Source organism: Panthera leo, chromosome A1, assembly GCF_018350215.1.
Source record: "Panthera leo isolate Ple1 chromosome A1, P.leo_Ple1_pat1.1, whole genome shotgun sequence".
NCBI classification, from domain to species: Eukaryota; Metazoa; Chordata; class Mammalia; order Carnivora; family Felidae; genus Panthera; species Panthera leo.
The window spans coordinates 109,680,873-109,969,230 of NC_056679.1; the positions used below are offsets into that span (position 1 = coordinate 109,680,873).

A 288,358-nucleotide genomic window follows, 5' to 3' on the forward strand; every position below is an offset into this window, starting at 1 on the left:
GTATTAACCTCAACCTTATAAAGTATGTTCTGTTAGTATCTTGATTTTAAAGCAAGGAAACTGACACCACAACAAATTGTAAGTATCTTGTCCAGGCTTCACAGCTAGTGACTGTCAGAAAGGGATGGCCTTCTGGTGCTCTTTTCCATCACAGTGTCCTGCTGCAGAAAAACGAGGTGGTCTTATCTCAGCCCTTACTCATCTAGTGACCTTAGGCAAATCACCTAATTCTCCAAACTCTGTCTCCCTCCTTCATGGGACATAAGACTGGCTGTACCTATCCTACAGGCTGTGAGGAGGGTGGGGCATAGGAAAGAAGTAGGTATAGCTCCTTGGGAACTGCAACACCATCCTGAAATATCACCAGGGGTGCCCAGTTGGTCCCATAGGGGTATCTGGCTGCATTCCAAAACCAAATAGCTCTGATTTGTGGCTTTGCTTTACATGATCAGCACTCTTTCACCATGTTAGTATCTGTATACATAAGTAACAATGGCAGCTGGTGGGAAAAATATTCCCACCAAAAGGAGATTATCTCATGTTCTGTATGATATCACTTTAGTTAAAAATAGATACCACAATGTCTTTCTTAATACACATTCCTCTAGCATCCCTAACCCCGCCTTCCAGACCTAACCAGATGTCATTCAGCCAGCTGGACTGAAAGCACTTCTCAACACAATTATAAAGCTGGGACCACCCAGGACCCATATTCTCCGCCCCCTCCCCTTTTTTTTTCACCTTTTCCTGGAAGAAATTATTTGACCTTTTAAAACGGTTTCATAAATAGACTCTTTATGGTTCTCCAGATAGCTTTTTGCCTTGAACCTCTGTCCTGGCCTTACCCTTCCAGAACTACCACATCTCTGGACTTGAGCCTGTGAAGCAGAGGTGGCCTCAGGTGTTACTACAGGGAAGAGGAAAAAAGGAAGAGATGGAGAAACAAGTCGGGCAGGTGGGGGTGGGGAGGAAGGGTTGGAATTTGTCCAGATATCTCCTGGCGGCGGGGGGGGGAGTCTTCCTAGAGGGCAGTTGGTGCTGATTTAAGTTGCAACAAGAGGTAAACCCCCTACCGTGATGGTCTAAACTGTAGCCAGCCTGAGATGGTAACACTACCGGGGTGGGGGGCGTTGAGAGGATTGCTTTACAGCAATTGCTGGCTCCTGCCCCTCCTCCCTCTGCCCCCACATTCCCCTTCCGTCTCTTCTCTCTGCAATTCTCAACCACCTTTGACCTAAATCCCTCACAAGCTTCTGATTTACATGTGCATGAATAGCAAGGTGATTTGCTCCCGAGAGGATCCCTGAGGTTTACAGCAGCCGCTCCCGGAGGTACGCCGTATGCAGAGCAGTCTGTTCCAGATTGCGCGCCGGTTTGGGGCGCCGCGGAACGCTGCTTCCCTATTCCGTTTCCAATTCACAGTCTGAAGGTAAAAAGTACACTAATTAAATCCACATTAGGAGGCGCAGCGGGGCGGGGCTGGGGGAGCTGGGGAGGCGGCCGCGGGACTGCTGTTGCCTAGCAACAACGCCAGCCGAAGCCTGCCCCTCTGCAAAAAACCAGGGACACCGCCGCAGGCAGCGGGGCTGGGGGCGAGCAGGTGTGTGTGCTGACGGCTTAAAGACACAGAGGCAGGGGCGCCTGGGTGGCTCAGTCGGTTAAGCGTCCGACTTCAGTTCAGGTCACGATCTCCCGGTCCGTGAGTTCGAGCCCCGCGTCAGGTTCTGGGCTGATGGCTCAGAGCCTGGAGCCTGCTTCCGATTCTGTGTCTCCCTCTCTCTCTCTGTCCCCCCTGTTCATGCTCTGTCTCTCTCTGTCTCAAAAATAACTAAACGTTAAAAAAAAGAAAAAAGACACAGGCAGAACCCCCAAAAGAGACCCATGAAACCCTCTTTTCCACCCCGGGGGACTAAGTAAGGCTCTTTTTGATACTGATAACTCGATATCAACACCCCCGGCTTCCCTGCTCCCCACTTCTCATTAACCAACAACTTTCCAATGAAGGCCCCAGTGGCTGGCCAGAATTCCTTTCCGACAGAAGCAAAAAGGCTCAGGTCCAGCCGTCAGGCCTAACGAGCACTGCTCAGCAGGGAAGGCAAAGCCCCTGTGGTTAGCCCAGAAGTCCTGCTAGCTGCAGACGAGGCGTTATGAAATACAGGTAGCCTTCATCACAAGGAGAACAGTGCCCTCTGCTGGCAGCGCCCCGGCAGGTCGAATTCACCGGCCTTCTGGCGCCCGCTCACACAGCACCGCTAAAAGTCTTAGCCTGTGGTGCCAGTGCTGAACATGTATAGTGCACCTTCTTGCACCTTGAGGGAATAACGGTGTGGAAGGGGCATAAAAGGGAGAAAGAAGACAGAGGCAAAACGGAAAGATGGGTGCAGGAGGTGTGGCCGTACTCTCCATCTGGTGAAGACAAGCACAGGAGCCTCATAACTCTCCGTGGAAAAACCCAGACAGAACCAAAGTGCAGTTAAACGGAACAATGACAGGCACTGCTCCTCAAGCCCATCCTGGGCTGGAAGTGCTTTGTCTGAAGTACACAATTTCCGTTGGCCTGATGACTGTTAAGTGTTTTTATAAGAGTATCACAATGGGAGAATGCAGTGGGGACTCTACGGGCCAAGAGGCAGAAATAAGTAGATTCCATCCAGACTATTTCAAAGCGAGCTGCCCTGCTAGGCAGAGGACTTTGGAGCAGAGGCCCCGCCCACAGTGTTCAAAGGAGAGAAGCAAAGCATAATGTTAGAACCCACAACTGCCTCAGCAGGAGCCCCATATGTTTTTTATAAAAAGGCACAATGTTAGCATTGTTCTATGCTCAATAGCCCGACTGTTATAACTAATGCTTTGTTATGAATACGACCATTTAAAATTCCCAACCAGTTGCACTTAGTGACAATACGCATCAGAAAACAAGCCCAGAAGCAGAGATTTCTCACTTTGGGGTCAGTTGGCTTTAAATACACATACACATGCCTTTTAGTGTGCCCAGCTTCCAAAAATACACCAAACATTTGCATGAACTATGTTCTCAGCCCTGGCGTTTGCAGCTGCAAATACTAAAGCACATTCTCACATGTATATTTGAGAACTTAACATTGATTCTGTGTACACAGGGCTGATGCGCAAAAGGAGGGGAGTATGTGTCCTCTGTTTCGTTCCACACCAGCACCTTCCTCCCACTCCCAACCCCAAGGCACCCCCACCCCAGCCTCTCTAGCATACAAGCTCAGCTGCCTCTCCAGGTCCTCAGCCCCCACATTCTAGGTTTCCAGGGCCCTCATGCCTCACCTTCAACTTGAGGTAAAACCCAGCAAAAGAGACCTGGATTCGGCCAATCAGGCCTAGGCTTTTGTGGTAGTGACGCAGTCACCAGAACTGGGAAGGATTACTGGTGGCAACTGAGTTGAGGGCCCAGCATTCCCTTGGTGGAGACCAGTTTCAAGCCTGTATAGTCTTCCTAGGGATTCCCACACCTGACTGATGCCCTCCAACAAATCCCTCTTTTGCTCTACTCAGGCAAGGCTGGTGTCCATGGTCTGTAAACAAGATCCCTCCAGGTGACACACATTTCTCACATCAATTATTATTAAGAAAAAGAAAGAAAAGACAAGTAAAAAGACCGTTTTGCATCTTAAATTTAAATGCTCCTCTAATTTGTCTCCTCTCCCTCCAACCAGCCTGGACTGAGTCTCTCATCACAAAAAGGGGAAATACTGCAGTTGTAAAAATCCATAAATTAATTACCAAATAATTCACAAGACTTGGGTAAGACCACATGAAAACACTTAGAAGAATTCTGGGAAGACCCGGTCAGGGTCTTCCCCGTCCCAAGGGAAAAGCACCGAGTAAACAAGCGTCACCCCCAGTTACGTCGGTGAGGCGCAGAGAAATGCTCCCCACCCCCACTGCCTGTAATTAGATGAGGGGCGGAGGGAAGGACGGTTTATCTAGAGAACGGGTCTCTGGGGGCAAGGTCATCCTGGGAGGCAGGGGACGACGGCCAAGGTCGCTCCTGACGGCGTCCAGTTGGTCCTGAAGGAGCCGGACCCGCTCGTCTAGGCTGCGCTGCTGGGCCAGGACGGCGGCCTTGCCCGCCAGCAAGGCGCGATAGGCGCGCAGCTCCTCCGCGGGCAGGGCCTTCACCAGCACCTCCCGCAGGGCCCGCTCGCGCCGTGCCACGTGCTCCTTCAGCTCCTTGGCGTCTTCCTGCTGCCGTTTCAGGAGACCGAGTCGCTGCAGCAGAGAGGCCTGCAGCCGCAGGGAAAGCGTGCCGTAAGCAGGGAGATGGCGCCGTGGTTCCCAGGATGGTCCCAGAAGCCGGCAGGCCCCTCACCACCCCGCGCTCCCCCGGCCGGAACCTCTGTCACCTGCTCGTCTGGGTCGCCGTCTGCGCCCTCCCGGGCCAGGGCGCGGCGCACGCGGGCCAGGCGACTGCCCAGCAGCAGCAGCAGGCCAAGCACGCGCTCTAGGTCGGCCATGAACCTGCTGAACCGCTCTAGGTCGCGGGGTGCACAGGTCTGGCCCACCGCGGCCTCCAGAGCAGCCCCGCGCCTGGCCCAAGCCTGGGCCACCCGGTGCAGCCGCTCCTGTTCTGCCTGAAGGTCCCGCAGCATCTTTTGGAGGAGATTGGCTAGCTCCATCTGCAGGGAGGGCGTGGGTACTTAAAGGTGAGGCCAGACTCTGAATTCTTAGCCCATACTCTGGGCTCTTGCCCCACCCAATCTCCACCAGCCCCTCCACACTCACTTTCTTGGCTTCGATGCTGTTTGGATCAGGGAGACCCTGACCACAGGGTTGGTCAGGCACAGGGTGGGTGGTATGGTTTTCAGACCTCATCTGAGAAGTTGGCCGGAGCTGGCTGGAGCTAAATAGATAGCACATGGGTACAAAACCAGAGCTCCCTGGGTTATCCTTCCCGCCACCCACCAGAGTGCAGGGACTTAGAATCCCCCTAGTCCCTAGTACCCCCCACACTCACCCTGGCTCAGGAGTACCAACAGCGTCCTTTCCATCCTCCTCACTGGCTGGCCTCATCGCAGCCCAGACCTCAGCTAAAGGAATCAGCCCATCTAGCAGACCCAGGGGTGGCTCTGGACTGGGACAGGAAGTGAGTATGTCACTCATAGAGGGATCCAGTCTGGCCAGCTCCTGAACCAGCTCCTCAAGGCGCAGACTGCGCCATGTTGGCCTGGAAACAGGCTGGCCAGTGCCCCAAGCTAGGGCAGTACGGCCAGGAGCACCTGGGGTACTGTTGCCTGGAGGTTCCAGGGCATCAACTGGAAGAGGTTTGAGGGGGTCTGTAGCTGCAAGTGGGTCAATGGTCAGCAGTCCAGTGGGGTTGAAGGTTGGAATGTCACCATTTGCAGTCCCAGGGGGCTACAGCATGTAGTCCTGGAAATGCTCACAGAACCATTTATCCTCCACCAGCTGTCATCTGCCCCTGCAGTCTCTGGGTGCTCATGGAGGGGGTGCTCTGGGGGGACTCCAGCTTGGTCAACCCCCTGGCCCAAGCTGGTTTCATACTGCTGGTCAGAGACATGGACACTGGAAGTGGAAGAGACACTGAATAAGAAAAAACTCTGTCCAAAGACAAGCACTGGCCTCCAAGGGCCACCTGTCTCCATCCCCACAAGCCAGGCTGCCAGGCTCCAGCTAGGAGAAGGTTCCATTCCCCTCTAGAATTTTGTTGTTATGTGTGGGAAAGAGGTATCTCATTCAGCTTGGAAGCAAGAGGCAACTCACCTGGTTGGGTTTCCTGTGGGCACATGGGTGTCTGGAGGTGATCTCATTCTGACCAAGGGGACGTCTTCCAGGAAAACCTCATCATCAGGAAGGGAAGGGAGTCGGTCAGACCCAAGGCATGTCTCTGAGACCCTCTGTTCACGGTCTGCAGGACTGCTCTGGAGGCACTCGGCAGGACACAACACTGCAGCTTCCTTCTGAGTCAGGAACCTGGAGGAAGGGACCCCACACTGACTACAGTGACCAGAAAGGAAGCTCTTGGTGCTGCACCAGAAGACACAGCGGGAGGTGGGGGGAATAGTAAGGGATGTCGTTTGTAAAAGACAAAATCAGAAGGCCCAAACTGAGGGTAGGTGATGGGCCCTCTCTTTTCTTGGACAAGAGCTATGAAAACTGCTTCTCTCCAACTTCTGGTCCCCTGGTGGTCCATGTCTCTCACCTGGGAAGTTTGGTCTGAAACAACAGTCTGGGGGTTTCTGCTCCTTCGGGAGCAACCTGGAAAGGCAAACAGTTGCTTGAAATGTAGCTCAAGTTTTCATTTTCCCAGATGTCCCCTACCCCAAGCCTGCAGCCTATCTTCCACACCTGAACAACGGGCGTGACCCCTCCTGAACCTCCCCAGGGAGCCAAGACTTCGCCTGAAGCGCTCCGACTCCGACTGGAAGGCCTATGGGCGTCACCGAACTTCAGGGACCGCGGTTCTGGACCCTCTGTACTTCGAGGCTGCGTCTCAGGCAGCCATCTGATCTGGTGATCTTCCAACTCTGCCAGCACTCTGCGCTCCTGGGGCTCGGGCCCGGCAAAGCCAGAGCTGGAGCTGGCGTCACTCGAACATCCCCCCACAGATCCACCACCCTGACCCACGCGATCCAGCTTCCCTGGCTCAGAGAAGCACCACTTCCGCTGCTGGGTGGCTAGGCGCCCCCGGCCGACTGGTCCCCGCGAGGGAGCCCCAGAGCGCCCCGGCTCCACTTCCCCGCCCGGATGGCTGAGTGAGGCGGAGCGCGGGTGCGCCGCGGGGGGCCGCGCGGGTGCAGCTGGCCGCAGGCGGGCGGGTAGGCTCATGCGGAGCTCCTTGCGCTGGAAGGACGTCTCCCGGAGCACTCGCCGTTGCGCGCCCTGCAGCCGCTGGCGGTAGGCAGCCCGCGAGGCCGGTGGGCTGGGCGGCTCGACGGCCCGCGCCTCCGCCTCCGCCTCGGCCGCCAGAGCAAACAGCAGCGGGGTGGCCTGCCGGCTGAGCGGCCCCGACGTTCCCTGGACCTCTGGGAGCCGCAGCCCACTGCGCGCGGCGGCCGCGGGCCGGGGCTGCGGGGACGCCCGAAGGCCGGCGGCGGGCGCGGCGGAGGCTGGGCCACCCCACACCACGCGCACGTAGTCCCAGTCTAGATAAGGGAGGAGGTCGGTTCCAGGCGACGGCGTGCGCGGCTCTGGAGCGCCGGAGGCCGCGGAGAAAGAGCTGTAGGCCGAGTCGGCGCGCGCGGACAGCCGCCGCAGGTCCAGGCTGCGAGTGGACGAGGCTGGGGAGGCGCGGTCGCGCCCAGGCCCCAGGGCCTCCATGGCTCACAGGTGAGTGCTTAGACCAGCTCCGTGGATCCTGGAAGAACACAGATGGCGCCGTGGGGGAGGAGCCGGGAAAGGCTGGCCACTCCGACAGGGACAGCCAGGTGCTTACACATCCCCTCTTTGGTCACAGGATCTTTAGTGCTGCCATTTCCCGGGTCAGGGATGATATAGGCGGTGGGGCCAGCCCCTGGGAGCAGAATTTGAGGGCCTTAACTATTCTCCCTTAGCTCAGGGGAAGGAATTGGCAACTGGCCCATTCCCTCCTGGGGTTCTCCTGGCCCGAAGCCGCCTTTACCCTGGCACCTCCTGGAGCGCTGAGAATGTACCCATATTCCTTCCCTCCCCAACCCAGTCCCACCCAGGCTGCTTCCTGCCAGCTTTGTTAGCTTCTCCATGTGATCTTTCCCTGATAAACAATGGTCAAGAACGTTCTGAGATCACAGGGGAGCCAAGAAAGGAGGGGGGGGAAGACCCAGGTCAGGTGGTGGGGACAGCTTCACAGCCTCCCTTCCTCCTCTGTGTCAGTTATGTTCCCAGTGCTTTATATAAATATTTATCTTGATCCTTATAACTGCTATCTGCATTTTACAGATGAGGACATGGAGGTTTTTAGGGGGAAATGATTTGCCCAGGGGCACATGGCTGGTAAGAAGCAGAGCCCTGCCTGGAATTTGGGCCTGCCTCCAAGCTTACTGCAGCCAGAATCAATTTCCTAGAAGCAAACCCTGCTGAAAGTCAGTTTACCCTCACACCACCCCCCCAACTGCCTGAGTCCTCCAACAAAGCCCAAACTCCACTGTGGGAAACAGTCACCCTCACCTCCTCTCAAAATACTGGCAGATTCCAGAATAATATGGTCTCTGCTTTGGAGCCTCACACCCCAGACTTTGTCCTGCTACTCCTCCTACTGGGACCAGCTTAAAGGTCTCCAGACCTTTTGGGACCGCCTACGGTGTCCTGAGCTTCCCCCCAACACAGCACTCATCACCCTATGTAATTGTTGGCTTACTTGCAATTCTGATTCCCTCTTCCCATTCCAACCCCTGAGCTTCCAGAGCACAGGCTCTGCACTTACTCATCTCTGTCCCCTCAGTGCCTGGCATGAGGTCGATGTTAAAGAAATAGTTGTTGAATGGCACGGAAAGGAGTAGATTTGCAATGAGTGCATGGAGGGTGGCTTTGGTGGAGAAGGAAGAGAGCTCCTCTGCTTCTGCCCACTCTTCTCTCCCTAGTTGTCTTTTCTGGTGAATGGGGAAGAATGAATGAGGCAACTGCCACTGCCCAGGTTTCTCATGCATTATCAGGAGCAAAAAGAGCAGGCAAGCACAGGTGCAGCAGGAGAGGCCAGAAATCAGTACCTCCCCAGGGCCAAGAAGAGAGAGTGGGGAGGAGTTGCATTGAGTGGGTGTGCATTGAGTCTTGGGAAACTGAGGTTCCATAAGGGCTCTGGAGACTTTGGGGAGGGGAAGGACTTGCTTTGCCTGAGCTGGCTTGGTAAGGGGTGCAGAGGAGGGTGACTGGCAGCTGGAGCGGGTACTGAAAAGCAGACTTATTTGAGCTGCCTAAACTGGAACTCATGGTCACCCTTCACCCCCTTCCCCAAGGCCCCAGATGCTACAGAGTGCAGGTCACGGGCAGTAGGGGCAGTTAGGAGTGAGGATACAGTGTTTCCTAGAAGGCAGAGGCAGTACCTGCAACGTTCTCAGGAGTGGCTGTCAGCTGACCTGGGACCAGAGCATCTTGACATTGCTGACTTGGAGGCATCTTTATGCCCACTAAGACCAGCCCAGCAGGTTGGTCCTCACGCTCAGGTTTGGGGGCCTCTTTTGCAGAGTGTTTCCTCTGTCTGGATTTAAGGAAGACCAGAAGCCACTCTGAGTAGCAGCTCCGGTGAGGACAGTCACCTCCTCTAGGAAACCCACCCTAGGCACCTGGACACTAGCCCTCTCTCTTCCTATTCTGATTCCAGCTTGGGAGTATTGTTTTCTCTGACTCATGCTACCTATGTCTGTCCACTGTTGGCTTCCTGCATCTATAGGCAACAGTGACTGTTGAGATATAAAAAAGTTTCCTCCAAAAAGGCCTTGAAAATTTTATCTTATTTGTGAGTTATTGTGTTCACCGAGGATTCTGAGGTCACCAAATAAAAACAGCTTAAATGGATAAGAAAATAAAACTGTGTGCACATACGTTTGCTTTTTGCCCTTAACTTGTCTTGCGGATACTTTTCTAACGGTGGCCCCAGGAGACTGATAACCATGCAGGATGCTCACTGCTGTGCTATGAGGATGCAGCTCCTTCAGTGTGTTGTGGGGTCTCAATACACAAAGCAAGGAGTCTGCACACTTGATGGGCTGCAGGAGCCTCTTGCTGTCCAGCCAGCCACTGTGGCTGGGGGTGGCCGCACCCCTGGAGCCCTAGCACCTGCGTTAGTGTCAGCCGTGGGTGGGGGCTGCAGAGCCAGTACCTACATAGAAGTGGAGTCCAAAGCCTAGAGCTCAAGGAGCTCTTCAGGCCTTCTGCCTAGCCTCTCCAGAGCCGGGGTGGGGGTGGGGGTGGGGGTGGAGGCAGCATGGAATCCTTGCTAGAAAACTGCCAGATGGGGGTCCAGCAGGTTGAGGTCACGTATACTCATCCCCTGAATGAAAGAGCAAGAGAGGAAAAGGAGACCAAGATGACTTCAGTGTTCAGAGCTGGAGGCCTGGGAGGTAGAGGTGCCAGTCTCAGGAAGGAAGAAGCTGAGATGGGGACTGGCCAGGGGTCCAGTGCTCATTCCGTCTGGGGCCTGTGGGCTTTATAGTGTCTGTAGCAAGTTTGGGAAGCTGGGAAGTTGGGATGTGGGTCTAGACCTCAGCAGAGAGGTCGGACGAGGCAAGCAGGCCAACTCAGGTTTTTAGTGAGATGATGTTAGGGAAATAGATGAAGACAGCTTTCTGGCTCCTCAAACCTCACCAATACAGGTAAGGTGACCAGAAGGGTAGACAACCTCACATGATCAACGATGACCAGGAATTAAAGCACACTATCTCAAAGGCCACCTCACATTTGACCTCTCTATGGAGAGGCTGTCCAGGCCGCCCCTCTCGGATGGTTCTTCCCTCAGAACTAGGCTCACTGTGGGGACACTGCCTGCACCCGCAGTGTCCCTACCACAGTGAGCTTCTGGGTCCAGGGACGCGTCTTGAATGCCAGCGCCCCAGATGTGGGGAAGTTCCGCGGGCTCTCCCATCCCCTGAGGGCCCTTTCTCCAGGCTGGTCCGCCCCAATGGTGCAGCCCGCGCAGCCTCCGCTCTCCGTCGCTCTAGCCCACATGGAGTCCCCAGAGACTCGAGCTCTGGGCCGCGCCGCGCCGCGCGCAGAAAAGGCGGGATGCTGGCTGCACCCGGGGAGAGGAGGCCGCGGTCGTGGGCGGGCCACATACCTGGAGCTTCGAGCTCTGGAGAGTCGAGGCGGGAGAGAGGCGCAAACCTGGCGACCGCAGGGGGCGGCAGAGTCACGCGGTGTGGCGCGATAGCGGGACCCCGGGGATGCCGGGAGAGCCGAAGGCCGCGGGCCGGCACGTTTCGGGGCCTTTCCTGTGGAGTGCAGCGTTGGGGAAGGAGGGCTCAGACCCGTGCGGGAGACTGCGGGAGCTTGGGCGAGGGGGACCCGCATTGTTCCGCGGCTCGGCGGCCGCAGGGCGGGAGCCGGGGGTCGCGGACAGAGACCCCGCTGCGTGCGCTGACCACACGGCGCACTCCCCCGGCAGCCTCAGTCTCTCCGTGTCTGCGTCCTCCCCGCCCGCTCAGGCAAAAGTACCCGCACGCAGGGCCCGACTCGACCCGCGCAGTCCAGACTAGGCGCGGGGCGAACACCTCCAGACTAACGACTCGCGGGTGCTCCGCGGCGCCCCAGCCCCACCCCCCAGCCCTCCCCGCCGCGGGGCGCGTCCTGCCCCCGCTGGGAAGGGGATCCCGCCGGCCGGCCCCGCTGCGTACCTGAACTCCAGCCCGAGACGCGCTCCTGGGCGCCGGCGGCCGCGCGGTGACATCAGAGCCCCGGGCTCCGGCTCCCGACCCCACCTCCAGGCTCCGGCCGCCGCGGGGGAGGTGCCACGTCCGGCCACCGGGGGCGGGAGCGCAGAGTGGCGGCGCTGCCCCCGGGATCGCCCGCTCCCCGCCCCCCACCCTGTGGGGTCCGCTCTCCGGCCTTAGCCCCGGGCCCGGGGTTGGACACTCGTTCCCCCGCCGGACACAAGCCTCCTACTCCCGGCCGGAGAAGCGGGAGAGGGGGAGGAGGAAGGGCGACAGCGGCCCTCGCCCGTCCGCCTCCAGCGCCGCCTGACCCGGCGGGCGTGTCTTCAGCGCCAGTGGTGCGCGGGCTCGGGTCCCTGGGGGTCCCGACAGCCCCCTCGGTAGGGAACCCCTGAGCGGGCCCCAAGGGCACCAGACGGCCACAATTCCTTTCAAGCTTAGCTGAGTAAACACATCGGCCCGGGGGGCTGGTGTCTCTGTTCCTCTCCTGTGTGCAGTTCAGATGCTAAGTTACTTACTCCTGGACCAATTCTCCCCCTCCACATCCTCCATTTCCAAAACTCGTCCAGCTCTTTGACTCCCACAGTAGGCTCTTATCTCCGATTTTTGCACGCCTTTTCTCCATTTCTCCTACTACCCGCATTAATCTAGGCCCTCTGGCCAGCCACCTGAACCACAGGGGGTGCATTGTGTATTCGCTTCTGCTGCCTTCTGTGGGTCCGTTAGGAGCTGCACGTAAGCACGTCTCCTGTGGCTTGGATGGAGGTCACTCTAGGCTTGGAGTCTTTGCCTTTGGGGTTCTCCGGACTTCAGAGATGCTCTAAATTCACTGCCAATAGCAGTGCTTTCCTCCCTGCTAGACCTCAGCCTTCCTTGTCCCTACTTCACAAACCTCTATCCTGTGACTACTGGCTCTGCCAAGAAATGCTCCATCCCTAGAAGGGACTAAGGGGCCCTTTGCTGAGCACTTTCAGTTCTCCAGTGCCTGAGGGCAGGGACTGTGTCCCCCATCCTGGCATCCTTGAATGATAAGTTTTGCTGGTGGCAATAGCAAGGACCCAGAATTCAGACCAAGGATCAAAGCTACCACTTTGTGGTGGCACTGGGAAACTGAGGAACTCTGTCTGCTTGGATCTTCTAGGGAATGGAGACAACAGACACCTGAGCCTGGCTTCTCATTGTGCCCTTCTGTCTCTGCTCCTTTTTTTTTTTTTTTTTTTTAATGTTTATTTATTTTTGAGACAGAGACAGAGCATGAACGGGGGAGGGTCAGAGAGAGGGAGACACAGAATCTGAAACAGGCTCCAGGCTCTGAGCTCTCAACACAGAGCCCGACGCGGGGCTCGAATTCACGGACCTCGAGATCATGACCTGAGACGAAGTCAGCCGCTTAACCGACTGAGCCACCCAGGCACCCCCCCCTTTTTTTTTTTTTTTTTAATGTTTATTTATTTTGATAGAGATTGAGAGGGAGAGCAGGAGCAGGGGAGAGAGGAAGAGAGAGACGCAGACAGAGAATCCCAAGCAGGCTCTGCTCTGTCAGCACAGAGCCCAATGGTGGCCCAAACTCATGAACTGTGAGATCATGACCTGAGCCAAAGTTGAAGTCTGATGCTTAACCGACTGAGCCATCCAGGCGACCCTGTCTCTGCTCCTTCTTCAAACACCACCCCTATTGAGGCATCAGCTGTAGCTGGAACTGGAGCCCTGGGCTATAAGACAGTGGCTCAGAACTTCTTGGCTTTGAAAGCCTTCCTCTTTTAAGCTCCTGATCCACATGGTTGGTGGCAGAGCAATATTACAATAGAGGGAACACATCTCAGCAACTAAAAGCTAATTCAAAATTGCTCAAGTTTTTAATTTGTATTTTCAATTTTATATTGGAAAAAAATCTTTATTGAAAACCACAAAGTGGACATAGTGTCCACAGCAATTTTTATTAACCCACTCAACCTTCCTGCTCCCTTACTTCTCTTGCACACTCTACAGAAGCTCTGTAGTTACCTCCCAGAAAACTGAAATCCTGTCCACCCACTTCTGTCCTTGACTCCTCCCTTCTGCCTTTTCTGACATCTGGAAGTTGACCTGGTCTTATGTGCTAGACATCGGTGTTGCTAGGAGCTGAGCTGACATTCATAGTTCTCCTGTTGCACATAGTCAATTCCACAGGACATCAGCATCAGACAAGGCCATCTGTAACCCTGACGGGTCAAGACAAAAACAGAACCATTCTGTAATCGTATCTGAACACAGACAATCCATGAACATTGTCCACATCGTAAAAATGACTTGGGGTGCCTGGGGGGCTCAGTTGGTTAAACCTCCGACTCTTGATTTCGGCCCAGGTCATGATCTCAGGGTTCATGAGATCCAGCCCCACATTGGGCTCTGCACTGACACTGAGGAGCCTTCTGGGGACTCTCTCTCTCCCTCTCCCTCTCTGCCCTTCCACTACTTGTGCGCATATGCTCTCTCAAAATAAATAAATAAACTAAAAGAAAAAAAAAAGACCAAACATCCTGGCTAATATGAGTGACTGCTGTTTCTTCACCAATGGCAGATTTAGTTTCACTCTCCTTGTTCCTCCTGCTAGATCGGACTCATTGCTACACCCAATCATGGAATTACTCCTCCTTCCTGAGGCATCAAACACTGAGAAAAGTCCTGCTGCTTTAACTCTCTCCAAAGTCACTAACACAAGGCCAAATCCTGTAAGTCCTTTCTAACAGTGTCTTACTGAGATGCCCAGTGGTTCCTCGTGCCATGTGTTCCCCATCACTGCAGCAATCAATGTACGCAGTTTGTTCAACTGCAGGTGTGTACCTGGCAGTCTTTGACTGGAGAGCATTAAGAATTCCTAGCTCTTTATTACAAAAGTTCAAAGAATCTTGGAGGAGGGGGAGAAGAAACTGCTGCCAAGTTTGAGTCTCCTTTAGTGGTGGTGGAAGCCATGAAGAAAGTGGAGGCATGTACATATTTATGACATTTTTCTACAACATGAAAAAACAAATGCCTGTGCCCCTCTGTAATTCAGTATTTTCCCAGGCCTGGGAGAGGTCTTTTTTTCCTTAAATTTATTTATTTATTTTGAGAGAGATGAAGCGAATGTGAGTGGGGGAGGGACAGCGAGAGAGTAGAGGGAGAATCCCAAGCAGGCTCTATGTGGTCTGTGCGGTCAGTGTGCAGAGCCCAATGCGGGGCTCGAACCCATGAAACCATGAGATCATGACCTGAGCTGAAATCGAGTAGAGAGCTTAACCGACTCTGCCACCCAGGCATCCCTGGGAGAGGACTTTTAAAGAGCCTCAGGTGACTGTGCTTAGCGGGTGTTGAAACCACAGATCTCACCATTCGGTCAGGCCTTATCTCAAGGAACTGATGGGTGGAAAGGTGGTGGGCCTCATTCCACATGGCTTGGCACTTGTAATCTGAACTGTTGGAACCATACCTAAGTAACTGCCCACGTCCCAAGTCTCCCACAGATTCCTGCCCCCCTCCCCCCCCCCCCCCCGCTGTGGATTTGGGTAATATGTTGTGACAATGGTATAAATACTAAAGGCTATGTCCTTCCTGCCAGGCACTGTGCCAAATCTGTGTTACTCATCTTTTTAACCCTGTTATTCCTGAGAAGTAGATACCATTATACCCCCCAGTTTACAAGTGAGGAGACTGAGGCTTGGGGAGATTAAATATCTTGGTCAAATAGCTCATAAGAAGTAGAGGCAAAACCCCATGATGGCTGGTTCCAAAGACCATGGTCACATGACCAGTGAAAAGAACTGCAAGATATGGATGTCCAAGGATAGCTTTCCTATCCATGCAGGAGAAGAGGATTTAGACTTCAGATTGCGCAGGACTAGAGAGTAATTGGGGAAGATGAGAAGTGAGTAGCACCAAGACCCCAGTCAGAATGTCCTTCTCTCTTTGTGTCCTCAACAGTCTAACATGCACCTGAGCTAGGTTTCATATGTAGTTTCCACGTGTTTATTGTAAAGGGCTTGTAAAAACATTTCTTTCCAGAGGTACCTTTCAAGGTTTCCTGTAACTTAATTTTGGGGGGTGTTTATTTATTTTTGAGAGAAAGAGAGAAAGCTCGGGGAGGGGCAGAGAGAAAAGGAGACACAGAATGTGAAACAGGCTCCAGGCTCTACGCTGACAGCAGAGAGCCCAATGCGGGGCTTAAACTCACAAGCTGTGAGATCATGACCCGAGCCGAAGTCAGACACTTAACCTACTGAGCCACCCAGGTGCCACTGACTTTTTAATTTGAAGTTATATCTCGGAGCTCATTCACTATCAATACCTGGCACTGTATCATTCTTTTTAATAGGTACCAGATTCTCCATTGCATGGGCATAAATACATTGGGCTGTCAATGGACATTTAGGTTAATCCTGTATTTTGCTATTACTAATTTTCTAATGAAGACCCCTGGTCATATATCTTTGCTCATACTTGTTTGTAGGATAAATTCCTAAAAGATTAATTGGAAGGGGACCCTCCCAGCCACTTCAGCTGACACCATACCAATTAGAGGAGAACCACCAACCTAATCATTCCTCAATTTCTGACCCTCAAAATCACAAGCAAAATAATTATAAATGTCATGAAGTTTTGGAGTAGTTTGTTACATACTAAGAGATACATGTAACAAGGTATGTGAATTTTCAAATATGATTGATATTGTTAAATTTCTTCCAAAGAGGCTGTACCAATCTACATTTCTGTCGATGTATGAGAATGCCTATTTTCCTGCATCCTCATTAATAAAGAGTATTATTAAAATTTGATGCCTGAAATCTGAAAGGCAAAAATAGTATCTCGCTGCTTTCATTTACGTCTTTAATAAATGAAATTGCACATCATTTTGTACATTTAAAAGCCATTTGTATTAACTTTTGTGATCTGTCAATTCCCTTTGCTCATTTTTCTATTTGATTGTCTTCTTATTGATTTATAAGATCTCTTCATATAAGCAATGAACTTTTTTTTTCCCTTGTGTGTGGACAATATTTTCCCAACCTTATGTCTTTTGACTTAGTGGTGGCAATAAATCTATAGACATGGTTGAATCAAAAGATTTATCTTTCTTTTAGACAGCAACTATATAGCTGTCTTAATAATTCAGAGATAGTCACGAAATGGTTAAAATACAGTGGAAGCTAGAAATATTTCAACAAAATCAGATTGTCTATTTTTAGACATCCAACAAAGCATGAATCATTGCTTATACACAAATCTTTACCTAAATTATAAATGTTCTCTTGGAGCCAGTTTGTTTGCTTTCTAATTATACAGTGAGTTCACCACACTAGTTTAAAGACAGGGCTTTACAGAAAGACAGCCAAAAGAAGAGAACGGAGCCCACCCTTTCCCGGAGCAGCTTCTGATGGGTAAGGGGTCCGGGCAAGGCTGGGTAGGGACGAGCTATCGTGGGATTAAACGAAAGTTCTCTTGCAGATCAGCAGGTCTTGGGTAGGAATGTTGGGCTGTCACATTCCTATTGAGTACACATATATCACCTTTTCCCTACAGGCAGTGGATGATATCTCAACCTCTGTTTGCTTTCACCATAATAATCCAGCTTTTCTCTGCTAGTGTGGCCTCAGACCTAAGACAATTCCATCTTCCTGGTCTGCCTTCGTTCAAATGTTACCCACATAGCCTTGGACAAGAGAGGTTAAATGAGAAAGATATAGAGAGAAGCTTCTCTTCTCCTTTTCCTACAGTGGACCCAGGACAGATATGTGGCAGTCAAGTGAGATTTTCTATTTTGTTCTTCTCATCTCCTGGGACCCAGATGAAAAGTGTCAGCTAAGCTTCATTTTGTTTCTCAAGAATATAAACTCAGACCCTGAACAAGAACCCCGGAGAAGAGCCTTGCCTGGAAACGACAACAGCTGGCTCAAGCCCAGGAAAGGCCAACTTGCCTCTTCTGTGCTGGGGCACTAACAAGGCATGAGATAGTCTCCAAAGGGCTGTCTCCCAAAAGTGACCTTTGTTTGAGCTAAATGTCCCAGGGCTCTGCCTGCCAAGAAGTCACCTGGTCAGCATTTTCAAGGGGAGAGCAATCCGGTTCTAGAGCTCTGGGCCTGGAGCTGTACCCAAAAGCCACGTGCTGAACTTGGGGCAGGATTGGGCCATGTGCATGTGGAGTGAATTGACTCTGGAAGCAGATCATTCGGGTACTTAACATTTAGGTAGGAAATGTTGCTGATTTTTTTTTAATGTTTATTTATTTTGAGAGAGAGAGCGTGAGTGGAGGAGGGGCAGAGAGAGAGAGGGAGAAGGAGAATCCCAAGCAGGTGCTGCTGCACTGTCAGCACAGAGCCTGGCGTGGGGTTCCATCTCACAAACCATGAGAACATGGCCTGAGCCAAAACCAACTCAGATGCTTAACCCACTGACCCACCCAGGCACCCCGAAATGTTGCTGATTTTAACTGATGCATCTGATCAGTAACTCACACAAAGGAGACTTCGTCCTGGAACCTATGGGTGCATGTGTCCAGTTCCATCTTGGTCCGTGTGTTTTTAGGACCCTGTCGGGGGTGAATGTGACAACACACAGTGTCTAGTTGGCTGCTCTTTGTACTTCAAGGGAAGCATCAAGTTAGGGGAAAAAAGAGAAAAGTAAAGAAAAACCAAGGTATAAAGTTAGCTTTGACTGTCCTAGCATATCAGGCAACACAATGAAGGGGGATTAGATCTATTTATTGGGTGACACCAAAGGAATTCTGGGGTTAAATAGCCACTAACAGCAATTGCCTGGAGGAAACAGAGATGGCTCATAGACAGGCTTATTGGCCACCCTGTGATTTCTCACCATAGAACAGAGATGTGTTCTCCAATTCAGTGTGTCCCAGGTATAGGAAAACCAGCATAGGGGGAAGAAGAGTGTGAGCTCACAACCTGGCAGACTGAGTGTGAATACCAGTAGCTGTATGACCCTGGAGAAACCCTAACCTTCCCAGACCTCCATTTCCTAGTCTGTAAAACAGGGATGTGACTATGCATTTGGCAGGTAAAGATTAAATGAGATTTCATCACGTATATTCAATGGCAGGCTCGTAGTTGGCCATCAGTAAAAGGTATCAGATATATTATTATTCCTCACTTCATCCTCCCCTGTGGGGAATACAGTCTCCACTAAATCCTACCCTCAATTTCATCTTGAAGTGTTGGTTTATACTCCAGGGGTTTCCCATGGTTGTTGGTAGCTTACTACTAAATTTTGCTTACTAGGGGCACTTGGGTGGCTCAGTCAGTTAAGTGTCTGACTCCAGCTCAAGAGATGATCTCGCAGTTCACGAGTTCGAGCCCCGCGACAGGCTCTGTACTGACAGCTCAGATCCCGGAGCCTGCTTCGGATTCTGTGTCTCCCTCTCTCTCTGCCCCTCCTCTACTTGTGCTCTGTCTCTCCCTCAAAAATAAATACTAAATATTGAAAAAAATTTTTTTAATTTTTGCTTACTACTCCTCCAAACAGGGCTGCAGGGGACATCCAAACACTTTTTTCTTGGGAGGAATCTCAGGTTATGTGGGCGAGACAGGGCCCCTCCTTTGAAAGCCAACCAGCCACAATATAGCCCTGAGATCTGGGCTTGACCAATCTAATGTCCCTGCCAGGACTGGGACTCTTCTATGAGTGACATAGAGACACAAGGATAGGTGAAAAACTACCAAAAGTGTGCGAGTGCAATGATACTGGAGGTGGGGGCTACCTGTTTCCTGCTCTTGCCGCCTAGTCTCCTTTGGATCCTATTTTCATCGTCTACTTCTCCTCTCTAGTCAACTTGGTGAATGACCACACTTCTTTCCAATACATTCCTTTTTTCTGAGTGAGTCAGGCACAATGGTTGCTATTGCCTGAAACCAAAAAGTTTCTGATACAGAGCCAAGACCTCTTTGAACACAGGGACATCAATGTTAGGCCAGGAGAAAATCTAGCCAGATTTGAGTGCTGCAAGCTACTCTTTCCCTGGAAGAAGTAACCACCAGGCAAGAGGGCAAGAGAGATCTCCCACAGCTTCCTGGGGGCTAGGGGATGCAATCCTGGCCCTTTGATGTGGCTGGAGACACTTGAACAAATCTTGCACAGTCTCAAAACCAGCAACTCAGGAAATAGGATAAAGCAGTGCAGGAGAAACACAAGTCAGCCAAGCTCCTGGTTCAAAGTCACAAATATCTGCTACAAAAAGGAAAACAAGATTTCCCTTAGCAAACATAAAATCAAAGACAAGAAGATTTCAATCGGTTGCTTTTTCCTATTCCTGCACTAACGAGGGTCAACCTGGATTCTACCTGTTTCTTCACACCAGCATGGACCAAAGGTTGAAGCTGAGGTCAGGCCAAGGTGGGCCTGCCTTGAGACCCAGAAGCTTAGGCTTCTATCCCATAGCTACCTCCTAGAGAGGGCTAGGTGCACGCTGAAGTTCTGTCTTTTGGTCCCTCCCCTACTAGCAAACGTCCCCTTGGTAGGACCCAGCATGAACTGATTTACACAACCCCTCAACCAAGTATCACCTCCTCAGTGAAGCTTCTCCAATATCTCCAAGGACAGTTCATTGTTCCCTGATCCATATAATTCTACATTATAGAATAGATGGTCATTTATTAATCTGCCCCATTGGAAAGATGTGAGCTCTTGAAAGAAAGGATGCCTGGCCATACCAGGTTGAGAATCTCAGTGCTTTTTGAATGAACACCTCTGTGAGACTGCATCCTGGCTGAACAGCTATGTCATTCCTCCATTCCATGAGTTCACAGCTGGTAGCAGCCTCCCAAGGATGGCCTTGGTCTCCAGGATCCAGTAATGAACATGTGTGTATATGTGCTTTGGGGAGGTGTGATAGAGTGTCCAATAAGCAGCATTCTAGGTACCAAGTGGCCATCCTATGGAAGTGATTGCGTAAAAGCAGTCATTCAATCAGCAAGCAGTTATTGTGTGTTCATGGACCTCTTGGCCCAGAATTTAAAATCAGAGGCAGAGGACATGTACCCTGGGAGCCAAGAGCCAGCAGGAAGTCAGCAGCATCCTTCCTTCCACTGACAGTTGTTCCTAGTAACACCTATCTACCCTGGTATCTGCCATCCTTAGAGGAGCTGGTGGCTATGACCATGGACAGACTGGTTGGATGACTTTTTGTTAGAACTACCAAAAGGAGAGGGGCGCCTGGGTGGCTCAGTCGGTTGAACATCCGGCTTCAGCTCGGGTCATGATCTCAGCGTTCATGAGTTCGAGCCCCACATCAGGCTCTGTGCTGACAGGTCGGACCCTGGAGCCTGCTTCAGATTCTGTGTCCCCCTCTCTCTCCGCCCCACCCCTGCTTGTGCTCTGTCTCGGTCTTTCAAAAATGAATAAACATTAAAAAAAATTTAAAAAAAGAAACTACCAAAAGGAGAAAGTGAAGCAAGAAATTGTAGAGACCTGAAAGAAATGACCAGTCCGGGATCTAATGTTGTTTTAAAGCTTGTTCCCCCAGGGAGGGCTGGGATGCCCTTGGGCTGGCCAACAAGGTCTGGTATCATCGGTCTACTTCTTCAACCTCATCTCCTCATTGGGGGAACAAGCTTTAAAGCAACATCAGACCCTCAATTGGTCATTTCCTTCAGGTCTCTACAATTTGTTATTTCACTTTCTCCTTTTGGTATTTTTTTTTAATGTTTATTTATTTTTGACAGAGAGAGAGAGAGAGACAGAGCATGAGTGGGGGAGGGGCAGAGAGAGAGGGAGACACAGAATCGGAAGCAGGCTCCAGACTCTGAGCTGTCAGCACAGAGCCCGATGAGGGGCTCGAACTCACAGACCGCAAGTTATGACCCAAGCCGAAGTCAGACGCTCAACAGACTGAGCCACCCAGGCGCCCCCTCCTTTTGGTAGTTTTAACAAAAAGATGTGATTTACCATTAGAAGGGGCTACTTTCTTTTCAGAGTAGATTGTTTCAGGCACTTGCTTGGATGTAGCAAAAAGAGGTCTGGGGAGTTGCTGCCCAGGGTGGAATCAACAATTCCCAAGAGATTTCATTTGGGTTTCTAAATCCTCTGCAATGATTCTTAGGATTAAATTAATAATCTTCATTAGAGATAGCAGTTGGTGCTTATCTCATAGATAGTCTGCAAACAATGGCTGTTTTCAAAAACGTAACACACGCCAGCAAAGAATTAGAAGTAAAACCAAAATGCAACCATCTGGTCTTTCTAGAGCAGTGAGTGCTTTATCCAAATTAGATTTACCTTAATATGCTTAACAGGCTTACAAGTCAACAACAAGAAGACAAATGATCCAGCTTCTTTTTTGACCAGCAAAGGGTTTGCATAGACATTTCTCCCAAGAATATATATAAGTGGCCAATAAGGACATGAAAAGATGCTCAACATCAAATGCAACTCAAAACCACAATAAGATACCACTTAGCACCCACTAAAACGGTGAGAATGAAAAAGGCGTTCATCAAATGTTGGCAAGGATGTAGATAAACTGAAATCTTCACGCACCATTTGTGGGAATGTAAAATGGTGCAACTGTTTTGGAAACAGTTTGTCAGTTTATCAAACAAATAAACAGAGTTACCCTATGACTCAGCAATTTCACTCTTCGGTATATAACCAATAGAATTGAAAAGCTGTTCATACAAAAACTTGTGCATGTTTATAGCAGCATTATTCATAATAGCCAAAAAATGGAAACAACCCAAATGGGCATCAAAAGATGAATAGAGGGTCACCTGGGTGGCTCCGTTGGTTAGGCATCCGACTTCGGTTCAGGTCATGATCTCACAGCTTGTGAGTCCGAGCCCTGCCTCAGGCTCTGTCTGTCTGTCTCTCTCTCTCAAAAAAAAAATAAAAAACATTAACAACAACAAAAAAAAGATGAAGAAATTGTTGCAAATCCATACTGTGGAGTACTATTCAGCCATAAAAAGTAATTAAATACAGATACACCCTACCACATGGATGAACCTTAAAGAGATTATGCTAAATAAAAAAAGCCAAAAAAACCCCACATTCTGTGATTGTATTTATATGAAATGTCCAGAATAGGCGAATCCATAGAGATGGAAAGCAGATTAGTAGGTAGTAGGCGGAACGGGTAGTGAGTGTTAACTGGCATGAAGTTTAGGGGGAAGATGATAGAAATATCCTGGAATTAGATTATAGTGATAACTGCATAACCTTGTGTATTAAGAATCACTAAACCATACACTTTAAAATGTTGAATTTTGGGGCACCTGGGTGGCTCAGTCGGTTAAGCGTCCAACTTCAGCTCAGGCATGACCTCACGGCTTATAAGTTCCAGCCCCACGTCAGGCTCTGTGCTGACAGCTCAGGGCCTGGAGCCTGCTTCGGATTCTGTGTCTCCCTCTCTCTCTGCCCCTCACCCACTCATGTGCTCTCTCAAAAATACATTTAAAAAAGTAAAGAATTTTTCAAGATGAAACAAATTTTTACATTAACTATATATGATTCCTAATATATCCAAATAGATCCAATATATCAAAAAGTTATCACTTCAACATGTAATCAACCTAACATTTAGATATTTTACATTTTTTCATACTAAGTCTTTTAAAAGAGCTGATGTGTGTTACATTCACAGCTCATTTCAATTTTGATTAGCCAGATCTTACTCAATAGCCACATGGAGCTAATGACTAGCACGTTGGACAGTACAGCTGCAGAGCCTCTTAGTTACTGCAGAGTCCCTGTGAACCTCTTTGACACTGTTCTCAGCTTTTTCCAAGTATCAACTCATGTAACCCTCCCAACAACCCTATGAAATGGGCACTATTGTTATTTCCATTTCATGGGTGGGGAAACTGGGTTCAGAGAGGTTAACTCAGTTGCCTGAAGTTATAGCCAGGTGAAGGTTCCAGGGCTCATGGTTTTCCTGAGTCTATTACCTGGGTCTACCATTTCTCCCTCCAGCAGGATCCTGATAAGTGGTAATAAACCAAGCGCTGCTCTGTTACCCTACTTGCCTCTAGTTTTGTTGGAGAAAGAGGTGAAAAATACAAACCTGTGAACCTCTCTGTTCTAGGAAAAGCCCTCTGTGTGCCCTCAATTTAGTCCATCTCCAAGATTCCTTACTCTCCACAACGCTGCTTTAGCACTTTGTATTTCATGAACTAGTAATGGTCAAGGGCATGGACACACTGACAACTTTGTGATCCTAATCACTTTCTTCTCCAACCATGTCATGATTTGCTAACTTTACAGCACAGATTTTCCTGGCAAATGATGCAACGGAAGTTGGGCACACTAGCCTTTATTATGACTTTAATTAACTGTTAAATCTTTTTTCCCCTTTTTAACGGTACAGCCAAACTCAGCTTTCCTACATCGAGGCAAGACATCAGATTACTTATTGACAAGTAGTCAACTAATTCTACTAGTTAATACTATCTCATGAGGTACTTTTCATCTTAAATATGGTATGCAGTCCAAATATTGGATGTTCTCCTGCCTTAAGAAATACTTCCACTTTGCTCACCCAAAACTGACTGGACAAGGATGAGATGGAGAAGTTTAAGGAAGCCATCAAGTAGATAACATGCAGAAAGTTCTTAGCAGATTACAAAAGAGTTACAATTTGCTCTACACTTTGGGGCACACCTAGGGGGCTCAGTCGGTTGAGCATCCAACTTCGACTCAGGCCATGATCTCGCAGTTCTTGATTTCAAGCCCCATGTCAGGCTCTGTGCTGACAGCTCAGAGCCTGGAGCCTGCTTCGGATTCTGTGTCTCCCTCTCTCTCTGCCCCTCCCCTGCTCACACTCGGTCTCTAAAATAAAATTTTTTAAAAGAAACATTTAAAAATGAAACCATTTGACCTACACTTTTCTACTCCATTTTCTCTAAGCAGAGGTTTTAACAAGGACTTTTCATGGGACTTGAAGTACTTCTTCTTGATGTGGGGCACTGAACTCATGCCTTTATGCCTACTCCCTCACGATGCCATTAGAACAAACCATTATCAAATACACCCCTAAGGGCAAAGAATAGGTGAGGAGAGCGAACACAATTTTGGGAGGTGGAAACTGGCTATAAGACAGTGAGCAGAGGTCATGAAAAAGGAAGCCTAAACCTGCTAGGGGCGGGGACAGATCAAGGAAAAGCTAGCATACACAGAAACCTGGGAAAGCTCAGGAAACAAAGGTGCCATGTACCATGGAAGGCAGTGGAACCAGCTATGATGTCAAGTGTGTGTTGAGGAAGTCGGTAGACCCAACCATTAGATCCCAATGTACACTGCCCCATCCCAAGCAGCTAGGTGACCACCCCTGCCCAACGGAGAAGAATGGGGGTTGGTTCTGTGTAAGAATGCAATCAAAGAGACTCCAAACAAGTCAAAGCCAGGCAAGGCGGAGGCTGGGAGAAAAGGTGCCATATCGGGATAAAATCAAATTATATACAAGCTCATATACCCTTGAATTTCTGAGGACTAGAACCACCAGGAGCTGAGTCTGCATTTGTCCCACCTCCTCCCCTCAGAAGATTCAGTAATTGTACTGTGCAGAAACCTATAGAAACTGTTAGGAGCCTCAAACCCAAGAGCCTGATAATTAACACATATGGCCCGTCCATGCAGTCATTCCAACAGCTTTCTAGGGCCATCTACTTATAAACTGACAACACAAGGTATTGGAGAAAAGCCTCTAACATGAAAGGCACAGAACACAACCAAACGCTTAAGTAATGCATGAAGAAAACAAACAGAAAAAAATTTTAATTAAGATGTAGCTCATGTAGATGGGAATATGAAGCCAGGAAATGGGTTAAATTTTATCATTTCATTTCACCACAGGGACCTAAGTTTCTTCTCCTTCTAGAAGGCTATCATCCTATGACCTCAGAGCTATTTGCCAAAATCAAGAAGCCATGGAAAAAATATGCTTAAATTTGGGGCGCCTGGGGGCTCGGTTGATTAAGCATCAGACTCTTGGTTTCAGCTCAGGTCATGGTTCTTGAGTTTGAGTCCCACATGGGGCTCCGCACTGACAATGCAGAGCCTGCTTGGGATTCTCTCTCTCCCCCTCTCTCTGCCACTCCACCGCTTGTGCTCAATCTCAAAATAAATGAAAACTGTAAAAAAATATACATATATGCTAAGTTTTTCACTTCTGTGCCTCCCCATCTCCACTGCCATAATCCAGGTCAGCATCATCTCTCACTTAGGCTGTGACAATAGCCCCCTAAAACCCAAATGCCCTCCTTCCTTCAGAATAGTTTCTACCTGACAACTCTCCTCTGGAGTCTGCAGAGTTGAGTCTCCCTCTCAAAAATAAAGACGTAAAAACTTTTGTAAAAGACATTATTTAAAAAAATTTGAGTCCAACGATTTCTGGTCCCTGACTGACCACTGTGCGCCCTCCTAGGCAGTCCCTTTGCACTGGCAGGTAGGGCCTTTAACCCTCCTTCCATCTCCTCTCGCTCCACTTTGGTATTCCACCGGTCCTTTTACTTTTCCACTTGCCAGTCACACCCAGTTCTTTCTGTTCTTAGAACACAATTTTGCCCTACCCAGAGGCTCTGGAATATGGCTATTCACTTCATTTGTATAGTGTCTGTCTTTCCCAGCTGTAATAGAAGCTCCATGAGAACAAGTGCCGTGTTTGTCTTATTTAATACTATTACAACTGAGTGGCTCATTCTGTTAAGCAACCAACTTCAGCTCAGGTCACGATCTCACATTTTGTGAGTTTGAGCCCCACGTCGGGCTCTGTGCTGACAGCTCAGAGCCTGGAGCCTGCCTCTGATTCTGTACCTCTCTTGGTCCCTCTCCCACTCACACTCTCTCAAAAATAAGTGGAAAAAAAAAAAAAGATTAATAACTCAAAACACCAGGGTCTATTAAAACTTCATTGATGTTAGGATCAACATTTCCCTTAACCAAGTAGATTTCAATGTAAAAAAAACTCCTGTATTCCATCCAAGAAAATATCCTAGTTGTGATAATACACAACAGTTTTCTAAGATAAGATCATTGAAAAAACTGGATAAAAGATTTGTGTGATGTCTCTGGTATTGTACAATTGCTTGTTAATCTACCATTACCTTAAAATGAAAAAGATGATTGAAAAGAAATGTAATCTAAAGATGTATTATTCATTCTCCCAAGAATGTTCTGTGGCAACAAATGCTCACTGATGGAATTTAGGGTCATCAAGGAAGTCTCCATTTCCGGTACATGATACATTTTTCCTGCAGATGAGAACATCAGCCTCTGTTCTTAACCACACACCGCACCTGGCCCATAGCTGGTGTTCAATAAATATTTATTCAGTGAGCTAATTATTTCGGAGAAAGCCAAAATGACCCCAGCACAGGCCGTGAACTCCTAACACTGTCCGTCATAGCATTCCAACATGGAAAGACACCAGCACCAAAGACAGATCTATAAAGGACGCTCAATTGTACACACAGCACTGAAGCAATAAAATGCCCAAAATGCAGCTGACCCTTATCCACATATATTTACTCAATTCTTCCCTACAAATTGCATCACACACTAAAGTAAGACAAAGAAATACCATCAAGGCATCTAAAAAATCCTATTCTTTAAGTGATTACTGAAATAGCCCCAGTCTAACCAGTTAAGGACCTGTCCAGTTGAGAAGGACAACTACATCACAAAGTCATTAAACACACAGAGGACCTGCTTTACTTGTCAGTTCTGGTCAAGGATCAACTGTCTATACCTCCTGGTTGTGTTGATTCTTGCCTTCTATTCAGACAACAGTTAATGGACCAAACAGCCTACTTTTCTATCAATCCATTCAGCCAGTCTATATACTTAGATGTTTGGGGGACTAACATCCTTTAAAAGAATATTTTAAGGGTTTTGGGGCGCCTGGGTGGCTCAGTCATTTCACTTGATCTTAGCCAAAAGGCCGAGAAGCGATGGTGGCTCAGTCATTTAAGCGTCCAACTTCGGCTCAGGTCATGATCTCACGGTTTTTGAGTTCAAGCCCTACATCAGGCTCTGGGCCAACAGCTCAGAGCTTGGAGTCTGCTTCAAATTCTGTGTGTCTCTCTCTCTGCCCTCGCCCACCAGCACTCTCTCTTGCTCTCAAAAACAAATCAACATTAAAAAAATATTTTAAGAATATTTTAAGGGTTCTAATTTCACTTCACTTATATTTTAACTTACAACTCCCAAATAACAAATTAAACTTGGTTACTTCAAATTTTGATATTAATCAAGTTCTGAGCATTTTTCTTTCATCATTTATGTAACCATGCCCACTTTCTCCTTCATCCCATGACAGAGCAGCTTTATTTTTGCACACTGTCCCAGCTGAGCTCTAAACCAAGTCCAGCGGCTGCTGCCCTTGAAACTGGTTAGTAAAAGACCAAGTATTCAATTTAACACAGGCGTTGATTTAAACCGATAAAGAGCAGGAAACTCAGAGCTGAAGGGAAAACCGGCCCCATTGTTCCTGGGCATACTGGAGCACCCATCACATTAGGTGACCTCGTATCTCATCTGGACTAAATACCAAAGCTCAATGCATCCATTTAAGGTAGATGTAGCCCCATCCTTGAATTTCCAGATTTCAATCACCGTTGTCCTTCCTCATTTATTTTCTCAAGTAGCAGCTTTTGTTAAGTAATGAAAGAAAAACAGGTTTCAAACGGAGGAGGCAGTTGGGAGACCAGTATATCCTCCTCCACTGTGCAGAAGACAATCTGTGAAGTTTAAGTTTAGCAGATAGATCTTCCCTTAATATTGACACTGTCCTATGAAGAAACTAGACTTACAAATAAAGCCTGAAAAAAAAAAATCAAACTTGCAGTTCAAGCTATCCTTACTCAACTGTACCATCAAAGTACAGTCTCCAAGTCAATTGTCATTTTACTTTATTTTTTTAAATTCATTTATTTTTATTTTTTTTATTTTTAGCGTTTATTTGTTTTTGAGATAGGGAGAGACAGAGCATGAACAGGGGAGGGTCAGAGAGAGAGGGAGACACAGAATCTGAAACAGGCTCCAGGCTCTGAGCTGTCAGCACAGAGCCTGACGCGGGGCTTAAACTCGCCGACCGCGAGATCATGACCTGAGCCGAAGTCGGACGCTTAACCGACTGAGCCACCCAGACGCCCGTCATTTTACTTTAAAGTAAGCTCTATGCTCAGTGTGGGCAGCTCCCCCCAGTGAGCCAGCCAAGTGCCCCAGTAAAGCCAACTTTAGAACTCACCTACCATGACCAACTTTTTCTCTGCTCCTAATTTTGGCACTGAGTCTTATACTTAACTTCTATCAGAATGACCTCTTTTCTAAACCTTCAGAATGCAGACCACATCCATACTCAATCACAGAACTAGGAAAAATAACTCAGTTTATATGAATACTTTTGATACAAATTTCATATGGTTCATTTTAAAACAGTCGTCTTTTAGGGAGACTTACCTTCCAGTAAGTGCAGTTGCACATTCCCCGCATTACTTGGGCCCTTTCTGGGCCAGTTATTTTTTTACTGCCAATGACAGAAGATGATACAAAACCCTTCAAACACCATGTATGTCTTAGGCTGGCAGCCTCATTTACAAAAGAATAATGACTTCAAGTTAGACAAGATGGCAAAGTTATTTGGAAACTTGGCAATTTAAACTCCCTTTTCAGTTTTTTTTTTTTTTTTTTTTTTTTTTAAGTATTTTTGAGAGAGAGACAGAGAAGGAGTGGGGAAGGGGCAAAGGGAGGGGGAGACACAGAATCTGATGCAGACTCCAGGCTCTGAGCTGTCAGCACAGAGCCCCATGCAGGGCTGGAACCCACCAAACTGGAGATCATGACCTGAGGTGAAGTCGGACACCCAACCAATGGAGCTACCCAGATGCCCCCAGTCTGCTTCTTAAAAAAAGTTTTCGTTAAACATTTTTAAAAAATATTACTCAGATCAAGAAATCTTGAGCAAGTAAGAGCATTTATGTATGTGCAGGCTTGCGAGATGAATGCAATAGCACACCAGGAAAATAAATGTAACCATTCCATTCCCAATCACATCAAGAATACCTACAGTCTAACCTTAGGGGTGCCCGAGTGGCTGAATCGGTTAAGGGACTGACTTCAGCTCAGATCATGATCTCACAGTTCATGAGTTCAAGCCATACATCGGGCTCTCTGCTGTCACTGCAAAGCCTGTTTCAGATCCTCTGTCCCCCTCCCACTCTCACTTGCTCTCTCAATATGTAAATAAGTAAAACAGAAAAGAATTTAAACGTAACAAGTTCAAAACTTACACTCTCCCAAGTACAGAAAGACCTAAATCAAAGCAAACGCCCCCATTGCTCATGGATTACAAGACTTAACATTACTAAGAGGTCAATACTCCTCAAACTGATCTACAGATTCAATACAATCCCCATCAAAATCTCAGCTGGCTTCCTTAGAGGCTAAGCACTAATCACTAAGAAAAGATCATCTCTACGAATGAGAATACATCCTGCATTTAGGATTTACTTTGGTTGGTAGACTAGGGGGGTTAGAAATGCTGCAACAGAAATCACTCCAGCAGCCCTAACTATGGATCTCCAGGGTTCCCTCAAGGTAGATTTATTGAAAACCCACATGTAAGCCGTCATATCCAAACAAGGCTTGCTCTGTAATGTAACCTAATCACTGCCAGGTGAGTTTAGTGGCAAAGGTCCCAAATCCACCTGGAAAAAATTTGTGGGGGTGGAGTGATGAGAGCTGAGGGAAATCTGCAAAACCAAGCTCAGAGCAAAAAGGAAAAAAACACTCCTTGACTTCATTCCATAAGGTCAGAGATTTTAAATATGTAAGGAAAGAAATAGTTAAAAATCTTTACATTTTCTCATAAAAATCTGCAAGGCAATTTCCTTTCAACAAATTGGACAAATCTTATCTTGAGGTGAACCACCCCATTTATATGCCTGCTAATGAGCTGAATTACATATTGCGCATCCATCACACTGATCCAACAGTCATGGGTTACATGCTTACTCTCTAGTCCCAGTAAGGTAAGCTAGCCTCTTACTCTGAAAAAGAAAAAGTTAAGATTAGCTTGTAGATACACTTCTCTCTCCCCAAGAGCCATTTAAAATCAATCCTTAAAAAAAAAAGAAAAAAGCAAACACAGAAAATTATGCCACTGAGAGGGATTTATTCTTCCATTAACTACAACTACTGCACTCTGATACCAATGTCAAGAAAAAAAAAATCATTCACGGGAAAGAAATTTAGGGCCCTCCAAAATAATTACAGTTCATTTACACCCGGAAATTAAACAGGAAGATGTTACCACTTTCCATGGATAGATGCCACAGAATGTGCTCATCTACACAGGCTCCCCCTTATACAAGACATACTACATTGAGATTTGACACATGGAACTTTCTCCTGAAGGCACAGAGAGGTGCACGGCATTTCTTTGCCGAAGAGGCTCCATGTTTTAGTTTAGAGAACCAGTATCAACGACAGGTGCACTTAGTGGCTATCATATCTTCATATTCTTTGTAAGCGATTGAGCCATCTGGCTCAATGGTCAGAACACTGAGAGGACTGTATTTGGCAGGCACACAGGAGGGTCTTGGCACTGAGGAGTCGAGCTTCTCATGGATGATATTCTGCACCATGGTGTGAACTGGCGAGCCATACCGATGTCCAAGTGCCCTCGGACAGTCCCCTTTACAGTATCGAGGGTTGTATCTGTGCGGGGCCACGATCCAGCTGTCCCACTTCAGCTGACTAAAACTAAGTCTAAAGTCATGGAGCTCACACTCGTTTTGGGGAAAAAGAAACTGTTTGAAGTATTCGCTCAGATTGAAAGAAGCTGGAACCAGAGGCTTCTGAGGTTCCAAGCCGATAGTCTCCTGACCTCTCCGATGACGGGAAGGTCGTACAGCCTCAGCTGACTCTTCTTCCTGGGGACAGGCAGACAGCCCTCTCTTCTGGCCAGCACCTTGGGAAGGCCTCCTTTTATAGTGAAGGGAATACCACCTGTGATGAGCCTGGGCACTCGTGTCGTTCAGATATAAAAGCAGTGAGGGGGGCACCAGAAGAGTCACGTTAAAGGGACTGTCATGTGCTGAAGGGCGCTGTAGCTGGGCTTTCACACAGGTCAAATTTACAGACATGTGAATGTTTCTTTGGTTGGAGGCCACTAGAGGCTGAAGAGGAGCAGTCACATCCACCTCAATCCATCTGTATTTCTTTCTAAATTCAAACTGGGAGTCAAAGGTAAATGAGGACGGAGTTCTATGGGGGTTCCCGCTAGAAGACTCGGGCTCCTTCATCACCAGGTTGCACACACATTTCACAGCAGAAGAAAAAGAAATGGAGTTGCTGAAAGTAAATAGCAAGACTGACTTGATGAAGTGTTCAACGGCAGTAACACGATCCAGGTGAAATAGCAGGTCCACGGATGGTACGGCTCCTGAGAAGAAAAACAACCCACGAATTGTGCTTGAATACAAAAACGAAATAGCAAGTCAAATCACAGCATTAATACTTGATCATAGTGCTTTCTCCCTTCTCTTCCTCTCTTCGTCCAGCCTCAACAAGTGAGGGAGGGGGGGTTACATAGAAAATGCGGGTGAGAGCTTTCTTCCATAACTAACTGCCAGCAACTACAGGCAAGTATTTTATCATCACAAAATCAGAACAGCTTTGGTGGTGAATAAAAACAACTATCGCTCCGTTTCACAACCTCAATCATTTGCTCCAAACATACAGAAGCTAATAAATATTTTTCTCTTGGCAAGTGCCTGGAGAGAAAGGGGTCATAAAAACACCAAGCTTCCTAAGGGATACAGGAGTACTGATGCATAGGGGCACTTGTACCCCAATGTTTATAGCAGCACTCTCAACAATAGCCAAATTATGGAAAGAGCCTAAATGTCCATCAAATGATGTATAGATAAAAAATTGTGGTTTATATACACAATGGAGTACTACGTGGCTATGAGAAAGAATGAAATATGGCCCTTTGTAGCAACGTGGATGGAACTGGAGAGTGTGATGCTAAGTGAAATAAGCCATACAGAGAAAGACAGATACCATATGGTTTCACTCTTATGTGGATCCTGAGAAACTTAACAGAAACCCATGGGGGAGGGGAAGGGAAAAAAAAGAGGTTAGAGTGGAAGAGAGCCAAAGCATAAGAGACTCTTAAAAACGGAGAACAAACTGAGGGTTGATGGGGGGTGGGAGGGAGGGGAGGGTGGGTGTTGGGTATTGAGGAGGGCACCTTTTGGGATGAGCACTGCGTGTTGTATGGAAACCAATTTGACAATAAACTTCATATATTGGGGAAAAAAAAAAAAAACAACCTTGCTAAGAAGACTTTCTAAGCCCAATGAACAGGGTCAATGAAGAAAATTTAATCATGTAATTCGAACACTTGAGATTGATAATCGAGGCTCTAAAAGCACTATAATAAGACATCAAGGAAGAAGAAAAGATTTTAAACAGCCCCACCTGACTTGTTGGTTCAGTACAGTTTTGGTCATGAGGTAATGAATTTAGGTTTTTGTTTTTTGATTTTTTTTTTAAAGCACTTCTTTTTCACACACAATACCAAGGTGCTGAGTCAGACTGTTGACTAACACTTTGTTGCGAGGACCTACTGTTCCAAATGGGGACTCCAGCTTTCCTCTCACAGCAACAAACAAAGGGAAAACATCCCAGTCAATGCAGTAAATAGCTAGGGGATATTTTAGACACATTTCCAGGTTAGCAGTGGTAAAAGGGGAAGAACAAAGAGAGGTCAAGACACCGGGTTTCCAGTCTTGACTTTGTGACCTTGGACAAGTTGCTGAGTTCCAACCAAACACTCCTCAGTCTTTAGAGCTATTAAGTCCCCTCTAACTCTACCCTATCTATCCTAGGAGACTCACCACCCCTTAATCCATGAAGATATTAAAACCATAAGATCAAGTACCACATTTCCTTGATTTCGGTTACCGAATATTACGCAAAGTAAACTGCAATTCAAGGAACAAACCCAATCTGTTTCTTTAACCGAAACACAAACTAATTTATCATCTTTCCACCACCCATTCACCACTCCACTCCTACACACCTGTCACCTGGTCCCCAGGAGCCTGCTTGTGCTGGGCATAGGATGTGAAGAGCCGAACAGTGTTGTAGAGAGGACTTCTGTTGGATTTAGGGATCCCCTCCTTGGTAGCAAAGGACTTATAGAGTTTCTTCATGTAACGCAAAGCTCTGGAGTCTGGCTGCAGCCTAGGGGCGTCACCTTGCCCATTATACAGAACCTTGAAAAGAGGAGGAAGAAAGCCCAATCTGTCTTTTTCATCTAGAGGCTGCACCAAGGACCAAGGTTCAGCCTTAGATTCCCATTCAGCACCCGCTGCAATCTGAACTTCTCCTGTAGAAGCCTGAGAACAAAGGCTAATAGGAAAACACAGCCAGGAAAAGCAGAAAAACCAAAGGAAAAAGTTGCTGAGAAGCGCCATGACCTGGAAGAACTAGCAAGGAATACACTTCCCCATACCAGTCTTCTTCCTAAAAGCCAAGAAGAGCTTAGGTTGGTCTCTTAAATAAATTTTAGGTGTGTGGGTGGGCCAGGGTCAATTCTGTAATCAGACCTCAAGGATGGGTACCTGAAGATAATTCTTATCAGCTGTGAATCAAACATCTGATAACATCCTATCTATCCAATTTGTGCTCATTAGATACTGATGTATCTGGTGATTTAGCTTTCCTCTCCCTTTTGTTCTGGCATTCATTTAAAACCTCTTAAGTTAGCATTGCGTAGGTAGACTACCTATGCAAGCTGAAAGGCCAACAGAAATTGAGAAATGACCTTAAAACCCCCCCTTAAAAATTTTTAACTTTTTTTTAATGTTTATTTTTGAGGGAGAGAGAGAGAGAAAGAGAAAGAGAGGGAGCGGGGGAGGGGCAGAGAGCGACGGAGACAGAAGATCCAGAGCAGGCTCTGCGTTGAGAGCGGAGCAGCAGGGCCTAAACCCACGAACCACGAGATTGTGAACTGAGTGGAAATCCCACGCTTAACTGGCTGAACCACACAGGCACCCCAAACCATCCCTTTTTTGAGATTACGATTCTTAAAATGTTCCCTAGGTATTGCTGAAACTTCCAAAGCACGGAAAAAAGCGAATTATTCATGATGATACGAAAACCTGTTGGTATTCAATTTATGGTATTGGGTTCACTCTTGCTCTTCCTTCACTCTCATCACCTCTCTGGCTCCCAGGTGCTTAGAATAATTACTTACTGCATGTGGATTTGGAGAGAAAAAAATCACAATTGGCATGGAAATCCCAGAGAACAGAGAACTATTGGATGGCCCAATTCTCTTAGGGAACTTCGTATAGAATATGTACTTGGAATGCTGCAATATGCTTTAAAATGGACATCACCTTTAACCTTGACTCATTAAAAAAATTTTTTTTAATGCTTATTTATTTTTGAGACAGAGCATGAGCAGGGGAGGGGCAGAGAGAGACGGAGACACAGAATCCAAAGCGGGCTCCAGGCTCTGAGCTATCAGCACAGAGCCCATTGTGGGGCTCCAACTCACGAAGAACAATCGTGAGATCATGACCTGAGCTGAAGTCAGCCACTTAACTGACTGAGCCACCCAGGCGCCCCAGACCTTGACTAATTTTAGAATATAATACCTTGGTTCTTTACTTTCATCTACATATTCATCTGTACCTATGTAGATTGAAAGGTTTAGAGATGTTTGCAGGTTGTTTTTTGTTACTCAAATGCTGGTAGAATTTGCGAGGTGTTTTTGTTCTTGTTATGTAAGTACTTAGGTTCTTGCCTTGGAGCTGAGACTAGGTGAGAGATGATGTTTTAGAGAAATGGGACGAAGGTGCACAAGAGGCTGAAACGAATGCATATCCAGCGCCACCCATGAGATCACACTGGAAGGAAATCAACCCACACTCCTGGTATAAGATAGAGAACCAGTCTGTGCAGCACCTAGGTTGATGAAACTGTTCCAAATTTTATGTCTCCAAATTTTAAGTTCATTGCCTATGCCAAGCCTTCCCGGCCCATGACTGGTAAGCAGGGTCACATAAAACACACCTAAACTGTTGAATGACAGCTTACTTCTACTACACACACGGTTGGCAATTCCATGAACTAAACATGTACAAGACGCCCTGCATCCCGCCTTAGAAAGCGCTTCCGGAGGGAAACTGGCGGCTGCGGGGGTGGCCTCTGTCCTCCTACCGCCACCAACAGCCGGTTATCAACGGCTTGCCCACTTCTTGAAGACTCCTGGGGCGCGACCTGAGGAAACGTGTTTATTCTACCCAGGGAAAGTCTACACCCCGCCAGTACATTCTATGACCGCGGCAGCCAAGAAAAGCCCCGGATGCAAGCCCCTGGTACTGATTCTGATACTGATTCTCGTCACCGATGGTCTGAAAAGAACCGAACCCCTTTAGCGGCCGGACCAGAGCGCACAAAGTCACGTAGGGAGGCCCCACCGCGGGCGTCAGGGCGCCCTCCACAGGCGCAGGACCCATAGGTCCTCGGCGGGAGCGCCTTTGACGCCGGCTGGCCCCTTTCTCTCCACCTCAGTTCCCCTCGGCCCCGGCCGTCGCACGGAGAGGCAAGGGGCTGAGATAGTCGGCCGGATAGTCCACGGACCCCAAAGGCCGCCGCGGAGTCCGCAGCCGGCGCTTGGCCCAGCCAACCCACGGGGCCACCCGACCCGGGCACTCTTCTCCAGAAGGGGGAGCAACGGTGCCTCCCCCTGAAGACGGCAGGAAAATGGTATTCCCCGGAAGTGACTTCACGGCCTCCCGGAGCGGCTTCCAGTTAGCGGAAGTGACGGAAGGAGGCCGGTGGTTCCCGAGACTGTGGAGGGCGAGGTGACCCCCGCGCGGGAGTGAGGTCCGGTCGTGCGGTCGTGGTGGCCCCTGGGAGGGTGGAGGCGGCGCCTGGGCCGGGAAGGATGGGGAGCGCCGGGGAGGACCTCTTGGGTGGAAGCGGCGCGTCCGGAGACTGAGGCAAGCGCCTGTCGACCCTCGGTGTTGCAGGCGCCGTCACGACCATGGGCCGCGAGTTTGGGCATCTGACACGGATGCGGCATGTGATCACCTACAGCTTGTCACCCTTCGAGCAGCGCGCCTTCCCCCACTACTTCAGCAAGGGCATCCCCAACGTGCTGCGCCGCACGCGGGCGTGCATTCTTCGCGTCCTGCCGCGTGAGTGCCTTGGCCGGGTAGGGGGGCTGGACTTCCATCACACCCCAACAGCGGGTCCCTTCCGTGAGCACTGTCGGTAGGGCAGGCACTCCGCAACTTGGGATACGCCCGGTTTCTCACTGAGTGTTCCTGAAAGCCCTCGTGCTAGTATATCGTCCTGCTTATCTTAACCGATGAGTAAACTGAGTCACAGACGACTTACGACCCGTGCAAGGTCACCTGTGTGATTCCAGCGCCTCCCTCTGAGGTCATCTTTACCCACTAAGTAGCGAGGAACTGTTTGTGTTACATCCGCATCAGGTAGTGATGAAAATTAGCCCAACGTTGTGAATTTGCTAAAAACCACAGAAGTGTTCACTTACGTGTTTCTGTTACGTGCATCGTTATGTGCATAGTTTCTGTGAATTATCTTCATTATCTCATTAAAATATTTAAAATGTGCAACAGGAAAGAGGTAGGGGAGGTCTGGTGACAAATTTTCCTGGGCTGGCCCTTTATTTTGGTCGCCTGTAAAATGAGTGTGTGATATAACCTTCCTTCATCATCTGGTTTAAAAGCGGCTTCTTGGAAACTAGAGACAGGAGGGCAGAACCTGCAGTGAGTCAGAAAGGAAGACTGGGACCCCAGTGTCTTATATGGGTGCACTGCTTACTCTCACTTTTGATTTTTAAAGCGTTTGTAGGGTTTTATCTTGTCTATACCTGGGGGACCCAGGAGTTTGAAAAATCCAAGAGGAAGAATCCCGCTGCTTATGAAAATGACAAATGAGCCACTCATCTGGATAATGGTTCCCTTCATTTGAAAGCCCTTCTCTGGGAGAGGAGTCGACACTGTACTGTCTTGAAGACATAATAAACTTCTTATGGACTGCACCGTTGTCATTTTCCATTTCTGTGAGCAAGTCCTGGATGTGACTGCTAATATTCAAGTTCGTGAACTCCCCTTCCTGGCATGAGTCCTAAACAGTTTCTCTAGTGAGTTTGGTGAAGGATCTGAGCTCAGTGCTTGTTCTATAATCTACGAGAAAGTAGCTGCAGCTGTTCCTGCAGATCATTTGTGAACCGCGGGTTGCCAGGGGTCTGTTCCCGTAATAACAGTAAGATCTGGTCACTACTGTAATTACGGTGTGTCACATACTCAGCCCTTCACGTGCCTTTAAACCTCACACCTGCCTTTTTTTTTAATTATCATTATTGCACACATTTTGCAGATGAGGACACATGCACAATGAGAGTAAGTAATTTGACTAAATGACACAACCAATGATGGTAGAGTCTGACACTAATGCTTCTAAAGCCATGCTAGACTGCCTTTCCTCCTAAGACAGGCCTTCCTTAGCCAGAGGGGAAGTCAGCTATAAAAGCAGGGGTGAGATCACCACCTGGCCCCTAGAGCTGGTGTCAGCAAATTGCCTGTTCTTGTACCAGGCTGCTAATGGTTTTAATCACATATGGCCCAGAAAGCTTAAAATACTCTCTGGCCTTTTATTGAAAAGTTTACTCTTGTTCTAGAGCCTTTGAATTCTCTTTTTAGTAGAAAGGCCCTTTTCCCTTCACCAGGAGATGGTAGAGGTAGGTATGGGTAGTTTACATGCTTCTGGTTCCCTGCTCCATTTCTAGAAACTTTCTCACTTCTTAGGACACTTCCTGCTGGTCCAGAGCAGCAACTTTCCCAGTGTAGTTCAGCTTCTGGCCCAGGCTGTATTTTTTCTCCTTCTTTTCTTTTTATTATTTTTAAAAAATGTTTATTTTAGAGCGAGACAGAGTGTGAGGGGGTAAGGAGAGAGAGAGGGAGACACCGAATCCAAAGCAGGCTCCAGCCTCTGAGCTGTCAGCACAGAGCCCAGTGCGGGGCTTGAAATCATAAACTGCGAGATCGTGACCTGAGCTAAAGTCGGATGTTTAACCAGCTGAGCCACTCAGTTGCCCCTCTTTTATTCTAACAATTATTCTTGCCTTTTAGGAACCAGAATTAAAATACTTAGAAACAAAAAACGCTAATAGAAATTGGATTGTGTGGCAGGATAAAGAACCTCTGAGTCTGGTGAACTGGGGCGCATACCCTTTAACCTGTGTTTCTTCACTGTATGATACAAACAAGAAATCTGCATCCCTGAGCTTTGAACTTTTTGCCAGTAAGATAATGTGTTAATATAAAGCCATAGGGTTGTAATGGTGAGATGAGAGATAAGTAGGCGTCTGGCAGGCTTAACAAAGGACAGCTATGTGATGAAAATTGCCTTACCAAACGTCCAGTTTTCCTGGGCTCTGTCCAAATTTGTTCCCGGGACTTGCTGTGTATTTGGGTCCTAGACTATTGACAATCTGATGCAGCTGTGGACCTGAAGGTGTAAATGTACCCCTCCTTCACTTTATTTAGTTTCAACAGGTTCAGGCACCAGGGAGGGCCACTGCCTTGATGGGCCAGTAACCTGTCCTCTTCCCTCTGACTAGCCTCAAACTTCCTTGGGGAGATGGCTTCCCTCTCCCATCTTTTTGGCTCCATTTTACCCCAAGATGTTGTTTCTTCTTGGTTCCTTGACTCCTTTAAAGATAACAGCTCAAAAGTAAACTTAACCCTTTTTCAGCACAGACCAGGCCCTGAGTCTGGGTCTGAATCCTTTTTATCCCAGGAATGCTCTGAGAAGACCCTGCTACAATCTCTTTTATTGAAGTTCTGCTTTGAATAAAATTATTAAAGGCTGCCAGAAGGCTGTCTCTCACCAAAGGGCTTCCTTCTCTAAACTGGGGAGGGGGGGGGGGAAGGGGGGGGCACGGAACCCTGTGTAGCAGGGTGATGGGGACGGTGGGTGAAAGGGGTGTGTGTGGGGATGTGTTTGCGTTATCATAGCTCAGTGCTACTGTACTGGGACCTGGGATTATTTTGGAGACCATTCTATCTGCAGAGATCTGTAAAGAAAAGAACTTTTAAAGTCTCTTAAGGAAGAAGGGGACCACTGCCGTGGGCCTTAATGCCTATAACCCACCCACTTGGAGCCTCCAGCCCTGGCTGTGGCTCAGTCCTCTGCTTCCAGGGCACAACCACTTAACTCATCTAGCCCTTCTTTTCCTCAGCACTGCCCCGCCCCCACAAGGGCTCTTATCTCTGGGCTGTAGAATGCAGCGAAGTGAACTCCACTTTGCCAACAAAGTCCTCGAGATGCAGGCCTACCTAGTGTAGGGCCAGAAGTCTGTGCCAGTTCCAGCCAGCAAAAAAGCAAATATACTTTGACCCTTTGTTGAAGTTTTACCTGGAAGAGTTTTTCCATTTCAGAGTCTTTCATTTTTTAGTAGACCTGTCCTGCTCAGGGACAGCAAAAAAGTCTCCAGTTACGGCCAAGCCCTAATGGTCTCCTCTCCATCTGGAATGTGTTTCAAACTGCTCATGTAGCTACACCCTCTTTCTCTCATTTCATCCTCGGCACTTACCTCCGCAGCAGAAAATCCCTGGGAGTTGTAATCAGAGTTACCTAGCTATAAGCTATCCAACATGCTTCTCATTTTCTTTTTGTAAATTAATCATTTGACACCCCCCCCCCCCCCCCCCCCCCCCCCCCCCCCCCCCCCGCCAAATGTCAGTGGCTGAGAGGTCTCAGGTCTCCTCCCATCTCACTGAGAGAACAAGAGACTGAAGCTCAAAGGGAAAGGACTGACCACTGGTCAGTTAACCCAGACCCCGGGCTCCTGCCTCCCAGCCAAGCATTGTTTTCTCTTTATGGCTGAGATTGTTAAAGGCTGCTTAGACCTTTCTGCTGGAGGAAGATGTAGTTGTATGCTTATTCATTCAGCGAATACTTGACTGTTACAGAGCCCACTGATTATTTTTATTTATTTCAGGAATAGGCATTCACAACTATTCAAGGGCTATGGGATGGTTGTGGACAATGGCTGTCACTTCAGCTTCATGCTGTCCAGATGCCACTTTCCTTTTCAAACTTTGATTTTTGCTCCATGTTTAACTTAAACTACAGAGGTAATGTAGGCATATTTTGGAATACTTTTCCTAACCGGGTTCCTTCCATGGGCAGTGAACTGATGGGACTTTCCTCTTGGGAGGGGAGGTGGCAAACAAGATTGAGGCTTGAATCCCAAAGGCTTCTGCAGTGCTGTCACACTCATTATGATAAATAAGACTTTATCCCCCTGTACACAATGGACCCTCAGGCTTTTTCCTTGCCTGGGGAATTGGCTAGTTTGATTTTGCTTGGAGTAGAGGAAGGCAGAAATGAAAGATGAGGAGAAACCATGTTTGGAACTAGCAGTTTCCAAATCCCATTTGGCAGATCATGCTCTTTAAGGGGAGGCTGGCACGGAGGCCACAGACCTGTCTCTAGGACATCACGTTGTCAGTCTTTTGCTTATCTAATCAGATTTGTGTTCTTACCCAAAGTTCACTAGGTCATCACATAGCTTCTTCCCCACTCCACAGAGGTTCCTGGTTAAGCCCCTACCTGGGCTGATTCAACATCCAAGCTCAGGCCTAAGGGGAAGGAGCAACCAGCTAGTCTGTTTCTTCAAGTTCCTAAAGTGCAAGTAGTGGTGTCTCCCTCGGGGCCTGGCTGCACGGTCATCAGTGGACTGGGACCAGGACAGTCAGATCTGTGGCCACACCCCACTCCCCTAGCTCCAGTTGAGGTCCATCTTCCCACTCTCTGCTCCCTCAATAAGACGATTGGCATTTATGCTGTCCTATCTTCTGCTGTTCTGCGTCTCCTCCACTTTACCTTGCAGAACAGGCAACCTCAGACCAAATACCCATCCTGATAACAAGGGCCTTGGAAAGAGGTATCAGCCAAGCTTTTTTTTTTTTTTTTTTTTAATATTTATTTTTGAGAGAGACAGAGAAGAGACAGTGTGTGAGCAGGGGACGGACAAAGAAGTGGGGAGACAGAATCCGAAGCAGGCTCCAGGCTCTGAGCTGTCGGCACAGAGCCCAATGCAGGGCTCAAACTCATGACCTGTGCGATCATGACCTGAGCTGAAGTCGGTTGCCCAACCGACTAAGCCACCCAGGGACCCCGTATCAGCCACGTTTTTAGGGAGACACCAAGGAATCTTGTTACATCTGTCTTGGCTTAACCTTCCAGGTCATAGGAGGGATGTGAAGTCCTATCAATCTTACTCATAAGTTACAGCTCTTTCCCCCACATTTATCAAAATGCCCATGTCATTTAAGGAGTACCCATAACACCTCATGACTTAGGTACACACACTTTCTTGTTCTAGCAATCTGCAGCTGTTCCTACGGAAGCTGATGGACGTTTTGTGCTTTGGCAATATCTCAGCCCTAGGCCTGCTCCCCTGAGGCTGCTAGAAGGCTATGCTCTGCAGATGATCCCAGTCACCTACTGGGCAGAAAGCCTGTAATTCCAGGATTGCTGTCATATGTCACCACCATCAAGCAATCCCACTGATTTAGGACCTAGGATGCTAAGAACTCATTCACATTTTTAAAAACAAAACCACCTATACTCATTCATTCTATTCACCCATAGTTCAAGTAAGTCCCACATCAGTCTTGATTGCCCTTCCCCTGGGAAAAGGCAGGTAGGCCAGACTTTGAACTTGCCACAGCTGGGTCCATTCTTCTAGTGGGACGATCTGGAGCAGATAACTGGATGAGAGTCCATCTGTACAAAAGGGGGATCTGGGGCCACTGTTGATCACATATGCTGAAGCAACTTCCCAAAGAAGGGAGCTAAGGGCCTTATCCAATTGCCTGCAACATGACAGACTGGTGCTTCTTTCCTAGACAAGTCTGAAAGGGATCAACACTATTTCTGAAGACCTCACTATTAGAATTTTATTTTGATTACGGTGACCTCACTGAGCTATTTTGGAATCAAAATGTGGCTAGGTGCCTGGTTTCCCTCAGTGGCTTCACGTGGCTTTCAAAGGGAAGGAGAGGGTGGTGCTTTTGGTAAAATGGGTAATAGCGTCCAAGCCAGTAACATAATCACTCAAAGTCCAAATGAGGGATCAGTAAATACAACGTGCCTGAAAGGCAGGCCTTGAGCACATTCCTCTGGTAGACATTAACTTATTACATCAACTGTGGTTGCAAATATAAACTTTGCCCCCATCTCACCTGGCAACCATAAAAGTGGTGAATTTCAGTCTATAAAAGGAAGTGGGAACTGCCCCCGGATTTCAGGCTCCAACAGCCTCCCTGTCAAGATGTGGCATCTCAAACTCTTGGCGGTGCTCATGATCTGCTTGCTGCTGTTGGACCAGGTAAGAAGTGGGTGTACAGGGATTGTGGTGGTGTGGAGGGGTGGGTGTGGCGGGGGTGGGGGGGTGGGGAATTGTAGACCGAACTTGAGAACCAGACTCAGCCCTTGAGGAAAAGTCCCTCTGCTCTGAGTCTACAGCATCCTGGCGGTGAGCATTCTCCCAAGGTGTGCAGAAAGGGGTCACCTCTTCCACGCCTGAGCTTTACTGGTCTTTGCCCTACAGGTAGATGGCTCTCCCATGCTGGAACCGAGTTCAATGAAGAGAAGGCCACGGAGAATGACTCCATTTTGGAGAGGGGTTTCCCTCAGGCCCATCGGATCCTCTTGCAGAGATGATTCTGAGTGTATCACGAGGCTGTGCAGGTAACTCCAAAAACTTGGGAGAAGGGCAGAGGACAGAAGAGCACACACACAGATCTAAGAATAAAACTGGGAGAGGCGACTGCCTGGGCTGTAGCCGGGAGCTCCATGGAGAATCCCTCAGGACTGGAGAACCAAGAACAGCTCAACAAAGTTAGCATGAAAGGTGGTGCCTTTCCTTTCTGCAGTCTATCCTGAGGTTAGATAGAGCCAGGAGAGGAAGGAAACACAGAAGACATGTCTCTGGGCACTGCTAAACCTTTGTCTTAAAAACCACCTTTTCTTTTCCTTAAGAAAAAGACGCTGTTCCCTAAGTGTGGCCCAGGAATGACGTACACACCGGGGGAAAAGAGGACAGCATTCACCTACAACAATGCTCCATTCTATGGAATACTGATGAACTGCATTTTGGCTGGAGACACTTAAGTGAAGCAATTTTGTGTTTTTAATATTTAAAGACAGATATATGCTTTAAACTGGTCTCCGTTTCTTCTTAGAATGTTATGTAGATAAGCTTAACTAAACTTGTCAATTTAGAGTTTATTTTTCTATGTATACTATTAAACGTCTCAAACTGAAATTTTCAGTCTCAAATTCAAGTTTTTGAGGGGAAAAAGGATTCATTTTGTATGCTACAGAAAAACCCCAACATTGCCTAGTAACAGACTACTCAATCTGGAAAGGACAGTGAAAGTGAACATGTAAGAAATAAAGAACACAATGGCAGGCTGCAAGAGAAAAGTTTCATAGGAGCCAGAGGATCAGCCTTGGCAAGTTCACAAGCTGTGGCCCTGGATCCCGGCCCTTTGCTCCAGGTCAGAACTCTTCAGCAAGGCCTCAGACATGGGCAGTGTCAGCACTTACTGCCCGATGATGGGCCCAAGTCTGTCTATGACTGAAAAGGAGGCAGAACTGGAAGAAGAAAATCTAGTTTAATAAAACAATAAAACCCAAGCCCCCAAGAACAGCAGAAAAGACGTTTCTGAGTTCTACTGGAGCAGGGTGAACTGTGATCTACGCAAAAGGATGCATGGCCAGCAAGTTCAGAATTTCTGTCATCAGAAAAGGAGAGCCGGACTAGGGGACCGACTCTTCAAGCAGAGAAGCAGTAGACACTAAGCTACAAAAGAGAAATTACATGAAAAGGCAGAGTAAGAGTTGAAGAAGTTTAAAGAGCACAGTGTTTATAAACTTTAATACAGAAAATCTATTTGATATTTATTAAACTTAGTTTCTCCAGCTATGGTTTGGCATTATACAAAGCATCTTAATGACACAGTAGAGTTAAAAAGATCTTTACAAATTGAAATGTGATACCCTTGTCTCCAAATATTTTAATTGCCATAAATTTGTTTAAAAATACACATTAAACGCATGTTTGACACTCTAAACTTTCTATAATCTCAATACCACAAAATACATATAATATACTATACAGATGTGGAAAAATCTAGTTAGTATATAATACTTTGCTCACCATTAACAGCTTTATTATGTGAAATGCACATACTTAGAAATCCTAGCTTTTGAGCCCCAAAGTACCTCTGAAATTTTAATGTATTGCAACAAATAAAAATCACAGTATATAATTGAAATTTTGGTTGAAAATGTCAGATGCCTAAATATTTTGGATAAAAGAAATGTAAAACAAAGATTTGGATCATGTACAAAACAAAGGCATCCTATCAGACACTAACAGTACCTTTCTGCAAAATCAACAAGGCTTTTTATCAGCGGCATTGCTTCCCCTCCAAAACCCTCCCCAAATATCAAACCGTTATTCACCAAATAATTTTAATGTCAAATAAGATAAAAGGATTCAATAAATATATAAGCATTTCCATCCTCCATATACAAAATTTCTTAAAACCATTCAAAACGGAGGCTAGATAGAAATTTTCGTAACCGTGCTAACCAACCTACCTCACATCTGGTCCTCAAAAGTAGTGCCTTTTTAGGCACTGCCATCCGGGCCAGCTCTGTTGGTGAGCCCCCCCCCCCCCCCCCCCAAACCCCAGTACTGTTGAACGCTCATGTCAGTGATTTGCCAGGTGTGTGCATAAAGTTTTAAAAGGGGGACACTTCTTGAACAGTAACAACAAACTCAACAGTATGGATAACCATGGCATTGATTTGAAAGGCAGCATTTCCAAACATATTTTCCAGAGAGGAACATAGCCAGTAGAAAATTCCAGTGGTTGAAAGCTGAAAAGAAACCCCACGTGGAAACAGTAACAGGTCAAAAACTGCATATTACTAGAATTTCTGGGTGGGAGCTTTTTTTTCCATGCTCATTTAGGAAGCTTTTTTGTTTGCTTCTTTTTAAGAATGGCAATTTATGCTTAGCTGAGCAATGGTGGCAAGGAGAGGTCAATGCTGACATTCCGAAAGTCAACTTCATTATGTGATGATTACTTTAGGCTGCTATTTTAGGATGCTTAAAGATCTGTAAGACTCGGTTTAGACTTAACTCTAATGCCATATTCTGTAACCAGATTCCATCAAAAAGAAGAGATTTAGATATTCTTCCGTTGCTTTTCTAGAGCAGTGACTTTAATTAACCATATGGTTCAACTGAACAGAATCAGCATCCCCTTTACGTACTACTACTAACTTCCTTCCTGTCACTTGCCAGCCTGGTTCTAGGGTCTCGATGTCTAAACTGAATTTCTCCTTTACGGAGTATGTCAAAGACAAGCTCACAAAAAACATTGGCCTCTTGTCACTACATATTCCAAATAATTTGACACTTATCTCTATTTATTTTACTGAATAGCAACCTTAGATGTGCAATGTTATTTATTATTGGAAAAAAAGTCTGCCTCTCCAACATGTAAATACATGAAAACTGAAATGAAATCTGTGTTCCACATAACTAGGGAATATGCGTTATAGGAGTCTACATGAACATGAAATGCTTTGCTTCTGGATTTACTTAGGTTTAAAAAAAATCATCACAATCTGCCTAAAACAGTCATTCCCATCAGATGTTCCTGGGACCCAGAGGCAAACTCCTATAATTCAAAATACATAATGAGGCCATTTTGTTCAATTAGCAACTGGAAAATTAAAATCCTTCCCACCCTGTAAGAGCCCTTATTATACTACAGAAGGGCTCAAATATATTCTCAAAGTTAATTTACTACAAATCATAGTAATTAAGCTTTAACAATCTAAAAGGAATACACATTGCACTCTTGAACATTAATATTCAAGGTGTCAACAAGAAAGTGTCTTAGATCAATTTAATAAATAATGTGGAAATAGTTGCACTAAGCTAAAGTACTAAACACACACATTTTTGACAAACTAATTTCATGTTTTCATACATACATACATATATATAAAGTGTGTATGTGTACATAATTTTAAAATCCAAAGTTGCATACCCTTACGCCTAGGAAGAGTGCACAGTGTACCTCTCCTCTACACAATCAGGCATCACTGACTGGAGCAACCACTGGCTGCTCCGAAACTCCAGAGTGCTGCGAGCCTCCAGAACCAGAACTTTCATTTAGAACAGGTGCCTTTTGTAGGCTCTTGCTTCACAATGCAAGCTCACTCAGTGAATATAATTTCCCAAAGTTTCTGTCATTAAGTACAAAATGATGCTTGTCTGATCTAGCTGATTAAACCTTTCTTTAAGAAAAAGAAAAAAACAACAATTAAAAACAACAACAACAGTGAATCTAATAAAGCCACAAGTGAATGCAAAGCGCAGCCCAGATGCCTATGGATCCACCAGTGCGAGAGCTACCTGGAACACAGGCATGTTGTGGGCACGTGCACACATTACTCTACACTGCTTTTACGTTGGAGAATTAAATTCGTGATGGTCAAGATTCTCCACTCTTCAGCAACTATAGCTGAAGATTGATCTGAAGTACTCATTTCTTATAAAGTTAGTTCTTGGCTACTTGCCCAGGAAAAGGTGGCCCTGAGGCAAGAAATGGGCTGAATGCTCCCCAGCCAGACTGGCCCCGGGCTGGACTGTGGAAGCTTGAATCACCTGGAGGGGAGTGTTCCCCACAGCCCAGCCCAGGCTGGGCAAAACTACCATGTGACAACTTCATCCATTGTCCACTGGATGCCTGTGAAGAGTCCAATGGTGTAGGCTGCTGCCTCCTGGCATACAAGTGTGGTCTTAAAGAGCAGTCAATAGAGTTTTTTTTTAATAGTTGCTACTTCTATAATTAACTATATATTAAGTACAAGTCTCAGACGAAGTAAGTTTTTAGCCACTTGTCAAATTCAGGTTTAAATGGTTACAGAACAGTGAAGACACCTATTGAGGAAGGAGGAACGGTGGCCTATAAAGGAGTCCAAAGTCTGTGCTGGAGCGGATGAAGACACAGACAACTTTGGAGGAGATGGACACAGAGGGAAGGGAGTGGTGTTTCCACAGACTATTACATTAAAAATTCAATTATTTAGGATACGATTTTGATCCACTGCCCATTACCACCTGGTGGGAAAAATCCCTCCACGATGAAAAGCTTGAAAAATTCATTCTCTAAGAATGAACAGTTTTACAGAGAGAGAATTAACTTAGAGCAGCACCAGAAAACATGCAGGAAACTATATTTTAACCAAGTATCAGTGTGACCCCAGAAACACTCCTGCTGCCTTTCAGGACACACAAGAGATTAGAACACACTGGAATTCAGAGGTACCCAGCTGGCTGCTGTTGCTGAAAAGTATAAACGCTCAGAGGACACTTAATCCCTTTCTAAGACATCACTGCAAATTAAGGAATCAGAGTAAGAGCAATCAGAGAAGGACAGGACATACAACTACTTGATTAACAGGGGTGAGTTTCTCAATAACTACCCTAGATCACTGAGAAGTCGTCCTCTTAAGGAAAACTGTTCCTAAAACAGTTCCTAAAACTGTTCCTAAAACTGTTCCTAAAACTGTTCCTGACTAAGATGAAGTCAGAAAGATTTCAGAGGCAACTTCTCTAAGGGAAAAAAGTTAAATTCAACCAAATTTCTAGATTCCGATCTTCAGCGACATGCAAAAACAACCCGAGGTACAAAACAGTTAAAACGCTCTATAAATTTGAACCATAGGACAATGAGGGTTCACTAGCTTCAGAAATGAGTGTAAAAAAGACTCAAACACAGAGGACTCACTGCACCACTGGGCTTGGGAGATTTTCTATCCCGTCTTTCCCACTTCAAATCTTAGCAATCATCTGTAAATAGCAGGGCAATCCTTTTTTCTGATTGGATGGATTCATTTTTGGAATGGGGAAAAGGATAAACTATTTTTTGAAGCAGCATTACCCAACAGGTTAGACTAAGTCATGTACCAAAGCATTAGCTTTTCTGAAATAATTAATCTTTATGTGACCCTAAAGGAAGATTAAAAAGTAAAGAGAATTTAACATTATTACTGCTGAAGACCAACCACATGGGTGATCTGGTCCTAGTGTAAAACTTCATCTGTAAACAATCCATAAAGGTTTCATTCAAAGGTAAGATTTAAGGCACACCAGACATGACAGGGGTACGAAAGGGGGATGACAGACGGTACGTTTCTCGCTTTTAACGCCTATATGCACCTTACAGGGAAGGTACTCTGATACACAACTCTTACAGAGCTGGCTTCTTAAGCTCTACCCCTGCTCCCCTCCCCTTCCCAAGAGAGCTAACATTGAACTAAATTAGATACTTTTCTAGTGTGAATTTTCTGATCCCATCGGAAACACAAATCATTGGTGAGGGGGCCCTCATAATACAAAGGCAGTCAATACAAGACAAGTCTAAAAGGAGAACGTCATCTCTACCTCAGGCATTATAAACTGTAAGTTGTACAGCAAAAGCACACACAGCAAAGCTCCAGCCCATTCCTGCATTAGTCACTGCATGCTCCCATGAGAGCATCACAATCTAGTGTGGCAAAAACATTTTACAAATAAGAATTCTGAAGAGAGATTTAACCCTTCAAACACCATCACCGAAAGAGATACAGGCAACATCCCCCGGAGCTGGATCATTGTTTGTCCCTCAGTAACTTAACTCTGTTTCAAAACCGTCAAGTTATTAGCAACAAAAAAGAACACATGGTTTTAGCAAAATCCATGAAGTTCAAGATTGTCCTTTTATGAAACCCTTCACACGACATCCGTCTCCTAGAAAGTTTACCTGCCCTCTTTTGTAATGCATTAAATGCAAGCTATAGTCACCTTGTGATTGCTATAGTGTTATTAACACACATTCACAGTTCCGGAAGTAATGCATACTGAATCAGACACATTTCATCTTCTCTCTGGAGAATGTCATCTTCTCATATTTAAATGATTTTCATGTGTAGAAGAATATCCTTAATACTAAGTATAAATTCTGCAAGAAAACTGTAGTTACGATTTAAAATAATATCAGGTAGTAGGTACAGAAAGAACACGTCCGCGTTTTAGATGAACCAACTCTTACTCTTAGAAGAGCTACCACAAAAAGACATTAGATAACAAAGCTCCCAAAAGTATATAAATAAAAATGCCTACATTAAACTTAGGCTAAATTTTCAACAGAGTAAATTCATAAGCAGAAATAATTAAGTTTTAAACTAGCCCCAATCTGGGAACTTAAAAAAATTAAAATAAATAGGATTTCAATTGATTAGTTATGAATTGCAGCTGGAATTTCAATCTTATTACAGATCACCGAAACCGTCTTAGCAATGTGCTGCAGATTTAAAAACATTTAAATAATTTTCCATATTGGGAATATTAAAGGGGTCAACTGACATCATGGCTTTGGGTTATAAATAACAACACACATGAACCAGGGAGGAAAAAACCATTCCTCATTCTTAGTGTCGACTAGGTGGCATGTTATGGCAGTTTTCCTTCGTGATGTGACACAGTGTTGTGGAGAAAATCAGAGGCAACGAGAATGTGTTCAGTTCAAGATATCAACTTGGCATCCTGGCGAAGCCAGTGCAGTCCCTGCCGGGTATATCGAACCAGGTCTGTCATGATGCTTGCATTAAAGATGAGAGGGCCCATCACTTTATCCAGTTCAGCAAAGAATTCTAGAAAACCAAAAAGAGTCATTAAATGATACACATGCTCTCCCCAAACACTGCTTTAAAAGTTTGGTCTAGGGGCGCCTGGGTGGCGCAGTCGGTTAAGCGTCCGACTTCAGCCAGGTCACGATCTCGCGGTCCGTGAGTTCGAGCCCCGCGTCAGGCTCTGGGCTGATGGCTCGGAGCCTGGAGCCTGTTTCCGATTCTGTGTCTCCCTCTCTCTCTGCCCCTCCCCCGTTCATGCTCTGTCTCTCTCTGTCCCAAAAATAAAAAAAAATAAAAAAAAAAAAAAGTTTGGTCTAGACTATAAAACAGTATTCATAAGAAGTCAAAACAAAGATTCCCGCCTGCACTAAAATGATGACCGTCCACGTTTTAGAACAAACCATCCATCCCACAGTCTCTGTCTTTCAAGCTACATTATTTTCTCTAAGTCATGAAATGTTTCCAACAGACTGTATGGTTAGGCATTAAGTGTTATACATAAAAGCAGAATTCCACTAATGGAAATTATCAATTGCTAGTATGCAGTATACACTACTAAAATGGGGACCTAGTGCTACGATGTACTCAAAACAGTCTCTGTTTACTGTTTTTGTGTAACAAGCAAGTGGTACAAAAAAGGACAATGTTCTGTGCATGTTTCCCTGTAAGAGCTCCTGTGAGGTTAGATATTTATGACAGCCTGTATCCAAACTTTCTGCTGCAATCATATACCATGCAACAGTGATAAACTAAATCCCATGTTTCAGACAGTATAGTTTAAAAATATAAGGGATGGAAATGAAAGGATTCTTCCTATGTGAACAAATACAGGTTGATGTGGATGTGAGGTGGGTGCAGAGGAGGACGGAACGAAAGTGTCCTAACATCTGATCCTGATGCAATTTTGGGAGAAGACAGAGAAGGATGCAGGACTCAGATGGTAAAGAGTTTTTATATGTGCAGAGAAAATGGGGTCATTCTCATGATGAAGACTTGGCCCTACTCAACACAAGACACAATCAAACAGTGAGGAAAAAAGGGTCTTCTTTATAGAATGCCACCTAAAAAATGCAGAAGGAATATCAGAAGACAGATTCCTATTTCCTAATGGAATAATAGATATAGATAATAACCATCAATGGATGTTAAAACAGAAGTAAAAGTTTGAGGGGCGCCTGGGTGGCTCAGTTGGTTAAGCATCCAACTTCAGCTCAAGTCATGATCTCATGGTTCGTGAGTTTGAGCCCTGTGCTGGGCTCTGTGCTGAAAGCTGAGAGCCTGGAGCCTGCTTCGGTTTCTGTGTCTCCCTTTCTCTTTGCCCTTCCCCCACTCACACTCTGTCTCTCTCTCAAAAATGAACAAACATTAAAGCAAATTAAAAAAAAAAAGTTAAAGTTTAATAGGGAATCTTACATCAAACTGAGGCTAAAACCACCTGAATTCAATCAATGGTCAAATCCTAATATCACTAAATAAGAGATAACCATTAATTACATGCCTCATAATATGCTGTAATATGCTATAATAGGAAATCAAGAGCACCACCTATGAAGTATTATCTAAAATAATGAACTTGAATCTAATCAAGTCTCAAGATGTAACTAATCAGTATGAAGGAAATATGGGGGACAGAGGAGCAAGCTAAATGATACCATGAGGAAGGAATCAGTCAAATCCAGAATATGTGTCATTGAGTCTTCAACATAAATGGCACAGTGCCCCACCTCCAAAAACACCAAAAAATAGAGGAGGGAGACTGATCAATGGATGTGTGGACTCTGTTGGAAACAAACAGAGCTGTCTTTAAAAAAAAAAAACAAAAACCTGCATATTTGCAACAAAAGGGAAACTGGATGGTAGACTAGGTATTAGGTGACAGAAAGGAAGTACTATTAATTTTGGTGACTGTGTTAAAGTGATCACGGTGATCATGTTTTTGAAAAGTCCTTATCACTCAAGGATGCATATACCAAAGTATGTTGGGGTGAAATGTTATAATATCTGTTGTTTGCTTTAAAATACTCCAGGGGCAAAGAAAAGCAGGAGTCAGAAAGAGATGGAGTAAGATTAGCAAAATACTGTATTGGTAAAGCTGAAGTTGAGTGCAAGGTGCACAGGGGTTCATTACATCATCCTCTTTCCTTTAGTCAGTATTTGAAAAGTACCAAGCAAAAAAGTAAAAATGAAAGAAGAGGATTGAAAAAAGGAAAAATGAAGCTGGAAAACTGTTATCAGAGAGAAAAAATGTAAAGGAAAGCAGGAGTGACTTAATAAGAATTTTGGCTTTGTAACCTTTCCTGAGCAACACTGACAGTATTTAAAATTTTAAGAAAAAATTGGATTTTAAGAAACACAACTTCATGTTAGATGCTGGGGTTCCTCTTCTACCTTTCTCTTCCCATTATCCCTCTTTAGGGATAGGAATCGTTCATCTTCATCTGATTACCTGTTTATATAATAAATATTTAAATTCACTGTGACAGAAAGACACTTGACTGACTGATGGGAGTGTTGGTCTACAAAGGATCTACCTGAATAGTTGCCACACTTGCCATATTTGCTAATAAAAGCCATGAAAATATTATGGTGTTTATATAGTACTTTTCCCTAGTATTTTATTATTATGTCTTAAATTTAAAATCCAGTAGAGTTAACATACACTGTTATATTAATTTCAGGGTACAATATGGTGATTCTTCCCTAGGACCTTTAAATATGTTATAATTCTCAATGTTCTTAGTTTGGGACATAACAAACATAAGGTACAAAGTCTCAAATAACCTAAAACTGAATAATGCCAGAAAATAATTTATTTTATAGTCTCTTTTACCATGTAAGTTTTTCAACAGACCTAAAAATCCAGTATGAATGTGTGTTTTTTTTTTTAAGTTTTATTTATTTTTCTTTTAGTAATTTCTACACCCAACACAGGGCTCAAACTCATGACCCTGAAGACCAAGAATTGCATGCTCCTGTGACTGGGCCAGCCAGGAGCTGCCAAATGTGCTTTCTTACATATTAACTATCTCCTGTGTACAAAATGTCTGCATGTAATCCTACACCTAAGTCAAACTTACTGTCACCCATCCTAACAGCATATATTTTTATTACTTTTATAACTGGCGCTGTCCTTAATGTGCCAAAACAAAGGCCTATTTGTCTTAGACCAAAAACTGTTTGTAGTTTAGTCTGTGTCACCAGTACAGTGAAAGGTATTTTTTCTCCAAATTCAGTACATTCAGTATGATTGGTAAGCAATGGTCATTATCATCAACTCTCGATTGCATAATAAACTAAATGCGGATCAGACACTTATTTGACTGGATCATAAAATCTCTCTTTGACAATTTCATCCTTCAAAGTCTCTCCATTGACCTGCCTACCTTTTTGCTCTTTGGAAAGCTGCTCGGCTTGGTCCCAAATTTCGGTGGCATAGAGGAAGTTGGACGTAACCTGAACATAGCTGGCTGCCATCTGGTGGATCCTCTGTGGAATGGTCACCGAAGAACCACTTGCTGAAGCACTACTGGCCCCAGAAGAATAATTTCCTGAATTGCCTGGCGACAGCTTTGGAGATACAGGGGAAGGCATCCCAACAGCTTTGCTACACACAGAGAAACAGGAAGCTTATTCGTATGAATATGGTGAATGTGATGAAACCAATGTTCTACTGGCTCTTCTTCCATGAAAGCTTTTAAAATTTAAAGATTCTTTTAAACTAGAAGAGTTCCCAGAGAAGTACAATTCCTTCTAAGTAAGTACTTAGCTCACTAAAGCCCATGGTGAATCAGCCTATCTAGACTCTTTGTTTTAATAAATGTAATAAATAATAAATCCCACCTTTTGACGGAAAAGAAGGGAGGAGGTCACACACCTTGTTAGTAGCACTTCAAAGACTTAGAAGTTAGATCACCTCACTCCCAGCTCAACACACTTTCCATCTATTCTGGCACATAATAGGTACTTTTCTAGTTGTTTTATAGAAAGTTGGGTGGAATTTGCAATTTAACACAAGAAAATTGTGGTAGTAGAGAGGAACATCTTATTTTGAACTCCATTTCAGGTATTTTCCTAGTTTAAACAAGTTATTCAAAGCTGACAAAGAGGTACAGATTTCTCAATCAACTGCAATTATTTCAAGCTTCCTGTCAATTAAATCTTTCTCAGGAAACACATGTTGAACTCTGACAGGTACATTTCAGCAGTACTAAAATTTGTGGAAATGCCAAAGACCGTTAAAAAAAAAAAGGAAAATCAAACAAAAGTTGGGGGGGGGGGAAGCTATTTGTTAAGAATATTTTTATCTTCACTTTTAGCACTAGAAATTTGATTAAGAAAATACACAAGGGCAAAGACAGAAAGTCAGTTAAGATAAAAATAATAACTAAGTAGATAAACTTACACACAAAAAAAGCTTTCATGGCAATTTGCCTCCTTTTGGTGGGGGTGACACAGGAAGGGAGGAAAAGTCACAATAATCCCATCGTGATAAAAACCCAAGTAGGTGTGGAAATTAAACTATGAGAAGGACTGAGGTGCTATTAAAAAAACTCAAGATGGGGCGCCTGGGTGGCTCGGTCGGTTAAGCGTCCGACTTCGGCTCAGGTCATGATCTCACGGTCTGTGAGTTCGAGCCCCGCGTCGGGCTCTGTGCTGACAGCTCAGAGCCTGGAGCCTGTTTCCGATTCTGTGTCTCCCTCTCTCTCTGCCCCTCCCCTGTTCATGCTCTGTCTCTCTCTGTCTCAAAAATAAATAAACGTTAAAAAAAAAAAAATTAAAAAAAAACAAAACTCAAGATTTCTCCAGGTGAAATATCCCCTTCTCTGCTCTTTCTAAGATTATGCTCATTACCATATTTTCAACTTAGTAAAAATAAACAGAAAAATGAAAACTTTAAAAAATACTTTATTAGAAATAGTTGTAATTTTTAAAGAATTGTCATCTTTCCATTTTTGGAAATTAGACCTTACCACCCATTCCACTTTTACAAACAAAAATAAATAATTGTGTCACAAAAAATACTTTATAGAATAAAATTTACCTACCTTCCCAAGCCAGGTGATGGTGCTTGAGAATTATTGTAAGAATTCTGTGGAAAAAATAAAATGTATTTAATTAAAAAAAAAAAAAAATCACACAACTTCTGAAGTACTACAGATATTCAAAAGCACTGGGCCAGAACTGACCTTAAGAATCTTTACAAATTTAAGAACCTAAAATGTAAGAACAAGAGAGAGAATGTATGTGTGTGTAAATGTGCAACAGAAAAACAATACTTAGGTGACAGCTGGGGGTTCTGAAAGACTTAAGAGAGAATTCTCAGAGAAGAGCGGAGTCATACTATGTGCAAAGGCTGCATGAAAGTGAATGGATGTAACCCACAGTTTCTCTGGAGCAGAGGTTTAGATAAGGAACTAGAAAGAGACCTTGATGACTTTGAGGTCAGGGTAAGAAGCTTGGACCTGACCTTAAAATCAACAGTAAGCTACTGAAGGGTTCTAACTCAGAACCAGGGCAGGATTTTAAGAAGATTTATGTGGTGCTGGCAGGAAAAAACATAGATAGTTTAGGAAACAAATGTAACAGTGTAAGGAAGGGTGGCAGTAAAACAGAATACCATTTGCAATGTATAAATTAGGTTTCATTATAAAAAGAGGCTACATCCCCTGAATTATTAGTAAGTGCTATTGCATATGGCTACACAGGTTCTACAATCAGATATATGTAGATTTAAAAACTTTTTAAGAAATCTCAAACCTATTTGAAAGTTCACCGACAGTAAGTAGTTCTACCCTTGCTGTGGCAGGCAAGACATGAAGGCACTTTTGGGGTTGGGATAGGAGACTTTACAAATTTTGTGTCCTAGAACATGGACCATCCTCTTTTTCACACTTACCTTCAGGTGCTCTGTCAGTGTCTTTGAGTACTTCAGAGCATTTTCCTTCTTCAGTTTGAACAGCCTCAGGTACAGCAAAGACTGGCATCGCAGGCTGGCCAACGGAAAAGGGCAGCTTATTTACCAGCACAGCAGACTCTGGCTATATCTGCACAGACAACTTTTGTATCGTGCAAGAGCGCAGGACTGGCTAATGTGAACAGACCATGGCATAAGTGTCAACGACACTAACCCTGAGGCAAAACTGGAAGATGTGCTCTTTATGGTACACACCTCAAGGAGGGGAAGAGACTGAGGACTAGTCTCCTGTTTGCTGACATTCAAAAATCAAAACCTCACCCATGAGACACCAACATGTCATTGCAACACATGCATTAAAAAAATCACTGAGGAGCAGAATCTCTAGATCCAATTATAAATATCTCATACTAAACAACAAAAACCAGGGAACTCCACTATGCATAGTACAACTCTGCTGCAACGCAGGTAAACCTTACTATGGCTGACCAAAGCCCTGCACGGTCACCAATGTCTACCACTCTAGTCACTTTCACTTCTCACTGGTCTTTTTAGTTCCTTGATAGTTTCCTGTTTCCTTCCACCACACACCTCTTGCACATGTCCCCTCTACCTGAAGATAACGTGTCCCTACACCCTATTCTCTTATATATACTTTTCTTTCCAAGTACTGAATTCATATACTTGTCTGATTATTTAATTTCCGTCTCCTGACACTAGACACCAGACTCCATGACAAAGAAGACTGTGCCACTTTATCCACACTACATTCCTAGCTATTAAGCCCAGTGCCAGGTAAAGTAAATGCTTTTAACAAACAAATTGGTAATATCTCCCTGGGAGCAAGCCAACAAGCCACAATCTTTATTCTGAGCAAGCTAAACATTTGCTCCCTAAGGAAAGGTATATTGAGGAAAGGTATGTTGAGTAACAAGAGAGGATACCGAAAGAAGCGCCTGGAAAAGGGACGATGTGAGACAAGGAGATTTCTACTCTACCAAGGATTTGCCAGGAGGGCAATGGATCAGAGACTGACAACAAGTTAAATCTTTCCGTAGGGATTTTGAGTTATTTTCTACTTTACCCATTGAGATTTATGAGTGGGTTACAAAAGGTCGATTCAAGGATAACTTTCCGAAGGGCATAACAGCATAATTTGCTCTGGAACCACCTGTCATCTAGCAGAGGCTGGAACCCAACACCTACCAAAGTACTGTGAGCCTTTTATCTGCAGCTGTAGCATCAGGTGCCAAGTAATTCTTTAGCTTCATAGTGTACCTGTGAGTTAAAACAACAAACAGATGACACAAAACATAATATTCCCCTTTATCTAATGACTTCCTTGGTCCTCAGAACATTAGAACCCAACTTCAATAAAGGCAAAAATACCCCCTGAAGTATCTAATTCTCTGTATCCAAGAACAATAAAGGATTAAGCATCCTCTTTAGCTTTACTGTATACAGCTACATCAGCCCCTTCCAAGATTAACCAAAGAAATACTATTGCCAATGACGTGGCAGCAAATTTTCCCACTTACTTGATGAGCTCCACTGTCTCTGAATACATAGGGAATGGGGATTTGGATTCCTGAGCATTTTTCTCTAATGCATTCCCACATTCAATGAAAGATACCACAGCATCAAGATAGTATACAGCTTTCTCAAACCTATCAGACTGAAGAAAGGAGAATAAAGGTAATGAGAAATACACTGATGTACTATGAGAGCAAACCACAAATGAAGATTTAAGTTAATTTGATTAACTTAAATAAATGTGAGAATGTTTACATACCAATGCATCTGCATTGTGCTTCAGCTTTTTTGCTTCTTGTAAATAATGGTCTGCTGAATAATTTCTGCAATGTAAATTTTTATAGTAAATGGAACAGTAAATATTTTTGTAAGATAATACTTTCCATTTTAGTCTCTAGCATCCCTCAGTTTTCATATCCCCAAGTAAAGAACATGACCTGCGACTAAACATCCAATTCAGGTTTTTCTGACAAATGCTTTTCTTGGGTTAAGAGCATGAATTGTTTCGGCCAACTCATGGCAGATTTTCTACTTAGGGAAACAGAAATCAAGCTCCCTAGTATTAGATACTAATTTACCCAAGTTGTTTGAAAGATTCAGAATGAACAGATGCCTTTCAAATCAAAATCTAAATGTTCTGTGGATTACAACACAAGTATGAATTCTTCTGTTCACTGATAGGATTTTAAACAAGTTTCTTACATGCTGACTGGAATGATTTCTCCAAAGCATAAGAAACATTTATCTCACCTGTCGTCAAAGGCAAGCTTCGTTCTCCGAGGCTTAGAGGCATCAGGAGTTGGTGTAGAGGAAGGACAGTTAGAAGAGCTATTTGGAGCCTTTTCCTAACCAAAAAAATATATAATGTTGAAAAAATACGTATGTTGAAAATTCTGAGGTGATTAAAGTTAAACTGGAAGTATTTCTTGAGCCACTAGTTAAAAGTACAAAAAATTCCACTGCTGTCAGTAATTAATTTCTTCGCTATAATCATTTACAATTTCACAATGTAAAAGTCCTTTTTAACAGAATGGGTCCACTTTATATAAACAAAAACATTCATTCTAATAGCAAAGTCTACTATTACCAGGCAATGACTGAACTAGACACTTGTTGAAACATATGGAAGACACAAACCTACTATCAAAATAGTAGTAGTGCTTAAGACAAAATTTACTGATAATTACTGGTCACTGAAAACAGCAATAATATCATCTAACATTTACTATGTGCTTACTACTTACCAGGCACTAAGTACTTAGGCCAGTCATTAAGATTTCAACAACCTTATGGAATGTGTATTGCTACTGGGACAGAATAAAAAGCAGTGTCAAGGAGGGTAACTCACCCAAGTTCAAACAGCTTTTAAGTGGCATTCCCGGAATCCAGGTCTGTCACATTTTATTTTATTCATTTTTCAGAGTCTTTTTTTTATGTTTATTTTAGTTATATTTTGAGAGAGAGGGAGAGGGAGAGACAGAGTGGTGTGCGTGAGCAGGGGAGGGGCAGAGAGAGGGGGAGACAGAGAATCCCAAGCAGGATCTCTGTACTGTTAGTGCAGAGCCCACGCAGGGCTCGAACTCATGACCCTGAGATCACGAACTGAGCCGAAATCAAGAGTAAGTGCTTAAATGACTGAGCCACCAGGCGCCCCTGAAGCAGTCCCATTTTACAAGTCTAGGCTTCTTAACTTTATTCTACCCTCTATCAATATAGCCCTTTATGCGGGGCCTTTGATCCTGTCTTCCCAACTACTTCCCTATACACATTTTTCCATAATAAAACATAATAAGTTAATAAGTAGATAGATAAGTAGATAAATAAGTAGAATTTATCCTACAAATGGATGAATGTTCCAACATTAGTAAACCCAATTAATATATAATTTTACCGCTTGTGCTTAAAAATCTACTGAAAATGAACCATGTAACCTAACCATTTCTTTTTTCTTAAATGATAATAGCTTTTCAGTTCTACCCAATACAGCATGCACCTCAAAGAATTAAAATAATCATTATGGTGATGATGATATATGATGATGTATCTCAACTCAAAAAAACCTGGCAGAACTAGAAGAAATAAACAAATCTTGTATGTTTGTGGAAAAAGGAACAAGAGGACAAAATGACCAAAATATCAACATAAAGAAGGTCTGAAAACAGGATTAATCAATGTGAATTACACAGATTCCTTGTCCACAATATATGCAGAATAGACATTCTTTTGTAGTAAATACAGAACTACCATATACTATACTCTCATAAAGCAAATCTTTTTTTTAATGTTTACATTTTTGAAAGAGAGAGAGCAAGTGCACAAGTAGGACAGGGGCAGAGAGAGAGGGAGAGAGATCTGAGGCAGGCTCCACCCTAACAGCAGAGAGCCTGAAACAGGGCTCAAACTCACGAACTTTGAGATCATGAATTAAGCTGAAGTCAGACGTTTAGCCAACTGAGCCCCCAGGCATCCCTCTCATAAAGCAGATCTTAACAAATTTCAAAAGACTGCTACCATGCAGACAATTTTCCAGCCCCAATGCAATTAATGTAGCAACACTAACCAGACGATAACCAGCAAATCTCCATGTTTGGATATTGATTAATCCACTTTTAAAGAACTCTAGTGTCAAAGATGAAATCACACTGGAAATTAGAAAAAATTTTAAACTGAGTTATAAAATCATTCCATATCTTCTAGAATGCACATATACAGTAGTTAAAGGAAAATATATAGCTTAACTGCTTATGTTAGAGAAAGAAAAAAGGCTTAAACTTAATTTAAAAATTAATGAGCTAAGTTTCCATCTTTAAAAGTCAGTGAACAGAGGGGCACCTGAGTGGCTCAGTTGGTTAAGCATCTGACTTTGGCTCAGGTCATGATCTCGCAGTCCGTGAGTTCAAGCCCCATGTCAGGTTCTGTGCTGACAGCTCAGAGCCTGGAGCCTGCTTCAGATTCTGTGTCTCCCTCTCTCTCTGCCCCTCCCCCACACATACTCTGTCTGTGTGTCTCTCTCTCTCTCAAAAATAAATATTAAAAAAAAAAAAAGTAAACAGAGGGAGCCTGGGTAGCTCAGTCAATAAAGCATCTCACTCTTGGTTTAGGCTCAGGTCTTGATCTCACGGTTCATGAGTTTGAGCCCAGCATTGGGCTCTGAGCTGACAGGGGGAGGAGGGCCTGCTTGGGATTCTCTCTTTCCCTCTCTCTCTGCTCCTTTGCTTGTGCTCTCTCTCTCAAAATAAATAAACTTAAAAAAAAAAAAAAAAACCCTCAGTAAACAGAACAGCAAAACAAAAAGAATAAGAAAGGAAATCATAGACTAAAAATTAAATAGAAATAAAAAGTAAACCACAGAGAATCAACAAAAACAAAGGCTCTTTTTTGAAAAGACAAGTAAAACTAATAAGCCTCTGATGATACTAATCAAGGGGGAAAAAAAAAAGAAATGGCATACAGAACTAATATCAAGAACAAAAGAGAAACATAAGAGATGTTACAAATACCAAAAGCATAAGAGAATGTAATCAACAACTTTATGCCAACATATTTCAAATATTTGATAATAGGAGCAAATATGTAGAAACACAAAAATTATATGTAATTTTGTTTTTCCATATTATCTAATTATTCTTAAAGTGATAACAAGAAAAAGTACATTTTCTAACTAAATTACAGATTCTTTTTATTAAAAAAATTTTTTTTAATGTTTATTTATTTTTGAGATTGAAAGAGAACACAGACAGAGGAAGGGCATAGAGAGAGGGAGACACAGAATCCAAAGCAGGCTCCAGGCTATGAGTTGTCAGCACAGAGCCCGATGCGGGGCTTGAACCCACGAACCATAAGATCATCACCTGAGCTGAAGTCAGAAGCTTAACCGAGTGAGTCCCCCAGATGTGCCTATAGAGTGTTCTTTAATAAACCCATATATAATTGCCTAAATTGGAAATTGCCAAGACTAACATTAACGATTTTAATAACTGTTAAAAATGCCCTAAGGTGTTGGAATCAAAGTGGTCAGGACTTATATTTTATATTTTGTCACCAACAACAGAATACCAAATAACTACACTTGATCCAACAAATATTTCCTGATTACCCAGTAAGTTAAACAATGGAGAAAACACAAAATAAGATACAAATCCCTGCTTTCAAGGACCTGACAAACCAACAAGGAAGACGTAAGAGTTTTTACCTATGAGATCACAAAAGCCACACGAGTGGGTGAGCTCACTTAAAGAGTACATTTAAAAAGAGAGAGGTAAGAGGTTTCAAGAAATAAGCATACAGACCTCAAATCCTACAGCTAAAGGATGGAAAATAGAAAAAGAGCCAGTCAGCAAGTTGACACAGAAGTGGGACGGTGAAGGAGGTCAAGAGGACAGTCAGGTCCCTTAAGGACACTAGGACTAATACTCTAAACCATTACAGAAGGGTGTCCAACTGCGGAAAAAGTCTTCTGTATATCTCAATTTCAGATGTTGTTCACAATTAAAATTACCTCAATTTCAAAGACTTAACTACTACATTTAATAAGCACAAGTAACTACTTTTAATGCAATTTTTTCAACTCTCAAACCTTTGCCTACTCAAGTCACAAACAACAATCCAGTGAACTATATTCTTAAAAATCTATGTATTTGGGGGCGCCTGGGTGGCTCAGTCGGTTGAGCATCCTACTTCAGCTCAGGTCATGATCTCGCAGTTCGTGAGTTCAAGCCCTGCATCGGGCTCTGTGTTGATAGCTCAGAGCCTGGAATCTGCTTTGGATTCTGTGTCTTCCACTCTCTCTGCCCCTCCCCTGCTCACACTCTGTTTCTCTCTCTCTCAAGAATAAATAAACATTAAGAAAAAAAATCAAGGTATTTTCTTAATTTTGTCAGAGTTTGCTCCCAATCAAAACAGTTCAGAAAGTAATGCAAATAACCTCGTAAAAAAACTGAGGGTAAGATTCTAATAAGGTATAGCCTTGAGAAAGCTTCTATGATCCAATTCTCCATCCATGAACATTAAGAATATTCCCCTATAGGGCACCTGGGTGGCTCAGTCGGTTAAGCATCTGACTCTGGCTCAGGTCAAGATCTCATGGTTCGTGGGTCTGGGCCCCCGTGTCTGGCTCTGCACTGACAGTGCAGAGCCTCTTTGGGATTCTCTCTCTGCACCTCCCCCACTTGCACTTACTCTCTCTCTCTCAAAATAAACTTAAAAAAAAAAAAAAAAAGCCCTATGTTATGATCATGCTCTAGGAATAGTTCCAATGCTAATTTACCTAAAGAATTTCCTTCATGAATCAAAGCCAAATTAGTTGCCTTATCACTTTATGTAATATAACTTGCTTGTAAAATCTAATTCTAAAAAATCCAAAGCCAATTCCAAACTATACACAATCGATCATAGCAAATGGAGTGATTTATAATTAGATCATAATCAGCTACTTTCTTCCAAAACCAACTTTTCCAATTAAGCGTTTGTCTTAATTAATATGCATGTTGGCAGATGACTTATTGCTTTCACGGTCTGAGATCACCGCATACGTTCATTATCAAGATTATGACATTTTGAGATGAAAACACATAGGCCTACAAGTTTAAGGAGAGGTTTACAAGATTTTCAAAGCACAATGTCACCTTGGAGAATTCCTATGACAATGGGATTGCTTTTCAAAAGGCTCAGGCCTCTAGTGGCTTACCTTGACCTCCTTAGAGCTAGTGGAAGTCTTCCCTTCAGTCTTCTTCTGCTTTGATGTGGAGGAACTGTTTTTGCTGCTGCCACTATTCTCCTTGTTGCTGTTATTACTTGACTTTAAAGAAGATGACTGACTAATAGTCCTCTTCCGAGAGCCATGCTCTGTTTTTGGATCTTTTGAAGGAACGGGTCCAGCAGGAGAAGGCAACAAATCCTTTTCTTTTGCAGCACTTTGCTTAGTTGACCTGCCAAACCAAACAAATGCCCTTATTTCTCCACAGTCATGTAGCTGTGATGGATTTTTTTCTATTTCTCTCTGTCTGCTTTCAAGACAAATTTATTTTTCCCTGAGTTAATTAAAACACATGATTTCTATGAAACAAAATAAAAGTGTACATTTCATGAGGACAGGCCATCTCATGTGTTTTCCACCCTCTGGTTGTATACCCAGCGCTTAAATCTTGGCCTGCCACACAGCAAGTATTCAATAAATACTGATTACATAAATGAGAAGATGAACGATGAAGATATTAATAAGTTCCTAAGTTAGAAATTGGTCTCTTGCAAGTTACAGTTAAGCTTGTCATTTAGCCAGAAAGTGGTAACACTTTAGTTTAATTCTTGGCCTATATTCAACCCTACTCCACTAAAGAAAGAAGAACAGACTGAATCTTAAAAACTTTCTGACCCAATTAGCTAAAAATAAAATCTCCCACTAGCTGGTATATGTATACATATGCATGGATAGGACATGTACTTACTAAAAGGAACATTCTAAGAGCACATCAGGAAGTACACAACAGCAAATGACATACACATATTAACACACATGTAACATGTTTGGGGGACATACTCTCTGTTGCTGGATGGCTTGTGACCTGCTGAATTCTTGTCCTCTGTTTTGGGTTTCTTGCTGTCATTGGCTCGGTTATCATCTTCATTCTGGGTGAAAAATAGGAAAAAAGCAACTACTACATTTGATTTTTATTCACCTAATTTCAGTTTCCAGCACAAGTCACCCTCAAATAGTTCATCCCTGGTAAGTTTCAAAAAGAAAAGAAATAAGAAGTGAAAAAATTCATGTAAGCCATGCTAAATAAACTGAGTTTCAAGGTGGAGAAGTCTCCTATTTAGATAAACAGAGCCCAAACACTGAAATACATTTCCTATAGAGTCTTGAGATGACATCTTTTTATCCTAATGATTTTGCAGGAAGAATGAAATTATAATTGAGATATATAACTCACATACAATAAAATCCACTCTTTAAAGTACACAATTCAATGACTTTTAGTATATTCACAGAAGTGCACAACCTTACCACAAATAATTCTAGAACATTTTCAACATCTCAAAGACCCCTCTACCCTATAGCAGGCAATCCCCCCATTCCCTTCACTCTAATAATCGCTGATCTATGTATTTCATCTTTATAGATTTGCCTATTCTAGACATTTTATATAAATGGAATCATATATGTGGTCTTTTGTGTCTGCCTCCTGTCACTTAGTATATTTTTAAAGTTCATCCATGCTTTAGCATGTAACAGTACTTCATTTGTTTTCATACCTGAATATACTCCATTGTATGCATATACCACATTTTATCTACCCATTCATCACTTAATGGCCATTTGAGTTGTCTCCACTTCTTGGCTAATACAAACAATACTCCTGTGAACATTCAAGTATAAATTTGGGGGTAGACATGTTTTCTTTTCTCTTGGGTATATACTTAAGTGGAATGGACTGGAATTTTTGGGTCATAAAGTAACACTGGGGTGCCTAGGTGGCTCAGCCAATTAAGTATCCGACTTCGGCTCGGGTCATGATCTCACATTTCGTGGGTTCAAGCCCCGCGTCGGGCTCTGTACTGACAGTTCAGAGCCTGGAGTCTGCTTCAGATTCTGTATCTCTCTCTCTCTCTCTCTTTCTGCTCCTCTTCTGCTTGCACTCTCTCTCTCAAAAATAAATAAACATTAAAAAATTAAAATTAAAAAAAATTAAGTAACACTACCTTTAACTTTTTGAGGAACTGCTGAAACTGTGTTCCAAAGTGGCTACACATCATTTTATATTCCCACCAGCACCATATAAAATTCTAACTCCTCCACATCTCTGCCAATACTTGCTACTGTCCATATTTTTTATTATAGCCAAACCTGATGATTTTGAAAGACTCTTTTTGCTAAAACAAAAGCTATTAGCCTATCTATAATTACCAAAGCTACTTTCCTGAGTGATTGTAAATTTTCTTACTGCTTCAAATATCAGGGCCCAAGATTGCAAACATTCTACTGTAACAAAGAAATCTGTTCCCTTACACAAAAGATTGAAAGTGGACACATTAAAAACACGAGGGGGCGCCTGGGTGGTTCAGTTGGTTAAGTGTCCAACTTTGGCTTGGGTCATGATCTCTTGTTTATGATATGAGTTTGAGCCCCAACGTGTGGCTCTCTGTTGTCAGTGTGGAGCCTGCTTCGTATCCTCTGTCTCTCTCTCTCTCTGCCCCTCCTCCCTTGCTCGCACACATGCTATCTCTCAAAAATAAATGAACATTAAAAACAAGACAAAACCAGGGGCACCTAGGTGCGTCAGTCGGTTGAGCGGTCGGCTTCAGCCCAGATCATGATCTCACAGCCTAGGAGTTTGAGCCCCGCATGGGGCTCTGTGTTGACAGCTCAAGAGCCTGGAGCCTGCTTCGCATTCTGTGTCTCCCTCTCTCTGCCCCTCCCACGCTTGCACTGTGTCTCTATCAAAAATAAATAAACATTAAAAACAAAACAAAACAGGGGCGCCTGGGTGGCTCAGTCGGTTGAGTGGCCGACTTCGGCTCGGGTCATGATCTCGCGGTCCGTGAGTTCGAGCCCCGCGTCGGGCTCTGTGCTGACAGCTCAGAGCCTGGAGCCTGTTTCAGATTCTGTGTCTCCCTCTCTGATCCTCCCCCGTTCATGCTCTGTCATTCTCTGTCTCAAAAATAAATAAACGTTAAAAAAAAAAAACACAAAAAAAAAACAAACAAAAAAACATGAGAAAAATAATCTAAATCCATCATTACTCTTAGCTGGGACTCCTCTCAGTACCATCGGATTTATCGTCAGAAACTACCCCTGACAATTTTACCAAAGTCAGGACACTCAAAAAACCATTACTAAGTTTCCGAACTTGATTCTGATTTTATAAAATCAAAATCTGACTTACAGGTATTGATATAAAAAAACTTGGGGGGCTCCCAGGTGGCTCAGTCAGTTAAGCATCTGACTTCTGACTTCAGCTCAGGTTATGATCTCAGGGTCATGAGATTGAGCCTCGTGTCGGGCTATGTGCTGAGCATGAAGCCTGCTTAAGACACTCCCCCTCTCTCTGCCCCTCCCCTGCTCTCTTAAAAAAAAAAAAACAACCAAAAAAACAAAACTTGGGAGGAATATAACATGCCAATGAGATGTGGGGAAGGGGAGAAGTATGGAGAATTTCTTTTAGAGAAGGGGATTTTGTTGTAAGTTATATATTGTAGAATTTTAAACAAGAGTAAAAAGGACATTACATATTCTATCTCTATATTATATCAAATCTCATAACATGTAATACTTTTTAAGCATAAAAGGACCATTTTTTAGTTCCATAAGAAGCACCTTAGTGTTCTAAAGAGCAGAGTCCATCATTTATTTATAAGCTCTTATTTCATGTAATTCTATGAATTAAATCCCAAGTCCAGCAATCTGAGGTTGCAGCTCTACAGTGGCAGCAGCCCTAAACTTACTGGTCTAAAAAGCTTCCCTGTACTACAATAATGGAAACTCATTAGCTATAGCACTGAAAATAGTAAGCTTCAGTTTTCTAGAAATTCATATTTTTATAAATCGTATATTTTTGAAGATTAAAAAAAAGGGTATTATTCTAGTTTGTCCAAATATGTATCATCATCTGCACTTCTGTACTGTGGTTTTAAGAAAAAAAAAAAAGAGGAAAAACCTCCAGTTCACTCATTTTAAAAAATGCTTTATTCTTTCTATCCTCTGATGTGAGATTGCCACGGTCAACTGGGATTGGGGTTTTGCTCTGAGTCTACCTGGTAGACTGGGTGGCTCTACCTGAGCCTGGGTGGCTCAGTCAGTTGAGCGTCTGACTTTGGCTCAGGTCATGATCTCACTGTTTGTGGGCTCCAGCCCCGTGTGGGGCTCTGTGCTGACAGCTGAGAGCCTGGAAACTGCTTCCAATACTGTGTCTCCCTCTCTCTCTGTCCCTCCCTCCCTCTCTCTCTCAAAAATAAATAAACATTCAAAAGAAAATTTTTTAATATAAATTAAGATTTTCTTTCCTCTAAAAATGTCTCACTAGACCTGAAAGATCAAGCTGGTTTTTTCCCCAAAGAATCTGTCTATACACATAAGTTGTTCAGCTCTTTTCATTACATGTCATTATCCTCCAATCAAAGACATCTGTGAGTTTTCACACTTCCTCAGTTTAAAAAGGCTGACATTATATACTAAGCATCATCTCTAAATCCAAATTATCACAAAAGACTTTAAGGACAAGAGTTGGCCATGTGCCAGCAGATGTGCTTAGTTTTAAACCTACAGACATAGGTGGTCAAAAAGGAAAAAAAAAAGCTGGGGCACAGGTATGTACAGAGGATTGGTGAAATTCTTAAGAATTTGTCCAAAATTGATGAGCCCATTTTTTATCTGGAATTAGTAATTTAAAGAGTGTGACTTGGTCTGGGTGTAAGATAGAAGAGAGTGTTACAGAATGTGACAGCCTGGGGGCACCTGGGTGGCTCAGTAGGTTAAGCGTCCAACTTCTGCTCAAGTCATGATCTCGTGGTTTGGGAGTTTGGGCTCTGCTTCGGGCTCTGTGTGGACAGCTCAGAGCCGGGAGCCTGCTTCAGATTCTGTGTCTCCCTCTCTCTCTACCACTCCCCTGCTCTCTTTCTCTCTCAAATATACATAAACATTTAAAAAACATTTTTTTTAAAGAGAATGTGACAACCTGGAAAATATATATCCCAACTAAAGACATTTAAAATCAAAATTTTAACAATGTTGTGAAGGCCTGTTTGCAATCCCTGCTTCACTCTCATCTATACGCTGGCCAGTACATACTCTGAAAAGAAGCACTGGCTCATTTCTTACTTGATCAGAAACTATCCTGCTTCATTAAAGGAGCCAGGCAGAGGCACAGTGGTCCTGAAGGACTGTTCTGTCTGTAGCTTCACTTGGGTCTTGGGCTTCCCCTCTATTTTCTCTCACAGCTGTAACTCAACTAGGTATCTTCTGGCTTACCGAGATTTCCACTGCATTTCAGGTTCTGATGTTTAAAAACAAAACAACAACAAAAACCCTTTACAAACCTTATGTTTCCTCTTGCCTTTGTTGGAAACTTTTTCTGAGGCTTGTTTCTGAGCCTCTCTTGTGTGCTTTTCTGGCACATTTTTCTTTTCCCCCTTGGGTGGCTCTGTTTCTTTGTAAGGCTTTCCTGGTATTCTGGTCAAGAGATTCAGGTCAATCTTCACAATAAGTGGATACCTGTCATCAGGCTCACTGAGGGGTGAAAGAAGTTCCTTCTCTTCCATAGGAGAGAACATTCGTTGCCGAAAAAAGCTATCTTCTTCCTCCACTGAGGAGGGTTTCACGGGAGTCCTGTTACTCTCAGGGTACTTAGGAGTTTGTGAGGAAGGAGGAAGGCTCTCGCTTTCATCCGAATCTGAGGATGAGGTATCTGTTTCTATGATTTCCCTTGATTTCTGGGAAGATTTACTCGTTGACTTGTATTTCTTTTTTTCTGCAGAAGGTCGAGGGGAAGATTTGGACTCCTTTTTTATATTGGGTTTCCTTGAGCCTTTGGTGGCTGCTTTGTGTCTGCTGGAAGGCATGCTGGTAGCCATGTCTACAGGGGTTTCACTTTCTATCTTCAGGCCTCCCCGGGGCTCTTCAGCAGCTGCCTTCTCAGCCTTTTTGGGTTGTTTTTTGCCTACAGTTCTCCTCTGTGTTGTACTGTCACTCTGTGCAGGGGACTTCTGCCTCCCGCGCCCACTTTCTGATCCCTTTTGGACAGTCTTGGAGTCTCGTCCAGGAGTAGCAGAACTTGTTTCTTTAGGTCCCCCTGGATCAGTGTAGCTATTCCCGGTGCCCTGTTCTCGGCCTTCCTTTTTATAGCCTTGAGATGAGGGGATGTTACTGTCCACAGAAGACGCTGGTGACACTTTATGTGGGTTCACTTTATTCAACCAATTATCAAGTTGCCATTTGTTTGTTGGTGGTGGTTCAGGCTGAAAAACAGAAACAAAAATACAATGTCTAAGAGCACAGAGCCATCTGTTTTTCATACTTTTGACTGAACTAAAGCAAAGGGCTGAATATTGACTATCAGAGCTCTCATCACTTGAATGAGGACATAAGCTTAATGTTACAAATGGCCTTTAAACATTAAAGATTCCTGTCAGGAACCCAACTTCAAAGATAAAATTCCTAATCTAGACCAAATATTTATTCAAGTAACAAGGACACTGAAGTATCGAAGGTTCCTCCAAGATACACAGTTCAATTTCTTAACCTTCTTTCCTTCACTTTTTATATTTGAGTCTTTTTTTTTTTTGAAAGACAGAGGGCACAAGTGAGCAAGGGGCTGAGAGAGAGAGAGGGGGCGGGGGGGAGGGAGAAGTTGGGCTCACTCGAAGTGGGGCTCGAGCTCACCTGATACAGGACTCGAACTGAGAAACCCTGAGATCATAACGTGACCTAAAGTCAAATCCTTAATGACTGAGCCACCCAGTGGCCAAATCTAGCCACCTAGATTTTAATCAAGTCTTAAATGGCCATCAACAGAGGCCATGAGAGACCCATGGAAGGTGGTACCCCTGTCTCCCTCTCACCTCAGGAGATGCACTCTGGGATGGCTCGTTTGCCTCACTGTCACTGGAACTACTTTCACTCTCAGAGTCAGATCCAGAGCTGCTTTCAGATCCACTGTGGCTGCTAGAATCATCCCTGGAGTTATCTGCTCCTTCACTATTATGGTGTGAAGGTTCAGAGTTACTAAAAGAAAGAAAACATATAAATGAGAAAGTTGGGGTTTTTTTTCCCACAATGACAACAGGAAAACATCCAAATCTGAAAACCAACTTTATAAAATGTTTACTGTTATATTGTTACAATTCTATGAATTCAGAACTTTATTTATAAATGAAATAAATACTTCATAAAAAGTTTCTAATATGCTGCTCAGCCACTGGTACTTACCTTTTAGAAACGGTTTTATTGAGGTATGATTTACATACCACAGAATTCATTCACGTTAAGTTTACAATCTGATGATATTTAGTTAATTTACACGGTTGTACAATCACCACCACAGTACTATTTACTGTGTGAGGTCAATTTTTTTTTTAATGTTTATTTATTTTTGAGAGAGACAGAGAGGGAGAGCGTGAGCAGAGGAGGGACAGAGAGAGAGGGAGACACAGAATCTGAAGCAGGTTCCAGGCTCTGAGCTGTCAGCACAGAGCTGGACACGGGGTTCCAACTAATGAACTGTGAGCCGAGCTCATGACCTGAGCCGAAGTCAGTCGCTTACCTGACTGAGCCACCCAGGTGCCCATGTAAGGTCAATTATTATAACACTACAATTCTATCAGGTAATTCCCACCTCTACAAATAAAACAAAATAAAAGGATGCATACCTTCCTGGTGTACTCCTTGGCATTGTCTTATCACAATCCTAAAAGTAAAACGAGAGGAAATCTGTGAATGAATAAACACTCTATCTGCTTAATGTGAACAATATTTGAACTCTTAACAGGAACACTAGCAGTTCTAATGTATGCATCAATGTTTACCTAACATTTAGGACATAATGTTTTTACCTAAAGAATAACTAATTACCAGGCTAAGATGAAAAGATTTGTTAATAGTTCTTGTCAACAATCTCATGCTTCATGAGTAAGTTCTGATCCACCATAAATATTAAAGAAGAGCCAATTAAAAAAAATGGAGATTTAAAGACAGAGCAGAAAAACAACATTACACTGGTCAGAAAGCAGTAAGGAACTTCTTTTAAATAAATGGCTCATGGGGCGCCTGGGTGGCTCAGTCGGCTAAGCATCCGACTTCGGCTCAGGTCACGATCTCACTGTCCGTGGGTTCGAGCACCGTGTCGGGCTCTGTGCTGACGGCTGAGAGCCTGGAGCCTGTTTCAGATTCTGTGTCTCCCTCTCTCTGACCCTCCCCCGTTCATGCTCTGTCTCTCTCTGTCGCAAAAATAAATAAACGTTAAAAAAAAATTTTTTTTAAATAAATAAATGGCTCATAAATCTATCATTCAACCATAATTCTTATCAAATACAATGAAAACACACAGTGTATGAAACTGGCAAACTCATAAAGCAGTAGACATACCTGCTCCCCATCGCTGTCTTCACTGCTGCTTAGTTTTAAGTCATCTTTTAACATACTAAAGGGAAAATGCAGAAAGGATTAGTATTTTTGTAACAGTTTATCATGGCACACCAGAGTATTAAATATTTACTAACCATTCTAGAAATAATCACTGTGGTAGCCAAAGATTTAATTAAAAAACAAAGAAAAGAACCAGTAAATTTTACTCTGTTTTGGTTCACATCCAGAGTACAAAGTGAGAAAAGTAGGAATTTAACATTTTCACAAGCTCTCACTTTTCCATAAGTAAAATGCATATCCTTCTTTTCTAATTAAATAAACCACATTCTACAACTTCTCTCTACTTGTTTTCTCTATTTTTCTCTAATTACATACACACACACTCATTCATATTAAATCAAATTACCATACTCATACTCAACAGTCCACTAGAGAGATATAACTCCTAAAAAGAAGGAAGATAAAATGAAAATATCACCAATTCTCTTTCACTGTCCCTCATGTATCACAAAGAGATTCATACAACCAGGTAACTGTGAAAACCAGAACACTAAGTCAAAGTGCTAGTTCATAAATGTCTTGCTATGAAAGAAGAATGCCCTCTGGAAAAGTAACAATTTGGGGTAAAAACCTTACTTATAAAATAGAAATGACAGTGTGTGAATTAAAAACAAATTCCAGGTTCCAAACCCTCCTTCATCAAATTCAAATCAATTAAAAAAACATGAACTGACAATTTCTGAAATTCACTTTTCAAAGTAAAATTACAAATTTAAAATTGCCTAGAGGCTCCTGGATGGCTCAGTTAACCATCCGACTTTGGCTCAGGTCGTGATCTCGCATTTGTGGGTTCGAGCCCTTCGGTAGGCTCTGTGCTAACAGCTCAGAGCCTGGTGCCTGCTTCGGATTCTGTGTGTGTCTCTCTCTCACCCTCCCCCGCCTGCACTCTGTCTCTCTCTCTCTCTCTCTCTCTCAAAAATAAACATTAAAATTTTTTTTTTCCTTAAGGCCAAAAAATCGTAATTAAAATTAAAAATCTGAGTAATGACCCACAAAACACTCCTTGCCTTTTTACAGAAGAGCAAAAATTAATACAAAGCTTAGGGAAAACTACGACTATAAAAATGTTTAATTTCTCATTACCAGCAGTTCCATTACCTTTCTTCTTAAAATTTCATGACACTCTCCAATCAGTGGGAAGGAAATCTTCTTTCACTTCAGTAACTATTAATACTTTCCCTTCAAAAACTTCACCTGAGTTTCTAAATCTGACCCCAAATTCAGATTATCATATAAGAGATCACCTTGAAACAAAGTACCCAGATAATTACAGAATTATGAAAAATGTTTTAAGGCTGGCCTGGTTAAGCAGGACAGAAAAAAAGAGTTTTCTTTTGGACAAGGGCTTGGTGCATGTCTATGAATGACATCCTATAAGGAAATGTACTTGCTCTGAATTCTCTCAGCCCTTATGATTTAATAATGGCAGCTCAATGAACCTGCTCACACATGTGGATATGTCAAAGCTTTTACCAAACTGCTCAAGGTCCTGCATGCTTTCGCTCCCTCCGCAACAAGAGATACACACATATATGGTAGGCCCTTATCAATTCTTTGCACATCAATAAGTATGATAAATATGAATATAATTTGAATTCTTTAACAGTGAGGGGGACTTGTTGCATTTCACATAAGTTATTCTCACTCAGTTCTTCCTCTGTTCAGCTGAAGAGGCTGAGGTTATCAAGACTGTATGTTGTAGTTTAGAAAGCTAGCACTGTGGCCACCATTTCTTTAGAATTTTGTTTTAATCATGGAGTTAACTTGTGGTCTCAGGAATTCAGGAGTTCACTTTTGAACCTGGAATTTATTATCACCCAATATACTAGCCTGATTACATTTTGATATATATTCCTGGTTCTACTAAAGAAGTAGGAAAACAAATATAGTACAAACTATGCTGATTTAATATTCTACATTTAGCAATTAAATGGAGGGCTTACAAAGAAGAATCCTGTATTTTTTGGTCTTCTTTATTAAAAACTATCAACCTACACACAAACACAAATACACACATCTCTAAGAGATGAGAAAAATCTGTAATCTCAGAGGAGGGGAAGACAAACTATGGCCCACAAGTCAAATAAAGACTACTACTTGTTTTGTAAAAAAGTTTTATTGGAACACGACGACACCCATAGTCTATATTTGCTTTCATGCTATAATGGCAGAGCTGGTTAGTTGGGACAAAAGCCATCTAGCCCCTAAATCCTAAAATATTTCACTATCTGGCCCTTTACATAAACATTTGCATACCCCTTCCTTAAAAGATTAAGGACACATTTCTAAGTGTTCTGGTATGCAGACACTACACATAGACTTTTAGCAAAACGGATAAACTTATTAAGCAATAAACTTACGATTTAGACTGGTGTCCATTTGAAGTTTTAGAAGAAGGATTGTATCTTTCTAGAACAAAGAGAATGCAGAAATTAGCAACTACAGTGTGGCTATTTAGATTGTAAAATATGTATCAGTATACCCTCAAAGAAATGTAAATCAAAACATTTAGAATTCTTCCTCCACCAAACTGGCAACACTTTAGAGTCCAATAATACAAGATAACTGGGGGAAACAGGTAAGCTCCAATGCTGCTTGTCCAACTATAAACCCATACAATCTTTTTGGCAGGCAATCTGGCAATATTATCTTTACTGATACTGTAAATGCACATATCCACTTTCGTAGCAATTATAATGAAAAAAATTTTTCCTTACAGGTATATCTGGAAAAATACATAAACACACACTGAAACACAGATGTTTATCATAATATGTTTTGTAACAGCAAAAACTGGAAACATCTATCGAGAGGAGAATAGTTAAATAAATGATGGTATTATCATAAAATACACAATTTTAATGTTAAAAAGAATGAGCTAATGTTAAAAGAATGAGCAAGAATTTATACTGATATAGACACAGCTCTAAAATAAATTAAGTGAAAAATATAGGTAATAAAGAGTATGTGCAACTTATGATCTCATGTGCCAATACTGAGTTATAGGGGGAGGAGGACAGAACTAAGGAGGAGACATTCTGAAAAGCTGTTAAGAGAGAAAATGTAAACTTTCTGGCCTACGGCTATTTTCTTCATATCTTTAAATAGTAATAAAGATTCCTATAACTATAGTTTAAGGTAAAACCGAGAAGTGGATATACAAATAAAGTTTGCTAACATTAAAAAGGAATATTCTCCATAGTTTCGTCTCTTTGCTTTAAGACCTCTAAAGACAATAAACTAAGCATCAAAAAGTTCCACATTTTTATATCCCAAAACTGATTACCAATGTAAATCTACCTTATTAAAGAAGTTACTGTTCTTGGCAAAACCATTTACTTTATTATAGAGCTATATGAGGAAGCCCAGACATTCATAAGGTTCCTGGCCTTACCACTCATTAATTCACGTAACCATCATCTCCTGGGATCACATTTAAATTCCCTAAGGCTATCATCCCCTCAAGTTCTTCTCAGAAACAAAAAGACAGGAGGTAGAGGGGGATTCTGTAACACACAGAAGATTTTCGTCCCAGACCTAAAGGCCCAGGAAGAATAAATACAGACGTAGGCAGAGAAGAACTACAATAAGTGACAATGACCCTTTCCCTTGCATATAGTGTAACTCTCACAGAACCAACTATCTTCATGAAAGATAGAGAAAGAGAGAGGAATGCTCTTGGGTTTATGAGGTGTCCATCAAACTGAATTCATGAACTCTGAACTTATTGCTTCAAGAAATACTTAGTCAATTTGATCTCCAATGATCTATAATTCTTCATTTTAAAAAATGTTGATTTATTTTGGGGGGAGGAACAGAGAGAGGGGGGAGAGAGAGAATCCTAAGCAGGATCCATGCTGTCAGCGCACAGCCTAAAGTGGGGTTCGATCCCACGAACTGTGAGATCATGACCTGAGCTGAAATCAAGAACCGGATGCTCAACGACTGAGCCACCCAGGTGCCTCTATAATTTTTCATTTTTTAAATGTACCAAGATTCAGTTTAACTCATTACAAACTGGGATAATAACTCATTACAAACTCAGATAATAAAAACTGGGATAAGACACGTGAACGAATTATAAAACCAATATATGATGTGACCATGAGAAATGAATGCTCAATTAACAGCTTAACATGAAAACCAAGAAGAAAAAAAATACTCACTTTGTTCTCCAGGGCCAAAATTGGACTGCTGAGATTCCTAAGGGACACAAAATTATATAGTGATATTAAGAGAAGGGTTCATTAGTAAAAAATGCTTTAAACTAAACTATTCAATTCCAGCTAATTCAATGAAAGATCCTGTTGAGTTCCTAAGAATGCATAAAAGAAAAAACACAAAGAATTTAATGATCCCATCTAATCAGCCTCAGCAATTGTTCTGGTCAGTAATGAACTCTCCCAGAGCTGAACACAAAAAACATCAAGCTACCTAATAGTCTACCTTTATTATTCATTTCTTTTCAGCAGCATCCATGGTCCTCATATCATAATTTAGAGCTTCGGGAAAGCAAATTATTTCCATTTAAGATTCTTGGTCTTAAAATGTTTAATTAAAAAAAAAGTAATACTAAAAACCTACACTAGAGTAAAAACAGCTGTACAACCTATATAGAGTCAAAAGATACCACTTTTATGAACTAAAAACCTCACACGGTCATTCACATGTCACTATATTGCCTTGCTTTTCCCACTCCCAATATTTTACACACAATTAGCAACTTGAGGAAAAGACTGTCATATACCACTCTGTAAGCCATACACTAGTACAATGTCTGGCACTCAGGAAGCACCAGTAAAAAGAAAGCCAAAATCTCACTGTCAGTGAAAGAAACATGCCTTTCCAAACTCAACTTTCATAATCAGAAAACCTTTTTCACACATGGAAATTGTGCATTTTTCTAGGTTAAGTCTTTGGAACACAACATTATTAAAATTGTGTTTAATTGTGTTTGGAACACAACATGTATTAAAATTACACAAACATCCCTAAAAGCCCACTTAAAAATGAGCAAAATCTTGCTTTAATGACAGAATTACCTGTGAAAGAGAAATCCACATAGTATGAGTGCTAAAATACAGTTTTGTTGTTAAAAATAATACTGTAAACCTACACCTATGGTCAAATGATTTTCAACAAGTATTCCAAGACCATCTATAAGGGAAATGACAGTCTTTTCAACAAATGGTGTTAGGACAACGGACTAGACATAAGCAAAAAAAATGAAGGTGGATGCTTACCTTAGCCAATATAAAAAAAAATAACTCAAAATGGATCAAAGAACTAAATGTAAGAGCTCAAACTACAAAACTCTTAGAAAACTTAGAGCCAAATCTTAATGACCTTGGATTTGGCAAAGAATTCTTACATATGACACCAAAAACATCAAAAACACAAAAGAAACAAATAGAGAAATTGGATTTCAGCAAAATTAAAAACTTTTGTACTTCAAAGGACAACTCTATCAAGAAAGTAAAAAAACAACCCACAGAATGGGAGAAAATATCTGCCAATTATGTATCTGATAAGAGACTGCTATCTACAATATATAAAGAGCTCTTACAATTCAATGATAAAAAGACAGCCCAATGAAAAAAATGTGCAAAGCATCTGAACAGACAATTCTACAAGGAAGATATAAAAATGGTTAATAAGCACATACAAATGGTCAATAAGCACATGAAAACATGTTGTCTGACATCGTTTCTCATGGGGAAAATGCAAATCAAACCCACAATGAGGTAATACTTCACACCTACTAGGATGACTAGGATCAAAAACAGATAACAGCAAGTATCGACAAGGATGCAGAGAAAAATGAAAGCCTAGTAGGAATGTAAACTGGCTCAGCTAGCTTTGGAAAACATTCTGGAAGTTCCTCAAATGATGAAGCATACAGTTGCCATTTGACTTTGCAATTCTACTCCTAGGTATATAACCAAGTGAAAAGAAACATTATGTCCACCCAGAAACTTCTACACAAATGTTTACAGCACCATTATTCACAAAAGCCCAAAGCTTAAAACAACTCAAATGTTCATCAGCTGATGAGTTTATAAGTAAAACGTGATATATAACCATACAATGGAATATTTGGCCACAAATAGAAATGAAGTACTGATATATTCTATAACTTGGAAGAACCTTGAAAACATTATCCTAAGTTAAAGAATCCTGCAAAAGACCACATATGGTATGATTCCATTTACATGAAATGTTCAGAAAAAAGGAAATCTATGGAGACAGAGTAGATGAGTGGTTTCATAGGGCTGAGAAGGAGACAGAGGGAAGTGGTAATAGATAAACAGGGCGTTTCTTTTTGAGATGATCAAAATGCTCTAAAATTCACCGTTTTGATGGCTCCGTAAGTCTGTAAATATATTCAAAACCATTAAATTGTACACTTTAAATGGGAGAAAAGCATGGCATGTGGATTATATTTCAATAAAGCTACTAAAAAACCTGCCAATAGAGCAGTGACCAAGGTCACTCCTGTGAATTATATTGCAGATACAAATAATCCTCCACCGCTTTCAACTGCCAATTATCTTATACTCATTTACCTGGTAAAGAGCCTAAATGTTAATAGCCCAAACTTTCAAGTAATCTCTCACTCCTTTCCCTAACACCTCTGACAATAGTCAGTCTACTGGTCTTCAAAGTCTAGTGGATTCTGTCCCCATAACATCTACTAAATGCACACCATCTCATCTTCATCTATGCTGCTAAGACTTCAGGTCCTCACATTTTTTCATCTACAAAGGCCATTTAATGGAACTTTCTAGCTCTAATCTTTCTCCTTCACTCAACTATAGTCTCCAGTCAACCTTTCTGAAGCCCAAACCCTAGTATGACTCATCACTACTTTATTTCGTAGGGCCTTCAATGGCTCTGTTTTTCCTAGGGATTAAACCCAAACTCTTGACACACACGATATCCATTCATATGTCTAAGTACTGGAAAACAAAGTGAAGAGGAAAAACACACAAAGGCCTTCTACTCATGGAGCTTAACACTTTTCTGAAAAATGTTAATGACTATCTCTGCAACTATTCATGTAAATAAAGGTAAAATGGCAATTGTAAGAAGTGCAATCAAAGGTAAATAACATACACAGTATTATCTAAGAGCTTATAATTTGTGTGTGTGGGAGAGAGGGAGAGAGGGAGAGGGAGAGAGAGAGAGAGAGAGAGAGAGAGCGAGCATGTGAATGAATGTGAGAAAGGGAGAAAGACAGAGACACACACACAGATCTAGCCAGGAAAATGAACAAAGGCTTCTCTGAGCAAGTACCGTTCAGGTTGGGATGTGAAGTGTAGGTAGGAAGTAAACTGGGAAAGGTTAGTGTACAGGGTAGAGAGAACAGCATGTAAAGGCCAGAAAAGATAGGGAGCACTGGTAGTGTAAAGGACTTAAAGGCAGTCCACAAGAGGAAAAAGTACAGAAGGGTAGTGAGAAATGAGACTCAAGAGAAATGAGACTCAAGACATGAAAACCTAGATCATATAGCACGCAGGCTTTATAGATTATATTAAAGAACATTTAATACACATAAACCACATCTGTTTAGTAAAATCTGAGGGGTGCCTGGGTGGCTCAGTCGGTTGAGCATCTGACTTTGGCTCAGGTCATGATCTCACGGTTTGTGAATTTGAGCCCCGTGTCAGTCTCTGTGCTGACAGTTAGAGCCTGGAGCCTGCTTTGGATTCTGTGTCTCATTCTCTCTCTGCCCCTCCCCGACTTGTGTCCTGTCTCTCAAAAATAAATAACTGTAAAAAAAAAAAAATTTTTTTTTTAAACTGGGGACTTGCAGGAGGGAGAGATGCAGGCCGAGGAAGGAGGCTGGGGGAAGGGGTATAACTCATTTTTATGTGAGGTAACTTATGTCATGAAACAACCAGTGAATTTTTTTGTTAGTGCAAAAAATACAAGCTTCTGTGTTAGTGTAAAAGATTCGGGAGTACTTTATGCCCCATTAAAAAAGGAGGAGGGAGGGAGATAAATTATTTACATTATACTTCAGGATTTATACTGTCTCTGTTATATCTTTCTTTGATGCACAAAAAAGTAGCTCTTCAAGTAATTTAATAACTGGAAAAGAATCTAACAAAAAGACGACTAGAATCACTGGCACTTCCACCCATCTCTATAGAGCTAACTTTGTACACTGAATGATTTATTCTAATATTTATTTCTTGAATCTTGAGCTTTGCTTTCTAAACCTGCCTCAACAGTGTTTCCTGATAAAGAAGTGCCTTTTAGTAGATTTGCTCTTTATTGGATTTCAGCCATTTTTAACTAGAGCAGAAAGACCAAGGTTTTGGACAAAGATATAGAACACTGGGAAAAATCTCAAAATAGGTTTATAATACAATTTTACTAAACCTCGATGTTTAAGGACTGAATTGAATTATTACACAACTCAAAATACCAGTGAGTATGAACCATGATGCTTTCATAGTTTCATTAGCAACTATCTCAAGGTATGTTATACACTCAAAAGCAAGATTAATGATATAAATGCATATTCAAACTACTGTTGATAATCCGATGTTTCCTTCTTTTCTGTTTATGGCATCTTTGTTCCTACTTTGTACAGCGGCAGATAAAGAGTTCATACCAGAAGAAGATAAATCTCAGCTGTGTCATGTTCTTGTTTGCTCACAAATGCATCTCACTGTTATTTTCACTCAGCACTTTCACTGCAGGTATATCTTTTAAGCCACTTGTGCATTAGTGAAGATTAGATGAATTAAAACCAGTTAATATACCGTGTAAATCACCTTAACTATGCACATTTAAAACTGTAATATAGTAGAGCCAGTAAGAGCAAATAAAGGAGAGCAAGTCTATCAACTTTTCCATAATGAGAAAACCTAAGCTTCTCTCGGAATACCTCAGAAATAAAATGTGACTAACTGCCATTCAGATCAAGAGAAGCAATACTACTTTGATTTTGTTTTTGTAGACTTAAAAATAGAGAAATTTAGGACTAAAAACAACTATAAAATTTTCATCCCCTTCTACCCAGTCCCCAATCTCCAATATACACACAATGTTGGAGCAAATGCTTTTCACTCTGAAGACCACTGACTTACCACAGTGGCAAGAATAAAGATGGAGAAAAATGAATGGAACTAAAATACATTAAAGGAGGCAAAATCATTAGGACTTGGTGATAGTTTAGAGGGTGTGACAGGGAAGGATGTGCCAAGCATAATTCTAACAAGGCTTTCCTAGCTTCACTAAGACAGGAAACAGGAAGAGGATCATGCTTGTTTCCTCTTTACTTTCCTTTCGGTTTGAACTAGCAGGGAGAATCATAAGTTCTCCCTGGAAGATGTCTCAAAGGCACCTGAAACTCAACATCTAAGAAGTGTCATGTATGTAACTAGATGTATGTATCTGGAATTCAAATACAGTCTGGAATTAAGATAAAAATTGTCATGAAGATAAAAATATGTGGAACACCGATGTGAAGAGGAACAGGGTACAAAGAGAAGACAATCTAGGTCTAAGCATGGAGTGTGTAACTGTGCATGCACTTAAACACTAATATGAATTTTTTTATTCTTTTTATTATTTTGTTTTCACAACGGAATATTGGGCAGCTTGAGGCAAAACACATTTCTTCTTTTGTATTCTCGTATAGCACCAAGCACAATGCCAGGAAAACGTAATGGTAGAGACAAAGACAGAGGAGAAAAAGGAGAAGCCAGAGAAGCAAAGTAACTCTGGATGAGCAACGTACAGTGGGAGATAAGGAGGAAATAGGCTAAAACAGTATTTTTTTTATTTAAAAAATTATTTTAAGTTTATTTATTTTGGGGAGACAGAGAAAGACAAAGCACGAGGTGGGGAGGGGCAGATAGAGAGGGAAACACAGAATCTGAAGCAGGCTCCAGGCTCTGAGCTGTTAGCACAGAGCCCGACATGGCGCTCGAACCCACCAACCATGAGATCATGACCTGAGTCGAAGACAGACGCTTAACCGACTGAGCCATCCAGGCGCCCCATAGGCTAAAACAATATTTAATGCTCATGAGAACCCTATGAAAATAAAGAAATAAAGAACATTAACTGGATTTACAAAATGGGCCACTAGTGGTCATAATGAAAATGGTTTTGGTGAGGTGTAAAAGCAAGATCAGACTAGGTTGAGGAGTAAGTGAAGGAAAGCATACAGACAGCAAATTTGAACCACTTTTTAAGTAAGTTTAACTCTAAAGAGGAGGACTGGATGGAGCATAACATGGAATAGAGGGATTTATTTGTTGTGCTGTTTTTAAATGGCACAGATCAAGGATGTTTAAGTGAATGATAAGGATTTAATAAATCAGCTCTCCAAATATGTTCCTAAACTCAACTTCTCCTCTACCACTAGCCACATGTGAACTGCTCTTTCACATCTGTTAATGAGTGTGAAATCTGCCCTCTTGGGTGCTCCTTACCTTCCTGTGCTTCTAGTACCCTTATACTTCTCCTTTAAAGCCCAGTTGGTGCCATCATCCTTAGGATGCCATCTCCAAATTCCGTAAGTATCAAAACTTTCTCCCTTTTCTGTCCTCTCGGTGGACCCAGTTCATATGGTTAACACACAAAGAATGAATACCTATTAAAGTTATGTAGGAAGCTTTAAACTGTTTTATACACAAAGGTGTATTCATTAAAAATTCAGAGACTGAGATGAACTATAAAAAAGCAAAACCTGACTTATAAAAGCAACTCAACCAAAGCAATCATCACTAAGTAGCTAACTGAAGTTATTTCAAACACATTACCTGAGTATTTATATCCAAATCCAGTAAACAAACATTTACTGAATGGCTATATATGCCAGGAACTATTCTAGGCATTGGCACATACTATTCTAATTGTGTTTGTTAAATACCAATCTTAGTTAGAACAAGGGTAACATCTCAATGATTCAATGCTAGGGACGCCCGGGTGGCTCAGTTGGTTGAGCGACAGACTCTTGATCTTGGCCAGGTCATGATCTCATGGTTCGTAAGTTCGAGCCCCGTGTCCACCTCATGCTGAAAGTGCAGAGCCTGCTTGAGATTCTCTCTCCTCTCTGTCTCTCCCAGCTCACATCCTCTCTCTCTATCAATAAAATAAACTTAAAAAAAAAAAAAAAAGATTCAATGCTATACCTCTGAAGTACTATCTATAATACTGCCAGGTAGTGTTTCAAACATATAGTAAATATGTGCAAGGTCAGTCAAAAGCTTTAGTATGCTTCAAACTATCATTGGAAAATCTACCAACCTAATTCCAACTACACCCATCTAATCTGCTTTCCTTCCTATGATAAAGAAAGACCTGACTGTGCTCTATTCTAAAGCTAATATCCTCCATCACAGCACTGAATCTCAACCTCTCTAATGGAGACTTCTTAAGGTTACCGGCTGTCTTTCCCATGTATCATTTGTTTTTCCTTTTTTACTAAAACATCATGATCAGCACAGATGATATATATGATATATAAAAAATCCTTATCTTATAAAAATACTCACCTGACAACATCACTATACCCTTCCTGGCACCATCACATTTCCCTGCTCCCTTTTACAATGTGTCAAAAGAAAATCTTTTATACGTTCATCATCTCCAATATCTTTTGGGCCTCTGAAATCATTCTTTTACCCTCAGCTTTCTAACTAAAAGTGTTTATATCAGCAATTAAAAAAATACATTGTCAAATCTCATACCTGGAACATAGTAAGAACTTAATAAATATATGCTTGACAAATAAACACATAAACATCAAATCTATAGACATGAAAGCCATAATGTCTGAGATCAAAAATATGTTAAATGGGATTAACAACAGATTAGACACTACAGAACAAAAGATTACTGAAACTGAAGATTTAGCAATAGAAACTACCCATAAATGAAACAACAAAAGATAAAAGATTTTAAAAAATGAACAGTGCATTCATGAGCTATGGAACAACTTCAAGAGGCCTAATATATATGTAAATGGAGTCCTAGAAGTGAAGGAGAAAAGGGGAAGAGGGAGTACAGAGAAATATCTTGAGAAAATAATGGCAAAAATTTCCCAAATGTAATAAAAACTATAAACCTAAAGTTTCAAGAAGCTAAAAGTCACCCCCGAGCACAAAAAAAAAGATGAAAAGACCCAAGACAACTCAAAAGTGAAGAGCTTAAAATCAGTGATAGAGACAAAAAGAATCTTAAAAGCAGCCAGAAGGAAAAAAAAGACACCTTATATACAAAGAAAAAAGGCAATAAAGGATATCTCATATACAATGCAATCCAGAAGACAACGGACAACAGTTATAACCTAGCATTCTATAATCAGCAAAAATACCTGAAGAAAAAAGGTAAAATAAAAATGTCAGATACACAAAAGCTGAAAGCATTCATCTATCACAAGCAGACAAGCATTAAAAGAAATGTTAAGGGGCGCCTGGGTGGCTCAGTCGGTAAAGCGTCCGACTTCAGCTCAGGTCATGATCTGACATTCCGTGAGTTCGAGCCCTGTGTCGGGCTCTGTGCTGACAGTTCAGAGCCTGCAACCTGCTTCAGATTCTGTGTCTCCCTCTCTCTCTGCCCCTCCCCTGCTCAAGCTCTGTCTCTGTCTCAAACATAAATAAAAACATTTTAAAAAATTTAAAAAAAAATGTTACAAGGGAGTCCTCCAGGGGCACCTGGGTGGCTCAGTAGTAGATTAAGTGGCTGACTCTTGATTTTTGGCTCAGGTAATGATCTCACAGTGGGTTTATGAGTTTGAGCCCCGTGTCTGGCTCTGCACTCAAAGTATGGAGCCTGCTTTGCATCTTCTGTCTCTCTGCCCCTCCCCTTCGCACACACTCTCTTTCTCTCAAAAATAAATAAATGTTAAAAAAAAATTATTAAAAAAATAAGCTACACTGGTTATATTAATATCAAAGTAAATTTTATAGCAAAGATTATCGTAAGAATTAAAAAGAGTCAGTTCCTAACGATAAAGGTTATCATTCATGTAGAATTAATAACAATCCCAAATGTTTATGCACCTAAAAAAAAAACTTCTTAAAAATATGAAGAAAGGAACAAGAGAAAATTCAAAATCATAAACTCAAACTTATTGGAGATTAACTATAAGTCTCAATAACTGATAGAACAAGTAGAATTAAAATGAGTAAGAAAATAGAAAACTGAATACTATAAACCAACTTGATATTGACATTTACAAAACACTCCAATGAACAACAGCAAAATATATATTCAAATGTACACAAGCATTTGCCAGAAGAATATATATATTATATATATAAATTATATATAAATTATAATAAATGTAAAAGGATTCCAGTCACACAAAGCATGTTCTCTGACCAAAATGGAATTAAGCCACAAGTAACAGAATATATTCTGTAACAGAAAATATACAGCAAAATCTCCAAATATTCAAAAACAAAATGACACTTCAAAATAATCCACGGAATAAAGAAGAAATCAAAAAGGAAATCAGAACACATTTTGACCTGAATAAAACTGAAAACACATTTCAGAATTTGTGGGACGCAAATAAAATGTTACATAGAGAGAAATTTATAGCACTAACAGCGTGCATTATAAAGTAAGAAAGATCTCACATCAATAACCTTAGCATCCTCTTTAAGAATATTTTTTAAAAGAAGTATAAATAAAATAAAATGAAAGCAGAACAAGAAAGTAATACAGATGACAATGGAAATCAATGCAACAAAAACCAAAACCAATGAAGGAGAAAAAGCAGATTTTTAGAAGATCAATACAACTGAAAAACCTCAAGCCAGAAGAAAAATAGAAGAATCAAATTACCAATAACAGGAATAAGAGAAGTGGCATCATAAGAGATATAAAAATTATAATAAAGAAATATTATCAAAAATCAAAACTTTATACCAATAAATTTAACAACTTTCATAATCAACAGATAAACTGAACAAGTTGCTTGAAAAAATACAAACTACCAAAACACATTCAAGAGAAACAGATAATATGAATAGCCCTAGATCTATTAGTAAATATAATATTGAGTTAAACACTATACTATAAACAAAACCCAAAACTCAAAGGGTTTCACTGGTGAATTCTAACAAACATGTAAGGAAGAAATAATACCAATTCTATACAAACTATTCCAGAAAATAGAGGAGGGAGTTATGTCCCATCTCATTCTATAAGGCTGGCATTACTCTGATACCAAAACCCAGCAAAGACATAATAAGAAAATAAAATGACAGACCAAAAACATAGATGTAAATTTTTTTTGTAAAAATTTTTTAAAATTTTTTGAAAATCAAATCGACATATAAAACAGGTAATATATAATAACCAAGTGAAGTTTCTACCAGGAAGGCAATACTGGTTTAAATTTTTAAAATTAATCAATGTAATTTACCATATCACAAACCAAAAAGGAAAATCATATGATTACATCAATAGATTCAAAGAAAGCATTCAACAAAATCCAAAATGCACTACTGATAAGAACACTCAGGCAAATGTGAATAGAAGGGAACCTCCTCAATTTAATAAATGACATCTGTGAAAATTCCACAGCTAAAATCATACTTAATGATGAAAGACTGAATACTTTCCCCTCTATAATGAAAAACAAGGCAAGAATGTTTACTCTAACCACTTCCAGTCAACACTTTATTAAAGGTTCTAGCCAGTGCAATAAAGCAAGAATAAGAAATGAGGCATCTGGTTTGAAACTAAAGTTGTAACAACACCCTTTATTCACACATGACATGATTGTCTAAATAAAAATTCTATGGTAGCTACAAAAATGCTACTAGAACTAAATACATTCATCAAGGTTTCAATATAAAAAATAAAATAATAAATGAAATGTATCTTTATAAACTAGCCAGGGAAAGCAGATACTGAAAAAAAATTTCCAAGTTTTTGTTTTAAGTGTATTTATTTTGGGGTGCTTGGGTGGCTCAGTCAGTTAAGTATTCGACTTCAGCTCAGGTCATGATCTCACAGTCTGTGAGTTCAAGTCCCACTTTGGGCTCTGTGCTGAAAGCTTAGAGCCTAGAGCCTGCTTCAGATTTTTTGCCTTTGTCTCTCTCTGCCCCTCCCCCACTCATGCTCTGTCTCTCTCTCTCTCTCTCTCAAAAATAAACATTAAAAGACAAATAAGTATATAAACTTAAAAAAATTTTTTTTTTTTAAGTTTATTTATTTTGAGAGAGACAGATGAGCAGGGGAGGGGCAAAGAGAGAAGGGGAGAGAGAGAACCACAAGCAGGCTCCTTGCCGTCAACGCAGAGCCTGACACAAGGATCAAATCCACAAACTGTGAGATCATGACCTGAGCAAAAACCAAGAGTCGGATACTTAACCAACTGAGTCACCCAGGGGCCCCACATATATCGAACATTTTTAAACAAAATACCATTTATAATAGTACTAAAAAATGAAATGATTAGAGGTAACTCTGATAGAAAGTGTGGAACACCTAGATATTGAAAACTATAAAATAACAACAAATTAAATTATACCTAGGTAAATAGAGAAGAAGATAAGTGCTATGGGCCAGAAGACTCAATACTGTTAAGATGGCAATTCTCCCCAGCTGATTCATAAACCCAATGCAATCTCTATCAAAACCCTAGAAGGCTTTTATGCTGAAAATAACAGGGTGGTTGTAAAATTCATACTAAAATGAAAGGACCTTGAAAAATCAAAATAATTTTGAAAAATGGTAATATGATTGGAGGATTTACATTACTATCGCTTTATATTATTCACGTCAGATAATCAAGACAGGTTGGTACTGATACCATGATAGACAAAGAGATTAATGAAATAGAATACAGTCAGAAATGCACCACATATATAGTTAAGTGCAAGTGCTAAGGCAATTCCATGCAGAGAAACAAGTTTTTTAAACACTGATGATGAAAATGGACAACTATACACAAAAAATAAACTTTCATCCATACCTGTACCATATACAAAAACTACTTTAAAATGAATCACAGACCTAAATGTAAAGCCCAAAACTATAAGAAGTTTAAAAAAATACATAGGAGAATGTGAGTTAGGGAAAATTTCTTAGACACCAAAAAACATGATCTGTAAACTAAGAAACTCATGAATTGGAACTCATCAATACTAGCAACTTCTCCTCTTCAAAAGATATAGTTAAGAGAATGAAAAAGGAAGCTACTTACTGGGGTTGGAGGGATGTACAAATCTCTTATCCGATAATGGACTTGAAGCCAGAAAACAGAAAACACTCTCAAACTCACTAAGAAGAGGACAACATCCAATAAAAGATGGGCAAAAGTTTTTTAAAGTGCACCAAGGAAGATATACAAATGACAAATAAGTACATGAAAAGATGCTCAATATCATTTGTCACTAGAGAAATATAAATTAAAACCACAATGAGGCGGCACTCCTACACAATTACTAACAGGCCCAAAATTTAAAAAGACTGGCCATAACAAGCATTGGTTAAATATGGGGAGCAACTGAAACTCTCATATATTGCTAGTAGGAATACAATATGGTTCAATCATTTTGGAAAACATTATGAGCTATTCTTAAAAGTTAAATGTATATTAACCATCTACTAAAAGGTATTTACTGATGAGAAATAAAAGCATGTGCCCATATAAAGATTTGTACACAAATTTTTACAGCAGCTTTATTTTTAACTAAAAACCAGAAATAGCCCAAATGTCCATCAGTAGATGAAAGGGTAAACAAACTGGTAAAATTATAAGACGTGAACACTACTTGGCAATAAAAAATAATGATTTTCATATGCAATACTATGGATGAATCTCAAAATAACTGTGCTGAAAGAAACCAGAACCAAAAAGAGTACATCTATTATTATTCTATTTATGTACAATTCTCAAAAATGCAAACTAATGTATAGCGACAGAAATCAGATTAGTGTTTGACTAGGGATGGGAAGGGTAGAGAGAGTACAAGGAAGAGAACATTGTAAAGGATCATAAGTAAACCTTTGGGGTATAGCAACAAAACAAAGGATAAAAACCATATGATCATTTCAACAGATTCAGAAAAAGCATTTGACAAAGTACAACATCCATTTATGGTAAAAATCTTCTGCAGGGGTGCCTGGGTGGCTCAATCAGTTAAGTGTCCAACTCTTGATTTTGGCTCAAGTCATGATCTCACAGTTCATGAGATCAAGCCCCATGTTGGACTCTGCACTGACAGAGGGAAGCCTGCTTGGGATTCAATCCCTTCCCTCTCTCTCTGCCCCTCGCTCACTTGTGATCACTCTCTCTCTCAAGATAAAGAAATAAACATTTAAAAAAAGAAATAAAAACCACAGTTAAAATATCTTCTACAAAGCAGGCTTAAGGGGGGCATACCTCAACATAATGGCCATATAGGAAAAACCCACAGCTAACATCACCCTCAATGGTAAGTTTTGTTTTTTTTTTTAACCTGTGTTGTGGTCCTTTATTATTTTTTTAATATAAAATTTATTGTCAAATTGGCTACCATACTCAATGGTAACTTTTAAAAACAAATTTTTTCCCCTAAGATCAGGAACAAGACAGAGATGTCCCCCCTCACCACTTTCATTCGACAGAGTACTAGAAGTCCTAGTCACAGCAATCAGACAAGAAAAAGAAATAAAACATATCCAAATTGGTAAGGAAGAATTAAAACTTTCATCATTTGAAGGATGACATGATATACAGAAAACCCTAAGACTCCACCAAAAAAACTACTAGATCTGATAAATGAATTCAGTAAGATCACAGGATACAAAATCAATACACAGAAATCTGTTGCATTTCTATACATTAATAACAAAGTCGCAGGAAGAGAAATTAAGAAAACAATTCCATTTACAGTTGCACCAAAAATAATAAAATACCTAGGAATAAACTTAACCAAGGACATGAAAGACATGTACTCTGAAAACTACAAAACACTGAGGAAAGACAACACCAACAAATGGTAAGATATTCCATGATCACGGATTCAGAGAACAAATACTGTTAAAATATCCATACTATCCAAAGCAATCTACAAATTGAATGCAATCCCTATCAAAATACTGATAGCATTTTCACAGAACTAAAACAAATAATCCTAAAATTTGTATGGAACTACAAAAGACCCCAAACAGCCACAACAATCTTGAAAAAGAACAAAACTAGAGGTATCACAACCCCAGGTTTCAAGATACACTACAAAGCTGTAGTAATCAAGACAGTGTGGCACTGGCACAAAAAAAGGCACATAGGTCAATGGAACAGAATAAAGAACCCAGAAATAAACCCATGATTATATGGTTAATTAATCTACAATGAAGGATCCAAGAATATGCAACGGGAAAAAAGTCTCATCAAAAAATGGTGCTGGCAAAACTGGACAGCTACATGCAAAAGAATGAAATTGGACCACTTTCACACCAATTTTGTGTATTTTAAATAAACTCAAAATGGATTAAAGCCCTAAATGTGAGACCTGAAACCATAAAAACCCAAGAAGAGAACACAGGCAGTAATATCCCTGACTCTGTCAGTCACAACATTTTTCTAGATATGTCTCCTAAGGCAAGGGCAACAAAAGTAAAAATAAACTACTAGGACTATATCAAAATAAAAAACTGCAAAGCAGAGGAAGCAATCAACAAAACAAAAAGACAACCTACTGAATGGGAGAAGACATCTGCAAATGACATATCTAATAAGGGATTAGTATCCAAAATATATAAAAAACTTATACAACTCAACACCAAAAAGCAAATAATCCAATTAAAAAATGGGCAAAAGACAGGAACATACATTTCTTCAAAGAAGACATACAGATAGCCCACAGACACATGAAAAGATGCTCAACATCAATCATCATCAGTAAAATGCAAACCAAAACCACAATGAGATATCATCTCATACCTGTCAGAATGGCTAAAATCCAAAACACAAGAGTTAAGATGGCAGAGAATGAGGGGGACCAGGATTGCCCTCATCCCTCAAACACAGCAGTACTGAGGTCAGAACACTTGGAACACCCATGAAATCAGTCTGTGGAGTGACAGAAAAATCTCCACAGGTAGATGGAGACAGCTTGGTGGGACAGATGTGCGTATATGCGAAATGGGGGAGATAAAACAACGTGGGCATGGAGGGGAGGGATCCCCCTGAGTGGAGAGAAAAAAGGGAGAGAAAGAGAAGATGTGGATTGCAGTACTGTTAGGACAAGAGAAAAACCTCTCCAGACTAGGGACTGGGGAAAGAGAAATACAGAGAGCACCAGTTTTACTTTGCAAACAGCCTTAGGAGCTAAAAATCGGAGGTTTCAAAAGACTTTCTCCAGACTGAGCTGCCGCCATGTGTGTGCATGCCTGGGGTAGACAGGAGCCAGTCCCAGGGGTGGTAGTGAAAAACACAAGAAACACATGGTGAGAATATGGAGAAAAGGGAACTCTTGTGTACTGCTGGTGGGAATGCAAACTGGTGCAGAGACTGTGGGAAGAATATGAAGGTTCCTCAAAAAATTAAAAAAAGAACTACCCTACGATTCAGTAATCACACTACTGGGTATTTACCCAGAGTACAAAAACATTAATTCAAAAAGATACACAACCCCCATGTATACTGCAGCATTACTTCCAACAGCCAAATCATGGAAGCGGCCCAAGTATCCATCAATAGATGAATGGATAAAGAACAGATGGTATACACATACAATGGAATATTACACAGCCATAAAAAAGAATGAAATCTTGCCATGTGAACAACATGGCTGGATCTAGAGAGTATAATGGTAATAAAGTCAGTCAGAGAAATATAAAATACCATATGATTTCACTCATATTTGTAATTTAAGAAAACAAATGAACAAAGAAGGGACAGACAAAAAAACCCCAGACTCTTAAATATGGAGAACAGATGCTTACTAGAGGTGGGATGGGTAGGAGGATGGGTGAAATATGTGAAAGGGATTAAGAGTAGACTTATCATAATGAGCACTGAGTAATGTAAAGAATTGTTGAATTACTATATGGTACATCTGAAACTAATATAATCCTATGTTAATTATACTGGAATTAAAAGAAAAATTTAGGGGTGCGTGGGTGGCCCAGTCAGTTGAGCATCCCACTTTGTCTCAGGTCGTGATCTCATGGCTCGTGGGTTCAAGCCCCGCGTCAGACTCTTGTGTTGAAAGCTTGGAGCCTGGAGTCAGCTTCGGATTCTGTGTCTCCCTCTCTCACTCTGTCCCTCCCCTGCTTGTGTACTCCCTCTTTCAAAAATAAATATAAACATTTTTTAAACGAATAAATAAACTAAAATTAAAATTAAAAAAATTTAAAGAGAAACATTTGAGGGTAACTGATCTATTAACTGTACTATGATGATGGTTTCACAGGTTTACATGTAAGTCAAAATATAAAATTTAATTTAAAATATGTGCTGTATATTGATATCATTAATCCTTAAAAAAATCATTTAACATACTCAGCTGTTTAAAAATTTTTTTTTTAATGTTTTATTTTATTTTTGAGACAGAGAGAGACAGAGCATGAATGGGGGAGGGTCAGAACGAGAGGGAGACACAGAATCTGAAGCAGGCTCCAGGCTCTGAGCTGTCAGCACAGAGCCCGACGCGGGGCTCGAACTCACGGACCGCGAGATCGTGACCTGAGCCGAAGTCGGACACTTAACCGACTGAGCCACCCAGGCGCCCCCATACTCAGCTGTTTAAAATGTAGGAAATAATAATGTATTGTGAAGTTTATAACATATAGCTAAGCAACATGTATTATAAAAGCAGAAAGAATAAAAAGAGGGAAATGAAGTTAAACTGTTGCAAGGCAACTAACCCGTATGTGAAATGACACACTGTTTTAAAATAATTGTGGTGTATGATGTTGTAAACCCTTGAGCAACCACACACACACATATACACAGGTCTAGAGAACTCACACTTCCCTGATTTCAAAATTTACTACACAACTATAGTAATCAAGACAGTGTGACACTGCCATAAGAACAGACAGATCAGTGAAAAAGAATGCAAGAGTACACAAAAATCCCTCACATTTATGGTCAATTTATTTTCCATAGGGTGCCAACATGATTCAATGGGCAAAGAACAGTCTTCTCAATAAATGGTGCAGGGACAACTGGATACGCACATGCAAAATAATGAAGTTGGACACTTATCTCACACCAAATATAAAAATTAACTCAAAATGATCAAAAACCTAAATATAAGAGGTAAAACTATAAATTCATATAAGAAAATATAGATGTCAATCTTCATTACTTTGAACTGTGCACTGGTTTCTTAGATATGACATCAAAAACACAAACAAAAACAACAACAAAAGATAAACTGGACTTCATCAAAATTAAAAGATTTTTGGGCTTTAAAAAACACCATCAAGATAGCAAAAAAGACAACCCACAGAATGGGAGAACATTTTTGCAAATCATACATCAGACAAGGGACTACACTCTAAGGTATACAAAAAACTCCGATGAATAATAAAAAGACAACCCAATTTAAAAATCAGCAAAATATGGGATACCTGGGTGGCTCAGTCGGTTAAGAGTCCAACTTCACTCAGGTCATGATCTCACAGTTCAAGAGTTCGAGCCCTGCATTGTGCTCTGTGCTGACAGCTCAGAGCCTGGAGCCTGCTTCAGATTCTGTGTCTCTGTCTCTCTCTGCACCTCCCCCACTTGCACTCTATCTTTCTCTCAAAAATAAATAAACATTAAAAATCAGCAAAATATCTAACAGATATCTCTCCAGATCAGATACACAAAGGCCCTAGAAGCCCATAAAAAGAGTCTCAACATTACTAGCCATCAGGGAAATTAATATCAAAACCACAAGGACAAACCACTTCACACCCACTTAAAATATCTAGAAGGGTAATAACAACTTTGCCAGGATTTGAAGAAACTGCAAGGCTCATACACTGCTGGTGGAAATATAAAATGTAGCAACCACTTTGGAAAAACATGAGGTAGTTCCTCAAAAGATTAAACACGGTTACAATATAACCCAGCAATTCTACTCCTAGGTATATAAAACCAAGTGAAAACAACTGAAAACATATGTCTACACAAGCATTTCTACACTCACGTTTATAGCAGCAATTTTCATAATAGCCAAAAAATGAAAACAACCCAAATGCCAAACAACTGATAAAAAGATAAACAAAATGTGATATATCCATAAAATGAAATATACATTTAGCCATAAAATGGAACAAAATAATGATATATAACATAAACAAATCATGCCAGATGTAAAAATATCTGGTCATAAAAGACCACATATTGTATACTTCAATTTATATGAAATGTCTAGAAGAGGCAAATGAATAGAGAAATAATGTAGAGTAGTGACTGCTTTGGGGTTAGGGTATGAGACTGGAGGATACAGAAGGGTAACTGCTAAGTAGTATAGGGTTTCTTTTGGTGGTGATGACAATGTTCTAAAATAATTGTGGTTATAGTTACATAACTACGAATATATTAAAAACCAGTTAACTGTATGTTTTAAATGAATTAACTGTATGGTATGTATGTTATGTACCTTAATAAAACTGTCACCTAAAAAAAAATTATGAATGGACTTGCATTCATAAGCCAGAACTATGAAATTAAGTTCAAAGTCTTTTGATAAACTCAAGCTTTAATTTTACAATTAAAAAAAAAAGTATACCTATTAAATAATTCCAGGTAGAATATTAAAAATAATTATTCAATCCAAAAGAACCTCAAAAAAAGAACAAAGAAAGAATTGTTGGGACAAATGGAAAACAAATAGCAAATAGTACATTTAACATTGTCAGGTACATTTAATCCCTACAATAAAAACAAAAAACAGAAAAAAAAAAACCCTACAATACCAATATCAATTACTACATTAAAAGGAAATGGTTTAAACACTCCAAGATTAAATGCTAGAGACGGGCAAACTAAAAAACCAAGACCCCAAATTATATGCTGACTATAAGAAACTCACTTCAGGGGCGCCTGGGTAGCTCAGTCAGTCAAGCATCCGACTCTTGATTTCAGCTCAGGTCATAATCTCAAGATTCAGGAGATGGAGCCTTACACTGCTATCAGCACAGAGCCCGCCTGGGATTCTCTCTCCCTCTTTCTCTCTCTCTCTCTGCCCCTTCCCTGCACATACACACCTGTGTGTGCACACACTCTCTCTCAAAATAAACATTTAAGAAAGTCATTTAAATATGAAGCCACCAATAGATTAAAAATAAAAGAATAGAAAACATTAAACCTTGTCAATAGTAAATTAAAAGAAAGCATGAATGGCTATATGAATCTCAGACAAAGTAGACTTCAGAACAAGTATTAATACCAGATATAAAAACCAACACCTCATGATGGAAAAAAAAAAAAGGGGGGGGATCAAATTATCAGAAAGATATAGCAATCCTAAATGTGTACATACCTAATAAACAAAGCTTCAAAACACATGAACCCAAAATGGATAAAACTCAAAGAGGAAACAGAAAAATCCATAAATACAGGTGCAGATGTCAACACTCTCCTTTCATTACTTGATAGAATAGAAAGTGAGTAAAAATGTAGATGACTAATCACTCTCAACTAACTTGATCTGATATATACAGAACATATTCTATATAGTGTACATAAAGGTCACCAAGAAAGATCCTATATAATGGCCATAAAACATTTAATAAATTTTTAAAAATTGGTATTATATAGCATATATTCTCTAACAAGAACATAAATAAATTAGAAAATTAGTAACAAAGGGTATGTGGAAAATCCTCAAATATTTGAAAATAAAACCACATGCTTCTAAATAACCCATGGATCAAGGAAGAAGTCACACAGGAATAAAGAAATATTATGCAATGAATGATAATACAAACAATATAACACAATTTGTGAGATACACCTTAAGTAGGGCTCAGAGGTAAACTGTAGTTTTAGAGAAAACAAGAAAGGTTTTACAATCTACTATCTAAGCCTTCATCTGAAAAAGTTAAAAGAAAAGTACTCCTGGAACCAGTATTGCACTGTATGTTACCTAACTGTAATTTAAATTAAAAAAGAAAATAAAATTAAAAAAAGAAGTTAAAAGAAAATGAAACTCACAATAAGTAGAATGAAGACAAGGAATAAACAAAGAAATAGAAAACTGAAAAAAGTAAACTATGGTTCTTGGAAATGATCAGTAAAACTCATAAACCTAGCTAGTTTAGTCAAGGAAAATGAAAAAAAGAGAGAAAATGCAAATCACCAATAAAGGGAAAAAATGACCACTAGAGATCCTAGAGGCATTAAAAGAATATTTATATTATTTACAAATAACTCTATTTCAATAAATTTGAGTACTTAGAGGAAACGGAAATTATAAAATTGACACAAGGAACAGAACATCTGAATAGCTCTTACATCTAATAAAAATTTTGAAATTATAATTTAAAACCTTCCAATAAAGACCACTATGGGCCCAGATGGCATCGCTGTTGAAGTGTATTAAAACATTCAAGGAAGAATTAATACTAAATTCCACAAACCAGTTCAGAATATAAAGATGAAGAGAACTTTTCCCTGTTCCTTTTAAAGAGCCAGCACTCCCAGATACCAAAATCAAATACAGACATTAAAGAAAACTACAAATAACACTCCCTACCTAGCTGGGCCACCACTCCCCCCCCACACACACCCCCACCCCCACGGCAAAAGATTTGAACTGGCACTTCCAAAAGAATAGTCAGTAAGCTCATAAAAAGAGGTTCAACATCATTAGTCATCAGGGAAATTACAAACTAAAACTAGTAGGAGATACCGCTGCGTGCCCAGTAAAATGGCTAAAACTCAATAGACAATACCAAATGTACACAAGGATGCAGAACAAATCAAACTATCATATACTACTGAGGGATGCGAGTGGGGTGAAGTAAAAGCGTGATAAAATCACCTTGGAAAATATTAGGTTAGTATCAACTTAATATGAACTCAGCATATGACTCAGCAATTTGACTTTTTACCATATATCCCAGTATTTACCCTAGAAAAGAGAAAACTTAAGTCCACACAAAGACTTGTAAGTCACTATTTATAGATACTCTATTCTTAATAGCACAAATCTGGAAAAGACCCAAATGTTCATCAACAGGTAAATGGATACACAAATTCTGGTATTTTCATACAACACAAATAAAAAGAAACTCAGGAATAAAAAAGAACAAATTACTGATATGTTCATGAACATGGACGAATTCCAAAAATACATGCTGAACAAAAGAAGGCAAACATATATGCAAAAGAATTACACACTGCATGGCTTCCATTTATGTGAAATTCTAGAAAAAGCAAAACTTATCTGCAGCTACATGAAACATATCAGTAATTGTGAGGGCCAGTGGTGGGGGTGAGGCAGATTGCAAAGAAACGTGAGGGGACTTGGCAGTGATGGAAATGTTCTAATTATTCAAAACTGCAATTATGTTAAAATAAAAAATGGGGGTGTGCTTATGATCCCAGGAAAGGAGAAAGCTTCTTTAATAAGACATTAAAAAATAACAGCTTCGTGAAAGAGAAAATTCTACATATTCATCAAAATTAACATCTTCTGGACCACAATACTTAAAAAGACTCTAACTGGGAGATACATTTACAGCATATAGAAGAAATTATTAAATCCAGAATTCACAAAACAATAAACACAAAAAGAAATCCTCCTAAAATATTTTAAGTGAAGGATGCAAGCCAAAGAGCAGAGGAAACAGGTAAATTTATCCACACAGAAATCACATGGATGACAAATGTGTAAAGAGATGGACCCCATGAGTAATCTTGGAAACGGAATACCATCTTGCACTCAAAAGACTGGTGCTTAAAATAACAAATGGTGATGTGCATGTGAGGAATAATAGGGACTACAAGTGAGAGTACTGACTGGTACAACTGATATGGAGGGAATTTAAGAATATATATTAAATATATAATCAATAATTCTACTTCTTACTTTTCACCCAAAAAAAACCTCACGCACACAAGAAGGCATGAAAAAGATACCCACTAAAGCAATGTTTATAGAAATGAAAACTTGGCAACAACTTAGATACCAAAGTAAAATAATTCAACTAAGATACATTTATACCATGGATGCAAATAAAAGAAGTAAAATACCTCTATATGTAATATATTATCAGTATACAATAAAGATACATAATAACATGGAGAGGTCTTTCAGACCTGTTGCTGATTAAAAATATAGAATAAACTGGTGCAGAAATAAAGTACATGAGAAAGTGCTTACATGTAATGATCACATATATATGTATGTAAATGCATATGAAAAGACTTGCAAAGGTATGTATGAAAGTAGCTCCGGTAAGATGGAGGAGGCAAAATTGGGGAAAGCTATTATCAGGGGTCCTGATCAAACTTCCACAAGGAAAATATATTCTTTTATTGTTCGTGTAAATATAAATTAATGTAAAAAAAAAAAAGCATATCTGCTGATTGTAGATGAGCTTGGAACTGTTGTCTGAGGAACCTCCATCCATAGCACATATTTACAGTTGCTACGTCCAATGGAAAGGAGTTCCTCAGACAGTCTGAGAAGCCTTAGCGCCTGCAGCTTAGAATACCATAACAGTTTCCAACAAACTTTGATGCCTTTTTAAAAGGATAAAAGAATAATTCTCTTCCCAATTGCCTCCAAAGCTTTTTCAAGAACTTCTTAATCCAAGTCGCTCTTGATTCCCTTATCTTGTTTTATTTTCTTCATAGCAATTATCACTATCTGAACTTATGTATTTATTCACTTATTTATTGTCTGTCTCCCACTAGAATGGGAATGGCAAGACAATTTTGAATTCATATGATTTTAGTGAAGCCATTGAGAGTTTTCTAACAGAATCAAAGACACATGTTATTTACTTACCTTAGTTGGAAAAGGAAATTTGGAAGGTTCTGTTTTGCATGGTGTATGAATAGCCGTTAGAGGGGGAGGCCATGAATGCGTCATCTCCTGAAATGTAATTATTACAGTTTGTTTTCAACCAGTTCAAGGATAAAAGTTACATAGCTAAAAACCAGATTTATATTATAAATGCTGGTTTCATGGTAGCTCCTCCAAAAGTATACATACTTGATCGGTAAGTATTAATTAAGCACAATTGTGTGCAAAGCACTATGGGGGCAGGAAACAGTAAGATAAATAATATACACTCCCTGGCTTCAAGAAGCTTGGAGTTAGGATGCCGAAACCTGTGAAATGTCACAGAAATCAGCCTGTGATCAAACACAAGGCACACAGTACAATGCTACTTAGGAAGAGCCGGCTGTGAGAGCTGTGACGGGGGTAATAATAAGAAAAGGAGGTAACACTGTGTGCCTGTAATGGGCCACCTACTGTGCTGTTTTACCTGTCTGTTCCTCATTTAGTACTCACAATGATATTAGGAGGTAGATACTGTTATTACCCTGACTCTGCGTAGGATGAAACTGAAGCACAGAAGTTGTCCATTAAAAGTCATACACGTAGTAAGTAATGGACACACAGTTGCACCCTAGGAAGTCTGGCTGCAGAACCTATTAACTGATAGGAAGTTTTGGTCAGGTGGAGGAAATCAGAAGAGAGATATCAAAAGCACATGAAAAGGAAGACAGACAAGCAAGGCCATAAGTATGATTTCGTTCAATGCCTTCTGTTTAATCATATGCCAACTATGTTCAAGTGGAGATTTGGATAAGATCACAATGTATATGTTAGAAGAGCAGGGGAAAGAGAGAGAATCAGATTTAGAATAAGGAGGGAGTGTTTTATTTCTGGCATATAGCTCAAAGTAAGCCATCAGGTAGACTGAGAAAATACAATAAATTAAAAGTGGTACAATTTTTAGGAATTTACTCTGTAGCTATACCCACATAGTTAGGTAAAAATACATGTTCAAGGGGCCTATGCTTAAAAAATGGAAACAACCTACATATCCAACAGCACAGAAATAATTACCAGACAGTCATACAATGGAACACCAACCAGACAGTAAAATGAGTAATTTTAACTACTGATATGAAATCATGTCCACAATATACTGTTAAGTGATAAATACAAATCATAGTCTATGTGCTAGTAAATGCTCATATATGAAAAAAAATCTCTAGCTACCTGTGGGCAACAGAATGACAGGAGGAGGAAGGGACATGGGCATGTGATACAGTCTATACTACCTGAACCTCATAAAACAGCCACCTGCACTGTAATGGCTCTTTATCTTCTTACAACGCTTTATTTTTCAATGGCATTTCATGTTCTCAAATAATATTACATAGTTGATTATTTCCAATATCCTACTCTAGAACATCAATTCAAAGGGTGCAATACTATCATTATTATCACCACTGTATCTGAAGGGCTTGATAATGGCAGGTGCTCAATTAGTAAGCCTTGAATTAATCTTTTTTTATTTTACAATAAACATGTATCATTTTTAGATTAAAACGTTTTTTCTTTACGTTCATGATGGAGTTCCTAGAAACAGTAGGACTACAAATATCAAGAAAACATGAAGGCAGTCAGGACCAGAAGTTCCTTACACACTGCATACAGGGAAAGGAAACAGAAACTCATGCACTCTAGGTTTTCAGTGTGCATTTTACACTTCAAATACCAAAGTACTCTCAACAGAAAATCTATGTAACTCCATCATTAAATGTCAGAGCACCTATTAAACCCAAGGCCATGTGCCAAGCCCTGTATATACAAAATGTATAATAAATGGTCAGTAACATCAAAGAGTAATTAAATATAAGAAATCTAAGATTCTTCCAGGTATTATAATATCATGCATTTTTGAGGATGCAAGAGAAAAGATAAATGCTGTTAAACTTTTTATATACATGGCAACTGAAAAATGCACACTATGTGAGATTCAAAGGAAAGACTTATTTTTGTGATCTGATGGTCTGACATAGGGGAAAGAAGGATTTCACTGGGATTCTAAGAAAAAAATAGAATCTATATATGACTGAAGACTAAGGAGAAACATATTTCACGCAAGTTTACTTTAAAAAGGTAAAAGAGCAAGTATATGCCTTAGTGAAACCAATTTGGCAAAAGTGGTGAATCAATAGCAAAAGAGGTTAGAACCGGCCTATAGAAGGTCTAGAATGTTGAAGCTGGACACTATTCTTTCTATGGGGCTTAGAGACTCACTGAAAACTTCTAAAAAGGAAATTAACTTATGAAGAGAATGGATTAAAAAGAGAATCTGGTAGCAATATAGATGACAGAGGAGAAGGGAGACTCAAGGCAGAAAGGCAAAGCAAGGACTGTATATTGCAATTTTTGAAGCTCAAGGTGGCAGAAATGGAAATAAAGGAATGGTATTTCCAAGGAGTATTCAAAGCGTACATGTAGTTTTGTGATTAAACAGAACATGAGAGAAAATGAAGATTTTACACTTATAAGCACATGAGAATGGTAGTACCACTAATAGAAGGAAGTCTAATAAATCTGCCTTTAGACATGATGAATCTAAAAAAAAAACAGGGAGAAATGCAAATGGACACACAGCTACGAGGCAAGGAAGAAACATAAACCACAACCCAAGGGAGGCTAAGCAGGAGATAAAGACTGAACTGCTAATAGTTGAAGCCATTAACAATAAAGGAAAATTAAGACAGAGCAAAAAGAGAAGGAGAAGCTAGAAAAAAGGACCGATATTTAAAAGATAAAAGGGGCACCTGGGTGACTCAGTCGGTTGAGCACCCAAGTCTTGATTTTGGCTCAGGTCATGATCCCAGGGTTGTGGAATCAAACCCCATGTCAGGCTCCATGCTAAGGATTTATTCTCTATCTCTATCTCTCTCTCTCTCTCCCCCTCTCTCCCTCCCTCCCTCCCTCCTCCCCAGGCCCCCTTTCCCACTCTCTAAAATAAAAAATTTTTTTAATTTTTAATTTAAAAAATAAATAAAGAGAAGAGAAGACACAAAGGTTTCCAAAAGGCAGAGAATGAGACAAGGGTGGAAGGAAATAAAAACAGTGAAGCATAGTAACAGTCAAGGGAAGGAAGAATCAGGTTTCCAGAAGTAAAAAATAAAAATTCTTTAAAACAGCAGAAACAGCAGAGAACTCAAATGAAAGCCCCAGTGAAGGGGAAGATAATGACCTTAGACAAACAGGTTCAGCAGAATGATAGAAGTATATCAAAGACTGCAGTGGGCTGAAGAAAGGAAGGAGAGAATAAAGTGGAGGCAGCAAAGCAAGTAGTCTTTCAGAAGTATCCACAGTGAAATGCACATATAGACACAAAAACTCAGGAGCTTATGCAAAAAGTACAAGTAATATGTAACTTGAACAGTTTTTCTCTATTGAGCCAAAAGCAGTCACTGTCACTCATTAATTTCCTGGACTTTCTCTTTTTCCGACAGACAACTTTTTCTTTTCCCAAAAGAGGAATACACATTTTGGTCACGTGTCACTTTTAAACATATTCCACTCAACACTCAAAATGAGCAATATTCAGAGGTCTTTCATTGTAGGATTTGACCAGTATGTACAGAAGAATTACAAAGCAAGTATTTTCAATGAAATGTTTTGACTGGTAATTACTGAGTTTTTTAGCACTTAAATTAACTGATCAGCCTTAGAAAGTGCAATTATATTTGCTTTCTTCCTCTTTTCAAGGCAAAGTATTAAACCTGGAATTTGCTTTACTTAAAAATGAAAAACAAACAAAACCAGTTCTTTGAGGGCAGACAGTAAACAAACCAAATGATTCAGAAACTAAGTATGAAAATAAGCAAAACAGAGTCAATTACTTTTTAAGGACATAATGAGGTTATGCATGTAAGCAATTTCCTGCTTCAGATCCTTTGAGAAATATTGGGGAGAAGAGAGAAAAAGATAGCAGAGCATCATAAATAAAAAAGACTGAAACTATTAAAAAAAAAAAAAAAATCAACAACTTACTTTAAGAATTTCATCCACACAGCTCACATCACCAGAAGCAGATGCCTTAAGAGGAAAAGAAACACACATTAAATTTGGAGTCATTTATTATTAGATTTGTATCATTTGTTGTACAGATTTAACAACATTGCTAGAAAGTGAATTAAATTTAAAGACATATTTATTGATCCCACTACTCTAAATCACCACACTAATTAGAACCTTTGGACAAAGTTCCTTTAATGTCAATTTTTCAAGCTTTAAAAAATTTTAATCATCAACTGTACAGGATGTAAAGAACTTTGTATTTTTCAGAAGTTTTAAAAAGTCCTATCTTTCTTAGATTAGAAATAAATTTTTAAATGTTATTTTTCAGGTGAGAAACTTATCAAAAATTTAAAGTTTATTTATATACAAAATATTCCATGATACTGAAATGTATCATTTCAAACAAAATAAAACCAATATTACTGAAAGAATACTTGTCTGGAACAGAATGGACATTTTATATAGCTTTTCATAAATTATGGAAAAGTTGTTTATTCTAAAGCACAATCAGGAATTAGAGAGCTAAAGTGTGAACTCAAATCCACCTCCAAGGATCATGTCATCTGAAGAAAGAACAAACAACCACGTCACTGTTCTCTTGCAAGGAGTTCTTAGATGACACATGCCATGAACAACAGTTTCCCAAGTCCATAGGAAAAATGTTTCAATGTTCTCAAAATAGCACCTGACCTATCCTTGATCCCTTCAACCACGTTTTAAGCTATAAACTATGACTTTCAGTTACTGACACTACTTTTGAAAATTTTATTTTAAAATTTACATTAAAATATAAAACTTCTATTTCACAATGAATGCTCAATTTCTTTGGTTATTCTGATGCTTGGTATACAGTTATAATGCTGTAAATTTCAAACCACCAGTATGAATTTAGAGCAGCTGCCTCAAACCTTTAAGTTTAACCAGAGAAAAGATCATGGAAACCAAACCTCACAACATTACCAACTGGATGGATCCTCAAAAATCTTAACATTCCCTACAAGGAACCACTGCCCACGTCTCATTCATGAGTATCACAATGAGAAAACAAGTTAATTTTTTTAAACACAATATGTATTATTTCATACAATCAAAAGGAGGAAATCTAAGATATTGATCTCACAGATCGTGCTTTTATTCTGTAACTGTTATTTGAATATTTCAAAATAGTGAATGGCATTTTCTCTACCGCCCAAGAGGGGAAGTTAACAGGTCTGTGGATCCACTTGAGAGTCAATGACAAGCCTTTTTTTAAACATATATACACCTTCTCATTAAAACAGAGAGGGGCGCCTGGGTGGTTCAGTCAGTTAAGTGTCTAATTCTTGATTTTGGCTCAGGTCACAATCTCATTGTTCCTGAGACTGACCCCACATTGGGCTCTGTGCTAACAACGCAACGTCTGCTTGGCATTCTCTCTCTCTCTCTCTCTCTCTGTCTCTCCCTCTCTCTGTTCCTCTCCCGCTCATACTCTCTCTCAAAATAAATAAACATTAAAAAAAAACCCAACAACAACAGAGAGACAAACTGCTTCACAGAGTCGTAACAGTAAAAGCTCTAGGGGCGCCTGGGTGATTCAGTCAGTTCAGCATCTGATTCTTGATTTCAGCTCAGGTCATGATCTCACGGTTCATGGGATCAAGCCCTGAAACGGGCTCTGGGCTAACAGCATGGACCCTGCTTGGGATTCTCTCTCCCTCACTTGCTCCCTCTCTCAAATAAACATTTAAAAAAATAAAAGTTTTAAATGTGTGACTTACATCCAATGGTTGGGAAGGTATTTTCAGCTTGGTAAGATGTGCTTTGCTACTGGGCTTCAGTTCGGTCATGCTGTTGCCATGGGATTGGCTACTGTAGTGCTCAGAGGACAGCTTTGGTTCCATGGACTCCTGTCCATCCATGGGCCGCACATAGGCAGTGGGTTTCTGTAACATTGAACTGGACTTTGACATCAATGAAGGTGGGAAAGACTGATTCGAATGTTGCCCACTTGAAAAAGGTACACGGGAAGGAGAATCCCAGTTTGCATCAGGGTCCCGAGGTGATTTGGAACGCTGATGTTCCTTGCTATGGTGATCATTCCCATGAGATCTGGAATGACTGGAGCTTAATGAAGAAACAGCCTGGGGTTTTCCAGGGCTGGAAGAGCGTGATTTGGAGTGTTCTGATCCATGCTGGCTTTTTTTCCGACTGCTGCTCCCACTACTGCCGTATGAGTCACGGTCGTGCCTCTGGCCACTACTATTAGTGCCACCACTGCCACCTGCACTGGTCCGCTGGCTACTGTGTCCACTCTGCAAGCCGGAGGACCGTTTCTGAGACTGAGAAGTACTGGGAGCAGGTCCTACTGGAGTCCATTTGCTACTCTGATGAGAGGTCCCATGTCTCTGTTCGAAGAAATTAGGATTCGATTTTTCATCTGCTGTTGGTGGTACTGTAGGCTTGGGAATTGCAACAAGCTTTGGTATAGATCTGTCTCCTATGAAATCCTTCATTTCATCGTAATTTCCAAGCATACTCTGAATACGACTTGATAGCTTATCTTCTTTGCTAGTCTACAAAAAAAATTGCAAAATAAAATTATATAATTAGCATAACCAGAAATAAAAGATGCTTCTAAACGGACTTTCCAAACTTCAAATGCAAAGGGATTTTTCAAAGAGAAACCTCATGTCCTATCTTAAGGTTAACATCTCAAAAGCAAACTCCAAACATATAATTTTTATAGTGACAAAAAAAAAAAAAATACTGAAAGTGAAAAACATTCATGCTAAAACACAAATATTCTAAAGGACATTGAGATATAGCAGCACTCTCAACAATAGCCAAATTATGGAAAGAGCATAAATGTCCATCAACTGATGAACAGTTAAAGAAATTGTGGTTTAGGGGCTCCTGGGTGGCTCAGTCGGTTAAGCGTCCGACTTCAGCTCAGGTCACGATCTCGCGGTCCGTGAGTTCGAGCCCCGCGTCAGGCTCTGGGCTGATGGCTCGGAGCCTGGAGCCTGCTTCCGATTCTGTGTCTCCCTCTGTCTCTGCCCCTCCCCCATTCATGCTCTGTCTCTCTCTGTCCCAAAAATAAATAAACGTAAAAAAAAAAAAATTAAAAAAAAAAAAAAAGAAATTGTGGTTTATATACACAATGGAGAACTACGCGGCAATGAGAAAGAATGAAATACAGCCCTTTGTAGCAACGTGGATGGAAGTGGCGAGTGTGATGCTAAGTGAAATAAGCCATACAGAGAAAGACAGATACCATATGGTTTCACTCTTATGTGGATCCTGAGAAACTTAACAGAAACCCATGGGAGAGGGGAAGGGAAAAAAAAAAAAGAAGTTAGAGTGGGAGGGAGCCAAAGCATAAGAGACTCTTAAAAACTGAGAACAAACTGAGGGTTGATGGGGGGTGGGAGGGAGGGGAGGGTGGCTGATGGGTATTGAGGTGGGCACCTTTTGGGATGAGCACTGGGTGTTGTGTAGAAACCAATTTGACAATAAATTTCATATATTGAAAAATAAATAAAAATAAATAAATAAATAAATAAATAAATAAAAATAAAGGACATTGAGAAATATGTAGAAAAGATTCCAGAAGGGAAAAAAATCCAAATTTCACCAATAAATATATTGGAATAGTAGTAAAAATCTTTTGAAAAGTCATGTGCCTTTATGTCTTTCAGTTCTAGGTCAGCTGCTGAGCCAACACTCATTATTTTAGCAATCTAGGAAAACATTGCATTACTTAAGAGTTCAATGTTACAGTTAGAAAGAGAAACAAAAATTTAATGAAATGAGTTATATCCAACTGACATTTTTAAAAATTTTAATTTCTTCTGTTACTGTGACTAACAAAAGTCAACAAAAAATTAAGAAAGGAAAAGCCATTGATAAAGTTTCAAATATTAATTCTATTAATTCTGACCAACAAACACAAGTTTTGAAGCCAATGGTACACACTTTAAGTTTTGAAAATCATTCTTGGAGGGACACCTGGGTGGCTTAGTCAGTTGAGCATCCGACTCTGATTTCAGCTCAAGTCATGATCTCACAGTTCAGGAGATCGAGCCCCACCTAAGGCTCTGTGGAGCCTGCTTGAGATTAGCTCTCTCCCCCTCTTTCTCTGTCCCTACTCTGCTTGCAGGTGGCGCGCTCTCTCTCTCTCTCTCTCTCTCTCAAAATAAATACATAAACACTTAAAATTAATACTAAAATCATTCTTAGATAATAAAGTCCAAGATGTCTACAAGCTTTAGGACTCATTCACGTTCATACGCAAGAATGAGAGTAAGCTTACTGATTACATTAAAGAAGAAATCAACCACTACTATTTATTTTGCGATTGGCATGAATTGATAATAACTTTAGATTATTTGAAAATCAGTCTGACCCCTATTAAACAAGAAAGGCAAATATATAGACAGCATCGAGATCAGGAATCAAATCCAATTCATTACATTGTAATTATAAAATAAATGGTAGTATGAATCGAAGATTCTGGACCAATCTCTTGTTTTTTCCAAAATGTCTTTAATCTCTAATTCCAAACCCCAGGTTTTGTGTCACACTCATATAAATGATGTCGGTATAACCTTAAAAAATAAAAAAATGGCTTCTACAGATCTCATAAATGGCTTCTACAAACACCAAATGTTTTAAGAACAAAGTCAAACTATGTGTTATATTTAGATTTCATCAGAAAAAAAAGTTTAATACACTCTCAATCTCATACTGCAAACCCACAATGGTCATTACTGTGACAATATATACTATTATAGCCACCATACATAGCCTAAGCCTTTAAAAATGTAAGGCTAGATCAAATGAAAGCCAAAGGCAAATCAAGTATTAGAGACATTTATGTCCACTGCAGCTATGTTAGAGTCAATCAGAAGTGATATGTACTGTTTTATGCAATCCCAAATCAAGTACAATGATAGCTATAAAAATAGCAATTGGTTCAATTTATTGAACGTCTCTGACAACATGCTTTTAACGTAAATTGGAATCTGTTAATTAACCACATAAAAAAGAAAGATAACTTAGTATACGGTAACAGAAAAAGGAACCAGACTGATAGTGAAAACACATTTATTCAAACATACTAATAGTCATTGATACTTAGTTTACTAAGTAAGCAAATGGCAAGAAACAAGACAGACACAAAGAATATCTGAAATAAGTGTCTTTGATTGATGTTATACCCAAAGAACCTAGGAAACAGCAGATGACGCGTACCCATTTACAAAATATTAATTTAATTCAGAAAGGTGAAATGCCTGCCCAGGATTAGTGGTAAAGCCAAGAATATAGAGATAAATGCTTGAGTTAATCCAGACCACATTTTCGAGACTATGAGATAGCAAAGGGGAGATGGAAGGAGGTATGGGTTTGAGGACAATTTTAGGATGCTAACAATATTGTTTCTTGATCTAGATACTGATTATATAAGAGTGTTCATGTTGTGAAAATTCTTTCAGCTAAAACACTTGTTTTGTGTACTTTTCTGCATGTTATACTCCAATGACAAGTTTATCCCCAAAAAGGACATTCTGATTTAGAGGAAAGGAAAAAAATGTTAAATGGTATACATATTAGTAACTCTTTCCTACTATAAAAATTCAATTTTAAACACTTTCTTAAAAGGAAAACTGTCACACTACTGGCGGGGGGGAACATTCAAAGGACAACTTACAACTTTGTATGGTTCAGCAAAGAGAGGAGAGCTAGGTGGGAAGGCGTCTTCGCCCTGCTGAATTTCCTGATTCCGCCTTTCCCGTTCTTTCATACGCAGCACATTTCGGTCTTCACGGTTCATGTTGCTAAGAAGAGAAACACAATCTTTGTATTATAAAAAGAAAAATTAAATGTTCTGTACTCGTTTTGTGAGTTTAAAGCTTCAATCAGAGATTCCCTTTCAAGTTCCAAGTAATAACAGGCATTAGTGCGGAAGCTGGGTACTGGTACTGGTTTTACCAACTAATACCAAGTGTCTTGCATAACTATCGAGACAGGAAACACTAGCCCAGACTATTAGGATCCACCCCATTGAAACATTTAACCTCATCAATTTTTAAAGAATTCAGCTAGCTAAAAGTCAGCTAAAACTTATGGAAGGTTGTACTTAAACCCAAATCCTTAGCATTTCCTATAAGCCTTTCATGGCTTCCTCTTCAGAAATCTAACTATTCTTTGCCATTAGAGGCACACAACCCACTCCCACCTACCACTCCCTTCCCCCAGGTATCCAGTGCTTTTCTCTACTTTGCATCTCCTTATCTTGATTCCTTTTTGTCTCAAACACAGCTTCCTTGGTGTCCATTCTTAAGGCAGTCTGACCTCGCTTTGCTGTTGCTCTAGATTCCCTAAAAAACGACATTTCTGCTCTAAATACATTAATATTTCAATTAATACCTCAATAAATGGCAGGGGCACTGGGTGGCTAAGTTGGTTAAGCGTCTGATCTCACAATTTGTGAGTTCGAGCCTCGCATCTGGCTCTGTGCTGACAGCTCAGAGCCTGGAACCTGCTTCAGATTCTATGTCTCCCTCTCTCTCTGCCCCTCCCCTGCTCACTCTCTGTCTCTGTCTCTCAAAAATAATTGTTAAAAAAAAATACCTCAATAAATGGCAAAACTGAGGCTTTCAGCAATAGAATCTAAAAATAACTTGGGTTAGTAATAGTAGTCGAAATTGTACTGAAAAAGAGTCAGTCTTTTGGGGTGGAGGGGAAAATGAGGGGGTCATTTCTACAAACATTACAGCATTTTGTATTTTCACTAAGAACAAAACAAAGAAGATGAATTAAAATTTTGTAAATGGGTACACATTATCTGTTGTTTCTTAGGTTCTCTTTCAGAGATATTTGCCTCTCCCTTGTTTCTTGCCATTTGCTTGCTTAGTTAACTAAATGTCGTTATTTATAGCAGCAGGGACCTTTGGTTAACAACGTAAAGGATGCTGAGCCCCGGGACAAGGTATTACCAGAGACTCTGCAACATTCTTCCCTGGGGATAGAGTAAATCAGCTATCCTGGTTTTATTTAAAGGGAGTGGGGAATCCTGGAAGAGACCAAAGGGAAAAACCAGGTTGTATGTGTAGAGCCTTTCTAGCCTTATAATTCATAAATCTAATCAGAAAATTGAAGTAAATCAAGATGGGAAATAAATTATAATTGTAAAATTAGAATGGACAGCAAAACCAATATATTCTTGAAGATTTTTATAAGTGGTCAGAACAGTGCAAGTAAACATTCAAAAATAAAACTTTGTGATTTGCACAATTTAGTATCAAAGTAAATTAATGTTCAAAAAAATATTCTAAATGCTCGAAATGTGTATTAAGGTGTTTCTATGTGTACAATATTCTAATACACTTAGACAAGAATATAAGCTATTTTGAGGTACTGAAGTAATATGCGCTTTCTTTGGTCTCCCTGGTACTTAGTACCATACAGAACCACAAAAAGTATTTGATTCTTTCTTTAATAAATACCAGAAAACATCTACACTTCAGTATTCAGAGAGCGAAACCGAAGAACATAATATTATTCTACAATACACTTGAACCAATTAATAAGTGTATATCACTAACAATCAGGTTTCAGAGAGAATGCTATAAACCTTTACACCTCTTCATATGGTGCTACAGCATATGAAGTGATCTGTATCCTAAGAGTCTAGGGAATGTGTTAAATACTAATTTCCTTATACTTCCTGAATTCGATTTCTGAAATATTTTTTTAAAAAAAGAAATGCCTTCCCTAAACCATGATTTAATTAAAGTGCTAAAATAATCATGCAAAAAACACTTGTACATTTATTACACAAATAGATATGATTCCCACAATAAAAGTCCTCCAATAATCCAATACAAAAATGTTTTCTTAATGTAAGTCATCCAACTGAATATTCCCTTTTAATAAGACTGCCAAGAAGCAGAACAAAATTAAATGATTGCTTATAAGAACTAATATCCCAGTTATAGCTCTTATTCTCTAATTTTTTTAAACTTTTTTTTAAAGTTTATTTATTTTGAGAGAGACAGAGAGAGCAAGTGGGGAAGGGGCAGAAAGAGAGGGGGAGAGAGAGAATTGCTAGCAGGCTCCATGATGTCAGCACAGAGTCCAACGTAGGGCTCGAACACACAAACCGCAAGATCATGGCCTGAACCAAAACCAAGAGTCAGACGCTTAAGTGACTGAGCCACCCAGATTCCCTCAAATTTTTTTCTGATCAGCCTTACTTTCACATATAATTTATTGGATCCACATTTGTTCCTGTGTTTTTGAACATCAATACCTCTGCCTAAGATAAAGTTTCCCACAAACAATAATTCCAGTAATCTGAGCTCCCTTAAAATTAACATGAAATTTAAATATAAGTCAATTAGAAGTATATCTCTGCTGCACAGGCAAGCTATTATATAGCATATCCCTCAGGAGATTTGCAACTACCAGAATGAAAAAGGATTGTTAAAATTAGCAAATTGCTACATCAAAACAAAATCTGTGGGACTACCAGATAAAATAATTTTTAAAAGCATAATAGCAAGTAGAAAGGAGAGTTCTCTAAATTTTTTAATTGCTTAAGGTAAACTGTTCTTAAGTACCTATCAAGTACTTATGTTAAGTTGATACGTTTATTTCAAACAGCATTCTATGGTATAGCATAATGATATAGCAATTTCATTGTTTCAAGATTGAGCAAATGAGTAAATATACCAAGACTTCTAGGGATCCAGGCATGTTACTTTGAAAGAGAGATTATAAATATAGAAAGGAATAAAAAGAAAAAGAACCTTTGAGGACTAGGAACTAGTAGCAGTACAATGAACACAGGCTTTTATTTTAAAAATCTGTATGTCTATCTGCCTGCCTGCCTGCCTGTCTATTGAGAGTGTCTCCAGCTCTGTTCACTGAAAGCGTCTGTGAGCACTGACATCCCAGAAAAAAGAAGCACCTTCAGTACCCAAATTCTGATTTCTAATATCATTTCCTACGAAAATGGAACAAGACTTCTTGGAGAAATAGCTCATTCCAAGGCTACAGCAGATAAAGTACAAATAGACCTTAAAATATCTTGTTTTAACAGCAAGAAAATGCACAAAAACATATGGGGACATATGAAAAGGGCATGAGAAGCAGCCAGAAGGTGCTCCCATCAGTCAGATTTAGAAACATGAGCATCAAAATAAAGACAAAAATGGAATATAAGCAAATGAACAACAACAACAAAAGAACCCCTCAGTCTACAGTAGTAATAGCAAAAAATAAAAGAACGAGAAATAAAGCAGGGAGTAAATGCCTTCTTTAAAGAACAATGTCAAGGGGCGCCTGGGTAGCTCAGTCGGTTAAGCGTCCGACTTCGGCTCAGGTCACAATCTCGCGGTATGTGAGTTCGAGCCCCGCATCGGGCTCTGTGCTGACTGCTCAGAGCCTGGAGCCTGTTTCGGATTCTGTGTCTCCCCCTCTCTCTGACCCTCCCCCGTTTATGCTCTGTCTCTCTCTGTCTCAAAAATAAATAAATGTTAAAAAAAAAAAAAAAAAAAAATTAAAAAAAAAAAAAAAAAAAAAAAAAAAGAACAATGTCAACTAATCAATATAGAAGAAAAGAATTAGAAAATCACTTTTTTTGTGAACACTGAATTAATAATTGAGACCAAAATCATCAATAGGTGCGCACCTGGGTGGCTCAGTAGGTTGTACATCTCACTCTTGATTTTGGCTCAGGTTATGATCTCACAGTTGTGGGATGAGCCCTGCTTAAGATTCTCTCTCTCCCACTCCTTCTGCTCCTCCCCCGCTTGCACACACGTGTGCTCTCTCTCAAAAAAACAAACAAAACAACCATCAATGGATGCTAAAACCACTGGGGAAAAAATTGGGGGGAATAGAATATTCAGTATCACCCCATTGACCATTAATTAGAAAAAAAATTTTTAATATAGAGAAGTAAACAATACCCTTAATCAAGTAATCAGAGTTAACATTATCAATAATGGGATAAAATAACATCATGTGCGGCACTAAATGAGGCACTAAAGACATATCACTACCTAGGTATTCTTTCTGCTAAAAATTTAACCTGCATCTAATCAGGAACAAGCAGACAAAACTTAAGTTGAGAACAATTCTGCAAAATTGGCCTGGACTCTTCAAAGATGTCAGTATCATGAAAAGAAACACAAAAAGAGGCTGGGGTTACTTTTATATTCTTCTATATTCAAGGAGACACAACAACTAAAGGCTGGATGTGATTCTTCATTTCCCAGACACTAGTTCTGGGGAGAGAAAAATGGTTGTGAAGGACATTATTGGGAAATTTGAGTATGAACAGTATTTCAGATAATCCTATCAATGTTCAGTTTTTGAACTATGAATATTGTATTTAGTAATGTAGGAGAATGTCCTTGGTTCTTAGGACGTACACAGCATATGTGGGTGAAATGTCATCATCGTGTCTGCAAGTCTAAAATGGTTTAGCACCCATCTAAATATAGATCTAGCATGTGTAGAGAGTGAATGAGTGAGAGAAAGTTTGTGTATGTGTGTATGCAAGCGTGCACGCACACAGGGAGGTTGGAAGAAAGGAGGGACGGAGGGCAGGAGGGAAAAACAGACAAGAACTGAACAGTAGAGCAGGATCGGCAATTACAGTAAAAATATTGACAACTGGTACATCTAGATCAAGGGAATACAGACATATGTTATACTTTATTATATAGGTCTGAAATTTCCTTTAATGTTTATTTATTTTGAGAGAGAGAGAATCCCAAGCAAGCTCTACGTTGTCAATGCAGAGCTTGATGAGGGGCTCAATCTTACAAACCATGAGATCATGACCTGACTTGAAGTTAAGGGTTGGACACTTAAGAGACTAAGCCACCCAGGCGCCCCTGAAATTTTTTAAAATAAAAGATAGAAGGAAAAGAGTGATAACATTTATACAGGAGAGCACTATGGGTACTTTCCAGCATTTTCACCCTTGGAATTTACTATCAAACTGTCTCTTCTCTAAAGATTAAAGTATTTCTCTCAAAGACAGATACCATATGTTTTCACTCTTATGTGGATCCTGAGAAACCCATGGGGGAGGGGAAGGGAAAAACAAGAAAAAAAAGAGGTTAGAGTGGGAGAGAGAGCCAAAGCATAAGAGACTCTTAAAAACTGAGAACAAACTGAGGGTTGATGGGGGATGGGACGGAGGGGAGGGTAGGTGATGGGCTTTGAAGAGGGCATCTTTTGGGATGAGCACTGGGTGTTGTATGGAAACTAATTTGACAATAAATTTCATATAATATAAAAAAAAAGTATTTCTCTCATGTCTAACATGTGCCCCCCTGCTTCATATTTCCAAGTTCAAATTGATCATCCAAATCTCAACTCGTCCTCTATGTCACTGTTTATTACACTTGAGAAAGTGTAATAGCATTCTTGGCTAACAGGGGACACTATGAACATGCCAAGTTTCAGTTCCCCTAAAGTAACAAGGGTGCCAACCTAAAACAAGATATTAATATTAAACATTAAGATATTAACATTAAACATTAATATCTATTATTTATTAAATCTATTTATTAACTTAATAAATACACAAGAAGCATCTATTATATACTTAGTACTGGATAGAGAACAAGAAGAATTTGTCACAGTAGATAATAAAATTTACTATAAAGTCATCACCATTATCAAAACAGCATTGTAGTGCACAGAAATGAACTAAATGCTCTGCAAAACAAAACCCAGAAATAAACTCAAAGATACATCGGATATTAACAGTTAAAAAATCCAATCCAATGAGAAAAGAATGTTTTATTTAAAATCTTCTATTTACTAACAAGAGCCAAGTATTTTTCTAAAACGACATAGTCATTAAAATGGTAAAGTGATGTTTCAAACTCAGAAAAAATAAACTCTTTAATTGAGCAACCTTACTTGTGGGGATATAACCCACAGAATTAGCAGTACAGCCATAAGCTACAAAGATGTTTAGTGAAGCACTTCTGTTAATGGTAAAACAATTGAAAATAACAAAATGACCAAGAAGAGAAAAAATGGTTAACTAAATAGTTAAACCACAGTTTTTTAATAATAAACAAATGAGGCAGGTCTTTGCCAATGAACTTGGAGGAATTTCCCTAATTGCTGCTTTGTGAGAATACATAGATGCAATACAACGTATAGTATGACTGATCATTCTTTGTTCAGGGTAAACTAGAATTGTTAGGTGTTGAGTATATCCATAAGAATTAGATTCAACTAACTGGACTAACATCAGAATGTAACAACTAATATTCTCACAAGCTAAACACCAGGACACTGAAATGTGAATATACAGTTTTCATATATAAGACATAGGATGTCTTCCTATTTAGCTATCTCTTCTTTATTGGTCCTCAGCAAATGTTTTGGCTGTTCATATAAACATGAATAAGGAGTATTCTTCCACCTACACATTTTTCAAAAGAGATGAACCTTAATGGTTTTGTTTCTTCAATTACAAAAGCAATACTGTTTGCTCAAATACTCTTTGCTCAAAACTTAATATAAATTAGAAATTAAAAGTCATCAACAATTTCACTTTCCTGAAATAATACTGTGAGGAGCCACATATAATCATACACATGAAGAAATTATTACACACACGATTCTTATTTCATTTAGTAAACAATGAACATAGTTCCACATCAATACATATGAATTTTCAGTCTTTTATTGACTGTATAGTATTTGTTTAACCAGAAAGCCCCTGATAGATTGTTGGGCTATATCCAGAATTTAGTATTTCAGACATTACAGCGAATTTGTATATATGTGAAACTATTGTGAGGGTATATGCTATATCGCTTTTAATTTATATCACTAAAGTGCTTTCCAAAATGAATGAATCAGGGACACCTGGGTGGCCCAGTCAGTTGAGCACCCAACTTCAGCCCAGGTCATGATCTTGTGGTCCATGAGTTCGAGCCCCACATCAGGCTCACCGCTGTCAGAACAGAGCCCACTTCAGATCCTCTGTCCCCCTCTCTCTACCCTCTCCACTCATTCCCTCTCTCTCTCTCTCTCTCTCTCTCCAAAATAAAACATTAAAACACACACACACCAAAAACAAACACACAAACAAACAGGGGTGCCTGGGTGGCTCAGTCAGTGAAGTATCCAACTTTGGCTCAGGTCATGATCTCAAGGTTTGTGGGTTTGAGCCCCGCATCAGGCTCTGTGCTGACAGCTCAGAGCCTAGAGCCTGCTTCAGATTCTGTTTCTCCCTCTCTCTCTGCCCCTCCCCGGCTTGTGCGCGCTCTCGCTCTCAAAAATAAATAATAAACATTAAAAAATTTAAAAAAGGGATACCTGGGTGGCTCAGTCGGTAAGGCGTCCGACTTCCACTCAGGTCATGATCTCGCAGTTTGTGAGTTCGAGCCCTGTGTCGGGCTTTGTGCTGACAGCTCAGAGCCTGGAGCCTGCTTCGGATTCTGTGTCTCCCCCTCTCTCTGCTCCTCCCATGCTCATGCTCTGTCTGTTTCTCAATAATAAGTAAATATTTTAAAAATTAAAAAAAAAATTAGGGGCGCCTGGGTGACTCAGTCAGCCAAGGGTCTGACTTCGGCTCAGGTCATGACCTCACGGTTTGTGAGTTCGAGCCCTGCATCACGCTCTGTGCTGACAGCTCAGAGCCTGGAGCCTGCTTCGGAGTCTGTGTCTCCCTCTCTCTCTGCTCCTGTTCACATTCTGTCTCCCTCTCAAAAATAAATAAAGATTAGGGGCGCCTGGGTGGCTCAGTCGGTTAAGTGTCCGACTTCAGCTCAGGTCACGATCTCGCAGTCCGTGGGTTCGAGCCCCACATCGGGCTCTGGGTTGATGGCTCAGAGCCTGGAGCCTGCTTCCGATTCTGTGTCTCCCTCTCTCTCTGCCCCTCCCCCGTTCATGCTCTGTCTCTCTCTGTCTCAAAAATAAATAAACGTTAAAAAAAATTTTTTTTAAATAAAAAAAAATTTAAAAATAAATAAATAAATAAAGATTGAAAGAAAAAAAAAGACTGAATCAATGGATTGCCTACCAACAAAATAATGAGACTGCCGTTTAATCATGCCATTCTCAATCCTAGGGCATGAGTCTTTTTAAATTGTGTCACCAATCTAAGAGGGAAAAAATCCAATTTCATTTGTTTATTTCATTCATTCATAAAATACATGAGCCTATCCATTATTGCTAGGCACTGGGCTAGAAGCTAGGGATAAAACAGAAAACGACACATAGACAGTTCTTGGCCATCTTACAGTCAACTGCATTCTACTGAATTTCTCTGATAGCTAGGTTGTACTTTTTTGTGTTAGCCATTATACTTCTTCTTTTGTGAACTGCCTATTCATGTCTTTTGTCCATTTTCCTATTAAAGTGACAGTCTTTTAATTATGTGATAACTATGCTTTCTCAATTTGTCACATATCTTAACTGAGGAATACCAGGTTAGGATTAAATCTTTTTTTTTTTTTTATTTTTTTTAATCTTTATTTATTTTTGAGAGAGAGAGAAAGAGAGAGACATAGTGCGAGTCGGGGAGGAACAGAGAGAGGAGACAAAGAATCCGAAGCAGGCTCCAGGCTCTGAGCTGTCCACACAGAGCCCAATGCAGGGATCGAACTCACAAACCATGAGATCATGACCTGAGCTGAAGTGTCACACTTAACCGCATGAGCCACCCAGGCGCCCCGGATAGGATTAAATCTTACACTGACGTGTGCATCCTCACTCTACTGAGTACTGCTTCAAGTCTTCTGCCTCCTCCTCCAAGATCACCACCAAACTGTACTGGCAGGTTATGCCTAAACTCTTTTCAATCTCTTCACAATACGTAAACTGCACTGCAGTTGCAGAAATTTGTCAGTACTCTCTGGACTTGTTTCTGCTTCCTTCTTTCATCTTGATCTGGAAATGCTCAGCCTCTCTGGAGTTTTCCATTCTTTATTTCTGTGGGGTAACTATAATTAAGCTAAATAAATAATTTTAAATTCCTATACTACAAATATTATGCTATCTAGATCTTAATTCTCACTTATCCAGTATCTAAAGAGACCAAAAATGAGTTCAACTATGGACAACATAGGATTGGAGGACTTAAGGAAGGAAACAGTTGGCTTTGACTGGCAGCCCCCGCCACCCACTTCACTTGTTACAAAAGACTCATCCACCACTAGCAGCCCCAGTCAAGTCAAACTGTATTTAGAGAGGAACCATGCAAATTAGAAAGAGGTCACCTCTCAGACCTTCATATTTCTCTGAAGATTCTTAGGACCTCTTGGGAAAAAAGAAGGGCAATGACGGATTAAGAATAGCAATCTCAGGGGCACCTGGGTGGCTCCGTGCGTTAAATGTCTGACTCTTCATTTCAGTTCAGGTCCTGTTCTCACAGTATGTGGGATCAAGCCCTACATGTCGGGCTGTGTGCTGACAGTATGAAGCCTGGTTGGGATTCTCTCTCTCCTCGCTCTCTGGCCCTCCTCCGCTTGTGTGCGTGAGTACTCTCTCACTTGCACTCTCTTTCTGAAAATAAATAAACATTAAAAAAAAATAACAGTATCAGAAGAGTATGAAGAATAACTCAGGCATGTATGTAATAACTATTTACTGGATGAATATTTTGGAACCAAAAAGAAGTCCTCCCTTATTTTTCTGTAATCATCACGGGAAAGGCAAAGGTTATCAATTTTCAACAGGACCCTTTATCTCCCAATGCACAGTACCTCAAATTGTCAAGTGATACCTGTCGTTTAGTTATAAGCAAGGACTATTTGATAATCTAGATGTAGAGTGGTATCCTTGCTAATAAAGATTCTCAAAAATGTCTAGTAACCAAAAACCAACATAGGCAATTACCTATTAACTAATTTCTTAAATACCTTAAAGTAATCTAAGTTCCAAACTTCAATTGAGCTATAAACAGTTGAGGCATGGTAATTTAGTACATGAGATACGTAAAGATAAATGATTGTTATTTCTGATTATATATTAGACATACATTTTAGGTTCAGTAACCTCCCTAAATTTCAGTTTTATCTTTTATAAAATGCCCATACTACTCTGATGATAATAATTAGATGAGAGAAGCATTTGAATGTATCTGAGCATTTACCATTACACAAGAATAAAGGATAAAACAAAAAATGAAGGGTGACTGCAAGTGAGCATAAGAGATCGTTTTGGGGAGATGGAAATGTTCTACAATTAAACTGTGATGAGGGCTGCACACTCTATAAACTGATTTAAAAACTGTTCAATTGTACCCTTAAAAAGTGAATTTTATGGGGCGCGTTGGTGGCTCAGTCGGTTAAGCTTCCGACTTTGGCTCAGGTCACGATCTCGTCAGTGAGTTCAGGTCCCGCATCGGGCTCTGTGCTGACAGCTCAGAGCCTGGAGCCTGCTTCAGATTCTGTGTCTCCCTCTCTCTCTCGGCTCCTCCCCCACTCACGCTCTGTCTCTCTCTGTCTCTCAAAGATGAATAAATGTTAAAAAAAAATTTTTTTAAGTGAATTTTATGAAATTGTATCTCTATAAAGCTGTTTTTAAAAAAAATAATGGAATATTAACAGCTTGAAAAGGATCCTTGATTACTCTCATTTCTCAAGTGCTCCTCTGTATCTGTGGCCTTACTACTGATGGTCTGTAGGCCAGTGCATTTCCTTAAATAACAGAGGCCTCCAACTTTCTGCTTAAACTGCCTTTTCCCTATCACAAACAACTGAGGTCTCCTACCATTAAAATAATCTGGTGTTAAAGAGATAAAGAATATAAATAAAGACAAACATTACAGTCTCTCGGGATTTGACACAATGAACCTGAACACAATACAATAAGCCAACTAGTCCTAACAGATACATATAAAACACTCCACTCAACAATATACTTTCTTCTCACATGCAGTATTGTCACTAGGAATAAAATACTCAGAAATAAATTTAACAAAAAACAAGAAAACATGCTCTGAAAACTATAAAATGTTACTGAAAGAAATGAAAGAAGACCTAAAGAAATGGAAAGACATCTCATATTTGTGGATTGGAAGATTTAACTATTAAGATGGACATACTCCCTAAACTCCTCTACAGATTCAACACAGTTATCAATACCCCAGCCGACTTCTTTGCAGAAGTTGACAATCTGATTCTAAAATTCATATGGAAATATAAAGGATCCTGAACAGACAAAACAATCTTGCAAAAGAGCAAGCTGGAAGTCACACACACTTTCCAATTTCAAAACTTACTACAAACCTATAAATCAAATAAATAGAACTGAGAGTCCAGAAACACATTACATTTATAACTGATTCTCATTAAGAGTGCCAAGACAACTCAATTGAAAAATGGGCAAAGGACTTAAATATTTCTCCAAAGAAGATATTAAAATGGCCAATAAATAATTAATACTTTGTTACCTACACTGGAAACAAAATTTTAAAAGAGAAAAGAGAAATAAAATATGACCAATAGTGGCACCTGGGTGGTTTGGTTAGTTAAGCGTCCAACTTCGGTTCAGGTCATGATCTCATGGCCCTTGAGTTCAAGCCCTGTATTGGGCTGTGTGCTGACAGCTCGGAGCCTGAAGCCTGACTCAGTGTCTCCGTCTCTCTCTGACCCTCTCCCGTTCACACTGTCTTCCTCTCTCTCACTCTCAAAAATAAATAAAAACGTTTTTAAAAAATTTTAAATGAGCAATATATGAAAAGACGCTCAACATCATTAGTCATTAGGGAAACACAAATCAAAACCACAATGAGATACCACTTCACCACTCATTAGGATGGCTATTACCAAAACAAACAAACAAACAAACAAAAACTGCTGTTAAGAAAGTTGAGAAATTAGAATGCTTGAGCATTCATTGCTGATGGAAATGTAAAATGGTGCAGATGGAGTGGAAAACAGTTTGGTGGTTACTCAAAAAGCATAAAAGAATTTCATGTGATCTGGCAATTATACTATGTCTATACCCAAAAGAACTGAAAGCAGGGACTCAGGTACACCAATGCTCATAGCCCCATTATCCACAACAGTCAAAAGGTAGAAGCAACACAAGTGTCTATCAAAAGATGAATGGATAAACAAAATGTGGCACATATATGCAATGGAATATTATTTGGCCTTAAAAAAGAATGAAATTTTGACAGGCTACAACATGGATGAACCTTGAGGATATTTCGCAAAGTGAAATGGGACAGTCACAAAAAACCAAATAGTGTATGATCCCACTTATATGAGGTGCATAGAAAATTCACAGAAAGAGAAAGGAGAATTGTGGTTGCCAGGGACTAGGGATAAGGAGGAATGGGAATTATGTTTAATGGGTATACAGTTTTTGTTTGGGATGATGAAAAAGACCTGTAAACAGACAATGGTGACGGTTTCACAATACTGTGAATATACTTAATGTCATTGAGCTACACACTTAAAATGACTAATAACTTTTATGTTATGGATATTTTTCCACAATAAAAAAATTACAATAAGCACACAGTAAAAAAAAAAAAGGTTTAACGTGCATTCCCAATGAAGCAGAAAGCCACCTTCTATAATATTTTAATAAACACATGCAGTCTTAGAACGTTTCAAATTTAAATTTTAAAAAGATTAAAAGCAAAATGTGACCTTTAACTTGCCTCTTTCAAATGATGTTCAGAACCTACTACAATGTTTTTTTCAATTATTGTCTCAGAACATCTATACTACTGACAAATGGAGCTGTTCAACTACCAGATTATTAAATTATTTAAACTCTAAAAATCTAAATGAGACTAGAGCTAAGAGCATGATCATTTTAGAATCCAGTTTACAACAAATGCTATTAAACTGTAATTGTATCACAATGCACTGTATTAAAGCAAAAAGCCTCATGTGTACTGAAATCTCCCTTGGCCTCATTTGGCAGGATTTCTCTGTGAGAATCTGAAGAGGTTATTTCCTAAAAGGTAGGGAAACAAATATTGTACACCTGGAGAGCAAAGCCAATAGTAACAAACCATCAGGTCCCAAAACAGTATTTTGCAGAGAAGGATCTTGCCCCAAAGTCAGAAATAAGACTTCTACAGCCTTTAGGTTTAAAATACTGCCATGAAAAACACAGAAGCAAAGATAACTCCATTCTGGTTGTGCTTTCTTCGTTGTATCTTTAAACATAAGCAGAATTTCTTATAATCATTTTTCATAACTCACTCTCAACTAGGCCCTCAAAGATTCCCAAAATCTTACTAGTTTTCACAGATGAATGTTCTTTCCTACTTCTCACAAGTATTTTCATGGAGTCCTAGGACTCTATCTCCTAACTTGCATCCCACAAATGGCCTTGTCTTAGTGAACAGAGATTAAAAACAGAAAATTAAACATGAGACAGAAATTTTCTCATCAATCAACCATGAACTTTCAAACTACCAGCATCTGAATCCATTCTCTTATTTCCTCTGGGTAAAAAAGAAAAAGTATCTCTTTTCTGTGAAAGAACAAGTATGTCCATTTTACTACGTTCTAGACCTTTATCAGTTACTGACTTCTCTCTAGCAACTTCAACTTCTCCCTCTCTAATGAATCCTTTCTACCAGCATCCAAGCATATTCTTCCTTTATTTAAAAAAAGTTAATATATACTTGAGAGAAAGAGAGAGAGAGAGAGAGAGAGAGAGAAAGGGAGAGAGGGAGTGTGCACCTAAGTGGGGGAGGGGCAGAGAGAGAGGCCACAATCCCACGGTGCCAGTGTAAAGCCTGACAGGGGTTGAACTCATGAACCTTGAGATCAAATTCTTCTTCAAAAAAAGAAACAGACTCAGGGTGCTTGGGTGGCTCCATCGGTTAAGTCTCTGACTCTTGATTTCAGCTCATGTCTTGACCTCACAGTTCGTGAGTCAGTTCGTGAGTTCGCGCCCTCCATCAGGCTCTGCACTGTCAGCACAGAGCCTGCTTGGGATTCTCTCTCTCCACCCCTTCCCTGCTCATGCTCTCCCACTCTAAAAACAAATAAACTTAAAAAGAAAGAAAAAGAAAAAGGCTTCCTTGATCCCATCTCTCTCTCCAGCTACCATTCTATCTTTTCTCTTCTCTATTTTCGTTCATGGCCAAGCTTCTCAAAAGGACTCTTGGCGATTCTCTACTTCCTCTGCAACCATTCGTGTCATAAAAAGTTACCTGAAATAGGGTAAGAAGCAATAAACACTTGTGTTAGTCACGAACCACCTCAGGAAATATAGCATTGCCAATATAGTGAAAGGCTATTGTATACCATCCCTGGATCACATCTCTTGTGCTCACTCCACCTTATAAGTGAGAGCCACTACTCTGATTTTGGTGATAATCATTCCCATAAATTCCTTTTATATTTTTATAACTTATGTATATATCCTTAACACTGTTTTGCATATTTTTCAACATTTAAAAAGGGTATATTCTAAAGACTGAGGCTTTCTAATTCTCAGCATTATGTTATGAGGTTGATACATGTTACTGTAGTACATTTATTTTCACCAAGGTGTATTCACACAACTTACCACTGTCCAGTTGATGGATATTTAGTTTCCCCTTTTTCTGCCAACACAGAGCTGTAGTGAATTGGCATTTCTCTTATGCCAATGAGTGAAAACTTTTCTAGAATAGACACCTACAAGTGGAATTTCTAGGATGCAAGCATCTTCAATGTTGTTTTTTTTTAATGTTTGTTTAGTTTTGAGAGAGCATGTGCATGAGCGAGATAGAAGATCCAAAGCAGACTCTGCTGATCGTAAAAAGTCCAATGCAGGCCTTGAACCCACAAACTGTGAGACCATGACCTGAGCAAAAACCAAGAGTCAAATGCTTGACTGACTGAGCCACGCAGGAGCCCATGGTATCTTCAATTTTAGTAGATATAGACAAATTGTTTTCCAAAACATATCCAATCACTATTCAACCTTCTATTGTTTCCAACTTCCCAACATTCTGTTTTCAACTTCCCACACTCCACTTTGCCAAGATCACTAGTGATTTGCATATTACTAAATCCAACAGACACTTAATCATCTTAGTTGACCTACCATTCAACACATCCAGCCACTAATGGCTCCTTAATATACTATTTTTTTTTAACAAAAAGCTGCAAGTTTATTCACATAATAATTCTAACATGTATCCACATAACATGTATCAAAATTTCAAGCATGTTGTTTTGAATCTCAAGAAACCACAACATTCAGTATTAATTAAAAACAAAAAAAAAAGGGTGACAGTGGTCATTTATAGGTTTTAGTCCAACATGAAAATGCAGAAAATGTTTATTTTGTTGATCTGTGTTGATTCCATGTTTCTCCTTGAGAAGCTTCAACTGTTCTTCCTTCTTTTTTGTGTCCACCTTCTGAAATGCCCTATTGGCATTACAGTACAAAACCACCAGGTTATCTGTTATAAACACTGAATCCTGAAAGGTGATCACACACATTCTAGGCATCAAAGAAATCTTCACAGATCACGCAAGCTGTTCCTCTAGTTGCAGGTGTGTCCCCAGTCAGATTTAATGAATAGATCAGTATTTCCAAAATACATCGTATGTTTCTTCACCTATGATGTCATATGGCAAATTTCTTATATCTAAACTGATTTAGTTCAAGTGGAAGTCGAATATTCACTGTCTTGGCAGGCTGATGAGGTTACTACAGCAAATACTGGAATCCCTCCGGACACCTCTGGAGCTCACTCAACTTTGACCACAACGTCAAATGCAGGACATCATCATACAGGCTCTCTCCTCCTTAATATACTTTTGGTTTCTGCAACTCCAGCCCTCACAGTTTTCCCACCACCTCGGTCTCCTCCCATTTTACCTACCAGACTTCTTAGAAGTTGATGCTTCTCTGTGCTCAGCCATGGGTCTTATTCTGATTCAGTCTACATTCTCTCCTTACATTCTCATGGCTTAAAATACTATGTGTACACAGGGGCACCTGGGTGGCTCAGTGGTTTAAGCATCTGACTCTTGACCTTAAGTCATGGTCTCAAGGTGTGTGGGATGGAACCCAGTGTCAGGCTCTGTGCTGACAGTGCAGACCCTGCGTGGGATTCTCTGTCCCTCTCTCTCGTTCTCTTAAAATAAACAAACTTAAAAAAACAAAAAAACCACCTATATACCTACAATACAAATACCCAAATATGCACCATTATCAAATTTTTCTCTTTGAGATAGAGAACCTCTTTGATCATGTTCTTTGAGGGATCTCAATCTTAATACATCCCGAATTGATTCCTTAATCTGTTTTTCCCTGCCAGGAACTCCTGCTCCAGTAATCCTCATCCTATCAACCAACTGCTCTTGTTCAATCCTCCCTTTAACCTCTCTCCACAACCAACCCATAACCACAGCCTCCCAAAATATATATATATATTTATAACTTTAAAACAATTTTTTTATTAATATATGAAATTTATTGTCAAATTGGTTCCAAAATATATTTTTAATTTATCTGTTCACTTCTCTCTGCTCAGCCACTAGTCAAAACAAGCTATTACTTTATCTCCTTGAACAAATGTTACAATTGGATTCCTGGTTCCCTTGTTTTCTAATCCACATTTCATACAGCAAAGTGATCTAATTTTTTTTAGAGGAAAAGTAGCTTTTTTTTTTTTTTTTTAATTTGAGAGAGAGAGAGAGAGAGAGAGAGAGAACATGAGTGGGGGAGAGGGGCAGAGGAACAGAGAGAATCTTGAGTGGGCTCCACACTCAGCAGAGCCCAACGTGGAGCTCAATTCCATGACCCTAGGATCATGACCTGAGCCAAAATCAAGACTGGGATGCTCAAGGGGCACGCGGGTGGCTCAGTCATTTAAGCGTCCAACTTTTGGTTTTGGCTCAGGTCATGATCTCATAGTTTATGAGATTCTCTCTCTCCCTCTCTCTCTGTCCCTCCCCATCTCCCCAGAGTCCTATCATGAGCTCGCACTCACTTTCCCTCTCTTTCTTTCTCTCTCAAGATAAATAAATAAACGTTAAAAAAAAAAAAAAAAAAAGAAAAAAGAGTCAGAAGCTCAACCACCAAACCATCCAGGTGCCTCCAAAGTGATCTTTTTAAAACACAAACCAGATCATATCACCCAACCCCTGCTTTAAACATTTTAATAAGCTTTCCATTTACCTTAGGAAAAACTTTAAGGTCCTGAAATGGCCTACAAAGCAATGATGTAACTTCATACTTGACGTGACTCCCACCTATCTCATCAGATTTATTTTATATCTTATGAATAACCTCCCTTCCCAGTGCCACCAATCATCTTTTCTTTTTTTAGCTTCTTGAACTTGTGGTGCTTTTTTCAGCATTAGGAAATTCATGTAGACAATTCCATTTTCCCTCAGAGTACCTAATCATAATTAAGTATACACTTTTTTTGATGTTCATTAATATTTCCTCTCCCACTAGGTCATGATCAGAGAATGTTGTCTGTTTTGTTCAGCCTTGCATACCTAGAACATAACCTAGTGGACAATCACTTCAGTAAGTAAACTAATGAACTTCAGGGCCTGGTTAGAAAGGAGCAATTATCTCACTATAAAATAATACTTAGAGATCATGAGATTCTTCACCTAACATCACAAAATCCCAGTATTTCAAAACTGGAATAATTAAGACTCATATTACACTAAAATCAGACACCATCTGCAACAAATTTTAATATAGCAGACACTTAACGTGTGCATTAATTATTTTAGATCGGAATTGAAACACGTCTTTACTTATCTGCCAAGCTATACAACTCTGATTCTATGACTATAACTCAATTCACTTTCTCTATGAAGCTTTTCCTAATAAAGCAAAACTTTATTTCCTCATCTTAGAGGTCAAACAATACCACAACCAATGTTTATTATGTCATTACACACACATTCAATTGTTCAAGAAGTCATTTGAAACAGTATTTTCCAAATGGGTTACTGATAAATGTATTCTTTTTAAAATACTAGACAGGGGCAACTGGCTGGCTCAACTGGTAAAACATGCGACTTTTCATCTCAGGGTTGTGAGTTCAAACCCCACACTGGGAGTGGTGCCTACTTAAAGATTTTTTTTCTAAAAATCTAGATAATTTTAAGTCTCAATTCAAGAAATGTTTATTACACACACAAGTATGCTCAACACTTAAGTGTGAACATAAGAATATGACTATTCATATTACTTATAACCAGCTGCTTCCTTTTAGATAATATTTCTCTCAATAATAATCCTAAAATGCTCCTTCTCCCAGTAGTCCTGCACAGTTTTACACACCAAAACCATTTTCAGAACCAAAACCAAGTAAAATTATATTTCTTGGGCTTTTACTAATACTTGAGAAATATGCAAACCAAATTTAACTAGTTTAAACTTCTCTCAAAAAGTTACTACCAAATTCTAAAAGCATATGGACAAATAAACTGAGAAGTCTATTTTCATCTTTAAAGATGAATGAATGGCTGGTAACGATGGTTAAAAGTCAAAGTTTACAGTTCCTTTTAGAAAGAAAACAACCTTGGGGCACCTAGGTGCCTCAGTTGGTTAAGCGTCCAATCTTGGCTTCAGCTTGGATTGTGATCTCATAGCTTGTGAGTTTGATCCCTGCAATAGGACTGTGCTGACAGCATGGAGCCTGCTTGGGATTCTCTCTCTCTCTCTCTCTCTCTCTCTCTCTCTCTCTCTCTCTGCCCAACTCCTGCTGTTTCTGTCTCTCTCAAAATAAACTTTAAAAAAAAATTAAAAATTAAAAAAAAAAAGGAGAAAAATCTTTTGATTCAGTTTCTTGCTTTCAAAGCATGCAATATCTAAAACCCACTAAGGTCTCCTATTGGAAACTTCTGTAATACATGAGTTGATAATTACTTTCATATTTTTATGAAACAGAAGTACTTAAAACATTGTTCTGCTTAAAAATCAAAAACTCCATGGGGCGCCTGGGTGGCTCAGTCGGTTGAGCGTACGACTTTGGCTCAGGTCACGATCTCAAGGTTCGTGAGTTAGAGCCCCGCGTCGGGCTCTGGGCTGATGGCTCAGAGCCTGGAGCCTGCTTCCGATTCTGTGTCTCCCTCTCTCTCTGCCCCTCCCCCGTTCATGCTCTGTCTCTCTCTGTCTCAAAAATAAATAAACATTAAAAAAAATTTTGTAAAAAAAAAAAAATCAAAAACTCCAAGCTCTATGGAAAATCCTAATCCTAAATTCTCATCCCAGGATTTAAAACTGTCCACAGCTTTTTAAATTCTTACCTATTTCTATAAAACCTTCAGGGTTTATCTGAGCCTAAAAATAACCTACACACGTCCAGATCTACATATTTACTCAAAAACTAGTCCTTCTACTTAGAATATCCTTCCTTCTCCCCATTTCTAAACACATCCATTTCAAAGTTCACTGCATACCCCACTTCCTCCAAAAAGCCCTCCAAGATTCCTCTGTCACTAAGATCACTTACTTTCCAAAGAATTTCTTTGTATCTCATCTGGCCACTTAACACTTGTATTACATTAGGATTATTTACTGATATTCTAGGGACTCTCCCTACTCACCTCCTTATTATAAGCCTCTAGAGAGTAAGAGCCACGTAAACATCATTTCACTTACTCTTTAACCCCTGTGGTGATTAACACAGTGGCAGGCATACGACACATACTCAAAACATGTGATGAGTTTCATAAAGGTCACAACTGTAGTGTTATTGCCCTAAGAGTCAGTGGTAATACTCACTAAAAGTTGGGTTTCAAAATATGATGTGGCCCATCATTTTCTATCCACAGATAGTCTCCCATTTCCTAAGACTTTCAATTATATCTGATAACAATAAGAGAGTAGGTCTTCTTTATATTGTATTCAATATATTATCAATCCAATAAAGGCATTAATAGTGATATTAAATGAACTCTGTTGCTTTTAAAGCAATTTTTCTACAAGAGTTTATCTAAAAGTAAAACAACATATGTTCAAGAAAAAAAACCATACAGAAATGATCAATTTCTATTTTTACTTAAACCCTGTACTCTCAAATGTTCACCAAATGTAAGTGCTAGACTGTAAAATCTCAGAATCATACTTGGCAAAGTGGGAAGGTGTAAAAACTGAATATTTCAGTCTACAACATCCAGAAAGAAATGATCTGTTCAACAGAGCACTGTAAGACTGCTTTCATTTGCAGTACCTGAGGAAGCCAAGAGAAAAGAATACAAGTCCAAACTGCAAAATAAAAGCAAATTTTTTACTTAAAAATGCATATACCACATTAAGCAAAAGTTTAACAACATTTTACAGCAAAAGATCCTTGGAGTGCACACTAAAAAGGAATTTCTCAGTAATTTCATCATCATTTGCATATGTGAAAAAACGGATGGTAACAAAGTACCCCGTTTCTTTTTTTTTTTTTTTAAGTTTATTTATTTTGAGAGAGAGAGAGCATGCAGTTGAGCAGAAGAAGGGCAGAGACAGACAGAGAGGGGATTCAAGCAGGCTCCAAGCTCAGTACAGAGCCTGATGCAGGGCTCAATCCCATGACCGTGAGATCATGACCTGAGCTACAATCAAGAGTTGGTAACTTAACCCACTTTATTAACTCTAAATTCTGTTAATAAGGTTCCAGTTAAATGTAAACAGGAATACTGCTTTAAGAAGGTTAAGGCCATTTAAGGCTACTGCTCTTTAATAATAACTTAGAAGTTACGGGTTGTTTATCATGGCACAAAGAATATTTACTTTGAAAGATCAAACTGTAAGTAAGAAGAGTAAACATACTTTCAAAATATTTTCTAATTCAGACTTGTAACATATTCGGACAAAAGTCAGAAGGAATTTTGAAGGTTTTACAATTGTCATTTTAAAAACTATCTTTCAGTATAGACCTATACAACACATAAGGTACAATGTTAACACTCTTAGTTCATTCACCAATTACTTAACCAGAGCATATACTGTGCCAGACACTGCACTAATGTTAAGGATATTAAAAATAAAAGTACTCTGGGGCGCCTGGGTGACTCAGTCTTCAGGTTAAGTGTCCAACTTTGGCTCAGGTCATGATCTTGCCATTCATGGGTTTGAGCCCCGCGTTAGGCTCTGTGCTGAGACTGTGTCTCCCTCTCTCTCTCTCTCTCTCTGCCCCTCCCCCATTCGCACTCTGTTTCTCTCTCTCTTAAAAATGAATAAACGTTAAAAAAAATATTTTTTAAAAAACAAATAAATAAAAGTACTCATCTCCAAGATTTGGGTGCACCTACCCAGACTAGAGAAAGATGGCAGTAGGGAAGGAGGAAGGAAAGGGAAGAAGGCAAAAGAGGGAGGTTGGTTCTAAGCAGAGAGAACAAGTGCAACAGCCAAGAAGAGAGAGCACAGCACAACCAGGGAATACAGGTGTATCAAGTACAGGTGGAAAATAGGGTTGGGGGAGTACAAAATAAAAGTTAAGACTGGAGAGATACATGAAATCAGACCAGACCTGTGGGATTGTTTATCAGATCTGGAAAATATAAAGAGACCTCTGCAAAGAAAATGAAATCTCCCAGATCTTGAGTGACGACTTTATTACATTAAAAAAATACTAAAACATAAAATTAGGTATGAACTCATTATATTTATAGCTCTTAAGTTTTACCTAACTGTAAAACAGAAACAACTTTAAAAATTAAATACAAAATAAAATTTAAAGTAACATTAACATAACATGGGGCACCTGGGTGGCTCAGTCAGCTAAGCCTCCTACTTCAGCTCAGGTCATGATCTTGAGGTTCCTGCGTTCACATCCTGTATGAGGCTCTGTGCTAACAGCTCAGAGCCTAAAGCCTGCTTCAGATTCTGCAAGATTCTCCCTTTCTCTCTGCCCCTCCCCTGCTTGTGCTCTCTCTCTCAAAAGTAAACATTAAAAACATTTTTTAAATAAAATAACATTAATATAAGACTATGACGTATTCATAATAATTCACGAACAATGTTGTAGTCGATCCTAGAAATATGTAATCTCAGGTCTAGTTTCATATTTACAAACCACTTCTACAATATGACTTTGATAATACTAACACAGGAAATACTTATGAATATGTTATACTAAATGGATTTAATAATTCCAAGTATTTATAGTTGCTAGTTTAGGGAAATACAACCATATACTACCATGCCAGCTAGAGGTCCTTAAATATTGATTTTAAAACACATTTTTTAAAAATTAAAAAAAAAAAATAATAGGGGCACCTGGGTGGCTCAGTTGGTTAGGTGTCCAACTTCGGCTCAGTTCATGATCTCAAGCTTGTGAATTCGAGCCTCGCGTCGGGCTCTGTGCTGACAGGTCAGAGCCTGGAGCCTGCTTCAGATTTTGTGCCCCTCTCGCTCTGCCCCTCCCCCCATTCCTGCTCCGTGTCTCTCACTCTCTTTCTCTCTCTCTCTAGAATAAATAACAAACATTAAAAAAAAATTTAAAGAGTCCTCACTTGCTGGGGCACCCAGGTGGCTCAGTCGGTTAAGTGTCCGACTGGATCTCAGCTCAGATCATAATCTTACCATTTGTGAGATTAAGCCCAGCATCAGACTCTGCACTAACAAGGACTCTGCTTGGACTTCCTCTCTCCCTTTCTCTCTCAAAATAAATAAATAAACTTAAAAAAAAAAAAAAAAAGAATAAAGAGTCCTCACTTGTTAACTTTAGCAATCTATCTTATTTGTGGTTTAAGTAACTTAATTGAAATCTACAGTAAATGTGTATGCAGTATAATGACTGCTGAGATTTGGAACAAAATACTTATACTGTAAACAAACTCTTTCATATTGATTAATTACATAGATGGGATCCACCAGATACATCTCACAGTGAAGACATGACACTAACTACTATGCCAGGGCTCTTACTGGTTTGGCCTGCTTAAATTAACAACCTACCATGACACGATCCAGTTGAACTCACCATCTTTCCTTGTCTGAACCACCACAAAATCATTAGTACAATGCATTATAACTTGGCACAAACACAGTAATAAACAACATCTAAACACAGCAACAAACTCCCAAGGGAGTAGCTGGCTACAAAGCAGTGCTTCAGATGTTACAGAAGAATCCCTAGTTAGAAGAACAGTACAAAAAATGAAACACAACTAAAAAGTTTTAAGGGACAAAATCAGATTTGTAGTTTAGAGGGAAGTCAGGAAGCAAACGAGAAGGTTGCTGCAATAATTCAGTGAAAAGTGAAAACCTGGATTAAGGCAGTAATACTAGGAATACAGATAATATAGAGAAAGCATTTAAATTTAAAGATGTTAAGGAAGTAGACTCTTGGGGCCAGCCAGATGTGAGAAGTAAAACAGAGGAATCAAGGACAACTTGGAGGTTTCTGGAAAAGGCGATGACAGTGGTACGTTACCCAAGGCAAGGAAAAGAGCAGGATTTGGGGGTGAGGGGATTGACTGAGAAGCAGTAGAAGAATTAATTCGTACATGATGAACACTCACTGAAACTATCTGATGAGCTTCCAGCCTTACCTCTCCCCCAGCTTTTCTGGAAATTCTTGCCCCCCCTTCACCGTACCTTCAAGGTACAGGTGACCAGTGAAGTCTGAATCCCTAACTTAAGCTAAGCCAATGCCCAGACCACATCTGTTTTTTATGTATTTTTAAAATTTATTTATATCTATTCATACACATGCACACACACATTCCACAATCAAAAAACCCTAACTACCACCACAGTAAATAGGGACCATGTAAACTAACATTGAATCCTAAAACAATACTCAATCTCAACTATCCACCAGGGATCTGCTAAGACAGGAGATGACCAGCTTTTTCTAAGCCACAGAGTAAATATTTTAGGTTTTGCAGGCCCTACGGTCACAGCTATTCCACTCTCCTATTGTAGCAGCAAAAGCAGCTACAAACAACACAGAAACAAATGGGTGTGTCGTCTGTGTCCCAATAAAACTTTATTTACGGACACTGAATTTGAGTTTCCTATAATTTTCACAGGCCACAATATTTTTTTCCCACCATTTAAAAATATAAAAAACATTTTTAGCTCACAGGCCATACAAAAGCAGGCAGCACTGGGCCTACTAACCATAGCTTACTGATCCTTATGCTAAGCCAACACAGAACTGCCTTCCCTTAAAACTCCTTCCAGATGTCCTCTCAGTGTTAACCTTAACTTAAAACAACAGACAAGGAAAACAATCCTAGTTGACAGAACTGAAAATTTTCATTTGGCTTACCAAAGAATTCACTCCATTTGCAAGGAAGTCAACAGATGAAGGCCCACATACTTGCTGGTTTTGCCATTTACCTTACACTGTACTTGCCTAGCAACGTATGGTGTAAGTTTTGGAACAATGCTACCTTCCTCTCTCCTCCACACCAAACAGTTTTAGTTTTGTCGGTGTTTTTGTTGTTTTTCCACAACTATGTATCAGTTATCTCAGGAATGATTAAATTTAGTATTTAGCCCACAACTTTGTCAAATATGTGACAAAGCAGATCTAGCTAGACCAATTAACAAAGGATATCACCGTGTGAATCTGGACTCAGAGAACAAGGGCCTTTGGATGGAAATTGGGTTGTCTCTATTGAAGAGAAGAGGGTATCTGCTGTTATATGCAGATAGCTATATTATGTTAAAAAATACATATTCAGGGGCGCCTGGGTTGCTCGGTCAGTTGAGCGTCCGACTTCGGCTCAGGTCACGATCTCACGGTCTGTGAGTTCGAGCCCCGCGTCAGGCTCTGGGCTGATGGCTCAGAGCCTGGAGCCTGCTTCCGATTCTGTGTCTCCCTCTCTCTCTGCCCCTCCCCCGTTCATGCTCTGTCTCTCTCTGTCTCAAAAATAAATAAATGTTAAAAAAAAAAAAAATTTAAAAAAAAAATACATATTCAACAGGGGCGCCTGGGTGGCTCAGTCAGTTAACGATCCAACTCTCGATTTCAGCTGAGGTCATGATCTCATGGTTTATGAGATCGAGCCCTGCATCAGCCTCTGCAATGACAATGCAAAGCCTGTTTGAGATTCTCTCTCTCCCTCTCTCTCTGCCCCTCTCTGCTTGCATGTGTGCTCTCTCTCTCTCTCAATGTAAATAAGTAAACATTAATATATATATATATATACACATATATATGCATATATAAAAGTAGGACTATGTGTGCACTAAATAGCTATGGGATGAATGAGGGGGACAACTATGTTTTAGAGTGCCCTTTACTCCACTTCTCTCTGGAATGCTGCAGTTAGAGCATATTGGTTTTTTTTTTTTTGTTTGTTTGTTTATTTACTTATTTTGAGAGAGAGCATGCATACACACGAGAGGCAGAGAGAGACAGAAACAGCATGCGCATGTGCACATGCACGAGTACTGGGGACGGGCAGAGAGGGAGAAAAAAGAATCTTACAAACCATGAGATCATGACCTGAGCTAAAACCAAGAATCAAATCCAAGAGTTGGAAGCTTGAATGACTGAGCCACCCAGGTGCCCCAGTTAGAACATGTTATTACAATGTAGCTCCCTAGCCAAAGTTGTGCTCCACAGGTGGACAGATCACCAAATGAATCCTTTTCCTGGAATTGAGATTTAGAATCAAGGCAGCCTCTCTCTGATAGCAGCAGATATAAAATTTAAAACTCAAAAGGTATTAGTTAAGTGTTAAATTTCATCTGCAGCAAGGGCGAACTGAATAGAGAAAGAACATCTAGAGAGTAATAAAGAGATACTCCTAACCACATCTGCAGCCCCTGGATCCAGCTGCTCCTGAGTTCTAGCTGTCCTCTTGTGGGTTGATTGCCTTTCTTACAATTCATGGGATATGTGGTATGTTCTCAACAAGTTCTTTTTAGTTTAAGTTAGATATGTGTCACTCGCCTAACCAAAACAAAGTGCCTACTAAACAATCCAAAGGAAGGTATTCAGTTGAATAAGAGTTCTGGTTCCCACAAAACACTTAAGAGATGGTAGCTGAAGCTGTACAAATGGATGCGATCATCCAGAAGAGTGAAAACAAAAGCCCAAGGCTAGGGGGTGCCTGGATGGCTCAGTTGGTTGAGCGTCTGACTTCGGCTCAGGTCATGATTTTGCGGTCTGTGAGTTCGAGCCCCACGTCCAGCTCTGTGCTGATAGCTGACAGCTGGAAGCCTGGAGCTTGCTTCGGATTCTGTGTCTCCCTTGCTCTCTGCCCCTCCCCCGCTCATGCTGTCTCTCTCTCTCTCTCTCTGTCAAAAATAAACAAACATTAAAAAAAAAAATTAAAAAAAAAAACCAACAACGAAAGCCAAGGCTAAAATCAAGAACTTTCAATATCAAAGCATTAGCAGAGAACTAAGTCTGCAAGAACACAACTGGTAGGAAGAAAGGGACAAAGTCGTAAGAGTCCAGGAAGAAAACAGTATCAAGGAGAAAATGGTTAACAAAAGTAAGTAGACAAAGAGATAAAGGAGTAAGCAGTAACTATATAATTTGGCAATAAAGAAGTCACAGGCGGCCTTGGCAAGAGCAATTTCACAAACAGGATGAGAAAGACAGGCATAAAGTTTAAGAGTGCAGAGGAGGGGCACCTGGGTGGCTCAGTTAGTAGTAGCACGTGGGACTTCAGCTCAGGTCATGATTTCACTATTTGTGAGTTCAAGTCCCATACTGGGCTCTCTGCTGTCAGCACAGAGCCTGCTTCCCTCCAGATCCTCTGTACCCCTCTCTCTGCTCCTCCCCAGCTTGTGCTCTCCACACTCTCTCAAAAATAAAAACATTAAACAAAACAAAACAAAACAGGGCACTTGGGTGGCTCAATCTGCTAAGGATCTGACTTAGGCTCAAGTCATGATCTCACAGCTCCTGAGTTCAAGCCCTGTGTGGAGCTCTGTACTGACAACTCAGAGCCTGGAGCCTGCCTCAAATTCTGCGTCTCCCTCTCTCTGCCCCTCCCCAGGTTGCACTCTGTCTCTCTCTCAAAATAATAAACATTAAAAAAAAAAAAAAACAAAAAAAACTGCAGAGGAAGTACACAACACTACCCATGAAGTAATCTTGCCATTTAAAAAAAAAATTCAAGCCTTGGGGTGCCTGACTGATTCAGTGAGTAGAGCATGCAACTCTCGATCTTGGGGTCGTGAGTTCAAACCCCATTTTGAACACAGTTTATTTAAAAGTAAAAATTCAGAGGGTGCCTGGTTGGCTCAGTTGGTTGAGCCTCCCACTCTTGATTTCCACTCAGGTCATGATCTCATGGTTCATGGGAAAGAGCCCTGCATCAGGCTCTGAACTGATGGTGTGGAGTCTGCTTGGGATGTTCTCTCTCCCTCCCTCTCTGCCCCTCCTCAACTTGTTCCCTCTCTCTCTCTCTCTCTGAAAATAAACTTTATAAATAAATAAATAAATAAATAAATAAATAAATAAATAAAAATAAAAATAAAAATAAAAATAAAAATAAAAATTCAGGGGCACCTGGGTGACTCAGTTAAGCATCCAACTCTTGATTTAGGCTCAGGTCATGACCTTGCCATTCATGGGTTCAAGCCCCGCCTCACTGACAGTGCAGAGCCTGCCTGGGATTCTCTTTCTCCCTCTCTCTTTGCCTCTCACGCATTTGCTCTCTCTCAAAATAAATTTTAAAAACACAAAGTAAAAATAAAAATTCAAGGGGTGCCTGGGTGGCCTTGGTTAGGCATCTGCCCTCTTCCTGGCTCACCCTCTTTCAAAATAAATAAACATTAAAAAAATGAAATAAAAAGTCAAGCTTCAATTGGATCAAGCTTCTAAACGTAACTACTATATACAGAAAAAACAAGGGACTGAGGAACATACTACATAATACCACAGGGATGCAGCCAGCACTATTTAGACTGTGAGAAATCTCATAGGGCAAAAAACATGGCTTCTTTATCAACCCAATTGTATAGAAATGAGTAAGTGCAAAAATCAGAGAAATCTGAAGACTGACTAAATATGTGATGACACTAAGGAATTAGTATTAACTTCTTTACTGAAAAGTTGGATTATTGTTTTAATCCTTATTTTTTAGAGATATATAAGGAAATAGTATTACACAGTCCTTATTTTACCAGTATGTCTTCCCTGATACATGGTGCCAGATGTCACTCAGCAGGGTACAGTCCCCTAGTTAACATAACAAGTAAGGAAGATACAAAGTGATGCAGGGATTCAAAAAAGGTAGGTCCCAGTTGGAGTATCCAAAGGAATCATGGAAAACTTTAGGAAGACAATGGTACTTCCACTGTGCCTTAACAGACAGTGAAATTTTAACAGGGTAGGGAACAAGAGAGGAAAAGTGGTATTTTAGATGGAAGAAATGGAAGCAATTGCAAAGAGGTGTGAAGTCCTGTCAATGCAAAGCACTGGCCTATACTCACCTCTCCATAAAACTGTCGCTACCATAATGACAAGAAAAGAAAAAGTCAAAGTGAAAAACTGTAACTCACTAGCCAGCTCTAACTTAACAAAATCATGCGAGACGCATTCAGTCCTAAAGTAGCCTCGAGTAGCACAGTCCCAAGGTACATCATGACAATATTTGGGTAGTCAAACCATACTGGCTTTCCAGAGCAATGTATTCGTGTCAATCCCTGATTTCCCCTGCCACACACCTACAACTCTGGAAAAACAATGCACAAGGTTCTTTTACCTATCCTAGGAAATTATAAAAATAGTTTAAAACGGTACCCAATAATAAGCTTTGTCTACCCTCCTAAAAGCCACCGCCATGGTTCATTTGGCACCACAAAAGAGGTAAAATTACCTTCCCTCAGAACATTCCTCAGGTTACAGATTTTTTAATAAAATATATACATGATGAAGCAGGTAGATTTCATTTTTTTTTTTTTATTTTTTGACTATATCTACTTTTTTTTAAATTCCAGTGTCATTAACATACACTGCTATATTAGTTTCAGGTGTACAATATAGTGATCCAACAGTTCCATACGTTACTTAGAGCTCATCAAGACAATTGCACTGTGTCAACTATACTGGAATTATATTAAAAAAAAAAATTTTTTTTTCAAGTGCATTCCTAATGTCCTTCACCTTTTTCACCCATTCCTGCCACCCACCTCCCTTCTGGTAACCATCTGTTTGTTCTCTGTAGTTGAGTCTATTTTTTGGTTTGTCTCTTTTTTCTTTCCTTCGTTTGTTTTGTTTCTTAAATTCCACATAGGAATCATATGCTATCTGTCTTTCTCTGGCTTATTTCACTTAGCATCATATTCTCTAGATCCATCCGTACTGTTGTTGCAAATGGCAAGATTTCATTCTTTTTTATGGCTGAATAGTACTCCATTGTATATATATATACCGATCTTCTTTATCCATTTATCTATTGATGGACACTTGAGGTGCTTCCATAGTTGGCTATTGCAAATAATGCTGCAATAAACACAGGGATGCATGTATCCCTCAAAATTAGTGTTTTCAAAGTTTTGGGGTAAATACCCAGTAGTGTGATTATTGGATTGCAGGGTAGTTCTATTTTCAATTTTTTAAGGAAACAGTCTTCCACGGTGGCTGCATCAGTTTGAAATTCCACCAACAGTGCATAAGGATTCTTTTTTCTCCACGTTTTCACCAATACTTGTTTCTTGAGTTTTGTATTTTAGCCATTTGAAAGATGATTTTAAATAAAATTTCTTTGTTCAAAAACAGAATTAGGCTGGGTGGTGCAGTTGATTAGGCATCCAACTCCTGATTTCAGCTCAGGTCATGATCTCCAGGTTCATGGGATGGATCCTTGCATTGGGCTCTGCTCTGGGAGGGCTGAACCTGCTTAAGATTCTTTCTTTGCCCCTCTCCTGCTTGTGTGCGTGCTTGCATCACACACTCTCTCTCTAGTCCTCTCTCTCAAAATAAATAAGCTTTAAAAAAAAGAGAGAGAGAATTAAGGGGTGTCTGGGTGGCTCAGTTGGTTAAGCGTCCAACTTCAGCTCAGGTCACAATCTCAAGGTTCATAGGTTTGAGCCCTGCATCGGGCTCTGTGCTGATCGCCCAGAGCCTGCAGCCTGCTTCAGATTTTGTGTCTCCCTCTCTCTCTGCCCCTCCCCTGCACTCTCACTCTCTCTTTCTGTCTCAAAAATAAACATTAAAAAAAACAGGATTAATAAGTAGTCTCAACATTAAAATGTTTTTGTAATATTTTGGAAATGAATTCACTGGTTCTAATATTTTCTGTGTGCCAATACCATTAAAATTCTCAGGATGTGATGCTAGTGAAAATGAACATCAGGACAGACAGGAATGCAGATGATCAGCCAAAACTCCATAACGGTCATGTTTATCATGTCCTCTTCCATTTACTAGAGTTATCACTTCAAGCAATCAAGATATTCAGTATAAAAAGTTACAGGTAGTGGTACCTGCTTGAACCAAAGGAAAAAGCACCAAAGTAACAGGTCTGGTTAGCTTTAATCACTGACTACACCTCGTTTCACACTTACCGACACTGGCACACACCCTCCCAGAAATCAAATATAATCGTTCCAACTTATCAGAGGAAATGAAAAAGGAAATGGGTAAAATATAATGAGGGCTGGGAGTTCAAAAGCTGGGAAACCTTTACATGACATAGGAAAGTTAAAAAGAATTTTTTTTTAATTTGAGTACGATTGACCTAAAAAAAAGTTTTTATAATAAAATACCTGGAGAATAGAGCTAAAGTAAACAATAAAACCTAAGTCATCAACTTTTACAATATGTACCGTACTTCTGGGTCACTGTCCGCGTGTGCCTTTAATACCTGTAAGAATACTTCTTTGATTTTATGAAAAATACTACAAAGAAAAGGCCTCATACATTTTGGACTCCATTCTAAACCAGTAGATGGCCACAAAAGAAGAAATACCTGTTTTCTTTGTTCCTCTCAGGTACACATAAAGTATGACATTTACCTTAGCTCTTCAAAAAAGGTAAGATACATAACTTTTAGAAGCCTTCACCTTCTGTCATCTTCTGTAGCTGATAGTTACTTTCTCCCCTTCAAATATTGATCACTTGCTCATACAGTTTTCTTTAGATTATCCCTTTGTGAAAACTTAGATTGGATATCACATTCACATTCAATCTAACAATTGTGTAAAATACTGATGATACTGGAGAGATATAACCATAGCTCTTGTTCTAAACACACTACAAGAGACCTATCAGAAAATTACAATACAAAAGGAGAATATATCAGCTATTACAAAAGGCATACAATTCAAGAGCACAGAGAATGTATGTCATCTGACAAAGAGAAAGTAATCTGAAAGAAAATATTCTATCTTTAGGAATTCTTAATTACAGAGCTTTACCAAAGCACTGTACAATCATCTCTACACCCCAAAACTGTGGAGTGCTTTCCAATTAATACAGCTAAGCTCTTTGTGAGTGTGTGTGTGTGTGTGTGTGTGTGTGTGTGTAAACCACACAGTAAAGATTGGGTCATTCACAGACCTCCTATCTTGTCCACACCTGATGCAAACTTATATTTAAAGTAGAATTTGCCTACTGTTCCTGCAGAGCTAACAAAACCCAAAGTCATCAGCATACAAGCCACCACAAACTGAATGAAACTGCTGATATTTAGAAAAAAAGAAAAATCACTGCTCCCAGGTAAATTGACTCTAAAAGATCATTAAAAATAACTTCTGGAGGATTTTTTTTAATGTTTAGAGACTGAAAAATGCAGTGATGAATAAGGAAAATAAACCAGAAAAATTTAAAGAAGCCAGCTTTGTTAAAAGACAAGTGGCCACTTGCCAACACGTCTTTATGCACATATGACCAAAGAAGATCCAGGCAGATTCACAGGCCACAAAGGTTCTTATCAAACGCCAAATTAAGAAAATTCACATAAATATTTCAATTTTGATAAATCAAAGTACAGTGAAATAACAAAAGCACTTCACAAAGCTTTGCAGAATCAATATGGAAACAAAGCTTTGAGCTTTTTAAACACATGAGTCCTAAAAATCAACACGTATCTTAAACGTCACATTTGCAAATATCTTATTCACAGGCACTTATTGCTTAGGTTCCCTCAAGACATACCGGTCACTGAAAAAGAGAATGGCCTTAGTTTAAAATTTCCGTAAAGCCACTCTGAATGGCAACTGACTACGAGAAGAACCCTAAATGGAACTCTTCGTCTTAGTGCAACTCCATACACGAGCATTTCAGATTTGTACTTTCAACTTCCTATAAATGATAACCACTGTAAGAGAAAAAGCAGTAAGGATAGTCCTAAACTCCTATACCCCAAGATCCCCCCTCAAAGAGTGGAAGGAACAGCAAAGTGGAAGGAACAAAGCACTGACGTCAATTACGAGATTAACCCCGGGCACAGGCAGCTGGAGGAAAGGCCTAAACATCAATATCCAAACCCGAGCTATCGGGATAACTAGGTAACAGACCGACTGCGAAGTTAGGGGCGGGGGGGCGGCTATTCAAGTATTACACCCCCACATTCCCATTTTTAGTCAATCCCCTTCGCTAGCCGAAGGTGGAAATTTTTTTCCTTTTTTTTTTTTTTTTTTTTTTTTTTGCAGAGGTGGGGGGAGAGAGCGAGAGAGAGAGGGAGAGGGAGAAAGAGAGCGAGAGCGAGAGAGGGGGAGAGACGTGCGCAGGATCGCGAGAAGGAAAGCGAGAACTAGTTGGGTAATGATAGCCAGAAATCTAGGCCTATTTTCTCTACAAATAACTTGAAACTGAAGAGGATATTAAAAAATCACGAATCTGTCGCTAAATTTTCTGAGGGCTGGAATGGATTAAGAAACGAAAGCGGAAAGGAGAAACAGTGAAAAGATGGATTTCTGGAAATTTTTGTTAGGATGGTTAGCCTTATGTTTTTTTTTTGTTTTGTTTTTTTTTTCCGAGGCCGGGGGTGGGGGTGAAACGGAAAGAAGAAGGGCGAAGCCGGATCGAGCAGCCCCGGCCTGAAGGGTCTCCCGAGCCCCCAAGGCGGACCCAGTTCACCGTCTCCCCACCCCCACCCCGCACCCCGCGGCCAGGCCCGGCCCGGCCCGGCCCTCCGTCAGTCAGTCGGCCCCGCTCACCTCCAATCCCTGCTCCGCTAGGCCCAAACCATCTCCCAACTGCGGCAGCGGCGGCGCCGGGCCTGCACCTTCACCGGACGCGCATTCGAGCCCGCCCGGGGGCGGCGACAGACTGCCAAGGACGAGGAACTCCGGGCGGCGGCGGGGGTTCGGCAGGTCTGGAAAGGCGCAGGCGGGGGCGGCGGCGACGCGCCTCACACGGAACAGGCGGAGGTCCCGCCCCGCTCCATGACGGTCGGGCCCAGCCCGGGACGGCCGACTGAGGCGGCAGGGGCGGGCCGACGAAGACCTGGCACCGGGATCCCCGCCCCGTCCGCTGGCGGCGGCGGCGACGGCGGCTCGACTCCCGCAGCCAGGACGGTGACTGACGCAGCGGCCGTGCCACCCATGTGATCAGGGCCGGGCGGGGGCGAGGCGTCACGTGGCGACGCCGCGCCCCGCCCCGCCAGAAAAGCGGGGCCCTGCTGGGCCTGCGGTGACCGGAGGCGACACGGGGGCCGTGACGTGCGCGGCTGTGGGGGTCGGACGACGCCGGACGGGCGGAGCACCGGCCCCGGTGGCTTAGACCCGATCTCCTAGGCCCGGCGGCCGCACAGGGCAGGGCCGCCGGGCAGGACCCGGCCTGCAGATCCGCGACGCGCACACCCTTCTGTGCACGTAGCCGCTACCGGGGACGGGCCGAGCCGGGTCTACCGGTTCTGGGACTCAGGTGAGGGGCGGGGGTCAGGTCGTGCGCCCCTGGCGAGGATCTGGCGAACCCGAAGCCCCTTCGACCGCCTTCCCGGTGCTGACGTTGATGGCCGGAGTCCCCGGCCCTCAACAGGTCGGCGGAGAAAGGAAGTCTCCAGGGACTTACTGCAGGAGGATGCTTAGAACCACGCTTGAACTTCTTCCATGAAGGCTCTCCAGCCCTTTCTGTTCGTCATCCAAACATTTTCTGCCAGTAATACTGTTCTTCAGGATATCATTTTCAACGCTTTCCTTCATCTCTTAACATTCTGCCAGTCAGGGCAAACTATAATTTAATTGAGAGTAAAATAATAGTTATAGACCAGACAGGATTTTCAAAGGGTCTCATGGAACGCAGTTTGGTAACTGTTCAGAGACACTACCTCTGGTTCACCATTGGAAGAACACTTTATAATCTCTTGCCTCTTACTTGTTTTCTTTCTGTGCAGAAGCCTCAGGAAGCTGGGAGGAGCGTGAAGGGGGTGGGAGGTTACTTTCTACCAACTAATTTAGAAAAAAGCGTGTTAAAGATTGCTTTTGGTAAGGTGCAAGGTTTTTGAGGAGCTTTATGATAAACTCATAAGGAATGTGCATATGAAAATGTTTTTGTCAGCCCTTAACACTGGTAATTCAGCATCAATAAAAGTATAATTTTTCCTTTTTAAAATTCTTAACTGACCACCTATTATTTTTAAGCCTCACTCTTTATATCTATATAGATATTATCTATGTATCTCTATAGATGAGGAAATTATTAGTGCAAAACTCAAAAAGAACTGTGATGAAATAGAGGAAAAATAATTACTCCTCCCATCCCTGCCCTTTAACTATGGTAGTCCTGGAGGCAATCATTTGGCATTTTCTAGTGTATCCCTCCCAAGATATGTTATAAATAAACATGAAAATATAGTGATAACATACTTTTTACAGGAAAGATAATGTACTATATATACTGTTAAGTTCCTTCCTTTTCTCACTTAAAATATCCTGGGTATCCTTCCATATGGATGTGGGGCCACAAGCCAACAAAGAATTCTTGAGAGGCTTTTGGTGCAAGAAGGTGCTTTTATTACAACCTGGGGTCAGAACCTGTGGGCAGAAAGAACTGTACCTTTGCTGTATGAAGGCAGTGGCTACATGCTTAGTGCTCAAGGGGGAGGGGAGCTGCAGGGAGTATTAGGTCATAAATGTCTTCCTCGAATTTCTACTCCTAAAACTAGTTTCAGAAGATTTCTCTGGTGCTTAACAATCACCTCAATATTAACTGTTGGTGAGATTTACAGGCACTCATGAGACGCTTTAAGAATTCAGGAGTCAGTGCATGTTTGATCCTTATCGAAACCATGTAAGCTATAGGTCAGCCTTCTGGGCTAAAGGTGAACGTTTTTCTGCTTCTAGCCATCATCGCTTACCACTACATGAAGAACTGCTTCATTCTTCCCAGCGGCAGTATTTCCATTGTATGCAAATATTTATTTAGTCAGTCCCCTATAAGTGGGCATTTAGGTTGTTGCCAAGCCAAAGCTATTACAAACTAGGCTGTAACTGATAACTAATTACCCCATACGATGGGCAACTAATACGTAAATCCTTACCCTGGAACCTTTAGATCAAAAGGTACTTTTAACTTTGATAGATACTGTCAAATTGTCCTCCGCAGAAGTTGTGCCAATTTTATTTGCTTTCTTTCAAGTTTTGCCTTGGAAGATTTACAAGGTTATATTGGAAGGTAGTGGGGATGGAGAGAAGTAAAAGAAAAGTTGTCATTTTACACAATAATTAAAGAAGTATGAAGATGCAAATTGATATTTAATAAACTTTACAAGAGGTTTCCTTAACTTATTTTGGAATAAATGTTATTTGTCATTTAATCAGATGCATCAATTTTAACAAAGTGAATGTCTCTATTTTCATGTTCCAGAACAATGTAAGTCAACTGCACAGAATAAAGAAATAGTAGAAAATACTGACCATAAAGCTATAAGAGAAAAAAAAAAATGAAAGAAATGTATGGTTGTTTTATTTTATTTTATTTTTAGTTTCGAGAGAGACCGAGTGTGAGTGGGGGAGGGGCAGAGAGCGAGGGAGACACAGATCTGAAGCAGGGTCCAGGTTCTGAGCTGTCAGCATAGAGCCTGACACGGGGATTGAACTCACTAGCTGTGAGATCATGACCTGAGCCAAAGTCAGATGCTTAACCTACTGAGCCACCCAGGCACCCCAGAAATGTATGATTGTTTTATTAACATGCAAGATTTTAAAGTATTCAACATAGGGGCGCCTGGGTGGCTCAGTCGGTTGAGCGTCCGACTTCGGCTCAGGTCAGGATCTCGCGGTCCGTGAGTTCGAGCCCCGCGTCGGGCTCTGGGCTGATGGCTCCGAGCCTGGAGCCTGCTTCCAATTCTGTGTCTCCCTCTCTCTCTGCCCCTCCCCCGTTCATGCTTTGTCTCTCTCTGTCTCAAAAATAAATAAACGTTAAAAAAAAAAAAATAAAGTATTCAACATATATTGTTCAGTAGCAATTCTGAGTAGATTTCTGTGTTTTATAATTCACAAACAAGAAAATGCAAGGGTGTCTGGATGGCTCAGTCACTTGAGCTTTCAACTTCAGCTGAGGTCATGATCTCACATTCGTGGATTTGAGTCCCATGTCGGACTCTTGCTGACAGCTCAGAGCCTGGAGCCTGCTTAGGATTCTGTGTCTCCCTCTCTCTCTGCCCCAGCCCTGTTCACATTCCCTCTCTGTCTCTCAAAAAATAAAATAAAAAACATTAAAAATTTTAAAAAAAGAAAATGCATATTTTTTAATGTGTACAATTATATAAACTACCACTACAATCAGGACATAGAACATTTCCATTACACCAAAACATTCTCTTGTTCTCCTTTATAATGAACCCCTCACCTCAACCTGGGTTCCTGGCAACCACTCATATGCTTTCTTGTCTCTAAAATTTTATCTTTTCCAGAATATGACATAAATGGAACCATACAGTATGTAGCCTTTTAAGTCTGGCTTCTTTCACTTAGCATAATGCCTTTGAGATTCAGCATTGTTGTTGCATGTATTAGTAATTTATTCCCATTTATTGCTAAGTAGTAATCTATTATATGGATATAACCTAGTTTGTTTAACCATGCATGAGTTGGACATTTGAGTTTCCATTTTTTAATGATAATGAATAAAGCTGATATAAACATCCATGTGCAAGATTTCATTCAGACTTTAAAACTTATCCTTTTTTTTTTAATTAATGTGTTTTTTAAAAAGATTTTATTTTTAAGTACTCTCTACACCAAATGTGGAGCTCGAACTCACAACCCCCAAATTAAGAGTCACATGCTCTACTAACTGAGCCAGCCAGGCATCCCTAAAATTATTTTCTGAAAGTCACATCTATGTATAGGAAATACCAAGTCACAATTTCATCTACACAAATATTATTCCATGTTATTTTAGAAACTCATAATTTATTCATTATGTATCAAACATGTAACACCTACATATATCAGGTACTATTCTAGGCACATGGATAAAACAATTGTTAAATGCTCTTCTCCAAAAATACCACCCAAACAATGTGGTGATAAGGCAAAGCTGAGTTTATCATTTACTGGTAAGAGAGACCAGTACCCCGACAGTCTCAGTAACATTCAGTAACATTCCGAGCAGGGAAGTTGCGATATTTATCAGTTTGGGGGGCTTTTCAGTTCAGAGGCTTGATTAGAGTTTGGTGAGATTCATGATCTAATAGGTTAGGATTAGTGGACACAGCAAAGATTTTTAAGAGTCTTGGAGAGTATATTAATTATTGCTGCCATAACAAACAACCACAAACTTAGGGACTTAAAGTAACACAAATTTATCATCTTATAATTTTGTAAGTCATAAGTCTGATACAGGTCTTGTTGGGTTAGGACCAAGGTATTGGCAAGACTGCTTCTTTTTGTAGGCTCTAGGAGGCGATCCCTTTCTTTGCCTTTTCCAACCTTTAGAGAATGTCCACACCCCTTGGCTTGTGCCCCTGTTCACCTTCAAATTGCTTCAAAGTCAGCAATTGCTGGTTGAGTACTTTCTTAAATCACATCACTCTTCCTATTCTGTCTCCCTCTTCTATTTTGAGAACGCCTGTGATTGCTGTGGGCCAACTCAGATAATCCAGAATCATCTCCCTATTTTAAGGTCAACTGAATTAGCAATTTAATTCTATCTGACCCTACTTCCCTTTGTCATTTAACATGGCATATTGAAAGATTCCAGGGATTTGTACATGAACATCTTCTGAGGGCCACTATTTGGCTTATCACACAGTGTAGGCCATCATCTAAAGTCATCTACTGCAAAAATAGAAGAGATTCAGTACTATGAGAAAAAAAAAGTTAGAAAATAAGATCATCTACTGAAAAGTTGAGCAATTTTGTGTTCATTTAAAAGGGATTTTGAGAAGTTCCTGAAATGAACAATAAAGCTTCTTGCAATTATTCTCTTTCTGGTTAAAATGTTCCTGAATCGTAGTTATGTTGAAGATGACTTCACCTCAGATCATGATCTCGTGGTCAGTGGGTTCGAGCCCCGCATCGGGCTCTGTGCTGACAGTTCAGAGCCTGGAGCCTGCTTTGGATCCTGTGTGTGTGTGTCTCTCTCTCTCTGCTCCTCCCCCACTCGTGCTCTGTCTCTCTCTCTCAAAAATGAGTAAGTGTTAAAAAAATTTTTTTAAATGGTAGAGGTGAGGGGAGATGGGCAAGGTACCAACAACAATATCTGGTTCGATAATTACTCTACATACTATGTGGTAGGCACAACGCTAAATACTTTGGGTGTGCTATTTAATCTTCTGGAGCTTTTCCTTTCTGTCTTGTCCACTACTACCATGCACTGAAACCACTCACCAAGAACATCAACAGTGACCACACTACCAGATTCAAAAGTTGAATCTTTGCCTTTACCTTAGTAGCATTTAACACAGTTGACCATTCTCTCTGGTTTGAAACATTTTCTTCTCTTATATTTTAAGATGCCCCACTCGCAGAATTTCCCACTTACCCGGCTGCTGCTTTTCAGGCTCATTTGCAAGAGATCCTTTACCTTTTCCTGACTTCTAAGCAGAAGTACCCTAAGACTTGATCTTTAAGCTCCTTCTTTTCTCTCTGGAGTTGGCAAGCTTTTTCTATAAAGGTGAGATAGTTGCTGCTGCTGGCTGCTGCTTTTCAGGCTCATTTGCAAGAGATCCTTTACCTTTTCCTGACTTCTAAGCAGAAGTACCCTAAGACTTGATCTTTAAGCTCCTTCTTTTCTCTCTGGAGTTGGCAAGCTTTTTCTATAAAGGTGAGATAGTTGATAGTTTAGGCTTTGCAGGCCAAGTGGCAAAATCAAGGATCTTATGTAAGTATATAACAATAGATTTAATTTTTTCCATAAATGTTTTTGATGAAGTTCAAAGTATAGTAATTGAGCAAGTTTTGTAATTCAAGTCTACTGACGAGAATAATAATTTTTTGCTAGGGAGTGAGGATAACATTTCTCTTGATTAAGATTCAAAGTTAGAGTTTCCTATCGTCAAAAGTGCTTTCAGGAGTGTCGGGCTGGCTCAATCGGTACAGCATGTGAATCTTGATCCTGGGGTCTCGAGTTCAAGCCCCATGGTGGGTGTGGAACTTACATTTAAAAAAAGTATGTTCAGGGGCACCTGGGTGGCTCAGTCAGTTAAGTGACCAACTTTAGCTCAGGTCATAATCATATGGTTCATGAGTTCAAGCCCCACATTGGGCTCTGTGTTGACAGTGCAAAGCCTGCTTGGTATTCTCTCTCTCTCTCTCTCTCTCTCTCTCTCACTGCACCTCCCAACTCACATTCAAACACTCTCTCTCTTTCAAAATAAACTTTTTAAAAAAGTGCTTTCAAATATTCTTCTGTTAATACTGATCTGTAACGAAGTTTTATCTATTTCACTTTTGAAAACATCTTTTCCCACGGATAGGTACTGCTAAATGCTGATATCAATCTGTTGGCATGTGATATTAACAAGAGTATTCATTTTTTGGAAAAAATGTATAGATTTTTACTAGGTTCTTCTCTTGATTTATGCCTTAGAATATATCATTACATTGAGAAGCAATCACCTCTAATTGAAGATTGAATGGGAGAGTCTCAATCGTAGGGTTAAGTGGATTTTGAAATATGAAAATTTCCTTTACATCTGAAGTCCAGAAAACACTGTAGGGAATGCAGTTTGAGCTCAGAAAAGATACATGCGGCAAACGTGTGAGCTAATGCACATTTTACTTCTCCTTGTAACTTCTGACAGCACAGGAAGTGTATGAAGCAATTTGACATTACTTGTACCCCAAAAAAGTTACTGTTGCTGAAATAACTTTACTGTGGAAGAAGTTTCACATATCAACAATTTACTTTGTGATTTTAGGTTGAACTCATTAAGAGAAGCATTGCTGAGTCTTCAGTAAAAGCTAATTCCCAAACTATTTTGTGTTCAACGGTGGTCGAGGGCAGTTCTCATTCATGAAAACTTGCAACTCACAACATTATTCACAATCGCCAAAAGGTGGAAGCAACCCAAGTGTCCATCGATGAATGAATGGATAAGCAAGATGTGGTATGTTTACACAACAGGATATTATTCAACTTTAAAAAGGAAGAAAACTCTGACACATGCTATAACATGGATGAACCTTGAGGATGTTATGCTAAATGAAATAAGCCAATCACAAAAAAGACAAGTATTGTATCATTCCACTTATGTGAGTACCAAGAGTAGTTAAAGTCATAGAGACAGAAAGTAGAATGGTGGTTGCCAGGGGCTGGGGTGGGGGGTGGGGAGAATGAGGATTTTTTGTTTAATGGGTATAGAGTTTCAGTTTTGCAAGATAAAATGAGGTTTGCAGAGGGATACTGGTGATGGTGGTAATGGTCGCGCAACAGTGGGCATATACTTAACACCACTGAAATGTGCAGTTAAAAATGGTTAAGATGTTAAATTTTTTTACCTTTTTTATTTTAGAGAGAGAGTGTATGAACTGGGAAGAGGGGCAAAGGAAGAGAGGGAGAGAATCTTAGGGAGACCCACGCTCAGCGTGGAACCTGACATGGGGCTCGATCCCACACTCCTGGGATCATGACCTGAGCTGAAACCAAGAGTCGGACACTCAACTGACTGAGCCACCCAGGCGCCCCAATATGTTAAACTTTATGTTTTATTATCTTAACATCAATTAAAGAAAAATTCCATCTGTGTCCTGAGCTCAATCACAACAACACTTTGCCACTACTAAGCCATCAACTTGCTGTGTTGTAGCAGCAGGTCAGGTTATGCAGGTTTATTTCAAAAAAAAAAAAATCCTGGAATTTATGATGCTTAAGTGCAGAAGAGCAAATAAAGATCACTGTTGCATTGTTTATTCAATAACACATGATAAATTCAAATATTTGCCACAAGGCTTTAAACACCTTACATTTTCAAAAGGTTTGTAAATCTATTCAACTGAGATTTTTCTGCTCCTCATATATTGGTACTATCAGCTGTAACACATCTTATCCAACTCATCTTCAGGTTACACTCTTGGCTTCAGGGCTTCAGGTCCAACTCTTGGCTTCAGCTCAGGTCATATTGTCATGGTTCGTGAGTTCAAGCCCTGAGTTGGGATTCTCTTTCTCTTCCTCTCTCTCTGCCCCTCCCCCACTCGTTCTCTCTCAAAATAAAAAAATAAACTTAAAACACAAAACAAAACACAAATCAAAAAAAAAATAGTCTTTTCAACAAAGGCTGCTGGGACAACTGCATTTCCTTTTACAAAAGAATGAATTTGGACCCCTACTTCACACCATATACAAAAATTAGCTCAAAATGAATCAGACCTAATTGTAAGAGCTAAAACTATAAAACATGAGCATAAAATTTTAAGACTTGGATTAGGTAATGGCTTATTAGATGTGTGGTATTGTGGTTTATAATTTAAATGTATTAATATGTGAATGACCAAAATGCATTTCCTATATATATAGTTATATAGCCACAGTTCTGGTTCACAGTTTCCAAAACCCTTAGCATTCCCTAAGTGTTGAGAGTGATAAAGGTGTCTTTTGTTTATTAATGAGGTAACTTTTGGGCTTCACCGAAGGATGGAGGCTGATTGCCAGGAGGACCAACTATGTGATTTAGAAGGTTGAAACTGTCAGCCCCACCCCCCAACCGCTCACTCAACCAATCAGCCAATGGCCAATGACTTAATCAATCATGACTATGCAATGAAGGCCCCATAAAAACCTCAAGGGACTGTTTCTGAGAGCTTCTGGGTTGGATATTGGGGAGAGTGGCACACCAGAAGAAGGCATGGAAGCTCTATGCCCTTTGCCCATACCTTGCCCTATGTATCTCTTCATCTGGATGTTGTTTCATATCATTTATAATATTCTTTAATAAAATGGTGAAAATAACTATATCCCTGAGTTCTGTGAGCAGCTTTAGCATATTAATTTTTTTAATTATTTAAATGTTTATTTATTTTTGAGAGAGAGAGACAGAGTGTGAACGGGGGAAGGGCAGAGAGAGGGAGACAGAATCTGAAGCAGGATCCAGGCTCTGAGCTGTCAGCACAGAGCCCAATGTGGGGCTTGAACTCATGAACCTCAAGATCATGCATGACCTGAGTTGAAGTCAGGCGCTTAACTGACTGAGCCACCAAGGTGCCCCAAGCGGCTCTAGTATATTAAAAGAATCTAAGGAGGAGATTGTTTGGAACCTCCACAATCTATAGCTGGTTGGTCAGAAGCACAAGTAACAGCCTAGGGCGTGTGTCTGGCATCTGAAGTGAGGGACAGAGGGCAGTCTTGTAAGACTGAGCCCTTAATGAGTAGAATCTGATGCAATCTCAGGGTAGTGTTAGAATTCAGTTGAAGTCTCAGACATCCACCAGATACCCAAGAATTGCTTAGTGTTTGGTATGGGGAGCCCTTCCCAGGTTGGAATTGGGTCCAGGAGCCTTAAAACAATATGACACCCAAAAGACAAGCAATGAAAGAAAAATAAATAAACTAAACTTCATCAAAATTAAAAACTTCTTTGTTTCAAAGAACAGCATCAAGAAAGTGAGAATAGACAAATGCTCAGGTTTTAAAAAATGGGCAGAAGACCTGAATGAACATTTCTTTAAAGACGATATACAAATGGTCAATAAGCACGTGAGATAATACCCGACACATTAGCCATTCAGGAAATGCAAATCAAAACCACAATGTGATACTGCTTCATACTCACGAGGATGATTATAATCAAAGTGACAGATAATTACAAGTGTTGGTAAAATGTAGAGAAATTAGAACATTTGCAGATTGCTGTTGGGATTGTAAGATGGTACAGCTGCTTTGGAAAACAGTCTGTTGGTTTCTCAAAACATTAAGCATAAAGTTGCCATATGACCCAGAAATTCCATTCCTTGGTATATACTCAAGAGAATTCAAAACATATATCCACACAAAAACTTGTACACAATGTTCATAGCAACAGTATTCATAATAGTCACAAGATAGAAAACAATCCAAATGTCCAACTGATGAATGGATAAACAATTGTGGTATGTCCATGCAATAGAATATCATTTGGCAATTAAAAGCTGAAATACTGATACATGCTACACTATAGATGAAATTTGAAAACATTGTGCTAAGTGAAAGAAGTGAGCCATAAAACAATATATGATGTAGTTCCATTTATATGAAATGCCTGCAACAGGCAAATCTAGAGACGAAACAAGATTAGTAAGGTTACCAACTATTGGGTGGTTAGGAGGGAGATGAATAAAACTGCTCATAGGGACAGGGTTTCTTTTTGGGGTGATAAAAAATATTTAGAAATTTATTCTGATGATGGTGTACAACTCTGAACTATACACTGTAAACAGGTAAATGTTATGGTATGATATTTATAACTAAAGAAGCCATTATGAAAAAAAGAGGGTCCAGGAAATCCAGTTGATATCACTTACTTTGCTTCTTAATTGATTATTGATGTTGTTCTCACTGTCTTCAAATCTGAGCAACCGTTCAAACAGAAAGGCTAATACTCTCAAACAGTTTTGTTTTCTCTGGATATATTTCTTTGTGCAATCAAATGTGATTTAATGAACTTGCCCGCAGTAAATGGCTTTCTTTGCTTGGATAACAAATGAGTCACTTAGAAACTTACTTGGGTTATAGCCTCCTTTTCATTTTTTATTTTTGTGAAGAAATTCAGCTGTAATGAGATAGCCCACTTACAATTTTCTATGTCTTTTATGATATAGTCTCAGAAGCCACATCAATTTCTGCAATATTCTGTTGGTTGCACAAGTCAGCCCAATTCAGTCTGGGAATAGACGTACTAGGACATGAATACCACAAGTCAGGAGTCATGGGGGGCCATTTTAGAAGCTGCCTACCACAATGCCCTTTTAAGAAAAGTGAATTAAAAAAAAAACACACAGGTGTAAACATTACTTTTTTTCATTTTGTAAAACATTTTTTTAATGTTATCTCTTACAAGAAACTGATGTCTTTTTTTTAATGTTTATTTATTTTTGAGAGACAGAGTGTGAGCGAGCGTGCGTGGGGGAGGGGCAGAGAGAGTGGGAGACAGAGGATCCCAAGCAGGCTCTGCATTGAGAGGGAGAGCCTGACGCAAGGTTGGAACTCACAAGCCATGAGCCCTGCATTCGTGATCTGAGCCAAAGTCAGATGCTTAAGCAACTGAGCCACCCAGGCAGCCCAAAGATTTTTTTTTTTTTCCTTGAGAGAGAAAGAGAGAGAGGGAGGGGCAGAGAGAGAGGGAGACAGAGAATCCCAGGCAGGCTCCACACTGTCAGCGCAGAGCCAGATGCGAGGCTCTAACTCACGAACCCTGAGCTCATGACCTAAGCTGAACTCAAGAGTCAGACGCTGATTTCACTAACTGAGCCACTCAGGCATCCCTAAAACATTTTTTGGTGTAATAATTCTAATGCAAACATTATGAAAAATAGTACAAATTTGTTCATGGCTCAGTCTCTATATACCCATCACTCCCACCTCCACCCCAGAAATGAGTCCAAGTATACTATTAAGGTGAATGAAGACATTAACAATCTTATTTATCATTCATTTATTCATTCTTTCAACAATTATCTATTGAGTGCTTATCATATACCAGACAGCATCATAAGCATTCTGGATGGCAGAGGCAGGAGTCAACAAAAGAGTCCTTATCATCACGGGGCTTCTATTTTAGTGAAGACACAGACACACAAATACATGCATATGACCAACTTTCAGGTATAAATACAAAGAGGAAAAAGGGAAAAGGGATAGCATGAGAACAGGTACTTTTTTTAGCTAGGTTGGCTAGGAAAACCTCTCATAAGAAATGAACACTGAGCAAAAACTTAAATGTGGTCTTTTAATAAACATTTCCTTTGGGGCACCTGGGTGGATCAGTTGGTTAAGCTTCCGACTTTAGCTCAGGTGATGATCTCACAGTTTGTGAGTTTGAGGCCCATGTCGGGCTCTGTGCTGACAGCTCAGGGCCTGGAGCCTGCTTGAGATTCTGTGTCTCCCTCTCTCTCTGCCCCTCCCCCACTCACACTCTGTGTGTGTCTCTCTCTCTCAAAAATAAATAAACATTAAAATTTTTTTAAAAATGTTTACTTTAAAACATATAAATATTAGGGTTTTCAAATTATTATTTCATAACAAATGGCTCAAAACTTAGTGGCTTAGGGGCCCGTGGGTGTCTCAGTCAGTTGAGCATCCAACTTCAGTTCAGGTCATGACCCTGCAGTTCATGGGTTTGAGCCCTCCGTCAGGCTCTGTGCTGACAGCTCAGAGCCTGAAGCCTGCTTTGGATTCTGTGTCTCCTTCTCTCTCTGTCCCTCCCCGGCTTGTTCTCTCTCTCTCTCTCTCTCTCTCTCTCTTTCTCTCTCAACAGTAAATAAACATTAAGAAATAAACCTAATGGCTTAGAACAACAGTAACTATTTATCAACTCTCACAATTTCTGTGGGTCAGGAATGCAGCTGTGGCTTTGGTAGGTGGTTCTGGCTTAGGGGGCCTCTTGAAAGGTGGTAATCAATCATTTGAAGACTTAACTAGGTTGGAGGATCAGATGTGACTGGCAGGTTACTGCCACTTGTTGATTGGAGGACTGTTCCTCTCCACTGGGGTCTCTCTACAAGGCTGCTTGAGTACCCTCATGCCATGGACTGAGAGTTTCAAGAGACAAGGCAGAAGATGTAGTGCCTTTTATGACCTAGCCTCTGAAGTCACACACTGTCACTTTTGTATTATCCTACTGGTTACTTAGATCAGCCCTGATTCAGTGTAGGAAGGGACTATACAAGGGCATAAATAACAGGAAATGAGGATCATTGGGAACCATCTTAAAGGCTGGTTATACCAGTCCAAACCATAATTTTCATCAGATGTTTTTTTTTTAATTTTTTTTTTAACATTTATTTATTTTTGAGACAGAGAGAGACAGAGCATGAACAGGGGAGGGGAAGAGAGAGGGGGAGACACAGAATCTGAAACAGGCTCCAGGCTCTGAGCTATCAGCATAGAGCCCGACGCGGGGCTTGAACTCACGGACCGTGAGATCATGACCTGAGCCGAAGCCGGATGTCTAATCGACTGAGCCACCCAGGCGCCCCTCATCAGATGTTTGTAGTGATTTTCAGCAGTTTACACGGGGGGAAAAACCCCACTAATGAACAATAAAATCTAATTTTTTTATATTGGTTCAATTTCATTTTCAGTTTTTTCTTTAAATTTTTACATGTTTATTTGTTACTTTTGAGAGACAGAGAGAGAGAGCCAGCAGGGGAAGGGCAGAGACAGAGGGAGATACAGAATCCGAAGCAGGTTGCAGGCTCTGAGCTGTCGGCACAGAGCCCAATGCAGGGCTCGAACCCACAAACCACGAGATCATGACCTGAGCCAATGTCAACGCTCAACTGACTAAGTCACCCAGGCGCCCCTCATGTTCAGTTTTTACATACATAAACTTTGTACCTTCACATTTATAGAAGACTCCACCCAATAGTAGAATACATATTCTTTTCAGAATGCACTCAGAACATCCACAAAGTTATATTTGCCAAGATAGTCTATATTCCAGATCATAAAAGAAGTCCCAATAAGGGTAAAAGGATTCAAGTCATACTAGGTATATTCAAAGAATACCTGACCAGGGGTGCCTTGGAGGCTCAGTCGCTTAATTGTCCAACTTCAGCTCAGGTCATGATCTCACAGTTTGTGGGTTTGAACCCACCTCAGGCTCTGTGCTGACAGCTCAGAGCCTGGAGCCTGCTTCAGATTTGGCGTCTCTCTCTCTCTCTGCCCCTCCCCTGCTCACACTCTGTCTCTGTCAAAAATAAATAAATAAACATAAAAAATTTTTTAAAAAAGAGATTTTCAACCAACTGAGCACCCAGGTGTCCCTCTTTTTATAGTTTCTTTTTTCAAGTTTATTTATCTATTTTTGAGAGAGAGAGAGAGAGAGCATGTGCGCAGGGAAGGGGCGGAGAGAGAGGGGGACAGAGGATCCAAAGCGGGCTCTATACTGACAGCAGAGAGCCTGATGTAGGGCCTGATGTGGGGCTCGAACCCACGATCCTCGAGATCATGACCTGAGCTGAAGTCGGAAGCTTCATTGACTGAGCCACCCAGGTCCTCCTTCTAGTTATTTTTGTTCTAGTTTCTTTCTTTCTTTCTTTCTTTCTTTCTTTCTTTCTTTCTTTCTTTCTTTCTTTTTGAGAGAGAGAGAGAGAGAGAGCGGGAGTGAGCGAGGGGGAGAGAGAGAGAGAGAGAGAGAATCCCATGAAGGCTCTGCACTGTCAGTTCAGAGCCTGAAGCAGGGCTCAAACTCACCCCATTTGGTGCCCGAACTCACAAACCAACGGTGAGCTGATGACCTGAGCTGAAGTCGGGTGCTTAACCTACAGAGCCACCCAGGTGCCCTGTCCCTGCTGGTTTTTTAAGGTGCAAGCTGAACTCATTCATTTAGGAACTTTCTTTTTTTCTAATATTTAGTGCTATAAATTTCCCCTTAGTACTGTTTTAGAGGCATCTCACAAATACCAGTATATTTTGCTTTCACCTTTGGTTAAAAATATTTTCTAATTTTCCTTTTGAGGAAAAAGGAGTTTTGAGTTCTTCTTTGGCCCATGGGTTGTATAGAAGTGTATTATTCAGTTTCCATACACTGGGGGATTTTCTAAAAATGGTTCTTTTATTGATTTCTAGTTTAATTCCACTGTGGTCAGATATACCTTGTATATATCTTGCATGACTTAAATCCTTTTCTATTTGAGACTTTTTTATGATTAGGAACATAGACTATCTGGGTAAACATATCTTAGTAAATACTCTGGGTGCACTTTGAAAAGAATATGTATTCTGCTATTGTTGGGTGGAGTGTTCTATAAATACAACTTCAACTGAATTGGTTGGTTGTGTTGTTCAAGTTTTCTATATCCTTACTGATTTTATGTCTCCTTGTTCTATCAAATATTGAGTATGGATATTGAAATCTCTGACTAGTGGCACCTGGGTGACTCAGTCAGTCGGTTAAGCGGCTGACTTCAGATCAGGTCATGATCTCACAGTTCACAAGTTCAGGCCCTGTGTTGGGCTCGGTCTCACAGCTCAGGGCCTGGAGCCAGCTTCAGATTCTGTGTCTCCCTCTCTCTCTGCCCCTCCCCTGCTCGCACTCTGTCTCTCTCAAAAATAAATTAAAAATCCCATTAGAAACAATTAAAAAAAGACATCTCTGACTATACTTATGGATTTATCTATTTCTCATTTTATTTTTATCAGTTTTATTCCATATATTTTCTATTCTTTTTTTTAATTTTCTTTTTTTAAATTTACATACAAATTAGTTAGCATATATATAGTGCAACAGTGATTTCAGTGATTTTAGTGCCCCTTACCCCTTTAGCCCATCCCCCCTCCCACACCCCCTCCAATAACCCTTTGTTTGTTGTCCATATTTATCAGCCTCTTCTGTTTTTTCCCCTCCCTGTTTTTATATTATTTTTGTTTCCCTTCCCTTATGTTCATTTGTTTTATCTCTTAAAGTCCTCCTATGAGTGAAGTCATATGATTTTTGTCTTTCTCTGACTGACTAATTTCACTTAGCATAATACCTTCCAACTCCATCCACGTAGTTGCAAATGGCAAGATTTCATTCTTTTTGATTGCTGAGTAATACTCCATTGTATAGATATACCACATCTTCTTTATCCATTCATCCATCCATGGACATTTGGGCTCTTTCCATACTTTAGCTATTGTTGATAGTGCTGCTATAAACATCGGGGTGCATGTGTCTCTTTGAAACAGCACACCTGTATCTCTTGGATAAATGCCTAGTAGTGAGATTGCTGGGTCATAGGGTAGCTCTATTTTTAACTTTTTGAGGAACCTCCATACTGTTTTCCAGAGCGGCTGCACCAGCTTGCATTGCCACCAACAATGTAAAAGGGATTCTCTTTCTCCGCATCCTCGTCAACATCTGTTGTTGCCTGAGTTGTTAATGTTAGCCATTTTGACAGGTGTGAGATGGTATCTCATTGTGGTTTTGATTTGTATTTCCCTGATGATGAGTGATGTGGAGCATTTTTTCATGTGTCGGTTGGCCATCTGGAAGTCTTCTTCGGAGAAGTGTCTATTCATGTCTTTTGCCCATTTCTTCACTGAATTATTTGTTTTGTGGGTGTTGGGTTTGATAAGTTCTTTATAGATTTTGGATACTAACCCTTTATCTGATATGTCATTTGCAAATATCTTCTCCCACTCTGTCAGTTGCCTTTTAGTTTTGCTGATTGTTTCCTTGGCTCTGCAGGTTTTTATTTTGATGAGGTCCCAGTAGTTCATTTTTGCTTTTGTTTCCCTTGCCCCTGGAGACGTGTTGAGTAAGAAGTTGCTGTGGCCAAGATCAAAGAGGTTTTTACCTGCTTTCTCCTTGAGAATTTTGATGGCTTACTATCTTAAGTTTAGGTCTTTCATCCATTTTATTTTGGTGTACAGTGTAAGAAAGTGGTCCAGGTTCATTCTTCTGCATGTCACTGTCCAGTTTTCCTGGCACTACTTGCTGAAGAGACTGTCTTTTTTCCATAGGATATTCTTTCCTGCTTTGTCAAAGATTAGTTGGCCATTCGTTTGTAGGTCCATTTCTGGGTTCTCTATTCTGTCCCATTGATGTGAGTGTCTGTTCTTGTGCCAGTACATATATTTTCAAGATCTATTATAAGGTGCATAATTATTTAGGATTGTTATGTCCTTTTCATGTATTGACCACAAAGCCACACAAAATGACCTTCTTTAGCCCTGGTAATATTCTGTCTTCTGAAATCTATTTTGTTATTAATACATACTCTCTAGTTTTCTGTTTATCAGTATTGGCATATCTGTGCATTTCTGGTCAGTTGCATGACTTGCTCTCTTATCCAATCTGATAATCTCTACCTTTTAGAGTGTTTAGACCATTTATATTTAATGAGATTATTGATGTCATTAGGTTTAAATCTATCCAGGATTATTGGGGGTGGGGTGATAGAGTAAACTGGGTGGAATGGGTGGGAAGGATTACAAAGGGACACATGGAAGCTTGGGGTGAGTTTTAATGATCTTGCTTGTGGTGTTGATTTTATGACTATATATGTGTCAGATTATACACTTTCAATATATGCAGACTATTCTATCAACTGCACCTCAATAAAGGTTTTTTTAAAGTTTTTATAATAATCACCCAGTGCTTATCAGGACATGTGAACTCCTTAATCCCCTCACCTGTTTCACCCATCCCCACGCTTCTAGTAACCTTTAGTTTGCTTTCTGTAATTAAGAATGTTTCTTGGTTTGTCTCTCTCTCTCTCTCTTTTTTTCCCTTTTGTTCATTTGTTTTGTTTCTTAAATTCCACATTTGAGTGAAATCATATGGTGTTTGTCTTTCTCTGACTGACTTATTTCACTTAGCAGTATACTCTTTAGCTCCATCCATGTTAAAGTTTTAAAGAAAAATTGGAAAGAAAAAATGTCATCTATAATCTTACCATCCAAATATGAGAGCTGTTAGCAACTTGGTAACCATGAAAGTCTAGAGACAACACTTTCAGATACCCAGATCTGAAAATTTTGAAAAACTGTAGTATTCCATTATGGTAATAAAATAGTCTGACTTTTCTCCTGTTGCTAGAGTTGGTTTATATTTGTGAAGGTTATATTTGCTATTATAGTTTTAATAATAAAACTGTACCAAAATGGATATTTTTGTTTCAATATTTATCCAAACAACATATCTGGAAACTTTCCTAGGTACCCCTCCACTGCAATCAGTTGATCATTAAGTTCTGTCACATTTGTCGCCTCCTTTCTGCTCTCATTGTTAATAGGCTGGGTGTGTATAAGTGTCTTGAGTTTGCATAAATTATAAGCAAGAGCACACAAATCACACAGTAGAGACTCTTATAAGGGGGTGTACTCTCTCTGGCATTAGTGGTGGGGACAAGTCACTGTGTCAAGGCTCTGATGACCAAAGTCCCCAGCAGTGATCCTCATTTCTCTTCTGGACGCCTACAATAATATCTCTCATTCTTTTAACTTAAAGCTAAAGATATTAAACCAATAAGTCTAATAACATGTGAAGAAACAATTTTTCTTGAGCATTTAAATGTTGATTACAAGCTGATCAATTAATGAAATAAAGCAATGTATTTTATATAATTGAGTATTAATCACACACATACATATATACTTACACACACAATAAACATCATGGATTTTATTAATTTCTTCCTTATTTCTGTACTAATTTTTCCTTCCTAGTTCTACTGCTATTCTTTTCTCCTTTTTTGATATTTTCTGAAGGATCTAATATTATTTTGATTTCTTCCTAGAGTTACATTAATAATACCAGATCCAAAAGTAAAGTTATACCATCACAGAGATTACAGAATTTGGGTCACAATTTTTGTTTGTTTGTTTGTTTTGCTTTTTAATGTTTATTTCTTTTTGAGAGAGAAAGAGCAGGAGTAGGTAAGGGGCAGAGAGAGAGGGAGACACAGAATCCGAAGCAGGCTCCAGGCTCTGAGCTGTCAGCACAGAGCCTGACGTGGGGCTCAAACCCACAAGACTGAGATCATGACCTGAGCCAAAGTTGGATGCTCAACCAACTGAGCCATCCAGGTGCCCAGGTCACAATTTGGTTCTTAGTGGAGTCTTGGGGTTTGGGTTGGCTTATAGATCAAGCCACTTAATCCTCTACTTCTAATCTTGACATTCTTGAGATTTTAAATGTTTTGTGTGTGTGTGCTTTTTTTTTTTAACGTGAGGCTCTCCTGCCATCTCCCAGATAAAATACAAATTCCTTAGCATGATAGATAAGTCTTGGGAATATAGCAATCCCCTCCCCCAGCCTCCCATATAGCCTCAACCCATGCTGGTGTCCACAAGAGCAGGCTTCCAGCCATGCCCACCAATTCTTTCTCAGCCAAATACACCTCCTGTGAAAGGCTTATCCAAACTCTCCTAGCAAATGTTTCAGACTCTAAGCTCTCGAGAAACTTCTTTTTATCACTTAAGCAATACTGTAATTGTCAACTAATAGGCTGTGAATCCTTGGAGGACAGAGACAGGTACTTAGCAATAGCTGTTAAATTTTGCATGAATGAGCATTTTCTCCTTAGTCCACATACTCATGATTCCCTTCAAGAGAGCTAGTTACGGATGATTTCTTTGTGCAAATATCTAATGGCCTTGGCTTACATGTTTTGTGATCCCAGACTTTATTATGGATTTGCCTAGTATAGAAACCACCTTTTCGGAGTACCCTCAGGACTTCCTAAGGAAGGTAATCATTTTATCAAATGTGCAACACAATGTCCATATAAAAAAAGTTATTCAGCAATCCTATGGATTTTCATTCTTGTTTTGTCCAGAAAATTTTGGGGAGAGTAAGATGTAGCTAGGAATTTATCATTGTGGTCTAATAGCACTTACTGTCTACACCCCAAGTAGCTCTTAGCATATGGCAACTTGTATCATTTCTAATTTTAAATTAACATAATAACCATTTTAATCATTAATCATGGCAGGTTGAACACTGGGGCTCACTACTGTGCATTCATAAAATCTCACGATAAAGGGATTAAATATAAAACAAACCACCAAGACAGCACGAACAGGAGAGGAGTGTAGAGTCAGATTCTCACATAAACTTTCCACCGGTGTTTTTGTCTTCAAGCCTTGCCTGCACCTTGGCTGACAAGTGTATGGTGCCATCAAGTTTGGAGACTTTCCAGAGTTCCGCGGCACAAATCAGCTTGCTTCCTATTGCTTTTCTCTTACTGCCAGCTTGTGCTTTGGCCTTGCTTGGTTTAAATCGGCAGCCATTATTCCATCAATTTTACAGCTTCTGAAAGAATTGTCATTTTTTGTGTTTCATCTCCTCTCCTCTCCCTTTCTCTTTGCCTTATGCGTTTATGCTTTCTATTTTTTGATGCCATCTTAGTTGGATTTCAGAGGAATGGTAATAAACACATGGGTTCAATTTTCCATGTTTAACTGAAAGCCCTCTTCGTTGTTCAGGTTTCTGTGTGTCTGGTCTCCCCAGCTAGAGAGCGAAATCCAAGGAAACCATTATTGAAGTGTTATTATACATTGTTTTATAGGATCTTCCAAACAGGCGTTCTACTTATGTTTATGGTTGATATTACGGATTACCTTGAGTAGCCAGCACAAGTACCCTTGAGGTTACATAAAAGACTTTTCAAGAACACTGGCAATTTCTAGGTCTTCAACTTCCACCTGTACCCTTTCCTAAAATTTATCTAACATTTGCAGCCCATGTATCGTATTGGCTTTCCTTTCTCTTTTCCTCTTTAATGATGCATTTCTCTCCTTTTCCCCCTCTCTTTTACACACACACACACACACACACACACATCCCACATCTAAATCTTTTTCTGGCACAATTTGCCCAGGGTGTAAAAACCTGCAGGGCAGCATACAAACATACAATTTGACATATTGCTTTGGGCCAACTTCTTCCAGTTAAGGCCCCATAATCTGAGGTATGGCAGTACGGTCATACATATATATAACATTTTTCTTCCCCTGCCAACAGCTCAGCTTGGTGTGAGAAAACAGGTATTTGGCCCATGTCTGAATGTAGATATATTATAGTGGGGGAAAGGATGCAGTAATGACGATTTTTTTTAAAATTTTTTTTCCCAACGTTTTTTATTTATTTTTGGGACAGAGAGAGACAGAGCATGAACGGGGGAGGGGCAGAGAGAGAGGGAGACACAGAGTCGGAAACAGGCTCCAGGCTCCGAGCCATCAGCCCAGAGCCTGACGCGGGGCTCGAACTCACGGACCGCGAGATCGTGACCTGGCTGAAGTCGGACGCTTAACCGACTGCGCCACCCAGGCGCCCCTGACGATTTTTAATTAAAGAATTTGCCTCTTCCATCTGTTGTCAGAGAAAGCATTGCTCCTGAGGAAGTCCTAGAGAAGTAAAGCTAGAGGAGAAATGTTGAAGGTGATGGCTCCTTCTTTCTTCCAGCTAATGGCAAGATTCCATGTGTTGTCTAACTACCTTAGTACACTGTTACTCAAAATCCAGAAAACCTAGAAAGATAGCACCAAGATCCTGGATTCTAAACACCATTCTTCAATCAAAAACTAGGGCAGACCTCTTAGAGAAGTGGTTGGTTCCAAAGGTGGGTCAGGGAGACCTGAACTGGAACATCAAACATGGAACATCTTGTGGTTCCAGGATGTAAGGAAATACCAAAGCCAACCAACAAGCAAAGAAACAATGAGGATTTGTTTAAAGAATAAAGGAGCCAAAGTGAAGGAGCTCTCCTAATAGCCAAAGGAGGAACAATGTGAACAACAAAAGAAACATCGGTATTATTGGATTTTAACTCACAGGACAAAATAAACATCTGAGTACACAGTATAAAAAAATCAAATAAATGGGAGAGGAGCATCTCTCTACTTGCTAGATGGAATGCTAATCAATTCATGAATTAATAAAGCCAATTGCGTTTTCAAAAAATTAAAAGATTAAAAAATGGTGGAGAAGAGACAGATAGCACAATCTTAGAGAGTTCCAATTAGCGTAGGAGAGAGGGAAACAGAACATCACCACTTGCAAAACATCACAGGAATAACTGTAGATGAGATCCACTAAAACTCGTGGGTGAGTATAGAGTAACAATTTGCCTGGTCTCACAAGTATCTCTCCCAAGATATCTGTTAACTAAAAGGGTAACTTTACAGTGAAGAAATCTGACTGAAACCACCTTAAGCAAATAACCAAATCAACATCACTAATAATAAATAAGACATATTGACACTAGAAATCCTGTGATAGGGCGGATGGAGGACAGCTTCACTGCTGTCATTTTCTTCCAAAAAGTACGACCTTAATTCAATCACCACATCAATAAACCCAAACTGAGGGACACCAGACAAAAAAAATTGATAAAACACTCTTTTAAAACAATAAGGGCATGAAGGACGAGGAGATACTGAGGAACTGTTATAGACAGTAGCAGACTGACTAGTAGCTAACTGTATTTTCTGGGTCATACTCTGGAACAGAAAAAGGACATTAATAAAAAAGCTGGTGAACTATGGTTATGGAAGATGCTAACATAAGGGGAAGCTGGGTGAGGTATATATGTCAACAGCATTTTTGCAATTTTTCTGCAAACCTATGAAGTATACCTTCTCTGCACGTTTTTCCCCCCATTACCAGGGCTAATGTGTAGCCTACAACTATATTTTAATTCCAGGACAAAGTACTAATGAAATGTTTGTGGAATGAAAACCTATGATCTAATGACTCTTCTTGATATGGTTGTGGTTGAGAAATGTTACATTTAAGGCATTTGCCGAGGGTGGGGGAGAGCTGAGTGGCTCAGTTGGTTGAGCGTCTGACTTCAGCTCAGGTCATGATCTCACAGTTGGTGGGTTCGAACCCTGCATCAGGCTCTGTGCTGACAGCTGAGACTGGAGCCTGCTTCAGATTTTGTGTCTCCCTCTCTGTCTGCACCTCCCCTGCTTGTACTCTCTCTCTCTCTCCCTCAAAAATAAAGAAACACTAAAAAAAAAGACATACGTCAGGGACTCAACTTTCAAATTTTTGCTTTTAGGCAGGATATGGAGAAACTCTTCGGAAGTTAGACTCTACCTTGCCATTGATTCTGTTTTCTGTTTTTATTTGTATTGGGACGGGGGTCAGAGGAAGAGAAAGAGAGAATCTCAAGCAGGCTCTACACTCAGCACAGAACCCAACACAGGGCTCAATCCCACAACGCTTGGATCATGACCTGAGTGGACATCAAGAGTCGGATGCTCAACCGACCCTGCCCCACAGGTGCTCCGCCACTGATTCTGTTTTGAATGAACTGTATGACTAGAAAAGAATAGAATTCCTGCCTTCTGTACTTCTCCAGGTACACCTTGTAACAGTTACAACAATAAAAATAATTAGAATTTGCTTAAATGTCCTTACCCTCCAAAGGAATAAGAGCTAGCATTAAGTAAAATAGCAAAGAGATAATAGATGCTTGAGCTCGTGAGCACAAACGAGTTTTATTTAATTGCAAGTGTTGCAACCTAAGTACACTTTTCTTTTCTCTTCCAAGTTCTTTAACTGCTAAAAATGCCCTTACAGAGACTACCGTTGTAAAATGGGATTAATTAGTAACTTATTAAATCTACCTGTCAATTGATATGTTCTGTATGGAGCCTTTGAAATGATGTTTTTAGAGTTTATTTACAATCACTGAAAACAGCTGGTTCTATAAAACATACAAGGAGTTACAGGCTCCTTAAACTTACAACATACGTGTATTTCAACACTTAAATAGAAGCTCATTTTTTCAAAAGCAATTTTCTACTTTCTCATAAAAATATAAAAAAGACAACATTCATAGTTTTAAAAACCCTTATTTAGCCCAAGTCAAGATTTTTCTACAAACGATACCTCTTTCCAAAAAGCTTAAAAGACATCATAGAATGATGTCATGCACAACTAAATAATTTCACCACAGCAGAGTATATCACTTTTAAGAAATATTGTTCAGTATTTCTTTTTAATCTTACATGCTACATTTCAACGGTGTCTATGCTATGTAAACACATGAGATTAATCCAAGTCATTTGTATTTACTCAGTAGATCGCCAGATATGACCAGTTGCCATGAACTGTCAAATCACAATGGCAAAAATAATAATAAAATAATAAAAGGCAATCTTTATGAATGCTTAGAAAAACTTAATAAAAGGCAACCAACATCGCCCTAAGTTTTGGTAAAAATTACCTTTCTTCCTCTTCCTTTTCCTCTCCTACCTTTTACAGCATATTAACACACAAAAATATTTATATCACTTTAGTTAAATTAAACTTTTAAGTGACTCTTTTCTGATACACACAACTTATCAAAAGGCACCAAGATTGGACTCCTAAGTACTTTCAGAATTTTGGTTCCTTTTTAGGTTCCTCTAGATTGATTTTCCTCAGACAAGAGTAACTCTAAGAACCAGAAGAAAACGAATGACATAACACAGTAAGTGGACACTTGTACGAATGAAAAGGCATAAATATATTAATAGGTTCCTTGAGCTTTTCATTTAAGAAGTCACAATAACCTTCTGAACATAAACATAAAAATCGAGCACATTTATTAAGAGGAAAACTCCTCTAAGTTTATAGTAACAAGGTAGTAAATCTTCCATAATAACACAGCCAAAAGCATGAGAAATTCACTGCCAGACATTGTGGTTCATTATCCTGAAAACATGTCTGATACGTAGCACTAACATGTAACAAAGTGTGGCATTCATTTCACAGGGAGAAAAGAAAAGTTTCATCACAATAACAGATTTACTGGATTCAGCTTTAAGTTTTAGAGATATATATTAAAGATAAAAAAGAAAAACAAGATTTACCCTTAAAATAAAAAAAGTCTTTTATATATATATATATATATATATATATATATATATATATACACACACATACATACATATATAATCCATTATTAATACTCTTTATGCTCTTATGATGTGTAAAACATTTAGAAACTTCCAAACTCTAGAAATGTTGACTGGTTAACCTGTCTGGCCTTAACACAATCTAAATTCCCTTTCGAGAATGACACTGATGTGTTCAGTCCGGCAGTCCAATAGGGATGGAGCGATTCTATTTCTTTTTCTTCTTCTTTGGTGGTTCATCCTCGGAGCTGCTCTCTGTGCTGGTGCTGCTGCTACTGGAAGAGCTAGAATCTGAGTCTGAATCAGAGGACGAGGAAGAGCTCGTGGAGGAGGATGAAGACGATGAACTGGAGGAACTTTCATCGGTGTCACTGTCCTCTGAGGAGGATGAGGTAGATGTTTCTTCACTCTCAGATGAAGAATCGCTGGCTGAACTGTCACTGCTATTGCTACTGGAACTAGTGACACTCTTAGACCTGTTAGACAGTGAACAGTTACATGCAGGGGAAGCTGACCCTTCACAGAATGTTTAAAAAGCAATTTCATGGGCGAACGAGGTATATGCATACACTGAAGCCTGGCTACCACGGGATCCCTAGATGTGATGCGCTGGGGACTGTGTGACTAGTAATCCCGCAGCAACCGCAGGTTTTACTTTAATAATGTAACTCTCCTGGATGGAGTTCAAGAGCAGTGTTCCTACTCTTAATATACTCCAGAATGAATCATGTTAGAATAAAGTTGCAGTGTAGTTGTTGGGTTTATTTAAGCCTTGGAGAGCATGGTAAATGTTTCATAATCTTTACTCTCACCAGATATATAGCTGGTCAACAATTTTTTTTTTTACCAGTCTAATAATATTTCCTATTCTAATAGAATAAGAGAGATTTCTAAGAGAAATTATTTACTACTTCCAGGTATACTCTGGAAAGTTGGAGAAAAAGGAAAAATGAAGCCAATAAATTCCAGTCAGGTAAAGAGAGGAAAAAGGGATGATACTTAATCACGAATTACAGACAAGAGATTTCAGATCCAAATTTTATCACAAGTGTTTTAAAATCACTCTTTTCATCCCTCCAATGAGTATTCTTTATTATCTACATAATATTCCTAAAGCCACACTTACCTTTTTTTCTTCGTCTTTCTTTCTACATTAGTTTCTCCGATGCTGATAAACATGAGGGGGGGAAAAGCTCCTGTTAATAGTGATTATACACAGCTCAGGCAAACCCTTCAGCTATCCCCAAAACTGTTTTACATTGGAGAAACACTTTGTCTTTCATGACAAGTACTGACTCCAGTATTTTCTTGTTATAAGCAATAAGTTAGTTTCCTACTATAGGCTGCATATGATATATGCAGTCAACTTAATCAGTACTTAAAAGGTAAGACAGATATTATCAACTGTATCTTAGAAGCCAGGTAAGTTGGTGGTTAAGAGGACTGAGTGCACCAATTTGATTCTTTTTAGTTTTGAGCTAAGGTTGACATGGCTAAACCAACTACTTATGGAATAACAAAACAACAGTAAAACACCAACTATAATTTGAGTTTTCAGAATTATCTTATAAATGACTATTTCATTAAAAAAAAAAAAAAGGAAAGCAACCTTTAATTTAAAATAACCATTTCTGGGGGCGCCTGGGTGGCTCTGTCGGTTGAGCCTCCGACTTCAGCTCAGGCCATGATCTCATGGTTCATGAGCTTAGCCCGGCCTTGGGTTCTGTGCTGACAGCTCAGAGCCTGGAGCCTCCTTCGGATTCTGTGTCTCCCTCTGTCTCTGCCCCTTCCCTGCTCACACTGTCTCTCACTCTCTCTCAAAAATAAGTAATAAAAACATGTCTATAAAATAACCATTCCTGGGGGCACCTGGGTAGCTCAGTCTGTTGAGCCTCCAACTTCAGCTCAGGACATGATCTCATGGTTCACAGGTTCAAGTCCTACATGGGGCTCTGTGCTGACACTTTAGAGCCTGGAGCCTGCTTCGGATTCTCTCTCTCCCTCTCTCTCTGCCCCTCCCCTCCTCATGCTCTGTCTCTGTCTCTGTCTCTCTTAAAAATAAATAAACATTAAAAAAAATTAAAAATAAAACAAAATAACCATTTCTAGGGCATCTGGGTGGCTTAGTCAGTTGAGCGTGTGACTCTTGATTTCGGCCATGATCCAAGGGTCATGGGATGAAGCGCTGTGTTGGACTCTGCACTAGGCATAGAGCCTGCTCTACTCACTCTCTCTCTAATAAAAAAATAAAAAAAATAAAATGAAATAAAATAGCCATTTCTTTTTCTGCATGTCCCCTAAATGTTCAGTTATTTACTATTTGATTTATTTAGTTAGTTTTTTTTTTTTTTTTTTTTAAGTACACTCCACAACCAGCGTGGAGCCCAATGTAGGACTTGAACTAATGACCCCGAGATCAAGACCTGAGCTGAGATCAAGACTCTGACACTTAACCAACTGAGTCACCCAGGCACCTCCAGTTATTGTTATTTACTATTATTAAAACCAGACACTTAATACTTCAAGACTGTGTTCCCTCACATTTTTTTTTTAACGTTTATTTTTGAAAGAGACAGAACGCTAGAGGGGGAGGGGCAGAGAGAGAGAGAGAGAGAGAGAGAGAGAGAGAGAGAATCTGAAACAGGCTCCAGGCTTCGAACTGTAAGCACAGAGCCTGATGCAGGGCTCAAACTCACGAGCTGTGAGACCATGATCTGAGCTGAAGTCAGACACTTAACCAACTGAGCCACAGAGGCGCCCCTACTCACATTATTTAAAAAGAACAAAGTCTGATGATTTTTGAATGAAATATACAAATGGTTTGCTGCTATATTTCTGCCAAATATACATGCTACATCGGGTTTTCAAATTACATAATTACTTCTATTACTATAGCACTGTCCTGTAAATTTAACATTTTTATATTCTTGACTTCTCTGTATTTCCTAGATAATGTTGGTATCCTTATTTTCTGAGTCTTTGAATATAAATATACATTTATGTAAAGTTGTCTCACATAATGGAATTACTACAATTGTTATTTTCATGGTAAAATAAGTGGTAGGAGTACATTTATCAATCACACGAGAAAAATTCATGATCACTGAGATTCATACACTTTCATCATTTTATCAGTGAACCAAAAATCAGCAGTTTTTATCTAATAGAGCCATATCTAAAATTCATGTAGTTTTGTGTATTTTTTTTTAAACATTTATTTATTTTGAGAGGGGCAGAGGGGCAGACAGAGGGAGAGAGGGAGAATCCCAAGCAGACTCCACACTGTCAGCACAGAGCCCGATGCAGGGCTGGCTCTTACCAACCATGAGATCATAACCTGAGCCGAAATCGAGAGTCAGACACTTAACTGGTTGAGCCATCCAGGTGCCCCTAATTTTATGTATTTTTAAGAACAAGATATTCATACCATACAACTAGAAAAACAGAAGTAAATGTTGAAATTATTCATAACTATTATACTTTATTTTATTAAAAATTTTTTTAATGTTTGTTTTGAAGAGAGAGAGCACAAGCAGGGGAAAGGCAGAGAGAGAAGGGGATAGAGGATCAGAAGTGGACTCTGCATTGATAGCAGTGTGCCTGATGCAGGGCTTGAACCCACAAACCATGAGATTATGACCTGAGCTGAAGTCGGAGGCTCAACTGACTGAGTCACCCAGGCACCCCTATATTTTTTTAGGACAGGGCTCTTCAAACATTTTTTGCTTACATTCTTTTTTTTTTTTTTTTTTTTTTTTTTAAGAGAGAGAATGACAGAGCACAAGCAGGGGAGAGGGGCAGAGAGAAAGGGAGAGAAAGAATCCCAAGCAGGCTCCATATTCAGTGCAGAGCCTGACGCAGGACTCAATCCCATGACCCTGGGATCATGACCTGAGCTGAAAACAAGAGCCAGATGTTCAACTGATGAGCTACCCAGGTGCCTCCCTTTTGCTTACATTCTTTTCTTAAAAAATGTTTATTTTGTGTGTGTGAAAGACAGCACATATGCCAGCAGGGGAGAGGAAGAGAGAGAGAGAGGGACAGAGAAAATCCCAAGCAGGCTCCGAGCTGAAAGACACAGGGCTTAATCGCATGAACTGAGATCATGCCCTGAGCCAAAATCAAGAGTTGGACACTTAACCAACTGAGCCACCAGGCGCAGCCCTCTTACATTCTTAATAAAGAATTTGAAAAACTTTTTTTGCCTCTTCCTTTTTTAAATCCAAGTTTTAATATTAACGAAAAGTGTAATGACTCATCTCATATATATAATTTTAAAAGAAAATTATTATATCATTTGGTAATTGTATCCAATGGAAAGTAAATGCCACAATAATTTGATACCTCCTGTAATTCACTCAAAAATTATGAACAAGCTTATCTTTAACAGTTAGTACTTTTACACTGTCTTTTTTCCTCACTGAACTTCGACTTTTTTTTCTTTTTGTTTTCTTTTTCTTAAAGTAGGCTCCATACTCAACATGAGGTTCAAACCCACAACTCTGAGATCAGGAGTCATATGCTCCACTGACTGAGCCAGCCAGGTACCCCTGAACTTGCACTTTTATTCTCGTTTCCCTATAGAAAGTATCCTAATATATTTTTATGGCAAAGATTTTTAGTGATCACTTACAGTATTTCTCGGCAATAAAAACAGAGACATAACTTAAAATTGTATTTTTTAATTACATATGATCCTAAGACTTTAAAAGTGTTTAAAAATTCTGAATTGAGCAACCATTACTGATAATACAATTGATTAAAACAATGTAGAAATACATTATAAATTTTAAAGTTTATTTATTTTGAGAGAGAGAGAAGGAGAAAGGAAGAGAAAGAATACCAAGCAGGCTCCAGGCCACCAGTGCAGAACCTGACACGGGGCTTGAACCCATGAAATCATAAGATCATGACCTGAGCCAGGATCAAAAGTTGGACATTTAACTGACTGAATCACCCAGGTGCCCCAATACATTACAAATTTTAATAATTATTACACATCAAAGTAAATTTATTGGAAATGCATCTCTTAATGACATCGAGTGTTTTTCCACTTAATGTATCCATGGATCTTATTGCTAAATTCCAACAAGGTTCAGCATTAATTCAATTCCTATATTTAATTTGTATAGATTTGACCCTAAGAAACCTTGTTAACCTCAACAGTTGGGAATAGAGTTTTGTTGTAGCAATGTTACTGTTTGAATTCCTTCAATGTTGTATTCCATGAGTCACAAAAATGTATCATTAAAAGATACTTTTATGGGCACCTGGGTGGCTCAGTTGGTTAGGTGGCTGACTCCTGATTTCAGCTCGGGTCATGACGTCATGTTTTGTGAGTTTGAGCTCTGTGTTAGGCTCTGTGCTGGCAGCACGGAGCCTGTTTGGGATTCTCTCTCTCTCTCTCTCTGCTCCTCCCCTGCTTGTGCTTGCTGTGCTCTCTCTCAAAATAAATAAATAAACATTTTAAAAAATAATAAATTAAAAAAATACTTTTAAATTGGGAGCTCAATTAGGTCTTCCTTCAGGTTTCCTGGGGAAAAAAAAAATTACAAAAGAGTTTGCTCCTAATAATTAGAGCTATTCACTTTCTTTGTACATATACCACTATTTTGAAAAATGTTTTCACACATGAAGAAAGAGAATGGAAAAGGAGAACTGGCAGGCAAGTTCTCATACAAATTTAGTTTTGAAAAAGTATGTATGAATGTTGATGACCTAGAAATTGATTACCTATCTATTCCTGCATAACCCTTGAGGAGCATTCATTTCCACAAATTGGGAGACTGCTACCTTGAAAGTCCCTGTGTTTAAGACACTATTATATAGCTAACAGTCCTTATGAAGATGCTGCTTCTCATCTGTAGCACTGAGTACACCTGACACCTTCCCATTTCAGTTTCTAAAACATGTTTACTTACTTAATTCAAAGCAATTTTAAAATCTTTATTCAAAGGACACAAAAGGGTAAGTAACACATTTCCAGGTCCCTCCTACCCAGTTCTCCTTCTATAATGGAGCCACGATGGGGCGCATGGGTGGCTCAGTTGGTTGAGTGTCCAACTTCAGCTCAGGTCATGATCTCCTGGTCCGTGGGTTCGGGCCCTGTGTCGGGCTCTGTGTTGACAGCCCAGAGCCTGGAGCCTGCTTTGGATTCTGTGTCTCCCTCTCTCTCTGCCTCTCCCCTGCTTGTGATGTCTCTATCTATCTCTCAAAAATAAACAAACGTAAAAATTTTTTTTTTTAGAATGGAGCCACTATTATGACTCTTTTATATTTCCAAAAAAATTTCATTATTCCTTCTCTTCTTTTTTAACATAAATGATAGCATATTATATATACTGTTTTCTACCCTATTTATATACTTAGTTTAAGTATCTTGGATGTCTTTCCATATCGACTCTATAACAATAAAGGGAACTGGATAAAAAATGGAGTTGGGAAGCTCTAAAGGGGGGTTCTCACACACTACCACTCATCATTAACAGCAGACCCCAACATGAAGAATAGTACCTTGCATTCTTGAGTAGGAAGTAGCTTACTTTTACCATTCCAGCAGGAGGAAGGACAGTTTTCTTCTTGTCTAGCAATAGCAACAGCCAGGAGAAACTGCCACAGTCGTCCAATGAGAATCTTGATCTCTTATTCTCTTCCAATGGACTTTTGTTTAAAACAGCCCTTCTTGGTGCACCTGGGTGGCTCAGTTGGTTAAGCATCTGCCTCTTGCTTTTGACTCAGGTTATGATCTCACTGTTTCGTGAGTTCAAGCCCAACTTCGGGCTCTGGGCTGGCAGTGAGGAGCCTGTTTGGGATTCTCTCTCCCACTCTCTCTGCCCCTCTTCCACTTGCACTGTTTCTGTCTCTCTCAAAATAAATAAATAAACTTAAAACAAAAACAGCCCTTCCCAATTTCCTCTTTTCCCCAATAAAAGCAAGCCCTTCTCCTTTGTTCCCTGGACCTGCCTATGGTTTGCCATGGTTTGTTTGTCCCGGATTGCAATGCCTTTACTATTCCCGAATAAACTCATTTTGCTGGTAAAATAACAACTGGCCATTTTATCTTTCAGGTTGATGGCTCATATAACCTACCTCATAGTCTGCTGTCATTTCACTGGCAGTTAAGTCAATAAAGTACAATGATTAAGAACAAGGCCTGGCTGGTTTAACATTTAATCTTTCCACTTACTGACTGTGTGACACTGACAAGTAACTGAACTTTTCCAGGCTCCAGTTTCTTCACATGTAAAATGGGGATAATAGTACGTACATTAATTGTACAGATGTGATGCTCGAATAAGCTAATAGGTGTCAAGAGCTTATATAGCACCTAGGACATAGTAAGCACTCATTAAATGTTAGCCTATACTATAATCTAAATCTGGATAACCACCATGAGACATTTAGTTGTTTAATAAATTCTATAAATAAAAATACTCCTTTGGAGAGTGCCTGGGTAGCTCAGTTGGTTGTGTGTGTGCCTCTTAATCTCAGCTCAGGTCTTGTGGTTGTGGGTTCAGATCCTGCACTGGGCTCTGCATTGGGTCTGAAGCCTACTTAAAAAAAAAAAAAAGAAAGAAAGAAAAAAGAAAAAAACTCCCACATGTACACTTACCTTTGTTGTAATAATAATAATCTGTTTTCTTTTTCTTTTAAAGCTTTCTTTAGTTCTGCTGTTCTTGAAGGCCTATGTAGGTATTTTCTTTTTCCTGTGCATTCATAAGTCCAATGTCCAAATTCTAAGCATTTCTGACATCTTACATGTTGCTTATTTGCTTCACTGCAGAGCAAAAGAACAGAAAGAAAATAGAATACAGGACTTAAGATTTTGACTTGACATTTTCTATCCTGAAAAGTACACATAATATAAATATTTTTAAGGTCAAATATAAACATAATTTTATACTTTGTTTATTATGTCAGATTTAATTAGAAGGCAGGATACTAAGTAGTCAAGAACATGGACCTTGGGAGTTAGAACTCCGTTCAAATCTTCATTCCTCAATTCCATTCCAGTAATGGCAGACTAGGTAACTCAGACCAACTCCTCAGCTCAGAAATAGAAAAGACAGTCAAAACATTTTTAACAATCTGCTTGAGGCATCAGAGAACTAACGACGGGGTGAAGAATCTAACCAAGCCAAAATATGGAAGAAAATGGAAATCCACAGCAGTCAGCTCTGTATTTAAGTCAACTTGAGCTGGAAGTGTTTGCCCAGCGGGGTAAACCTCATTATAACAAGCCACGGAAATAAACTATGTATCCAGGGTTAGGTCTCTGAAGATTTATACTCTGAGAATAAACCAACTGTATATGGAATACAGCTCTGCTTCTACTCATCTAGGAGGAAAAGAAAAATCCCAAACCTATAATCCCTGAAATTGGATTAAGATGCAGCAAGTAAAGTCAAATAGATGAAAAGAATTGGAAAGGAAAAAATAAAATGTTCATTCCTCACTGATGACATATTATGTACATGGCAAATCCAAAGAATCTAGAGATAAAGTATTTTGAAATAATTAGAATTCACAAGATCAGCAAGATTTCAGATTGTGGTCAGCAAACTTTGTAAAGAGTCAGATAGCAAAAATTTTAGGCTTTGCCAATCAGGAGGTAAAATTGAGGGTATTATGTAGGTACTTATCTAACATGAGAGAAAACCCAATTCCACAAATATGTTATTAATAAAATTATTCCACATAAAGGAGGTTTACTAGGGAGAAGAATGGAATTCTTTTCTAGAAGATAACATTTCACTCATTTGAGGTTGAAAGTTAGTGTTTCCTACTATCCAACTGACCATACATATATACATGTAATTAACATTTTTTTTTTTTTTTTTTAATTGAAAGAGGGTGCAAGTGAGTGAGGGGCAGAGAGAGAAAGAAAGAGAGGAGTGCGGCTCATGTTCATCTGAAGCAGGGTTGTATTGATCTGAAGCGGGGCTCCTGCTCACCCAAAGTGGGCACAAGCTCCCCAGATGCCGGACTCAAACTCATGAACCTTTGGCTCATGACCTGAGCCAAAGTCAGATGTTTAACTGACTGAGCCACCCTGGTGCCCTGTAATTAACATTCTTGAGAGCCCACCAAAACAAGCAGCAAGTAGGATTCAGCAGATGACTGTTTGCTGAACTCTGTATTAGATACAAGGTAAACACATAAAAGTCAATAGAATTTCTATAACAAAAACAGTTAGGATGACATTTTAAAAGGTGATATTTATAATTTCCTGAAAAATATCAAATACATAGAGATACAAAGAAAATATGTACAAGAGTTCTTTGCACAATATAAACATTATGAGAGAAATTAAACATCTAAGTAAGTGGCTATATGGAAAAATATACCATGTTCACAAGAAAACTTGGTAATTTCAAAATGTCCATTCTCCACAAACTGATCAATAGATTCAAAGCAATGCCAATGAAAATCAAAACAGGTTGTTTGTTTTGTTAACCAACTTATTCTAAAATGTATATGGAAATTCAAAAGGCCAAGAATAGCCAAAATGCTCTTGCAAAGGAATAAGTGGGAGAAGACTTAGATTAAAAGTCATTGACTTAATGATACAGCTATACCAATTAAAAATATGAAATTGGAGCAAAGATACACAAGCCCATGGAACAAAACAGAGTGCCCAAAAATAGACTAATGTATGTAAGAATACTTATTTTATGACAACCATGGCACTAGACAGCAGTGGGAGAAAAGATAAGTTATTAAGTGTACAGGGACAACTGGTTATACATATGGAAAAAATGAGACTTTACTCTCTACCATATACAAACATTGATTACAGACTGGTCAAAGAATACATGTTTTACAAGATGGTATAAAAAAGGTGACTTGGAGGGGCACCTGGCTGACTCATTTGGAAGAGCATCATCTTGAGGTCGTGAGTTTGAACCGAACTGCACGTTGGGTGAGGAGATTAAAAATAAACAAACAAATGAACAAAAAGTGAAAAGGGTGTCTGGCTGGCTCAGTCGGTTAAGTGTCGCACTTTGGCTCAGGTCACGGTCTCGTGGTCTGTGACTTCGAGCCCTCATGGTTCATGAATTCGAGCCGCAAGTCGGGCTCTCTGCTGTCAGTAAGGAGCTTGCATCTGATCCTTTGTCTCTCCTCCTCTCTGCCCCTTCCCTGCTGGTTGTCTCTCTATATAAAAATAAATAAATTATACACACACACACACACACACACATATGTATGTATACATATAATATAATATAAAGAGAGTAAAAAGGGAAGCCAAGCACTAACAGTGCAGAGACTACTTGGGATTCTTTCTCCCTCTCTCTCTGCCCCTCCCCCACTCTCTCATGCACGTGCACTCTCTCTTTCAAAATAAATAAATAAACTTAAAAAACAATTTAGAGAGAAAAAAAAGGGGAAGGGCCGTCTGGGTGGCTCGGGAGGTTAAGCATCTAAATCTTAGTTTCGGCTCAGGTCATCATCTCACCGTTCAAGGGACTGAGTCCCGCATCGGGCTCGGCACTGGCAGTGCGAAGCCTGCTTGGGATTCTCTTTCTCCTTCTCTCTGCCCCTCCCCAACTTGTGCTGTCCCTGTCTCTCTCAAGATAAATAAATAAACTTAAAAAACCTTTAAAATAAATAAAAATTTAAAAAATAATAAATAATAAAAAAAGGGAAGCCAAGAAGTTGGAGAAGATGTTACAAATCACCAAGAAAATGACACATCATAGAAAAATAAGATGAAGTGGAAAATGGGAAGACTGCACAAAAATGGGCCTGGGAAACATAAATCAATAATAAACATATAAAAAGTTGCTCTTTAGGGGTTCCTGGGTGGCTCAGTCGGTTAAGTGTCTGATTCTTCATTTTGGCTCAGGTCATGATCTCACCGTTTGTTAGTTCAAGCCCTGCATCAGGCTATGCACCGACAGCATGGAACCTGCTTAGGATTCTGTCTCCCTCTCCTTCTCCCTCTCTGCCCCTCCCCCGCTTGCTCTTTCTCAAAATTAATTAAAATAAACTTTAAAAAAGTTGCTCTTTACTAATCAAAGAAAAGCATATTAAATGCTCAAAGATACCAAGGCATACGTACGTACCAGAAAGAATAAAATTAAAAACTGAGAATAACAAATGTTAGCAAAGATACATAGCAAGAGGAACACATATCCATTGTGTGTATGAATGCAAACCGGTACAACCATTTTGAAAAAAAATATACTATAGTTAAAGAGATGTACACTCTATGATCCAGTAGTTCCACTCATAAGTATTTATACAACAGAATTCAATGTACAGCTATACCAGATAACATGTATAAAAATATTGCTTTCCTTTATGTAGCTCTTAAAACTTTTGAAACAATCATACCCTTATAGAAAACTTCTAAGTACAGTTCAAAGCACTATTTTTCCTGTATCATTTGTAAACTGCCAAACTGATGACTCATCAACTCAGAATATTTCATTGCATTTTTCTATAAACTAGGATATTTTTCTAGGTAACAAAGTAACCATCAAACTCAAGAAATTAAAATAGATACATTCCTACCATTTAATCTTCAGACCCTTACATTTAAGGGACATCAAACGTCCCAATAATGTTCCATATAGCAAAATCCAATTCAGCATCTACGTTGCCTTTGTAAAGTCTATTTGATTTCCTTCTGTCTAATGAGTTCCTTAGTCGTATCTTGCTTATTATGACCTTAACAATTTTGAAGATTACAGGCCAGTTATTTTGTAGAATGTGCTCCAATTTGAGTTGCTTTCAAGCTCACTCATGCGACTATCAGTAGGAAGCTTCAGTTCCCTGCCTGTTGACCTCTCCACAGATAGGGCTGCCTACAACACGATTTTCCCCAGAGGGAGTGACCAAGGCAACTTAAGAAAGAAGTCATAATTTTTTATAACCTAATCTTGAAAATGACATACCATCACCTTTGCTGTACTCTGTTGGTCACACAGACCAATCCTAGAATAACTTGAAAGGAGACTGCACAAGAGTGTGAATGCCAGAAGGCAGGGATCATTGGGGGTTATCTTGGAGGTCAACTACCACATCTGAGATCTCTACATAATTAGATTCAAGCCATGCCTCTTGGCAGGAATGTAACAGAAATGGGCTGTGTCGTTCTCACCATATTCCTACCAGGTGACACAAGATGGCAATTTGTCTTATTACTGATGATATGCACTCTGATTCCTTGATTAAGGAGGGTTGACCAGAGTTTACATTCTAAAGTTACTTTTTGTACTTTTGTAACTGTGGTGGTTGTAAATGATGTCCACAAATTCTTTCATACTCTTCACTTCAGAAAAAAAAGCCCTAATTCCCCACCTTTGAGGGTGGCTTAGATTTAGCAATCTTAGATTTAGCATCTTGCTTCTAACAGAATAAATCAGGATGGTGTGACTTTGAAGATTAAGTCACTTAGCTGACATGTCATGCAGACACTGAAGCAGCCTCTAGGGAGGCCTTTGTGGTGAAGAACTGAGGCTTCCTGCCAATAGCCCTGTGAATGAGCCATCTTGGGAGACAGATCTGCCAGTCCTGATCAAGCCTTCAGATAACTGCAGCCACTAAGTTCTGGGGCTCCTGGGTGGCTCAGTTGGCTAAGCGTCTAACTCTTGATTTTGGCTCAGGTCATGATTTTACTGTTTGTGGGATCGAGCCCCATGGTGGGCTCTGTGATGATGGTGCACAGCCTGCTTAGAATTCTCTCTCTCTCCCCCCCCGCCTCTCTGCCCCTCCTCTGCTCATGCATGTGCACTCTCTCACTCTCTCTCAAAATGAATAAATAAAAATTAGGGGGCGCCTGGGTGGCTCAGTTGGGTAGGAATCCAACTTTGGCTCAGGTCATGATTTCACAGTTCGTGAGTTTGAGTCCCACACCAGGGTCTGTGCTGATAGCTCAGAGCCTGGAGCCTGCTTCAGATTCTGTGTCTCCCTCTCTCTCTCTGCCTCTCCCCAGCTCGCACTCTGTCTCTCTCAAAAATAAACAAACATTGAAATAAATAAATAAATAAATAAATAAATAAATAAATAAATAGAAGCCACTAATTTCTGGGATGATTTGTCACACAACTGTAAGTGAAAACTGATATAACAATAAGTATTTTGTGGGTTGGTATTTCAAAGTACATAAATATCTTGCCCACTAAGTTTTTAGTTCATTTATTCATCTATCAGTATGAACTCATATTTTTCTTTCTTATTCAATAAGGTATAATTTGTTACATGATTTATGTTGATACTCAGATTGTCCTAGATGTGGTCAGTGGAAAGGAATCCTTTCAAGCTGGGTTCTGTGTCCTTTTGACATGACTTCTTCATTTTGGGGATACTTCCTTGCTCTCTGGTACAACAAAAAATTTTAGGCTCATCTACTTTCCTTGTCCCGGCCTGCAATCAGACTGATGGAGCCATGATGATATTTAGAGTCACATTTCTCTTTCCACTTAGGCTCTGACACCTCATATCAAATTACACTTCCCCTTCCCTGTGTAGATATTTTCTCCATGAGGGTGATAACTTATGCTAAATTGCTCCTCTGTGTGGACACCTTCCTCACCTTGCTTGGGATCTGATACCCTACACTGGACCTTCCCCCCACTTTAGGGATCTGACACCCTGCAGTGGCCCTTCCCCCCACTGGATGCCCTCTGCACCCTGCTGATGCTGCAGATCACTTCACACATCTATGTAGATGCCCTCCTTACCCACTTCAGCTCCAATACTCCAATGCCAAGTCAACCCTGTGCATGGAGGCCTATCTTGCTCTACACTACTTAATGGCTTTAGGGGTGACTTGTTCAAGAAGGGAAGAGGAAGAACTAAAGAATATTCATAACAGCATGATTTGTAATTTCCTCAAAACTGGAGGGGTGCCTGGGTGGCTCAGTCGGTTGTGCATCCGACTTTGGCTCAGGTCATGATCTCCCGGTTTGTGAGTTCAAGCCCCATGTAGGGCTCTGTGCTGATAGCTGGGAGCCTGAAGCCTGCTTCAGAATCTGTGTCTCCCTCTCTCTCTGCCTCTCCCCTGCTTGTGCTCTGTCTCTCTCTGTCTCTCAAAAATGAATAAATGTAAAAAAAAAAAAAAAAAAATAAAACCCTGGAGATAACATCCAAGTAGAATGGATAATTTATGGTACAGAATACAGTGAAATACTTCATAATATTAAAAATGAACAGGGGCAACTGGGTGGCTCAGTCGGTTGGGCATCCGATTTCAGCTCAGGTCATGGTTTCGTGGTGAGTTCAGGCCCTGTGTCAGGCTCTGCGATGATGGCTCAGAGCCTGGAGCCTGCTTCAGATTCTGTCTCTGTCTCTCTCTGCCCCTCCCACGCTCTCACTGTGTTTCTCTGTCGAAAATAAAATAAAAACATAAAAAAATAAGAACAAAAAAATGAACAAACTTCACAGATTTAAGAAGCCAGATTATTCAAAAGAATCCAAATTGTCTGATTCTGTACAAAATTCAGACACAGGCAAAATTAAACTCCAGTGCATAGTTAGATGGTAAAAGCACAAGGAGAAGCAAGGAAAATATTACCATAAATGTTAGGTGACAGATTACGTTTGGGAAGGAGGAAGAAGGTCATGAGTGGGAAGGCCTTAATGGCTTTTGGGAGACTGGCAATTTTATTACCTGATCTGGGTGATAACTGATATGGGAAACGAAGGCAAAAGAAAAAAATTAAATTTCCTTACTACTTACAACCCATTGACAAGTCCTTCAAGCAGGAACAGTGACCTTCCTGGGGTAGCTCAGCTGCCTTGATGTTGACACTTTACTAAGGGCAAAAGGCAATCTTAGCTTAACATTATTCCAATCCCTCAGGATCCTGTGATTCTACTTTAAACATGTAAGAAATTCCTTAGGAAATTCCTTTATCTCTACTCCCCAAGATATATGTCAGCAATTACCCTTCAAGCATACGGCCTACTGATATACATCTTCTGAAGGGTCTCATGACTGAGGGTTTACTAAACAGTAATAAATGACCTCTTCCTAATAACAGCTAGCACCCTCAGGGTCCTGGAAACCTTGTTTTCAAAATTCCTTGGAGACTTATGCTGTCCCTAACACTCTTGCAACTTGAAAGTTTAAAAGCAGTCACCTGTCACAAGCCCAGTGTAGCTCTTTCTGCCACAGGTTCTTTAATAAAACCACCTTTTTGCGGTGAAGATGTCTCAAGAATTCTTTTTTTAAAATTTTTATTTAATTTTAATTAATTTTACTTTATTTTTTTATTTAAAAAAAAAGAATTTTTAAAATCTTTATTTATTTTTGAGAGAGACAGAGTGAGAGTGGGGGAGGACAGAATCCAAAGCAGGCTCCAGGCTCCGAGCTGTCAGTACAGAGCCCTAAGCAGGGCTTGAACTCATGAACCATGAGCTCATGACCTGAGCCAATTCAGACGCTTAACCAACTGAGCCACCCAGGCACCCCTCAAGAATTCTTTCTTGACCATTCACTCCAAACCCAAACATTTCCACATCGGTAATCAAGTAGAATGTTCCTTTATAATAATTTATTAAGTGGCATAGTTATATCGTTTGAACTTTTTTGTACATGTGCTTTATTTCACAACAAAGGTTTTAGAAAATCTTGGCTTTTGGGGTGCCTGGGTGGCTTGGTTAGTTAAATGTCCAACTTCAGCTCACGGCATGATCTCATGGTTTGTGGGTTAGAGCTCCATGTCAGGCTCTGTGCTAACAGCTTTAGAGCCTGGAGCCTGTTTCGGATTCAGTGTCTCCCCCTCCTCTGTCCCTCCCTCACTTGCACTCTGTCTCTCTCTTAAAAATAAACATTAAAACATTTTTTTTTAATCTTGGCTCTTTCACTACATAGCTGTATGCTCTTTAGCAAACTGATTTTGGAATCTTAGATTCCTCTTCTAAAAAATGCAATAATACCCACTTTTACTATGTTATTGTGAGAATTAGATGACACCATAACCAGGGCTTATATTTATCATGTGCCAGGAATTTAGCTAAGTATCAGTTATGAATAATCACATCTATTCTCCATAACAACTCAGTGAGTTTGAAAGAACTATCCCCACTCTATAGACTAGGATGTATACATAGCAAGCAGTAAGGCATCTAGTATAAAGTAACACACAATTAATTGGGAGTTATTATTGCCAATCTATATATTGTATCTGGATTAATGATACATGGCACTTTAAATTTTCTCATAACATGGTTGCATGATGAGATGCTGGGTTCTTAATTTTGACCTAGAGCAGTCACCTATTTTATCTCTGGAGAACACATAATTGGTGCTCAGTACATGTTTTTAAAAATGATTACTGAAATAGTTAAGTGTTTAAGAGGACATATATTGCTTATAGTGGGCTTTTCATTAGTTAATTCCTGCATTGTGGACCAGGTTCTGTAATCTTGACGATAATTTAGTTTTAGCATCTGTCCAAAATTTAATCCTAATCTGAAGACTAATGTTACAATTAAAGAACTAAGACTATTTCAGTAGATATAGTATTAAAAGATAATAAAAAAGACCCAGCTTTTTGATTAGTAATAGTTCTTAAGTTTCAGCAAGCAACCTCCAGAGCCATGATGATAATTTCAGACTTTATCTGAACATGTAATGTCATAGCAAACTTTTAAAATCATCAACCATAAAACATTCTATGGACTTAATATTAGCTTTTGAGGCAAAAAGAACCATTAACACATTTAACACATAACATAAATAATTGTAAAGTGCACCCCAATAATAATATATTCAGAAACATTAAAGACAATTTGTAAATAGTGTAAAATCGTGGGCATACCTAGATCAGTACGTTGAGTGTCTGACTTTGGCTCAGGTCATGATCTTATGGTTCTTGGGTTCAAGCCCCATATCAGGCTCCCTGCTATCAGCACAAAAACCACTTCAGATCCTCTGTCCTCCCCCCTCTCTGCGCCTCCCCAGCTCTCATGCACTCTTTCTCAAACATAAATAAACATTAAGAAAACAAAAGTGTATCAGGTGCCTGGGTGGCTCAGTCTGTTAAACGCCCAACTTTGGCTCAGGTCATGATCTCATGGTTTGTGAGTTTGAGCCCTGCATCGGGCTCTGTGCTGACAGAGCCTGGAGCCTGCTTCAGATTCTGTCTCCCTCTCGCTCTGCTCCTCCCCTACTCACACTCTATCTCTCTCTCTCTCTCTCTCAAAAATAAACATTAAAAAAATTTTTTTTTAAGTGTATAATCATGACTCTCCTACAAATACATACAAACAGCCTGTGAATAAACTCTTGAAAACAAGCAAAAAAACAAATACATACAAAACAAACACACGTCAAAGGTTTAATGATAAATAAAGGAACTAGTAACAGGATGCCTGGGCAGCTCAATTGGTTGAGCATCTGACTTCGGTTCAGGTCATCATCATCTCACACTTTGTGGGTTGGAGCCTCACGTTGGGCTCTGGGCTAACCGTTCGGATCCTGAAGCCTGCTTTGGGATTTTATGTCTCCCTCTCTCCCCCTTCCCCGCTCGCAATGTCTCCGTCTCTCTCTCTCAAAAATAAACATTAAAAATGCATATATTAAAAAAAATAAAGGAACTAGTAAGATGGTGTAACTGGTTCAAAAGAGAATTCGATCATGAATGCTGAAATGGGGGTTCATAGGTGGCTCAGCTGGTGAAGAGTCTGACTTAGGCTCAGGTTGAGATCTCACCATTGGTGGGTTTGAGCTTCATATTGAGCCCTCTGCTGCCAGCACAAAACCTGGCTTCAGATCCTGTCTCCCTCTCTCTGCCCCTCCCCAGCTCTCAAGTGCATGTGCCCTCTCTCAAAAATAAATAAACATTAGAAAAAAAAAAAAAAGAATGCTGAAATGAATTTACAGACAGTTAAAAACTAGTCAACAGTCACATTGCAAGAATCAATCATAACATATATGTATGGGTAAGAATCTTTCCTATCAGTTTTCTACAACTTACAAAGTTATAAAATAGCTCAAAGACAATGATGGATAGGCTCTCACAGAGTCACACAACCAGTAAGAGTGGATTAGACATGACATCTAGTAATCCTTTTTTGAAATCCATTTCAAAGCCTTTCACAGTATTTCCTAACAATGAAAATATGATTGATAGTGTGAGGAAACCTCTCAGAATCAAGAAAATAAAGTATTCTCCAACTCAGAGTTTATTTTCCCCAAATTAATAAACTTATAACTTAAGATCTCAGCTATTAAAAATATTATCCACCAGCAATGTGTAGTTTTCTGTTGTTATAAATAGAACATTCACAAATATCTAAGGCCCATCTATGATTGACATGTTCTAACCATTAATTAACCACCCCTAAAAATACTGATCTCCACAGAATGCTGAATGAGGCAGACCTTTAATTTTAAAGTAAACGACATTAGCATTTATTTCTACCCATGTGAATACTCTATTCAAAAAATATTCCATTTCTATATCCTAAGCTAAAGCCCAAATAAGTGTTCTAATTATACAGGTTTTGTTTTTTTTTTTTTATATGAAATGACCTTCTTTGATACCTAAAATAGTAGGACATGCCTGCTATATTGACCTATTGTTGGCAGAGGTAGAGAATGGGCACTCCACATATGGTAAGATATACGTTCATTTTTTAAAGTTTATTTATTTATTTTGAGAAGGACAGAGAGAGTACAAGTAGGGGAATGGCAGAGAGAAAGGGAGGAGGGAATTCTAAACAAGCTCTGCACTGTCAGTGTAGAGCCCAATGCAGGGCTCAAATTCAGAGAACTGTGAGATCATAACCTGAGCTGAAATCAACAGACACTTAACCAACTAAGCCACCATGGTACCCCCAAGATATACATTCTTAACTGCTGGTAAGAATCTAAGTTGCACAGACTTTCTGAAGGGCCATTTGGTAACTACAAGAAAATATTAAAAATGTACATACCAAAAAAACCCAAAAAAGATAGTATAAATGGTCATTATCTACCTAAAAAAATCCCTAAGAATCTAAAACAGAGCTACAAGAATATATGGGTTTAGCAAGGTCACAGGATACAAGGTCAATATACAAAAGTCAATTGTATTTCCTTTCTTTTCTTTTTTTTTTTTTTTGTTTATTTATTTATTTTTAGAGAGGGTATAGGAGGGGCAGAGAGAAATGGAGAGAGAGAGAATCCCAAGCAGGCTCCACACTGTCAGTGCAGAGCCCAACTGAGGGCCCAAACCCACAAACCATGAGATCATGACCCGAGCAGAAACCAAGTGTCGGACACTTAACTGACTCAGCCACCCAGGTGCCCCTAAAAGTCAACTGTATTTCTATATACTAGCAAGAAACAATTGGAAAATTGAAATTAAAAAAAAATATTATTACAATACATAGAGATAAATCTGATGAAAAGTCCAACACCTCTACAGTGAACTATAAAACATCGGTGAGCAAAGTTAAAGGCCTAAAAAAGATGAATACACACACATACACACACAGATTAATGCATAAGAAAACTCAAAACAGTTAAGGTATCCATTCTTCAAAAGCTGATCTATAGATTCAGTACAATTCCAACTGAAATCTCAGCAGTTTCTTTTATGTAAATTGATAACCTGATCCTAAAATGCATACAAAAATGCAAAGAATCTACAATAGTTGCAATGACTGAAAAAGAACAAAATTAGAGGACTAACACTACCTGATTTCAAGACTTATTATAAAGCTACAGTTATCACCACAGGGTGGTGTTTACAAAATCAAATACATCAATGAAACAGAATATAATCCATACACATACATGGGCAGCGGTTTTTTTGACAAAGGTATAAACGAAATTCAGTGGAGGGGGTACCTGGGTGGCTCAGTTGGTTGAAATGTCCAAGTCTTGGTTTTGGCTCAGGTCATGATCTCACAGCTTTGTAGAATTAAGCCCCATGCTGGGATCTGCATTGGCAGCGTAGAGCCGGTTTGGGGTTCTCTCTCTCCCTCTTTTTCTGCCCCTCCCCCACTCACACTGTCTTTGTCTCTCTCAAAATAAATAAATTTTAAAAACTTAAAAAAAAAAATCAAGTAGAGAAAAATGTCTTTTCAACAATTGGTACAGAACAATTGGAATGCAATGTGCAAAAATATGAACTTTTGAAAAGTTTGCCAATTTCTAATAAGATTTCCCGTAAAATTACTAGTTACTATATGGTCAAGCAATCCACTCTTAGGCTATTTATGAAAGAAAAAGGAAAACTTAAGTTTACAGAAAAGACTACATGAACCTTTATAGCAGTTGTATTCAAAAGGAACACCAAACTGGAAACAATCAAAATGTCCTTAAACTGGCAAATGGATAAACAAACTTGTATATCCATACAATGGGATATATTGGCAATAATTAAAAAAAGAGGGGCACCTGGGTGACTCAGTTGGTTAAGCATATTACTTTGGCTCAGGTCCCGATCTCATGGTTCGTGGGTTCGAACCCCACATTGGGCTCTCTGCTATCAGCACAGAGCCCGCTTTGGGTTCTCTGTCCCTGCCACCGCTCCCTGCACCCCCCCCACCCCTAATGCACTTGTTCTCCCCCTACCCTTGTTTCTCCCTCTCTCTTTCAAAAATAAATAAAAAAGAAAAAAAAAAAGAATGCAATATTAATATGTGCAAGAACTTTAGTGGATCTCAAAGGAATTAACCAAGTGAAAGATGATGGACTCAAAGGCTACAGACTGATTCTATTTGCACACAACATTATGGAGAAGATAAAATTACAGCGATATCAGTGGTTTCCAGAGGCTGATAAGTGCTTAGTTACAAGGGGTCATGAAGAAATTTTTCATGATGAAATTTTTCTATATCTTGATTTTGGTGGTGCTTCCAAAACTATAGTTATCTGTCAGAACTCACAGAACTGTACATTAAAAAGGATGAATTTTGGGGGCTCCTGGCTGGCTGAATTGGTAGAGCATGTGACTCCTGATCTCAGAATTATAAGTTTGAGTCCTACAATGGGTGTATTGATTACTTAAAAATAAAAATATCTAGGTGCATCTGGGTAGCTTGGTTGGTTGAGTGTCCGACTCAATTTTTGGCTCAGGTCATGATCTCACAGTTGTGGGAGATTAAGATTCTCTCTCTTGGGGCACCTAGGTGGCTCAGTCGATTAATAAGTGTCCAAGTCTCGATTTCGGCTCAGGTCATGGTCTCATAGTTTGTGTGTTTGGGCCCCGAGTCGGGCTCTGCATTGACAGTGCAGAGCCTGACTAGGATTTTCTCTCTCTCTCTCCCTCTCTATACCCATCCCTTGTTCACTCTGTGTGTGTGTGTGTCTCTCTCAAAATAAATAAACTTAAAAAAAATTAAAGATCCCCTCTCTCTCCCTCGGACCCTCCCTCCTGCTCATGCACTCTCTCTAAAATAAATAATCTTAAAAAAATATAAAGGATGAATTTCACTAAATTTAATTTTATTTATTTTGAGAAAGAGAGAGAGAAATGTGTACATGCTAGCAGGGTAGGGGTAGAGAAAGGGAGAAAGAATCCCAAGCAGGCCTTACAGTGTCAGCGCAGAGCCCAATGTGTGGCTTGATCCCATGAACCATGAGATCACAACCTGAGCCAAACCAAGAGCTAGACTCTTGACTAAATAAGCCACCCAGGTGCCCCTCACTAAATGTAAGTTAAACCTCAGTAAACCTGACTTTTAATTTTATTTTAGCTGGTTAACATACAATGCAATATTGGCTTCAGGAGTAAAATTCAGTGACTCACCACTTACATACAACACCCAGTGCTCACCACAAGTACCTCCCATAATACCCATCACTCATGTAGCCCATCCCCCATCCACCTCCCCTCCATCAACCCTCAGTTTGTTCTCTTGTCATTAGGAGTCTCTTGTGGTTTGTTTCCCTCTCTTCTCTTCCCCCCACCTTCCCATATGTTCATGTGTTTTGAGTAAACCTGACTTTTAAAAAATACCCATACTGGGACACCTGGGTGGCTCAGCGGTTAGCATTCCAACTCTTGACTTTGGTTCAGGTCATATTCTCACAATTTGTGAGACTGAGCCCCATGTGCTGATAGTACAGAGTCTGCTTGGGATTCTCTCTCTCCTCTCTCTGGTCCCCCTCCAAATAAATAAATACACTTAAAAAAATGTTCTTACCAGTTAATCCAGAATAATGGATACATATATGCAAAAATTTAGTTGTATATTTATTATGGGAAGTATAATATGGTTTATAAGATAAACTTGACAGATGGTAGTTACATTTGAGGTGAGCACAGCATAATGTATAAACTTGTGGAATCACTATAATCACTATGTTGTACCCATGAAACTAAAGTAACATTGTGTGTCAAATATTCTCAAGAAAAAAAAAAGAGTTAACTATCCAACAGCAATGGAAATGGCCAAAAAGTTATTGTTTATCCATAAAGAACACTACGAGGCCATTTATAATGTTAAAAAATGACCTAAAAGGTTATACATTAAAATGTAAAAAATTGTTGGGGTGCTTGGGTGGCTCAGTCGGTTAAGCATCCAACTCTTGGTTTCACTCAGGTAATGATTTCAGTTTTGTGAGTTCGAGCCCTGTGTCTGGCCCTGCAGCTGGTAGCCCGAAGCCCACTTGGCATTCTCTCTCTGCCCCTCCCCGACTCACACTATCTTTGTCTCTCTCAAAATAAATAAATAAACTTAAAAAAAAAAAAGTGTAAAAATTATTATCTTTGGGGTAGGGTTATAATACATTTTTTCTTTATCTGTATTCTCTAACTTTCCTACAATGAACATGGAATGCTTGTGAAATCATAAAAAAAAAAATCAAGATATTTTTCTAAGTAACATATAACTAATGAGTACCTAAGAGTGCTAAAGGCCTAAGAGAAATATCTAAACCTAATACAAATAAATAAATATCCTACCGAAAAAAGCTGAGAGTAGTGAAAAATGTCAAGAACATCAAAATAGTTTTGTGTTTCAGTTACATCTAAAGCACAAAGAACTGGGGGGGAGGGTGGGTGGGGGGCCGTGGAGGGTGTGGAATAAAGCACACAAAACCAAAAGAAGGGATAGACTCATTATTTTGGGTGCTAGGCAAATTGGTCACCAATGTCATGTTATAGGCTAAGAGAACAAGAAGGATTATTTTTATTTTTCTTCATTCTTAACTCAAACACAATTATATGTAGAATGAAAAGAGTAGAACTGAATCCCAAGATAGTAGGGGTGGGTAACAGGGCCCTTCTATCCATCTGAATGTGTTTAAGTCACATGGCCCAAGTGACTGCTCCCCAACATACCAGAGATTTTCCAGGTGACATGACTGTACTGCTACTGGTAATGTGAGAAACCCTGGCATACATGAATGGTGCTGAAAGTCTGAGAGTAGGCAAATGGTGTTTTGACTTTCAAAGTGGAGAGAAAGGTAGATTCCACAAACTATGCCAGTGAACTTGACATCTATTCCAGGCAAAATTCTGGCTGGATTTATCAAATCCATTCAAAAAGAGAAGCTCAGATCACAAAGTATCAAATCATTACAGACTAATACTCTTATTGGTTTCTGGGTATATGTATTTCAATAAGACATCTAGGAAACAGATCAGTTGAGCATTATGGACAAAAGAGTACTGTTTAAAACGGTACATGTATAGAGGAGTATCTAGCAATGGCCTGAGGGCTTGGTCTTTAGTTTGAATTTGCTCAACATTAAAAAAACACTTTTTTTAACTGTTTATTTATTTTTGAGATAGAGAGCGAGCACGAGCAGGGGAAGGGCAGAGAGGAAGACACAGAATCCGAAGCGGGCTCCAGGCTCTGAGCTGTCAGAGCAGAGCCTGACAGCAGGGCTGGAACTCACAAGCAGTGAGATCATGACCTGAGTCGAAGTCGGACACTTAGCTGACTGAGCCACCCAGGTGCCCCTGATGTGTTCAACATTTTATAAATGACTTGGATGAGAACAGAATACAGATGTGCATGTTTATCAAACCTATAGCTGACACAAAGCTAAGAGGGATAGATAATACAAAGAATGACCAAATCAAGATCTAAAAAGGTCTTGATAGGCTAGAACTCAATGTGAAATTTAACAAGATGAAATTTAACAAGGGTAAAAGTAAGTCTGACACTGAAGTCCAGAAAATCAATACAAGTACGAGACAGGGAAGCTTGACATGATAGCAATTCAAGTGGATAACATCTAGGGTTTTTACATGACTAAAATCACAGTTTAGGTCCAAAGCTAGAAAGTTAGAAGGGAGCAGGGTTTAGCTTCATCAATATTATTTTCCTTTCAGCTCAACATAAACTGTTTGATAGATAGAAAAATGTAACAGGTTGATTCAGGAGGTATGTCCTTCCTACCCAAGCCAAAGTTACATAATTCTCACAGATGCTGAAGAAATGGTACTGGAATTCAGTGGAAGGTTTAGCAGAAGAAATGATCTGAGATAGTGCAAGATTCTACAAATCTACTTACATATAAGTAGATGTAATTGCAATTTACAAAGTGAAAATAATTTCATTTCAATTGATTTAAAGTTAACTCTGCTGAATGGGAAGTTCAAAGGTAGGCTTTTTTTTTTTTTTTTTTTTTTTTTTTATTAGTCCAACTAATATCCTCTCAATTGGGATCAACAGGGCACTATCTGGGGTCATTTTTTCTGTTAACCTTTTCCACTGAATTCCAGTACCATCTCTTCAGCATCCACAAGAATTATTTTTCCTCTATTAGTTCAAAGACTCTTAAAAAGAATGACAACAGTACTTTCTCACTTCACCTAACTAAATACTAAAAATACTTTAAAATTTGTTATTATGGAATATATGGTCTTTATAAACAAAATTAAAACTTTTTGATGAAGATAAAATGAAAAATAATGGTTCCTCTTCTGCTTTCTGCCCCCAAATACTCCCTAAACTCTACTGGACTTCCCTAACTTCTAAAGGTCTCCTTCTCCAACTCCCTGAGGACTTAGTCTTTATACCATGACCGCTTTTTATCATACACCATTTATTTTCTTCCCCCAAAAGATTGGAAACTCCTAAAGATAAGTCTTTTACTTCTGTATAGCTCATTTACCAAATACAGGCGTTCCACAGAAAAACAACATTTACTAAATTTTCTGACACTTCTTAAATAAGAAATGACAATATTCTTTAGATATTAAGTCTCACTTCATATAAGTCGATATTGGTTGGTTTTACCAATCTAGCATTCACTACCTAACCTATCTAGCTCATCATTGATTTATAAAGATCCATCCAATTGTGCTGGTAAAAGAATGAGATCTGCTAATCAGAGCATGGCAATCCCATAGACATGATTCAATCTAGACAATGAGATGTCATCAACTTGAAGTTGGACAGATATAAAGGACCCTAGATAGTGCAGCCATCTTGGGACCAACGGAGTGGATCTATCCAAGTGTGAATCCAACACCCAAAAGAACAAATCTGTGAGTTTGATAGTAGACATAATTTAGCATACCTATTGAGTGTTATAGTCACTCTATTCTTGACTTCAGAATTGTTGGACTTCAAAGCCTTCTCCTCCAGGAGGCATACTACCTTGACTCCCTAGGTGTTTACCCTTAAGCTCAAGGAACTCTTCCTCAGGTGTGACAGGTGGAATTCATGAAGAACAACAAAAAATAATAAAAAACAGAAGTGTAAAAAGAAACAGATAAATATGCAAGCTAACTATGAGTGATAAATTATGGACTTGGAAATGGTAACAACATGAAATGCCAAGAGAAAGAAAAAATGGCAGTTCAGGTGTACATGTTGGTAGAAGAGAAAAAAGGCTTTACCAGAGAGGGGTGTCTGGGATGATTCCTGCATTATGCGTTCACAGCAAACCTCTTGTGCCACTGACTCTCACTCAATGGCCACAGTGGCCAGCTTTTAGTTCTTAAAAATTAAAGTTCTTTCCTGTCTCAAAGCAATTGTCACTATCTGGATGGTCTTTCCCCAAATCCTCTCATGACTGGCTCTTTTCTAATTTTTTTTTTTTTTAAGACAGAGAGAGGGAGGGGATGAGAGAGAGAATCTTAAGCAGGCTCCACTTTTAGAGGGAAGCCCAAGGAGGGCTCAATCCTGACCCTCGATCACCACCTGAGCTGAAATCTTGAGTCAAGATGCTCAAAGGACTGAGCCACCCCATGAGCACCTCTTTTCTCACACTTTTGATCTCAGTTCAAATGCTACCTCTGCAGGCATTCCTTTTCAGTCCAACCAACCTAAACTGGACCTTTCTTTCCATCACCTCTTATTGCCTTCAAAGCTCTTATCATCAACTGTATTTACTTAAAATGTTTAGTTGTTCCACTCTTTTCACCAAAGGAATATAAGTTTCCTGAAAGCAGTATTTCCGGTCTTGAACACCTCCATTTCTTTAGACCCAAATTCTGGCAGAGAGCGGCATAATATTTTAATAAATATTAATTAAAATAAATTAATATTTACTGAAGAGAATGAATGGCAGAAAGTGAGAAGATAACTTGGGGAGAAAAATCGGCGTTGTAGTCAGGGTTCCTGGGGAAGGCGATAGGAAGAGGGCAGGAAAAGCCAGCTGGGTTGGAGACTTCACAGGGAGTTGAAGGTTTACGTCGGTGAGACTGGAGGGTGTCGGATCAAGGCTTCAGGCTTCCCGGATCACGCGTGGGGTGGGCGGCTGGGTGGGCAAAGGGGCACATACCACTTAGTGCCCAACTCCTGGGCATTCCCTCTGCGGAAACCAAACGCTAGGCTCTCTTCAGAACAGCACCTATCCCACCTCGCAGCCTAGGTCCCGCCCCGGGGACCTTACGCAGCCGTCTTCCACGCAATCACTAGCCCGTGGACACCCAACTTATCGCCTGGGCCGAGCCCCCGCGGAGCAGCAACAAGTGAGAGAGACGACCACCCTCCGCCTGTCCACACTGAGGATCCGATACCTGCCCGCCATCCCGGCCGCTGCTCACTCACCGGCTGACGCGTTTCTCCCCGCCCCCAGCCCGCCCCGCGGCCCTACTCGGGCCCTCACTTACGCTTGTCTCCGAGCTATGAGCCGATGCATGGGAGTCGCCATCTTAGCGCGGCTGCGGACTGCCGCGCTGGGTTTTGGGAAGCTCCTCGGAAGGGGCGGGCCCTTCGAACCCCCAGCGGCCGCCTGCGTGGGCGGAGCCAGTCCGGCCTCGCGGGCTTCTGTGGCCGCCTTTGGGGTAAGCAGTAGGTGGGTAGATGTGTGTCTTGTTTCCTGTGTAGGTCTCTAGTTTAAGAAAGAAGGATGATGCCGGTTGTCTTGCATGAACAGGTCCTTGAAGAATGAGTACAGGTATATTGCGTGGAGAGGCCGGGAGAAACATTCTCAAATAAGGGAAATATATATTATAATATATATTATATACACACACATAAATATATGAATAAAAGTGTGCAGTGTTCAGAAACGAGTCTGGAGAGCAAAATAAAAGGAATGGGCTTAAAAAAAAACAAAAAGTAATGACTTGAGCAACATTGGAACCATAAATTGAAAGACCGACTATAGTGCAAATATATGTTAATTCTATCTGTACTCTTTCACAGGGATTTTATTAGGACCAAATGAGATTATGTAACTAAAGCTACTTTGTCCACTGGAAAAAGATACTAATATATTTAAATTTTTTCTAACATTTATTTTTGAGAGAGAGACAGAGAGACTGAGCACAAGCCAGGGAGGGGCAGAGAGAGAGGGAGACACAGAATCTGAAGCAAGCTCCAAGGCTCTGAGGTGTCAGCAAAGAACTAACCTAATGCCTCACTCCATCCCCCAAACGATGTGATCATGATCTGAGCCAAAGTCCAATGCTTAACCGACTGAGCCACCCAGGCGCCGTAGAAAAAGATACTAAAATTAATTATTTTAGCATTTAGTGTCAGATCGTGGAAATTTTATTCCCTTAAATCTACATTCTTTGAAACATATAACTTTTTGAGCTGTGTATGTATGCACGTTTCTGGGTGTTCGTTCATTTTTTTCTTTTTTTTTTTTTTAATTTTTTTTTTTTTCAACGTTTTTTTTATTTATTTGTGGGACAGAGAGAGACAGAGCATGAACGGGGGAGGGACAGAGAGAGAGGGAGACACAGAATCGGAAACAGGCTCCAGGCTCTGAGCCATCGCCCAGAGCCCGACGCGGGGCTCGAACTCACGGACCGTGAGATCGTGACCTGGCTGAAGTCGGACGCTTAACCGACTGCGCCACCCAGGCGCCCCTCGTTCATTTTTTTCAATTAATATTTATGAAGCACCTGAAATGTTTTCAAAACTGAGGATAGAGCCTTGGACAGGTAAAGTCTTTGCACACATGGAGCTTTCTACAAACAATAAGCCAAGGCAATGTCCAAAGAGCATAAATACTCTAAAGAATTCAGGATAAGGGGATAAAGAGTGATTTAGCACTGAGAGTTAGAGAAGGTGATAGATACCCTTAACCTTTGAGCACATCTTGTTCTTGGCAAAGTGGAATCTTACTATCTGTTCTGTTCTTCAGCTTGCTTTGTTCAATTCTCAGTAGACTTCTGGACGTCTTTTCCCATGTCAGTACATACAGATTTAATTTATTCTTTTTCTGTGTTAAGTTATATGGATTACATGGACATTCTACAATTTATCCAACCAGTACCCTATTGATATACAATTAGATCTTTTGTCAAAAAGATGGGATGAACAGATTTTCAGGCACTCTTCTGTTTCTGTAATCTGATCTTCTAGAATCACTGGGTCAAAGAGTATGTGTATTTTAAATTTTGATTGGTATTACCTATTGTCTTTTAAATAGGTTTTACCCAAACATATTTCCTCACTAGAACTGAGAATGATCAAACTTTTTTGTTGTTGTTGTTAAATGTTTATTTATTTTTGAGAGAGAGAGTGTGAGTGGGGGGAGAGGCAGAGAGACAGAATCTAAAACAGGTTCCAGACTCTGAGCTGTCAGCACAGAGCCTGATGCGGGGCTCAAACTAGGCAACAGCAACATCCTGACATAGGCCGAAGGCGGAAGCTTAACTGACTGAGCCACCCAGGAGCCCTGAATGGTCAAACTTTTAAACTCTTTCCTACCTATCATTATTGATGAGATTAGGTGCCTTTCATATGATTATTGGAGACTTATTTTTCATGAATTGTCAATCAAATTCTTTGCTTGTTTTTCATTTTCTATTTTTTCTTTTCTTTTTCTTTTTCTTTTTTTTTAAGTTTATTTGTTTTGAGAGAAAGAGAAACAAAGCACGCAAGCAGGGAAGGGGCAGAGAGAAAGGGAAAGAGAGAGAATCCCAAGCAGGTCCCGCACTGTCAGTGCAGAGCCCAATTCAGGGCTGGACCCTATGAAACACGAGATCATGACCTGAGCTGAAACCAAGAGTCAACGCTTAACTGACTAAGCTACCCAGGTGCCCCTCTTTGCTTATTTTTCTATTGGATATTGATCTTTTTAATATGGATTTGTAGAAACTTTTAATATTTTATGTAAAGACACTTCATTTTATGATTTACAAATACTTTTATTATTTTGTTTGTAGTCTTTAAACTTTGTGATCGTTTACCATGTACTGAGACGTTAAATTGTTAAATAGGCATTTTTAACAATCTTTTCCTTATGGGTTCCTGGGTTTGACTAACACTTAGAATGGCCTTATATATCCCAAAATTATTAAAATGTGTTCTTTGAGGCACCTGGCTGGCTTAGTTGGTAGGGCACGTGAGTCTTGATCTTGGGGTTGTAGAGTCCCACATTGGGGTGTAGAAAATGCTTAAAAGAATAAAAAATAAAATATTTTATTGTAATTCTTTAATGACATTTATGGTTATATCCTTATTCCTCATTTATAGTGGGGTGCCTGGGTGTCTCAGTCAGTTAAGTGTCCAACTCTTAATTTTGGTTCAGGTTATGGTCTCACTGTCATGGGATGGAGCCCTGTATGGGGCTCTGTACTGAGAGTGGAGCCTGCTTGCTATTCTCTCTCTTCCTCTCTCTCTGCTCCTCCCCCTCTCTTTCTCTGTCTCAAGTAAAAAATTTTTTAATTTTTTTATTAAAAATACATTTTTTTAAATCTTTATTTAAAGAGACAGAGAGACAGACTGTAAGCATGGGAGGGGCAAAGAGAGGGGGAGACACAGAATCCAAAGCAGGCTCCAGGCTCTGAGCTATCAGCACAGAGCCTGACATGGTGCTTGAACCTACGACCTGTGAGATCACGACCTGAGCCAATGTCGGATGCTCAACCGACTGAGTCACCCAGGCGCCCCTCAAATAAACATTTTTTTATCCTCATTTTTAGTTTTTGAGATACCATTTACTAAATCTCTCACTTATTGATTTGAAAAGCTACTTCTCATATACTAAATAGGTATAAGTTTTTTTGAAAAAGCTACTTTTTTTGAAAAGCTACTTCTCATATACTAAATAGGTATAAGTTTAGTTTGAGCATTCTGTTTTCTTCTCAAGATCTATCTGTGCCAGGATGTGTCATTGTTTTAATTTCCATGGTTCAATAAGATATTTTGATATCTGATAAGGTAGTCCCTCCTAATTAATCTTTCTTTGTCCCCACTCTTCTTCATTGTTCCTAGGGATTTATTTCCCTAGAAAGGTTTTATTCTCAAATTTTCAGGTTTCCCACCAAACAAGATTCATCTGTCAGCTGATTTTGAAAGAAACTTCATTATAGCAAATGTGAAAAGACAAGAAGAGACAGAATAAGATGTAACAAAAGAACTATTTTAAAAACAGTTATTTATTTGAAAGAGAGAGAGAGAGAGGGAGAATCCTGAGCAAGCTCAGCATTGTGAACGTAAGCCTCATGCGAGGCTCCTTCCCACTGTGAGATCATGACCTGAGCCAAAGTCAAGAGTAGGACACTTAACTGACTGAGTTACCCAGGTGTGCTGCAAATGGCATTATTTGTGATGATTTGGTTGCACATTGAGAAAGCCCAAGAATTAATTAAAAGCCTCTTGAGATGGGGTGCCAGGGTGGCTCAGTCGGGTAGGCGTTCAACTCTTGATTTCTGCTCAGGTCATGATCTCACAGTTTGTGGGTTCCAGCCCCATGTTGGGCTCTGCACTAACAGTACAGAGCATGCTTGGGATTCGCGCTCTCTCCCTCTCTCTGCACCTACCCTGTTAGTTCTCTCTCTCAAAATAAATGAGAATAAACTTAAGAAAAAAAGGCGTCTTGAGAGTTCAACATAGGGGTCACATACATCACACACACAAAATACAATAATAACTTGCTTTTTCAGTGGCAAGAGAAAGCCAGTGTAGTTGTTTCCCATTGAGGTTCATGGGCTTGAGGGATCCTCATCTTTGTTCAGAGAATTTAGGCTACAATTCAGATGCTGAGCTTTGTAAACCTTAATGGATACCAGCTGAAGGAATTAAAAACTTGTGAAAGCTGCAAGTAATTTCTATCTGGCAAGAATGAATATTTTACTATTCTTGAGGCAGACTATTCCTTTATTCTAGGAAAGCCTCCCCAAGTGTCTTCCAGTTATATAAGATGTCTCAAAGAACTGGGGGAGGGATGGATGCAAAAGGGATGTGTTGGAGGGAAAGTTGCATCTCTCTGGCCTGGGTTGCTTTGGGGCAGGATGGTTGTTCCCTGCTCTGACCCTGACCTGTCAGTGAGCACCTGTGATTGGAGAGCTGACCAGCAGAATAGGGCCTGCTTCATGGGCAAATTGTACACATTTCAGGGGCCCGTGCTTAGAAAAATCCCACATTTGGTTTAATGCTCTGCTACTGCCATCTTAAAATTCATAATAGCTTTTGAACAGGGAGCCCCGCATTTTAAATTTGCACTGCGCCCTACACATTATGTAACTGGTCTGCACCAGAAGTTGCTCAGAGTGTTTTCACTTTGAGTGAAATGCAAACTAGCCCCACCAGGATCTGAAGAGGGGAGAAAACTGACCCTACCCTTCCTGGAATTTAGAATCGGTCTTTTCCTTAAAGATTGGTGGCTATTGTTTAAAAAAACTTTTTTTTTTTAATCCTTTCATTATATTTTACAACTAGTTATTCTAACTATTCAAGAAACCTCAGTGTTGTACAGTTGGATCCTGGGGCAAAATCATATGCGGGCTCTCCCTTCATATGCTTTTTTGCATACCACAAAAGTAGCCCTTTTGAGAGGGAGAGAACTTGACTAAATTGGCTAAATGAGAGAGAGATCCAGAGCGGGGAGACTATTGGTTTTGTAAAGAGGAGTGGCCATGCGAGAAGACTGGTAGGAGGGCTTCTGGGATTCGGTGGGTATGAGGCTCTGGTTCCTGGAATGAAAAAAGGATGGTTTTTCCATCCGCCTCTGGGCATGGGGGTGAGAACAGTGCCAGTAGCTCCCTGGAATCCGGTGAGAGGTGCCTTCCTCAGTTATTCCCAGTTTCCAAGATGGCTTGAAAACTAAATACAGTACTCAAAAGTTGTGTCACATTCTCTTATCTTCAGACAGAGATGCTTGGGCTCCTCACAGTCTTTGGGTCTTGATATAATACTCTGCTGTGACATGGCTTCATGAAGTGCTCATAAAGCTGTGTGATTGTGAGTCCAGGATTTGCTGGTTCCTTCTCGTAATTTATTTATTTATTTATTTATTTATTTATTTATTAAAAAAAAATTTTTTTTGATGTTTGTTTTTGAGAGAGAGAGAGAGAGAGAGAGAGAGAGAGACAGCGTGAGCGGGGGAGGGGCAGAGAGAGAGAGAGGGATACATAATATCAGACACAAGCTCCAGGCTCTGAGCTGTCAGCATAGAGCCCGATGATGCTCGATGCTCGGCTGAAACACTGGGACCTGAGATAATGATCTGATGCCCAACCCACTGAGTCACCCAGGCACTCCCTTTCTCTTGTAATTTAAGTTTATCTGCTGTAGGGGAATAGGAAGGTGAGTGATGTGCTGAGAGGAGCAGAGAGGAGAGACAGAAGAATAACTACGCAGACTTGATTGTTTTCTCTTTGGGTTATCAGGGCTTCTCTTTAGTAAATCCCTTTTGTGATTAAGAGGCACCATTGATCTCAGGGTCATGAATTTAATTGGGCGTGGAGCCTACTTTAAAAAAAAAAAAAGATTGTTCAAGTTGGGTTTTTGTGTTTTTCCCCCATAGAGTTACTTGACTTTATCACCAGAGTTTGGGTTTATCCCCACTTTACAAATGAAGGGACTGAGAGACCCAGGCATCTTCATTTCAAGTCCTGAAGGCAGGGTATTAGGGAAATTTTTCAGTTAGAAACAATTGTGCCTGGGTGGCTCATTTGATTAAACACCTGACTTCAGGTGGTGATCTTGCTGTTCATGAGTTCGAGCCCTCGTTCCCTCTCTCTGCCCCTCCCTGCTCATGCTGTGTTTTTCTATCTCAAAAATAAATAAACGTTAAAAAAAAAAAAGAAATAATTATGCCCCTGTTAAATCTCATTGACTCAATACCGCCACTGTGCTAAGCTTCACATGTTTTTGTTAAGTGATTTATCCAAAGCCCCTGGCCCTGAACTTTTTCCATTACATACCTCTCCTGCCCCCCTAGCTAGTTTGGTTTATTTTGGTTTATTCCCTTATATCATTGAGGATTCAACAGTGAGAAATAAAACAAAACTTTGGTTTAATACACAAATAATTTATTGACAGTGTATTAGCTAGATCATAGTATAGAAGGAGAAATTGCACCCCCAGCCTTGAAAGGGTCTTGAACCAAAAAAGTCCAGATCTTGCTAGAGGGAAACTTATGTGCTACTTCTTCAGCTCATTGCCAGAAGATGATTGGATTCAATCCCCTACAGTGTCTGTGTGCCTCCTGTCTTAGGTCAACAGTAAAGTTCCCTGTAAGAGGTTGCCTGGCTTCTTACTGACATGTGTCCATCCTTCTAGTCAGGGGTGGGGTCCCACAATTAGCAGCCCACCAGAAGGAAGAAGATCAGAGGAACACCTTAAGGAATGAATCCTGAGCAGAAAAAAAAACAAAAGATGTACTTTCCATCCTGTAATAGGACCTTTCGACAAGATCTTTTCTGTAAATTGTTCACAGCTAGATAGAGTGGGAGAGGTCACAGTGTTTTGTGAAGGCCTACAGTGACCTAACATTTAGAAATAGCATATAGCAAACCGAAAGGAAATTAGCTGAAATGAAACTCCCCATCTCAGCTCTCTGTCTCCCTTTTCTGGTGATGGTGATAAACTTCTGTACTCTAAATCCAGTCATTTTGATTGACAAGTCAAATATATGGTGAATGTTTTATTAAAGTTCATATGAAATTCAGAATGATGATGCTCTAATATTTCTCCTTGGCGTATCCCTATTCACTGAACTTCTCTGGCTTCCCACCCCCTCCACTGCACCTTCCCGACAATGTGGGTCCTGAGACTAAAATGACTTTATTCTAGTTTGAATTTACTAGTCTTGAAACCACTCTTTTTAAAATATATATATATATTTATTTATTTTGAGAGAGAGAGTGGGCTGGGGAGAGGTCCAGAGAGAGAGGGAGAGAGGAAATCTCAAGCAGGCTTCACACTCAACGTGGATGTGGAGCCCGATGTGGGGCTTGTCAGTGCAGAGCCCAGTGTGAGGCTTGAACCCAGGACCTGTAAGATCATGACCTGATCTGAAATCAGGAGTCAGATGCTTAAATGACTGAGCCACCCAGACACCACCACTCCTTTTTAAACACAAGTAATCCATTGTCATTATGGAAAAACTTGGACATAGAGATTAAGAAAAAATAATGTGTATTACCTTCCACTATCTACAGAAAGAGATGTTTGCAGTTTTCTTTTGGGAAATATAGCTACTTCCTATATCCATAACTGACCCTTAACTAATTGTAACACATTTTATTATTTAAAAAAAAATTTTTTTTAATGTTTATTTATTTCTGAGACAGAGAGACAGAGCATGAGTGGGGGAGGGGCAGAGAGAGAGGGACACAGAATCCAAAGCAGGCTCCAGGCTCCGAGCCATCAGCACAGAGCCCTACGCGGGGCTCGAACTCACAGACCGCGAGATCATGACCTGAGCCAAAGTCGGAAGCTCAACCGACTGAGTCACCCAGGCGCCCCTGTAACACACTTTAAATTGTCACAGACAATATATGTTTGGGGAATTTCAATTTTTTTTAATGTTTATTTATTTTTGAGAGAGAGAGGCAGAGCATGAGCAGGGGAGGGGCAGAAAGAGGAAGATAGAGGATGTGAAGTGGGCTCCGACCTGTTAGCAGCAAGACCATTGTGAGGTGGAACTCAGGAACTTGGAGATCATGACCTGAGCTGAGGTCAGATGCTTAACCCACTGAGCCACCCAGGCATTAGCATCTCCAAAAAGTGTCACTTTCCCTGAAGAATGTATTTACTTTTTGAAAAGTTGAGTTTCACATTAGACCTACTTTCTCTATTCAGTGTAGACAAAATTATTTTTTTTTAATTAAAAAAAATGTATTTATTTATTTTTCGGGGGAGAGACAAAGAGAGCATGGAGGGGCAGAGAGAGAGGGGGACAGAGGATCCCAAGTGGGCTCTGTGCTGACAGCAGAGAGAGAGCCCCACGTGGGGCTCGAACTCACCAACTGTGAGATTATGGCCTGAGTTGAAGTCAGATGCTTAACCGACTGAGCCACCTAGGTGCCCCTAGACAAAATTATTTCTTAAGTTTTTTACCTTTACAAAGCTTACTTTTGGTGAATGCAAAACAGATAGGAAAACACAGAATTTACCTATAGGTCCTTAGGCATATATGGATTGAACATTTGAAAAATTTATTCATGTTTTTGAATGTATATCTTAAGTTTTAAAAAATGTGAAGCAAGTAATATTTTATAGTATTAAATGCTCTTCTCTGTGATAGATAAAACTTCTGAAAAAAGCTTTATTTTTTCAAGTTACCAGTGTTAGTAAAAAAAACCCAAACTCTCAAAAATACTTGAAAATAAATGCCTCTAATTCACTTTTCATTCCAATACTAATCAGAAAAATATCAAATCAAGATTCATTTTATATGGCATGTCAAGCAGAAAGAAAATAGTAATTATACTTTGTGCTATGAATAAGAATTGTAAGATAGCTTTTCTCCCCAAAAAGCAAATACAACCTAAAAGTCCTTTTTTAATATTGAGAAGCGTTTTGTATAATGTCAGTTTAGATTGAGTGCAGAGTCTGGGGTTGTCAGCAGACCCTTGTACTTGCTGTCAGTAAATTTGCTATAAAGACTTTCTTTTTGCACTATCTAGTTTTTATCAGCCTTTTGAGACTTTGGTAAATTGTGAATAATCTTTGGAGATTAAGATTTGCTTCAAATTTCCAAGTATTACCATTTGTAACTCTTGCCCATTTTAGGTAAGATATCTTTCTGTTCATTGTTAAACTGGGATGATTTTTGTGATAAAACATTCATGCTCTATCTCTGCATTTAAAAAATACTAACTGGGGCACCTGGATGGCTCAGTTGGTTGAGCGTCCAGCTTCAGCTTAGGTCATGATCTTAGCGGTCGTGAGTTGGAGCCCTGCATCGGCTCTGTGCTGACAGCTCAGAGCCTGGAGCCTGCTTCAGCTTCTGCATCCCCCTCTCTCTCTGCCCCACCCCTGCTTGTGCTCTGTCTGTCTCTGTCTTTCAAAAATGAATAAACATAAAAAATTTTTTTAAAAAGTACTATTCTGTTTCTTTTCCATTCCTTCAGTGAAGTTTCATGAAGCCATTTAAAAATGGATGTCAGGTGCGCCTGGGTGGCTCAGTTGGTTAAGCAGCCAACTCTTGATTTGGGCTCAGGTTATGATCTCCTGGTTTGTGAGTTCAAGCCCCACATAGGGCTATGCACTAAGAGTTGGAACATGCTTGGGATTCTCTCTCCCTGTCTTTCCTCTTCCTTCACTCACTCTCTCTCTCTCTCTCTCAAAAGAAATGAATAAACTTAAAAAAATAATAATAAAAATAAAGAATAAAAATGGATATCAGGGGTACCTGGGTGGCTCAGTCAGTTAAGCACCCAACTGTTGATTGCGGCTCAGGTCATGATCTCTTGGTAATGAGGTTGTGAGATTGAGCCTCTAGTTGGGCTCTGCACTAGGTATGGAGGCTGTTTGAGATTCTTTCTCTCCCTGTCCTTCTGCCCCTCCACATGCATGCTTGCTGTCTCTCTCTCTCAATCAATCAATCAATCAATCAATCAATAAAATTAAAATAGATGTCAAGCAAGACTTTTTTTTAGTGGAGAGGTATGATTGACATATAACATTTCTTTTAGGTATACAGCATAATGATTCCATATTTATATATACAGAACGTCTCTGACTTACTATGGTTTGACTTACAATTTTTCAGATTAATGATGGTGTGCAAGAGGTATGCATTCCATAGAAACTGTATTTCAGATTTTGAATTTTGATCTTTTCCCACTTTAGCAATGTACAGTATGATATTCTGTCTTAATACTGGGCAGTGACAGTGAGCCACAGCTTCTGGTCAGCCATGTGATCATGTGGGTAACTGACTGATAGGCTTACAATCATTTGTACCCATAGAACCGTTGTTTTTCACTTTCAGTACAGTATTCGATAAATTCCGTGATTCATTCAATACTTTATTTTAAATTGGCTCTATATGCTTCGGGTTCTGTGTCTCCCTCTCTCTGCCCCTCCCCCACTCGTGCTCTGTCTCTCTCTCTCTCTCTCTCTGAAAAATAAACATTAAAAAAGTAAAAAAAAAATAGGCTTTATATTAGATGATCTTGTCCAACTCTAGGATAATGTAAGTGTTCTGAACACATTTAAGGTCTGCAAGGCCAAGGTATGATGTTCTGTAGGTTAGGTGTATTCAGTAAATGTTTGACTTACAATATTGTTAACTTACAATGGGTTTATTAGGATGTAGTCTTATGGGACGTAACGCTATGATGAGTTGAAGAAGATAGGTATTGCAAAAAGACCACAGTAAGTCTAGTTAACATTTATGTGAAGGGCTTTTTATCACTGATAAATCTTCAAATGAATTTTAATCTCCAGTATTCTTATATGAATATACTTACTGCACTTGCAAGGTAATTTTGAATGTGGTGGATTTATCAGTCAGGGCTATTCAGGTTGGAAGTGACAGAAACAAGAATAAAAAAAAAGAACATTGTAAAAAAGAGGACTTAAGGAATAAATACTGGTAGATGTCAAAGCAGGGAAGCTCTAGGCAGCTAGGCCTTGAGCCAGGGATGGGATGCCTTTTATGAGACAAGCTAGTGTCTACTTTTTTTGTTTGTTTTATTTATTTTGAAGAGAGAGACACAGAGTGAGTGGGGAAGGGGCAGAGTGAGAGGGAGACACAGAATCTGAAGCAGGCTCCAGGCTCTGAGCTGTCAGCACAGAACCCGATGTGAGGCTTGAACCCACGAACCACGAGATCATGTCCTGAGCCAAAGTCAGATGCTTGACCAGCTGAGCCACCCAGGTGGCCCAAGCTAGTGTCTGCTTTTATCTGAGTAATGGCCTAATTCCCTCAGACCCCTCTCCTTGGGTGGGAATGTGGCCACTGGAATTTTGGGAACTTCCTTACAATTCCACAGGCTGTCAAAGACAAATACTGAACAATAAGAAAACTGGATTTATTTAGGCTATTACAATAGGGAGAGCATCCCAGGTCTGAAAATCAGTGCCTCAGCAGGGTAGTTTTGTCTGGAGACTTTTCTAGGGAGGAGTAGGCAACTTCCCAGTGGGGTGATTTTACAGTTGGAATTGTTTTTGTAATCAAGGGGTCTCAGGGAGCTCAACAGGAAAGGTTTGTGTCTAGTTAGTTTCAGGGGAACAGACAATTCACATAATCGTTTATAAGACAATGTGAATAGGAATTTGGAGAGTTTTAGTCTGGCCTTATCATAAGTAAACAGGAGGACCACCTGGGGGGCTTATCTAAGTCACATGAGGAAGAGTGGTTCTTTGCCATAAGTTGGAACATGAATCAGGGGAATTTCTTAACCGTTTCTATTTTCTAGGAACACAGGGCTTAGGTAAAGTTCAACATTATCAAGATGGAGAAGAGAGAAACAAAGTTCCCCACGAAGTCTCACACTCATCTGCCTCTCTCTGGTTCAATCTTTGTGGCCCCGTGGGAGGAAGTGCTGTGAATGATTCATCTTGGGTTAGGCCCACCCCTGTTGTCAGAATGGTAAAGAGAAGGGGTACTGGGCAGAGCAAAAAAATGGCTCCACAGTGGGCAAACGGTGACAGTTTAACTCCAGTGGAACTAAATTTGAGAATTTTTCCTCAAAGCCAAAGAAAACACAAACCTTTGTTCAAAATTAAATAGTGGTGCTATAGTAATAGTATTGGTAAATTACCATGAATCCTTTTTCTAGAACTGGAAACAGTTTGTGGCGTCTCAAATGATATCCTATGTTTCCATCCTCAGAAAAATCACCCTTCCCTCTTTTCAATAGATGCTTTAAAACTGAAACCACAAATAGTAAGGAGCCTTTAGTAAGATTTCAAGTTACTCATTCTGTGTTTCCTTTTAAAGATTTTATTTTTAAGTAAATTCTGCACCCAATTTGGGGCTCGGACCCACAACCCTGAGATCAGCAGTACCGGCATGGTCTACTGACTGAACCAGCCAGGCGCCTCTACTTATTATTTTCGTTTTTTGACAATTTTTTTCAAGGTACTTGCCGCTTTCCTATTCTACTTCAAGGCCAAATTGGGCTTAATGTGATTTAGGAATCACAGAATGCTCTGTTTCTACCATTGAGGAGCTGTAAGGCCTCAAGGGTTATGAATGAGCATGGGGAGAAAACAGCTCACTCTAACAAGGTCCCAGGGAAATTTGACTCCTTGGACCAGCTGTTGCCCAAAGAAGCAAATATGGACCGGAAATCTTAGAGTCTAAACTACACGAAAGGGTTTTAAAATGCCTCACCTTTCCATTTGACCAGACCAATTGCAGATAGGGAAACCTAGCAGAGAAAAACCCCCACATGTGAAGGATCATGATCCCAGCATGTAGTTAGTTGGATTTAATTTAGTCACAAGTGATTTAATCATGCTGCTGTTAGTGAAATCTTCATGGTTTCATTTATTTACTTACTTGCCAGTAAAACTGTAACCTTCAGTGCCCTCAGATTGTTTAGTAAACTTGGCTCCAGTATCCTGGCTCTGGGGTAACTCACAGATTACCCTCTATATTTAACGGTTTGATTCCTCTTAGGCGTCTCTGTCTCTGTTCCTACCCCAGGTCATATTTGGATGTGTGAAGCTGCATTCCCGTTGCAGGTGCCCACCAGAAATCCCATCACACCAAGCATCTCGTGATTTATGGTTGATTTATGGGCTTCAATGGAAGGTGACCCCACTCTCTCTCTCTCTCTGGCAATCACTGACCTCCCTGACTTCATCTCAGATCAAGACCCCTCTGCCCCTTCCAAAACCCACAGTTCCTACACATCACCTTGTGAACTCCAGAAACTGATGAATAGTAAATACCCATTCCCCTCTCCACCAATGTAATGTTGGTTTCAAAGCCTACTCAAGCCTGTCTGGATTCCTCAGCTCTCTAGTATTCTGGGGCACAACATTTTCTTTCGCTACATCGACACTGTGAGACACCTTTTGGGGTGCCTTTCTACCTCATGATGATGGTCCTCTGAGACTAGGTGTTAGTGACCCTGTATTCTCAGTTATACTTGACTGAACTAGCTGGACTGATCCAGGCTGAAGCAATTAGGATCTCTCACCTGGGAATTTTATATTAGAACTGAAGGTCTACGGGGCACCTGGCTGGCTCAGTCGGTGGAGCGTGCCACCCTTGATTTCAGGGTTGTGAGTTCAAGCCCCACTTTGGGTGTGGAGATTACTTAAAAATAAAATCTTGGAGGGGTGCCTGGGTGGGTCAGTCAGTTAAGTGTCCAACTCTTGATTTTGGCTCAGGTCATGATCTCATGGTTCCTGAGTTCAAGCCCCTAGTCAGGCTCTGTGCTGTCAGCTTGGGATTCTCCCTCTCCCTCTCTCTGCCCTTCCCCTGTTCTCTCTCTCTCTCTCTCTCTCTCTCTGAAAATTAATGAACTTAAAAAAATAAAATCTTTAAAAAAAAAAAAAAGAATAGGCGCCTGGGTGGCTCAGTGAGTTAAGCATCTGACTTCAGCTCAGGTCATGATCTCATGGTTTGTGAGTTCAAGCCCTTCATTGGGCTCTCTGCTGTCAGCACAGAGCCTGCTTCAGATCCTATGTCGTCTTCTCCCTCTACCCCTCCCCCACTTGCTTTCTCTCAAAAGAAATAAATAAACTTAAAACAAAAATAAAAAGAACTGGGGCGGCTCAGTCAGTTACGCGTCCATCTTCAGCTTAGGTCATGATCTCACAGATCGTGGGTTTGAGCCCTGAGTTGGGCTCTGTGCTGACAGCTTATAGCCTGGAGCCTGCTTTGGATTCTGTATTTTCCTCTTTCTCTGCCCCTCCTTTGCTCACGGTCTGTCTCTCTCTGTCTCTCAAATAAATAAATAAATAAACATTAAGAAAAAGAATTGAAGGTCTACAGTTTTCATCCTTGTGTAGGGCTGAGCTTGAAATATGTAAGTTGCAAGTTGAGGGCAGTCAGTACATGCTCTGCAGAGGAAGAAGTATATTAAGATACGTTTAGCTGAACATCATAGAAACCTCTTCGCAAAAGCTTTCATACCTACCTGAGTATGTAATGCTCTTTGTTCATTGTCTCTGCTTCTCTAGCGTATGCTGATAAGTGTCTGTGTTAATGCCCAGTGGGTGGCAGGTGTCCAGTATAGGTGTCCTCAGAGGCACCTCCTACTCCAAAGTTCCCCAGTGAGAGAGATCCTAGCTCCAGCTTGACCATTCCTTCTCAACTGTTGCCTCTTGCTGCACGGGTCCCCTCTTGTAGCCAGCGGTCTTCTTGGGTGGGGTCTAATGAGATAGGTCAGGTTCAGCCACCTATTCCATTGTGCAGTGGATCCGGGGAAAATATACATTCCCTTATCATGACACACTGCTTTACTCTCCTGGTACCTTCTGGTAGCTAGCTCTCCCCAGTTTTCTTCTCTTTTGTTCTATTTGTCCCTCCCTTGTTCACAGAAGGAAATTGGCTAGTGCACTGTGTTGGCAGATGGCCAACAGAGGCGTAGAATGGAGATCTCCCTTCTTCACATCCACTTCTCTGTCTCACTTGTCTTTTCCTGAGAGACAGCACATTCCACTTCTCTCCTACTGGCAGGAAATCTCTTCTCACCTTGAAGTGATTCTGTACTCTCCACAAAGCAAATTCCTCATCTCCCTTTCACTCCTCCCCACTTCTCCTACAGAGACTGGAGGGTTGGGGTGGTTGGAATGGGAAGCAGGCTGGCTGTTTCTGCCTACTCTCTTGGGGGAATTGGCTGGCTCCAATGTCTTGGCTGGCAATTTTCTTAAGGGTGTGGATTAGTGAGCACTTTGGTTTTCGTCTGTGGGCCCTAATCACCATTTCTGGGACAAGTGAGAAAAATCTCATGCAATATCCTGTTAGAATAACTATAATAACAACAATCCCTAACATTTCCTTTTTATTTCTTAAAGCTTTTTGTTAAAGTTAGTGTTCTTTTTAATTTTTTTAATGCTTTATTTTTGAGAGAGAGACAGCACACAAGTAGGGGGAGAGTCAGAGAGAGAGAGGGAGACACAGAATCCCAAGCAGGCTCCAGGCTCTGAGCTGTGAGCATAGAGCCCCACATGGGGCTCAAACCCACAAACTGTGAGATCATGACCTGAGCCAAAGTTGGATGCTTAACCAGCTGAGCCACCCAGGAACCCCCCAAATTTCTTTTAAGGAGGTTCCACACCCACTGTGGAGCCCAACATGGGACTTGAACTCACAACCCTGCTGACATCAAGACCCTGAGATGAAGACTCTATGTTTAACTTACATGCTCTTTGTTCATTGTCTCTGCTTCTCTAGCGTATGCTGATAAGTGTCTGTGTTAATGCCCAGTGGGTGGCAGGTGTCCAGTATGGGTGTCCTCAGAGGCACCTCCTACTCCAAAGTTCCCCAGTAAGAGAGATCCTAGCTCCAGCTAGGTGGCTAGGGCCACCCAGGTGCCCCTTAAAGATTTTACTTTTAAGTAATCTCTACACCCAACGTGGGGCTCAAACTTACAACTCTGAGATCAAGAGCTGCATGCTGTAGGGACTGAGCAAGCCAGGAACCCCTCTAACATTTCTTGATAAATTGCTACGTGTCAGGTAATGCACATTTTATTTATTTATTTATTTATTTATTTATTTATTTATTTATTTATTTATAAAGTTTATTTATTTTGAGAGAGAGTGAGTGAGCGCATGCTCCAAGTGGGAGAGGGGCAGAGAGAGGGAGAGAGAGAGAATCCTAAGTAGGCTCCACCTTGGCAGTGTATAGCCTGATGCAGGGTTTAAACCCATGAAGCTGTGAGATCATGACCTGAGTCGAAATCAAGAATTGGACCCTTGGGGCACCTGGGTGGCTCAGTCAGTTCAGCATCTCTCTCTTGGTTTCAGATCAGGTGATGATCTCACGGTTCATGAGTTTGAGCCCTGTGTTAGGCTCTGTGCTGACAGTGTAGAGCCTGCTTGGGATCCTGTCTTCCTCTCTCTCTGCCCCTCCTCCACTCACTCTCTCTACCTCTCCCTCTTTCAAAATAAATAAATTTTTAAAAAGCATTAAAAAAAAAAAAAAAAAAGAGTCGAACTCTTAACCAACTGAGCCACTCAGGTGCCCCGAGCAATGCTCATTTTATATGAACTGTCTTGTTTAATCATCACATCAACCCTATGAGGTAGGGCCTATTATTTCCCCCATTTTTCAGGGGAGGAAACTGAGGCTTAGAGACTGTTAAGCTGCTTGCCTAAATGTACTCAGGCAATTATGGTGTAAGTGGTACTCAAGCCAAGGTGGTAGGGCTGCAGAATCTAAAACAGTCTACTGTACTCCTTCTCTTTCCCTCTACTTTACAAACGTTTATTTATTTTTGAGAGAGAGAGCATGCCAGGGAGGGGCAGAGGGAGAGGGAGAGAGGATGTGAAGGGAGCTCTGCACTGACAGCACGGAGCCTGCTTGGGATTCTCTCTCTCCTTCTCTCTCTGACCCTCCCTTGTTCATACACACACATTCTTTCAAAATAAATAAATAAACATTAAAAAAAATTATGGATTTGCTTCTCCTCATAGCCCATGGTAGTCCCTATTTTACTTTTGTGAATTTGCTTCTTTTAGGTACCCTATATATGTGGAATCATACAATATTTGTTCTTTTGTGTCTGGGTTATTTCCCTTAACATAAAGCTTTCAAGGTTTATTCATAATGTAGTATGTCTCAGCATTTCATCCCTGGTTTATGGCTGAATAATATTCCATTGTATGTATAGCCTATATTTTGTTTATCTATTCACCTGTTGATGGACACTTGGCTTGTTGCCACATTTTGCTATTGTAAATAATACTGCTATAAAGATTGCTCTACAAGTATCTGTTTGATATCCTTGCTTTTAATTCCTTTATGTGTATAAATAGGAATAGAATTGCTTGATCATTTGGCAGTTTTATGTTTAGCTTTTTCTGGACAAAGTATAGTTTTTGAAAATTTAAAAACGTGTCAATGATATATAACTCATAAATGAGGGGACCAGTAGGATCGGGAAGCTGATTCATTGAAGAACTCACAAGACTGAAGTGAAGGCAAAAATACTGAGGTCACATTGCTAAATTAAATACAAAACTTGTCATTATTCTACAGGGAAATAAAAGCATTATCTTTGGAGATATCTTTTCCACTAAACAGAAATCATTTGCCTCTCCACCCCCCCCCCCCCCCCCAACACCATTTGCACTTTATCAATCTCCTTTTAAGTTAATGTCTCATTTTACAGTCTGGGCCCTAATCAACAAAAAATGGCAAGTCAAACAAAGTTACATTTTCTCTAGAGAATCATAGATCCCTTAGGTAGGCTCATTAAACGTTGTTTTAAAATGTTACTGAAAGTGCAAGCGGTAATCTTTTTGCCTTATCTCTAAATCTGGGTAACCTTTCTTGATTTTGTATTTATTCCCTTTACTTTTGTTTATGGTCTTTTTTGCATTGTGTTTTCTATCTTTGCTTTCACTGTTTTTGTCTTTTGGTGTTCTGCTTACGAAAGTTCACTATATGTGCCTGTGTTTGCGTAAGTGTATATGTTATATATTCACCTTTATTTTCTGGTAAATATATGTTTTTATTTTGAAATTTAACTTATAAACCTTTAAATATTTGACTTATCAGGAATTTGTTCTTATATGTGGTTTGAGGTAGGGATCTAAAATTTTGGGGGCACATGGGTGGCTCAGTCAATTGAGCATCTGACTTTGGCTCAAATCATGATCCCACGGTTTGTGGGTTCAGGTCCCGTGACCAGCTCTGTGCTGACAGTTCGGAGCCTGGAGCCTGCTTCATATTCTATGTCTCCCTCCTCTCTCTGCCCCTTCCCAGCTCACATTCTGTCTCTGTCTCTGACTCTGTCTCTCAAAAATAAACACTTAAAAAAATAAAATAAAATAAAATTTTGTCCCAAACGGTTAGCTAATGCCTGCAAATCACCTTCCTCACAACTAGTTTGAAATACCATGTGTCTTGTGCTAAATTTTCATACATGGGTTTGTTTCTGGACTTTTATTTCTGTTTATCTTTGTCTTTTCTGGTACAAATATCAGAATTTTTACTGCTTCATTATATTGTGTTCCCTCTTGCTATAAAGGTTGCTCTACAAATATCTGTTTGAGTTCTTGCTTTTAATTCCAGTTCTGACAAGATGGATTTGCTACCCAGTAATCACACTTTTAGTGAAGAGAGCTACTCTTCACAGATGAGGGGCATGTGGCTACCCTTGCTTCTCACATAGCAGCCACTTTGAAATGTTGCAGTGAAAATGTGTTGCATGCTTTAGAAAATTCCATTGAAAATTCTAGGGCAAGACTCTCACCTAAGCAGTCAGAGCAAATGTGGAATGTTGTGTGTGTGTGTGTGTGTGTGTCCATGTACACATGTGTTTCTGTACACAGGTGCATGTGCATGGGCCCACTTGCCTGCCAAGATGGAGGGTGGGGGTGGTGAAGACATTCATGAACTTCCCCTCATTTGTGTGGCTATACTTCATGTTCATTTACGTAGAGATGCCAGATTGTCACTGTGTTCCCTTGACTTTGGAAGGGCATTTCACTTTTAGAGAAGAAGCTCTAAGCCACTGCTCTTTCTTTAAAAATAAACTTCTGCCTTTAGTGGAAATGACACAAAATATAGCTGTATTTCAGGACTAAATAGTATTCTAAAAGGGCTGGTCATCCAGTTTGAAGAATGACTGGTTAATCACATTTCTATTCTCTGCTGCGTACCTTATTCTTTCAAAGTATTTCAAGAATACACAATTGTCCTTATTATGCTTTTTATTTCGTAATATCTCCATAATGGAAGCTTCTTCTGGTCACCTTTCCCAGACTTGTCTTCGTCTTGTCTGGAAAGGAAACTCTGATGCTTCTAGTGAGCTCATATCGTCTCCACTCTTGTTTTAGCCTGCTGCTGCTGCTGCTGCTGCTGCTGCTGCTGCTGCCTTTGACCATAGGATGGAAGCCTGTGCTGTCGCCAGGAAAACATGTTAGTCACTCTCCTCTGAGTTAGGGCTTGCGCTGCTGGCGTTCAGTGTCAAACTGTAATCGCCTGTGATATATTTAGATTTTGAACTCACATCACATTGGAACATTAACTACATGTCAACAAGAAAATAAATGGTCCCCCTCTGGTTATGAAGCAATGTATGGGCAGACTGCCACATGAGCTTGTTCCTAGTAACTAATGGTGTTCATAGTAACAGTGATTCCTTTTTTGTTGTTGTTTTTAGTTTTCTTAATGTTTATTTCTTTACTTTTGAGAGAGAGAAAGAGCACAAGCGAGGGCAGGGCAGAGAGAGGGAGACACAGAATCTGAAGCAGGCTCCAGGCTCTGAGCTGTCAGCACAGAGCCTGACACGGGGCTCAAACTCATGAACCGTGACATCATGAGCTGAGCTCAAGTCAGACACTTATCCGACTGAGCCACCCAGGTGCCCCGTAACAGTGATTCTTAATCAAATTATAAGTATTCACACTCCATGCTCCAGATTCCTCTTAAATCAGGAAGCCTGAAGAGTGAATTATTACCAGAGGCCACAGGGCCTTTAAAAATCATTTTCTCTGAGTCTTAGTGCAAGAAGCAAAGGGCATCTGTCTTGACAAATGGGTTGTATTCAGCTGAAGGGACACCAGCATAGTATACACTGTGTCCTGATGAATTTGATTGTTAAAATGAAAGATCATGTTAAGAAAGATTTGTAATTTGTAGAAATGAGATGGTGGCTGTTACTATGGCAAGATAGCTCCCTGGGGGGGGGGGGGTGTCCCTCTATGCTCAGGAACAGGAAGGCCCCAGTACAGCTCAGCTGTGTGGTCAGAGTCATGTTTCTGCTCTCAGCAGACCAGTTCAACAGGGAGCACTTTGGGGTGGAGCTGGAATGTCAGCTACTAGAAGTGGAAGAAGACTGAATCTGCACTGGTTGAGGAGAGGCTTGAGTCAATGGATAAGGAAGTTGTGAGCCAAGCCAGAAAAATTACTGTTGATTACGGGATCTAGATAAAGGAGTTAAATTTTCATGATCATATCAGCTTGTGTAGCCTGCAGAAATCTGTGCAAAGTTCATCCAGCATTTTAAGTTTATACAGAGGGAAAGGACTGGGATTGATAATGACACTGCAAGCCATATAATAACTGTATTCAGACCAAATAAGGGCAAAAAAGTGGGGCTTTGGGGAAGGACTTCGGAATGAGATCATGGTGCTACTATATAAGCAGACGGTTTGATAGAGTGAGGAAGGACCCTAAAATTTCAGACAATTTGGACTCACAAGTGAATTTTAATGGTAGTTTTTATATCAAAAGCACATTAAGATTAGAAAAATGCTTGAGGGGCTGCTTGGGTGGCTCAGTCAGTTGAGCGTCCAACTCTTGGTTTTGGCTCAGGTCATGGTCCTACAGCTCATGAGTCTATGAGTTCATGAGTTTACAGTTCATGAGCCCCTTGTTGGGCTCTGCACTGGCAGCATGGAGCCTGCTTGGGATTTCTCTCTCCTTCTCTGCTCCTCCCTGGCTTGCTCTTTCTTTCTCTAAAAAATATAACTATATATAATTTATTTATATATAATATAACAAACATTTTTTAAAAAGGGAAAATTCTTGAGGATAAAAGGAGACTAAATTGTGCTCTACTATTCTTTAAATAGTATTTCTTTTTTTTATTAAAAAATTTTTTTAACGTTTATTTATTTTTGAGACAGAGAGAGACAGAGCATGAATGGGGGAGGGTCAGAGAGAGGGAAGCACAGAATCTGAAACAGGTTGCAGGCTCTGAGCTGTCAGCACAGAGCCCGATGCGGGGCTTGAACTCACAGACTGCGAGATCACAACCTGAGCTGAAGTCGGCCACTTAACCAACTGAGCCACCCAGGCGCCCCTAAATAGTATTTCTTCTTATATTTATACTGCATTTGTGATTAAACAAAGTTAAACAGATTTTCTATAGGACTTTCAGTGTCTTTAAAGTGGTAATATTTGATGAGGGAGCATAAGGCACGCCGAGAACAAAGCACAAGCTAGCACTTTCACCCACCTCCCTCCACCCCCCCATAACCAGGTGGGATGTGTCTGATATTCCTCAGGCACTCCTGGCTCCCCAAGAACAAAGAAAGGAAAGAAAACAAATGGTTAATTGATAGAGATCACAGTCATGTAGGACATGAGTCTCCATCAGTTTACAAATATCTGTAAATTACAAGAAAAAGGCAATCTTATCAATAGCCTTATCTCCAGAAACCTATAGACTCAGTTTCCTGGATCCCCAACATCACCCTCCCACATAGTGATATGGAGAACAAAGGCAAGAAGGAAATGGCAGGTAATATTGAATTTCTTTTTTTTTTTTTTTTAATTATTTATTTTTGACAGAGAGAGAGAGACAGAGCATGAGCGGGGGAGGGGCAGAGAGAGAGGGAAACACAGAATCTGAAGCAGGATCCAGGCTCCGAGCTCTCAGCACAGAGCCCGATGCGGGGCTCGAACTCACAGACTGTGAGATCATGACCTGAGCCAAAGTCAGGATGCTCAACCGACTGAGCCACCCAGGCGCCCCTGAATTTCTTTATAACCTGCAGTCCATTGACAAATACTTGAGGCAAATACAGAGTATAACATTTCTCGAGGAAACCCCTACTGTCCTACTGTCCTACTGTCCTAATGTCCTAATGAATGCCTTACTAGAGGAAAAACCACCTTAGCTTGAAAATAGCAAGGCCTCAGGTATCTTAGGAGTCCTCTTTAGCATATCAAACTCCTTCTGGAGGCCTTCCCTTTGCCTTTTACCTCCCCCAACTCCATAGTATATAACCAGTCATCCCAATGCAGCTCTTTCTGCCCATGGGTCCTGTCCACGTGCTATAATAAAATCACCTTTTTGCACCAAAGACTTCTTCAAGAATTCTTTCTTGGCCATCAGCCCTGAACCCCCACCACCCCAAAACCCCATCAATATTAATCTATTATTATCTGATGGAACACTATCCCATGGAACACAGTTTGGGAGAGGCTGGTTAACCTAATGTTAAAAAGGCACAACCCAATTCAACCATCATATGTAACAAAAATACTGAAAGGAAGAAATGTGTTCTAAAATGTAAACAGTGAATGATACTTGTTGAATCATTTCTCTTACTCTTTTTTCTTTTTTCTTACTCTTTTGTGTTTCCATGTTGACTTTAGTAAGACTTTACAAAGAACATGTACTGAAAGAAAAGAGTGATATAGTTGTAGGAGACCAATGTTGATGTCAGGAGTTTTGAAAGCTGTGTCACCAGTTCCTTAACCTGGTCTCAGGTCTCAGTTTTCTCATCTATTAAACAGGAAAGTAACATCTACCCAATGGGTAGATCTACCCATCTACCTAATATCCCAGAATAGCCTCTATTCATCTACTATGAATATTAATTTAATTATGATATCCAAATCACTCAGCACAATGTCTGGCACATGGTGTAGGATCTAGAGATGATGTAATTACCACTATTAGGGAGTTACTAGAATTTTAGAGTTTAAGAAAGGAGTACTGGTTTGGTTAAGGCACTGGTCCACTCACTGTGATATAAAGGGGGCTGGAAAATACCATTATCAGAGCTTGTAGGTTCCTCCTGAAGGAAAGAATTCCTGAAGCTCCCCCAGAGTGTAGGACGGGATTCCATTAGACACTTGGCAGGGGAGATGATGAATTCCCAACTGAGAACTTCTTGTCTCATGGTGGGCAGTTAATGAACACTGTATATTTAAAATAAACATCTTCTTGATTGCTTAGAACCAAATTTGATCATCGTACCAGAGAAAAGAATGCAACAACTTCCTTCTTTTAAAATTCTCAAGATGCTTTGCTGAATCAAAGTAACTTGTGCTTCAACCACAATGCCTTCAACAAGAAATATTTTGGCAACTTCATTGCTTCACAATTGTGATTCTTGGAAACTTGTCATTTTAGATTCTTTGGAATTCTTAAATACCCTTTTTCTGACTTCATTTACTTAAATATCCCAGAATAGCCTCTTGAACTATAAGTTGGATGATCCAGGAAACTATTTATAGCAGGATGAGTACTCTCTGTGACTGATGTTATGTTTTATTTTGAGAAGGACAAATCATTAAAAAGATAGATAGGGCCCATGGTATTTTAAACTGAAAGCAGTGCCAAGGCAAATAAGGTAGGTAGATATGAAGGTGGAACATAAAAAGTTATGGATGTAGTACTTTTTTGCCAGTTTAGTTAAAGCCCAGGGAGGTCTCCCACAGGAAGGAAGTCAGAGACAGTCCATAACCCAGACCTAGTGACAGTTTAGGTAGAAAATCACTTCAGCCTATGGCAGTCTGGCCTCTGTTTGCCCAGTGCTTACAATCCAGAGCAGACAGGCAGAAGACTTTTTGTCATTACAAAGGCCAATACTGTTCTTGGTGTCACTGATATCCTCCTAGGTAGGAGAAAAATATAAGAAAAAGGAAAGTCAAAGTCAACCTTTAAAAAAAAATTTTTTTTAAGGTTTATTCATTTTTTGAGAGATAGCGAGTGGGGGAGGGGCAGAGAGAGAGAGAGGGAGACACAGAATCTGAAGCGGGCTCCAGGCTCTGAGCTGTCAGCACAGAGCCTGATGCTTGGGCTCAGACTTACAAACTGTGAGATCATGACCTGAGCCAAAGTCAGATGCTTAACTGACTGAACCACCCAAACTCCCCAAGGTCAACCTTTTTTTGTTGTTTTTACTTTTTATGGTGGTAAAATACACAAAACATAAAACTAACATTTTAACCATCTTAAAGTATACAAATCTTTGTATACAAATTTTGTATACAAAGTATACAAATACAAATGCCAAAAAGTAGCATTAAGTATATTTGCATTGTTGTGTGGCTACACCCATCAACAGAACTTTTCACCATCCCAAACTGAAACTTTGTACCCATTAAACAGTAACTCTCCATTCCCCCCTAATCACAAGCCCTTGCTAACCATTATTCTATTTTGTTTCTATGAATTTGCCTATTTTGGTTTTTGAGGGGTGTCCTGATTGGATTGGGGCCACCAAATGTGGGGCAACCTGCTCAGGAAGAGGCCTGTGGCATGGTCGGTGAAAGAATTCACCCAAGGCAGAGCAAAGGAGATAGAAGTTTATTGAATACACTGCAAGGGAAGTGGTGGGCAGGACAGCAAAGCAGAGACTATCTGCCAAAAGGCAGTGGGGGTGGAGGGCTATAGTTAAAATGGGAAGATAAGGAGGCATGAGAACATGTAGAATTTTCCTTTTCTGGTACTTGTGCCCAGGTATAAGTAACCTATTGGTCAGCTAGGGCTTATGGATATTTTGATGTGGGTCCCCTAAAGGACATGTTTGTATTCAGCCTGGGGTCACTGTGGGCCCTTTTACCTTACGTAGGTTTCCATTGTTCAAGTTGTTTTTCTGAATACAGCCTCTAGTTTTCTCATATAAATTGAATCATACAAAATTTGTCCTTTCATGTCTGGCTTCTTTTACTTGGCATATTTTTTATTCTATTTTACTTTTCATGGTTATAAAGGGCTGTTTTTATTTTGGAAAATGTTAAAAAAAAGAAGAAGAAGAAAGAAAACCATTTACCTATGTATTTTAAGTATACACACAAAAAACTCCAGAATGGTCCTTAGACATATAGGAGTTAAACACAAATTCTGATTGAGTAACAACTATGAAGATTTCACCCAACATTTAGAAAACATGTTCTCTAATGCAGGGGAAAGTAAGTATACCCGTCTCAAGGATTCTTCTCTGATGAAGGAAGCAACTACTGAAAGCTTTTATTCAAAGTACCAGTGCTATAGATGCAAAAAAATCAACAACTCCCCCAATACTACTTCAAAATAAACATACCAAACTTGATTTTCACTAGAATGTTATTTCAACATTCATTCCAATATAAATACATATGAGAAGCAACACAAACAATTATTGAGCTTCATCATCTGGACAAGAATGCCAAGTTAGTCTCTCTTCATAAAAGGCAATTATAATGTGAGGATGCTTCATATTTACCTCTTTTGGCATAATGTTAAAAAAAAATTTTTTTTTAACGTTTTTATTTTTGAGAGAGAGAGAGAGAGAGACAGAGCACGAGTTGGGGAGGGGCAGAGAGAGAGGGAGACACAATCTTAAGCAGGCTCCAGGCTCTGAGGTGTCAGCACAGAGCCAGATGCAGGGCTCAAACCCACAAACTGTGAGATCATGATCTGAGCCGAAGTCGGATGCTCAACCGAATGAGAGCCACCCAGGTGCCCCTGGCATAATGTTTTTTAAAGTTCATTCATGTTGTAACATATAATACAGTTTTGTTCCTTTTTACGGCTAAATAATATCCCATTGCATGCATACACCATGTTAAATATCCATTGCTCCATCAGTGGTTATTTGGTTTGTTTTCACCTTTTGGCTTATTGTGAATAATGCTATGAACGTGGGTGTAGAGTATCTGTTCATCTCTGCTCTTTGTTGAAAGGCTTTTTCTAGGTTGCCTGGGTGGCTCAGGTCATGATCTCACCTTTTGTGGGATCCAGCCATTGGGTTCTGTGCTGACAGTACAGAGCCTGCTTCGGATCCTGTCTCTCCTCCCTGCCCCTCCTCTGCTCTCTCTCTCTCTCTCTCTCTCAAAATAAATAAATAAACTTAAAAAAAAAAAAACAACTTGCTGCTTCCGCTCCCATTACCCACTACTTCAACCTCCCACCCCAGGTAGCACCCAGTACTTGTTTTTATTTAAAAAAATTTTTTTAATGCTCATTTATTTTTGAGAGATAGAGAGACAGAGTGTGAGCTGGGGAAGGGGCAGAGAGAGAGGGAAACACAGAATCCGAAGCAGGCTCCAGGTTTCAAGCTGTCAACACAGAGCCCAACGCCAGGCTGGAAGCCACAGGCAGCGAGACCATGACGGGAGCCGAAGTCGGGCGCTCAACCGAGGGAGCCACCCAGGCGCTCCCACAGTACTAGTTTTTAAAGACAAAGCCCATTTGGTTTAGCTAAAACGTAAGAACTGTGCGGCAATTTGCAAGTGTAAAGGCAAACAATCTGGCCTTTGGGCATGGCTCCAGGAGACTGAGGTGTGCGTGTGTGTGTGGGGTGCAGATTTGAGAAAATGTACTTTCTTCTTGGCTCATTCATTAAATGGTCCAATTGTTCTAGCTTTGAGATTGAGATCTTCTACTCAGGCTAGGTTCCAACAATACAGAAATTCTTGTAGTTCTCAGCAACCCAGACTCTATTGCTGTTTTTGTTTTTTTGTTAACAACTTGAAAGCAGACTTTTGCTTTTCTGCAAAGTCCTAGTCTCCACCACTTTGTGCATAACAATTTCCACTTCCATCCCTTTTACTTTTTTTGGTTATCCTTGTGACCAGTTTTGGATTCAGGTTTGGGGGGGGGGCGGTTTGAAAGATTACACACTTAACACCCTTAAGGAAAAGACATGAAATAAATATTGACAAAAAAAATCACAACACATTACTGAAGACTTGGAGGTCCAGATTCCACTGCTGAGATCTCTTCAATCAATTCATCAGAAATGCTTATTGTACAGGGTTGGTTTCCGATGGCACGCTGGCTTCCCGTCCTCAATCTGATACACTGCGGAAATGAGGGGCTCTAAAGTGAGATTCCTTAGCCTCGACTAATCCTGTCATTTAGTAGCTGGTCTGAACGGACCTAGGTAGCGTGTCATTCATCCGTGTCCCTCGCATTTAGCTCAGGACAGGTGCTTGGGAATGTGCTGGAGATTTCAAGATTTAAGTCACGTAGGTTCCTACAGAATGGTGAGGCACGGCTGAGTGAAAAAACCACCGCGGTGGGACTAAGAGGATTCCTGCCCTTCGCCGGACAGGGCGCGGTCCTGGACTTCAACAGAGCCCCTGCCCAAGGCCCTGCTCAGGGCCGCATTTCAAGGGCGTCCGTGTCCTCTATCGACTGACCTACACCGAGGGGAGCAGAGAAGGCTCTCTGGATTTCGAAGATTAGTTTGCGCTCCCATTTGGGGGCGCAACACGTCCCACAACCGGAAGCTTCTTTGATAAAGAAAAACGGCGGAAGTAGACCAACGGCGCCTCCTCAGTATTTTGCCCCATGCCGGCCCTCCTACTTTCTTCTGGAAGGGGAGGTGCCCAGTGCTCTTTGCCACCGTGGGGAGTCGCTGCGGCGGGTTCCGTGCGCAGTCGCAATTGGCTTCCCAAGCATCTTTCCACCGCTCTGACCCTTCCGAGGTTCTCGTGCCTGGACGTGACGTCCGCTTGTCGCAATTGGGGGCGGAACCTCAGAAGGAAAGGCGTCTGAGCCGGCGTCTCGCGAGAACATTCCTTTCCTTCGCAGTTCTCGCGCTACAGCTTTACTCTCGTCGCGACGAGATCTTTCGAGATCTTCTCCGCCCCCGCTACCGGCGCCCTCCTCTGCGGCCGCTGAGCCGGAGCCGGCCTGAGCAGCGCTCTCTGCTGCGGCTTCCTTCCCACATCTAGGCGCTCGCGAGGGCACCCTCCCGTCTCCCGCGAGTCCCCATCCCCTGGCCCACGCGGCTCGCTCTCCACGCGCCAGCCCCGCCGGGGTCCGTGTCCTGTTTCGCTGGCCGGACCTGGGCTCGAGCCCGAACTGTAGCCGGCGCCATGTCGGTGGTGGGCATAGACCTGGGCTTCCAGAGCTGCTACGTCGCTGTGGCCCGCGCCGGCGGCATCGAGACGATCGCTAACGAGTACAGCGACCGCTGCACGCCGTGAGTGTGGGCCGGTCCGGCCGCGTGCACGGAGAGGGGGTGGGTGGGAGGTAGCGCCTGCTCTGGTCGGAGACCTTCGCGCCTTGGGAAACGCGGGCCGGGGAATCACCTCCGTTTCGAACCGAGGCCCCGGTGGGTAAGGAACTCCCACTGGGTGTCAGGTCACAGTGGCCGCGGCTGGCCGTGAGTGTCTGCGCCAGCGGCGAGGCCTTTTTCCACTGGCCTGCCGGTTGAGCGAAGGCTATGAGTGGGTACTCGTACCAGCGGAGGGTATGGGTAGGACCTGGAGGGGAGGCAGGCTTGGGATGTATGGTGGACCGAGTTCTTCCTTTAGAGGGCAGAGGCAGGCCCAGGGCGTAGTAGCTTATCTTGAGCCCGCCACAGAGTTCGGAGCTTGGCAAACAGCAGGCGCCTAATAAAAGTTAGCTGAATTATACGGGATCCGGTGTCTGCCGGCCGTCTGAAGATGGAGCAGCCAGAATCCCACGTGAGTGGGGGCGGGGCAGCACCCGGAAGAGAGGGAGCCGGGGCACCAGAGGCTCGGGCTCTGGTTGGAGCCGACAGCGGCCTGAAAGTACTTAAAATCAGTGTCTTCTTGATGCTTCTACATTCGCATTGGTTTTTCACTTCGTTTTAGTATATGGAACTATGTTGGGTCATTCTCTTTCATTCTGTGCGCATCCACACCTAACAGCGTTCCACTTTCACAGTTAATGCATTCCAACCAGGGTGTTGGCCGCAATTGTTAATGAATGACTCAGGGGTTCACTTTGACTTTTAGAATCTATAGTAAGTTATGGGACCAGTATAGACACAGCTCTAAAAAATCCTTACTCACTCAGGTCTTTCCTTGGTTAAAGAGCCTGCTTGTTGACCGTAGAGATACTTTTCAATCCATTGTTTTCTTCTGGGACAAAATCTTTTAAGAAGCCTATTATTTTCTAGGTTATCTTATTTGCCAGGTGGCCCTTCGAGGGCTTCTGTTCCAAGGCCGATTTTTCACCCTAACTTTTGTCACCTTTCAGCAGATTGGTAGCCAAACTAGATTGCTCTGTCCACTAGTCTGATCTTTGCTGCCCAGGGGCTCACACTTCCACCTGACCAGTTTCTGCCCCTTGTTTTATCTAGACCAGGCACTTGCCTGAAAACCCGTCCCAGGTGCTAAAATGTGGTTTGATAGCCCTTTCTCTATTTGTTCATAGTTTATAACAGCTTTATTGAGGTATAACCCACGTATGGTACAGTCAGCTCACTTAAAGTGTACAGTTTGATCGTTTTTAGTGTAGTCCCAAAACTGTGCCGTTTGTCCCCACAATCAATTTTAAAACATTTTCATCCCTCCAAAAAGAAATCCTGTATTCATTAGTTGTCAGACTCCTTCCTATTTTTACAGTTTTTAACAGTGGTTTTTATGTTTTAATTTGTCATTCCAGGAAAGATACCGTGTAGTTTTCTTCCCAAGGCATTGAAGTTTTTGTTTTTGACTATTTAAGCATCAGTTTTCTATTTGATACTGTCTTCTCTAGATCCAAGTTTTCTTCATTTGTAAAGATAGTGCACTGAGTCACATTTTTAACTTTTTGGTCCTTTCTTGCCTAGTTTTGAACATGATTTCTCTCCAGGGAGAATTCCCTATATTGGAACAAATAGTGTTCCTGAATTTTCTTTCAGACTGTTATCTTAGGCTTTTTTTTTTTTTTATTTTTTTTTAAATTAAAAAAAAAAAAAGACAACAGCTACAACAGTTTTACCATGAATTCCATTGTTTGGAATGAAAAGCGTTGCTTTAAGAAAAAAAAAAGATTAAACAAACTGAGGGCTGATGTGGTGTGGGTGGGGGGATGGGTTAAATGGGTGATGGGCATTAAGGGGGGCCCTTTTTGGTTTGAGCACTGGGTTATGTGTAAGAGATGAATTCCTGGGTTCTACTCCTGAAGCCAAGACTATAGTGTATGTTAATGAAGTTGAGAATAAAAAAAAACAAAGAAAAAAGATTAGTCTTTCCAAATTGGAATTAATTTTGCCTCAAAGACTAGGTGATGGGTGACCAGATACATCATGTAACTGTGATAAAATACTGTCTAGATACTTTTGAGCAATTGAAAAAAAATTTTTTTTTAAAGTTTATTTTTGAGAGTGAGAGAGAGAGTGCAAGCAGGGAGGGGCAGAGAGAGAAGGAGACACAGAATCCAAAGCAGGTTCCAGGCTCTGAACTGTCAGCACAGAGCCTGACACGGGGTTCGAACCACAAACTGTGAGATTGTGACCTGAGCCGAAGTTGGACGATTAACAGACTGAGCCACCCAGGCACCCCTTGAATGATTTTTTTTTATATGTTTTCCCCATATTTTATATTTTCCAGGAACTTCTAGGGATATCATACGTTTTGAACTGGGATTTTGCTTAGCTTAAAGTTCTTTCTTGGTGTCCCAAAGTAGAAGGTGGGAGTGGAAAGGTTGATTTTTTTTTTTTTTTTTTTTTTTTTATTATAGTAGTTATGGAAAAATGGATTTTTGTCTCAGGCACACAGAGAGTATGATGTAGGTTTGCTTTAATGTGATAGTGGAAATGAGATGCAATTTTTGGAGAGTTGGCTATTTTGGAATTACCTCATTTCAAATTGTAGGTGTAACAGTATTTGGAATCCGTTTTTGGAGGATCCAGTTGACTTTTGTCCAGAAGAGACTCTTGCTTTTCCACCAAATACAGGCTTTCTAAATTAAAAAAAAAAAAAAAAAAAAAAAATTTAACATTTATTCATTATTGAGAGACAGGGAGACAGAGCACCAGCATGGGAGGGGCAGAGAGAGGGGAAGACACAGAATCCGAAGCAGGCTTCAGGCTCCAAGCGGTCAGCACAGAACCTGACGTGGGGCTTGGACCCATGAGCAGTGAGATCATGACCTGAGCCAAAGTCGGACACCCAACTGACTGAGCCACCCAGGTGCCCCAGGTTTTCTAAATTTTAGGAAATATTGAGTTCTTCCTATATGTCAGCTATTGTGCTAAGCCCTGGAGGTACTCTGGACAAATAAATAGGATCCTGCCATCATGGGCATGGGCGATGGGGAAAAAAACAGATGCTAAACAAACAAGTCACTACTAACTGTGGTAAAGGTCTAGAAAGGAAAGTATAGAATATGATGATGAGGCCTGGGTGGGGACACCTAATTTAAATTGGATGTGTGGTGGGGATGGAAGATACTCTTAAAGAAGTGCAATGTAAGTTAGGCCCTGGAGGATGAGTAGAAATTTACATGGAGGTGGTGGGTGGGTGTAAGGAAGAGCTGATCCAGGAGCTGATCCAGAACAAGTGATGAAGACCTGAAGCATTTAAAAGAGCTTGGTACACTTGCCTGAGAAGATCATAACTACTCTTGAGCCGTTTGAGAGAATGTTGTGAGATAGATGGATTGGAGTGAGGCAGGACTTTGTAAATCATGTTAAAGGGTTTTTATTTAGGTGCAGTAGGAGTTGACAGATTTTAAATTTTAAAAGTATGATTGCCTTTTTTTTGTGGAGAATGGATTTATCTGAGAAGGGGAAGAGAAGAAGCAGGGTGTTACTTAGGTTATTGCAATATTATTCCATGGGGGAGTTGATGTTGCTCTCCACTAGTGTAGTATCATGCGGGGGGCAGTGTGGGTGGCTTTGAGATAAATTTTGGAGTTTTAAATTAGGAGCATCCAAGTTGATGTTGATCATAGGCTTTGGAATAAGATGAAAAGCTTATTTTTATATTTAGTGGGATTATTACAGTAGAAAGGGTACAACCTTAAAGCTCTGGAAAGAAAATGTTACTGGAGTGCCAAACATTACGAAAGAATTGGGCTATACTTTCCAAAAAGAACAGTGTATAGGATAGAAAAATGAATTACTTATGAAATAATTTCTTTGTGTGAATTGTTTATATGACCCTTTTTTGTGGCCCTAGTTCCTAATAAAACATTAGAAATATTAGAAATTTGAAGAGACCAAATTGTCTATTATTAGCTGCCTTTGAGAGAGCAAAAGCTGAAAGTATGTATTTTCTGGTTAACTGGGAGATCAATAATTGATACTTGTGCGAGGAAAGTATTCCTATGAAGTTCTTGTTTTTGCATGTTATGTAGAGCTAATTATAACAGGTGGATCTTGGATCTTTTGGATTCAAAGAAAAGGCAAGTTATTTTGTTAACTAAAGTTCAGACTGCTTATTCCATTTACCCTCTTATGTTGAATTGCAGAAATCATGAAAATAGTTCCTTAGAATCACTAATGAGCTAAAATACAATTTTGTATTCAAAGTGGGTAGACTATTTGACAGGAACTTTATGCCATTAGGTTCTAAATTAAAAAAAAAATTTTTTTTTAATGTTTATTTTTGAGAGAAAGGAGCGAGTGGGGGAGGGGCAGAGGGAGACACAGAATCCTAAACAGGCACCAGGCTCTGAGCTGTCAGCACAGAGCCCAAGGTGGGGCTCGAACCCATGAATTGTGAGATCATGACCTGAGCCGAAGTCAGCACTTAACCAACTGAGCTACCCAGGCACCCCTGAATTGGGTTTTCTACATTAAAACATTTTTTTTTCTTGACTTAACAAGATACATGTTTGTTGTAACAAAAAAACACTATGGTGCTGAAGTTTCTTGTCCTTCTCATTATTTGTTATTTGTTGTGTATCCTTGTATACCTTTTTCCAGACTTCTATAAATATACATAGGGGAGTGGGTGTGTTTAAATAAATAGGATCATACTATATTTTGTAAAATTTCTACACATATATTTTAGACATCCATAGATAGGAATCTACTTTCTTAAATGTGTAATTATAAAAAAAAATTATTTATTTTGAGAGGGAGGGAGGGAGGGAGAGAGAGAGAGAGAGAGAGATTGAGAGAGCGCGCTAGTGGGGTAGGGGCAAAGAGAGGGGAGAGAGAATCCCAAGCAGTCTTTGTGCTCTGCGCTGAGCTGGACTTTGGGCTCAATGTAACCACCCTCAGATCAGGACCTGAGCTGAAATCAACAGTCGGACGCTCAACCAATTGACCTACCCAGGCGCTCCTGTACTTCTATTTCTGTTGGATAGAGTTCCAGATGTGAAATCGCTGGGGCATAGAATATGCAGTTGACGCTGTATATCAGTGTGGGGTTCAGGGGTGCTGACTTCTGTGCAGTCGAAAATCTGTATGTCAAAAAAGATTCCAATAACTTCACTACTAGTAGCCTACTGTTGACCAGAAGCCTTACTGATAACGTAAATGGTCGATTAACACTTAATTTTGTATATATGTTCTATTTAAAGTAAGTTAGGCAAAAGAAAATCTTACTAAGATCATAGAGGAAATACATTTATACCACTGTATTGTATCAAAAAATCCATGCATAACTGGACCCACACATTTCAAACCTGTGTTCAGGGGTCAGCTGTATATGCTTAAAGTACTGCTGCCAGGATACTTTACACAAATATAAAGGATTAATTTGTAACAGGAAGATAAGTGATTTCTCTCACTGGAATTGTGTGGATTGTAATGAGTCAAAACTACCCAAAGTTTTTAAGATAAAGCCAGACACAGTAAATATTGCCAAGTATTTTCTAGTATTGCTGTTACTACCTTTTTGTATTTTTTTAATTAATCCTATTCATTAGTGGATTATGTTAGGATAATAAAATGAAGCTATTGAAGTTTGCCTTAAGGGTTCATAATTTGCAGCTTTTAATGTGCAAATCTTAATGCCTCAAGAATTTGCTGTGCTGGGGGCTCCTGGGTAGCTCAGTAGGTTACTTGTCTGACTCTTGATCTTGCTCAGGTCTTTATCTCAGGCTCATGAGGTTAAGCTCCACTTTGGGCTTCACACTGGGTGTGGACTTTACTTAAAAAAGAAAAGGGGTGCCTGGGTGGCTCAGTTGGTTGACTCTTCGACTTCAGCTCAGGTCATAATCTTGCTCAGGTCATGATCTCATGGTGAGTTTGAGCCCCGTATCGGGCTCTCTCTCAGCACAGAGCCTCCTTCGGATCCTCTGTCCTTCCTCTCTGCTCCTCCCCTGCTTGAGTTTTCTCTGTCTCTGTCTCTCTCTCTCTCTCTTTCTCTTTCTCTTTCAAAAATAAACTTTAAAAAAATACATTAAGAAAAAGAATTTGATGTGCTTTGAGAGTAGTGTATCGTTTAAGTATGAGCTGTTTGGTCTGTTAGATGTTAATTTTGGAGGTACTTCCTAGTTCAGGGGTAAGAGGATAAGCAGTAGCAGAGGATAGAAGGATAGTAGCAGAGGGTAGATAAGTAAGCAGAGGATAGTCTGATTAATCTCTTCCATGATGCTTTTGCTTAAATCTATCATTTGATAGTCTGAAGACTATTATGGATTCTGTTGATAAATTCATTTTCTCATATTGGTTAAGAAAGCGAATTAGAGCAACAGCTGTTTTAATATCCTGAGCAGTTCTACACATTCTTATAAACATGAAACTGCCTTTTAAGGATCTGTGTTGATTGCAGCTGTTCATAACATCCCATTAGAATGTGCATAAATATTTGGTCAGTAGTGTTTCTTACCCAGGAAGGGGAGAATGATGTTATTCTCTGGCCTAAAAAAAGACGGTTATTTCTAGGACTTAACTATTAGAACAGGGGAGTCTTGAACTTAATTTGAATTAATTTCATGTAAAGCAACCTGTAATTGGGAGTGGAGGAAAAGTAATGTCAGTCAAGTAGCCAAGTCTCTGTTTTTAGTAGCATTGACTTGGAGTTGTGTGGCATAGAGAGGAAGTACAAGATAAAGATTCCTGCTGCCTAGAGGTGTAACCATTCTAGGTGGAAACACGAATGAGATAAAGCAGTAGTAAATAGCATAAGAGAGTAAGAACAGTTGTGGACAGGTTATTAAGTACAGACTTAAGCTATCAATGCAGAGGAGAGGTTGCATGCCTGGGGGATGGAGTGATGAGGAAAGGCAGGGATGGGGCTTGAGCACATAGGATTAAAACACATGGAGGAAAGGATTGGGATGGTCTAAGTGAAGGTTTAGAAGTGGGAATAAATTTAAGGGTTTTGGTAGGCAGTATGAGAAGCAGATATATATGGGACTTGGAGCCTGGTGGTACGGATTTTGAATCTTAGATGCTGATATTTACCAGTTATGTTTCAGGGCGCACTAACTTCTTTTATAAAATTGGGTCAATAATAGTTCTTTTCTCCGAGTACCTGGGAAAATCAAGTGCAGAGTGCTTAGTACACTGCCTGGCATATGAAAGGTGTGGGAGCTTGACCTTTTCGGCTGAAGGAGAGGCTTCTTGCCATAGATAAAGATTGGGTGCAGGCTCTGTGCAAATTTTGGAAGTTCCTGGTTGAGTGGGGAGTGGTAGATATGTTTCTTTTTAATAGCTTGTTCTATCCTTGTTCCATGTAAAAATCCTAGTGGGGTGATTCGGCCCCTGAATGTTGTTCAGATGGTGTGTTGAGGAGAAACAAACTGAATTTCAGCTTATGTGTTTTTAGGACCTATTATATTTATTAGAATTCCGTAGGAGTATTTAATTAAATGCTAATAGTGGCCATTCCTGGTGGGGATGGTGGTTGTGGATTTACAGATGTTTATTTTCTTTGCTGTACTTTGTTTTCTAATTTTCTGCAATAAGCTTACACTAATTAGAAAGTACTGGACTAGGTTCTCGAACAGGCCCTAATATTTGACTTAGTCTCTTGGGGCTTTCTTCACATGTGAATATTAGGTTACTTGGCATAAGCTTTTATTTTTAAAATCCTTCGATTTGTGCTGTTTGGCATATTGACCCCCATTCATTTGTTCTTTTTGAATGGAAGTAGGGCTTTTTATTCCTCCTAGGTAGATGATTTTGAAGATGGCTGACTGGATTTTAATGGATAGCTTGAGAAGGTGAAGCAGAACTTTTATAGCAAATTAGTTTGTATATTTTTAAATGAAACTCAAAGCAGGGCTTCACTGGAGCTATAATAATAGCTAATATTATTTATAATGTACCATTCTCTGATATAAGCCCTTTAAAAGTGGATCACCACATTTAATCTTGGTAACAGGTATGAGGTAGGTGCTGTAATTTTCCCCATTTTATTCATTTTTTTTCCGATCTGCATTCTAATCCCAGGTTTATTCAACCCATTCCTTTCACTCTGCACAGTAAAGTATAAACACCACAGTGCCCCAAATGCTACAAGTTATAAAACTCAAAAACAAAATTTACAGTACTGACTGTATAATAAAAGCCAAAAAGTACTGTACATATTGCCAAGGTAACCTGCAAAAGACCCCCCCATGAATAACAGCTGCAATAGAGGGGTCCGTGCAGTTATGACTCTGCAGAGCTGGCTCTCAACTTGTTCACCAATTTCAGAGAGAAATGCAGACCTGGGATGTGGGTGTGTGTGCATGAGTACATGTAAAAATAGAACCATTTTCGGGAACTAACACGGAGTGTTTGACCCTAGACGTTGGAAGAGGACTGGAGCAGGGGAGCAGGGCCAGGCTAGTGGAAACAGCAGCTGCTCAAAAGTGCGTTCCTTCCTGAGAGATCCTGCAGACCAGTAAGCAAGGGCATGACCAGGCCACCAGATTAGACCTCCGTCATTTGTGGAAATGAAAATCATACCCCCAGGCTGGGGCCGCACTGCTACCCTGCTTGTCCTTGATGGCTTTGCCACTAAAGTGACTCTCTCATGAGCTCCTGAAAACTGGAGAGCATCTTTATGGGCACAACCCCAAACCAGTAATACTCCTGCAACTGGAACTCTGCTGTCAGAGGAAATGTCTCAGTTGCTTTTGTTTGGGCCAACCTTGAATAAGGAATTTCTTTGCTCCCTACCAATCCTGTTTTGCTTAGAAAAGTGACAGAACTGAAGTGGATGGGATAGAAGTCACGGCGCAGAGGTTCGGTGGCCCTATTTATCGGGAGGAGTTGGAGCTGGAGCAGCTCCTGTGGCCACAGCAGCCACCAGGGGGGTGACATCCCCGACACACGGGGAGGCCTGCGCCTCAGGGAACTCTGTCTTTTTATCTGTGGGGGTGACTGGCACCACATGGTCGGGGGTGGCTGCATTCTTCTGGGAGGGCTGAATCACCTGGGGGCGGCCTAGGCCAGGGAGCCAGCACAGCTGTGCCAGTGATCTCTTGACCATTGATTTGTCCTTTGTCCAACACCTCGTTCATCTGGATTCTCAGACTCCATAGACGCTTAGCCTGTAGACAGATGGGGGTGCATCCTAGAAAGGATGTAGAGGTTGTAGAAACAAGCACGTTAATCATTTAAGTTTTCCCAGAGGTGGACAATGTCTCCATGATGTGGTCCGTGCTCACGTTCCTAGTGAGCCTTCTGATGTGCACTTGGGTTGGTTTAGGGGAAGGACTCTGCTTTTTCCTTTCCTTTTCACCTCTTTTGGGTGGTTTGGATTTCAAGTGGGAGCACCGTCTATTGTGTCCATGCCTAGGACTCTGTGAGCCAGAGGAGCTGCTGGAGCTGGAGCTGTAGGGCACGCTGGAACTTCCCCAGCAGCTAGATGCTAAAGAGGAGCAAGGGCCTCTGCTCACACCTGTGCTGGTGGTAGAGCTGGACCACGACCTGGTATTGGTGCCACCAGAGGAAGCATGGAAGCACTGCATCTCTTCCAAGCTTTATTCCTGCGGTGATCATTCTCGCTAGACTACTTGGTGGCCCTTTTATCTTTAGAATGATCCTGGGACTTCTCGGCAGAGTCATCTTTGCTTTTGGTAGGAGAAGGAGCCGTCTTCTGCCATAGTGACCTTCTCCTGCTCTCCTCAGCTGTTAAGGCTGATGCCCTAACTTCCCCATTTTGGAGACGAGCAGATAGAATTTCAGAGATATTAAGCGGCAGAGAGGTCATGCAGCTAGAACGGCCGAGAAGGGATTTGGACAGATCCATAATGATTATATGGATTCTAGAGTCTGAACTCTTCTTACTGTGCTTGTATTCAAACCAATAAAGTTGATGGCAAGGTGGAAAACCTAAGGATTTCTTTCTTTAGTGCAATGGGCTTACTATTAAAGAACTTTGTGGAGTGTAATTTGCTTTGTAGTGATAGGATATTGATGATTTTCTATGATATGCTAAGGAAAATGTGGACTTTCCACATACTTGCAGGAGTTATGCCTTGTTTGAGGTGTTAGTGCTGTATCATGTGGTGAAGATTGACATTCCAATAGTGACATTTGATTGTTCTGTAAGAAGTTGTAACAGTAGTGTGTGTATGTATGAGCCAAAAAAGGATGAATACAGCTGACTCTTGAACAGTTTTAGGGGTTAGGGGTGACAATCCTTTGCATAGTCAAAAATCTCCTTGTAACTTGACTAATCAAAAACTTAACTATTAATAGTCTACTGTTGATTGGCAGCATTACTGAAGAACAGTCAACACATTTTACGCACTATATGTCTTATATTTTGTATCTTAGAACAAGGTAAGCTAGAGAAAAGAATTGTCAGTAAGAAAATAATGAGAAAATACATTTATAGTACTGTACTGTATCACAAAATACCCAAAGTTCAAACCATTGTTGTTCAAGGGTCAACTGTAATTTGAACTGAAACCAACTTTTATTTAGCTTTTCAAGATGTGCAAAACAGTTTTTTTTTCTTTAATTTTTTTTAACCTTTATTTACTTTTGAAAGAGAGAGAGAGACCAAGCACAAGCAGAGGAGGGGCAGAGAGAGAGGGAGACACAGAATCCAAAGCAGGCTCCAGGCTCTGAGTTGTCAGCATAGAGCCCTATGCGGGGCTTGAACCCACAAACTGTGAGATCATGACCTGAGGCCAAGTTGGACGCTTAACTGACTGAGCCACCCAGGCACCCCAAAAATTTTAGATCCCTGCCTCAAACCACATACAAGAAAAATTCCTGATTAGTCAAATATTTAAAGGTTTATAAGTTAAATTTCAAAATAAAACCATATATTTACTGTTAAAGCAGATGTAGATTTTAAAAGTAGGTAAAAATGTTAACTGACTTCGAGAACATTACCTACGGCAGCTCTGTGTAATAGAACATTTTTTGAGGTGGAGGTGTTCTGTATTGCATAGCCCAAAGTCCAGCAAGTTTTAACCCAATTCTGGTAAGTTTTAAGAGGTAGAAATAAGATTAAGTTTTACTTGAAGGACATTGGGAAGGATTCACAGACAGAGTGGGTGATGCTTCTGGAGAATGAGTGAGATGCATATAGAAGGGCCAAGGCATTTCAGGTGGCAAAAGTGGTATGAGCAAAGCAGAAGGATTGGATGACTAACTTGTGTTGGGTCACTTTGCCTGAGATGCAGGTGGAAAATGGGGTTGGGGTTGGGTTGGTGAGAGGTCTTAAGTTCCACAGTTAAGGAACCTGGGCTTTATTTGTTGGTTATTGATTTTGTTTGGAAGGTAATCATAAGCAAGACCACTTCAGAGTTCTCCAGGTAGAAGAGAAAATTAACCTTCAACAGGATATATAATGAAGTTGAGAAAATTAATGTTTTTTATTGTAAGACCCAGCGCTTGTTTTGAGGAGATGAAGGTTTGAAGAAAGGGCTGCAGGAAACAATGGAAGATAAATAATGTTGCCCTATAATTATGTTGGGATTGAGGTGTTGGTGTGATACACCTTAGAAATTCAGCTCTGGTGACATTTAGAAAAGATGTGAGTTTACCATTGTTAGGCTTAGGCTAGAAGGCCTTTTTGGAGTGGAGAGGGTGAATGGAGTGGATAAGATTATAATTAGCATTTTCTGAAGGGCAATATGGGCTGTGATAGAGATATTTATGTAGTAATGAGGACATTTAAAAAGAAATTTTAGTGGCTAGTGTTATATATATGCAGAAAAGCTAAGCTTGTTTCTAGGAGGCTACATTCAGCACATTCTAGTCCTGCAGAGTTTAGAGTTCAGAGCATATCGGAGGAGATCCTAGGCTATGCCATACTCCTACAGGGCACAGCTACCTTCAACTGCTCTGGGAGATCGGTTCACAGGGGTTCTTAACCTATAGGATGGAAAGGGCCACCGAGGCACAGAAAGGCCCAGCCTCCTGGCAGATTGCACAGGGCTAGTAAGTTTATTAAAGTGAAAGAATTCTCAATAGATCATTTAATATAGTCAGATTTGGACCAAGGCAATATGACTCCAGAGCTTAGTTACTCTAAATTGGAAGAACTAGGGGTCTAGGGCAGATAGAGAGAGTCCAAGGTAGGGTGTAAGGTATGGAGAAATGATCTAGAGTCTCACTTCATTGCTTTTAAGTGTGTGACCCCGGATAAGTTTACTTCACCTTTTTGGACTCAGTTTCTTTTCCTATAAAAGAGGGATAAGATGGAACTCTTGAGAATTTAATGAGGTAATAAATGTAAACAGTTTGTATAATCATTGTTACTAAAGTTAACTTTTACTATATATAGGAGGACAGAAGTTCTCCAGGTTTATAGACTACTTGGTGAGGTTGTAAGCTGTTTGAAAAGGCAAGATGTATTAGTAAGGGGGTACATTATTTTGTGTTGGCATTTTGAGCCCCAGACTTGAAGAATAAGAGAATAGTGGAGATGGGCTGGTCCACCTCTTGGTAGTATTGTGAGACAGATGGTTATCTCATCAGATTTGTGCTTCAAAGTCTAAATGACAGGACTCCAGATGCCGCCCATTCTCATGGATAGTTGTACTCAATGGAGAGGGCAAAATCAGATTTATTGTGTGCTTTTACAAATGTGGCTTTTTAACCTCACACTCAGAAAACTTGCCTGCTCTGGTGATGTAATCCTGCCTGGATGTAATGTTGCAGTAAGGTTTGATGCTTAAATGTTTTTTCTTCTAGGGCTTGCATTTCTTTTGGTCCTAAGAATCGTTCAATTGGAGCAGCAGCTAAAAGCCAGGTAGAGTTTTTTTTTTTTTTTTTTTTTTTTTTTTTTTCTAAAATGACTGACTTCTCTGTTTTGTCCATCTTTTCATTCAGCAGTTATTGGAGTGCCCTTTACGTGCCTAGTATGGCAGTCCCTAAGTGGACAGCTGAGAAAGACAGGTCTGATCTTAGTCTCCTGTGCTTGAGTGAGAAGCAAATAGCTTTTTAAAATGACATAAACGGTATAATCTGTTTAATGTAAGCTACTAGGAGGTATTTTGCCCAGATCTTGTTTAAGCAAAGCTCACTTATTCCCATTTATTTTACGTGTTCCTTAAAGTCTGTCTTTTTGGGTCTTCATCTTACTCCTGCTTAGAGTCATTGTTGTTTGTAGACTTGATCTTGTTAATCAAGGTTCTTAAAGAAGGAAAGCATACTTGTAGAAGCACACTTGACATTAGTTTACTTTACTTTATTAGTTTACTTTACACCTGATATTCTTTGTTGGTTTCTGAGTAACCAGAGTGTCAGAACTCCCAGGAGTTCTGTGTTTGAGGGCCTGAAATGACTGTAAAAGAGTTGCATATTTGATCTTTTTTCTGGTTCAGCCTGGAGCACCCTGTCTTTTTTCTGGACTGGGCAGGGCTTCCGATTTAAAAGCCCCTGGCTGGCTTAGTCGGAAGACCATGCAACTCTTGATCTTGGGGTCTTGAGTTTGCGTGCCATGTTGAGTGTAGAGGTTACTAAAAAAAAAAAAAAAAATAATAAAATAACAACAACAACAAAAAAGCCTGAGACAATGGAAATGGTGCTTAGCCAATAGATTTTTAGTCACATATTTAGTCACATTGGGTGTTTTATAATCTGATTTTCCAAAAGTTGAATATATGTTAGGAAGCAGTAGATAGCAAGTAGAGAACTAGTTTGGGATGTCTTGCCATCTGAAATTCCAGTGAGTTCTTTTGTTTTGAAACTTGCTTTCATTATTGAGAATAGTTAACTTGTACTCAACTGCCTGTCTACTTCTAGGATGACATAGTTATTGTGATACTGAGTTTCTGCTTGGCAGCCTACTGAAGTAGGGCCTGGTTTTGGAGGCCTCGTATTGTTTTGTAAAAGGACTTCTGTCTGCCTTTTAACATAGCTGACAAGAGGAGCTCTGCGGTTCTTACAAAAGTAAAAGAAATTTGGAAGTGAAACATAGTATCGTTATCCAGAAATCTGTTAGTATCTTAATGTATAACCTTTTTTGCTTTCTAAGGGTTTAAATGATTCCTTCACTCTAAAAGTGAGATCATACCATATAGACACTTACTTCCAACTTTCTAAAATAATGTTACCCACTGTATATGGATACATTTTATTTTTTTAACCCGTTGTCCTGTTAATTGACCATCCATGCAGTTTCCAGTTTTCTCCTATTATGAATAATACTTGGTCACTGTCTTGCATTTATTTTTGTGTACTTAATGTTATCTTTTTTTTGTAATCTTAAGTTTCTTTCACTAGAATTTCTGAATTGATATTGCCAAATTGACTCCTGAAAAGTTTGAATCACAGACTATGGTAATTTTTAAAAATTAAAGGTCATTTTATGTAAATGTTGATTAGAAGTTTAAGAATCACAGATCCCTTTGTACATGTCTTCATGGAGAAGTAGGACAAGCTGGGCTCTAGTGCCATCCCTGCCACTATGGTCTGTACAGGTCCCTTATTCCTCACTTCACATGTGAGCAGATCATACAGAAAGGTGTAATGCTGAAGAAAATGGAACTCAGAAGGAAACTTTGTGGAGTTAAAATGTTGCTAATTGAGTCTGAGGCTGCTGAATTTTATTTTCAAACTGTATTTTGAGAGAGAGCACAGCACACATTAGTGCGAGCAGAGGAGGGGCAAAGAGAGATGAGAGAGAATCCCAAGCGGTCTCCAAACTGTTAGCACACAGCCTTATGTGGGGCTCGATCCCATGAACTGTGAGATCATGACCTGAGCTGAAATCAAGAGTCAGGCTCTTAACTGACGGAGACACCCTGGTATCCCTGAATTTTTTTTTTTTTAATTTAATTGCTCCTAGTCTTTTTACGTTTTGACTCTGATATTCCTTCTCTTAGGTGATCTCCAATGCAAAGAACACAGTCCAGGGGTTTAAAAGATTCCATGGCCGAGCATTCTCTGATCCGTTTGTGGAGGCAGAAAAATCTAACCTTGCCTATGATATTGTGCAGCTGCCCACTGGATTAACGGGGATAAAGGTAAGGTTCTCAAAGTGATGCCTTATGAATACAGTGTTTTATTTGTATCTTTTATTCTGAGTTCAAGTTGTAGTGAAAACATTAACAAATGTTTAGGAGAAGCTTTTGCTAGTAAAGACCATTTGGCATTTTTTGAATGACCTGGAATTTGATTGGGAGTGATAGGTGGCACTGTTACTATGGGTTGGACTGATGGGTGGTAGTGGTTTGAAGTTAACACTGCCATTGCTGCTTGTCTTGTTTACTGATGGAGCAGTCTTTCCAGTGTGATTTTAGTGAATGACTTTCTGCAATACCAGCAAAGAAATTTACACTTTAAAGTCACTAATGAAATGTATGGTCATACTCTTGACAATAGGACTTAGATTGGAAAGAGGTATTGTTCTTTTAGGGAAAAGGGAGATTAGTTTTTGGTATCTCTGTGACATCCAGAAGACTCTGAAGTATTAAGTGAGCTGATCATACAAAAGAGGTGAGAGGCTCAGGGATGGATAGGATGGGCACACTCTTCCCTCTACTCAGAGGTGGTGAGAGGAATCCAGAAGGGTGGATTGAGCTTTCCAGGCAACTCAGTTTAGCAAGAGGAGATTTGGTGTTTGAGACACCCCAGTTGGAGAAATCATGGTCACGGGAATAGGCTCAAATGTAAGAGATGATGAGGATGATAAGAAAAAGGTAGTCAGTTGTGCTGTTGTAGCTGAGAATTGGGTTGAATTTGGAAGTGAAGAATTCTGATAACCAAAGACTAATCTTAGGACATCTGTGGCAATAATCTCAGAACAGTTTGAATGGGCTGGTAGTGGATAAATCTGGAGCACAGGGGAGGGGAAAAAGGGAAAAAAAGGAGGTGAATAAATGGAGGGTGCTTATAGTTAGGAAAGAAATAGGGATAGGTATTGGCACATTGGTAATAAATGTTGTAAGAGCCAAAGGAGGAGGAGACTAGGGAAAAGACCCGGGGGACAAGTGGATCCAAGTACAAGAGTGGAGGAATTGACTAAGAAGCAAATGGGGAAGAAGAGGCAGCTTAGAAAGAGGCTTATGGGGAGGGAGGGGTACTTTCCCATCTTCATATGCAATAAAGTGAGATACTCCTAGATGGTGAGCCAGAATATATGAGGAGTGGGTTGGGGAGTGAAGAGGTAAGGAGAAGGTGGGGTGCGGGTTCACTTGGAGCAGTGGAAAGAAGAGAGGTCTGTTTTGTGGTATGGATTGTATTTGGGGAAATATGGGCCTGTGGGATGGGGCTTATCCCAGGCAGTCTTTCGACTTTTAAAGTTTGCAAATCTTATCCAAGTTGCACATTTTTTGCAGTGTAGCGTATCTTGAATTAAATGAATAAATTCTTTAAATTCTTTAATTCAGAAGTACTTATGGGGGTCAGGTCTGTCCTGGGTGTTGGCTATAGCAGTGAACAAATGGGACAAAAACTGTGTCCTCCAGTTAGATTGGATCCTAATTTTGGAAATGACCATAAAGTCACCACAGTAAACAAAGTAAAAACACGTATTAGTCCATGTGGCAAGAGTTTCCACCACCAGACCCCTTTATAGAGGTGCAGTGTGGGTCATGTGATTTATACCAGTTTACGTGTGCACAGGTAATTGTCTTAGGTTTTGTTGGTGGTCACTGCATATTGTTTATGTAATGGTACTTGTCTGCAGGTATTCATGTTTGACAAGCATGTTAAAAAGCTAAAAGTGACTTTAGTTATTTTTGCTTCCCTAAATAGTGTTTTTGTTCCCTCTTGAGATAATGTTTCATTGATGATGTGTTAGATATTGCTCATTTTAAGGCTTTTAGGACATGAGAAACTTTAATAAGCCTAGATCCTTTTGTTGTTTTATTGCAGGTAAAATATATGGAGGAAGAGCGAAATTTTACTACAGAGCAAGTGACTGCCATGCTTTTGTCCAAATTGAAGGAGACAGCAGAAAGTGTTCTTAAGAAGCCTGTTGTGGACTGTGTTGTTTCGGTGAGTTTGATCCCTTTGTTTTACTGGGGACTTGAGTGAAGAAGCACAGAAAAGAAACTTGGTAATTGCAAATAAAATTGCTTTTTGCCTTAGGTTGTGATTATTTTAAGAATTTATCAAACTAGGCTACATTTTCTTGATGTTCTTTTCTGTCACATAGTTTTTATTCAGGTTTTCTCTATTCTTCTTCTTCTTTTTTTTTTTTTTTTCTATTCTTATTTGAAGGCTTATCTCAAAGCCCACTTCCTCCTGGATTCCTTTTAGCATACAGCACAGTGCCTGGCACACAATAGCTACTCATTTGTTGAATTAGTTGAATACTCTCAGTTATGTTGTCATTTTCTTCATTTCCATTTCGGTATTTTTGCTATTTTGATCTTGTCTTTTCCATATCCCTCTTAGGATGGCAGCCTGGCTGTGTGTAGCTTTGTGCTTGTAGGACAGTGGAGTCCTTAGGAACTGTTGGATTTGGGTGGATGTCTTGGCTTTGCAACTGAATCTCCTTACTCTGCATTTGTTATCTTGGTATCTTAGCTCTGTAGCCTCTTTTGTCTTCATGTTGGTGTATTGGTCCGCAAAGCAAGGACTCTCTTGGGTGACTGTTTTGTCCTGCAGTCTGTTGTCTGGTAGATTCCTTGGTTCTTAGCTATCTAGTAAAGTAGAACTGACATTCGTCAGGAAGAAATAGATTATTGTTGTGTGCCATATTTTGGAGATGCAAAGAATAAAAGTGCTTCTTCTCATAAGAGCTCAGATTCAGTCCAGGCACTGTGTTTGTGTTTCCTAGATGCTTTCTGCCTTTCACTAACTGTTGTATTTTCACATTTGTCCCTGTTTCCCCCACCTAGTGCCCTAACTTTGGTCTTGAAATATGGTCAGTGTAGAAGTGAAATTTATGTACAGTGGCAGAATGCCTGAGTAGCTTTTCCAGCTTTTGAGATCAAGTTAAGAGGTGATGTATTAAGTCATGTGTTAGGGGTCCTCTAGACTACACTGAGTTTCAGTGACTTGCCAGGAGAATTTGTAGAACTTACCACATAGCCATACTCAAGCATAGATTTATTACAGTGAAAAGATAACAAAGCACAATCAACAGAGGGAAAAGTACATGGGCATTGTGTGGAGGAAACCAGGTACAGACTTCCAAGAGTCCACTTGCAAGGTTCTTGATGTGCTTGATTCTTCCAGCAACATGTTTTGTTAACATGTGACATACTCAACACTAGGGAAGTTCTGCCTGAACTTAGGAGTTGCGGATTTCTAACTGGAGGTCAGTTATGTAGGTAGTACCTTGTGCCTAACCTGTACCAAAGTTCTAGACCCCCAGAAGGAAGGTAACTATTTAGCATAAATAATGTTGTATAAGCAGTTTAGGTGTAGTGAGCCACTCTTGTTATTTAGGGAGATTTTTCTTTGAATTTAGTGACCTGTTTCTCAGTTAAGTTACTCTGTGCCAGGATAGCGCTAACCTTTTCATCAGGCCTTTCTAAGGCCTTTCAAAGACAGCAGTCTTTGGCCCCTCTGTGAACCCTTCTGCACAGGTACTGCCCCAGCTCTTGGTATCATGTTATATCTAATAGCTATATAAATAGAGCCTGGGTGTATTTTGCTTTATTTATCAATTGATTATTGTTAAAACGTAAACTTTAATTTTTTGGAAAAGTAATAGTAGCCCCATTGTTCAGAAATCAAATTGGCCCTTCTGCACCCTCTGCTTACCTAGTAGGAAGTTTTTTCTTCCCAGATGTTACGAGTTTTATTACTTGGTTACAGATCTTTCCAGAGGTTTTTGTGTACCCAAGTAAATACGTATATATCCTTTTTCTTAAAATGTTTATTTTGAGAGAGCACAAGTTGGGGAGAGGGGCAGAGGGAGAGAGAGAGAGAATCCCAAGCAAGCTCCATGTTCAGCATGGAACCCGAAACGGGGGTCAGTCCCACAATCCTGGGATCCTGACATGAGTCGACATCAAGAGTCAGACCCAACTGACTGAGCCACCCAGGCGCCCTTGTATATATTTTTTTTTACTTTCATTTTTCTCCCCCCCCCCACCCCCTTAAAAAAATTTTTTTTTGATGTTTATTTGTTTTTGAGAGAGAGACAGTGTGAGCAGAGAGGAACAGAGAGAAAGGGAGACACAGAATCTGAAGCAGACTCCAGGCTCTGAGGTATCAGCACAGAGCCTGATGTGGGGCTTGAACTCAACAGAGTGTGAGATCATGACCTCAGCCAAGAGCAAGAGTCAGATGCCTAATTGACTGAGCCACCCAGGCACATCCAGGTTTTTTTTTAATTGTAAAGAATTTTAAAAAAAGTTACATTGTAGTGAGTAAATTTGAACAGATAGATATTTTTCATGTGTGATGTTTGTTTCTAGGGCTAAATTCCTAGAAGTAAAATTGTTACGACAGAGAGTTTCTCTGTATTTGTAATTTCAACAGCTGTTGTTTCATTGCCCTTTAAAGAATTTTACTAATTTAAACTTCTACCAGTAGTGTGTGATAGAGCTTGTTTGACCACAGCTTCACCAGAAGAGTTATTGGTGAATCAGCTAATTCCATAATAGTTGAATAATGTATGTAATTTTAATGTTTTACTCTTTAGGTGAAGTTGAGAACATTTTTCAATTTAAGAGCCCTTTTGTATTTCCTTTTCTGTAAAACATTCTTATCTTTTGCTCATTTTAAGTTTATGGTCTACATATTGATTTGTAGTTCTTCATCTGATAGATGAGCTCTACCCTTTTATAATATGACTTGCAAATATTTTTCCCCATTTGGTCATTAGAATTTTTATGAGTCAAATAGGTTAATCTTTAAAACATTTTTTTTTTTTTACTTCTAGTTGGCATGCTGTGTTACATTAGTTTCAGTTGTAAAACTTAGTGATTTGATAAGTTTATACATCATGCTATGTTCACCACAAGTATAGCTACCATCTGTCCTCCTGCATTGCTATTCAAACATAATATTTTCTTTCTCTTTTTTTCCTACTATATTTTGTGTTTTAGTTAGAGAATTTCTTACTCTAATGGTAAAAATTCCCTTTCCTTCTAGTACTTTTTTTTTTTTTAACTGTTAAATCTTTGAAATATATTATTAGGTGTGCAGTAAGGATGCAACTTGATTTTTTTCTTTCTGTATGACTATCCATTTGTTCTAACAGTACTTACTGAATATTCGAACTTTACTGGTTTGAAATACTTCCTTGATCATATACAGAAAAAATCACTGTACGTATTTGAGGGCATTTCTGGATTTTACTGTTTGTCTATTTGTTTTTTATTTATTTCTTTTGAGAGAGAACAAAGGTGAGCTGAGGAGGGGCAGAAGGAGGGAAAGAGAGAGAATCCCAAGTAGGCTCTGCCCAGTGCAGGACTTGAGCCCAGGTACTGTGAGATGATGACCTGAGCTGAAATCAAGAGTCTGGAAGCTTAACTGACTCAGCCACCCAGACACCCCACGATTGTACTGTTTTTTTGGCAGGTGTATTTTAAATGAGGACTCTCTCATATAGTAAATTGGCACATTTTTTTTGTAGGTTCCTTGTTTCTATACCGATGCAGAAAGACGATCAGTGATGGATGCAACACAAATTGCTGGTCTTAATTGCTTACGATTAATGAATGAAACTACTGCAGGTAACAGGGACTGTTAACATTCTTGACTTGCTGAATCTGGATGGTTCTGCAATCTTAAAACCCTGGGGTTTCTTGTTCTTCATTTTGCTTGGAGCACTTACTACCTGTGTGCCACAGTATTTTTGGTTACTGTGTCACGCGTGAAGAATTCATCTGACCGGTGCTTTTTCTTTATCTGCCTAGCACTAACTTTGATATTTAATCACGTTTGTTTGGAAGGCTAGCAGATATTGTGTGTTCAGAGCAGTGCCTAGATTCAAAATCGACCTTTTCTCCACTTCTATTATGAGGTGTAAAGCAGCATCCAGAAGGAGATAACGTGGAAATGTTGAGATGGCACAAAGGTAGAAGAAATCCCAGAAAATATGTTTGGAAAACTGGGGGAAGTGGTTTGGGAAAAATTGGCAAAGTCATTGGAATTGGAAATTGGAAACATTAAGGAAGTCTAAGGGAATGTCAGCATTTTATTCTTTGAAGTTCATGTTCCTCATGAATAAATTATACAAAGTATATGAAGAATTTGATTCTTTCTAAAATAGTATGTGTAGTCATACTATTTACTATATAATTTTTTTTTTTTTTTACTTAATTGAATTTTAAATGTACTACTTAAATGATACATTGAATTTTTTTCTTATGTAGTTGCTCTTGCATATGGAATCTATAAGCAAGATCTTCCTGCCCTAGAAGAGAAACCAAGAAATGTAGTTTTCGTAGACATGGGGCATTCTTCTTATCAAGTTTCTGTATGTGCATTTAATAGAGGGAAACTTAAAGTAAGTATATTATTTTTGGAAAATGTGATTTCAAGTGTGTGATAATTAGGAATTTATGGGAGACAATTGAAAAAATATATTAAAGCGTTTTGTTTCATCAATGGAAGCTTAGTATGAATGATTTAAACTAGAAACTAGGTATGTAGGGATAGTGTAGAAGTTGTAATTTTTCAGGAGTTGGCGTAGTATGAAGCAGAGAGTGTAGACCTTGAGGAAGAAGCTCTTAAGATTTCTGATCCTTACTTATCTACAATGTGTGGAAAATAATACTTACCTTAGAGGCTTACTAGGATTCTTTAACATTGAGTCCCTTTGTGTATTTTACACTGAGGATTGAAGAGATGACAAAGGTATCCTCTTCTTGCTCTTAAGGTTTTGAATGTTCTGGGAAAAGAGTATAGGGACTGGAACTTGGATGGCCAAAAAGAAACCAGACTGAGAGAGATAGTCCAGATTTCTGGAAACCTTAGAGCTCTGGAGAGAGTTTTGTACACTGAGAAGTCTAGCAGTATCAAAGACAAAGAGGGCCAGAGAGTATCTGGTCAACATTTGAATTTGCTGGTATATGCTGCTTCCACAGTGGGATATAAAATCAGTTCTGCAGGTGATTTTATCTAGAATTTGCTTAAGAACCAAGGAGTTTTTGAGTGCATTATTTAATTATTAGGGTTGTGTATCAGGGTTGTTTGTGTCAAGGCCTAAATTGCATTTCTCCCTCAAATTTGGGGGTTGTTGGGGAGGGACTGACTGAAAATAAATGTTAAATTTGGGGCGTGTTGAGACTCTGTTACAGTCCTGTTATTTTGAAAACTAGACTTGGTTTCACTTAACATTCTGATTTATATTGTTTTTAGGCCTTTTTTTTTTTTTTTTTTTTGTTAAATAAAAAGGAAAATCTTTGGGGTGGTTAGGAAATAACAGGTTCATGATTTTTACAGATATAAATAATGAACCAAGTATAATTATTAGTACTTAAACTTTTACTCACTAATAAATGGCTTTATTTCTAAAATACATTGTATACTTTCACCTTTTTGAACAGAAGCTACTGGCCATAATTTAGCTTTGGCTTTGGTTCATAGTGATGTGTATTAGTTATTGATTACCTGCCCTTTTTCCCCCTCCCTAATTATCCTTTATTGCTATTTGTCAGTTTTGGAGTTACAATTAAAATTTACTCATCATGAAAACATCCCCAAACTTGGAAAACATTTACATGAAAAGAAAAACATTCACAGTTGTACTACTCTGAACAGGTTGCTGTATTTCATTTTAGTTTTTAGAAGAAAACAAAATTGTAATTAGACTATATTCAGTTCTGTGCCCTGTTTTTCTTTTTCTTCACAACATTTCCCCACAACATTTATCATTGAATAGATTGTTTTTATTGATTTTATTTTTTCCTCAAGGCTGTCATCTCTTATTTGGTCTGTCTTCTATTAGTGAATCTAACTAGATTTAGTTTGCTTCTAATCTGCTAAAGATTTGGGTAATGGATAACCAAAGCTATTGAAATTTCTACAAGTTGCTGTGAATTAAGCCTTTAGCATGTTTTTTGATAGTAAACTGCATAGAGCTAGGCCTTTGATATTAATCATAGTTCTATGATGGCAAGAAGACCAGAATTGCAGTGACATGTTACTGCATTTGGCTTTGGATATGTAATTTTAGTTTGCAGTCAGATTGGCCTAGTGGAAAGAGCTTGAATTTTGGAATTGAGGGAATTGAGGGGATTGGGTTTTGGGTTGTACTTCTGCCACTTACTAGCTTTGTGACCTGCAGATGATCTGATTCATCTGGGCCTGTAGCATCATCTGTAAATTGGGGATTACAGTGTCTTTTTTCACAATGTTTGTAACCGTGATTAAATGACATGTGCACATTACTTTGTTTCAAACTTAATGTGTCCCCTTGTTAATTTACCAGTTAAATATATATCATGATAAAAATTCAATTGATTGGTTAATTTTTGAATTATCTTTTTTTCCTAAGGTTCTGGCCACTGCATTTGACACAACACTGGGAGGCAGAAAATTTGATGAGGTGTTAGTAAATCACTTCTGTGAAGAATTTGGGAAGAAATACAAGCTAGACATAAAATCCAAAATTCGTGCATTATTACGACTGTCTCAGGAGTGTGAGAAACTGAAGAAATTGATGAGTGCAAATGCTTCAGACCTCCCTTTGAGCATCGAATGTTTTATGAATGATGTTGATGTATCTGGGACTATGAATAGGTAAACAGATCACTATTTTAATGTTAAACTCAACTGTGATTTTTTTCTCCACTTATATTAGCATTTATTTAGCTAATTGTTGAAATTACCGTGATTGTTGTAAGCTAACTTCTGTAGGTAAAAAGTAGAGACCATTCAGCATCCTGCGTTTTCTGAAGTTTGGATTTGATTATTCTAATAATTTAGACTAATCTCTTTTACCTCATTATTTCAGTAAGTTGGTAGCTCTTGACAGGTGCTGCTGCATGTATTATATGTGAGTTGCCAGTTTTCAAAAAATCAGGGCAAGGTGCTTTAATGCTGAATAATTCTGTATTTGATTTAGTCATTGATTCAGAAATTGGTGTTCTTGAGTAGTTGAGGGTCACTTGTGGGCAGCAGCTCTTTTTATACAGTGCTGCAAGAATTCTGTGTTACTGATGTTTCATGGCTATCCTCAGAAATACCCAGAATGTTACCGTTGTCTAGTTGGGTTGCTTGGATGATGAGTGGTAAGTTCTTTAGGACGTGAACTCTACTGATAGAAGTCAGGCATGGTTGATGGCTTGTTTGGGGAAAGTGTGGCCTCAATTATCCTCAAAAAATTGAGATCGAATTTGAATTAGATTTACTGCGCCTAGTAACCATATTTGTAATCACCTTTCCTCTCTACTTGAAAGTGATGGTTTTCATTTTTATTAAGCAGCATTGTGTGTGTATGTGTTGGGTGGTCTGGGGGGCAAAGGAGTACCAGGGTATCTTTCAGAAATTGTTAGTAGAATGTTTTCTGGTAATTAGAGCCAAGTAGACATTTGTAAGTGGTTTATACTTTCTAAAAACAGTTAATTAACCTGTGTGCTTTTTGTTTTCAACAGTTGTATTTTATGGACATCGAGTGCAAAGCTGTCATATTCTCTAGTTTATTGTCTTCATTTAGTCTGTAGTGCTCACCAGCAGTCTTTTTTTTTTTTTTTAACTAATGAAACCAGATCATTTCTGCCATCTAGCATTTCTTCTGATTAACTTTTGATGGGGTAAAGTCCACGTAACGCTTTAAAATGAACAACTCTGTGCCATTTAGTACATTGACATTGTTGTGTGGTGACCACCTCTGTCTAGTGACAGAATGTTCTCATCGCCCCAAAATAAAACCTCATAGCCATTAAGCAGTTACTTCCCATCTTCCCTTGCCTCTCTTGTGTGGCAAACACTACTTTTTTTTTTTTTTTTTTTTTTAATCTCTATGGGTTTACCTATTCTGGGTGTTTCATGTAAATAGAAGTGTGCACTATGTGTTTTGCCATTTTTGTGTCTGACTTTAACACTGTGTTATCTGTGTTCATCATTCATGTTGTAGCATGTATTGTTCTTCTATGCTTTTTATGGCAAATAGTATTTTGTTTGTATAGATAACATCACTTTTTTATCCTTTCATCACCTAATGGACCTTTGGGTTGTTTCTACCTTTTAGTTATCGTGAATGGTGCTTCTGTGACTGTTCATGAATACATGTTTGTTTGACTATCTTGTTTTCTGTTCTTTTGGGAATAAATGTAGGAGTGGAATTGCTGAGTCATATGGTAATTCTATGTTTAGTTTTTTGAGGAATTGCCAAACTATTTTCCTCAGCAGTTGGACCATTTTACATTCTCGCCAGCAGTGTACAAGGGTTTCAATTTCACCACATTGTTGCTGACGCTTGTTACTACTACTTTATGTTAATGTCTCTCCATCATTTGAGTTGTTGGAAGGATATTTCCCTGATGGGGTTCTAAAAAATAGCACATGTGAACTCTGATAAGTTCTTGACTGTTGATGACAGTTTTCCATGTCCACCATTTGGTTGGATAGAACATAACCTTAGCTTCTGTTCTTTCCTTGATTATCTTAAATGGAATAATATTCTCCTTTGGCATATAGCATCGCTGTGGGATTATGACAGTGTACTTTTCAGTTACTTGTTCTTTTTGTTAGATTGCCCCCCCCCCCCTTTTAATTGATAATTTACAAATAATTTGGTTTTGTTGCTGGTGGTTTTTGATCTGTTTTTCCCAGGTATGCAGTGTGCATTTTCGGTATATAGTTTCATAGCTATTTAAATATGAGGGTTTTTTTTCTTGAATTACATCATTCAATACTTGTTCTGTTCTTGTGCTTTGATTTTATTCTTTCAGAATTTAATTTTTTTTAGAATGAGAGTGTTGCATGAGCGGGGAGAAAGGCAGAGGAGGAGAGAGTCTTAAGCAGGCTCCATGCCAGCACGGAGCCTGATGTGGGGCTCAGTATGACCCTGAGATCATGATCTGAGCAGAAATCAAGAGATGAATGCTTAACCGACTGAGCCACCCTGGTGCTCTGGGTGAATTCTATAGTTATGTGAATTATTTTTCCAAACAAATTTTAAAAATCAAAAAGCCTCTACCATTGCTTTTGATATCTTTCTAGACTTCTCTCTGCACTTTTTTTTTTCATTGTTTTTATGTTGGATATTTTCAAGTATTCAACACAACAAAGAATTTTATAGTGAACATTCTTAAGCTGCCACTTGGGTTCTATTTATAACATTAACAGTACTTGTTTTGTCATGTACCTATTCATCTATTCATCCTTCTGTCTATCCACCAATTTGTTTTGGTGCATCTCAAAATAGTGCACATCTATCTGTATACTTATCCCCAAATACTAAAGTATGCATAGTAATCAGAAATCAGTGTTTTATAGTTTTTGGTTTTTTATTTAATGACACACTCAATTTTTAAATGTTCATTTGCTGAGTTTTGACAAGTGCACACATCTTTGTAACTAGTACCCTTATCATGAAATAGACCATCTTGGACAAGTTTCCTCAGGCCTTCATCCCCAGGGGCAGCCACTTAGGGGATTTTTCATTTTAGGGGCTCATGGATTACAATTCCCTGTTCTAGAACTTTTAAAGTGTTTTTTTTTTTTTTTTTTTTAAGATTTTTGAGTTTATTTATTTATTTAAAAAAATTTTTTTTTAACATTTTATTTATTTTTGAGACAGGGAGAGACAGAGCATGAACAGGGGAGGGTCAGAGAGAGGGAGACACAGAATCTGAAACAGGCTCCAGGCTCTGAGCTGTCAGCACAGAGCCCGACGCGGGGCTCGAACTCACGGACTGTGAGATCATGACCTGAGCCGAAGTTGGCCGCTTAACCGACTGAGCCACCCAGGCGCTCGAGTTTATTTATTTTGAGAGAGAGAGAGTGCCCATGTGTGAGCTGGGAAGGGACCTAGAGAGTGAAAGAGAGAGAATGAGAGAAAAGAATCCCAAGCAGTTTCAGGGAGGAGCTATACCTTATGATTGTGACATCGTGACCTGAACTGAAACCAAGAGTTGGACGCTTAACTCACTGAGCTATGCAGGCGCCCCTAGAACTTCTTATAAATGCAGTCATATAGTATGTAGTTTTGTGTAAGACTTCTTTTGCTTTGCATAAAACTTGAGTTTGACTTAGTTGTTGCATGTGTCATTTGTTCCTCGTGTGTGCTGACTAGTGTGCCATTATAGGGTTATTGTTTTCTTGATGGACACTGGCTTTTCCCAGTTTTATTGCTATTAGGGAAAAAAACTCATAAAATTTTTTTTGGCGGGGCATGGGGCGCCTGGGTGGCTCAGTTGGTTGAGTGTCTGACTTTGGCTCAGGTCATGTTCTCACAGTTCATGAGTTCAAGCCCCATAGTGGGCTCACTGCTGTTAGAGTGGAGCCTGCTTTGGATCTTCTGTCTCCTTCTCTCTCTGCCTCTCCCTTGCTCATGCTCTCTCTCTCAGAGATAAATACAATATTAAAAACATAAAAAAATTATTTTTATGTTTATTTTTGAGAGAGAGAGAGTGTGGACGAGAGCCGGGAGGGGCAGAGAGAGAGGGAAGAGAGAATCCTATGCAGGCTCTGCACTGACAGGCTTCAACTCATGAACCATGACCTTAACCAGAATCAAGAGTTGGACTCTCAACTGCCTGAGCCACCCAGGCGCTCAGGAAAAAACTCATTTTAAACGGTCACCAACACGTAAGGGATTCAGTTGTTTTATGTCCTCATCAATATTGGCATAGGTGGTCTTAAATTTTGGCTCTTCTGGTGTGTTGTATATTCTGTACCTCAGAGATACAATTCATAAAAGTCATACTCTTAAAGTGTGTAATCAGTGGGTTTTAATACGTTCACAAAATTTGTAGCCATTACCACAAGGAAGTTGTAGAATATTTTCATCATCTCATAAACCCTGGATGAGCTGTCAAGCTATTAAAAAACTTGGAGAAACCCTAAATGCATATTTCTAAACAAAAGAAGCCAGTTTGAGAAGGTTCCATGCTGTTTGATTTCAGGGGGAGTGAGCGATGAATAGGTGGAGCATAGGATTTTTAGGGCAGTGAAGCTATTCCATATGCCTTTATCAAGCTGGATACTTACCATCATACATTTGTCAAAGCCTATAGAACCCTAGTTTATATTACTATATGTGTCTGTATTGGGAAGGTATCATGCTAATGCAAGATGTTAATAGGAGAATTGTGGGGGGCTGGTGAGGGGTATGTGGGAATTCTCTGTACTTTCTGTATATTTCTCTGTAAACCTAAAACTGAAAGTGTTTGAAGGAAAAAAAAAAAAAGGAAAAAAAGAAATTGTACCCATTTGCTGTCTTTCATCATCTGTTTCTCCTACTGCAGCCCTAGGCAGCTATTCTGCTTTTTGGATTTGCCCACTCTGAACATTGCATACAAATGGAGTCCTATAATATGTTTTCTTCTTTTTTAAAAAAAATTTTTTTAAGGGCGCTGGGGTGGCTCACTTAAGCGTTTGACTTCTGCTCAGGTCATGATCTCACAGTTTGTGGGTTTGAGCCCCACGTTGGGCTCTTTGCTGACAGCTGAGAGCCTGGAGCCTGCTTCAGATTCTGTGTCTCCCTTTCTCTGTCCCTCTCTCTCTCAAAAATAAAAAATTTTTAAATGTTTTTTAATTATTTTTGAGAGAGAGCGAGAGAGAGTGCTCAAGCGGGAGAGAGGCAGAGAGAGAGGGAAACAGAGGATCTGAAGCCGGCTCCGCGCTGTGAGTACAGAGCCCCATGTGGAGCTTGAACTCATGAAACGAACCGTGAGATCATGAACTGAGCCGAAATCGAGAGTTGGCTCTTAATCCACTGAGTCACCTGGGCGCCCCTAATATGTGTTCTTTTTTGATTGGCTTCTTTCACCTCACATAATTTTTTAAAAGTTTAATAATCATCTTTTAACCAATATTAGTCTCTGTTACTATATTCATTCCTTTTTATTCCTGAATACTGCTTGATGGACATTAGGTTTTTTTTCTACTTTTTTGGCTGTTGTGAAGAATATTTATGTGCAATTTTTTGTGTGGACTTGTGTTTTCAGTTAGTTTGGTTGTATACCTGGAGTGGAATTGTTGGGTCATACGGTAGCACTGTGTTTAACATTTTGAGGAATTGACAAATCCTTTGCCAAAGTAGCCACCATTTTGCATTCTCACCAGGAATATGTGAAGGGTCCAATTTCTTTACATTCTTGCCAATACTTTTTATTACCTACCTTTTGATTATAGCCATGTATTCCCCACATAAAAGTGGAATGTGATTTGAACCTATTGCTGTTTTTTTCATAGAGGCAAATTTCTGGAGATGTGCGATGATCTCTTAGCTAGAGTGGAGCCACCACTTCGTAGTGTTTTGGAACAGGCCAGTAAGTATTATTGTGACTGAGTTGTTTGTATAATTCAGGCTCTTTGGAAAATGTCATTTATAACTTTTTGTTAAAGTTATATACATTTTCATTGTATGAACTGCTTTATTGCTGCATGAAGCTTCTTGTTATCTATATTTTTCCTCTGGAGCACCCCAGCCCCACCCTTTTGATCATATTGTCCAGTGAAATCTAATAATTTTCTCGAGTTAATTCAGACTCACAGATGGATATAAGCATCTCATTTGTTGGTAAAAATTGTCTTTTGCATTGCTGCTTATTCTAGTCTTAAAGCCTTTTCTGTCAGTGAATCTTTTGCTGACTGAGAAATACAGCAAAGGGAGATGTGATAACCACATAGCTATTTTAACAGGATGCTTTAATTTTATCTCTAGCTAAAAGTAGAAGTTTGATTTAGGAATGTATCCTTAATTTTTCTAAAACCTTCAACATACTTTTATTTGGAACCCACTGTTGTGTTGGTTGCTGAGTATTTCAGTGTGTTGAGATATACTGTCATCTTGACAAAGGCCCAGCTCTTAAATCAGAGTGACTATGGCACACTGGCATGTACTTTTCCATACTGGGATATCCATTTCTTTAAATAGCCCTTCTCAACATATCGTCAGTATTTGTTGCATAAAATGTGGTGTTAGTATTTTATGAATGACTGAAGACGTTTGATGTGCACCTTCTTTACTTCTTTTATAAGGAGGCCGTACCTGTATTATTAATGTTCTAGATGGAATATTCAGGTGGCTAGACGTGCTTTGAATGCTTTTTCTTTCATGCCACATCAGGATCACTCAGTATTTCAAGGCTCTCTTATATTTCCTTTGGCTAGCTTAAGTATTGGTGTTTAAACAATTCTTTGGTACTGTTTCAGAGATTACAGGGCCTGTACACTGCAGGGCATTGAGTATTCCTGGCACTCACCTCTTAAGTCCCAGTATTGTGCCACACTGTCCTTGTTATTTTGTGCATTAAAACATAACCTACTTGGGTCACCTGGGTGGCTCAGGAGGTTAAGCGCCCGACTTTGGCTCAGGTCATGATCTCACAGTTCACAGGTTCCAGCCCCACATCAGGCTCTGTGCTGGCTGGCTGTGCAGGCTGAGCCTGCTTGGAATCCCCCCCCACCCCTGCCCCCCAGAGAGAAAGAGAGAGAGAGACAGAGAGAGAGAGAGAGAGAGACAGAGAGACTGTGTGTGTGTGTGTGTATGTATGTATGTATATGTATGTATGGGTAGTGGTGGTGGTGGCTGTGGGGTGAAGGAGTGGTGCGGTTTTGTTACGTTTTAAGTTACTTTGTGTTAAGATGTTACATTGCTCTTTTATTTCAATGCAAAGTACTAATTTATTTTTATTTTTTTTAATTAAAAAATTTTTTTAAGATTTTTTTATTTGAGAGAGAGAGAGAGAGGATGCATGTGATGCATATATGTGTGTGGGAGGGGCAGAAGGAGGGAGAGAGAGAATCCTAAGCAGGCTCTATGCTGTCGGTGCAGAGCCCGTCATGGGGCTTAGTCTCACAAATTGTGCGATCATGACCTGAGCTGAAATCAAGAGTCAGACGCTTAACTGACTGAGCCACCCTGCTGCCCCGTAAAGTACTAAAGATTGTTTTAATCTAAATCTTCTAATCATCTTAAAATAGAGTTAAAGAAAGAAGATATTTATGCAGTGGAGATAGTTGGTGGTGCGACACGAATCCCTGCAGTGAAAGAGAAGATCAGCAAATTTTTTGGAAAAGAACTTAGTACAACATTAAATGCTGATGAAGCGGTCACTCGAGGCTGTGCGTTGCAGGTGAGCTTTGTTTCATAGGTAGTCAGCCATTTATAGGTTATTGTTCCCAGATGGCTTTGCTTTTCTGTATTCACTAATAATCTGAGGTCACCTCAGGATGATCTGTAGGTGTAAGGTTCTGAAATTTTAGTTTTTAAAATGGATATCACAGGTGGTATTGATAAATGGAATTGTACCCTGTAATACACAGTAAGATAAATTAATTTATTAGAAGCATATGTAAGCCTGAGATATTATGAGAATTTGGCATACTAATCGTCTATATATGAAGTAATCTTCTACATCAGTTAAGTAAAGGTTTAAGTTAATGGGAAAATGGTAAGTAATGGCTGGAAGATAATTCGACAAATGATAACAAGTTTTTAAAACCACTTAGACATCATTAAATAATTAATGTAAATACTTAAAAACCATTGATGGTTTTTTGAAGTTATTATTTATATATCTCATAATAGTTCATAATGTCTGTACTTGTCATATGGAATTTTTAAAAATTATTATTCTAGTGTGCAATCTTATCGCCTGCTTTCAAAGTCAGAGAATTTTCTATAACTGATGTAGTACCATATCCAATATCTCTGAGATGGAATTCTCCAGCTGAAGAAGGGTCAAGGTAATAACACTTACTATTTTTATATTTAAAGTTAACTTAGTATTAGGTCTGAGTAAAATATTGCCCTCTGTTTCACCTTTTACAAATCCGTAACGTTTTGTCACAGTGCATGAAGCAGAGTGATGCCTTACTTTAGTCTTGAGAATAAATTTGTGTCCTTATTTAGTTTCCTGTTGATCCGACTGAAATAATTGAAGCCTTTTATGTGCTTATTGAAGTATATTCCTTTTCTTAAAATTGATTTTATACGTATGTATAGATAGACATGTCGGTTTTTTATTTTCCTTGGAAGCTCTTCTATCCTGGAAATGATGCCAGATGAGAGAGCAAGAGAAGAGTAACTAGAGCCATGCTATAATTACTAACATAGCGGACATTGGTAAAAGTGTTCAGGAATATCTTAAATTGGTGTGTTTTTGTCTTTTTCCTTTATCTAGTGACTGTGAAGTCTTTACAAAAAATCATGCTGCTCCTTTCTCTAAAGTACTCACCTTTTATAGAAAGGAACCTTTCACTCTTGAGGCCTATTATAGCTCTCCGCAGGATTTGCCCTATCCAGATCCTGCTATAGGTAAGTAGAGTTGGGAATTAAAAAAAAAAAAAAAAAAAAAAGTACTTGGGAGAACTGGGATAGCAGAGCAAATACAATATTCTGAAGTTTAGTTCATACACAAAAAACCTTTGCCAGTCTTTTTACCAGTTCAGTACTAGCAGGATGGTTATTATTTAATTTGGTCTCCTATTATGTGGGCAGTTATTTCTTGGTTAACGAACATAGTGGGTATACCTTGCACATAATATTCCTAGGTACTGAAAAAGAGTTAAATTCAGTTTTGACCATAACACAGAGTTATACACAGAAAATCATTAGGAAATTGTTATATCAGTACCCTAGGTCATGGATCCATGTTGGTTAGAGTCTTCATAGACTCTCAGAAACTCTTACAATCTGGAAATAATACCAGGTAAAGAGAGAGAAATTAGAGTTACATGATAATTACAGACTTAGAATGCATGAGTCAAGTATAGGAATACCATGAATGATACTTAGAAGCTATGGGAAAGGTAATCTCTGTTTTCCTCATTTATAAACTGGAATAAGAATGATCATTCATATTTTGCAGAGGTTTGTGAATTATAAAACTTAAGTAAAACTCTGGTATACTAACTGACTCCGTATATGGCAATTTTTTGGTAAATGACAGAAGCAGTATGGAATCCCTGGGTTTGTTTTTTTTTTTCCAGTAGTGGAGAAGGTGACATTGGTTTAGGAACTTATTTGGCAGTGGCATATAAAGATGAATTGTAGTAAGGGACCAATGGTAAGGGAATGTTTGGAGGGTTAGGAGACGTTTGAATCCTTAATTAGGACAAGGTACTAAGAGTTCGACTATTTGTGAAAGAAGAAGGAGAAATCTGATGATCATGTAAGCTTGTAAGAGTATTTGAAGCATCATGTTACTGACTTACACTGGGAAATGGGCATAACCTGGCGATATAGGCATATATTCATGTTTGAATTCGTCCTCTCAGGTCATATTTTCTCTTTTGTCTCATATGTCCCTAGCTCAGTTTTTAGTTCAGAAAGTCACTCCTCAGTCTGATGGCTCCAGTTCAAAAGTGAAAGTCAAGGTGCGAGTAAATGTCCATGGCATCTTCAGTGTGTCTAGTGCATCTCTAGTGGAAGTGCTCAAGTTTGAGGAAAATGAGGAACCAATGGAAACAGATCAGAATGCAAAGGAGGAAGAGGTAATTTGGATGTTTTATACCAGAGGTGACTTGGCTAGAAATTCTAGCAAATTTACTGGGTGGCAAGGGAGGAACTTTGTGACAGAGTGCTGAGGGTGAGTTTGCACGTGTCCCCTTATTCAAGCAGATACGTCTTTATACAATCTTTCAGTTATTTTTGATTCTGATTACTGAAGAATGCTTGGAGTCTCAGTTATTTTCACAAGTAGATTGTATTCTCATTGGAATCATGCACTGGGCCTCATCCTTCTTGTGCATCAAAATCAAGGCTTTATGAAACTACTGAGTCTCCAGAGATTTTATTGAGTTGGTCTGGATTAAGGCCCAGGTATCAGTTGTAGAAGCCTCCGAGGTCATTCTAATGTGCTGCAGGCATTGAGAGCCAAGAATTGAGGTCTCCACAAACTTTATCATTATTGTCAGCCTTTGTTCTTTTAACAGAATTCTGAAGGTGTTCAGCTCCCCTAATACATGCAGTGGTTGTACTTGGGAGGATGAAAAGACTAATTTAAAAACTTGAAAGTCTCCAGACTTTTGAGAGAAATTTACTCATGAGGAAGCTGGAAGAAACTCCTTTCTCTTCAGAAACGTCTGTTAAATATTGCCACACTGCATCAGATGAGTTTACAAAGTAGTAAAGTACACTGCTGTGGTTTACAGAGTAGTTCCACAGCCACCCTGGTTTACATAACAACTGTTACTCCCTTGTGCAGATGTATGAACTGAGATCCAGAGAGGAAGACTTCCCTATTAGAGATAACATATGTCATAGCTGGAATTGGAGTCTAGGTATTCTGAGTGCTGATAATTGAGCAGGAATTATCTACCATGTGATTTTGCCTCTGTGTTAGGAGGGTTGCTTATTCTTTCATTAGTGTTTCCTAGTTTCGGGATTTGATATGACCTGTTTTCCAGAAGATGCAAGTGGATCAGGAGGAACCACATGCTGAAGAGCAGCAGCAGCACACGCCAGCAGAGAATAAGGCAGAGTCTGAAGAAATGGAGGTATAAGTTGTGTGTGTGTGTGTGTGTGTGTGTGTGTAATTATTTTTTTTTGAGAGAGAGAGACGGAGGGCATCAGTGGGGGAGGGGCAGAGAAAGGGTGAGAGAATCCCAAGCAGGTTCCATGGTGTCGGCATGGAGCCCAGCATGGGACTTGTTCGCACAAACTGCAAGATCACGACCTGAGCCGAAATCAAGAGTCAGGTGTTCAACCTACCTAGGTGCCCCATAGTTGTGTTTGTGAATGTGATTTGTAATCTCTTCACATCGATGGTTTGGCTGAGATAGTGCATCTTCGAAGGTAGTTACGCATTTGACCCTTGAATAATGCGCAGGTTAAGGATCCTGATCCCTATGCAGTAAAAAGCCTGTGTATAACGTCTGGCTCCCCCAAAAGTTGACTAGTGGCCTACTGTTGACCAGAAGCCCTACTAGTCACAAAATAAGTAGTTGATTAACTCCTTTTGTATGTTACATGTATTAAATATTGTATTCTTACAAGAAGATAAGCTAGAGAAAAAATGTTACTAAGAAAATCATAAAGCAGAGACCATGCACTTGGAGTACTGTACTGTTTCAAAAAGAAATCCATATATGCATGGACCTGTGCGGTTCAAACCTGTATTATTCAAGGGTCAGCTGTGTTAGGAATTCTCCATGTATTTGAAACTTTTCAGCAAGATTTTATAGTGTGTTTGGAAAGTGTTTGGCTAGAACATTGAACTGTAGTCCATGGTATGTGGGAAGAATGTACTCAGAAACTAGTTTTGCTATGTTGTGATTGGTTCTTGTTGGTTTCTGAATGGCTGTTGCTGTTAGTCATCCTACCTATAATTTATTTTTTACTGATAAATGGGACATAATTTTTTCCAATTTTGTTATCTCTCTGACACTTGTCTTTTGTCTAAAGATAGTGTTTTAAATAATAAGGTATATCCTAACTACTTATTTGAAAATATATATGTAACACTGTTGAATCCTTCACGATCCTATTTTTTTTTATTATTTTTTTAAATTATTCTTGAGAGAGTGAGAATGCGCCCATGTGCGTGGTGGGGTGGGTGTGGTGCAGGTAGAGAGAGAGGGAGAGAGAGGATCCCACAACAGCTGTCAGCATGGAGCCTGACTTGAGGCTTGATCTCATGAACCACAAGATCACGACCTGAGTGAGCCCAAATCCAGAGTCGGACACTTAACTGACTGAGCCACCCAGGTGCCCCTGTGATCCTGTTCTTTAACTTGGTGACGTCCAAGTTTTCATGTTTAAATTTGTTGTCAGTATTGAAAACGTGTTTTCTTTCAACTTAGGATATTGCAATGTGTAGTCTAACCTTTGTAAGGTATTTCTGATTGTTTGGCAGAACCTGTAGATGGCTTAAGTCTGTAAACTCATTTTTTTTTTTTAAAGTTTTTGTTTTTAAGTTTATTTCTGAGAGAGAGAGAGAGCAGGGGAGGGGCAGAGAGAGAGGGAGACAGAATTCCAAGCAGGCTCTGTACTGTCAGCACAGAGCCTGATGTGGAGCTCAGACTCACAGAACTGTGAGATCATGACTGGAGCTGAAACCAAGTCATGATCTGAATTGCTGAATTGACTGGGCCCCCAGGCGGTGCTGTTAACTCATTTTCACATCTGCTTATTAGTATATTTGAAATTATTGTGAGTGTGCAAATCATAAAAAAGAATAATGGTCAGAGGAAGTGGAAAAGCCTACTTATAGGCCTTTTCCAAGGTAGAAAACCATTCATGGTGAGTGGTTGAGGGCAACAGTCTGAGGGAGTAGTACTTTGTGTGTATATGGAGAACTGTCGAGGAGAAAGGAAAGGTGCTCTGTCCCTTCCCCTCCTAGTGCTGTGGAGCTGTGGGAAATTTCAGTGGGCTGGTTAGGCTTCTTCGTTGACGTGGCTTGAGAACTGACACCTTTCCTAGTATGAAATTAAATGCAAATGATAAATTTTAGAAACTGACTTAACTTGGATAGGAGGTGGGGGAAATGGCTTTGAAATTGTGCCTTGTATCATACAGCAAATTGAATTCCAGATAAGTTAGGTAGTTAAAAAAAACAACAAAACAACAAATGAATATTTTTCCAGTCTTTGGATCAGGGAGGGCTTTGAAAGCATGAAAGCAATGAAAGTTATCCCAAAGGAAAAAAAGGGATACATTTAACAATAAAGACTTGTATAGATATATGGACAAATAATACAAAGTTAAAGCGGAAAAAGTCAGTTGAGGGAAAAAAATCACTAAAATGCTAAGAGATGTTGGTTGATAAATGCCAAGGGAATATGAAGAAATAGGTAAGTGTGTGAGATAAGGTTATTTTTTTTAATAAAGTGTATTTATTTTGAGAGAGAGAGAGCAAGAGCGCTCATGTGCAAGTGGGAGAGGAGCAGAGAAAGAGGGAGCAAGAGAGAATCCCAAGCAGGCTCTGCATTGACAGCATGGAAATATGAGGTTTGAATTCACAAGCCAGGAGTGAGATCATGACCTGAGCTGAAATCAAGACTCGGATACCTAACTGAGCCATCCAGGCACACCAAGGTTATTGACCCAAAGAAAATCATAGATAATGGTAAACAAATTCTTGTTTGTGGCGAGGGTGTGGTGGATGGATTGTCTGATTCTTTGTGAGAATGTAAATTGGTATAGACGATCTGGAAATCATATTGGTAATAGGTTTCTGAACCATAAATTCATATCTTTCCCTAATATCATATCCAAATCTGTATGTTTAGATAAGATTGGAAGAAAATTGGAGAAGATTTAATAGTGATTATGTGTTGGGACGTCTGGCTGGCCCAGTCGGTTAAGTGTCCGACTTTATCTCACAGCTCTTGGGTTTGAGCCTTGCGTCGGGCTGTATGCTGACAGCTCTGAGCCTGGAGCCTGCTTAGGAGACTGTGTCTCCCTTACCCTCCGCCCCCCCCCCCCCCCCCCCCCCCCCCCGCTTGTGCTCTGTCTCTCAAAAATAAAGAAAACATTAAAACATTAAAAAAAATTGTGATTATGTGTTGATTGTGGGATTATGGGAGGTTTTGTGTGTGTTTACTCAGTGCGGCAGTATTCGGTATATTTACCTTGTGATGTAGCCAGTCTTCTAAACGTTTTCATCTTGCCGTTTGGAAACTCTGTGCCTATTAAACAGCAACTCCCCATTCCCACATGTCCCGTACCCCCAGCCCCTGGCACCCACCATTACTTCTGTGGCTGTGGATTTGACTACTCACAGTATTTATATTTTTAACTTTGCAGATACTATAAGAAGTAGCCCCAGGTTATTGAGATTAGAATACAAAGTGATAAAAAAGCAAAAAGAACTCTTGAAATGGAAGTTTAAGGTGGCCCATATATGTTTGTTAATAGTGATTTCTTGTTATTTTAGACCTCTCAAGCTGGATCAAAAGACAAAAAGATGGACCAACCACCCCAAGCCAAGAAGGCAAAAGTGAAGACCAGTACTGTGGACCTGCCCATTGAGAATCAGCTGTTATGGCAGATAGACAGAGAGATGCTCAACTTGTACATTGAAAATGAGGTGGTTATTTCCAGCCTCTTAGAACATTCAGCTAACTGATGAATATGGCCGTAGAGCTCAAACTCTTTGTCTAGTGACCTTTATGGGGCTTGAGGCAGCAATTTTAGGTTTTTGGGTAATGCAAGGGCAAATCCCATGTAATGTCAAAATTCTTTTACGGTTATATGTCTATATTGCTAGAAGCTGTGTTACGAGATCTTTAACATTACGTCTTTGATTTAATGGTGGTATTGTTCATGTTCAGGTGTGTGAGTGTGTTTGTTCACTTGGGAGCTTGGCATGTTTGATGAGGTGGGTCATGGAAGTTGATGGTAGTAGAAATCAAAGCATCAGTGGTAGTGCTATTTTGTTCATTAGTTCCTTTCCCTACTGCTAGTCAATACTGAACTCTTGTTATGGTGAGTGATGCAAGGTTTGGGACCCTGCAGCACAAATTATTGAATGAATTGTCTGCTGTTAGTTTTTTTTTTTTTTTTTTTTTTTTTTTTTAAATATCCTGTATCCCTTGGATCTTATATTTGTTTTATAGACTTAAAGCATTTACACTGTGTGAATGATTTGATGTTTTTCTTTGGTATTGTGTAGTAATACTGCAGAGTATACCACCTTGTGACATTGAGCTGATAGTTTCTTAAAGTTCACTTGTCTTAAATTCTCTTCCTTATTTTTGCTTTTGAGTTTCTAAATACTGATAATTTCTATTTATTTTTTATTACAAAAAAATTTTTTTTTAACTTTTACTCAGTTTTCAGAGATAAGAATGTGAGCAGGTTAAGGGCAGAGAGGGAGAAGGAGACACAATCTGAATGAAGCAGGTTCCAGACTCCGAGCTGTCAGCACAGAGCCCGACACAGGGCTCGAACTCAGGAGCTGGGAGATCATGACCTGAGCTGAAGTCCGATGCTTAACTGACTGAGCCACCCAGGCGCCCCTATTTTTTTTCTAAGCACACCTACAAAACTCAGAGTTGATCTTCATAATTTATTGAGGACTAATATTTCCACTTCTCATTCATGGATGATTTGCAGAGCTAAGAGGATTGGGGAAGAAGGATTCTCTCCTTGTAGGACGACATTAGTTAACATTTAAGAGGACCTTGTCTCAGCTGTCTGAATATCTAATGTGTACTTTTCTCAGGGTAAGATGATCATGCAGGATAAACTGGAGAAAGAGAGAAATGATGCCAAGAACGCTGTGGAAGAGTATGTGTACGAGATGAGGGACAAGCTTAGCGGCGAGTATGAGAAGTTTGTGAGTGAAGCTGTAAGTATGTGCCTGCCTATTCCATGTTTTCTGGGAGTGGCCTCAGCTGTATTAGGTAGAAAGGGAGCTGGCATCTGTAGGTATATGTTCAAATGATTAAAATGTGCTTTTCTGGGGGAAAAGTGTTGTATTTTTTTAGTGCATTGATTCCCAAAGGCTAGTCTTCATCATTTTTTGTTTGTTTGTTTTTATTGCATCACTTTTTGATACATTTTCATGCTATTATTTACCTTGTATTTAAAAAAAATCAGCTCACTTTTCTTTGAGGTTTACTGTTATTTTATTTCACTTTTAAAAAATTGAGGCGTAATTGATACGTAAACATTATGTTAGTTTCAGGAGTACAACATAGTGACATGTGCAAACCTGAAATGATGACCGTAAGTCTAGTTAAACATCTGTCACTACACATAGTTACAAAAGTTTTTTTAAGATTTTATTTTTTTATAGCTTACATATTTTCAAATGCTTTTTGTATTTCTGAAAATTTCAAACATCCAAATGTGTCCAAATTTTTAAACCTATCCCTTACGTACCAGAGAGAATTATAAAACTGTCTGCAGGTAACAAGCAAAATAATACTGCCAGTCTTGTTGTCTGTCTCCCTACTCCCCCCATATTTTAAAGGGAATTCAGATGCTGTAGTCTGTGCTTCTCACTTCACTGGCCAGTTGACTAATTTTTGTCATCACTAATTATATTTTTTTCATCTTTAGGATCGTAACAGTTTTACCTTGAAATTAGAAGATACTGAAAACTGGTTGTATGAGGATGGAGAAGACCAGCCAAAGCAAGTTTATGTTGATAAATTGGCAGAATTAAAAGTAAGTGATTTTGGGGGGGCTGGGGAGAGAGAGACAGAGACAGACAGACAGACACCCAGGTGCTCCAGAGCATGCGACTCTTGATCTTGGGAGTTGTGAGTTCATTCCCCATGTTGGACCTAGTGCTTCCTTTTTTTTTCTTTCATTTTTAAATTTAAAAAAAAAAATTTTTTTTTTTTTTAGCATTCATTTTTGAGGGACAAAGTATGAGTGGGGTAGGGGCAGAGAGAGAGGGAGACACAGACTCTGCAGCAGGCTCCAGGCCCTGAGCTGTCAGCACAGATACTGATGCGGGGCTTGAGGTCAAGAACCATGAGATAGTGACCTGAGCCGAAGTTGGATGCCTAACCGACTGAGCCACCTAGGTGCCCCCGTTATCTTTGTTTTAGAACCTCGTAGTAACAAAATTATTTTTCTGAAAATGGAGTTTAGCCTTAAAATGTTTCACTGAAGGAGATTGCATTCTTGATACAGAGGTGGAAAACCTAGCAAAACCTGTCCTAAAGGCCACTGTAATGCAATTGGGGGAGGGTTGTTATGTAACTTTTTTTTTAAGTTTTATTTGTATTTATTTTTTTTTTAACGTTTATTTATTTTTGAGACAGAGAGAGACAGAGCATGAACGGGGGAGGGTCAGAGAGAGGGAGACACAGAATCTGAAGCAGGCCCCAGGCTCCGAGCTGTCAGCACAGAGCCCGATGCGGGGCCTGAACCCACGGACCACGAGATCATGACCCGAGCCGAAGTCGGCCGCTCAACCGACTGAGCCACCCAGGCGCCCCTATTTGTATTTATTTTGAGAAAGAGAGAGCGCGAGTCGGGTGGGGGGACAGAGACAGAGAGGGAGAGAGAGAATCTTAAGGAGGCCCCATGCTGCCAGCACAGAGTCCGATGTGGGGCTTGAACTCATGAAGCTGCGAGATCATGATCTGAGCTGAAACCAAGAATCGGATGCTTAACCGACTGAGCCACCCGGGAGCCCCATATAGCTTTGATTTTCAGTAAAGCAAAAACATCTGGTTTTGTATTAAAGAATCTGATCATTAAACTTAGGGTTGAAAGCACAAAAAAATGAAGGGGCTGAAAAAGTTCAGTTGGGAGAATGTTAGGGTGAAGATCTAAAGGCCCTTGGATCATTCCTGGTACACTGAATGTTTTAGTGCATGTCCAGGGTCATTGCCTTTTCTGTGAGTTAAAGGCTGCAAATGAATGAAGTGACTGTGTTTGAATAAAACTTTATTTAAAAAAAATAACAAAAAACGATCTAAGGTTGAGGCCTTTGTTTGCAAAAGGATGCAAATGCACAAGAAGAACTTTTCACCTTTCTGTGGATTACTTTGTTGTCAAACTGGGCCATTGTGACTCCCTTCTGAAATGGAATTGCTCAAGGATAGTGCCTTCAAATTTCCTGTCATTCTGGAAGGATACTAAGAGCTTCCCGAGAGATCCTTCAGATTGAGTTTTTTTGTTTTAGTTTTTATTATGGGCGATGTTCAAACACAGTAAAGTAGAACAGTAGTTTCAACTTTTGTCAGTTGATGACCAATTTTGTTTCATTTTTGCTCCCTTCCACTCCTAGGTATTTGATGAAAGTCTTTTGTGTTGTATTTAATCTGAAAATATTTCAGTATGTATTTAAAAGAAAATGCAACATTAAACTATGTATCATTATTACATTAAAAAATTCTTTCGTATCCCCCCCCTACCACCCCCATCCCCCTTTTTAATGTTTATTTAGTTTGAGAGAGAGTGAGCAGGGTAGGGGGAGAGAGGGAGAGGGAGACAGAGAATCCTAAGCAGGTTCCATCCTGGCAGTGCAGAGCCTGACGTGGGGGTTGAACTCAAAAACTGTGAAATCATGACCTTAGCCGAAACCAAGAGTCAGATGCTTAACTGGCCGAGCCGCTCAGGCTCCCCTTTATTTTTTTTATTTTTTAATTAAAAAAATTTTTTAAATGTTTATTTTTGAGAGGGGGTGGGTAGGGGAGGGACAGAGAGAGAGGGAGACACAGAATACGAACCAGGCTCCAGGCTCTGGGCTGTCAGCACAGAGCCCAATGTGGGGCTCAAACCCACAAACTGTGGGACCATAATCTGAGCTGAAGTCAGATGCTTAACCAACTGAGCCACCCAGGCGCTCCTTTAATACCACTTTAATGTTACTGTGTATTTAGTTTTCAAATTCCAGTTGTTTTATAAAGTATTTTTTAGTTAGTTTGACTCAGGAACCTCATAAGGACCATACATGCTCCTTTGTCTCCTCAATCTGTGTAGTTATCTTTCTGCCCCCTTAGTTATTAAACAAAACAAAACAAGACAAAAAAACTAGAAAATCTGATCTAGTTTTGTTTGTTTTCTGCTTATTACTGTCTAATTTACTTCTGTGGTGTTTATTGCCATCTAATAAATTCATGGTTAGAACTAGAGAGTTCAGATTTAATTTACAAACTGTTTTTTTGGCACATGTGCTTCATACTTAGGATTGTGTATCACTATCGGGAGGCACCTATTTTTGGGTTGTCTCCCCACTGTGTTTTGAAAATTAGGACTCCAGTGACAAGTTGAACTGTGGCTCCACATGGAACCAGTATAGAGGTATATTCTCATATTTAGCCTAAGGATATATTTCACTGGGCTGGGGAGCATTATTGGGCTTTTTATATATAGCACATGGAAATGAAATGTATTCCATAGTAGATCTCGGTAATAGTAGAGACAATACTACTTTGATAGTTTAAGCATTCTTTCGTCTGTTAAGAATCTAGGTCACCCTATTAAGATGCGATTCCAGGAATCTGAAGAAAGACCAAAATTATTTGAAGAACTAGGGAAACAAATCCAACAGTATATGAAAGTAATCAGCTCTTTCAAAAACAAGGTATCTATTTTTTTTTTTGTTTTTTTTTTTGTTTTTGTTCCTTTCCCTACTTTTACTTTGGTAGAGTTAAGTTTTGAGGCATAACAGCCCTTTTCTTTTCTTTTCTTTTCTTTTCTTTTCTTTTCTTTTCTTTTCTTTTCTTCTTTTCAACTATTGTTCAATAATACTGCTGGGTTTTTTGTTTTGTTTTTTGGATGTTAGTGTAATATGTATGATATTTTATTGACTCTTACTAAGAACGCTGTGATTTGCTACTCTGTTTTAATAGGTAGAATCTGGAAGTGAGCAGTATTGTTCAGTTTCCTTTTCTTGCTCTGAAATGCTTATCATTTACTTAATCTGCTCTATCCTGGTCTTTCTGAGAACCATTAGGCATACAGTTTGGTTTGTTATGGAAAATTTTTTAAATGTTTATTTTTGAGAGAGAGACACAGAGTGCAGGTGTGAGAGGGGCAGAGAGAGACAGACACAGAATCCAAAGCAGGCTCCAGGCTTTGAGCTGTCAGCACAGAGCCTGATGTAGGGCTTGAACTCATAAAAGGTTAGATCATGACTTGAGCCGAAGTCGGACACTTAACCAACTGAGCCACCCAGGCACCCCTCCCAAATTACTATTGAAGGGGCTGGGGTTTGGCCTGACGTCTGGCCCCACAAAGTATGGATTCTTAACCACTCGCTATAGTCCAGGTTCTTGATGGTCTGTCAGTGTAAGAAGCTTTGAGTGATAAATTGGGCTTATTTATTGAAAAAGAATTTGCTTCTGAAAGGTCTCCTTTATAAAATTGTTTTTGTTATTGTTCTGGTTCCTCACTAGTATGCCTAAACTTCAGTTCTCCTATCTAATGGCCTGTAACGTCATGTTTGTGAAATTATCTTCATAAGATTGTGTGTCAGGCCTGTGTTTTTTATGCTGTTGAAGTCTTTTAATTGCTATCTTATGTGTATATTTGGGCCTTAAGTCTGTTTCCTGAGTATTTTAAAAATTGGGGTTACTCTTTCTTGAAATTTTTTTTTAAGGAATTGAATTTCTATTGAGATTGTGAGGCTAAATGTGCTTCATTTTTGAAAAGCCTGTAACTTTCTGAAAGATGGCAGACAACTGGATATTTGGGTGGGTAGAGTATCATCCTTTGACCCTTGTCTGGTTGTCTCCTGGTTGCAGGAGGACCAGTATGACCATTTGGATGCTGCAGACATGATGAAGGTGGAGAAAAGCACAAATGAAGCCATGGAGTGGATGAATAACAAACTGAATCTGCAGAACAAGCAGAGTCTGACCGTGGATCCAGTTGTCAAGGCAAGAGAGATTGAAGCTAAAATTAAGGTAATTTATAGCCTTGATATTTAATTATCTTTTCTTGTCAGCCTTGTTATTAATTATTAATAATCCTTAAAGTGACACTTAGCTGGGAACTTCGTTACTACATCTTAGTTTCTGGCTTCTGGTTGGGAGACGGTGGGCTTGGGTTCATTTGAGTGGGTCACGTCAAATTTGTTATTTTGTAAGAACCCACGATTTTCTCTTCTGCCGTTCTAGGAGCTGATGAGTATCTGTAGCCCTATAATTTCAAAGCCCAAACCCAAAGTGGAACCTCCAAAAGAGGAGCAAAAAAATGCAGAGCAGAATGGACCAGTGGATGGACAAGGAGACAGCCCAGGCCCTCAGGCTGCCGAGCAGGGTACAGACACAGCTGTGCCTTCGGATTCAGACAAGAAGCTTCCTGAAATGGACATTGATTGATTCCAACAATTGTTTATATTAAAACAGACTATTATAAAGCTTTAAGTTGTCAACTTTGTTCTAAATATCAACTAGAGCAATCAAATACTGGAGATTTCTTAGTCAGTTTTTAGGGGATTTCGGGGGAGGGGATATAGGTAATGTATGGAACATTTTGACTTCTAAATAGTTAGATACAGAAATTAAGTGCATTGTATCTTTTTCATAATGGTACTATTTAGAAGCCCAGTTAGTCTTACTTACCGAGCTTCTGCTTCACTCCTTTTATGTTTAATCATGCTTACACAAAGATAAGTTTGTTTTGGAAGGCTGAGCTATAGCAAAAGCTCTAACTACCTGTCAAGCAGACTTTTCATTGTGACCTGTGTGGCAGGAACTCTGGAAACTGTGCTTCAGAAATCTGTTGGAGAGATTGCCATGAAGGCTCCCTGCCTGGTGTGGGGATGGGGCTGGGGTCCCCCTCTTTCTGAGGGCTAGAGCATGGCATGGCATGGGTTAATTAACATAGCAGAACATGAGAAGTGTGCTCTCTGAGCTCCTTCCCACTGCTTCACTCCACTGGGACACCTCCCCCTCCTCCTCCTCCCCCCGCCCCCAGGAGAGGAGCTCCTCTTACAAATGCCATGTGCTGCTCTTGGGGAAATGGACCCCTTCACCTGCAGCAAGTGGATAACTGAGGATTTTGGACCTGGAAGCTCTTCCTGAGAAAGAATATTCCTGAGAGTACGTTCACTATAATGCCCCAAGCATCAAGTCTAAATCATTTTCTCGTTGGGAAGTTAGAATTGGATAGATGTATTGTTGGATATAGGCATGGTAAATTGAACTGAGGAATTGATTCTTGTTAATTATGGTGTAAAGATTTGTATCCTGGCCTGCTCATTCAGGTGAGAGATGTTCTGTGTAAATTTGAAGTATAGCTTGAAGTCCTAGGACAAGAGTTAAAAGTGCTTTTTAGCTCATTCACAGTCACTGTGTGTTAAGTGTTAATACCTGCCACGAACCTGCCAATTTATGTGTTAAACAGCTGACAGATCATACAAAAAAACCCCTAAGATACACTGGATTGTACTCGGTGAGTCTGAAATTAGTGTTAAGTGCGGTGCCTGATTTCACCATCACCGCATTCTTTCTGTGCGGCCAATGTCAGGTGCACCAAAGCATTCCCTGTGACTGCCCTATAGGGCAGTGTTGATAGGGAAGCATTTGGAAACTCCAAGGGAAGCCTGTATTAGAGGCTACAGCTGGTACCTGCCTTAGAAGCTATTAGAAGCTTCATCGGTTACATTTTGGATCTTTGTAATTGTTATCTGTGTGACAGAGTGCCTCTCTGTTAATTTTGGCCTATGCTGTTAGAAATAAGATGCTTTGCCTATTTAGAATAAGTTTCTGTCCCTGTCTGCACTAAAAACTTTCAGAGTGTTATAAGTTTCTGAAGTGCTCTAGAGAAACAGTGCTTAGAGGAGGAAGGTGGAAGTGTATTTATGTTGGTGTGTAAGCACACATGGAAGCCTCTGTCACCAGGACTTGGCCCTGTTCTTAGAGTGTCCTCTATTCATTCTCTACCCGTCATGCTTTGAGTTCCAGCTGGCCTGCGCTGAGGCCAATAGCTAACTTTGGCTTGCTGGCTGCAGGATTAAGCCAATTCTTATGCAACTGACTCGTCCTTTAATGGCCATTTCTTCTAAAAAAACCTTTTTGTGTGGGGGAGGGTGCGGGTGTTGGGATGGGGGTAAAACTGAAGTTTAAAGTTTAAACTAGAAATAAGATGATGTGGTCTGCTTGCTCTCTGTTTAGACAGGCCTTAAAACCAATTGGATTAACTTGGAGGCCAGGCCAGAGAGTGTATGGTAATTGAGGACTTGTTTGCAGACAAGCATTTATCCAGGTTGCATTATCCAAATTGGTTTGTTAAAGCTCCGGGTCACGTTCTTACACTAAGAGAAACATTAAATAAACAGACAAGTTTAGGAAAAATTAATAAAAGAAACCTGTCTTACACTCAGAGGAATGGTTTCCTTAATTTCCTAATGAAAGGTGTGTGTGTGTGTGCACGCGTGCGTGTGTACATTTTGTGTATGTGTGTTTTCAATAAAAACTCCAGTGGTAGGAGTCCTCTTAACCAAATTCTACTTAACATTGGTCAGAGACCCCATCTGAAGAACAATTGAGGCACAGTATACTGAGTGGCAAGAAGTTACTCTATTTCTGTACTGCTGTTCTCCCATGTTGAGTCTTGGCCCAGTTGTCTGGTATGTGGGGATCCATCCCTTGTGTTGTCCTTCCTTTGAGGGTTTGGACAGCAGCAGAAGGTGGGTTATGGCCCCGTGGAGGACTGATGCTGTCACCTTTAGTTAAAGAACGCTATGGCCTGGAGTGTGTGAGTGTAAGTAACCCTTGCCACCATTGGATGTATAGTGTGTGTGAGTACACAGATGTGTGTGTGTGTGAATGTGGGGTGGTAATGAGCGTGGGAAGGGGATGAAGCCATCTGAAGAGCCCGGACTACAAGGTGGGGGGGTGGGAGGCCTCACTTCCAGAGTCCTGCTCTGGTTGTGTTAGGAGGAGCTGACCTGCCACAGCCTACCAGTAGGGCCTGTGTCAGCCCCCTTCAGCAGGTGTGTCTGAGGTGAGACTTCAGGACTTCATCAGAGGTCCGCTTTCCCATGGGTCTCTTGACCTTGGGAAAGGAGTAGGCACGTGGTGAAGTGAGTGGGAAGCCTGGAACCAGCTAGCGGTCATCAGAGCAACAGAGGTGTTGGGGTCATGTGGAAAGAGTAACAGTCCTGTGTACCCAGGAGAGGAACCAGTGCCCTGCATGTCACTGAGGAAGAGTGGGTTGGAGGCGAAGCCAAAGCTAGTGTGAAGGTTATGCAGTGCGGCAGCTTCAGCTCAGCGCGAACTTATAAAGCTCCCACCACATTGGTGAGGATTCTTGCAGAGGCATTAGATCAGTGGCCTTTGAGAATTTTTTTAAGCACCTGAAGCGTTTTTATAGAGCTGTTGGAGGTGGCGGGGTTGAGCAATTAGGGGGATCTAGTGTGGAGCACAGGGAGCTATTTAGATCTTTTAGCCTGAGCGTGACAGTGTTTTAGGGATGGTCAACTGTGCGGAATGAGATGGGCCTGGGAGAGGTTGGAGCTAGTGGGACTTTAAAAATGATGCATGTTTGGGGTGCCTGGGTGACTCAGTCTGGTAAGCGTCTGACTCTTGATCTCAGCTCAGGTCTTGATCTCAGGCTCCTGAGTTGAAGCGCTGCATCGGGCTCTGCACTGGATGTGAAGCCTATAAAAAAAAAAAAAAAAAAAAAAAAATCCATGTTTGAAGGAAGGAGCCAAAGGAGAAATGGGAAATGGTAGGTCCTAGTACTGAAGAAACAGGAAAGATTGGAAAGTAAGATGGAACTCTGGTGTTAGAAGCTGGAAATGTATTTAAGCTTCGTGGCATAATCACATGGCAAAACAATGCAGGTTTCAGGGGCTTCAGGTTTTGTTGATCCGGCTTTTAATGATATGCTTCTCTGTACATTTGATACATTTCAATCATTACTTTTAAAAGTGGCTTTAACAGTATTGTATTTTTAAGAATTTTTTAATGTTTATTTTTGAGAAAGAAAGCGAACGGGGAGGGGCAGAGAGAGAGGGAGTACACAATCCAAAGCAGGCTCTAGGCTCTGAGCTGTCAGCACAGAGCCTGACGCGGGGCTCGAACTCACAAAATGCGAGATCATGACCTGAGCCGAAGTCGGATGCTTAACCGACTGAGCCACCTAGTGGCCCCAGAGTATTCTATTTTTACGTGAGAAATGTAGGTTATAGAATATGCACACAGCTTCCCATGTTTGAAAAGAACATGAAATGTGTTTGCATAAAATGAGATGGATGTTGCAAAATGAAACGGTTTCCTTCCAAGGTAGAATTGTGGGTGGCTGCTGTTTGTCAGTGTTTGCTTGTTTATATTTTCTAAGATTGGTGTAATGAGCATTTTGGAATTTTGTGATGTTGAGAAAAATTTTAAAGGAATGACTCCATGCTTTTGAACCTAGAGTAGCAGATGTATGTGATGGAGAAGCGGAGCTTCAAGTCTGTAGGAGTCAGCGGAGATGCTGGTGTCAGTCTGGGGCTTGGGCCACGTTCTTGGTGTAGGGAATGAAGGCTTGTGTCAGGGAGAGTAATTGGGAGCTCGGGAGGAAACCAACCACCTGCCAGAGGAGAGTGAGGGTGCTTGAGGCAGGCTAGGGAGGAGAGGGGAGTTTGAAAAGTGAGAGGTGGCTATGGCCAGCAGGGTTGGATGCTGTTGGGGGTACTTCCAAAGCGTGGGAGCCAGGCTTCAGGGGCGTACAGTGAGGTTGCAGGTGGAGAGTATTTGGAAGCGTGGCCTACTTGGAATGACATCAGATTGGAGACGACGGAGATGGGGCAGCATCCTGGGTCCACTGTTGGGTGCAAGTGGGGCCTCTTCCCTCCACTTTCCTGCAGACCATGGCTGTCTTGGTGTGGCCAGTGCATTCCTTCTGTGGTGCTTCTCCTTTGCTTCTGACTGGAGCAGACTGGGACATGACCATCAGTGCCTTTGTCCTCTGTGAGCTGGACACTGCTATCTGGAGTAGGTGTCCTATGTGGAGAAGTGAAGGAGGGGACTTCGTTAGCAGGCTTGGAGGCAAAATGGAAACATGGCCATGCTGTCTGTGGGAGGAGTAACTATTGGAGGAGAAAGGATGGAGTCAATTTCTGAGGGCTCAGGGAAGGGGAGCCCTCAGAGGACTGGGAAAGACAGACTGCTTTCCAGATTTGTCCAACAGCCATGGTCAAGTGCCAGGCTAATCCTGACCCTGTCATTCCACTTTTGGCACCTGCTGGAAGGATAGAGAAGGAAAATGGGCGGGTATGTACTTCCAAGTCCTCGGTGGGATTTCCTAGGATCAAGAACAACAGGCAGAAAAATTAAGGATATATAGCGTTGTGTTTGGACATTTTTACTGGTTGGGATTTATATTCTCCAAAGTCCAGGTGTGCTGTTGGATATGGAGTCCTGGATCAATGGAGGGAGAGAGAGCACCTAAAATCCTTTTCTTACCACAAGTTAGCCGGCCCGTACTCACTACTGCCGTCGTTTTTTTCTACATGCACTTGAAAATTTTAAATAAATAGGTCTATTCAGTTAAGACTTGGCTAATGCTTGGGGGAAGAGAAAACTGCAAACACTTGGAAAACCATCTCAATGACTCAGCTTCCAAGATGTGAATCTCAGCAAGGCAATTTTGAGGGCAAGCGGCAGGAGTGGGGAGACTTGTAGGACTCAGCTGAGATGGCTGTGAGGACCGGGAGGGCTGTGTGGGCTAGGACTCAGAAGATGTACGGCGCCCCACAGTAGTAAAGGCAGCCCCAGACCAGGCAGGTGGCCTTCCCTTGGACTGGTCCTGTTCTGGTCTACTCGACCTCTTGCAACTGAAGGGTGGACCCCGCCTGGGTCACAATGGCCCCCCAGGTGGTATGGGAGCTCGGGGAATGCTTGAACACGGAAGGATAATATTTCCAGTGAATAACAAGCCCAAAGCATTAGAACTAGACTTCAAACCGTATCCCAAGCCCAAGTCTCCACTTTCTGGATGAGGAAAGGGCTCAAGCCGGAGAAGTGCACAGAGCCGGGAATTCCAACTCCAGCTATTTTGACGAATGTTAATCTTCTGGAAAGTTGTTTAACAATTGGACTCCAAAAATAAACGGCTCTGAATAGAACATTATTTGGGGTAGCACTGGCTCGCTGAGACTCTGGAGGGCCCCCTGCAGCTAGTGCTGATCGATGGAGCTGCAGTGTCGAGGCTGGCCACACGGGGGCGGCATCCCTCTTCCTTTGCCTTGGGTCAGCCTCCTTAACGCCATCAGTCCTGAAGTAGTCCCAGAACTTGGAGAACACAGTCAGCCATCTCCTCTCCTTCACAGTAGCTAAAAGCACAATAGGTGTGGTTTAACAGAGGCCTCCGGCCAGAAAGCAGGGGATCTTTTATGGGCTTCTGCTAGTAAGCCCTTCGATTCTTATCACTCAGAGTGCGGCATCGCTAGTTGCAAACGAATGTTGGACGGACCCCAGACCTTGGAGAATTACCCAGCCCAGCACTTGTCACACTTGGCTGGGGATCTTGCTAGAAGGCAGATTCTGGTTGAGTGGGGCTGGAATGGGACTTGAGAGCCCACAGGTGTAGCAATCTCCCAGGTGATGCCCATCGTGCTGCTCATATTGACCCTGAAAGACTTAAAGCCTAGGAACCTCAGTTTCTTCTTCAGTAAAATGGGGACCACACCAGTCCTGTCCATCACATGAGATGATGGTTGTGGAAGACGTTCATGACAAACAAGAGGGGTAAAAGTGTGATGAACGCCAGGCACGTCATTTGCCTTTTGAAGTCCCACTGGCAGTGCAAAGAATAAGCATTCGCGGGCTGTGGAAGAATCTCCTTTCTTGTCCTTCCTTACCTGCCAAGAACCCAGGCTCCTGAGGAAAATGCTGAAGGGAGGCCAAGGAGCAGAGAGACAATGACCGCCTCCTGGGGGCGGGGCCTCTAGCCCCCGGGTTGGGGAGAGAGTTTTGCCTCCCCCACCCCTGAATCCTTCCTACCTGGTGCCAGAGGCCCTACCATTCATTTTGACTTGAGCCACTCCTCTTGGCTCTGTGTGATCCCATTATTGGCCCCAGAAGGCGATGAAGCGGGACGAAGAGAGTAGGGGGTCTCCAGAGCTATGGACAGAGATTCCCAGGAAGCAGCTGCGTGATTATCTGAATCCTGGGCATCTGCTGCCAAGGAGCAACGACTGGAGTAAAAAAGGTGAGACCCCGGATACCTAATTCAGTCTCTTCTCCTTGCCTCATGGTAGAGACCCCAGTCCTGAGTGGTAGGAAAGACGCAAGGTTCCCTGGTGTATGAGTGTCCCCGGGGGTTTTCCTCCACTTCTATCCCTTGAAAGAGGATTGTTTCCTGTCCTTGACCAGCCTCTATGAGTTCTGTGTTCGTCAGCTTGTTTTCCGGATTTCTCTAATGCCTAATCAGGAGAATGGGTGTGAGAGACTGAACTGAAGTGGCAGGGGAGGGATGGGGGTGGGGAACCCTTGCTGTGGATCAGCTTCCGGGCTCCCCCTTGAGGTAAAGAAGTGACTCAAATATGCCTCTGAATCCCGTGGCAGCTTGTTGAAATACGGGTCATTGGGCCCCATGCTCAGAGGTTTTGATGCAGCACATCTGCAATGGGGGTCCACGCTTTTGCATTTCTAACAGTTCCCAGGTGATGCTGATGCTTTGTTCTGGGGAAGGAGAGCCTGGGTAATGGGTAAAGGGGAAATAAATGAGGCTGTTGATGGACATAATAAACAGCTGGGGGTGAAGGCCATTGTGGGCAGGAGGTGGAAAGGGAGAGATTCGGGTACAGTTGCAGGAGTAGTAAGAGAGGAAAATGCAAAGTGTTCCTTAAGAAATGCCAAGTCAAAGTTGAAATTCCTTTGAGACTGCATCTGGCGGCAGGATTTTGTGTCTCTTTGAATATGACATCCAGTTTACACTGGCCCTGGGGGTGGTTTGGGCTAAATGATTTGCCTTCATTTGTGATCACTGATGCCTCCCTTCTCCGGGGGGGGGGGGGGTGGCGGGAAACTGGCCTTTGGCTCATCTCCTTGGTGCGTCCCCTTGCCCAGGATTTCACAGAGTCGGTAAGTCTGATTTGTTTCTCTGCGTGTGTCTTTGTCCTGGCCACGTTGAGAGCTTCTCCAGGGTGGAGAAGTGTTTGCTGAGTTGAGTTCCCTTCTCTAATTGGGACCTCGGTCCCCAAAGCCCCTTTTCAGGTATGCACACGTCCTGTCCATCCCCTCCTCAAACTGGAGGGGAGCTCTGTGGCTTGGAAACGTCCTCACAGTTGAGGGATAAGGCTTTGGTGTATGGATATTCCCAGGTGAGACACACAGTGTCACGCAGTTTCCATTATATCAGACTCAGCTCTTCAGCCTGCTCTGCACAGCTTTTGAGGACACTTTAAAAATAAGCCCTGAATTGGAATGCACTCATCAACAGCACTGTTAATGAAATTGCTTCCTGTTAATTTGAGTTTACAAACTAAATGGCTCCTGACAATCTGGCGTCACTATGATGGTGCCCGCTTCTCAGGAAGGGCCAGTAGTGGCCACGGGAGGGCTTTACCTAGGAACCATGGCGAACCATCTGAGGGGCTCTGGTGCTTGCGGGACTTCAGTGGCAGCGGGGGAGGGGAGGGAGTCAGAACTTCATTTGTTGGCTTATTTTCTCCTTCACCTTCTCTGAGCAGTCATGGGACTGTGCCCTGGTCTGGGGATGCACCCATCAGCAGGGCCTACATCTGTCTTTAGGTGGCCCTTAGTCTAGTGGGGCCTGTAGATCAGCACATAATTCACCACGGAGGCGGGGTTGGATGGAGCTATGGAGCGGCTTGAGGGGGTGAGTCAGGGGCTGGGAAGCAAAGATGAGTAGGTGGTGGTTACATAAGCAGTGAAGAGAGAGGGGATGGCTTGACCCTGGGTGAGCAGGGATCGACAGACAGCTCAGGATGGAAAGATCAGGGCAGAGAATCCCCGGAGATAAGGACAAGCCCAGTGCGAGAAGTTGCATAAAATGTCTCCACACTCCCCTTTGCAGGCTTTATTTATTTATTTTTCAAAGTTTATTTATTTACTTAGAACACAAGTTGGGGAGGGACAGAGGAAGACAGAATCTAAAGCAGGATCCACAGGCAGTGCAGAGCCCGATGTGGGGCTCGAACCCACAAACTGTGAGATCATCCCCTGAGCTGAAATCAAGAGTCAGACACTTAATAGACTGAGCCACCTAGGCGCCCTGCAGCCTTTATTTTATAGAGGGGTTTGGGGCCCTTTGAAATTGAGCATGATAAATGCCATCAGAGATGGAGGTCATGGTGAGCAATGTCACTTTATAAGAAAGACCACGGGACCCCCTGAGAGAGTTAATAAACCCAGGTGGAGTCAGGCTGGGTGATACAGGAGGATAGAGGAATGCATCCTCAACCCTGCCCATGCACCTGGGGGTGTGGGTGGAGGTGGTTGGCCTCCTGCACCTCTGCTGGGGTTCGCTGCTGCCTGACTGTGGCACACTTGAATAGGCACGACAGAGGGCCAGCTAGTGCAGTAGGGGTCTCATGTCTGTGGGGGCCACATGTGGCTACCGGGACCTGTACTGATGGCTGACCCCCTGCAGGACATAGCAGGTAAGTCACCCATGCAAACAGCCCGCAGTACTAGAGGAGAGAATTCCTGGGGCTTGGAACCCTTGTATCTTTGACACAGAGAAAAGGGGTCTTGCTTTTTTCCCAAGGGTGTTGATAAACCCTGGTAAAAGTTTAAGCTAACACACCACTGGGTCTGATTTGCATTGTAGACAGATCCCGCTGTTTGTGTGGAGGGGAGAGGGGGGGCAGGCCGGCCACAGAGATGCTGGTGTGAAGCTGTGGCAGGCTGGGCTGACTGTGGGACCCCCTCCCCTCCACAAGCAGAGGCCTGTATCCTTGGGAGTCTGTGATCCTGGGGTAGGAGGTTTGCTATGAAGAATGGTGGTCCGGGATTATGGCCAGGTTTCTGTGGTTAAGTGGGGATCACATGTGTTCTGAGTATAATCCAAGGGAATCTGCTTCTGGGAACACACAGTTTTCATGTATTAAAAAAAAGTGTGGCAGGGCATCTGGCTGGCTCATTTGGTGAAGCCTGCGACTCTTGTTCTCGGAATTGTGAGTTCAAGTCCCATGTTGGGTGTAGAGGTTACTTTAAAAAAATCTTAAAAAAAAAAAAAGTGCCTGGGTGTTTCAGTCAATGAAGCGTCCGACCTTTGATTTCAGCTCAGGTCATGATCTCAGGGTCATGAGATTGAGCCACGCTTTGGGCTTTGTGCTGGGCATGGAGTCTGCTTGAGATTCTTCCTCTCCTTCTGTCTCTGTCTCACTCGCATGCTGTCTCTCTATCTCAAAAAAAAAAAAAAAAAAAAAAAAAAAGGTGTGGCACATATTCAAAGTGGGAATCTTGTGAGCCACAAGCAGAGTAGTAATCCATTTGGGGGACGTCTTTTCTCCACAGCCCCCACCTCCTCCAATTCCTGGCCCTTAGAACAGGGCGAGTTGACAGTGACCAGATAAGGAAGGGGTGGGGAGTGGTTTGCAGGAGGGACTTTGGTGAGGATGCGGGTGGTTTGGCGTGACCACGGAGCCACTCGGGGCTCCAGCCCCCGTGGTCTCTGTGATCACTTGCTGGAAGACAAGTTGGCCATTTGTTGTCCTTGTTAAACCAGGCTCCCTGATTTCTGACATCCAGCTATAAAATCGGTTTGGCTGAGGTTTCTGTGGAAATACTGGCCCCCACCCATAATTGCAGTGACCAGGCTGTTTGCGGGGTTCCCCGACAAGTGAGTGACCTCCTCTTTGTCCGTCAAGCTAGTGGGAAAGAGGAATATACCTGTTTTGGATCTCCAAGAAGACAGTCCAGTGCTGTGGTGTCAGAGATCACAGGTTTGCCGTTCCTGGTACGAGGACGTATGGACAGTTGTCTTCAGCCACTTGTTTGTGTCTCTTCTGCATGGCCCTCTCCCTCTTCCTTCCCTTGTGGACCTGTGTTTGCTCTCAGGGGCACTTTTCTCCTCCTGGTGCAAATGGATGCCCTTACCTTCTCCTCATACTGGGCTCTGGGGCAACATTAAGGAGCCTCTGTGGAGGCTCTGGTGATGCACCCTGCATGCTGTTTTGGGGCCTTTTCCTTCTTAATTCATAGTGTAAATTGGTGGTGATTAAATGTTCTTTTCTTTTCAGCCCTGATTGTGGTAAAATAGCCCGGTTCATAATCCACCCCCCCCCCCCGCCCCCGCCCCACACACCAAACATGGGACCACGGGGGTGCCCGGGTGGGTCAGTCGGTTAGGTGTCAGACTTGGGCTCAGGTCACGATCTCATGGTTCATGGGTTCAAGCCCTGGTTCGGGCTCCGCTGACACCTCAGAGCCTGGAGCCTGCTTCAGTTTCTGTGTCTCCCTCTCTCTCTCCCCTTTCCCACTTATGCTGTTCTCTCTCTCTCTCAAAAATAAATAAACATATACACAAAATGAAAAAAAACAAAAACATGAGACTATGTGAACACCTTGCTAGTGTCCTTCCTGAGGCCTGGAGGAGGCTTATGTTAGGGTGGCCTGCTTGCGCCCTGGATCTTTGAAGGGCCTTCAGCAAAGCTCTGCCCCCTAAAAATGCGAATGGCCCATTTCTGGCTGTGTTGTGTAATGTGGTGTCACAGGGACCGTGGGTGTACGTGTTTTCTGGGCTGCTATAACACAGTACCGCACGTCAGGGGACTCAAAGCCCTGAATTTCTTCTCTGACATTTCTGGAGGCCTGCAGTCTGAAGTCAGGGTGTTCACAGGGCTGGTCCTTCTGAGGTCTGTGGGGGAGAAGGCCCCTCTCCTGGTTTCTGGTAGTTCCAAGTGTTCCTTAGCTTGTGGATGGGGTTCTCTCTGTGTCTTCACATTGTCTTCCCTATGTGTGTGTGTGTTTCTGTGTCCAAACTTCCCCTTTTTATTTTTTAAAAAATGTTTATTTTTGAGAGAGAGAGAGAGAGCACAAGTTGGGGAGGGACAGAGAGAGAGAAGGAGAATCTGAAGCAGGCTCCAGGCTCCAAGCTGTCAGGGCAGAGCCCGACTTGGGGCTTGAACCCATGAACCACAAGATCATGACCTGAGCCCAAGTTTGACTGCCGCTCAACCGACTGAACCACCCAGGCGTCCCCAAATTTCACCTTTTTATAAAGACACCAGTTCTTTTGGATTAGGCACCATCCTCATGACTTCATTTTACCTTGATTAACTCTATAATATGCTGTTTGCAAATAAGGTCCCATTCTGAGGTACTGGGGGCAAGGTCTTGAACATACCTTTTTTCAGGGGAACACAACTCAGCCCATAAAAGGCGCCTTCTTGTGAGGGATTCTCAGGGCCTTCCAGCACACACACTTGCTCAGCGCTGGGGCTGGGTTGGCTGAGGGCTTCTGGGATTGTCCTGTGAACAGGCCCAGGGGCTGGTCTGTTGGGAAGGGCTTCTGGCCTTAAGCAAAGATAGCAAGAAACCTTATCGTTGAGAATCCTGGGCAGGGGTGTTCCACCTTCCCAGACTCCCTTTGCTTCATCTTTCCTGCTACCCCTCCCCCCTCCTGTGTGGGCAGTTGTGTGAGAAGGTGTGTGAGCAGAGACGGTGACACGGTTGGCTTCCCAGGGTCCCTGCTGTGGTGGTTCAGGGCGATTCCAGAGAACCAGGTATAACTGTATGTAAATCACACCCAAATGTGTGAGAGCTCCCCTTCCTCTTTGGCCAGTATAAATGTGCCAAGGGCCTGGCCGATTTGGGTTCTGGAAGGGTGGGAGGGGCCCGATCTGCTAGTCCCGGTTTGAGTCAACCAAAGTGTAAACTCGGGAGGGCAGGGGCTGGGGACCCCAATTACGTGTCTCCAGGAACGAGGTGGTCAGCGGTGAGCCCTGCATGGCATGTCCTCGGCTGCCCTTTGTGCCAGTTCTTTCCTGTGTGTTTCTCTTGGAGTTGCAGAGTCATCGCCAGGACACTGACTCCATATGTAGCCTTGGCTTCACAAACCTGGGACAAAATGGCAGCAACTGAATTTCCAATGTAGATCTCGCCACATTTAACATTTATGAATGGCAATAAAAGGGAAGGTTGGAATTGTATCTGCGGTTCCCAACCACAAGCCATCATTTTGCACACTCAAACATCTGTTTTAAGATCATAGCAGAGAGTGTCGGGTAATTGGCTCCCTTTTGTCCTGGACCCATCAGTTAGACCCCATCAACTTGATTATAAATCCTCAGGGATTTATTAGTAAACAACATTTGGCGAGCCTGATGCTGTCACACTGTAGCCAGGGAGCTTGGAGTGTCTGAACTTGGGCCCATCACTGCTTCCTGGACAGCCACAGAGTTGATAGTCCCAGGCCACCCTGCAAGGAGCCCCCCGGGGGGAAGGAGGTAGGGGAGAGAAGGTACGGTTCCTTGGGAAGGAGGCAGTGAGAGGTTCCTGCCACCTGATGGCCCTTGGGCTCTTGGTCCCCCAGAGATGAGGGTGCAGAGATGTTTTGTGCTGCCTGGAGGACTAAAGGAAAAGGGGGAAGGTGTGGAACCGGACAGGCCTGGCTCAGTCCCAGCTGCAGCACACATGAGCTGGGTGACTATGGGCAAGGCACTGGGGTTTTCTGTGCCTCAGTTTCCTTGCCTGTCAAATGGAGGTGATAATAATAGTCCTATCTGCTGGGGTGAGTATGAGGATTAACAGGAATGCGTGGGAGGGTCCAGCACCATTCTGGACACCCAGAGAGGTCCCACAAGTAGTCCGTTACTGCTAGGGATGGAGGGGAGAGAACAGAACCAAACAGCTGGGGGCCAGGTGGCTGTCCATAGGAGCACTTGAGGGCCCTGGCATTAGCGAGTAGAAAGAGCTGCTTCTATATGGCTTCCTTCCTTACGTGGGCCTGCAAGGGAGAGAGGAAGTTGGTGACGACACATTGCCATTGGGGCTGGGAGAGTGGGCAGTGTCCCTATGTTGCATGGCCCCTCACATTGCTGTCGTGTTGTACCCCCAGGCCTCTGGGTCCACCTGCCCTCCCTCAACTCCTATAGGAGCAGAGGTGCTGAGCAAGACCCAGTGTGGGCTGTGGTTGGGCAATGAGGACCCATGGAGGCCCTTTGTTCAGGGGTGAGGTTCTGGCTGAATTTCATCTCTCTGTTTATATGGTGGGGTGTTCCCAGGACACAGGGGTAAATGGGAACCCAGCAGGTCTACAGCCTGCACTCCAGGGTTTGACATGCTCTGGAGGAGAGGGGTGCCCTGGCATGGAGCCTCTCTTTTGGGTCCACTGGCCTTGGCATGACTCTTCTGGCTGACTGGCCTGAAAAGCAGAAGGTAGAGCCATTCCTTTGGGGAGTTCATATACCAAGTCACCTGCTTTCAGTCTGGCCAGGAGACAGGCTCAGCTTTCCTCATCTTCATGGAAAGCTCCAGGCAGGCCTCCCTGAGGGGTTTCATGAGGTATCCTTGACTCCAGTCTGACCCAGAGCACTCCAGGGTTAAGGGTTTTCAGCAACAAACACATGGCTGATCATGTCGCTCAGACAGCCCTGAGCCCAAAGGCCCGTTCCTGTGTGACCCAGCACTGGAGCCTTGAATTAGCTGCTCTGAGCTCTGCTTCCTGATTTGTGAAATCGAGGTAACTGTAGGACCTCCCTTTGAAGAGGAGACAAGATGGTGTATGTTGAGTGTTTGTCACTGCACCTGGCCCCAGCAAGCCCTCAGTAAATGTTAACTGTTCTTAGCCATCAGGTTAAATGAGGCCTATTGGCTCAGTGTCAGATAAACCCATCCTGAGTCTCTGCCGTAAGAAGGTCGTCTTGGTGAGGCATAAACAATACAGACTGTGCAGTCAGAAAGGTACAGGTTAAAATCCTGTCTTTGTCACCTTTGTCACCTTGGGAATGTCACTTACCCTCTCTGGGGCTCCATTTTCTTGTCCACAAAATGGGCATAAGAACATTGCCTACCTCCTAGGATTATTGTGCAGGTTACAGGTAAATGTCTGGCTCAGTGAATGGAAGTTCTTTGGTTATTAATAGGATTATTCACACTCCAGGGAACACAAGTTTCTTCTGAGCCCTGCTCCTCCACCCTTAGAGCCTCCTGGCAGTGCACATGGAGGGGGCAAGTGAGGAAAAAAATCTTGGCAGCGTGTGGCACAGGCCATGGGGATGAGTTGAGGCCAAACATTTGCCGCTAGTTTCCTAGTGATCAGTGTAGATCCGTATTTGTCATCCTAACACTAAAATGCCATAGAAAACCTTGGCTCTCGGGCAACAGAACTGTGGCAGATCTGGGAGGGAAAAGACTTTTTTTTTTTTTGCCTGGAGTGGCAGAGGCTGACCTGGTAAGGAAGGAACTTGGGCTGAACTGTCTGCCAGCTGGATGCAGAGTTGCCCTCCCTGGGCTGCTAGGGCTGTGACCTCACTCAGGAACCGGGTCTGTACTTCCCATCCCTCACTGTGGGGCCCACTGCCTGTGACCCTCCACGTGTTTGGTACCTCCAGGGAGTGCACAAGAACTCTGTTTTCCATCAGGAGTAAGGCTTTGTCTTACTGGATGTCCCCAAAGGCCTTAGAATGTGCAAAGACCTCGCTTGTAGATGAGGAAATGGAGGGTCAGTGTCCAAGGTCCTGGCCCCACCCACCTTCCACCAGAGTGAATCAGAGCTTCTCATTCTCTCTGCTCAGGCATCCTCAGGGTTTTTTGTGTACTTTGAATCAAACATTTGCTTTGTTTGTTTGTTTGTTTAATTCCAGTATAGTTAACATACAATATTATGTTAGTTTAATGTGTATGATATAGTGAATCGACAGTTGCATGTATTACTGAATGCTTATCAAGATAATCAAACACTCCCTCTTTGCCAGAAAGATCGGGTCTGGCCTCCTCTCCAGCCTCATTCCCTCCCACTTCTTCCTGCCCTGGACTCCAGGCTCACCAGCCTGGGTTGCATTTCTGGATGACACTCATGCTTGGCTTTGCACCAGGGGCTTTGTGTTCCAGTTTCTGCGGTCTGAAAGGCTGTTCCTCAGGGGTTCCCATGGCTCCATTGCTTGTTTACTTGTGGTCTCTGTCCCTCCTCAGAGATTGTGCCCTCAGTTTCCCTATGTAAAAAGGCTTCTGCCAATTGGTCTTTGCCATCACCCTGTTGTTGTTTCCTTCATAGGTTTTATCACAAGAGGTGCAGTGTGAGGGGGTTGAGAGAGAGAGCTTAGAACCACCTGTGCTTGTTCTTGATTCCCCCATTTAGCTGGGTGACCTTGGATGAGTCGGTTAGTCCTTCTATGCCTCATGTGTAAAATGGAGATGATAATCAAAATTTCCTCCTAGGATTAGATGAGTTAATACATGTAAAATACTGAGAATTATGCCTGTCATAGAGATGAGCTACTTTATTGTATTTATCTTGTTGATTGGTGTCCTAAGCCCCTAGACTATAAATTCCAGGAGGGCAGGGACCATGTGTCACCCGATCATTGATGTAATCCAGTGCCTCTGACAAACCCAGGGTGTCATGGGTGGTCAGTAAATGCTTGTTGAATAAACCAGTGGTCCCAAGGCCATTACATGAATGGTAGAGCTGGGCCTCAGTTGAGAGAGAACCATTCTAAGGCCTGAGCTTTGTTCATGCCACACTGACCCTCCTAGGTAAATGACTTTCCTAGGTAAAAATTACACGAATTATGTTAACTCATCTGTTACATTTCAATTCTTTGCCTTCCCTCAGGAAAGTAGTTTGTTTATTTATTCATTATTTTAAAAATCTTTTAAAAAAAGGTTTGTTTATTTTGAAAGAGAGAGAGCTTAAGAACAGGGGAGGGGCAGAGAGAGAGGGAGAGAGAGAGAATCCCAATCAGGCTCTGCAATGTCAGCACAGAGCCCGACTTGGGGCTTGAACCCACGAACCCCGAGATCATAACCTGAGCTGATATCAAGAGGCAGCCACTCAACTGACTGAGCCACCCAGGTGTCCGTCTTTAATTTTTTTTTAAAGTTTATTTTTTGGGGGACAGAGAGAGAAAGGGAGAGGGAGACAGGGAGAGAGAGAACATGTGTGCGTGCACGTGTGAGGGAGGGGCAGAGAGAGGGAGAGAGAATCCCAAGCAGGCTCCACACTGTCAGTGCAGAGCCTGTTATGAGGCTTGAACTCATAAACCATGAGACCATGACCTGAGCCAAAGTCAGATGCTTAACCGACTGAGCCACCCAGGCACCCAAAGGCAGTTTATAAAGTGAAATAAAAGGGAACACTCTGGCTTAGTGTTGGCTTTGTTGCAGCAGAAGACTGTCTCCGGCACCCCTGGCAGAGATAAGAGGGAGGGTGGGGGCAGAAGACAGGCTTGTCCTTCCCTTGTGATCTGTCCTCACGAGCCCCCTGCAGTGATGCTGGGGAGGAGGCATGGGTGGCCATCGGGCCGCTCTACCTTGCTCTCGCCCCTCTGGTGCTAGGATTCCCATGGGACCCGACAGAAGCCTGGCCTTTTCCTGGCGTCTGCTCCAGTGCAAGATGAGTGGGGAGGGGGCGCTTGGGCCAAGAGGGAGGACTCTGGGGAGGTGTTTGTCTGGGAAGTGCCCTCAGGGAGTATCCGGTCCAGGTGGGGGAACATCAGCAGATGTTGGCACCTGCACACTTCCCCCACCCTCCACCCCGCTTCACCCCCAAAGCAGGTGAGACAGGTGGCTGAGCCTTCCCGGCTGCCTTATCTGGGACAGTTCATGAACACTCTGAGAGCCTTAGTGTCAAGTGTAAAATGGATATCGGGATTTTCTTGTCTTCTCCCTTCTCCCCCAACTGCGCTTCTAGGCCTGTGGTGGCACCAGGTCCTGTGATTCCACAGTTCAGGAAAAGTCTAGGGGGGTTAGCTGGAGTCTCCCTCTTGGAGGTGCCTCCGTTCCTCATCAGAGCACCCTCTCTCCTCTTCATGTAGGAGGGGATACTCCACAGTCCTTGACCCCTTCAGAGAAACCCCTTTCTGTAACATTCCTGGCCTCCCTTCTCCAGGCAGGAGGGCTGTCAGGATGGACAGGTGAATGGCTTCCTTGGCCGTGTTGTGTTTGGGGTCAGCCCAAACTCCCACACAGGCACTTTCCATCTTCCATCACTCGCTCCTCTTCCCCGGGAGACGGGCTTCCTCTTTTGGGGCTTGATCCCCTCTGTCCCTGGCCTTCCTGGTGCTTTTGTCAGAGCACGCGAGCATGAGACACCTGCCTGTGGTAGCACATTCTGTACCCACAGCATTCACACGGCACCTGCTGTGAGCCAGACTCTGGTTCTGCCTTCCTAAGCTGGAAGCCCAGCGGCAGAGTGTTGGAGCTGGGGCTGGTTGGGGTTGAGTGGCATGAGGCTCAGGCTTTCCCCCTTGCCTGTCCCCTGCTCACTCTGTACCAAGTGGCCATGAGACTCAGATGCCGCTCACCTGTGCCTGAGTCTCCCCATTACTAATGGGGCTGCAGCCTCATTCGTCTGATTTATGTCTAATATTCTCCTGGTTTATACCTTTTCTCAGCAGTTTAATAATGACCCATAAACCTGTCTCTCTGGACTTAGCTTTGGAAGGTCTGAGTCTCTGGGGGACATTTTCGATTTTACAAATTCCATACACTAACTGGGGCAGTGAAACTGCCCTCGCTGGCACATACTCACACACGTTCCTTAGAAGCTTGGCTCATCAGGAGCCAGTCCCCATCGTGATTTCCCTAAATCCTTTGTGATTGCTCTGCATGTCCGTGAACAAGGGAGCGCAGTGGCGTCTGGAGGCCTATTCTCTTCTCCTCCAGGTTCATCTTCAGGGCCCTTGGGCCAAGATGATTCTGGCCCGGCCTCTTGGTTCCGAAGGCAACTGCCCTCTTTCCCTGGAGCCACTTTCTTGAGTACTTTGGGTTTGTGTATGTGGCCTTGAGCTCATGCAGAGGCAAAGAGAAGGCACCTGTTCCTTTTTCATGTTTTCTTCATTTGGGGGTACTGCAGCCTGACTTCTGACATCTCAGAGCCCTGCAGTGTTTGTAGGAGAGGGGCCCTTTGGTTTTGATTGACGACTCTCTTCTCGCTTGAACTCAGGTTGAATGCTTGGGGGCAGAACGGGTCACATCACCAGGCTTGGTCTCTGGGTCAAGTTCACAGTGCTTCTTCTTTTTTCTCTCAGGGCAAGTCCTCTCCTGGGAGATGCCTCAGTGTCTGGGCAGAATGACACCTGGGAGCGAGCAGCAACCTACCATGTTCTTGAGTTTGCAGATCGTGAGCCCAGCGAAGCTCAGCCTGGAACATCTCCCTGTACACGTGGTTTTTCTTGGGGTTTGTTAAGGGTGATGTTTTTCTCTGAAAGATGTTGAGGATATTGAAGATGGGGTGCTGCATGTGTGTGTGTGGGGCACACGATACTGTTCACGGGTGAGTAGAGTGCTTCTGGTTGTGGTGACCCCACATTCTGAGAGAGAAGCGTCTTGCTGCTTGTCTTCAGGTGTCACTAGTATTCATCAGAAGGACCTCAAGAGTGTGCCTGGGAAAGCCCCGCGATGTATTTGTCCAAGTATATAGACAAGTGGCCCTGAACAAACCATATTTTCTCACTCAAGGGAGGAATAAATGAAGGGCCAATGTTAAGAATCAGTTTGCAGTTGGGCTCAAAGGTTGGTCTAGGGCCACAGGGGGCTGACATTTGGGCTGAGTCATATGGAGAGTGTGTCCTTCCTTTAGGAAAAAAAAGATGCTTGGCCCGTGGCGTTGAAACCCTGATCTTGTCCTTATTTATTATTCATCGATACAATAACTACTCACTGGGGGTGTGGTGATGAGCCAAATAGACTCTATGGTCTGTGCCCTCATGGAGCTTGGTTTCTACTGGAGCCAGACATTTAATAAGCACACGAGTGAAAGTGAGTGCTGTAAGGAAGAAGTCCATGGTAGGGAAGTCCTATCATGGGGATGTGTGTTTAAGCTGAGACCTGAAGGATAACTGTCAAAACAGGTGAGGTGGACATGGAAGGCAAAGACCCTGTGATGGGGGGGGTGGGTATCTAGGAGAGTGCAAGGGACTGGATGAAGGCTAGTGGCTGGAGCGCAGAGAGAAGGGGCCATGGTAGGAAGGGGGGCACAGACCGCAGCCAGACCACACAGAACAATGGAGCCATGAAGGCCTGGGGAGGAAAGATGGTGTTCATCGTAAGAGCAATGGGTAGTGTTGAAGGGTTTAAGCAGAGTGACTTACCTGGCTCCTAGTTGAGAATGGAATGCCCGGAGCCAGAATGAAAGGAAGCCAACCCCAGCTGGGAGATGGTGGCCTGGGCCAGGGTGGTGGGGGCTGGTGCGCAGAAAAGTGCTCTTACTTGAGAGACACATAAGAAGTGGAATCGCCTGGATTCGGTGAGGGAGCAGGCATGTTCTCCCAGGGAAGGGGAGGTGTGGTGCACACAGGTGTCTGGCTTGCCCAGTGGGATGGCTGGATGGATGTAGGTGCCACTCCCTCATGCGGGAGCATCAGGTTTAGTGCAGAAAATCACTACCCCAGATTTGGATGGTTGAATTTTAAAAGTCTGTAACTTTGCAGTGGTGTTGAAATGTCTGACAGGAACTATCAAGGTGCCAGTCGGCTGTTTTAGTCTGGCACTGGGAGTAGAGAGCTGGCTGGACACAGATACTTGGGAGTCGCATGGTAATATGATCTACAGGGGTGAGGGAGATGGCCCAGGGGGTGTCTAAGTGAGGAGGAATCAACCAGCTTAGCAGGTGCCTCGTGTCCAGCTTCCTTCCTGTCTGTCCATCCCAGGCTGTAAGGGTTGCTCAGCTTGGGGTTCTGGAATCCAGACACATAGGTACTGGACCCTGGGGGTTTTCTGGGCCCCAGGAGACAGGTTCCTTCAAAGTGGGGGCTGTGGAAGAAGATCACTCAGTGGTCTTACCTCTCTCCCTCAGTGACTGGCCAGCCTCTGTATGGCTTGATATCTAGACAGTGTCAGATCCCATTTCTCCCTTGGAACTGGCTCCCTGCCCCATCCAGGAGCCTTTTAGCATAAACACTCCTGGACTCTGAAGGCCAAAGAAGATGACTGGCCCAGTCTGGGGCTCTCTGGCAGTCTATACCAGGAGCAGTGCCATGGGGACTCATCTGGGCTGTTCTGATGAGGGCCATCTAGGCTTTAGCACCAGCAAGAGGACTTGGTGGCTTTCTCTGGGGAGGAGGGAGGATGAAGCAGTTTGCTCATGCACTGTGACCATGGTAACTCCCACTCTTCATTTTAGGTGGGCTGTGTCTACTCTGGGAACGATGTCCAATGTTTTTGCTTATAGGGAAAATCATTAGTGCTTAGAATAAATTTCTTGGCTGGACTAAAAATCTCCTTTTTCCTTTTCTTTATTCATTGTTATGAATTGCAATCAAAGACAGTTTAATGGTGAAATTGCTATAAAACGGTGGAGAAAACATTTCTTTGGGTATTAGTTTTGTTTTAGTGAATTACAAAGTAGTGATTTAATTTGCTACCTTCAAGATTATTTCTGCCTCTCGGTGGGGTAATATAATCAGCAAGATCTACTATGGCCTTCATTTTCTAGAGAACACAGATAAATAATCTCCCATTATGCTCTTGAGCAAATTAATTACCTGTGACTTTTGACATCTCTCATTGAGAGCCAAGAAGATGTCACTTTGAGTGTATGAGTAGGGAGGGGAGAATTGTACAGTTCCAAAGGGGACAGAGAGGTAATGTGGAAGTTGGGACCCCCTGCATCGTCACTCCAGGAGGGACTCCCTGTGTTCACATGTGTGCAGGGGTTTTCCAGTGTCCATGCTGCACTGGGACTGGGGGTTTGACAGGGACCTGGGGTTCTGGAGAAATGGGAGGGGGATGCAACTGAGTGGGGGACCCCTGCCTACACATTGGTGACACAGGCTCTCAGTGAGCCATAAGTTTCCCATCTGCTTCTTTAATATACATTTTCTGATTCCTTCCTCTGTGCCGGCTGATGTGCTCATTGGTTGGTGTTTTGGTTACAGGTTCCATATCTGCCCTTCGGGGAGTACAGAGTGTGGACAGGCACTGGAACACAAGCACGGACAAGTTATTGCTCATTGGAAAAACTGCATGCAGAGCAGTCATTCTGCCTGGGGCTGTCAGGGAAGGCTTCCTTGAGCTGAGGTCTGGCTGAACTTTGAAGGCTGCAAGGACTTTGCCCAGCAGGGAAGG

General features: G+C 41.0%; 7 protein-coding genes and 2 pseudogenes across 20 annotated transcripts; 3 read left to right on the plus strand and 6 right to left on the minus strand.

Moving 5' to 3' along the window:
- Window positions 1–2,947: 2,947 nt before the first annotated feature.
- SHROOM1 (shroom family member 1) lies at window positions 2,948–10,879 on the minus strand. The gene is given in 9 exon segments (XM_042905871.1): window positions 2,948–4,254; window positions 4,374–4,646; window positions 4,753–4,870; window positions 4,985–5,378; window positions 5,381–5,550; window positions 5,749–5,958; window positions 6,188–6,243; window positions 6,334–7,342; window positions 10,733–10,879. Coding segments are annotated over 8 exon segments (2,526 nt in total). The 5' UTR covers window positions 7,306–7,342; window positions 10,733–10,879; the 3' UTR covers window positions 2,948–3,921.
- Window positions 10,880–27,060: 16,181 nt separating this feature from the next.
- On the minus strand, window positions 27,061–27,228 carry LOC122203195 (annotated as a pseudogene).
- Window positions 27,229–30,430: 3,202 nt separating this feature from the next.
- On the minus strand, window positions 30,431–36,025 carry GDF9 (growth differentiation factor 9). 8 transcript variants are annotated; one of them, XM_042934933.1, is made up of 3 exons: window positions 35,869–36,025; window positions 33,370–33,565; window positions 30,431–31,722 (listed from the first exon to the last, which is right to left on the minus strand). In XM_042934933.1, the coding sequence occupies exons 2-3, from the start codon at window positions 33,500–33,502 to the stop codon at window positions 30,758–30,760; spliced, it is 1,098 nt and encodes a 365-aa protein (XP_042790867.1). In that variant the 5' UTR covers window positions 33,503–33,565; window positions 35,869–36,025; the 3' UTR covers window positions 30,431–30,757. The 8 variants fall into 8 exon arrangements, with proteins under 8 accessions (XP_042790867.1, XP_042790858.1, XP_042790849.1 ...); XM_042934924.1 differs by having other exon boundaries at window positions 35,757–36,025; XM_042934915.1 differs by having other exon boundaries at window positions 35,730–36,025.
- A 54-nt stretch (window positions 36,026–36,079) lies between these two features.
- Window positions 36,080–37,374, plus strand: LOC122217649 (cytochrome b-c1 complex subunit 8). Its single transcript, XM_042934947.1, has 3 exons — window positions 36,080–36,188; window positions 36,335–36,502; window positions 37,176–37,374. The coding sequence occupies exons 2-3, from the start codon at window positions 36,349–36,351 to the stop codon at window positions 37,268–37,270; spliced, it is 249 nt and encodes an 82-aa protein (XP_042790881.1). The 5' UTR covers window positions 36,080–36,188; window positions 36,335–36,348; the 3' UTR covers window positions 37,271–37,374.
- A 4,164-nt stretch (window positions 37,375–41,538) lies between these two features.
- Window positions 41,539–43,674, plus strand: LEAP2 (liver enriched antimicrobial peptide 2). The gene is made up of 3 exons (XM_042935000.1): window positions 41,539–42,735; window positions 42,958–43,097; window positions 43,389–43,674. The coding sequence occupies exons 1-3, from the start codon at window positions 42,679–42,681 to the stop codon at window positions 43,423–43,425; spliced, it is 234 nt and encodes a 77-aa protein (XP_042790934.1). The 5' UTR covers window positions 41,539–42,678; the 3' UTR covers window positions 43,426–43,674.
- A 6,216-nt stretch (window positions 43,675–49,890) lies between these two features.
- AFF4 (AF4/FMR2 family member 4) lies at window positions 49,891–154,609 on the minus strand. Of its 5 annotated transcripts, XM_042934951.1 has the most exons (23): window positions 154,417–154,609; window positions 147,449–147,722; window positions 142,532–142,690; window positions 108,371–108,497; window positions 104,439–105,233; window positions 102,655–102,699; window positions 98,623–98,709; window positions 75,859–75,895; window positions 74,053–74,101; window positions 71,633–71,687; window positions 70,918–70,955; window positions 70,111–70,273; window positions 68,590–69,507; window positions 64,094–64,182; window positions 63,245–63,485; window positions 58,309–58,403; window positions 57,818–57,881; window positions 57,564–57,700; window positions 57,232–57,303; window positions 56,008–56,101; window positions 55,157–55,200; window positions 53,495–53,715; window positions 49,891–50,132 (listed from the first exon to the last, which is right to left on the minus strand). In XM_042934951.1, exons 3-23 carry the CDS (start codon window positions 142,660–142,662, stop codon window positions 50,005–50,007), a joined length of 3,630 nt encoding a protein of 1,209 aa, XP_042790885.1. In that variant the 5' UTR covers window positions 142,663–142,690; window positions 147,449–147,722; window positions 154,417–154,609; the 3' UTR covers window positions 49,891–50,004. The 5 variants fall into 5 exon arrangements, with proteins under 5 accessions (XP_042790885.1, XP_042790891.1, XP_042790899.1 ...); XM_042934957.1 differs by lacking the exon at window positions 147,449–147,722; XM_042934965.1 differs by lacking the exons at window positions 142,532–142,690; window positions 147,449–147,722; window positions 154,417–154,609 and adding an exon at window positions 141,676–142,064.
- An 11,862-nt stretch (window positions 154,610–166,471) lies between these two features.
- Window positions 166,472–193,508, minus strand: ZCCHC10 (zinc finger CCHC-type containing 10). 2 transcript variants are annotated; one of them, XM_042935005.1, is made up of 4 exons: window positions 193,405–193,508; window positions 174,051–174,215; window positions 167,565–167,606; window positions 166,472–166,914 (listed from the first exon to the last, which is right to left on the minus strand). In XM_042935005.1, the coding sequence occupies exons 1-4, from the start codon at window positions 193,443–193,445 to the stop codon at window positions 166,647–166,649; spliced, it is 516 nt and encodes a 171-aa protein (XP_042790939.1). In that variant the 5' UTR covers window positions 193,446–193,508; the 3' UTR covers window positions 166,472–166,646. The 2 variants fall into 2 exon arrangements, with proteins under 2 accessions (XP_042790939.1, XP_042790950.1); XM_042935016.1 differs by lacking the exon at window positions 193,405–193,508 and adding an exon at window positions 193,312–193,361.
- Window positions 193,509–221,412: 27,904 nt separating this feature from the next.
- Window positions 221,413–266,586, plus strand: HSPA4 (heat shock protein family A (Hsp70) member 4). 2 transcript variants are annotated; one of them, XM_042935024.1, is made up of 19 exons: window positions 221,413–221,725; window positions 234,527–234,584; window positions 236,662–236,802; window positions 238,655–238,777; window positions 242,319–242,418; window positions 243,061–243,194; window positions 245,187–245,431; window positions 251,054–251,130; window positions 252,788–252,939; window positions 253,446–253,552; window positions 253,990–254,123; window positions 255,120–255,301; window positions 256,217–256,306; window positions 259,687–259,839; window positions 260,977–261,102; window positions 261,819–261,926; window positions 264,685–264,804; window positions 265,967–266,128; window positions 266,342–266,586. In XM_042935024.1, exons 1-19 carry the CDS (start codon window positions 221,619–221,621, stop codon window positions 266,543–266,545), a joined length of 2,523 nt encoding a protein of 840 aa, XP_042790958.1. In that variant the 5' UTR covers window positions 221,413–221,618; the 3' UTR covers window positions 266,546–266,586. The 2 variants fall into 2 exon arrangements, with proteins under 2 accessions (XP_042790958.1, XP_042790967.1); XM_042935033.1 differs by lacking the exon at window positions 234,527–234,584 and having other exon boundaries at window positions 221,667–221,725.
- Window positions 228,612–232,335, minus strand: LOC122217690 (annotated as a pseudogene).
- Window positions 266,587–288,358: the final 21,772 nt, after the last annotated feature.

Bases quoted from the DNA above. Each gene is read 5' to 3' on its own strand.
- GDF9 (XM_042934881.1), bottom strand. From the start codon at position 33,766: ATGGCGCTTCTCAGCAACTTTTTCCTTTGGTTTTTCTGCTTTTCCTGG. The intron at 31,723-33,369 runs GTGTGTAGGAGT...TTTTCTTCTCAG, and splicing joins TCCTGGGGACCAGGTGACAG to GAGCCGTACCATCCGTGGAC.
- LOC122217649 (XM_042934947.1), top strand. From the start codon at position 36,349: ATGGGCCGCGAGTTTGGGCATCTGACACGGATGCGGCATGTGATCACC. The intron at 36,503-37,175 runs GTGAGTGCCTTG...TGATTTTTAAAG, and splicing joins CATTCTTCGCGTCCTGCCGC to CGTTTGTAGGGTTTTATCTT.
- LEAP2 (XM_042935000.1), top strand. From the start codon at position 42,679: ATGTGGCATCTCAAACTCTTGGCGGTGCTCATGATCTGCTTGCTGCTG. The intron at 42,736-42,957 runs GTAAGAAGTGGG...TTTGCCCTACAG, and splicing joins GCTTGCTGCTGTTGGACCAG to GTAGATGGCTCTCCCATGCT. The intron at 43,098-43,388 runs GTAACTCCAAAA...CTTTTCCTTAAG, and splicing joins TGTATCACGAGGCTGTGCAG to AAAAAGACGCTGTTCCCTAA.
- AFF4 (XM_042934957.1), bottom strand. From the start codon at position 142,662: ATGAAGGAAAGCGTTGAAAATGATATCCTGAAGAACAGTATTACTGGC. The intron at 57,882-58,308 runs GTGAGATAAATG...TTTACATTGCAG, and splicing joins AAGCTTGCCTTTGACGACAG to AAATTATTCAGCAGACCATT. The intron at 53,716-55,156 runs GTAGGTAAATTT...CTCTGTGTGTAG, and splicing joins CCATCACCTGGCTTGGGAAG to CAAAGCTGTTGGGATGCCTT.
- ZCCHC10 (XM_042935005.1), bottom strand. From the start codon at position 193,445: ATGGCGACTCCCATGCATCGGCTCATAGCTCGGAGACAAGC. The intron at 167,607-174,050 runs GTAAGTGTACAT...CATGTTTATCAG, and splicing joins TTATTATTATTACAACAAAG to CATCGGAGAAACTAATGTAG. The intron at 166,915-167,564 runs GTAAGTGTGGCT...ACTGTCTAACAG, and splicing joins AGAAAGACGAAGAAAAAAAG to GTCTAAGAGTGTCACTAGTT.
- HSPA4 (XM_042935024.1), top strand. From the start codon at position 221,619: ATGTCGGTGGTGGGCATAGACCTGGGCTTCCAGAGCTGCTACGTCGCT. The intron at 251,131-252,787 runs GTAAGTATTATT...ATCTTAAAATAG, and splicing joins TAGTGTTTTGGAACAGGCCA to AGTTAAAGAAAGAAGATATT. The intron at 253,553-253,989 runs GTAATAACACTT...TCCTTTATCTAG, and splicing joins CCAGCTGAAGAAGGGTCAAG to TGACTGTGAAGTCTTTACAA.